Source organism: Pan paniscus, chromosome 10, assembly GCF_029289425.2.
Source record: "Pan paniscus chromosome 10, NHGRI_mPanPan1-v2.0_pri, whole genome shotgun sequence".
Taxonomy (NCBI): domain Eukaryota; kingdom Metazoa; phylum Chordata; class Mammalia; order Primates; family Hominidae; genus Pan; species Pan paniscus.
Window position 1 is genome coordinate 28,351,431 of NC_073259.2, and position 288,358 is coordinate 28,639,788.

The 288,358-nt window shown below is 39.9% G+C and overlaps 1 protein-coding gene, 1 long non-coding RNA gene and 1 pseudogene across 3 annotated transcripts; 2 read left to right on the forward strand and 1 right to left on the reverse strand.

The window, feature by feature from the left end:
- Positions 1-48,687: 48,687 nt before the first annotated feature.
- On the reverse strand, positions 48,688-196,635 carry HMGA2 (high mobility group AT-hook 2). Of its 2 annotated transcripts, XM_034935503.3 has the most exons (5): positions 188,706-196,635; positions 186,004-186,090; positions 175,475-175,525; positions 63,502-63,534; positions 48,688-51,668 (listed from the first exon to the last, which is right to left on the reverse strand). In XM_034935503.3, the coding sequence occupies exons 1-5, from the start codon at positions 188,814-188,816 to the stop codon at positions 51,621-51,623; spliced, it is 330 nt and encodes a 109-aa protein (XP_034791394.1). In that variant the 5' UTR covers positions 188,817-196,635; the 3' UTR covers positions 48,688-51,620. The 2 variants fall into 2 exon arrangements, with proteins under 2 accessions (XP_034791394.1, XP_034791396.1); XM_034935505.3 differs by lacking the exons at positions 48,688-51,668; positions 63,502-63,534 and adding an exon at positions 171,781-171,972.
- LOC130540652 (uncharacterized) lies at positions 132,170-162,974 on the forward strand. The gene is made up of 3 exons (XR_010108893.1): positions 132,170-133,197; positions 137,299-137,556; positions 147,465-162,974. It is a non-coding gene; the product is annotated as an uncharacterized LOC130540652 (long non-coding RNA).
- A 58,134-nt stretch (positions 196,636-254,769) lies between the features above and the next one.
- Positions 254,770-257,162, forward strand: LOC129393495 (small ribosomal subunit protein uS2B-like; annotated as a pseudogene).
- Positions 257,163-288,358: the final 31,196 nt, after the last annotated feature.

Here is a 288,358-nt window from a genome sequence, read left to right on the forward strand (position 1 = left end):
GACAGGAGAATCTGGCTTGGCTGGAGGTGGCAAGCTGAGCCTGTAGGATACCTACCTAGGGCTCAGGTGCCAGCTGCTATGCATGGGGTGTGTCAAGATTTTGTTTTCAGTCATGCCTCCACTGTTCAGAGTCTAGGTAGCCAGGTCAGTGTCACCATATTTGCCTCAGATTTATTGCTTTAGGAATAAAATGTTATAGATTTGGAGGTACTCTCTTCCAATTTTCTTTCCTCCCTCATCCAAAAGTGCTCTAACCATGTTTCTATATTTTTACTACACATGTATATACCCACAAATAACGTTATTTTATATAATAAAAATTTTCACTGTTAAATCTATTATACATATCTTTTTCAGTTTCTTTAAAAACTCAATATTGTGTTTATGGGATTTATCTATATTTTATATGGTGATCTGGTTCATTTTATAAATTACATTATATATACATATGTATATATATTTTTTGAGATAGAGTCTTGCTCTGTTGCCCAGGCTGGAGTTCAGTGGCGGGATCTTGGCTCGCTGCAGCCTCTGCCTCCCAGGTTCCAGTGATTCTCCTGCCTCAGCCTCCTGGGTAGCTGGGATTACAGGCGCATGCCACTACGCCTGGCCAATTTTTATATTTTTAGTAGACACCGGGTTTTGCCATGTTGGCCAGGCTGGCTTCAAACTCATGACCTCAGGTGATCCACCGTCCTTGGCTTCCCAAAGTGTTGGGATTATAGGCGTGAGCCACTGCATCTGGCCTACTTTATATTTTTACTAATCGACATAAAATTTTTTTCTCCCAATTGTTCTACTACTATTACAAAATGCTACAGTGAATATTCTTATGCATGTATGCAAACACCTCTAGCATTCAGCAAGAGAAGTGCTGAGTACAAGCATTTTCACTTTTAGCAGAAATTATTTCCCAAATGGTTGTACAAATGTACACTGCCACTATCAGTGAACACTGCTTTCTGTTGTTTCACTTCCTCATTAACACAAATGTCGTGAGACTTCTTAGATTTGCCAAATTGCTTGGTATAAAGTGTTATCTCATTTTTGTCTAATTTGTATTTTCCTAATCACTAGGGAAGTTGAAAACTTTTCCATGTGGTTATTGGCCATTCACCTTCCTTTTGTTGTAAATTGCCTGTTCATGTCATTTACCAATTTTTCTATCTGATTTTTTTATATTTATTTATAGATTTTTAAAATGTATACCTTGTATAGTAATATTTTCTTGGGGATTTCTTCTACATCTTCTTCCAATAGTGTGCCTTTAAATTTTGTTCAGACAGTCTTTGCCATCTAAAAATTTTTAATTGCTTTAATAAGGTAAATTTTATGTTTTATTTAGGAAATTCTTCCCTACTTCAAGATCATAAAGATTTTCCTCTGTTTATATCCTCAATATTGTTATCTCATAATACGAAACATTTGCATTTCATACTTAGGGCCTTAATTAACCAGGAATTCTTTTTCATATAAAGGTTTCGTAGGATTTTTTTTTTAAACCATAAGTATAGCCAGTGTTCTCAGCCTCATTTATTAGATAGCTCATTCTTTTCCCACTATTTATTTTGCCTCTTTCAAGGGCCCCCGACACCAGAACTACATGTACCACATTCTCTAAATGTGAATGTTTGTTTCTGTTGCATGAGTCCATCTGTTTATCCTCAAGATAGTATCACATTGTTTTAAACACTAAAACTCTATAACAAATCCTGATATTTGAGAGGGCAAGGTGTCTCCCTTCTTTTTTTTATTTTTCAAAGTTTTCTTGATGACTCTTGATCTTTTATTCTTCTATGTGAATTTTAGGATTAGCTTGTCAAGTTCAGCAAAAATCCTGTTGAACTTTAATTAGATTTATAGGTTAATTTGGGAAAAATTATCATGTTTACGGCATTGAGTCTTTCTAACTATTAGCATTCTATAATTTTTCATTTATTTGTTGTTTAAGTATTTTAATACATATTTATATTTTTATTACAATGTTGTACATCTTTTTAAAAATTTATATGTTCCTTTTTTTGCCGTCATTGTGAATGGGAGCTTTTCTTTAGTTTCATTTTCTAAATGAATATTTATTAGGTATAGCAAAGCTATTGTTTTTGTATATTGCTTTTCTATCCAGAAACTTTGAGGAGCCATCATTACTTTGATTAATCCAATTGTGGAATATCTTCAATTTTTTATGTAGACAACAATATCACCAGCTAATATTGAACATATTGTTTCACTTTTTCAGTTCTTATCACTCTCTTATTTTTTTCTGTTTCTGTATTTTTGTCCTGAATAGAAGCAGTAATAGTTTCTTTACTATGTTCCTAACTTTAAAGGTAACGCTTTTGATTTTCACGTTTAGTATAACATCTGCTTTAGGTTGTTGACAGGTACTTATATCAGATTAAGAAAATGTCTTTTTATTGCAAATTTATTAAATTTTTTTTCTTGCTTGCTTTTTTCCTTCTTTCTCTTTTTATCTTTCTCTCTCTCTCTTTTTCTCTCTTCTTCTCCCTCTCTTTTGCTTCCTTACTTTCTTTGGTTAAAAAGTAACAGATATTAGGTGTTATGAAAAGTTTGTGTACCTATGTTCATAGCTATGTCTATTATACGTTTATTCTCATACTATACTGCCCTTATGCACTTTTAATATCAAAGTTTTTCTAGCTTCATAAAAAGGATATGGAGAGCATCTCCCTTTTATAGTTTCTATAACTGTTGTGTAAAATAAGTTATCTGTTCTTTGAGGGCTTGGTATACTCTATGAATCTGTTCCTTGTTTTGTAGATAGATTATTGACAATGATCTATCTACGAAATTTTTAAATGTGTATTAGTATTTTTTAGCTTAATATTTCTCTTGGAGTCAAGTTTAGTAATTTATATTTGACTCAGGATATTTAACATGCAAATAATATTGCACCCCATCAGAAACTGATTTGAGCAATACAGGTAGTTAGTATGTCAGATATTAAGAAGTCTAGAGTGGGGAATTCTGCAAAGTTGGATGATTGAGAGACTCAACAGTGTCATCAAGGACATAAGTTCTTTCAACACCTCCTCTTCAAGGAGTCTTCAAGGGGTTGACTCTCATATCCAGACATAGCAATGGTCAGAAGATGGACAGGGGTCTCTTTTCCTGTTCTGTCTTTTTAGGAAACTGTAGCAGACACCTCATCATACTTGGTTGGCCTGAAATAGCTCATGTTGTCACTTCTAAATCTGTCTCTGAGCAAAAAGACTTAGACCAGGATTCACAAGCACTTTCTATAAAAAGCTAAACAATAAATATTTTATGTTTTGTGGACCATATCATATGTTGCAACTACTCAACTCTGCTGATGTAGTGCAAAAACTGCCATAGGTAATGTGTACATGAAAGAGCATGACTGTGTTCCAATAAAACTTTATTTTCAAAAACAAGTGGCAGACTGGATTTGGCCCAAGGGCCATAGTTTGCCAACATCTGGCTTAGACACTTACCTTGATATAGGGATGGAGTCAGCCATCACTCAGATACATGGCTATGTAGATAAGGTTAGACACGTAGAAAAAAACTGGAATGGTGGAATTCTTGGGAAGCTGGGAACAGGAGAAAGAGGCCTGATTCTCAGAGATGCTATGCATTGGACTTTGTATTCTGGGGAGTGGGGAAGCACCTTTAAGCAAGAGAAGACTTCGTAGGCAGCATGAAGACTTCTCTGCAGGGGGTGAAATATTTGATCCAATATCTTTAATATCTCCCTTTTACCACAGAGTTGAGGCAGCAGCTGCATTACAGCTACTCAGGTAATGGCTCTAGTTTTCCACCTGAAGACCTCTTGAGCTTGTCTGCCGTCTCTGGGAATTAAACACACACACACACACACACACACACACACACACACACACAAAACAAAAACAAAAAAACAAAAAAAAACAAAAAAAACAAAAAAAAACCTCCCTGGAGATCTTACTATACAATCAAGGTTGAGAGACACAGGCCTAGACTTCTGACTGATTCTCAGAGAAACTCTCTCCCTGGCTTCTCTTGTCTCTCCAGTGGTCACTGGGGTGACCTGAAAATTACCTAACTTTGGGATTAGGACCTTATTTCCAACATTGGGAGCAAGGGGCCTCTATCTGAAAACAGGTTTTACACTTTTGTAGTTGATTCCTACCCGTTCGCAATGGTCTCTGAATAAACCTCACTCATAACTAAAATTAAAGGGAAGTTAGTTCTGGTTTTAATAAACCAATGTGATGCAATATCATAAGCCATTAATCTATGCCAAAATAAGAAAATAGAGGAGATATCAAGCATCCAGTTGTCTACCATTTGGAGGCTTCATGCAGATGTTTTTAGGCCACTATGAAGGCTTCAAACATAAGAGACCTGACCTGTGTGGGGTTGGTCAATCCTTTGGTTCCCTTTGTGAGATCTGGGACTAACCATGACATCTCTGATGTGCTTGGGTGCTCTTTCTTCTAGCCAGTGATCTGAGCACTCCTTTTATTAAAAATACCTTCTAGATATGAAGCCACCATGGACAGCACAAGCTTAAAATCCTCATGTTGGATCCTCTTTTCATCAACGAAAGAGTACTAAGCTTAATCAGGCCAGAGAAAAGAAAGGCTACTTTATCTTTCATTTTCATTTGTGAGCTTAATTTTCCCTTCACTTTCACCTTTATTCCCTGAAAGCAGTATTGCCTAGAAATTCTTCCTACCACTATCATACTGCTTTCCCAGGAACTCTGGAGCTGGCAGCAAGAAGTGTTCCAGCCCTGGGCCCCTGCATGCCACCATCCTTACTCACAGCTCCTGTGGGTTTTTCCAGGACAAAAAGATTCAAAACATACTCTTTGAGGCAAAATGGCCCTAGGAGGAGATTCATGCTGACATAACAGAGTCTGACAAGGATCTCATTCTGTCTCCTCACCCATATCAGAATGCATATTTGGGAAGAATTGCCAAGTATTTTTTTAAAAAACCACAACTTCATTCTTGTGGTTTCCATACCCCTATTTCAGACAGGCTTGGACAAATTCTACAAACTCTATTCCTATGTGGGGGCTCTGAAGGCATTTCCAGCAACTCAAGGTAGAAAGGCACCAGGGTGGGTGGAGATAAAGAAAGGTAAGTAAGGTAAGTTTGATGGGCCCTGGTGGGACCACCCAAACTGCTATAGGAAGCTGCTGCCACTCACCTTTCAAACCTTTTGAAACTTTGCTTTATGTTGAGTCAGCTTGGGGGAGAATTGGAGAAAGCTCTGCTATTTTCTTAAGCCAGTGCACAGTGAAGAAGACAGAAGGTGAAGCAACATGAGGGCAGTTCAGTTCTGCAGTCCTGTGTGAAGCAGCTGTTGTATACAGCAGTGTGCAATGCCCAACTACTGGACTGCAAATAGGACCTCGGCTCTGGAAGTGGTCCAGGTACCAGGATTGATCCAAGCAGGCCCCAGGTGGTATGTTTTGGGTGTCCAGTGCAAAGCCTGAGGGTGGAAATGTGGAAGGGTTGAAAATATTAAGTCCAAAGCATTTAACAGAGAATAAAACCAAAAGTTAGAAGCAAAGCATGGGCAACAGGTTTGGGAGACAACAGGTTTGGAGGCAAGGTCTGGAAACTCAGAGGGTGCTTTTGAAGGAGACATCACAATCACCCCATGGTGGAGGAAGAACTGTACAGGCCCTGCCCCTGATAACAGAAGTGAATCACACGTTTCCATTCTCAAAGAACATACACACTGGAAGAGGAGCAGCCACGTAAACAGGTAATGTATACTAGGTCATACGTGCAGCCATGGATGTAGTCTTTAAAATGCTAAGGTAAAGGAGAGGGGAACCTCATTGGATCAGTGTCACAGGAAGTTTTGCAAAGGAGGCCATCATGAAACAGGGTTTTGAGTGATGCTGGCAGATAAGGATCTGGAGAGGCCAAGGGAATGAGTGCAAAGACACGAAGGTATGAAACAAAGTGATGTGTAGGAAGCTGAAGGAGTGAGAGAATTCTGGAGATGAGGAAGAAAGAGTGATGGTGAGGTCAAGACTGGAGAGGGGGACTTGTAGGTTTTCATAGGAAGAGTCTCGCATTCCGTGCTAAATAGTTGGGTTTGTTTTGTTTTTCATTAGGGAGTGTGGAGCCATGGATGTGTTATAACCGGGGCTGTGTAACTTGATCAGTTTTGAGTTATTAAAGGATTCATTCCTGAAGGCAGTGGCTGTAATAGATTAGATTCATTTGAGGGCTCTAAGAATGAAAGGACTTGGTCAGTTAGAGAGCTACTGCAATGGTTCAGGTAAAGGCTAATAAGCCTGGAACCAAAGTGGTGGCTGTGGGGCTGACAAGGGCAGGGCAGAGGGAAGAGATCAAAGAGATCATTAGGATTTGATGATGAGTTAGACATAAACGATGAGGTAGTGATAAGCATCAAAGATGACCAGCTCAAATGCTTTTCATCTACTGTCATCTCACACGCCTCTGACTTCGCGTCACACTTGATCTTAACATATACCACATGCAGACCATAAAGCCCTCCTCTGTTATGCCCACCAACCTTTCCAAATTCATTTCCTACCACTCTCCTCCATTCACATTGTGCTTTGGCCACACTGGTCTCATCACACATTGCAAGCACGCTCCTGTCTCAGGACATTTGTGCTTGCCTGTTTATCTGCCTGAGATGTTCTTCAGCCAGAAATCCTCGTGGCTGGCACTCTGATTTCTTTCAGATCTCTGCCCAAATATTAATTTATCAGAGAGGACCTCCCTAACCACCCTATTTGATATAGGAACCACTTCCTCTCACCCCATTCCTTTATATCCTTAACCCTGCTTGGTTTTTCTGCAGAGTACTTAGCCAACCCATCTTCTCAGAAAAGATCTATGTTGTGGGTAACTGATAATCCTCAAATGTGAGTGGCTTAAAAAGCAAACATTTGTCTTGCTCACACTACATGTCTACTGCAGGTCAGCAGGAGCCTCTGATCATGGTAATGGCCCAGGGTTGAAGAGTGACGAGGCATCATTTAACACGTGTTTCTGCAATTACCGCAGCAGTGGTGATGGGATATGTGGTGGGTTGTGCACTGACTCTTAAAGCCTCTGCCTGCAAGTGATATATGTGATTTCTGCTCCTGTGTCATCGGTCATAACAAGTCACACCTTTTCAAAAAGGGAAGGGAAGAGTGATGTCACCATGTGCCCAGCAAGGGGGAGAGCCAGAATTATTTGGTGAACAGCACTAAGTTGGTACTATAATATCAGGCACATTATAGTTATTTCTTTACTGTTTCTCTCCTTCTTCCAGAGTATGAGCCACATGATAGCAATGTCTTTGCTTTGTTCCCGATACTGAGAACATGCTTGGCATGTAGTAAGCCAAGTAAGCATTTAATAAATGTTTGTGGGTGATTAAATATACATCTAAGCTCTTCCTCTAGACTGAAATGCCGTGAAGGCACATGCAACATTCATTTATCTTTGCATCTCCTTTCATTTCGTGTCTTGAGCCTACCAAACATTCATTCAACATTTTCCCAATGAAAATCAACCTATGGCTTGGAGACCATGCCTCTCTGTTTTCAGAACTCAAAAATAAAATTTCCCAGCTAGTGAAATACCGGAAACAGAATGGAATCGTGAAGGGGCAAAGAGAAACAGGAACAGGGCAGAAACCTTTTGACTAAATATTTTTATGGTGCAAAACTGACAATGATCATGATGGTCAGTTGAGTCCAGATTTCTTAAATAAATGATATTCATCACTTGCCTTTTATTCTAACTTCCTGTCCCCACAATCTTCAGCACAAAGCTTAACAGTTTGTGCTGATTTGGGTTGGAAAATTTTAAAACTCAGAAAAGTGCATGGCTCTCTGGGTGCAGATCCAATCAGCAGACAGTGACACCCTCCTCTTGTTTTCATTACTATTTCTTTTCCTAATTTTTATTTTTTCTTTTCATCGTCTTCAGGCATAGGATATTGCTGCTTTCTTTATCAGTAAGTTTTGAGTGTATCAGTTAGTTAGAAGCCTTGTTTATGTGGGGAACTCTGCAGCTGTGGCATTCCAGGGACAAGCCTTAGCGGGAAAGTGAACGAACAAATGACTGAGCCACCTAAGGTTGGGGTTGAGAGAAAAATGACAGTTGTGATCGAAGGAATTGACTCAGGTTGCAACTTGTGCGCCCCTGGAAATCTGGTGTGAACCCCTCTGAAATGTAGAATGAGTAGATGAACGAATATTCAGTCTTGTTCAGAAGTTGAGCATTCAGATTAACACATCTGTCCTCGCTTCCTCATTTATGAATCGAAACGTTGTCAATGTGCCCACAAAGAAACATGTCTGGACCAAGGATTTATACAGATCTTTGAGGCTTTTGCAAAAATGAAAACTATGAACATTCCCTCCTATCTTTACCTGTCCAAGAACAAGCTGGATACACACGTAGCGGTGAGTATCGTGGTTGCAGAGCAGCTTGTTGGGTTTTGTTTGTTTGTTTTCTTTTCAGTCTCCTACGAGGGGAAAAGGGCAGTATGTTTACAAACAAAAAACAGTGCTCCTGAAAACACATCACCTAGAACTGAGCCCCAGTGTAGAGCCTAGTGAAGAAAACAGAGCTACATCACTGCCCTGAGCACCTTACCATGTAGGGCCCCATTGGGCAGAGTGGCATAGATAGCTGGCTCCAGATGACTCCAGCAAGAATGCTTCCTTAGAGTCCTTAGAGAGCAGGCTTCTAGGGAACAAAGGCAGGATTTCTGAAAAGAGAAAAACAGGCCTATAATCCCAGCACTTTGGGAGGCCGAGGCAGGTGGATCACTTCAGGTCAGGAGTTCAAGACCAGCCTGGCCAACATGGTGAAACCCCTTCTCTACTAAAAATACAAAAAATTAGCTGGACGTGATGGCACATGCCTAGTGTCTCAGCTACTTGGGAGGCTGAGGCAGGAGAATCACTTGAACCCAGGAGGCAGAGGTTGCAGTGAGCTGAGATGGTGCCACTGCACTCCAGCCTGTGTAACAGAGCGAGACTCCATCTCAAAGAAAACAAAACAAAACAACAATAAAAAACAGTGCTCAAAGGTAAGGCCCTTTGCAAGATCTCCTTCCTTGTATAAAGGCTATGGCTTGATTCTGGCCCTCAATTTGTACCTGTGCATTGGAATGCTGGGAGTATCCACTTGTGTCTCCTGTCCCTCTCTTTGGGGGAACTGTGACCGGAACACTTTAATAATAATGTTTACGTGCTAGTGCAGTGTCAGGATGCATGCATTACCTCATTTAATCTTTAGAACAACTCTGTAAGTTTATGAAGTCATGTTTACAGAAAATAAACACTTAAGAAACTTGCCTGAAGGCCGAGCACGGTGGTTCATGCCTGTAATCCCAGCACTTTGGGAGGACAAGGAGGGTGGATCACTAGAGGTCAGGAGTTTGAAACCAGCCTGGCCCACATGGCGAAACCCCATCTCTACTGAAAATACAAAAATTAGCCAGGTGTGTTGGTGTGCACATGTAGTCCCAGCTACTTGAGAGGCTGAGGCAGGAGAATCGCTTCAACCCGGGAGGCAGAGGTTGCAGTGAACTGAGATCACGCCACTGCACTCCAGTCTGCACTCCAGACAGAGTGAGACTCTGTCTTGAGAAACCAACCAACAAACAAACAAACAAAGAAACTTGCCTGAAGAAGCAGTGCTGATAAGTGGATGGGTGGGGGTTTAAACCACCTCTGCCTGACTCTAGTGCGATGTTGTCCAAGTGAAATGCAGTTGACCCTCAAACAACGTGGGGGTTAGGGGCACCAAGGTACCCCCACCCTGCAGAGTTGAAAACCATATGTAACTTCTGACCCCCCAAAACCTAATTACTAATAGCCTACTGTTGACCAGAAGCCTTATAATAATAAAAACAGTTGATTGACACATATTTTGTATGTTATATGTATTATGTACTGTATTCTTAGGGTAAAGTAAGCTAGAGAAAAGAAAATGTCATTAAAAAAATCATAAGGAAAAGAAAATATATTTACTATTCATTAAGTGGAAGTGGATCACCATAAAGGTCTTCATCTTCATTGTCTTCACACTGAGTAATCTGAGGAGGAGGAGGAGGGGGAGGAGGAGGAGGGATTGGTCTTGCTGTCTGAGGGGCGGCAGAGGTGGAAGAAAATCTATGCATGAGTGAGCTGGAGTAACTCAAACTTGTGTTGTTTAAAGGTCAACTGTATAATGTAAGCCAAATAGAGAATTTCAAAATTTCTAATAGCTGCATTTAAAAAGTAAAAAGATGTGAAATTAATTTTAATAATGTTTAATCTAATATATAAAAATATTTCATTTTAACATGTAATCAAATTATTAATGAATACTTTTTATTCTTTTTTCATATAAAGTCTTTAAAATCTGGTGTGTATTTTACATTTTACATACGTGGTGTGTATTTTATATCTCAATTTGCAACAGCCACATTCCAACTGTTCAAAAGCCACACGTGACTAGTGGCTACTGAACTTGGTAGTGCACTGCTAGAGGCTACTACTCTATATAGTCTCTCAAATGCTCCAAGTCGTGGTGGAGATTTGGAAGACTGAGGAGGAATGCATAATGTCACCACTGGCACCCTTAAAGAGGAGGCACTGTAGGGCTGGGCTGCCACTAGTACATTTGGTGAATATATACATATTCAAGCAAAGTTTCCCTTCTCCTGGGCAGATGAAACCCTGCACCAGTGTGGATGAGTTGGCAAGCAGAGTGCTTGCTGGGTTTTGGTCTCACTTGCTATTCCAGCCAGGTACCCTTGTGCAGTGAACAACCTGCAAAACCATAGCTGGTGGCCCAGCTCCCTCATCTTTCTTCAGCAAACTCTCCTATCATCTGGCTCCAAGTAACTGAGATTCACCTGTAAGGAAATCTCTTCATCAAATTTTTGTATACCATGAAGTAATTCTTTCCCTTCTCTTAATAGTTACCTTCTTCTAAACATTTCTAATAGATTCCAGTACTTCCAGTTTGGGGGAAAAGGTGTCTCTCAACTGATCCCTTGATAGGGCAAATAGATTCTTACTGACAGCACTTAGGAATCCTGCAAAAGGAAACCCTTGTCCCCTAGCTCTGTCAGTTGAATATCTGTGTTCTCTTATTGGCTGGCGAGTCCCTTCACCTCCCACAGAAACCCCAGCACCAATCCATTGTGTGTTTCACCGATGGAAACAGTGCATGCTCCATCTGTTTATCATATAGATGTGGCCATTGTGCAAACCTTGTAAAGTTGCCAGGAGAAAAAAAAAAACCCACAAAGTGGTGCATTTTGAGGGCGATTACAATCCTTTGAACTATTTTAAAAGCACTGCCTGTTCCTTGTGGGGAGGGAGTGGGAGGAGGGGGGACACCTTCCAAATCTTTCTAGATCCAAGCCAACCTGAGTTTAGACTTCTGGTCTGTCACTTATTAGCTGTATCAGGGCAGGTGAATTCATCTCACTGTCCCTTGATAGCCCATCTATATCAGCATTCATGTGAGAATTAAGAGATATTTCATGTATTTGTGATTATTTTATTAGCTGGGAAAAAAAAGAAAGATAATTCATCTAGAGCATGTAATATACTGATCATCATGTGCTAGTTTATTGACAAGGCTGTTATTAATATTATTGGTGATAATCATAATTTATTATGTTAATTTTAATTAATATTTTATTGTTTGCAAGGCTTCAACTATCTCATAGCATTTCTAACAAGTAGCCTTAAGAATAAATTCGGCTGGGCGTGGTGGCTCACGCCTATAATCCCAGCACTTTGGGAGGCCAAGGTGGGCAGATCACCTGAGGTTGGGAGTTCAAGACCAGCCTGACCAACATGGAGAAACTCCGTCTCTACTAAAAATACAAAATTAGCCGGGCGTGGTGGCGCATGCCTGTAATCCCAGCTACCTGGGAGGCTGAAGCAGAAGAATTGCTTGAACCCAGGAGGCGGAGGTTGCAGTGAGCCAAGGTCATGCCATTGCACTCCAACCTGGGCAACAAGAATGAAACTCCATCTCAAAAAAAAAAAAAAAAAAAAGAATAAATTCAAATATCTAATTTTTTTCACTTCAATTCAGCAAATATTCCAAGAATTTACTTGGTTTAAGATCCTGGGCTATGGAAAACGGAGGTTGCAGTGAGCAGAAATCATGCCACTGCACTCCAGCCTGGGCAACAGAGCAAGACCCTGTCTCAAAAAATACACAAAACGAAAGATCCTAGGCTGGGTAGAATAGCAAAGATCTGTATCAGGATCTGTCACTCAAAGTATTTCCTAAGATATGCACCATGACTGCCACCAGACTCCTTTCAAACTCCTGGAGAGCAAAAGATGTCTTTCTCTGAGTCATATTTCTAGCTCCATGCCCAACCATTCCCCTAGCCCCACATAACTTTATATCCAACTAGGTCAAACGTACTGCATTTCACAGAACATGGCCACCCAGCTTTGCATGTGCTGTTCTTGTGCTCTGAATGCCCTTCTTCCATTGTCTGATGGAGAGCTCACCCACTGATGAGCTCCTAACTGCCCTTCATGACCCTATCCTCGGTGAAGCTTTCTCTGAACCTCCAGACTGACAGCACCTCCTGAGTGAAGCTTTCTCTGACCCTCCAGACAGAGTTAATCACAGTCTTCTCTGTGAACAACGAAGCTGTCTGGAATATTTATAGGGTCTAGGCAAGAGCACCAATACCCAAATACCAAATGTTTAAGAAGTTATAAATCAAGCTAACCCTGGTCAAATAAAAGATGTTCTCTCCTACTTCCTTGTCAAAAATACTATTATAATATCAGACAGAATAAAAATATGAGTAAATGCATTGCTTTCATTGGCAAAATAACAAAGATTATTAAATGGAATTGAACAAGTATTATTAAACATTATTTAACTTACAGGTTGAAAATAATATATATATATATAATTCATACATTGTTATATGTTAGTATGTACATTTTTATATAGTCATTCTATAAAATAGATTTTTCTTGACTTTGCAAAATCATTTGTTATGTTATAATGAGTTTTTCATCGAATGTGTGTTACATTGCCATTAATGATCTAAAGAATTAATAAAATATATTTAGTGGATATAAAATTGAATGTATCTTATAAAAATATATTAAAGTAAATGTCAAAATTATAAAATTAAAATTATTTTGGTGTGTTTTCAAAAAAGTTATTTCTTCTATTTAAAATAACCTACAAAATTGAAAGGCAAAATATAAATACATGTGATTATAATAACAAAATATATAACAAAATTTTAAAATTATTTAAATAAAACTTGTCCCTCTCCAAAAACATTCACACCAGTGGATTGATGCCCAGGTGTCTGAGGTAGGCTGATTCCCTACCAGTAAGAAAATGCAACTGATCCCTTAACAGAGCTCGTGTTCAAAACTTCATTCTGCATGACTCTGCCTTCATCTCCTAATTTTCATGTATTTAAATTTAGTTTTTTGAAAAGTTAATCACATTTATCAAATATTTTATAGAAGTAAAGCTTTTTGCAAATCTAATGTTCAGTGTTCATCTTATTATCAGTGTTAAGAATCAATATTACATTTCACACATTAGTTAGACTGAGACCTACATATATAAATTTAAAAGTAATGTGATTTTTTTAAGTTACAAATTGTTTTCTTCAGAAGCCATATGCTTTTTGAATTGTTATCTCATTGAATTATTCAGTCGAATAGTTATATCATTATCTCGAATAGCTCATTGGTAAGCATCTCCAAGGTCACAAATTGGAACATCATGAGAAGCAAGAAACTTGATGCTCAGTACTACTGGGAAATGATGTCATTTATGTAGAAAAAAGGTGTGACATGCTCATTTGGTTTTCTGTCTCACCCAAGTGTTTCTACTGCTGAAATCGTCTTCTTACTCAAAGCAGTGTTAATCTCCAGTGTTGGCAATGGTGCAACCTGTACCAGGGTGTCCAATCTTTTGGCTTCCCTGGGCCACATTAGAAGAAGAATTATCTTGGGTCACATATAAAATACATGAAACACTAACAATAGCTGATAAGGTAAAAAAAATCACAAAAAATTTCATAATATTTCAGGAAAGTTTATGAATTTGTGTTGGGCTGCATTCAAAACCATCCTGGGCTACTTGTGGCCCATGGGCTGCAGGTTGGACATGACAGTCAGAAACTTACAAGGATATGGGGCAAGTGATATAGAGAAGTGTTCCCTGGGAGCTGGAAGGATGATGTTAGCCTTTAGAGCAGAAGGATCCTAAGTTAACAGAATTCATGAACTCCTTAATAAAATATGTGTGGGTTGCAACATGCTGCTATTACATATTGTTACCTAAATGGAAACTTCTCCTTCTTCCTGTGACATAAAACCTTGACATTATCCTGGACTCCTTTCTTTCTACCACAGCCTGTATCAAACCCATCTCCTAATCCTATTGGCATTAACTTCAAAACTAATTATTGAATCTGACCATGTATTCACCTTCTCCCACTACCATTGTAGTCCAAGCCACTGTTACCTTTCATCTCTTGTTGCTGCACTGTGCCTCCTGATTCATCTGTTTCTTCTCTTCCCCCAACTCCCTGCTTCCTCCTAAAGTCATAACAGTGACAGTCATCCTCTTAAAATATAAGTAGTATCATGTTGATCCTGTGCTCAAATCTTTTCAATACCTTTATGTCACATTTAGAATAAAATCCATGGTCTTTGCAGTGGTCACAAGGCTGTCTCTGACTAGTCTCCTGGCTACCTCTCTTTCTTCATCTCTGACAGTTTACTCCTGGCTTACTGTATTCTAGCCACCTGACAGTTCCCTCTCAAAAATCTAAGGCTCTGTTCTCTTTTGCATGGCATTATCTGACGTTTTTGACTTTGGGGGGTATCAGAAATTACTTTGCATTATAAGAGAGGTTTGGTATGTAGTAACTAGGTTGGAAATATACTTTTGGGGATAGCTAATGGCGATTATGGGGAGATACTTAGCTCTGCATGTTTGGATAAGAGAAGCATGCTCTTGGCCACCTAGAAACTATGGAAATGTCCCACCCCCAACTGAGAGATAAGAATCCCATGGGAGATGAGCTGATCCCCTCTTTTTGGGATCCAGGATCTGTTATAAAAATGGGAATGGGACCCTTACTTTCTGGAGATCTGATTTGCCTTCCAGCTGTGTCTGTTTATTATATTGGGCTGTAGAAACTGCATGCTTTCCTGGCCCTGTCTCTCCAAGGACTCCACCCTAAAGCCAGTAATCCAGTTAAAAAACGTAAAAACTGGCAAAGGAAAAATCTTACAACTACTGGATCTTCTTCTACCTGTCTATCTGTATAGTTATATATATGTTGTATGTGTGATGTTTATATAAAAGAGCTCTAATGAATTGGCTTAAAGAACAATAAGCATTTAAAGAAAATTTTTTGAAAGAAAAATAAAAATTTTAAGGCTTTTTAGTTCATGTAACCTTAGTAATCTTTCGGAAATAAAAAGTTTAAAAGATTATTGGTAAAATAAAGACATTTGTTCTAAATTAGGCAGGTCAGATATTAGGTTTGCTAAATGCTTTAAGGTCATAAACTGCTTTGACTTTTGAAAATTGTTCAATTTACCTACCTTGGAGACATTAGATTCTAGATAAGTCCTGGGAACATGTGGAATTAGCCATGTCCCTTAGCTATGCAAAGAAGATTATAAAGAAAAGAAATTTTATGAAAGAAAGGATCTTGTATGGTAAATTCTTGTCCTAAAGTAAAATAACTAGTTTAAAAAAGGGATGTTTAGGACAAGTGAGAAAGTCCAAGGATGTTGTAGATGATCTGTGCAAGTCATGAAAAGACTTGTGAAAGGAAATTTATGCACCAAAAATAAAAGTTGCTAAGAGTTACCATTATCACATGTAATTGAGATACTGAAAAAACAATTTTATATTCAAGGTGTGTAAGGAAAGTGAAATATGCTTTTGGTAAAAAAAAATTATAAGAAGGCATAGGAATGTAAATTTTTACCCAGTTTAGAGGGTTAAAAGATTGTTTTAAATTAAATAAGACAAAGCTAAAGGTTTGGGCCAGGTGCGGTGGCTCATGCCTATAATCCTAGCACTTTAAGAAGCCAAGGCATGCAGATCACTTGAGGTCAGGAATTCAAGACCAGTCTGGCCAACATGGTGAAACCCCACCTCTACTAAAAATACAAAAAATTAGCTGGGTATGGTGGCATACACCTGCTATTGTGGAGGCTGAGGTGGGAGAATTGCTGGAACCTGGGAGGCAGAGGCTGCAGTGAGCCAAAATTGTGCCATTGCACTTCAGCCTGGGTAACAGAGTGAAACTCTGCCTCAAAAAAAAAAAAAAAAAAAAAAAGCTAAAGCTTTGAGCAAGTTGTGGAAGGTGTGTAAAATTAATTGTAAAACATTCTGTTTGTAACCATATTGGCTAAAGTTAAAGGGGGTATTATCCAGTTGTTCTGTAAATTGAACATTAAAATAAAAGCATAACAGGTTTTTCTTAGAGTGCTGATCTGGTCTTTAACAAAAATTGTAAAGGGTTATAAAGGTTTATGAGAATCTCACCTTTTGGCCAAACTGATTAAATTGATAAATTTGTCTATAAGTATTATTAAAAATTGGGGTTGACATTAATAGTAGATTAATGGAAGTGTGAAGTTTGGTTCCCTCTCAAACAAAATTTTCAGGTAATATCAAAGGATAATGAAAGACTTTTGTTTGCCTTTTGAATAAGGCAAACAAATAAACTACTGAATAACTACTGAATAAACTACTGAAAAAAGAAGGGAAAGACAAGGGACAGATTATTTGGAAAGCTAAATCTTCCCTCTATCAATATGTAAAGGTTTTTGCCTTAAAAATTTTTTTAAACTCATTATTTTGGCTAAATGAATGGCTTGTGGTGACCTGCAATTCTATCTCATAATATCAAGTGTTTTAAAGTTTTAACATATTGAAAGCCTTCCCAAAATCAAATTTCAGCTGCAAAATTGTCTTTTCTGACCTCTAACTTTGGGATGCTACATAGGGCCCCTGAAGCAACTGAAAAAGAGGTAAACAGGATTATTTGGTATGTTAAGTTACATGGGAAGTATTGTCAAAATAAGAAATAATGTTTATAGGTTTTAGGTTATACATCTTTAGGTTACATTCTAGTGTATATCATCAATATGTTCCAAAATTGCATGGGATTTCTAAAATTCTAATATGTCTATATGCTATCAATTATAATTATGGTTATTATGTTGTTATTGTAGACCACAGAAAGAACCAAATTTCCTTGTCAATTGTATTTTTAACTATGACTATTTAAAGTTATTTCCAGTTAATTGGTTAATGCTGGTGCAGTTTCTGAAAACTTCATAAGCATACAAAATCCTAGAATATGCTGATGTTTTTTAGGAGGTTCACGAAAGGATAGAAAGAACCCTGAAAAGCACTCCTGAATACAGGTTTCTGATAACTTTAGAATCATATCATTTGGACTGGGTAAAAATTCCTGGAATGTTACAGAAAAGACTGACTGGGTTATAAAACTACTAACCCACGTAGAACAAAAATTAATTAAATACCAAGAAAATACTTTGCCAGATTTTCATCCTAAATCAGCCAATACTGAAATTGTTTATATATGCAATTTGAATGAGCTCTGTGGTCTAAGTCAAATTACCTGTGGTAACCTATCAGTTATCAGTGCTATGCACCTAAATTGGAAAAACAACTGGTGTTCAAGAGAACATTAGTCCAATGTTAAGGATGGATTCTTGGAGGACCAGGACAGCTGCCTTTTCCTTCCTGAGCCCTTAAAGCTTTTGTTATTAAAAGTCCTGCATTCCATAACTCATCATGGAAAAGATAAAATAATCAAAATTAAATATATTGGTGTGGTAACTTATAAATTGATAAATAGTGTATAACCAGTGTTTGGTTTGTCAAACTCATATTCCTGGGAAAACAATCAAAGCTTCAGGTACATTTGGTTACCTGATGGTCCATTTAAACATTTTATAAAGGGATTTCATTCAATTGTCATTTTCAATGCATGTTTTCTGGTTATAGAAAAGTTCTCTCATGCAAGAGGGCTGATGTTGTAACAGTACGTTATTATGCTACATTGTAATTTCACCAGCTAAAGAAAGCTGTTTATGTTTTACTGAGGACAGTCAACTCCTTCACAAACTAGAACCTGAAAACGCGATCTTCTGAAAATATCAGGGAAAGACTGCCCTTGCCATTTACACTACAACAAGACTTTGGACACTTGAACTTTGGGTTCATAATGTCACAACTGAGAAGGGTCCCTCCACACTCTTGGAACTGTACACCCGCTGGAATCCTTAAGGTAAAGCTAACCAGGAAAGTTTCTCTCCAGAAGATGGCATCCTTGATGTGAGCAGCTTTTCCCGAGATAATGGATCAAGACTTCTCTACTCTCATGAGACTCTTATCTTTGAATATTTTTTCCTTGTTTATGTGTCTATGAACAATAGAAATGAAAAGGGGGTCTGTTGTGTGCACTTATGGGTTATACTTTTATTTGTGAAGGGTTTTGCAACCAGCCGTATACATGGATAAACTTTTACTTTGATAGATAAAAAAAATGAAGGCCTGGCTGGGGGCAATGGCTCACGCCTGTAATCCCAGCAGTTTGGGGGCCAAGGTGGGTAAATCACAAGGTCAGGGGATCGAGACCATCCTGGCCAACATGGTGAAACTCCATCTCTACTAAAAATACAAAAATTAGCTGGGTGTGGTGGTGCAACTGTAGTCCCAGCTACTTGGGAGGCTGAGGCAGGAGAATCACTTGAACCCGGGAGGCAGAGGCCGCAGTGAGCCGAGATTGCACCAGTGCACTCCAGCCTGGGCAACAGAGTAAGACTGTATCTCAAAAAAAAAAGAAAAAAAAAAAATGTCCTAATGTAGATAAGAAACTTTAGTTGTACATATGTTGCCTCATAATCACTCAAAAACAGAACATTGGTTCACTCTTCTTAACCCACATCATGGGTTAAAGAGAACATTGCCAGGAGGCCTTCACTCTTCAAGAGAGGCATCATTTGTTAGGTTCTTTTTTCATGGCTTGGAATAAAACAGACAATGATTAGAAATGTATCCCTCATGATAGGCTCTGTAGCAGATTCTACTATAAAGGCTAAGGTTACACAACAGACTTAAATTCTCTTCTGAAAGTTACGCTAAATAATAGAATTGCTCTAGATTATTTAGTGGCTGAACAGAAAAGTATCTGTGCAGCTGCTGGCCCTCGTGGCCTATGGAGAAATACATCAAATGTAGATTATAGAGATTCACTTGTAGGGGATTAACGAAGAGACTGCTTAGTTAAGTGAGTAGACTCTTTGTCTAGCTCATTCTCTAATCTATTTGATTTTAGGTGGTTTGGTTTGTGGGGACCCTAGTAAGGAGCATACTCCAAATTCTTGGTATTATCCTCCCCAAAGTCATAATAACAGTCTCCCTGGCATACTGTATTCTCTCAAAGGTTTTAAATGTTTGCATGCAGCCATCTCTAGAATGTCAAATGGTCTGTCTTCACTGCAATGACAAGGGCTGAAAGAAGTGTTCAACCGTAAGGACACTGTAACCTATGAATGACATGCTGAGACTGGAAACCCAAAATGATGGTAACTGAGTGTGGCACTAAGACCCTAAGTTTTGGTCACACTCTCACCTAAGTGAGAACCTGACCCGAAAAGGGAGATTTTTTAAAGCAAAATTACGGGAGGCCATTGTTTTGGACTGAGTTCATGCACTAGGCCCCAGCAGACCAAAGCAAACAAAAATGGAGTCGCTCATGCTACATGTGATATAATCAAACTAAGATTTTAAGCAAACACATACATCTTAGAATAGACCAGGTTTCATTTTTCTCCTGTAAACAGAACGTTCCAGCATAAGGAGGTAACTTGTACTCAAGCCCTTGTTCCTACCTTTGTAAAACTCACTGTTCTACTGTTTCCTAGTGGGTTTCAAGACCAAATAAGCACATTTACAATGGTGATAGTGACATCAATGACTAATGTTTTGGTTAATGCCTCAAAATTGAGAAAAATGACCAAAAGTGGGGATTTGTTAAAGCAAACTAAATATTGCCTGAGAAGGACTCTGTACTTCTTTATTTAAGTCCTTGTGGGTGAACTGCAACCTAACTTAATAGGCCGACAAGATTGAAAACCTAACTTAGGAATATGCCCTGAAACTATAGCTGAGACTTGGCCAATCCCAGCAGCCATACTTCAACCACTTGTACACTGCCGAGTGTTCAAACTGTGTTCAAATAAGGCAAACAGCAATCTGTAACCAATCCAGCAGTTTCTGTACCTCACCTCTGATTTCTGTACATCACTTCCTTTTTTTTTTGTCTATATATTTGTTCTGACCATAGGCATTCCTGGACTATCTGTGAATCTGCTGTGATCTTGGGGGCTGCCCGATTCATGAATTGTTCATTGCTCAATTAGACTCCTTTAAATTTAATTCAGCGGAAGTTTTTCTTTTAACATAGGTAGTCAATAAATAGGTCTTAAATTCATGAAAGAAGACTGCCATGGTTGTATACATGGATTCATCCCTCATGAATTTGGTAATTGGCTTGGTTTATATACATATTACTAAACAGAAATGGATTGAAGTCTTTACTTTGGGGCTAGTTCTTGTTTTTCCAGAAATTGCCAATTAAGATAGAAATACAGACAAAGAAGGAAAATAGGTTAGCCCTTAATCATCCATTAAAATAGCATCAGGAAAAAAAAAGATCAGTTCCCATATTGACCAGAAGAGGGCAGAGTCCCAGTGGTAATGTGACATAGGACAGGTGTTTTGATGCTGCAGGAAGGTTTCAGAACATATGACACTGCCTAGGGAAGGTAAGCATAAGTGTCAAAGATAGCCACGTGGAAGAAAGAGAAAGAAATAATCTCCAGGAGGGGATGGGATAGGAGATCTTAATAAATCTTAATAAATTCTATTTCCTTTACTGAAATTCATCTTCCTTCCTCAAACATTATTGAGCACCTACTATGTGTCGGGCAATGTGCCTGGGACTCACAATACAGAGACAGATATACTTCATGTGGTGTCTGCCCCAGGAGCTTACATACTAGTAAGGGTTACAGAAAATTTTTTTTTCCTTACGTGTTAGACTTCTTTTATCTTTTCTTTTTTTTTTTTGCCACATTTTCTTTTTATATACATATATATATATATTTTAAATTATACTTTAAGTTTTAGGGTACACGTGCACAACGTGCAAGTTTGTTACGTATGTATACATGTGCCATGTTGGTGTGCTGCACCCATTAACTTGTCATTTAACATTAGGTATATCTCCTAATGCTATCCCTCCCCACTCCCCCCACCCCACAACAGGCCCCGGTAGGTGATGTTCCCCTTCCTGTGTCCATGTGTTCTCATTGTTCAATTCCCACCTATGAGTGAGAACATGAAGTGTTTGGTTTTTTTGTCCTTGCAATAGTTTGCTCAGAATGATGGTTTCCAGCTTCATCCATGTCCCTGCAAAGGACATGAACTCATCCTTTTTCATGGCTGCATAGTATTCCATGGTGTATATGTGCCACATTTTCTTAATCCAGTCTATCATTGATGGACAGTTGGGTTGGTTCCAAGTCTTTGCTATTGTGAATAGTGCCGCAAGAAACATATGTGTGCATGTGTCTTTATAGCAGCATGATTTATAATCCTTTGGGTATATACCCAGTAATGGGATGGCTGGGTCAAATGGTATTTCTAGTTCTAGATCCTTGAGGAATCGCCACACTGTCTTCCACAATGGTTGAACTAGTTTACAGTCCCACCAACAGTGTAAAAGTGTTCCTATTTCTCCACATCCTTTCCAGCACCTGTTGTTTCCTGACTTTTTAATGATCGCCATTCTAACTGGTGTGAGGTGATATCTCATTGTGGTTTTGATTTGCATTTCTCTGATGGCCAGTGATGATGAGCATTTTTTCATGTGTCTGTTGGCTGCATAAATGTCTTCTTTTGAGAAGTTTCTGTTCATATCCTTTGCCCACTTTTTGATGGGGTTGTTTGTTTCTTTCTTGTGAATTTGTGTGAGTTCTTTGTAGATTCTGGATATTAGCCCTTTGTCAGATGAGTAGATTGCAAAAATTTTCTCCCATTCTGTAGGTTGGCTGTTCACTCTGATGGTAGTTTCTTTTGCTGTGCAGAAGCTCTTTAGTTTAATTAGATCCAATTTGTTAATTTTGGCTTTGGTTGTCTTTGCTTTTGGTGTTTTAGACACGAAGTCCTTGCCCATGCCTATGTCCTGAATGGTATTGCCTAGGTTTTCTTCTAGGGTTTTTATTGTTTTAGGTCTAACATTTACGTCTTTAATCCATCTTGAATTAATTTTTGTATAAGGTGTAAGGAAGGGATCCAGTTTCAGCTTTCTATATATGGCTAGCTAGTTTTCCCAGCACCATTTGTTAAAAAGGGAATCCTTTCCCCATTGCTTGTTTTTGTCAGGTTTGTCAAAGATCAGATGGTTGTAGATATGTGGTATTATTTCTGAGGGCCCTGTTCTGTTCCATTGGTCCATATCTCTGTTTTGGTACCAGTACCATGCTGTTTTGGTTACTGTAGCCTTGTAGTATAGTTTGAAGTCAGGTAGCGTGATGCCTCCAGCTTTGTTCTTTTGGCTTACGATTCTCTTGGCAATGCAGGCTCTTTTTTGGTTCCATGTGAACTTTAAAGTAGTTTTTTCCAATTCTGTGAAGAAAGTCATTGGTAGCTTGATGAGGATGGCATTGAATCTATAAATTACCTTGGGCAGTATGGCCATTTCCACGATATTGATTCTTCCTATCCATGACCATGGAATGTTCTTCCATTTGTTTGTGTCCTCTTTTATGTCGTTGAGCAGTGGTTTGTAGTTCTCCTTGAAGAGGTCCTTCACATCCCTTGTAAGTTGGATTCCTAGGTATTTTATTCTCTTTGAAGCAATTGTGAATGGGAGTTCACTCATGATTTGGCACTCTGTTTGTCTGTTATTGGTGTATAAGAATGCTTGTGATTTTTGCACATTGATTTTGTATCCTGAGACTTTGCTAAAGTTGCTTATCAGCTTAGGAGATTTTGGGCTGAGACGACGGGGTTTTCTAGATATACAATCCTGTCATCTGCAAACAGGGACAATTTGACTTCCTCTTTTCCTAATTGAATACCCTTTATTTCTTTCTCCTGCCTGATTGCCCTGGCCAGAACTTCCAACACTGTTTTGAATAGGAGTGGTGAGAGAGGGCATCCCTGTCTTGTGCCAGTTTTTAAAGAGAATGCTTCCAGTTTTTGCCCATTCAGTATGATATTGGCTGTGGGTTTGTCATAAATAGCTCTTGTTATTTTGAGATACTTCCCATCAATACCTAATTTATTGAGAGTTTTTAGCATGAAGGGCTGTTGAATTTTGTCAAAGGCCTTTTCTGCGTCTATTGAGATAACCATGTGGTTTTTGTCTTTGGTTCTGTTTATATGCTGGATTACGTTTATTGATTTGCATATGTTGAACCAGCCTTGCATCCCAGGGATAAAGCCCACTTGATCATGGTGGATAAGGTTTTTGATGTGCTACTGGATTCAGTTTGCCAGTATTTTATTGAGGATTTTTGCACTGATGTTCATCAGGGATATTGGTCTAAAATTTTTTTGTTGTTGTGTCTCTGTCAGGCTTTGGTATCAGGATGATGCTGGCCTCCTAAAATGAGTTAGGGAAGATTCCCTTTTATTCTGTTGATTGGAATAGTTTCAGAAGGAATGGAACCAGCTCTTCCTTGTACCTCTGGCAGAATTCGGCTGTGAATCCATCTGGTCCTGGACTTTTTTTGGTTGCTAAGCTATTAATTATTGCCTCAATTTCAGAGCCTGTTATTGGTCTATTTGGAGATTCAACTTTTTCCTGGTTTAGTCTTGGGAGGGTATATGTGTCGAGGAATTTATCCATTTCTTCTAGATTTTGTAGTTTATTTGCATAGAGGTGTTTATAGTATTCTCTGATGGTAGTTTGTATTTCTGTGGGATCGGTGGTGATATCCCCTTTATCATTTTTTATTGCATCTATTTGATTCTTCTCTCTTTTCTTCTTTATTAATCTTGCTAGCGGTCTATCAATTTTTTTGATCTTTTCAAAGAACCAGCTCCTGGATTCATTGATTTTTTGAACAGTTTTTTGTGTGTCTATCTCCTTCAGTTCTGCTCTGATCTTAGTTATTTTTTGCCTTCTGCTAGCTTTTGAATGTGTTTGTTCTTCCTTCTCTAGTTCTTTTAATTGTGATGTTAGGGTGTCAATTTTAGATCTGTCCTGCTTTCTCTTGTGGGCATTTAGTGCTATAAATTTCCCTCTACACGCTGCTTTAAATGTGTCCCAGAGATTCTGGTATGTTGTGTCTTTGTTCTCATTGGTTTCAAAGACACCTTTATTTCTGCCTTCATTTCGTTATGTACGCAGTAGTCATTCAGGAGCAGGTTGTTCAGTTTCCATGTAGTTGAGTGGTTTTGAGTGAGTTTCTTAATCCTGAGTTCTAGTTTGATTCTACTGTGGTCTGAGAGACAGTTTGTTATAATTTCTGTTCTTTTACATTTGCTGAGGAGTGCTTTGCTTCCAACTATGTGGTCAGTTTTGGAATAGGTGCAATGTGGTGCTGAGAAGAAGGTATATTCTGTTGATTTGTGGTGGAGAGTTCTGTAGATGTCTATTAGGTCCACTTGGTGCAGAGCTGAATTCAATTCCTGGATATCCTTGTTAACTTTCTGTCTCGTTGATCTGTCTAATGTTGACAGTGGGGTGTTAAAGTCTCCCATTATTATTGTGTGGGAGTCTAAGTCTCTTTGTAGGTCTCTAAGGACTTGCTTTATGAATCTGGGTGCTCCTGTATTGGGTGCATATATATTTAGGATAGTTAGCTCTTCTTGTTGAATTGATCCCTTTACCATTATGTAATGACCTTCTTTGTCTCTTTTGATCTTTGTTGATTTAACGTTTTTTTTTTTTTATCAGAGACTAAGATTGCAACCCCTGCCTTTTTTTGTTTTCCATTTGCTTGGTAGATCTTCCTCCATCCCTTTATTTTGAGCCTATGTGTGTCTCTGCACATGAGATGGTCTCCTGAATACAGCACACTGATGGGTCTTGACTCTTTATCCAATTTGCCAGTCTGTGTCTTTTAATTGGAGCATTTAGCCCATTTACATTTAGGGTTAATATTGTTATGTGTGAATTTGATCCTGTCATTATGATGTTAGCTGGTTATTTTGCTTGTTAGTTGATGCAATTTCTTCGTAGCATCGATGGTCTTCTCAATTTGGCATATTTTTGCAGTGGCTGGTACTGGTTGTTCCTTTCCATATTTAGTGTTTCCTTCTGGAGCTCTTTTAGGGCAGGCCTGGTGGTGACAAAATCTCTCAGCATTTGCTTGTCTGTAAAGGATTTTATTTCTCCTTCACTTATGAAGTTTAGTTTGGCTGGATATGAAATTCTGGGTTGAAAATTCTTGTCTTTAAGAATGTTGATTATTTGCCCTCACTCTCTTCTGGCTTGTATAGTTTCTGCCAAGAGATCAGCTGTTAGTCTGATGGGCTTCCCTTTGTGGTAACCCGACCTTTCTCTCTGGCTGCCCTTAACATTTTTTCCTTCATTTCAACTTTGGTGAATCTGACAATTATGTTTCTTGGAGTTGCTCTTCTCGAGGAGTATCTTTGTGGCGTTCTCTGTATTTACTGAATTTGAATGTTGGCCTGCCTTGCTAGGTTGGGGAAGTTCTCCTGGATAATATCCTGCAGAGTGTTTTCCAACTTGGTTCCATTCTCCCCATCACTTTCAGGTACACCAATCAGACGTAGATTTGGTCTTTTCACATAGTCCCATATTTCTTGGAGGCTTTGTTCATTTCTTTTTATTCTCTTTTCTCTAAACTTCATTTCTCACTTCATTTCATTTATTCGATCTTCCATCACTGATACCCTTTCTTCCAGTTGATTGAATTGGCTACTGAAGCTTGTGTATTCATCACGTAGTTCTCGTGCCTTGGTTTTCAGCTCCATCAGGTCCTTTAAGGACTTCTCTGCCTTGGTTATTCTAGTTAGCCATTTGTCTAATCTTTTTTCAAGGTTTTTAACTTCTTTGCAGTGGGTTCAAACTTCCTCCTTTAGCTCGGAGAAGTTTGATCGTCTGAAGCCTTCTTCTCTCAACTCATCAAAGTCATTCTCCGTCCAGCTTTGTTACGTTGCTGGTGAGGAGCTGCGTTCCTTTGGAGGAGGAGAGGCGCTCTGATTTTTAGAATTTTCAGCTTTTCTGCTCTGTTTTTTTTCCCATCTTTGTGGTTTTATCTACCTTTAGTCTTTGATGATGGTGACATACATATGGGGTTTTGGTGTGGATGTCCTTTCTGTTTGTTAGTTTTCCTTCTAACAGTCAGGACTCTCAGCTGCAGGTATGTTGGAGTTTGCTGGAGGTCCACTCCAGACCCTGTTTGCCTGGGTATCAGCAGTGAAGGCTGCAGAACAGCAAATATTGCTGAACAGCAAATATTGCTGAACAGCAAATATTGCTGAACAGCAAATGTTGCTGTCTGATCTTTCCTCTGGAAGTTTCGTCTCAGAAGGGCACCCTGCTGTGTGAGGTGTCAGTCTGCCCCTACTGGGGGGTGCCTCACAGATAGGCTACTCGGGGGTCAGGGACCCACTTGAGGAGGCAGTCTGTCTGTTCTCAGATCTCAAACTCCATGCTAGGAGAACCACTACTCTCTTCCAAGCTGTCAGACAGGGACATTGAAGTCTGCAGAGGTTTCTGCTGCCTTTTGTTTGGCTATGTCCTGCCCCCAGAGGTGGAGTCTACAGAGGCACTCAGGCCTCCTTGAGCTGCAGTGGGCTCCACCCAGTTCGAGCTTCCTAGCTGCTTTGTTTACCTACTCAAGCCTCAGCAATGACAGGTGCCCCTCCCCCAGCCTCGCTGCACATTGCAATTTGATCACAGACTGCTGTGCTAGCAATGAGCGAGGTTCTGTGGGCGTGGGACCCTCCAAGCCATGCATGGGATATAATCTCCTGGTGTGCCATTTGCTAAGACCATTGGAAAAGCTCAGTATTAGGGTGGGAGTGACCCGATTTTCCAGGTGCCATCTGTCACAGCTTTGCTTGGCTATGAAAGGGAATTCCCTGACCCCTTGTGCTTCCTGGGTGAGGCGATGTCTTGCCCTTCTTCAGCTCAAGCTTGGTGTCCTGCACCCACTGTCCTGCACCCACTGTCCAACAAGCCCCAGTGAGATGAACCCAGTACCTCAGTTGGAAATGCAGAAGTCACCCGTCTTCTGCGTCACTCACACTAGGAGCTGTAGACTGGAGCTCTTCCTATTCGCTATCTTGGAACCACCCAGGTTACAGAAATTAAGTGTAAATATTGTTATAGATTTTGATAAGAACTATGAAAAAAAAAATAACAGGTTATAAGAATTACTTGCCAGGGGAGATCTGTCTAACAAATGAAGTCTGAAGGATGAAAAGTCACTTGGAAAGTTGGGAGAAATATGTTCCAAGCAGAGGGAATAGTTTGTATGAAGGCCCGGAGGTCAGAAGGAAGTTGGAATGCTCAGGTCACTCTGGCTGCAGTGTGGAGAATGAATTGGAAAGGAGCACTGGGGGTAACAAGGATATTAGGAGGCTGTCGCAGTCACTCAGGGAGGAGATGAGGATAGCTCAGACTAAAGTGATGATGACAAACAGAGAGAGATAGAGAGTAGATTAGAGATGTATCTGAAGGCAGGCTTGACAAGACTTGGTAATTGCATGTAGAGGAAAGGTGTCAACTGTTTTTGACTAATTTCTTTCATAAGAAATTGGGGACATCTAGGGAAAGGCAGCCTAGGGATGTAAGGCCGGAGGTTGGGGATAGAAAATCAAGAGTTCCATTTTGGACACATTATGCTTGAGATCCCAGTGAATATCCACATGGAGATATTCTGGAATGGAGCTCTGAAAGGAGGGCTAAGTGAGAGATACAGACGTGTGAATCATCCATACACATACAGTATCTAAACATACACAGACAGTATCTAAAGCCATGAGTGTGGGTGAAGCTCCAGGGACAGAAAGAAGGGGAAAGGGGTAAGAAGATGTCCCAGGACTGTATTCTGAGGAACCGTAACAAAGGCAGGGATCACAAACATTTAATATTGTTTGTGTTAATAATAGAAGCAGTTAATATTGCTTCTGTGGGCTTGTGGGAAGGAAGACCTTTCAGAAATTAGTCCAGTTGGTGCCCACCTAGCCTTTCTCCTTGTAAGGTAAATTAAGTATGAACAGTATCAGTGTCCAATTGCTGCTGTAACAAATTACCATAAACTCAGTGGCTTCAAACAACACAAATTCATTCTCTTGAGTTTCTGGAGTCAGAAATCAAAAATGTTAACAAGTCTCACTGAGCTAAAATCATGGCATCAGTGGAACTGCGTTCCTTCTGAAGGCGTTAGGGGAGAATCTGTTTCCTTGCATCCTGTGGCTTCTAGAGGCTGCCCACACTGCTTGGCTCATGACCTACTTCCCTCTTCAAAGCCAGCAATAATGGGTTGAGTCTTTCTCTTGCTGCATCACTCTGATACTGAGTCTCCTCCCTCCCTCTTTCATTTTCATAAGACCTCTTGTGATTACATTGCCCCACCTGGATAATCCATGACACTCTCCCCATCCCAAGGTCTGCTGAGTAGCAAACGTAGTTCCATCTGAAGTATTAATTCCCTCTTGCTATGTACTGTCACATATTCACAGGCTCTGTACATTAGGACATGGACATCTTTGACAGCCATTATTCTGCTTACCATGCCGTACAAGTATTTGTATATTCCTTGTTGGAAAAGCGTAGATGAACACATACTATTCCTCAATCCCTAGTAAAAAAAAGTCCTTTCTGATGGTGCAAAAGAATAACAATTGCCAAAATAGTGAGATTTAGGTTTTTGTGTGTTTGTGCACTCATATGTATATTTAAGTTATATGCCTAACTGGATAAGAAAGAAAAACAACTAGCAAAATTATTGATTAGGGACTGTTTACACTTCCCCTGTCAATTAGAATGGCTGTTTGTTTGAACAGGGATCCTTAGGTTATTATCATTACAAATATCTCTAGTGAAACACAATGTTACTTAACATCAATTAGAATGGCTAAAAAAAAAAAAAAAACAACAACAACAAAAAAAATCATGATAATACCGAGTGCTTGTAAGAATTAGAGGAACCAGAACTCTCACACATCGCTGGTGGGAATGCAAATGTGACAGTCTGATGGTTCTTTGAAAGTTGTATCATAGAGCAATTCTACTTCTAGGTATTTACCCAAGAGACATGAAAATTTATGTTCATGGGAAAACTTTTGTGCACATGTTTACAGTGGCTTTATTTGTAATCACCAAAAATCTGGAAACAATCCAAGTATCTCTTAATGGGAGAATGTATGTGGAGAAATAGGAACACTTTTACACCGTTGGTGGGACTGTAAACTAGCTCAACCATTGTGGAAGACAGTGTGGCGATTCCTCAAGGATCTAGAACTAGAAATACCATTTGACCCAGCCATCCCATTACTGGGTATATACCCAAAGGATTATAAATCATGCTGCTATAAAGACACATGCACACATATGTTTCTTGCGGCACTATTCACAATAGCAAAGACTTGGAACCAACCCAACTGTCCATCAATGATAGACTGGATTAAGAAAACGTGGCACGTATACACCATGGAATACTATGCAGCCATAAAAAAGGATGAGTTCATGTCCTTTGCAGGGACATGGATGAAGCTGGAAACCATCATTCTGAGCAAACTATCGCGAGGACAGAAAACCAAACACCTCATTTTCTCACTCATAGGTGGGAATTGAACAATGAGAACACTTGGACACAGGAAGGGGAACATCACACACCGGGGCCTGTTGTGGGATGGGGGGAGGGAGGAGGCATAGCATTAGGAGATATACCTAATGTAAATGATTAGTTAATGGGTGCAGCACACCAACATGGCACATATATACATATGTAACAAACCTGCACGTTGAAGTATAATTTAAAAAAATAAAAAATAAAATAAAATAAACAAATGGTGGTACATTCATCTGATGGAATACTACTCAGGAATCAAAATGGACAGACCATAAGTGAATTCAACAACATGGATGAATTTCTAGTGCACAATGCTAAGCCAGACTCAAAATCAAAAGCCAACATACTGTATGCCATTTTGTGACTTTCTGGAGAAGAACAAACTATAGGGACAGAAAACAGATCAGTGATTGCCAGTAACTGGGGTTAAGGGAAGAAGCTAACTACAGAGTGATACAGAGGCATTTGTGGGGTGATGGAGCTGCTCTGTTTGGGTTGTCATGATGCTCACACGACTGCAGTTGTCTGTCAACACTTACAAAATTGTATACTAGAAAGGGTTAGTTTTCATGTAAATTATAAATTAATTTTTTAGAAAAAGAATGTGCCAAATTTTACAGGTCTTTTTGTTCTAAGGGAGCTCTTCGTCCACATTTTTATAGAGTATTGCTTTTTCTACTGTCTTAAAAGATAAGTAAGTGAATCTGGGTCCTACTTAAGCTGCTTAGAACCAAAGTTCCCTTACAGGAGATCTCTAAGTAGCACTCCTACTGAGACATATCATAGGAAGAACGATGCTTGGGGGAGTTGGGAAATCAGGTTCCAAAACCAGACAGTCACTAACTAGCTTTGCAATTTTAGACAAAGCACTTAAGCTCTCTGGGACTTAGCTGCCCTATTGTAAAATGAGAATAAGGCCTGATCAAACCTACCAGCTATGAATATCAAAAACCAAGTGAAAAATGTACACTGAAATGCTTGTCAAAATTAAAAGTTCCCTTCTACCATAAAGTATTATTCCTTTTCTAGTTCCAGTACCTACTGTGTAGTGATTGTTGCCACTTCTAGGCAGCAGGGTGAGTGCTCCATATACAGTGACTGGTATTCATCACAATGCTCATCTATGGCTGGTATCCAGGCTCCAGCATCTACAATTTACAGAGAAAGAAAGTGGAGTGTTCAGAGGTTACAGATGTGCCCAAGTTGCCCAGCTAATACAAGGTAAAGTGGAGATAGAATTCAGTGCTGTCTGAACGTGGGGCCCCTGTTCTTATTCATCCTTCAACTCTTGCTTCTCTCAGAGCTGTTTTCTATTTAGAGATAACTTGAACAAGTAGAACTTTATTATACACAGACACATGCACAGAGAATCCTATTGCATTACATACAGATATTATATATACATAATATATATGAGAAAGCCAAATATCTACCAATCCACCATAGTTTTATTCAATACAAATATAAAAAAGACAAAAAAGTCTGGGTGTCATGGCTCACACCTATAATCCCAACACTTTGGGAGGCTAAAGTGGGAAAATTGCTTGAGCCAAGAAGTTCAAGACCAGCCTGGGCAACTTGGCGAGACCCTATCTGTACAAAAAATTTAAAAATTAGCCAAGGATGGTGGTGCATGTCTGTAGTCCCTGCTACTTGGGAGGCTGAGGCAGGAGGATTGCTTGAACCAGGAGGTCAAGGCTAAATTGAGCCATGATCGCACCACTACACTCCAGCATGGATGAGAGAGTGAGACCCTATTTCAAAAATAAATAAATAAATAAATGGAAAGAAAAAGACAAAAAGGACAGAGTAAATGAAATTAGCATTTTTATTACTTGGCTGAAATAAATTTTACTTGGGGCAAAAAAGAGTTTATTTGTTTACCCAGTAATGTTTTGTATATATGAAAAATGTCAAGGTCTTACATTGGGATCTAGTCTCCTTCAATGACTTAATGTATTTTCTTAAAGTAAATTCTTGCTTGTTTTCAGTATCCCTTTAAAGAAACATTTGAAGTTATAAATTAATGTCTAAGGACCACTTTAGCCATACCCCATACATTTCAATATGTAGGGCTTTTATGGTTGTTTAGGTCTAAATATGTTGTAATTTCCATTGTCATTTCCTCTTTAACCCATGAATTATTTGGAGGTGCATTTAATCAAAATATATCTTCCTTTCTATATTGTTATTGCTGGTGTCTAATTTAGGGATAATGTGCTTTACTAATGTAATCTCTATGAGATTACATTTTTGAAAAATTTTGAGCTGTCCTTTGTGACCTGGTTATGTGGTCAATTTTGATAAATGTTTTATGTGTACTTGGAAAGAATGTGTATTTTCAATTGGAAAAGTACAGAATTTTATATAGCTGTAATTAGTATCTTCAATCTATGATGCATGGGTTGTAACAAAAATACAATTTTGAATTTATTCAATGGGAGTAAACTTTTTCTGTCCCTGGATGCAAATTCTGGAAAATGTGGTGTTTTTTCTGTGGACTCTTAAGTAATAGACAGTCCCATTCTCACTTTGTCCCCAAATCACTCTCTCTAGTCAGTGTCCTGCAGGAGATATGAATCAGTGCTTCAATCTACATTCAGAGGAGATTGCTCTTCCCTTCACAGGGAGGTCTGTAGTTGGCTGTGGCCTTAGCATGTGTAGTTGGCTTCTGATCTCTTCCCTCTCCCCACATCAGCTTCTTCTTAATCCAGTTTTTCTATCCTTCCTGTCTTGGTGAATGGCACCAGAACCTGTCTGCCTAAGTCAGAACCAGGAATCATCCTGGGGTCCTCTTTCCACTCCCACCCCCACTTCTAACAAACACCAAGACTCATCAACTCTATTTCCCAAATATCTCTCAGATTGACCCCGCGCTCTCCATCTCTACTGTCATTGCAATCACCTTCTAACTGATCCTCATCTCTGTTTTGCCCCCTACTAAATTCTTTCTGCTGTAGTCAGTGAATTTTCTAAAATATAAATCTGATTATAGTATTCTCTGTTCAACTCATTCAGTGGTTCTCAACAGATCATAGAATAAATTTCAAACGGCTTAACTTTGCTTATATGGTCTTTCAGGGTCAGTCTCCATTAAAAAAATTTCTCTCCAGCATCTTCTGTAATCAGTTTCTTCTCCCTAAATCAAATCTATACTCCAGCCATTTTGCGGGTCCTAACATGTACCATGACCTTTCACTTTGAAACATAGTTACAGAACTTTATGTATTTGAGATTAATGATATTTCTTGAGTTTACATATCTTACCTCCAAAAGAGTGGAATGATGGAAAAAAGATTATACACACATACTTGCACACACACATACACATAATACACACACACACACATATATATATAACATATATAATATGTATATTGGATAAATATGTGGGGAAATGTACATATACATGTGTATATGATGGAAATTATAGCAATCAACAATTGCTTTTTAAAATTGTACATGGACATCCAATAATAGAGAGCAGATGAACCAATACATTAATTTTCCCTTTTTTCCCTAAACCTCATTACAATTATAGCAAAGGCATATAAAAAATACAGATTCATGAGGACAAAAATATTCCCATTAAAATGTGGGCAAAGGGCAGGCATAGTGGCTCACTCCTATAATCCCCACACTTTGGGAGGCCAAGGCAGGTGGATAACTTGAGGTCAGGAGTTCGAGACCTGGACAAAGTGGCAAAACTCCCCTTCTCTACTAAAAATATAAAAATTTAAAAAAAGAAAAAAGTGGGCAAAGGACATAAATAGCCTTTTTATTTTTTCAAGAGAAGACATACAAATGGCCAACAGGCATGCGAAAAAATACTTAACATCACTAATCATCACAGAAATGCAAATTAAAACCACAATTGAATATCATCCTACACCAGTCGGAATGGCTATTATTAAAATGACAAAAAATAACATGTTGGTGTGGATGCAGAGAGATGGAAACTCACATACACTGTAGGTAAGAATGTAAATTAATACAACCTCTGTGAAAAACAGTTTGGAGATTTCTCAAATCACTAGAAAAAACAATTTGATCCAGCAATCCCACTACTGGGTATCTACTCATTATATTTCACATATTGATAACAAGAAACCGTTATATCAAAAAGATACCTGTACCCATATGTTTATCACAGCACTATTCACAATAGCAAAGATATGGAATCAACCTAATTTCCCATCAACAGATGATTGGATAAAGAAAATGTGGTGTACATACACAATGGAATACTATTCAGCCATCAAAAGAATGAAATCATGTCTTCTGCAGCAACATGAATGGAACTTGAGGCCATTATTGCAAGTGAAACAACATAGACACAGAAAGACAAATACTGTGTATTCTCACTTATAAATGGAAGCTAAATAATGTGTACACATGGACATAGGATGTGGAATGATAGACACTGGAGACTCAGAAAGATGAAGGCCTGGGAGGGAGGTGGATGATAAGAAATTACCTGATGGTGGCTGGGCACAGTGACTCACCCCTGCAATCCCAGCACTTCAGGAGGCTGATGTGGGCAGATCATTTGAGGCCAGGATTTTGAGACCAGCGTGGCCAACATGGTGAAACCCTGTCTCTACTGAAAATACAAAAATTAGCCAGGAATGGTGGCATGTGCCTGTAATCCCAGCTACTCGGGAGGCTGAGGTGGGAGAATTGCTTGAACCCGGGAGGCGGAGGTTGCAGTGAGTTGAGATTTTGCCACTGCACTCCAGCCTGGGCAACAGAGCAAGACTCCGTCTCAAAACAAAAACAAAAACAAAAAACAAACAAACAAACAAAAATTACCTAATGGGTAAATGTACGTTATTCATATTGGAGATACCCTAAAAGCCTTGAGTTCACTAGTACTCAATCTATGCATGTAACACAATTACACTTTGTATTAGTCTGTTCTCACGCTGCTAATAAAGACATACAAGACACTGGCAGTTTATAAAGAAAACAGGTTTAATTGACTCACAGTTCCACATGGCTGGGGAAGCCTCAAAATCATGGCAGAAGGCAAAGGAGGAGCAAAGTCACATCTTGCATGGAGGCAGACAAGAAAGCTTGTGCAGGGGAACTTTAATTTATAAAACCATGAGATCTCATGCGACTTATTCACTACCACAAGAACAGGATGGGGGAAACTGCCCCAATGATTCCATTATTTCCACCTGGCCCTGTCCTTGACATGTAGGGATGATTACAATTCAAGGTGAGATTTGGGTGGGGACACAGCCAAACCATATCACACTTGTACTCCATATATTTATAGAAAAAGAAGAGAATAGTATAGGAGTCCATAGCAGATAAGAATTTTCCACACATTTCTGAAGCACAGAGTTAGCAGACCAAAGGAGGCAGCCTCTTTGCCCACAGATGAAGATAAAGAAAAAGTAAATCAATCAGATTCATCCAGAGGAATACCAGGAAGATTTAGGATTCTGGAATTCCAGGTACAGTAGTGGATGGGATTTGGGTTTAGGTCTGAAAACAGAGGGATTACATGGATCACTTGACTTCCGTCTATTTCTTTGGGCATAAAAAGTCAACATCCTGGTTTCTGTCCCAAGCCTGGAATTCAGAGGTGACTTTCCAGGACAACTGAAGAGTCTCAAGTAAAAAGACCTCCACATAACTTGTTTTTTGAAGAGTTAAAAACAGAAAATCAAGAAAATCTCCCAGAGAATAGAACAAAAACTCAAAGACAGAGAAAGATAGAAAAGAAAATCCAAGCATTGTAGATGATGAAACCAGCAAGTTCAACATTTGATTAATAGGGTATCCAAAAAAGTAGAAGAGAGAAAATGAAGGTAAAGAAATTATCAAAGAAACAACATCAGAAAATTCCCAAAGTTAGAGTCTTGTCAAATATCAGCTTCTCAGAGAGGCATTTCATGACCAAAGTATTTAAACTGTAGTCCTCTCTAGCCAGTGCTCCATATCCTCCTCACCAACTAAATTTTTCTCCATTGAACATGTAACCCTCTGACATGTTTAATGTCTCTCTTCCCCACTAGAATGTAAACTTCTTGCAGGCAATGAGTTTTTGTCAGTTTTGTTCACTGCTGTATCCTCAGTGCCTAGATAAGTGCTTGGCACTCTAGGTGTTCAATAATTATTTGTTGACTTGGCCAGGCATAGTGGATCATGCCTGTAATTCTAGCACTTTGGGAGGCCAAGGTGGGCAGATCTTTTGAGCTCAGGTGTTTGAGACTAGCCTGGGCAACATAGTGAGACCCTGTCTCTACAAAAAATACAAAAAATTAGCCTGGTGTAGTTGCGTGTTCCTGTATAGTCCCAGCTACTTGGGAGGCTGAGGTGGGAGATTGGCTTGAGCCCAGGAGGTGGAGGTTGCAGTGAGCCAAGATTGATCATGCCATTGCACCACAGCCACAGAGAGAGACCGTGTCTCAAAATAATAATATTAGCTATTATTATTTCTTGAGTGAATGACTAAAGGAAATGATGTAAGAGACCTAAATCCTCATCTTCCATGGAAAGCTGTCAATTGATAATGCCTGGAATGAGTTAATCAATAAAAAGATATATGTCTATAATTTAAAAATAGGAAAGCAAACACCTGATGGAACAGCTGAAAAAGTGAAAGGCAATTATTTGTGTCTGAGGAATAAGAAGAGAGGCTGTGGGCAGGAGGAAGCAAGTCACCATTGTTTTTCATTATAAGATTTTGTGAACTACTTGCTTTTTTCATCATGTGCTTGTATTGTTGATTTTAAAAGAGTGTACATGTCTCAGAAAACATTTTCTGTTTATTTTCTGTAAAGAGGTCATATCGACAATAATAATAGCTAACATTTATTGAGCATTGAACACTTCTTACATGCCAGGCATTGTGCTAAGCTTTATGTGGATTATTGAAGGATGTATTACATCTCTGTTGTCATCTTGCATGGATTGAAAACATCTGGATTTAGCCTAAAAATAGAGAAAAACTCAATCCAAAAATATAAATATTTAGTAACATAAACTCATTTGGATAAATTCTGCTTATCAGTCTTCATAACAGGTATGAATTTGATATGCCTATTCATGTCCTTAAAATGCAAGGAAAAAGCATCATACAATACTTTTAAGAATATCGTTTGTATTTACTAGGGCATTCTTGTAGAACTGCAGCAGTGCTTTTCAACAGGATTTGTTGCAACAGGAGCTATAGAAAGTGAAGGAAAAGTTGTGTATACACTCTTTTGGAAACATCTGTTGGTGTCCTCTGCTTGCTTTCCCACCACCCTTCTTCGTACATTTATCTTCCTGTCTGTTCATCTGGAGTATAAATGACCTGTTTCAGGAAATTCATGAGATTTTCACAACATGAAATGGCTTCTGACAGTCATTTCTGAGCCTCAGCTCTGATCCGCGTCGCTCTGTCTGTGCCCGGAGTTGTGCTGGCACATTGTCATCCGCCAGTTAGTTGTTCAAGAGCACACGGAACCAGATACCATGCCAACTCATTCTTCAGTCATTTCAGTGATGTAATTTAAACATGGATAGTTGTTTTAAAAAATCTTTTTAGCACAATTCTTTTGTTTGCATGGTGCTGGTGTGTAGACTATATTATGGATCTATTGGGAACATCCTCCACTTCCCTTTTCCTTTTTGCTTGGCTAACTCCTTCTCATCTTTCAGGTTCAGTTTAGCTGTGCCTTCCTTAGAGATGCCATTCTCAACAATGACGCCACCTAAATGGGGGATGCTGTACCTCCCACAGTTCTGGGTGCATCCCTCTGGCATTTTCCTTCGTATACTCTATTATCACTGCTGTTTGTTTTCTTTAAATTTTTTTATTTTGAATTTTTGTGGGTACATAGTAGGTGTATACATTTACAGCGTACATGAGATACTTTGTTACAGGCATGCAATGTGAAAGAATCACTTTATGGAGATGGAGTATCTATTCCCTCAACCATGACATTTGTTTTCAGCTTCTCCTGCTGGACTTTATTCTTCATGGGTGCAGAGATCGGACTATTTCTCTTGGTAGTTCCAATACACGGCATAGTGCCTGGAACATAGTAGGTGCTCAGTAAACATGTTGAATGAATGAAAGAAAGCCACTGTCACTGTGTACAGTTCCACTTTAGTTTGCACACACTGATTATGTGAAAAATGACAACCTAAACAACCCTCAGATGTGTTAAACAACTGCTCAGTTAAAGGTTAATGAGTTAAAAAATATTGGCCTAAACCCAAAAGTTAAGGGAAAGAGATAGAGAGAAGGTTATGCAGATTTCCTGTGTTCCATAGGAAATGAATATTTCCTAAGCTTTTTTCCTCCAGCCATTTCCTAAGTAAATTGAGAATGCACCATATAATTTTACAGCCCCATGAAAGAAGAAAGTAAGATGCTTTCAGAATGGTTGGTGCCACATGCTATAACCTAGCCTCTTATTTATGGCTTGACAAATAGGTGAGGGAAAGTTGTTATATTTTCCTATTTCTTCAGAGCCTTTGAATAATAGTTAACAAAGACCACATTGAAAAGTTAACTTGCCTTGTCACTCATGAGATCAGGTTCTGGATTATGTGAAGCAAAAATGTTTTCAATACAGTTCCTTCTCCCTGCCGTCCACTACCCTCTCCACTGGGGCAGGAGAGGCCATAGGAAGCACCATAGCTTCTCCACGCCTTTTATTTGTTTGTTTTTTTGAGACAGAGTCTCGTTCTGTCACCCAGGCTGGAGTGCAATGGCATGACCTCGGCTCACTGCAACCTCCGCCTCCCAAGTTCAAGCGATTCTCCTGCCTCAGCCTCCCGAGTAGCTGGGATTACAGGCATGCACCACCAGGCCTGGCTAATTTTTATATTTTTAGTAGAGATAGGGTTTCGCCATGTTGGCCAGCCGGGTCTCAAACTCCTGACCTCAGGTGATCCGCCTGCCTCGACCTCCCAAATTGCTAGGATTACAGGCATGAGCCACTGTGCCCAGCCTCCTCCATGCTTAGTTCCTATCTCTCTTCATTGGACCAGAGCTAATATGCACTGAATGCCCTCACAAATGATATTAAAAACTTTAAAGGAAATTTTATTATTATTATTATTATACTTCAAGTTCTGGGATACATTTGCAGAACATGCAGGTCCGTTACATAAGTATACATGTAATTCTAATGCTATCCCTCCCCTAGCCTCCACCCACTGACAGGCCCCAGTGTGTGATGTTCCCCTCCCTGCGTCCATGTGTTCTCATTGTTCAACTCCCACTTAGGAGTGAGAATATGCAGTGTTTGGTTTTCTGTTCCTGTGTTAGTTTGCTGAGAATGATGGTTTCCAGCTTCATCCATGTCCCTGCAAAGGACATGAACTCATCCTCTTTTATGGCTGCATAGTATTCCATGGTGTATATGTGCCACATTTTCTTTATCCAGTCTATCATTGATTGGCATTTTGGTTGGTTCCAAGTCTTTGCTATTGTGAACAGTGCTACAACAAACATACGTGTGCATGTGTCTTTATAGTAGAATGATTTATAATCCTTTGGGTATGTACCCAGTAATGGTATTGCTGAGTCAAATGGTATTTCTGGTTCTAGATCCTTGAGGAATCGCCACACTGTCTTCCATAATGGTTGAACTAATTTACACTTCCACCAACAGTGTAAAAGCGTTCCTATTTCTCCACATCATCTCCAGCATCTGTTGTTTCCTGATTTTTTAATGATAGCCATCCTAACTGTCATGAGATGATATCTCATTGTGGTTTTCATTTGCATTTCTCTAATGACCAGTGATGATGAGCTTTTTTTCATATGTTTGTTGGCTGCGTAAGTATCTTCTTTTGAGAAGTGTCTGTTCCTATCCTTTGCTCACTTGTTGATGGGGTTGTTTGTTTCTTGTAAATTTGTTTTAGTTCCTTGTAGATTCTGGATATTAGCCGTTTGTCAGATGGATAGATTGCAAAAATTTTCTCCCATTCTGTAGGTTGCCTGTTCACTCTGATGATAGTTTCTTTTGCTGTACATAAGCTCTTTAGTTTAATTAGATCCCATTTGTCAGTTTTGGCTTTTGTTGCCATTGCTTCTGGTGTTTTATGACATGATTGTATATTTAGAAAACCCCATCATCTCAGCCCAAAATCTCCTTAAGCTGATAAGCAAATTCGGTAAAGTCTCAGGATACAAAATCAATGCGCAAAGATCACAAGCATTCCTATACACCAATAACAGACAAACAGAGAGCCAAATCATGAGTGAACACCCATTCACAATTGCTACAAAGAGAATAAAATACCTAGGAATACAACTTATAAGGGATGTGAAGGACCTCTTCAAGGAGAACTGCAAACTACTGCTCAAGGAAATAAGACACAAACAAATGGAAAAACATTCCATGCTCATAGATAGGAAGAACCAATATCGTGAAAATGGCCATACTGCCCAAAGTAATTTGTAGATTCAATGTTATCCCTATCAAGCTACCATTGACTTTCTTCACAGAATTAGAAAAAACTACTTTAAATTTCATATGGAACCAAAAAAGAGCCCATATAGACAAGACAATCCTAACCAAAAAGAACAAAGCTGGAGGCATCATGCTACCTCACTTCAAACTATACTACAAGGCTACAGTAACCAAAACAGCATGGTACTGGTACCAAAACAGATATATAGAACAATGGAACAGAACAGAGGACTCAGATATAATGCCATACAACTACAATCATCTGATCTTTGGCAAACATAAGAAAAACAAGCAATGGGGAAAGGATTCCCTATTTAACAAATGGTTTTGGGAAAACTGGCTAGCCATATGCAGAAAACTGAAACTGGACCCTTTCCTTACACCTTATACAAAAATTAACACAAGATGAATTAAATACCTAAAACAATAAAAACCCTAGAAGAAAACCTAGGCAATACCATTCAGGACATTGGCATGAAAAGAAATTTTAAAGGTGGTTCTAAAATTTTAATCTGAGGCTAGTTGAAAGACAATTGTTTAAGGAGGTGTGATTGTCTGTGATCATTGAGAAATTGGGCAAGATTTCATTTTTTAATTTCAAGTTATGTGACAGGCTCAGAAACAACAAATCAAATAGAAAAGAATTCCTTGGAATGGCCTCAAGGATATACAAATGAATCGTAAGAAGAAATAGAGAATGATTCTAGTTTGATGGTTTTATGTGTGAAGCTAGATTTTCAGTTAACATAGCTCTAATGGAAAATGCATAAATCAGGATGCTATTAATCATGATTGTAGGAGGATTTTCATTGAATGATGTAAGATTAGACTCTGGCTCGATGCCCATTTCCATATGGCAGTTGTTCCTTCTGTAGGAAGAATACTTCTATGCAGAATGTCCTTTTGATTCAAATGGAGCTCCAGAGAAATATTTAGTTAAAAGCTGAAACCATGTCAGTTACAAATCTGTATCTTGTTTTCCATTATGACCAGAATAATAGCACATTTTCTTACACTGATCCATGTGCCATGATACCTGATGTTTCATTTACTTTCTTCACTAGTTCTACTTTCTTTACTAGCCTCTGGCTAGGATTTTTAATTGTTATCACTGTTATTATTATTATTACTATATATGGTTAATTATGAATGACTTTATATTATCTTAAATTTAAGAAAAGACATATCCTGCATATATGTAACTTAAAGTAATATTATACATATATATGGATATATGCATATATACACATATACATGTGTATATGTGTGTGTATGTATATGTGTGTATATATACACACACACACACACACACACACACATACTGAAATAAACAAGCTGTCTCATGAAACTCCACTGCTGCCTATGGGGTTGCTATTTTGTTATTTGTGGGTTTCAAACTTCAGTAGTTTCTGTTATCAGCCCAGGAGTTTCCTCATTTCTCTAACTTGGAAATATACTAGGAAGCTGTGCACACGTGAGATATGGCAGACCCTGAAAGGTCCCTCGATTCAGTACTCTTTCCTCTACAGGCTCTTAATCTAAATTCTCACCTCTGTGAACTAGTTCTGTTGTGTTTAAGCTTTGTGGACATCTTAGTATTACAGAATTATAGAATTTTAAATCTAGAAACAATATTAAAGGTCAGTCTATAGATAAGGAGATAAAGGTCAACCACCAAGCTCAGTCTATAGGTAAGGAGATGGGAACTCAGAGTTTGTCCAAGATCTCAGCCTCTGAGAGTTGTAGAACCATGGCTAGAATAGGGTCTTCTGAAGGTCATTTTTATCGACTTTCACTGCGTTCTTGTATTTATTGATGCTTTAGTTTACGGCGTCATCAGGATTCTTCTGGGTGAAAGTGAGAGAAACCCAAATCTGACAAACTTCAAGAAAAGAAGGAACTTTATTAGCTCGTGTAACTGAAAACCTCCAGGCACAAAGAAATCTGGTGGCTTAAATAATGTCTTCAACACTTGGTCTGTCTCCAAATTTTGTCTCTGCTTTCCTCTGTGCTGGATTCATTGTCTGACAAGCTCATCCAATGCTGTGGCCACAGGCCTTCCTCCTCACCACCCTTCCTTCAGAAGCTACAGGCATGCAGTCTACCAGCTTCAAGTCTACCAGTGTGAGAAGGGCTGACTTTCCTACCAGTCCCAGAAAAGTGTGACATTAAACATCATGGGCTTGCCTTGGGTTGTGTGCCTCTGCTTGAACCAATCAGAGGGTCAAAATATATCCACTGGTCTGAACTAAGTCACATACCCTCCCCTGCCACCAGGGATTGGATGTCAGCTCCAGCTGAATCTTACAGGCTGAGAGTGAAGAGAGAAATCTCCTGAAGAAAAAAAAAGTTCTGTTAGCAGAGGTAAAATAGATGCCGAGTAGTTCAGAGAAACAACTCTCTGTTCCCAGGGCACACTATATCTGAGACACTGTGTTAGGTGTTTGTCTATGGAGCATCTGTTGTCAATTCATTTGTTTAGCAGATACTTTTTCAGGGTGAACATGCTGGTAGAAAGTTGAACTCATACAAATGGGGCAGAGGAGGGATTACATTGGCTGTGTTGAAGAAGTGATGGGGCGGCAACAGAGAGAGGCTTGGAGTGCAGAGCTTTGCACAGGGGAGGGAAAGTAAGTTCTGAGTGAAGGTTAGTAGGGTGTTGAAGGACAGGAGGGCTCTAGGAAAAGGCCAGGTGAGAGGATGCTAGAAAGAATCTGTCTGCTAAGTGCAGAGGAAACTGGGTATGGTTCATTTCATTCAAGCAGTTTTGGAAGAGCAACTGTGTTCCACCACTGTGCCAGGTGCTAGAAAGACAAAGGTGGCAAGACAGACCAGCTCTCATGCTCCACAGGGGCACATCACACAATTGGTTAATGAAAACTGCAGTAATTGCTACCAGGGAGAAGTCTAGGGTGTTACAAGAGAATATATTCAATATATTTTTGAATATATTCAGTATTCAACAATAGCAAAAATGGGATCAACTGAAGCATCTATCAACAGATGATTAAAGAAAATGCAGTGTATATATACAACCATAAAAAAGAATGAAATCATGTCTTTTGCACTAACATGAATGGAGCTTGAGGCCATTATTTTAAGTGAAACAACTCAGAAATAGGAAGTCAAATACCACATATTCTCACTTATAAGTGGGAGCTAAATAATGTGTACACGTGAACATAGAGTGTGGAATGATAGGCATAGGAGACTATAAACGGTGGGGGGTGGATGATGAGAAACTACCTAATGGGTAAAATGTACATTATTCAGGTGAGGGCTACACTAAAAGCTCAGACTTCACCACTATGCAATAGATCCATGTAACAAAATTGCACTTGTACCTCTTAAATTATACAAATGAAAAAAGAGAGAATATACACTAGGGCAGGGTCTCCAAACTTTTTGGCACTAGGAACTGGTTTCATGGAAGACAACTTTTCCACGGACCCGGATGAGTGAGGGATGGTTTCTGGATGAAACTCTTCCATCTTAGATTCTCATAAGGAACGCACAACCTAGATCCCTTGCATGCATAGTTCATGATAGGGTTTGTGCTCCTGTGAGAATCTAATGCCACCGCTGATCTGACAGGAGGCGAAGCATGGGTGGAAGTGCTCCCTTGCCTGCCACTCGCCTCCTGCTGTGCAGACCAGTTCTTAACAGGCCACAAACTACAAACTGGCAAAGGTTTGGTAATGGGGTCCGGCGACCCTTGCACTAGAGGACCCCACTGTATGTCAGAGTTGGGAGTAAGAAGGCAGAGAGGCTACCCTAGAGGGAGCAACATTTCAACTGAGATCTGAAGACTGAGGAGGAGGTTGGCCAGAGTGGAAGAGAGGCTGAGTAGGAAAAGAATTCCAAACAGGGGATACTAGAGCCTGGGAAAAAGTGCTCAAGTTTATTGGAAAGAGAAAGGTATATTCCAAGCCACTGTAAGGCAAGTGAGCACAAAGTAAGGAAGACTGAGAGAGCTCGGGCTCAAAAAGGAAGAAGGAGCCAGACTGTGTCAGGCCATTTGGGCCTTAGGAAAGATTTTGAATTTTACTGAGACCATTAATTTTGTGATTGGATTTCTGTTGTTCAAAAGATGACACTGGCTGTGGATAGAGAAAAAATTGAAGTGGGTAAGAGCACACGGAGCATAAAAATGCAGTGGTGCTTGAACTGTAGTAGTGGCAATGGTGACGAAGAGAAAGCGGACACATTCACGAGATATTTGAAGACCTTTTCTTGTAAAGATGACTTCTGTAATAGTTGGACGGGCAGTACAATATATCTTATGGATTTAGATAAGTTTCACATTTTCATTAGCTGGTTGAAATATAGGTTTTATTTTTCATGATGTGATTAAGTTGGCTGGGATTAGGCTAAACATAATTGTTTTATGGCTAAATGTATCCCGTTGTAATAAATAATTACCATGTATCAGCCCACCTAATGCCTGATTTCAGAGACGAGGCCACAGGGAACTTCGACAAGCCTACAGATCTGGGGACTAGACTAAAGATAGAGGAATGGGACCTTAAACGTTACTGGTTTTGCAGAATGTTCTGAGTCTTACAGCCAGCTTATTTGCTGCAATTTCGAGAATCCCCTAAACACGATAGAGCTCATAGTCTCTTGATGTGTATTCTTAGATTGCTAAATGGGATGAATAGCTAGGTTAAGGTGTTCCACAGTGCAACAGAATCATTCCAACTGAAGAGTACTGAAGACTTGGAGACTGAGTGTGCTGCTATTTCAGTGTTCCCTTTGAAAATATAACTTTGGAAAATCTGACTGAAGCTTGGGAAGCTAGGATTAACTATGTTCGGGATGTGTACCCAAGAGAAGGTTCATCCTGAGCAGCAATTGCATGCAATACTCTGTGGATGTACACCAGTATAGAGGAGAGTGTGGGATCTGAGATTACATCATGGCTTTGCCATTTACTAGCTGTCTTCCCAAGTCAGTCACTTATGCTCTCTGAGCCTCAGTTAACCCATCTGTAAAATAAATAATAATAATACTGCTATATTACTCACCATGGTGCTGAAGATGAAAAGAAAGAAAATTTGTGAAAGTGGTTTGTAAGCAAAAAACTGATGATGCAAAAAGAGTTGTCATTACTTGTCCCAGTCAAGATAGGCTAAATTGTTTCATGGTAAGAAACAGCAAACTCTCAGTGGCTCTAAATGAGGTATCTTTATCTTCCTGCAAAGTCCACTGCCAGACCAACAATTCTCAGGGTATTTTATTTCCATTCACGTTCATGGTAAAGTCTGTGACATTCTTCAGCCTTGCTCACATTTGTCTCACCTCAGTTTCCGGGTGTTCAGTGAGAGTTGTTGGCTGTGCCATTGTAACAGGCAGCTGCTATCCTTCCTGTCTCCTGTATCTGTTTTCTCTTCTCCTGGATGTGGGCTTGGGCTTGTCTTTGGGGAGTCTCTCATTTCATATTTCACTTGGGGCTGGGCCTCCTCTCTTCCCTCCCTCTCACTTACTGAGGTCCGCCTTTATGGACTGGCTCTGGGGACAGACATGTGACCCACATCTGATCTAACCAATCACTGTTTTCTCCCCACTCCCACCCACTTCTGGCCAGAATTATTTTATAGTGATTGGCCTGAGATCCAAATTGGCCCAACAGTATTCAACTCCAAGATTTTGTTAGAAATATTGGAAAAAAATAAGGATCTTTCTTCAGAGTTTGCTAGACCAAGACGATGTGGGTCTGGGGCTTCCAGCAGCTACCCTGTCATCACTAGAAGATAACCTATCCAAGAATGAAGGCAAGATAGAGAAAAGCTGAACTATAGGTTATACACAGACTATAGTTCTGGCCACATCCTTGGGTCCCTGGATCAAGCCATACCTAAAGATCCACATCCTGGACTTCCTAGTTTATCAGCTACTACATATTTTGTTTTGTTTTGTTTTGTTTGGCTTAAGCCATTCTGCATTGGGTTTATGTCTTGTGCAACTGAAGGGATCCTGGCTAACACAGCCATTCATTTCTAGGGCAGGAGCTGCTAGCCTGCACTAGACTAAACTATCTGCATTTTAATATCAACTTTGTCTTTGTTTCATTGCATCCCTTGGAGCATTGCCACTTAAATGGCAGCTCCTGTTCCTTAGGTTCCTCTAAAACCTGGCCAATGTGCCCAGCGGAACAGCAGACATCAGTCAGAGATCTGAGTTAGGAGGACATTGACGCTTTTGAGATCTCCAGGATTTGGGGAGAACATGGCAGTGTGTTAAAGGGCTCCTCTTTTCTCCAACCTCTCTAGATTCTCAGCAGCAGCACACTACTAGAGCTAGATCTGTGTCTACCATTTTCCTCACATAGCAAGTTTCTTTCAAGGTAGATACCCCACAGTCTGGGTTCTGGCAGTGCAGCATTCTCAAATGTTGCTATTTCACATCCTCAAGAATGTATGCTTAAACTAGGACTAAGGAAGCCACAGGACAAGCAATTTCCAAGAGTGAGAAAATAGGTAATTGAATAGAAGAAAGGGAGATGGGACTAACAGGTCACAAGGGGTCAACCTTAGGGTTGGTGGCAGTACAGGGGAAGAATTTAGGGCCCTGGGAAGGCTGAGATGGGCTTACTCATGGAGTGGAGGCAGATCATCAAGGTGTTGAGTTAGGCTCAAAGGCAAAAACAAGAACCTAACTATCACAAACTAGGTACAAAGTGGAGTATTGCTCACTGACGTGAGGCATTTTCCCATGGGCCGCAACTGGGTCTTGGTATGCGAGTGGAACCAAGGCATGACTGGCTTAGCTTGGGTGGAGTCCCAAATACAGAGGCTGAGGATGGAGGAGAGAGGGTCATATCTGCAGCCATTTCCCTCCTACTTCAGAAGAAAAATTGCCAAGTTTTACAGATGGCTGAACTCAGACCAGGGGTGTAGACCCCTGTTGTTGCCTTTTGACGCCCCTCCCCAGTTGTTGTCTATCTGAATTATGTATTTCAAAAAAATTTTCATTCTTTTCAACTTTTCATCCACTTTTAGGCCAGAATTCCTAGATCTGAAGAGTAATTGCTCAAGAATGACCTTACCTAACTCTAGAAATTAGTCTTGCTCAATAAAAAGTCATTTCACAGAAATAAAACTAACTTGAAAAGAAGAGCATCAAATCTGCCGTCTTCTCTCTGCTCTTGGGCATTTTTTTTTTAATTTGAGAAACAGAGTTTTGCTGTGTTGCTCAGACTGAAGTGCAGTGGCTATTCAGAGGTGTGATCACAGTGTACTTCAGCCTCCAACTCCTGGACTCAAGTGACCCTCCTGCTTTAGCCTCCTGAGTAGCTGAAACTATAGGAGTGTGCCACTGTGCTGGTCTTGGGCTTCTTATGTTTCACTTCTCTGAAGTTTTGTTACAGTTGGAGTTTGCATCATATGCCTCCTAGCTGGATGGTATTCATTCCTAAATTCTATTTTTATTTCTGCCTAGACTTGTAAACCACTTACTATTCCTGAATTCACCAGAGAGTTGAGCATCCTCAGCCCATTAAAAGATACATACCCTCCCCACACTCCCATGTGAAATGCTACATTGGTTGAAACTCATTCTCCCTCTCTGATGGTGACCATAAAGGCTTTTTGTGAGAGGGCCTGTGATTTGTCCTTCGTATTGGCAGGGGCTTCAGGATGCAACCACTTTTCAGGACAACTCAGTAAGGTACTCACAGAATATTGGCTATGAGAATAAGTGAATGAATTCAGGAATGAAATAATACGTTTAACAAATTTCCTGACAGTAGATGTCTTAAAATTGGCAAGCTTTTCCTAGAAACAAATTTCTCCTTCTACGAAGCTAAATGAAAAATTTGAGTAACAACGGTGATAGTAAAAACCAAAAGTTTTAGCTTTTTAAAAATCCTGGATTTATTCATAATTAGCAACTTAAGTGTCAAGTTGACCTTGAACTTGGTAGAATCATTCTGACTCTGCTAGTAGTTTTTAGAGTTAAAAGGCTCCTATCTAGGAGACTCTTCGTGGCTTTCATTTCTTATTCATCAATCTTCCGGATCTCTTTCCAATGTTACTTCAAAGACGACTAGTGCATTAGTTACTTCCCTTACAAACTTTGTAGATGCTAGCCTGAAGTAAAAATTCTGTAGTTTGGAGCTACAGTTTGTTCTTCATGTTTCTTCTAAGATTGTCTCTGTAGAAGTAAATGTCAAAATCTGAAAGGCGAGCTCAGGGCAGTTGATTGAAGGAGTATGATATATAAAACACACTTTATGTACATGTGTGCCAAGATGTGTGCAAGGGGTGCAACAAAATGACTTGTGAGTGTCTCCCTCCTTGATCTGTTTTGACCAAACTTTATTACTCATTTAATGGAACTGTAACAAAAAGCAGGAATCAAAACACATGGGGATCACAGAGGCTGTTATGTTTATTGTGCAGAACAGACAGTGATAATCCACTAGAGAAATATTTTCAACAAGCAAGCGATTCAAAGTACAATCATAGACAGCAATTCTACAAAAAGAACAAAGAATAAAGTTAGAAGACACTCAAAGGAACAGGGAGAAAGTCAACTGCAGTTAAACGTCTTGATACTTTTCTCCTGCAAACATACCTAACTTGCAGAAATGGTAGAAAAGTTAAATGTCCAGTCTTATTTAGCTGCGACCAACAACAGCAAAGAACAGTCCTATAAAATTTATCTCCCACAAAAATAAACTATATATATAAAAATTTTATGATGTTCTTACTGTTCCATTGGCCACAAGCTTTTTTTTTCAGTATGAAAAATGAGGTATACTGGGACTTAAGAGGTAGTAGTGTGTTTTGATTGTACAACATACAGGAAATAAAAGTGTAACTTTACCAGAGATGGAAATCAGTCGGTGCACCATGTTTGGCCAACATGAGCAATTGCTTCAGTTTTATGAGCTGGCCAATGAGGTTTCTAAAAGGCCCATCCAAAGATATGGAATGCGACTTTTATTTTTATGAGCCACTGTTTATTTGCTTATTTAATGCACAGTTAACAGTAATGTTGAGTTTTAATTCTCTCCATAGCTCCTTTGGTGATTCACAACAGTGAGCGATCTGCCAGTCTCAGAGAGGTATGTGGCCTTTGAAACTACCTCCCTGAAGCAGCTGGAAGAGAGATGGTTTTGAGTTTCATTTGGCTTCAGTACTAAAAGCCATACTGACAAAAGTCGTCATGAGAAACTACCTCCTGGCCCAGTTGATAATACCATGTTAAAAAGTCAGCACACTCACTAGGAGAGAAAGGCATAAAAACTCTACATAAGAAGCGTTTAAAATAAATCTGGTTGAGACATATTACAAAAATCACATTTGTGTAAAATACATGAAAATATTTGTCAAGCATTTTCTTATATTCAACTAATCTTAAAAACACATATTTTTGATTGCATTATGCAAAAGCAGGGCTTGTTGCATCTCACCTACAAAGCTTCAAGTTTCTTTGAAGGTTGGCTTTTATTTTATTTATTATTTACTTATTTTGCAAAAGTATGTAAAAACATGTTCCTTTCTATCAAATGTCTTTTACAAAAATAGTTTTGACTAGGGATAGCTGCAGTTTGAACTATTTCAAACATTGAAAAAACAAATGAATGCTGCAAGTAACAAGTTCATTCCTTTTGAAGTCTGGAGGTAGGTCTTTGCAAGTCAATTAGTCCATTTCCTTAAACAATTCATTTGAGGTACAGACTTGGAGGGTAATATTTAAATATTACAGTCAAATCTTGTGTGATGTGTAGTGTGATTGAGGACAATTATCCTTAAGAACCTAGGAGCGACTTGGTTAAAAAATTTTCAAGTTAATGTAGAAATCTAGCAGAGAAGCTGAAACAAGTATTTTAAAAATTTTTAATTAAAAAAACATAGAAAAATACATAGTCATGCTGAAACACAGTAAGGAGATTGCTTCTTTAACTGTAATTAAGTGTACAAAAAGAACTGCAGATGATTAGAATCACCTACCCAGTAAGTTTTTTTCTTGCATTGCTTGTGTATAGCAGCATGTAATAAGTACTAGACTGTAAATTCGTTGTAACATTCAGAGGTAGTATTGAGTAGTGGGGATATATTGCATCTCTGGCTAAAAGTGCAGTTTGAATGAAGAGATGGTGAACTCAAGCCGAAGAAAAGCACCTCGGTCAACCATCTTATGTCAAAACGTATTACTTGAAGTAACACATATGCTTAATTTGAGGTAAGTGGTATTCAGGTCTTTCATGGAAACTGATACACAATGAAAAGAGAGAGGGAGAGGAAGAGAGAGAGAGAAAGACACAGAGAGAGATTGCCCCCTTTTTTTTTTTTTTTTTTTTGCTTTTTAAATTGATGTATAACTATAGCAAAAGAAATTTAGATTTCGCTCCTCCCACCTCATAATTAGGTGAGTTCATCATGCATTATTCTGTTGTACCTTTTCATTAAATTACAAAGAGGATAATTTTACTTGTCTAGTTTCCTTAAATGCTCTGAGGCTGACAAGTGTTATTTATTGCTAAATGGCATTTTGGCTCTGTAGGAAGTAGATTTCCTGAAAATGAAGTGTTGTCCTGAAAACAAGTGCTGTGAGTAAATTTATTACTCCTGCTGATATGTGTGATATCCATAAATAGAAGAGTTGGCAATATTTGTTTGCTTACTTCCCTTTTTGAAAAATGAACATAACCTTTTCTAGTTTGTTAGCTGAATGAAAGGATACATCAGCATTTCGTCTCATTTAGAAATAAAAAGTTAAAAATCATCAAGTAAGTGTCTACAAGATTATACGAAAAAGAGAAAGTAGTATCTAGTCCTTATCTTTGGTGTTCTAAACAGAGGATTCACTACGGGGAGTGGGTTGGGGTGGTATTTGAGGTGTACACAGTGTTACACACCGCGTTCTTCCTATATGAATGCCCGACGTCACAAGTGTGACACGTTTCTTGTTTGCATGCAGTGCAGTGATTGACTAAACCCAATTCGGTTTTTCTCACCCGCCCACTCTTGCTTATCAGATCAACAAACTATTAGTAGGTTAAGAAAAAAGAAAACAGTAATTAAAAGTTGCATTGTTAAGCTGTGTCCCCTGTGTTTACAGCAGTTTTTCACTAAACCTGGGACTGTGAAGGGATTACAAAGAAGGTGATTAATATAGTCCTTTTTAAGGTTATGTGATTTCTCCCCACCCCACCCCCACCCTCCCCCACCCCACCCCACCCCACCCCAGATGAAAGTGGAAAGACCATGGCAATACAGAATAAGTGGTCACTGCAGTGTCTTCTCCCTTCAAAAGATCCAACTGCTGCTGAGGTAGAAATCGAACGTTGGCGCCCCCTAGTCCTCTTCGGCAGACTCTTGTGAGGATGTCTCTTCAGTTTCCTCCTGGAACACACAAAGGGCACAGCCATGACGCTCAATCGTTATACTGTGTGGGCTGCTCTTGCCAACAGTGCAGAGGTAACCTGTTTCCACAGCACATTATGCTTGCCTCAAAAGAGGATGACGATGACTGGCGAGCCCTCATTCCCAGGGCTTCTTAAACCGTAATTGAGGAATCAAGGTGTTGTTTTTTCCCAGAGCGGTCATTAGCCACTGTTGACTTAAGGCTTGACATCATGGCGGCTGGTCAGCAAATTCAATTGTTTGCTGTCCAGAGAATGTCAGGGCAATGCACGCTTACTCACCAATTAGAAAAAAAATAGGAATGGATAAATTTTTCCCGACAGCATGCCATTCATCAGTTTTAAAAACCGGCACACAAGAAAAATAGAGTTAGGGGGATCCTTTCTTAAGGTATAAATGAACCCACCCTCCAGATACTGGTAATAATAGCTGGTATTTTTAGAGTGCTTACCAGATGCTTAGGCACCTTCTGTTAATATTCCTGTTTTACATCTGAGAAAACCAAGGCACAGACAAGTAATGTGCCCAAAATTACAGGGTGTGTGGGACCAGGATTTGGGTCGGGTTGGTACTGGTGCCAACACCTGTGTGTGACCCCTACACCACTGTGCAGAGGCAGTGTGAGAGCAGGGGCAGAGCTGACAACGAGCCTTCCCAAATCCATTTCCTCCCCCCTTGTATTTATTAAAGCACATTTTGAGACAGTGACCCAAGTTCGGCGTAACTGCTCAATCTCAATACTAATCCGCATCGACCAAACATTTGATGGTGGGCTAGCCAAGCAGAGAAAATCTAATATATATGTTTTTGCAAGGCCCCCTCTTCATATAAATCTAACTTCTCCTTCCCTTTTCCTTTTTCTGATTCCTTATGGCTCTGGAATTTGTTGGGGTTTCTGCGAGCCGGCTTGAGCCGCAAAGTTCTCTTTCCTTTTGCTTATTTAACAAATGTGCAGTACCTTTCAGGACATGGGTGGTAAAGCGGAGACAATAAACATTTCCGATAAAAGCGTCGTTAGTGAGAGGATGATTTTTATCAAATGCTGCACATTGTCTCATAAGACGGCATGTGAAAAAGATCTGGGGGAAGAGGTAAACATTTACTCCTGCAGCAGACCGAGCCCCTTTAAGAATGGCCAGCTTAAAACAGCTTATAACAGTCTTCATACTTTAATAGATTTGATTTTCCACATGGCTTCATTTTGTCTGGGTGGCTAACCGACACAATTTATACCTCTCTTCCTTTCCCAGGTCACTACAGTACACCATTCAGTAAAGCATGCCTTAAAGCTTGTCTGCATTATATGACCAAACTTCCATTCATTAGTGTTTGAAACACTTCAGCTGTGAAGGGGCTCCTAAATGCTACCATGTGTGACGCTTTTGCGTAAAAGCAGCAAATGGGAGAAAAAAACCCCACATGAACGGGCACTCACACATTCACATGAATGCACACACACACACACATACACACACACACACACACACACACTCTATCCTGGGCTTTAATCACAGGCCACTGCATACTTCAAACCCTTTGCAAAAGGTTTCAAATATTCTCTTTCCCCGCGAAGACTGAGCGAGCTGTAAATCCTGGGAATAAACACACATACAAATGAATGGATTACAGCTTGAAAAATATAACCACGGCAGCATCAAGTCATGAGATTTCACACCGGTTTTGTTTAGTCTGCTTTGGGTTTTGTGGGAAAAGTGGAACGTATGAGGCTACCTCCCCTTTAACTCCCAACCCCCAAACTGTGGGCTTCACATATTTAAGCAGCAGGTTTATACCTCTTGACTAGGCAACAGGCCATGACCCTGAGATTCTCTGTGGAGCCCTGGCCACAAAGGAGGATGTAGCATGATCAAAGCCATGGGCAGACGAAAGAGAGACGAGCCAAAGATCAGCTGCCCTGTGACCCTGTCCTTTCACTTAATATTTAAATTCCAGAAAGTCACTAAGCTGTTAGGCAGATACACACCTCGTTTGTCCCCAGATGATTCACTTCTCATTCTGACATGAGGTGTGGACTTAGGTGACTACTCTGAAACAGACCACGGCATAAAAGCCAGCAAGTATATTTTATTCCTTCTTACGGTTAAAAAATTAATAGAACTCAGTCAAGCTGGCAAACCTCCTGGATTGAGCTGTAATTATTCAATTTCTAACTGTTTGATTTTTCTATACTATCCGGAAACCAAGGTACTTTCAAATCCGGAAGGAAACAGAATTTTCAGGCCATGAACTTAACAAAGACCTTGTACTAGATGGAATGTGATCAGCTTTTCAAAACATTCCCAGAAACTTTGCTTGATGTGAGCTGCTGAAACTCCTGAATTCCAACCCTTTAGACACAATTCAGATGAAAATGGTGGTAGGTCATATTGTTTCCTTAACTGTCCTTAAGACAATGTGGATAAGACAATGTGGATAGTTGTTTTATTAATGTATCTTTCTGCTGACCTTGGAATTCTACTAGTAACTATCAGTTAGTACTGGGAACATGACTAGGATGTCAGAGGGTGGAAGTCTCACTTCATTAAAGGTTTGGAGGCAATGTGGCTCTCACATGCTCAGAATGATGGTTTTCTCAAATGTCTAGTTAGTGGAGAGCTCTCTCTTCTTGGCATAGCCCTGGCTGGCCACCCTTCAAAGGAAGGAATGGTTCCCAAAGGGTTGATATGGTGGGGCAGGTGGCTCTTCCTACCTCTGCAAACCTCAGCTCTCACCTGCCCAGTGACTTGGTCTTTGGTTACATGTGCGGATTCTGTACGACAAGTGTGCATTCAATGAAGAGAAGAAAAATCCTCCCTGTCAGGAATGAGGTTGGAAAACCCATTCTCAGCTCCCCTAAGTGTCATGGTTCGGCCAGACTTAACACAGGGTGCTTCTGTGGTGAAAAGAGGGAACAGAAACAGGTGACATGGAGAATAAGCAGCTGGCTCCGACATCCCCAAAGAGTCCTGTTTCTGTAACTGAGGAGTTGGTAGGGACCCCTGAACTTCGATCATCTTTAATAACTTAAAAGACATGGATGGGGCCAGGTATGGTGGCTTACGCCTGTAATCCCAGCACTCTGGGAGGCCTAGGCAGGTGGATCACGAGGTCAGGAGATCGAGACCATCCTGGCTAACACGGTGAAACCCCATCTCTACTAAAAATACAAAAAATTAGCCAGGCGTGGTGGCGGGCACCTGCAGTCCCAGCTACTTGGGAGGCTGCGGCAGGAGAATGCTGTGAACCCGGGAAGCAGAGCTTGCAGTGAGCTGAGATGGTGCCACTGCACTCCAGCCTGGGCGACAGAGCAAGACTCCGTCTCAAATAAAAAGAAAAAAAAAGAAAAAAAGACATGGCCGTGTGTTATAGACAATAGCTTTTACCTTGACATGTTTTTAAAAAATTGCTTCTCATTTGTCACCTAATGGTCAAAGGACCTTTGAGCTTGTGTAGCTCCCAAGAGGAGCCTTGAAGTAATAAGGAGATGAAAACTGTAGCCAAGAGTTGCACACATCTCATTAGGGTCTAGTGGCAGGGTGGGAAGGCTAAACAGCCACTCTTTGGTCAAGAAGGCTTACCCGTTGGAATGGGGCTTCGGGAATGTTCAGATGAAAGGACTTTTCAAAGTGCAAGTGCACGGTGACATTTTTATGAGCACCAGCCACTAAGGCCTCTAAACACCGAAAAGCTCCCAGCCATCATGCAGCTACTTTACAAAGACAAGTGAGGTACCGGGCCGAAACATGTGAGCTTTCTTGGCAGAAAACTGATGAGTGGGGAACAGGGGTGGGCAGAGTTGGAAAACTATATTTTTATTATAACTACTGGAAAAGTGCACTTACTTTGCCTTAGTTTTTCTTTTGTTCATGAAAAAAGGAATTTGATAAATGTAACTCATTGTTTTAGCTAAGTTTGGAAAAAAACTCCACTAAAACCCAGAAATATAGTTTGCACATATCACTGTTCTTTTAATTTGGTTCAACATGTTGCATGTGGTATATATACCTTTGGGTACACTTCTTCTAATAGATTAAAAAGGAGGAGGAAGATAGCCCAATATCCAAACTTAACTCCTAAGGCTGATGGAATTTTAAAATGTCTTGAGTTTAATCAGACTTACTATACAGGCATGGATGAGGGTGTGTGCTGGAAGAAAGTTCAATATTTAATGCTAAGAGCTGAAGCTCTGGGTTTAATTTCCAGATGCAGACTAAACAGCAGGTCTGCAGTAGAAGAGGCCAGTGAATTCTAAATGGAACCAAGAAATACAAACACAGGGGTGGTGTCACCACGATGCCCTCCTTTGTGTGTGGTACGGAGTGCAAAAATCACAGTCCATGTCAGCTTTAATAAGTCCTTATCTTTTTTTTTTCTTAACTGCAAAGAATTCTGCAACTCTTCTATTATATGATGTTGCAGGCCAGAAATACATACGTAATTTAAGCTATCTTGCCAATAAACCTACAAATACTTGGTAATCTAGAAAGGGTAGTTATGGCTAAATGGCATTCTTTTTTGTCATCTGTGTATGTTCAACTTCTCAGGAACTCAGAACGACACACTTAGGAGTTTTCCACGTTCATGAGTATCTTGAGTCAGTCCTGTCACAACAGAAATAAAGGGCTCTCTTCAGCAGCAATGACCAGGAACCAGTTTTTCAAGTTCCATCTGTAGCTAAGTGACCGGCAAGACCACAAGGCTGAGTTTTTCTCTTTCTCTGTCAGATATTTTCATTTAAAATTTATCGGGACTGTTTAACTTAATGGAAAGTGATTATTTCCTCCAACTAGGAAAACTCTACAGCAGATTTTTTAAAAACATGTTAAATGGAACATATATAAACCATATAACCTGGCAAGAGCAAGGGATTCTGGTGGAAATGCTAGGCGGGAATTATGTTTTTCAAAAGGAGACAATAAGTTGAGATATTGACAGCAATTGTACCTGATCTTGTCTTTATTTTTGCATTATGTATATAAAAACATAGAATTGTTAGGACTTCTTTGTGTGCGTTAGCATCAGCTTAATAAAGTTGGGTTGAAGGTCTTGCTAGGGCATGTTTAATGTAAAGAAGGTTGATCTTGGACCTCACTAATCATAGATGCCAACCACAGCACTAGCAGGTCTCAGTCCCACCGTGTCAGCCCCAGTAATGACTATACATGTCTATCTACACTGCAGGGTTGTGTGAGAAATGTGACCACCACTTGGGGAAACCCTGAAAAACAGTAAAAATCCAGTAAGACTATAGTGTGAAGCTGTGATTATTAATGTCAGTTACTCATTCTGTGATTATTTCTTTACCTAAGATTCAAGGATAGGTTCTTAAGAAAGAAAAAAACTATTAAAGAAGGTCCCCAGAGGAAAGTAAAATAAAAAATCTTAGATTCCTAAAATGCTCTCCTGCTTTTCTTGTCTGTAGCCTCAGCAGAGTTCCATCACTGAAAATACTGCAACAGAAGTAACGCTGGTCTCTGGGATACAATGAATTTCTCCTTTCTGGGATAAAGGGCCATTTTTTAAAAATCCGGAAATGGTAGGCACATTTTTCAAATAGGGAAATCATTTTAGGTATAAACTAATTGCAAGTTTCAGGAGTGATGATTTCTGAGGACTACCGGTTTGATCAGTTTTCCATGCCAGGTTCAATTCTTACTGCAGGAACACTGCATTTAAAATAGCTAAAGAAAGCAAAAGGATTTTTGCATAAACAAAGTATTCAAAAGAAGGTAATTTTTTTTTTTTTTTAAATAGAGATGGGGTCTCACTATGTTGCTCAGGCTGGTCTCAAACTCCTGGGCTCAAGGAATACTTCTGCCTGGGCCTCCCAAAGTGCTGGGATAATAGGCATGAGCCACCGTGCCCGGCCCAGAAGAAGAAAATTTATTTCAATGTTTCCACAGCTGTTGTGGAATGTTCTTATTTTTATGCAAAGTAGCTTTAAATTATGATTAAAGACTGCTTAAGGGTTATATTCCAGATGTGCTTATTAATGGCATAGACTAGGGAAAACCTTTTCCCTTTGTTTTGTAGATGTGTAAAATTTTGCATAGGTGTTGTATTTGCGGCCAGGGAACAGAACATTTGTGGATTTTAATCATTATTGCACCATTTTTCATTATCCTGAGTTATGACTTTTGAGTAAGATTATAAAAATATCAATAACAGTAAGTTAACAATTTCTCTGTAGACATCTGAGTGTCCAGCAAACATTTCCTGAATGTAAGTGTCTGAGGCAATGCAACATATTTCTATGCAACCATTAAGGATTTTCTTAGAAAGACCAGGTTTTAAAGCCAATTGCTATTTGTTCCACATTAATTTGGGTCAGCAAGTTTGGAGAGTAAGAAGAAAGATTATATATTGAGTAAATAATTGGTTTTTATCCAGTACACATCAAAATGTAGAGGAAAATTCTGCAATATGAAGAGGAAATGCAGGCAGCCACTGCCATTTTGTTTTGAGCCTAATCCACAGACTTCCCCACACAGAAACAGTCATACTTAAAAAAAAAACTCTCACAGAAAATTTGTCAAGTCCAGAAACACTAAATTTTGCTTTTTGGAGTTTTATAAGTTGCCCTAAATTGAGTGATGTTCTTTCACTTCTGTTAGAAGTTGTCATCTCTATAAAACATTTCCTGCCAAGAACCGCTGACTTCATCTTGCCAATATTCCTGTATTACAACTGTTAGCTAAGCTAATTACTTCATCTGTTTACAGTTAATAATCATTTTGATACGCTTCCTCTGCCCTCCAATTTCCCTGTGCTTCTATGTCCTTGAGCTACTTTATTAAGGGTTAAACCTTGGTTTCTACTTTGCTCTCTCCTTTTCCCTTGACCTTGGTGATGTCAGAGGTCAGAGGTTAAGTCAAAAAGTATTTCCTATACAACAAAACAGTGCAACTTAGGGCAACCTTTGATATGATTCTTCATGTTTTGCCAGTTGGTACTAAACATTTACTGGCCCACAAGATGTTTTACTAGCTTGAAAGTGCATAAGCAAGAAAATAAATACATCGGTAATCTTTGTGACTTAGGCAGTATAAATCATTATGCTCCTTGAGTGAGTAGACGAGTGAGTATTTGTAAGTCTGATTTATTGTGAACTATTTACTGCACTGGCCAAGGTACCATGTAAAAGACGAGTGTTAAGAGTGAGAATGCTTTCCCCTTTCCTCCTTCCCTCTTTGTATGTCTAGACTAAAAGCCCCCAGTAAAAATGCCTTCTTTGAGAACGAGATGCTGACTGCAATTCATCAACTTGCTTGTCCCAAAATGAAATCTCTCATTTTGCTCCAAACAATGTTTAGGTTGTCTGAAATATAAACATCCTTAAAACTGCCCTTGAAGTCTCTGTAAAAACATTCAACATTTTATTTTGAGGGGGAAGAAATCCCGTGATAATCAAGGCTTACTGAGATTTCTTTGCCCGGGTGCACACCACCCACAGAAGATGTTACTCGCAAGTAAAAACTCTTTTTTTGAAACAGAAAGCTTTGTTTCCAGTCTTTTAGAAACTGAAAACTTTGCAATCCTCTCATTGGGAAATTGAAAAGGAGCAAGTTTATACCTGTCCTAATTGCCAGAGGCATCGTTTGCCAGGGCTGTACAACAATGGGGAAAGTAGATTGAAAGGGTGGAGAGCTGTTAGGATTTTAAAAACCTGTTTTCCCTTTGGGTAGAAGAAAGGTGAGAGAAAAATGTATGAATTACATTTAGGGAGTCCCTTCAAGTCTCAGATTAAAGCCTTAAAAGGGAAATAGCAACAAACGATCAAATACCTGATAAACTAGCGAAACTTTTTTAGACATCTCAGTTGGAGAGAGACTTATTTTTATCAAAGTAAAAACTTGAGTAACAAAGCACCCTCTAATAATAATAATAATCTGGTACTTTTATGGTGTTTCTTCTTTTAAAAAAAGAAAAAGAAAAACCTACCACCATTTCCTACTGAAGAATGTAATTCATATGACTGAGAATTCAACTGCTCAAATTGCTAAAAAACGAGCTGCTTTCTATTTCTTTCTTTCTTTCTTTTGAGATGGAGTCTCGCTGTCACCCAGGCTGGGGTGCAGTGGCACAATCTCTGCTCACGGCAACCCTCCCCCGCCAACCAGGTTCAAGTGATTCTCCTGCCTCAGCCTCCCGAGTAGCTGGGATTATAGATGGCCGCCGCCACGCCCGGCTAATTTTTGTGTATTTAGTAGAGACGGGGCTTCACCATGTTGGCCAGGCTGGTCTCGAACTCCTGACCTCCCAAAGTGTTGGGATTACAGGCGTGAGCCACTGCACCCAGCCTCATTTCTATTTATTTGTAATTAGTTGATTTCAATTTATTGTTTATCACTTGAAGTGGAAACATAGTAAAGTTATTTTGTAAGCTGTTTTCATTGGTTTTGGAATTTTAGAAAAAAGTTAACGTACATATTACAGATTTTCCCCTTTAGATTTTTAAGAGACTATTAACTCTCCCATTAGGATTATGGGACACACTTGATGTTTGCAGCTGATGACACCTGGTGGATTTCGCAAACACAAACCTCTGCAACAGGTTGGTCCTTCACTTTTCATTTCTCTCTAGATGCATGTACTTGTATACACAAACACAAGTGCGTATGCAGGTGCTGAGATTTATCATAATTCTGAATTTGTCTCCTCAGAATAAACTCTGCTGCTTTGTACCCCAGGTTCAACAAGGGCCATTCTTGAAGTTCTGAGGAGACTTCAGCATTGGGCAGTATGAGGATACTTCACCACAGAGCCTTTGTAATTCTGTATACGTGTGACATAAATGCTAGGAAGATGATTCTGAATGCTTTAGCCCTAACGGTAGGATGGAGCAATTACTAGAAAATTTCCTCCAGCTAAAAAATTCCTGCCTTAAAAAACATTCAGTGAAAACACTTGACGTCAAAGAGGAAGTACTTTGGAATAAATCAGGATTCTAGAATTTTTGAGACTATAAATCTCTGGAAATGAAAAACTTAACAGTCAAAAATAAGTCAGAATGTAATAATGCTACCTGGAATTTATATAATTATGAATCTCTTGTAATGTTCTTGGGAGTAAGGGAAAAGGCATTATTATTATCCCATTTCCTAGATGGATAAATAGAGCAAAGATAAATTAATTAGCCCAGTGATGGGGCCAGAAAGAAAAACGTAGGTCTGTTTACACACTGCCAAGCCCTTTTCTTTAGATGTAAAATATTTAGTTGTGCTACAATTTTTACCACCTCAAAAGCGATTCTGAATGTAACCCCTCAAAGTGCTGTTGAAGGAAGGATATGAGGCTGAGTTAATCCAGATTGCCTCATGGGAAAGCCATCTGGGAGGGTATTTTGAAAGAAACAGATGGAAAAGGAAAAGATTCTTTTGAATGTAGTGTAAAATTTACATTATCCTCCACGAACTTTCACGTAGTTTTCATGTTTATATAATTCATCACTGTGTCATTACACAATATAAATTAGGTAGCCCAATGAGCTCATGTTCTTTTTTATAATTCTGAGTCTGAACTCTCCTATAAAGGCCAAATCTGGAACAGGGTCTGTAAGATAGCCAGATTGATCCTTGAAGATCAACTCAATCCACTTGTGGCTTCTTTGAGATTCTGAATTCTCTTGGGAAAAAAAACTGTGATTTCACTTATATTATTTCTTGATGTATTAATAATGTCCAACTTGCAATCAGTTCTAGCCATATTAATAATCTCCACCTATGATGTATTTGTTCTTGCCTCTCTACCTTTCTATATGCCATTCATCTCATCTGTAATTTCTTTCCCTTAATTTATGTTTCAATTTTCCCTTCTGCAACTCAACCACAACAAAATCAAACAAAACAAGAAAATTCCAGTCTTATCATCCCCTTGATAACCTGAGGCATTCCACTCATTCATCTGTATCCCCCGTGTGTCCCATACACATTGACATTCTGTGGTCATTTGCTCAACAAATGTTCAGACATCTTCTCATGTGTTTTCATGGAGTGTCTTCATCTCTAGTTGCATATTAAACTCACTTAGGGAGTTCATAAAAAATATGATGGATCTCCAGACCAAATAAACAGAATCGCTGAAGGGTGGGGCCATGCTGGGGAGGTAAATGTTTAACTACTTGCTCCTCAGGAAAAAAAAAAAAGTCCTGATTTGTAGTATTTGTCACTTTCCATGGTGTAAATACTCCCACCATAGTGGATTTCAAGCTACCTACTTGACATCACTGAACACAGAATTCAGAAGAGATGTTCACTATTTGCTCACAAGGGCTGGTTCCAGCATACCACTGGATAGGACACAGGCATATACATATAAATACATTTCTCAGATGCAGTGACTGTTTTTCTTTGTTTGACTCATCTTCCCTATGACACTAAGCACAGGGGCTGAATCAATATTAACAAACCACATAAAGTGATTAATCTATAGTTCACAGCCTGTGATGCAAATGTGAACTCTGCCTCATCCTTTGACTCAAATGCACAGAATTATCAATTTACTTTCTCTTGATTTTTGTACAGTTAAAGGATGAGAGGCTAAATATATTTGGGTTCTCCTAATTAAAATGTCAAGTTTTTGTTTATATGTATATATATTTAAATATTGCTTAAAGATGCACAAACACTGGGTCTTTTTAGCACCCCTCTCCCACTCTTAGCTTTTAGGTATGGGAGCAGCAATGAAAATGATTTTTTTCATGCTAACTCTGTTTTTATTCCACTTAAAGCTCATATGTAATTGTTTGAAGACACTTTCCTTGGATCCTTTCATGTGTTTGGAAGTTTCAATTCTCTTCTAAGTGGCATTTTTAGAGAACAGTAGATATATAAGCTTGCCCGGGTGGTCCTTCCCAGGCAAGGCAACATTGACCTAAGAAAACAGGATGCAAGGTAGATTTGTAAAGACTTCTAGGGAAAAAAATTTCATGGATACTTAAAATTACATGAAAGAGTTCTACTTAATTTGATAGCTCATGACACTGCTTACTACTTATTTTAGCAGGTTCAGCATGATACCACCTGGATCTCCAATGACTATTTACATACAGAAGGGAAGAGAACAGCAGGACGTTCTTATACTTTAATACTGGCTCACATTATTAGCAATCCTGGTTAATTTATACTTCAGTTTTGTTTTCTTCAAGATATGCTTCCTCAATAAATATGTTTTTTTAATGTTTCTATGTACAGATTATAGTGAGGACAAGGTGCTCCAGGAATATGGGGCAAGAGACGTAGAGCTATTTTCCAATTTGATGTTGCCAAAAGCTTCAGAGACTGTGATTCAGTTATTTAAATAAGATCTAAGAATGCATCAGTCTGCACGTTAGTATAACTTAATTTCCAAGTATTCTAGCATTCTTTGGAGTGTTTTGGGATCATCAAATATTATGAAATTGTTCAATGAAGAAATATGTTTCCAGTCATGAATCGTTAAATATAAGTCTGGTGTCAACAGAATATAGACAGTCAGTTGGAAGGACAAAATTTGATGTTTAAGAATTGGTAAAATATAGGATAAGATTAAATATTTGTTTTACATATGAGGCAATGTAATAAAATAGTTTTATTTCTAAAAGAATTTATATTTGCTTTGTACACTTAAGACCTTACATTTTGGGAGGTTTTCATGGTACGATTGCAGACTATATATTCCTGACTTTGAAGGCTACAACACATTTTCAGGAATACTGCAGGACGATAACCAAAAGTAAGAAAATGCGAAATAAGGTTTAGTTTGGGGACATTTTTCAGTACATATTTCACTTTTTATATTAATTGGGAGAAAAAAATTAATGACTATGTCTTACCTGAGCAGGCTTCTTCTGAACAACTTGTTGTGGCTAAGGAGGAAAAGAAAAAGATTTATTTTAAAAGAAAATATACATTATAGAAAAAATTAGGTGTACATATTTTAAATACAGATACTTGTCTGCAAAGGAAAGAGGAAAGTATAAAGTTCAACTGGTATATCCAATGTTAAAAGTGTTTATACTTGGCCAGGCATGGTGGCTCACGCTTATAATCCCAGCACTTTGGGAGGCAGAGGCGGACGGATGGCTTGAGCCCAGGAGTTCTAGACCAGGCTGGGCAACATGGTGAAACCCTCTCTCTACAAACATACAAAAATTAACAGGGTGTGGTGGCGTTGCAACTGTAGTCCCAGCTACTCAGAGGCCTAAATGGAAGGATCACCTGGGCCAAGAAAGGTCAAGGCTGCAGTGAGCCGTGATCATGCCACTGCACTCCAGCCTGGGTGACAGAGCAACACCCTATCTCAAAAAAAACAAAAATGTTTATTCATGATCTCTCTATATTAAGGAAATACAACATAGGTTATCTCAGTGAAAACAATTCCAATTCCCAATTAAATTCTGGCATACAAGCCAACTAGCTTGAAAGAAACTTAACTGTTTGATTCACTTTGTTTTTAGCCTATATATCACAAAACTGAGGAGTGAAGGTACCTAATTTGTTAATATTTTATTTTTTTAAAACACCTTCACTGAGACATAATTTACATACCACACAATTCACTCATTTAAAGTATATTTTAGTATATTCAGAGGGTTGTGCAACCATCACCACAGTCTAATTTAGAACACTTTCATCTCCTCTAAAAGAAATCTTGTACCCATTAGTGGTTACTCCCCACTACCCTCCAGGTCCCTAGCCACCTCCCATGCCTAAGTGACCATGAATCTACTTTCTGTCTCTATGAATTTACCTATCTTGACATTTCATGTAAGTGGAATCATACTATATATGTAGAGTCTTTTGTGTGTGGCTTCTTTCACTGGCCTAGGGTTTTCTAGGGTCATCCATGTGGTAGCATCAGCAGTTCATTCCTTTTTATGCTAAATAATATTCCCTTGTATGGATATACCACATTTTACCTATCCATTCATTAGTTGGTGGACATCTGGGGTGTTTCCACCCTTTGGCTATTATGAATAATGCTACTATGAACATTTATATACACGTTTTCGTGCGAACATGTTTTCATTCTTGGGTATATACCTGGGAGTGGAATCGCTGGTTCATATTGTAATTCTTTGTTTCACTTTTTGAGGAGCTGCCAGACAGCTTTCTAAAGCAGCTGTACCATTTTACAGTCCGTCCCACCAGCAATGAATCTGGAGTTCCAATTGCTCCGTATACATGCCAATGCTTGTTATTGCCTGTCTTTTTGCTTATAGACATCCAAGTGGGTGTGAAGTTAAACATCATTGCTGTTTCAATTTGAACTTCTCTCACAACTAATGATGTTGAGCATCTTTTCATATGCTTATTGGCCATTTATATGTCTCCTGGGAAGAAATGTTTATTTAAATCATTTGCCCATTTAAAAAAAATTTGCTATCTCTTCATAACAAAGTTGTAAGAGTTCTTTTAATGTTTTGCATTCAAGTCCCTTATGATTTGCAAATAATTCTGTGAGTTTGTTCAGTTTCTTCATGGTATCATGGGAAGAATATTGTGTTATATTGTTTTATATCTATATCTATTGTATGTGTAGAGCAAAACTCTCCTCTTTTGAGTGAAACATCCGAGGGAATGTTTTTCTGCCTGCCTAACTTTCCAATCGAGTATTAGAGAATACTTGTTATTTCTTTGGCATTATAAAAGATGGATTTGAAGCCTGAGCTTTTCGATGGATTATTTGCTTCCAGTCCTCACTCTCATGTCTGAATATAGGCATGTATTATTCTATCTACACATCACTGAGATTTGTGAGTACACCTGAGGTACTCTGATGTGTATAGCGACATGCTTTCTTGCACCAGTTCTCCCAAATAACAGCACTTAGGATACGTTCACTATTCACTAGCCCCTGTTCATTCATTCTGAGAGCCCCTTCCTCTCAGAGTTCCTCTCAGTGGTACAGTGGTTTATTGCTGGTACATTAAAAATTCCATATAAAAATCATTAGAGCTTTTTTTTTTTTTAGATGGACAGAATAAAAATAAAATAAATGGCAAGGTACTTTTGCTCAAAGGAAAAGACGTTCTTCCATTTGACTTTAAATCACAGTAAAGATGACGTCATCACAAAAGCCCAAGTTTTGAGATGATGTTTTCTCCAGGGAAAATCGAACCAAGAACGATGAGGACTTCTTGCCTCTTAGGACACAAAAGCGTGGGCTAATAGAGGATTCATTTCCAAAGGGTCATTTGGAAGAAGAGAGCACTCATCTTCCTCCCCTTTTTCCCTGTCGATTACACCTGTACACATGTTTACTCCCAAACCGTTTCAAATCCACATACATTCTTGCAGGCTGACTGGTTCCTACTGCTCAGAAATCCCCCTCCTTTTTTGGCAGAGGCTCCCGCATTCATGTGACTCCTGCACACTGCAGCTCAATGAAATCCTCTGAAAGAGCTGCCAGCTCACCCAATTTTCCATGAATTAGGTCCTGACACTTCAATGAGGGGAAAGACAATGTCTGAATCTCTGCCAGCCCTGGCTCCCGGCCTAGTCCGTGTCACGGAACTTCTACCAGCTACCCTCAGACACAGCACTTCATACTTTTCAGACCACCAAACAAACAGACCCTTGAATACTTTCAATGTTGGTTGGGGTTATGGCTGCCAGGATGTTTTCCCAGCCTCTGGCACCCAATGGCTCCAGACTGTGCCGAGAAAGTTTTTGTTGTTGTTATTTTGTTTTGTTTTTATTTTTATGAATGGCTTTGGTAGAAAACGCAGACTGAAGCATAATACTACCACCATTCATAAAAAGGGAAAGGAAACAAACTGCTGTCTGGAAAGCTTTTTGGACGCCAAACAAACTGTAAGTCTCTTATCTTCCTTGGGGCATCTCTCGGCTCAGAACTAAGTGTTGATTCTTAGAAACCAGTTGCTCCTCGGGGTTCTTGGCATTAAAAACACGACTGGCCACTAGAGTTTTATAAGACCTGAATAACATCAGTGAAACATATTAGTCTTCTGTGTTGTTAACAGTAAATTTTCATGCACCTTAATAAATGAGTAATATTTTGCACATGCATTTCCTATATGAAAGCTAGAATCCTTTATATTTTTAACATCTGCCCCTTTGTTACTGGGAGGGTCCAGGCCTTACTGTTTTCATTTTCTCACAGGGAAACCAAGACATAGGGAATTTAAATAATCGTCTGAGATCTTTTTCTAAAACCAAAACAACCCGAGTCTACTGATTCTCTTAATCCCTGATATAATGCTCTGAAGAAACCCAGTCTGTTCCTTGAAAAAAAGAAAAAAGAAAAAAGTCAAATCGAGATCCAATCCAGGAGAAGCTGTACTTCCCGGCTTTGATTTTCATCTCCAGATTGTTCAGCAGGGCCTAGTTCTGATTCCTCCAGGTTGCTGATGAAAAGTGAATCCCAGGGGACAAGAGTCAGACCTGCAAAGTCCAGCTGCCTCACCTCACTTGGAGATTCTTCCTTCATTATCAGTTGTGGAGGGGCTGAGTCCCTCTTAAAGGTGTGTACATCATAATGACTGTTCAGTGAACAGATAGCAAAGCCTTTCAAGTTGTTTAGACAAATCTGATGATCCAATTCTAATTGTGCACATAGGGAGTTTATACAATTTAGGCACTTGGTCAACTTGGCATGCAAACCCTTCAATGCACTGAGATTTTGAGTTCATTATGTTGAGACTATTGCACCTTTCAAAAAGCTTGTAATGAAAATCCTCATTCCATGGTTGCATTGAAACTTCTAAAATACAATGGGGTGAAAGAGAGCTTCCTCCCAGAACAAAACATCAATAGCAGCATTGACAAAATCACCAAAGGACTTTGAAGAAATGTTTTGGATTAACAGATGTTAAAACGAAACTGTGGCCGGGTGTGGTGGCTCATGCCGGTAATCTCAGCACTTTGAGAGGATTGTTTGAGCTCACGAGTTCGAGACCAGCTTGGGCAACCTAGCAAGACTTCATCTCTATTAAAAATAATTAGCCAGGTATAGTGGCGCATGCCTGTACTCCCAGCTACTTGGGAGACTGAGGTGGGAGGATTGCTTGAGCCTAGGAGGTTATGGCTGCAGTAAGCTATGATCATACCATTGCACTCCCGCCTGGGTGACGGAGCAAGACTCTGCCTCAAAAAAAAAAAAAAAAAAGGTGGTGAGAATTCAAAGACCCCATGAGTTGAACATACCATGTGAAGCTTAAAAGGGCTCTTTCTAACCACATGGATTTCAGTGAGTAGTTCTCTGCAGTCTAGCCCTTAGAATGGACTAGCTCAGCCACAATTGAAAGTATAATGCTTAAGCAAATAAATATCATTGTTAAAGTATATACAAATAGCTTAGGGTACAACATGCTAAGAAACTGTGGAAGATAAGCAAAAGGAAAGGACATATTTTTGGATTTCTGAGGTCATACAGCAAACAAACATTTCTCCAAATGGAAGAAAAAAAGTTACTGAATTTTTAAAATCCACAGAGTATTTGGATTTTTAAGATTTTGTAGAAAGACACTTGTGTAGGAAATGGTCTGCCATTCCACCTATTTCAGAATAATTAAGAAGTTCCTCAGCCCTCCTAAGAATACAATCTATGGTTCCAGGAAGTCTAGGTGTTTTAAAGCTGATACTCAGACAGCTAAGCCACTCCTTCTGGTAGGTATTGAAAGAAAATCCTTGCTAACAAAGGACCCAGACATTAGTAGTTCATTTTAGTACTAATCTAAACATTAAATAAAAAGAGGCTTGAATTGAGCTTACAAACTTAATTTTTTAAAAAAAATTAGGCACAATGTATGGTAAAGCAAGCATGATTATTATGTAAAGGGTCTTAAGTTGACCTTAGAAAGAAAGAAGCCCTTCACATGGCTGTCTGTTCAGATGAGTCTCTGGGTTTAATGTAAGCAGCAGAATTTTAATATAATTAGATCCTTTGCTTCTTGCCAGGCAGTAGTAGGTGATTTTGCCCACTTTGTTTTAAAATCATATGATTTTGTTTTAAAATCATATGACCATTGTTCAACCAATAGGTACTTCTGTGCCATAGCATAATCTTTTCTCATGTAGATTGTTTTCCATTCTCATAGCAATATAGTATAAGACAGATCTTCTGGCTATTTACTAATAAAGAATGTAAAAACCCTAATTTCTATAAAAATTCCTCAATGAGAGTTACATTTTGGGGGCCTTTCACACCTCACAAAATAGCATCTCACAGGATCATCTGTTATTTAAAATTTTAAGTTAAATATGGTGTCATATTAAAAATGTTTACGCAAAAGATATTTGCTTTTCAACTTCCAAAAGAGTCCTTTAGATGTAAGCCAGCTCATTGAACTAGTGAGGTTTATGATCATGTTTGTATCCACACAAGTGTAGCCAGTTTTATCTGCCTGAACTGACAGATGAATATATCCCTACCATATAGACAACATTTCAATAAATACATAGACCTATTACTTAATCACTTCACTGATTTCTAGACAAAATTGACCGGTTATTTATAGAAAAAATGTTCCAAAATATTGAATAAGTAGACACAGCTCAAATTCTAGACAAGTAATCATCAAATCTCTCTGCAAACACTCCAAATGGCCATGAACCATCAAGGCCAGCAGCAGCCTCGACTTGTGTGGTTGGGCACATTGATGGGAGTAGCTTTTGACTTGTGGTGTGAACAATATCCTTCTTCACCCTTTGTCCAAAGTTATTTAAAGGTTCAAAACACAACCTTTCTCTCTGTATAGAACATTCACCGAGATCCACTTTCATTTATGTGCTGTGAAATATGCTCTTATCCTCAGAAATTTCACAGTGCTGTCCTGAATATATTTTCTTTGAATTTGACATTTACCTGGCTGAAGGAGGATGACCATTATCAAGAATTTGCCTTTCACGAAATTATGTGATCGACATACTTGTTCATGTCCCTCTGGATTTAGTTTTAAAACTTCAATATTCCAGAATGTCAAGATTTGTGTTTGGGTCACTTTTCAAAAAATGAACTTCAGGCTTTGGATGCTTTGAATCACTTTTTTTTTTTTAAAGCATAAGAACCTCCCCCACACCTTTTATGTTAGATCTTATGTGGAACCCTACAACAGAAAGCAGACAAAATGGTATTTCTGAGACTCATTCACGTGGCCTCCACTCCAATCCATCTCTGCCCTCCCAGGATGCCCCTGAGGCCCCTCAACGAAAAACTGGAGCTCCAGGGGAGGTTAAGTAAAAAAAAAAAAAAAATCTTAGGGCTAAGCATGTTGGCACATGCTTTTAGTCCCAGCTACTTGGGAGACTGAGGCAAGAGGACTCGAGTCCAGAAGTTCGAGGCTGCAGTGTGCTATGATCGCACCTGTGAGTAGTCACTGCATTCCAATATGGGCAACATAGCAAGACTCTGACTCTTAAAAAACAAAAATCTCTGATTTCTAGATGCAAACCCTCCTGCAGACCTGTATCACCAGGATAGGTGGAGGCAGAGCGTCTTCATAGCATTCACCCCGTGTGACTCCTACTATCAGTTTGAGCTAGCTGAACTGGCATTTTTGTAGGTCAAAACCAATCAATTATCAGCAATTTTATATGGTTTAATCCCATACAATCAAGATAAGGTCTTTCTAATTCAGTAAGGGTAATTTTTGTGACTTGTCATTAGGCTGTATTAGCCAACAGATTTTTGTACCTTCTGCGTAGCTTTTTGTACCTTCTGAGATCCTGTACTCAATTTTTCTGCTCACTCCTCTCCAGCCTGGATCCTTCCCCTTACACTTATTTTACCAAAGACTGCCAGATTGTGGTGAAAAGAGGGATTGGCCTATACCAGGTGTGGTGTTCCAGTTTCTTGCTTATGCTGTGGTTGTTCTTCCAGAGCACCAGGACTGTCTTTGTGGCCATCTGGCTAGATTCTCATACCCACTCCAAATCCACCTGAACTCTACCTCTTCATTGAAACTGGATGACTGAAATAATTTGTACATAACACTTCTCTGTGGCTATCCAAGGAAGGTCTAGAATGAAAACTGTCACTTTGAATTAAATTTAAAATTAATGGTCAACTCAGGTATTGATCAGATATAGGGGAGTTCAGTTCGAGGTATTCTACAATAGTAAGTGATCAAAAAGTTTTAATGTACCTAAGGAATGTATTTTGATAATTAGATAGGAATATGATATATCTGAAGTTTGAAGGATTTATTTCAGATCAAATGTTGATGCAACATTGTGAGGATGAGACTCAGCTATAGCTAGCTATACAAATCACACCTCTAGGTACCACTTTTCTGGGGTTGAAAGCTTTTCTGTTTTAGTGCTTCCTAAGTTGGGAATGAACCTGCCCCCTAGTGATGGGAGGCTTTGGTAAAGAGGAGAAACCATCTACCAGGAGTAGCTAGTCAGGGTTTTCTCTGAACCTAGAAAAAGCCTAGGTTAGGTTTTAACTTCCATTCATTGTGCCTCCTGTGTGCATTTAGAGATGACTGTGAAATGTGTGTACACATGTAGCTATGGGTGGTTACAATTCAACAGTAACATCTGGCCCTTATGGTGCAAAGGAGATTTTGTAGTTCTCTGTACAAAGTCTCCTAAGAAGTGATAAATCTATGGGGGAGTTTTGGCAAAATCTCTGGAATTTCTGCTTGGTATTGTGGAAGAGGGGAAGTGTTCTTTATTTTCTATTCTACTTGGCTTTGCGCTTAGACTTTAATGCAAAAGACAAAAGTAAGCATCATTTCAAAAGTATTTATTGGATTATTATAGCAAAGTGCCCTCACTGCTGCTGGCCTTGTTTCATCTGCTCAAGGATGAGAATAGCCACAAGCTGCTCTAGTTAGTGTTGATTAACATCAGACTGTGTATGTGTGGCAATGAGCCATAGCAGCTCTCATAAGAACAGACTGGGGGGCTGATACTTTGGAGTTTTTGCCTTCCCTCTGGTGCCTTTCAGACACCTTTGGAATGGAGTGAAAAGATCAATGGGAAACCCTTTAAAAATCACAGTGTCATGATTAGTTTCAAAATGTATCCTTCTGGATTCTGACCTGATGAAGTGGTTCATTGGCTCATCAAATACTAATTGATATTTGAACTATATGACAGGCAGGAACTGGGTGTAGAAAACAAAGAAGAAATCTTTCAAGAAGCCTAGAGTCTAATGGGGGAGACAAATGAAAAACAGATATTAGAGTACAATGTACAATTTTAGATTAATATTTTTTTCCTACAATGTTTTCTTAAGTATGGGGAGGCGTGCTCATCAAATATGGAAAAGATAAATGTATGAAAGAAGAGATGACTATTTTCTTTATAATAGGGAAAATGAAAAAGTAGAGATAAGGTCACTGAAAAAAAATTCCAGAAGAAATTTGAAGACGAAGTAGAAGAAAAGTATCACTTTTTCCCTATCACAAAGAAATACATTAAGAAAATTTCTTTGCCTTCACTTTGGAAAGTCAAAGATTACAATTAAGCTTAACAAATTAGAAAGCAAAAGATGTGGTTTGGGGATAGTGTTGTCAAACCATGGTTAGTGTTAAGGGGATGCTCTGGTGTGCTCCCGAGTTATAGCAGTTTAATAGGCATTTTTGTTTTACAGGAGATGGTTGTGCTCTGAGGAACATAAAGCAGTCTGAAGTAAACAGTCGCACACAGGTGGGGTAAAGGAATACACAGTCTCAGAAGTTGACTTTTCATCTCATTTTTTATGATTCTCTAAGATTTTAGGGGAAAAATCCACCCTTAGTCAAAAAGTGGAGTGAAAATCGTGAGATTAATGTTACTTCATAGAAAATAATGAATGTTTCAGTCCTATTTCCTTATGCTACAAGTTTTCAAAAAAGGAACTCTATACATATATATGTATACACACACACACATATATACATATTTTTTAAGGCTCAAATTATTTATTCTATATGTATTTCTTTTTCTCTGTGTATGACCATTCACAAAGCTAGGTCACTTTGCATATGCACATGTGCTTAAGAGCCAGCACAGGAAAATGAATAAATATTTGAACTGCCATGCTGCTGGGTTTTCACAAATCAAACATGTATGCACAGATGCTATAGCCTAAGTTCAAACTTTAGCTAATGTTAACTCCAGCCAAATAAAGACTAATTAATGCTCAATATTAGATGAAAAGGAGGCATCTATGAAATAATGGAAATGAAATTAGATGCTATTGGAGATTACCAAGAATTAATATCCAAATTTGTTGTTAATACTCCAATCACGTTGGCAATATACTTGAAAGTCCCTTTAAGATATGCATCTTCTTGACATTTGGCCAATTATTCAGATAGAGATTATATGAAATCGGATCAGGACTTGAACTAGATACACACAATTTGACATGTAACATGTATATCTTTTCTTGTATGCTTGCCCATAAGCTTATAGAAAAATATGATTTTTAAAACAGTTCTTAGTACTTTCATTCTGACTAAAGAGATTTGGAATCAATACTCAGAAAATTTATTTGGTTCCAAGAACATTTGCCCAATCTTAGACTAAACATTTGAAAATGGTTTTACAAAATGATTTGACTATCAAGTATTTCCCAGCAGCTATAACAGTTACACATGGAAACTGAATTTAAAAAGCTGAATCATGATTTTAGGCATTTCTTTTCCTTAAGGAAAGAGTCAGTACATTTATTTGTAATCTCTTATGTTCTCAAGGACTACAAATGGATAGTTTATGGGTTGAGCGCTCTATGATACTTAACTGAGTCATATCTCTCCTAGAAGCCTAATTTAGCACTATTTTCTTGGCACTAGTTTAGGGCTGACTTTAGGAGTTGAGTTGTTTTCCTTGGAGGAAGCTTAATATTCACTCCGAGAAACATTAACTATTCCCGAACATTAGCTTATATCCTTAACGTTTTTAAACAGTTGTGAAGTGAGTTCTTTCTGCTACATGCCCACACTTCCACAGTGGCCCTGACACCCTGGCCTTTCCAGAGGATACCTTCTTCCTGGACCTTCCTTCACGGTCTTCTCTGGATTGATGACCTTTCTTCAGAAGCTGTAAATTAAAATGTCTCCATTCCCTTTTTTAGAAAATCAAATACTTCATTCGTCTTGTCTTCCGAATCTACTCCATCTCAAACCTAAGTGGAGCTTCAGGCAACTGTCTTGAACTACCTTACTCAGCTCAACTTCCCTAAAATGGATGATTCTGGGTTCAGCATTCTGTTAACTTAAAAACTGCTTATCTTTGTTTAGCATTGTATAGAATATTCCAGAAATGTCTCTCTGAACTCGGCTTCACGATCACATTCATGGAATCAAACATTCTTTCATTTCAAGATGAGATGACATGAGTTTTCATTTTGTTGATATCGATCATATGATGATAATGACATAATTTGTATGTGTCACATAACAGTGACACATAGTTTGTAACGTGATTTAAAAGTGCACTGACTGATTTTAACCCTTACAACAACCATGTACAGAAGTATAGCCATTCAGATTCATGCATGCAGAAGCTAAATCCAAAAGACAGTAATTGACTTGCAAAACATTGCAAGGCCAGCATATAATGAAACTATAACACCCACCCAGGTTGTTTAGCTCCACATCTTTTTCCCTTCTCACTATTCTACACTGCCCCAGAAAAGAATTTTGGGCAATTATTCAGCATATTCTGTGCTTCTTATTTTTTTTTACGAAGAAAATCAGTGTTATAGGCAACCATCCTCTTTTATCTATAAAAATAGCATCTGTTTTTAAAAACATAATAAAAATCTAGCTTCCTTGGACTATGATTTCACTAAGAAGAAAAATGACCAAATAAGGAGAAAAACTGCATTTTAATATAACAATTTAAAAGATCTTAGTTCAAAAGAATGTTTCTAATATATTTAAAGGACAAATCAGCACTAGAATCCTATTTTTATAATAACAGCTTTGCTCTGAAAAAAGTTTTCTCATCAAAAAGTTCAAGATGTTTTAGAAATATAAAGAGCATCTTGTTTCTCACTAGATTTCTATAAAAGTAGAAATCCTATCCTGCTATTCTTATTTATAGCTATATCTATCTATCTATACTTTCTTTAATCTTTTATTTCTATTATTCCTCTTGAAAACTCTATAGAAAAGAAATTCAGTTAAGGCTATGAAGGCTAAAATATCCGTGATAAATGTTAATGACTTATTTTTGTTTTTTTTTCTCTCTTATCACCTGCTATAATATTTGATTATGTTACAAATGTTAGCTATAAATTCTGTGGTATCTATGATATAGAAAATATACAGGCACAGTTCCTGTACCTCTGGACTTTACAATCTCATGTATTATGTGTTATTGTCTGTGACCAAAATACGGAGAAGAATAAAAATGCTTGTTCCCCATACAGATGCCATACGAGTCTTTCCCATAATGATGTAGGCCCATCTACATAATCACATCTCTCCCCTTCCCATCCACATGGCTTTCTACTGAAGAAATCTCCACATCTCTTGCCTTTAATCCCTTGTCCAGTATGGTCTCTGTGTTCCCTGGCTGGTGCTCCCGTGCATGTGTTCATTTCTGTAGAATGTTACCATCCATGACATTATTTTTTACTTATGATACATAAATACAGAGGAAGTCATTTAAAAGACTTCATTTAAAGCTTGTATGTGGCCGGGCATGGTGGCTCACACCTATAATCCCAGCACTTTGGGAGGCCAAGGCAGGTGGATCACCTGAGGTCAGGAGTTCAAGACCAGCCTGGCCAACATGGTGAAACCCCGTCTCTACTAAAAGTACAAAAATTAGCCAGGTGTGGTGGCGGGTGCCTGTATTCACAGCTGCTCAGGAGGCTGAGGCAAAAGAATAGCTTGACTCTGGGAAGTGGAGGTTGCAGTGAGCCGAGATCATGCCACTGTGCTCTAGCCTGGGTGACAGAGCGAGACTCGGTCTCAAAAAGAAAAAAAAAAAGCTTGTATGTGTGCATGTGTGTGTGTACATATAATATTTATACATATTTACATTAAGACACATTACTAGTCGAAGCTACCAACACACTGCTTCATGCTCCAGTATCAGAGAAGCTGTGTTTACAAACATTGAGCAGAGCATAACACCAATGGAAAATTTCAGGGAGAATCTTCCCAAAGCAGGGAAATTGGCCATCTACCTGACTCACTCAGTCCCTACTATGTTTCTAGTCTTCTGGGAGAAGTAAATATTCAAAAAAGGTTTCCAACTAATTTCTAAGCCTCTCATTGCCTGGAAGAAGTCCTCTTCCTCTTGTAGCTCTTCTTCCTCAAGCGCTAAGTCATACCTTCCATATATCTCATAAAAGAGTGCTTGTTAGAAATGCTGATTCCTGGACATGACTCTTAGATTTGGGGGGCCCAGTGACTTGCTTGGGAGGATGAGGTGAGAGGATGGCTTGAACCTAGGAGTTCGAGGCCAGCATGGGCAACGTGGCAAAACTCTATCTCTAAAAAAAGTACAAAAATCAGCCGGGTGTGATGGTACATGCTACCCATTTGATAGTAGTAGTCTCAACTACTCAGGAGCCTGAGGTAGTAGGATCACCTGAGCCTGGGGAGGTCGAGGCTGCCATGAGCTGTAATGGTGCCACTGCACTCCAGCCTGGGTGACAAAGTGAGACCCTGTCTCTAAATAAATAAATAATTAAAAAAAACGTTGTCATGGGAAAACAATGCTTACACACCTACAATTCTTTTCTCTAATAAGGGAGTTGTTAGCATGAGAGAGTTACTTTTTTGGAGTTCCAAAAGTGGATAGAAGAAAATGAGTGTATTTTAAAAGACATATTAAATATAATTTGATCTCCCTATATTTCCTGCTGATCAGTGTATGTAAGGAGGTAATGGAAATCCAACCAATTTGTAAGACTGTAGATAAAGAATTCTGATGAGTCTCAAATAGCCCACCAAAGATAATTCCTACTGTATGCTTTTGGGTATAACAGTGAACCCCAACTCAAACTGATTTAATAATAAGGATATTATTTACTTAACATAACAAAAAGCCTGGAGATGATGCACATTTAAAGTTGGTAAATTCAGTAGGTCAAGAAATGTCGGAGCTTCAGATTCTTTCTTTCTGCTCTTCCAGTTGACATTTATTCTCAGTCTATTTCCTTCAGAGTCAAAAAATGGGTACAGCCATTTGCAGTGTCCATTCATAGTGGCACTTCCAGAAATGTCAAGGTCCAGCAGAAGGAGAGTCTCTTCCGAAAGTCCCTACAGATTTCATGGCCCTTTATAACAGGCCAGACCTGCTTTGCAAGGGGAATGGGACCAGCATCACCACCATGGACAAATCAGATTTACCCCAGGGCCATGGAGAGGGTCACTTTCTGTGAACAAAGGAAGTTGGGGAATGGATAGAGAGTAGCAACCGGTTTGGCTTTGCATATTTTACTATTCTCTGTGCTGGTTTGTCTTTGAGGGTTGGTAAGAGGCGCCCTCTTGACCCTGAAATCAGCTGCACAAGATTTTTCTTTGCATTGTTTGTCCAGGGCTAGTGCATAAAGTGTTTGCCTTTGTCAAATTGTTGCTGAGGAGGTAGAAGAACAGCCCTCTTGTAGAACGTATATGTTTCAGTTTTACAGTTATTATGGAGATGGTGTCAGTGGTTTTTGCTTTCCTGGTCTGTTTGGAATTTTCCTCTGGCAAATCCAGATTTGTGGACCAAAGGGTGTAGCTGTTCCTGACAGCTAGTTAATGAGTGTGCCATACTGCCTAAAGACCAGCTGTAACTCATTGGTCATGTCCAAAAGGAATTCCAGAGATGGGTAGTAAATAACTAACATGAGCTTCTGCCCACATTCTGGAAGCCGACTAAATGTCTACTGACTTTTAATGGGAGTCAACTGCAGTTCTGCTTGGTTAAGTTGAAGAAGAGCAGAACCTGGGGTTGTGCTTGGGGCCGTCTGCTGCCCAGTCATAACTATTCTCTTTGTTCAATGCCGCTCTTCCGGCTCCCTGTCAGTTCAGCAGGGGAGTATCCCACTCTAGGAACAAGTTGTCTATTGAAATGAGATGCTTGTCTCTCTGCAGATGCAGTGGTATTCAAGTCCCTGGCTCTAGATAATACACAGTTTGGTATGTCTGGGCTTATTGCCAGATGTGCAGGTATCTCTGATCTTGGGAAGAACTGTTGGTGGTGGTAGCTTTTAAAAAAAAATTAATTTTTTTAAATAAAAGAAGGATGTTTGTAAGGTGCTATCTTTGATTGTAGTTGCTCTTTCCAGGATATGGAAGTTACTTTGGAGTATTACACGGGCAGCTTTTTGGCCTTGGGAAAAATTCTCCTCCAAATAACTCACTGGGCTTTGTAAGGGTTAGGAGGTGACATCTTGGTACCTGGTGAGTTCCATTCCCTTCACATACAGGGAAAGGAAGTTCAAGATAGTGGGGGAAGAACAGGGCTTTGGGGCCAGAAAGACCTCTGAGATCAAGTATGAGACCAGGTATGCGTAAGCTGTGTGACCTGGTAGCAATTTAAACTTCAATTTCCTTAATTCTATAAAGTGGATTCCTCATTGGGTTGCTGGGATGATTAAATATGATGAATGACACTAAAGTACATAGCACAGTTGCTGGCTGAAAGAACTTAATAAGCATTATTCAATAGCACTAGGGAGGGTGGTGGTGATGGCAGTAGTAGTCACCGTAGCAGCAGTGGTCATGTAATCCTTATTGTTTATGATTTGCAGTGCTCAGTATCAATAAATGTAGTACCACTGTGATGAATGATTACAGGTCTCTCTGTATTATCAATGTAAAACCTGCACTCTCTGATTTGCAAGTTAGTCACTTAAGCCTGGCCGTTTCTGTGGCCTTTGGAATTCTAGTTTCAGCTGCACAGGAATATGTATGGCAACCAGAACAGGATTTTTTATGTGCTTTGTTCACCTAACTTGTGCAGGACAATGGCAATTTCCTTTGTATTGTGTGACGCAGAGTTCATAGGCATACATTTCACAAAGATGTTATCTAGACTGATTTCCTTCATTCAGCTCTAGCCTGGCTATTTAAAGTACTTGATTTGTGGATAGGGATATCCTCCCCCCACATTCTTGTAAGGCCAAAAAAAAAAAAAAAAATGAATGGAACAAAAGATTTACAGAGAGAGCAAAGAACACACGCATTCATAATATTAACAAGGAACCATTACTTAATAGTAAAAGGAAAACAGCTTAATAATAGTGGCTTGCAAACTACATCTGACCCACAGATTCCATTTGTGAATGGGTCCAGCCATGTGAACATTAAAGCTATATGTATTAGACATGTATGAGAATTCCCTGTAGCTTTTTTTCATAATATTACTGTAACAGGACGCTGCATCAAGAATGCAGTGCCTTAAGCACTTAACTGCTACCCTGCAAGACTTTACAGCTTAAAGTACTTCCCTTGTTCTCCTATCTTCAAAACACCCTGGGCTGCTGGGAAAGAGATCCAGACTTTAAAATGTACTATTGTTTGAGATTGCTTTTGAAAGGAACATCTATTTTATAAAATTTAATTAATGACTACCAATTACATTTCAGGATTTAAAAGAAAAAAAAAGCTTCTTTTTCTTCAAAAGTTACCACTCTCTAAAAATAACTCTCAGCAAGTTACAAAATTAGAATTTCATTAAAAGCAAACTTAATTTTTCCATGTTCAAAGTTATGTGTTGCTTACAAACTACCTTTAGTATGCTTAGGCTGTTAAAGAGTTGACAGATACACTTTTCTCCAAGATCATAACAGTAAGTATTCACACTATGATGTCTGCATGTGTGTTATGCAGACAGAAAAAAAAAAGAAAAATCCAAATTCAAACAGACGTGTAGTTAGGCTATAACGAGCATGTATAACACACTGCAATTATGCAGATATTTCTGTCAAAGAGATGTCATTTACTCAACAAATTTTCAAATAGCTGCTTTGTGCTTAGATGACTAATGGATTATTCTCGAGCAAATGTTAAGCAGCCATCTAATAGATCACATTCAACTATAAGTTCACTGTTTAACAAGTTATAATGGTGCTAATAATTGATAAAATTCCCTACATACATATAAGCTTAGAATTAAGCTAATTTTTCAACCTATTGTTTGACATCAAATGGAACACAAAGCTAATATGGAAGAGCTTGAATGTTGGAACAATCTAATTTTCTTGATGCTTCCCCAACAGACGCAACAACTACAGTATCTTCAGGATGCAAAGCCATACAGGCGCTGTCAGTTCCCTTCTACTGGGGGGCAAGAAAACCTCCCTTTGAGCTGTGGTGACAGGGTTACATAGGAGGGTTTGGTTGCTCTTCAGTTCAGAAGCCATCACTGCCAGCACCTGCAACTTGCTGCTCTGCACCTTCTGCTCTGACCACTGGTGACAGAAGTCACTCCTTCCTTCTCTTGCTCTTAAGATCCCTCTTAAGTGCTGCAGGGTAACACCTGCTTGGCTGCCACAGAGGTGTCTGGGTCTCCTGGTGCCTTTATGGATACTCACCACTCATGCAGGGTCTTCAGGGAGAAGATGAAGAAATCAACAGCCAGCAGCATGAAGAATGCCAGCCTCTAGGTTGAGTGATTTCATTCACAGTTCCTCAACCTATGTGCAAATCACTTTCAAGTAAGGAACTTCTATTCATGTGAACAAATGTAAGCATCAGAACAAAAGTGCCTCAGTTCTGCTCATCACAAACAGATGACATTTGAGGGTGTACCAACAGCCTTTATAGAGAAAATGGAGGTATGATTTGGTAGAAAACATAGAGGCCAAGGCTCTCAGGAAGACAGATTTTGCATTCTCTGGTTATAGCCACAACATATTAGATAGTAAAATCACAGGAATGTCGTTGAACAAGTGGGCTGGGGTATAAAAGGAACCATTCTACAGCATGAATTCCAGTATTCTCCTAATGAAAAGGAAAAAGACCGAAGCATAAAAGTATGCTGATGTTATTAGAGAATATGGTCATTGCTACACAACTGGAAAAAGTGAGCATGGGGAAATGTCATTGGATCCACGCAATACTAGTTTTATCCCGCCACCCCCCTGTATTTTATCAATGGTTACACAGTGCCACTGTTGAAAATCTGTATAAATTCACAATTACTCCAATTATATGGAATAATATCTCGCAATGTAGCCATTTAAATCTGAATTAAAACACTTAGAATGTATTTTCTTTAAGTGGCTCTTTTTGAAAAGATGTGAGAATTCCCTATTCTTTGAGGGCTACTGTTCAGTGAATATACAAACACATGTAAACTTTTTCTGCTACTGCAAGCTGAGGCAGAAGAGGAGGTAGGATATAATTGATATAGGAGTTTACAGAAGAGTTCTGTGGCTTTTTCTGAGAACTCATATCTGGGCATACTCTGTCCCAGGACAGTTCTATATTAGTGATAAAGTTGGTCTACGTTGGCATTGCTTTCTTCACTCTATTATGGTGTTTGTTCATGGCCCCATGGGTTCAAACAAATTAAGGACAGGTTAACTCTTCTTACAAATGGTTAATAATCATTTAGTGATTAGGGAAAAATTGTCACTTTTGCTTACTCCTTATAGAGTGCATACCAGTGTTTAAAAAGATAAAGACATTTTTGATGGATACCTCCCACTATCTTTTATATTTATTCTTTCAGTCAACCATAATTTCAGAATAACAGACTTACCTAGGCATAGCTACTGAGGAAGCAAGGTATAGTTTGGTAAATTTTTAAAATAATCTTTTTATCCTTTATCATTAATTACCTCATTCATTGAATGCATCATTCTGTATACAAAATGTTATTACAAAATGGATTTCATAAGAAATGCCATCTATTTTGCAGACTATAGTGATTGTTTACACAGGATAAATTAAAGAGGTGCTTTGCAACATCGCTTACGCTTAAAGGACAAAATATTAAGGAGGTTTAAAGAAAACTTACAGCTTAGTTTTGTGTCTGGTCAGGTATATGTAATTTTTGGTACAATAATAAAAAACAAACTTTCATGGAGTTCTGCAAAGGTCTTTCCTGTATATCAGCATGTATATGAAGAGACCATGTTTACGAAGCACGGAATCGTCCCCAGGTTACTCTTGGCAGCTGATAATGAATGAAGGAAACATTTCAAACCTATGCTAGTCTACCTCCAAAGGCCCTACTTTACCTTCACATTATACTAGATAGGAGTGTAATCATGATAAAGAATTCGTAAGAATGCAATTCATCCCCTAAATATCCTAGCTGAACTTCTCAAAGTGATAAGGAATGCTCCTCTGTCACAGCCCAAGAATAAACTTAGCATATATGGGACAGAGGTGTGGGAAAGAAAAAACAAGTTGGTGTCTGTGGTATGTGCCCAAGATGCCAAAATCACTGATGTTTTGAATGGCAGTGGCAAGAACAACCTCATTGGCTATAGTCATTGCAACAATTGTTTTTTATAAAGTGAGGACATCCTTTTGAAAGATGGCTGCTTTAGATTTTGCCTTGAACACAAATTTTGTAGACAGTAGACCTGTCACAATGCCCAGAGAGTCCTGTTGCTGCACAGTTTCCCTCCGATTTCTAGAGCAAGTGGCCAATGATTAAAAATTTTAAAAAGCACTCTCATATCTGTAGTACTATTCAAGGAGGGACAGGGCATTACTGCCTGGTGGTAAATACATTCCACGCTATTTATCACCAAATAGCTCTATATGTCATGGTACTGTGACTGGTCCTACACCCAAATTAAGGTTTATAGAATTGAAACTATCCTTTTAACTATCCATTGAACTTGTTTATTCATTTATTTTTTTCATTTATTCAACATACATTCATTGAGTGCCTTCTATACACCAAGCACCAAGGTGAGTACATAGTTCCTGGCATATAGCTAGCATTCAAGAAATGAGAAAGGAAGAAAGAATGAAAGAATATGATCTTTGCCACTTGACAAGTCTAGTGATGCTTATGTTAACAATCAAACATTATCAAGAGAAACATAAAATTACAGTGAATTCATAAATGTAGTTTGAGACACACATACCATGCACATTGGCTGAATTTGCATATACAACCACATTAACAAAATTTGAAGTTAAAATTTGAAGGCAATAACTCAACTATCTGGAAAATTAATATCCTCTGAGATTCCAAGATTAGATGAGCATTTACAGTACCCAGTTTTGACTCCAGCTCTCACTTCCCTCTTCCTTCTGGGAAGAAGAGGTGCAATGACAATTAATGTTAACCTTACATGAAGTATAACTATCTTGTTTTATACTTCTTAGAATGAAAATGCAAATTTCTTGTGCTCGAAAACCTGGACATAGAAGCCAAATATATGCTATGGAAAAATTAAAGAATGAAGCTAACCGGATTATCCAAGTTTACATAGCTTACACTACTCAAATTTATTTTATTTTTTTGAGAGACAGGGTCTTGCTCTATCGCCCAGGCTGGAGTGCAGGGGCATGATCATAGAGCTCCCTGTAGCCTCGAACTTCTAGGCTCAAGTGATCCTCTTGTCTCAGCCTCCTGTCAAGTTTAAACTATTCAAACAAACCTTCATTTCTTGGGTTTGGTAAATATTTCAGTCCTCCATTGAGTGTGTCGTTCTGGCGCCCATCCACTAATAGATCCATGCACTTAGAGGTTTTAGAGGAGAAAGGGACATAGATGCCTAATCAGCAATTTGTATGCTAAGAATACCGTGTACATTTGGACACATCTGGACATATTGATACACACACAAACACACACACACACACACAAACAAACATCTATAAACTTAGTTAGCTCCTGGGTTCCATTCTTGTTGCCCTTGATAAGTAGAGCAGTTATAAGCATATAAAGGATATTTATGGGTGTGAAAATCTCTTAAGTCTTTCAACATTTGATTGCTTTACATAGTTGTGAGACGATGGTTTCGGGAGGGGGTAAAGAAGGAAGTTCCAAAATGTGAATGGTATTTAAATCTCTTAAATTTTTTTCTTCAAAGGAAGAGAAAAAGAATGAAATTATGTTTTCCCTCTTCAACAAGATGGCTTGCAGAAGGGCTGTGGGCAGAAAAATAACTTAAAAGAATATAAAGACCCAGTGACTTGAGTCCCTTTCATGAAATATGTGGGTTAAAAAAATCCAATAACCATAAAACAACCTTTTCTTTGATGCTGAACAAAAAACAAGCTTGAAATTTAGTGCTGCTGAGCAAATGAATGAAAAATACAGATGTCTTTTACCTTCAGCTCAACGCAGATTTGCCATCTGAACAGCTCCATGCTTAATTTAACTCTTTGTATGACTGATCATATCAAAGCATTTAGTTAACAGCAAAGGTTTAAATTGAAACTTAAAAATATACATTTTTTCCTGTCTTAGTGAATTAGAAAGTTCAGCTGCACCATATCCCTTTTCTTGTCCTCCCTGAATTACAAAACTTTAACACATAAAAGCAAAATATGTATGTCTTTTCCTGGTATCGTAATCTAGTCTGATTTTAAAAATTAAGATATTGATTGTTTTATTTAAAATGTAGGACCTTGATGCTATTTTAATTTTCCAAAGTCAGCTTGTAATACCAATTTCCCCAAAGGTCAAAAACAATATATTAAGGAAATACCACCTGCTACTTAGAGCTTGCACAGGAAATTTGCATTTCCACTTTGTAATGCATTATTTAGGGGGAGGAAATGACAGCCTGCTTCATTATCCCAAGGCGCAGAATCCCAATAGCTGCAAAGCAGCAGACAAAAAGGAAAAGAGGCCGGTGTCCATTTTCCCACCAAATATCATGGAAATTACAAATTCAGTAGGAGAAGCCAAAAAGCATGTGTTGAAAAATGCCAAGCTCACCGCAAACTCTCTCTTCTGTCCCTATGAAAGCCAGGCTTGCCTGCCAGCCCACTTGAGTTGGGCTAGTTCCACAGAGGGGCAGGTACGGGCCCTGGGCACATTTTTGAATCTTTTGTAAATAGTCCCTGAAGGATTAAGGTGGTGGTCATGGCCGTACCCTTTAACCTGCCTCAAAGAGTGAGGGAGAGCTCATGGAGCTTGCCTGTCCAAAGTTCAACAGACCCTTTCTAAAGTTTTATTTACACACCAAACAAGGTTGAAGATAGATTACTTCCTACTGTCTAGCTCACAGGAAAGAAGCATTCTGTTCAGATATAATATATACATTAAGAAACAAAGGAGTTGCTAAAAGCTTCTCCTCTTGTAAGCATTCAACTATACTGGGGCTTACAATATATTCTACTCCGAAATAGGCAGCTTTTCTTGAGTGTATCATCTCTGTCCTCTTTCTTCTCATCTTTTTCCATCTTTCATGGTTTCCCCCTCTACAGTTCTTACTTCTGTATATAAAAACCTCTATTCCTCGCCACATATCCCATACTTAATGTGTGTGACTATTAAAGCCACCTGTCTTGACACATTACAAAAATGCATTCAACTTATCAGTGATTTTATCTCGCTAAGGGCAAACAACCAGTTTATCCAATTGTTTTTCCCCAGTGAGTCAACTGAATATCCTCTTTAAAATGAGGTATTTTCAGTTGAATTTAGTTTAAAATTGAGTAGAAATGAGCATTCACCAAAGTGCTTCGTGTAAGGTGCTTCATGTGCTTGAAGAGTTGGTGTAAGGTTTTGTCATCTACCTGTGTAAATTAGCTCCTTAAATATACATCTCTTTATAGATGAGATCACCTCTCAAGAGCCCTTCTAGCTTAAGAATTCTGGGATTCGGGGTTTAGGGATAGGTCTTCTGCAATCTAAACACTCCCTTTTTAAATTTGCAGATTTCTAAAATATATATATGATATATATTACATACATACATACATACATATGTATGTATATAAATATCTAATACATATATACATAGGTCTCTTTAGACATATCAAGTCGATACTTTTTTTTCAATTTTTTAAAACGAGTAAGTGTTTAAAATTAGGATTACTTCCTTTTATCTTCAAAGAGGAAAGGTATTTACATTTTATAGTCATAATGCAGTAAGAACAAACAAAACAAAACTCCGCTTTAAAAATCAAGTATGGGAAGGCTGCAACACTGAACTATAGAATGTGGAAAACACGAGGAAGTCTTGTTACTCAGAGAAATGGTTTGACAAACTTTGGCCAGAGAACTGTCCTCAGTATTTATGTAGGAAGGAGTTTTGAGAACAGAGAAATGTAGAACTTGTCTGCACAGTATCCAAACACCTATACAAAAACTTGGCCACTTCTCTGAATATTTTAATTGCGATTCTAAAAGTTTGCTGTGCATAGACCAATTCTTAAAATGGTAAGAAGATTAGAAAAAAGGAAATCCCAAAGTAAGATACATACCTACATACATACATACATGCATATATACAGTACACTACATATATAAATATATATGTACTCTTTGTCTTTGCATCCTTTATATATGTGTAATCTTTATACAGATATAAATACAGCCATGCACCACATAATGACGTTTCACTCAACAATGAACCGCATATATGGTGGTGGTCCCAGAAGATTATAATGGAGTTGAAAAATTCCTATTGCCTACTGACATTTTGATCATCCACACCCTATGTGTGCCTAGGCAAATGTGTGTGCTATGTCTTAGTTGTTAGCCAAAAAGTTTGAAAATTAAAAAAAATTAAAATTTTCAAAATAGAAAAAAGCTTATAAAGATATAAAGAAAAATATTTCTGTACAGCTACATAATGTGTTTGTGTTTTAAGTGAAGTTTTATTACAAAGAGTAAAAAAGTTAAAAAAATTTAAAGTTTATAAAGTAAAAAAGTTACAGTAAGCTAAGGTTAATTTATTATTGAAGAAAGAAAAATATTTTTTATAAATTTAGTGTAGCCCAAGTGTACTGTGTTTACAAAGTCTGCATAGTGTACAGTAATGTTCTAGGCTGTCACATTCACTCACCACTCACTCACTGACTCACCCAGAGCAACCACAACTTCCAGTCTGGCAATTTCCATCCATGGTAAGTGCCCTATACAGGTGTACCATTTAAAAATCTTTTATGCTGTATTTTTACTGTACCTTTTCTATGTTTAGATATGTTTCGATACACAAATACTTACTATTGTGTTACAATTGCCTACAGTTTCAGTACAGTAACATGCTGTACAGGTTTGTAGCTTAGGAGCAATGGGATGCACCATTTAGCCTAGATGTGCAGTAGGCTGTACTATCTAGGTTTGTGTAAATACACTCTTTGATGTTAACACAACAATGAAATTGCCTAAAGATGCATTTCTCAGAATGTACCCCTATTGTTAAGCAATGTATGATTGAATATATATCTTTATAAAATATATAATATATACACACATATATACATACATACATACATATATACTCACATACATATTTTGGGTGACAGAAATATGTATGTATATACATACATATATACATATTTTATATATACATACATATATAAAAAATATATATACACACACACACACACACACACACACAGATACAAAGAGAGAGAGAGACAGAGAGAAAGAGACAGACCAATAAGCCTTTATTTTCTATGAGGACAGGTATTTGTATTACCTGAGGACAAGAGAAGTTTGTATTAATCCAGTAAAGATGTTTGGATAGCCGAAAATACAATTAGCTGTAAGTCAGGGTTCTGGTTTATAACCCATTTCCTGCTTCTAATAATTAGCTACAAGATCTTGGGCAAGTCTCTGGAACTTGCTAGGTTTCCATTTCTCCACCTCAAATGGAGATCACTGTCATAATTTGTGATTTTATAAAACGTAAAGAAGAGTTTGTCCCTGTCTTCCTCAAAACTGAACTAATTACCAATTTTCTATCACACAGCCACTTAAAAGTGAAGAACTGTCTTTTCCAGTGTGGTTTTTATATTTGGCAGCAAAACCAAACATCTAGTGGAGGCAGAATATGGAATCAAAAGGCACACGTAGCCTTTGTTAAAGCAGCAGTTCATCTCTTCAGAAAGTTGTGATCCCTTCCTGGAGCCTGGTATGGCCGTGGATGGTAGCTCACAGGATTAAGTTTCAGAAAATAGGCTTGGTTTTTCTACCATGAAGGGAATAAATTCAGTTCCTATAAGTGTAGCAATTAATGGGCACCCATGGCCATCCCACTGTGAGGGGAAAGGGGCCATTTTGTAAAAAAAACAATCCAGGGCTGGAACTCAGTTTGAAAATGGTGTTAAGCTGTGCGTTTAAAATGAGTGATAAAACTCCCGCGTGTTGAAATAAGGCCATGAAACACTGCAACTCCTCCTTGCTTTGCAAAAGAGTAACATCCACGCCATTCACCTAGGAGTCTCCAATGATATACCCTCCTCCCATTACACTTAAATGGCAAAAAGACCCCTGATTACTGCATGGTAACAGTGATCAACATGGTCATGCAGAAAAGCACTTTTTTTTCTCTTTCCTGGAATGAACAGGGTGCTGCTTCTGGAACTGGAGGCTGCATTTCTGTCACCCAAACCTCTCTCAAAGCTGTGTGTGTTGTGAGATAGCTGAATGTCTCACTGAATGTTTCCTGTGACAATGAGGGTGCTTCAGAGCTTCCCACTGCTGCCACAACCTTTCCTTTGTGATCTTGATGGTTAATGAGACTGTAAACCAGCATCCAAATCAGCATTTGCTGATTGAAAGCAGGTTTAAAGGGCGAAAGAAAATGGTAGTGGTTTAATGATTAAACAACTTTTTACTGCTAAACATTTAAGTTGTTTTAATGTCTAAATCAATACACTTGCAGGATGCAAACTGCAATTAGGTGGAAACAGAACTTCACACTCTTGCAGTTAGAGAAAAAATTGCTACTATCACTTTAAATGTCAAACCTGTGAACTGGCCTTGAAAGCCTCTGCTCTGCCTCCCTCTCCCCACCTCCCAGGCATTAATTCTATAGAGACGAAGTTAAACACTTAATTTGTAAAACTACTGAGAAGTAAATTTCTTGTTCCAAGGTAACTGGAGTAATTGCCAAATGCAGATAAATCTTCCCCCTGAGTAGGAAGCCCCACACTGTTTTGAAAACAATTCCTAGACTTTGCCCCTGTTGAAGCTGATTGAATGCTCAACCACAAGACTCCACTGTTGTTAGCTCTCGCTTACTGCTTTTAGGGGCGGAGTTAACACTTTTCAAAAATCCGAGCTTCCCTAATAAATACAGTGATTTAGTGAAGATTTTGATTGTCTGGGGTTGGCATTCCTGAGGACAGAATAATTTATTTTGCTCTAAGCAGGTGTGTTATGAGAACAGAGGCTATGTTGATAAGAGATCCCTGGGAGCTGGTAATATATTATCTTCTTTAATTTCTTCCAAAAATAGACTTAATGGAAAGAGGATGCATAATATACCCCCTCTCAAAGGAAGCGTTCCCCAATACAACAGAAGCAGTCATTCTAAAAACAGCTTTATGGCTCTGCAGTCAATAGCTCTATTTTCTCCCCTTTCACAACTTCCTTCCTTCTGCTATGTAAGAACTTAAGTAAGGGCACACACACATTCACGTGTCAGTGCACACTACTGAAAATGCCCCGAGATCCGCATTCTCTCAAAGATCTGCAAGATCATCGAAAACTTAATGATCGCTTGACATGACTTAACCTGAGTAATTGATAGTGCTTTTCATTTTATTTCATTTTTTACTCCAACTCTGATCATGTACAACCATGAATTAACCTTGCATTTAATTCAGTTCAGGGAGCAATTTCCAAATGCCTACTATGTTTGAAGTGCCGTATTAGACACAAAGATATACAGGAAACGATGTTCACAAAATATAGGCTGTAAGCAGAACACTTCCCCAAAGAAAAAGATGGCACCAAGAGCAGAATCGGAACTCTGGTGTCCAAATTGCTCCTAATTAAACGCCTAAGCTGCAAGTCAGGTTACTTGGTCAGGCTAAGTTCTTGGAACTAAAAATTGCCTAAGATGTTTTCCTTAGCTACTTCACAAACTAGAAGTTCCTCCTGCTCAGGACCACCCAAATGCTTATTAGAAATTGTCCAAAAGTCAATTTTTTTCAAATCTGGGACACGTTTGAGCGAACAAAATATATGAAGAATAGTTAGAGTCACACCTGGTGGCAAAAACTTATAACCTAAAATGTAGCATCTTTACTTTAGAAATTGTAGAAAAGATACTTTTGAGCTACTCAAAATTAATTGAGTTTTTTATTTATAAAAATATTTTAACAATTCAGAAAGGAATTTCACATTTGAGGAATACCAGGGTTTAATAAAAGACAGTAGATGGAAACTTTTAAGGAGGGTCTGCTTGGAAGCTTCTGGGCATTTTCAAGGGCTGGAAATTAATGGCATTCTTTCTTTATTCTGTTAAATTTTACCTCAGAACATATGGTTTCTCTCTTCTCTGATAGTTTTATTGCCAGCCCCACTCTAGAAATATGACAGAACGGCAGAAGAGGGATGGAAGAAAATAGGAAGGCCTGTTCTGAAAGGCTGGGAGAGAGTTGGAAGGCCTCAGGAAGTTGCCAAAGACTTCACAATTACTTTTTTTGTTTTTTGGAGACGGAGTCTTGCTCTACTGCCAGGCTGGAGTGCAGTGGCAGGATCTCGGCTCACTGCAACCGGTGCCTCCCGGGTTCAAGTGATTCTCCTGTCTCAGCCTCCTGAGTAGATGGGACTACAGGCACGCCCCACAACGCCCAGCTAGTTTTTGCGTTTTTAGTAGAGATGGGTTTTCACCATGTTGGCCAGGATAGTCTCGATCTCTTGACCTCAAGCCATCCACCTGCCTCAGTCTCCCAAAGTGCTGGGATTACAGGCATGAGCCACCGTGCCTGGCCAACTTCATAATTACTGATATTTAGAGTGACTTCAGGGATGTGTGTGTCTGTGTGTGTGTGTGTGTGTGTGTGTAGGGAGGTCTTGCGGTAGGCTGAGGCAACACAGAGGCAGAGGACAATTGGTGATTTGTAACCCCACAGCATTTACAAAATTTGAGTCCCTCTTCCATATTCATTTTACAGCCCAGAAATTAATAACATATTTGAGAAGTTGGGACTATCTTCAGATACAGCAAAAAGAACAATGGGATTAGAAGTCAGATGAAGAAATATTAAAATAATTTTATATTCTAAGTTGGTTCATTTTAACTGGGCTTCAATAACATGAAGAAGAGTAGGAAGTGGGTAAAGCTTCCACTGCCCTGAATAAGCCAAGACAAGATGGACCTTCCCTACCCTAAGAGGAATTTAAGTTACTATTAAACAGTATCCTTCCCAAGGTGGGCTGGGGGTGGGTCAGAGAATGACTTTCCTGGTTTTTTTGTTTGTTGTTTTGTTTTGTTTTGTTTTGTTTTTTTGAGATGGGGTTTTGCTCTTGTTGCCCAGGCTGGAGTGCAATGGCGTGCTCTTGGCTCACTGCAACCTCCGCCCCGCCAGGTGCAAGCGATTCTCCTACCTCAGCCTCCCGAGTAGCTGGGATTACAGGCATGTGCCACCACACCCAGCTAATTTTGTATTTTTTAGTAGAGACGGGGTTTCTCCATGTCGGTCAGGCTGGTCTCGAGCTCCCGACCTCAGGTGATCCACTCGCCTCTGCCTCCCAAAGTGCTGGGATTACAGGCATGAGCTACCGCACCCGGCGAGAATGACTTTCTTACGGGTGATAAAGTCTGGCATCTCCAATCAGAGCCCTAGAGCTCCCATTTGAAGCCAGAAAATGGCCCTTATGTTGCTGTCCTACCATACTCTTCTAGGTTCCCACAGGGTACAGGAGCCTACAGGAGCTTCCGTTATTCACTAAGTTGTTTGATCTTCAGCCTCAAAATATATTTTGTTGGACTGGTCCAGTGCTGTAGCTGGCAAGGGGAGCTCACTACTGTACCAGCTTAGTCCCTGAAAGCCTAGGAACTGACAATAGTCTGAATGTAACACAGGGAAGCCCCTAGTGGGTGGTGAGTGTTCCTTCATCAAAGAAACATTCCACTTCCTCATTCTCTCCCCTAACCCCCAGTCTTCAGAACATCATTTTATATAAATCATAAAAATGGAGCTGCTCTCCTTTGGGAGTGGGAAACGACCCAGAACCATGTTCTTTTATTTCTTGAGGGGTCTTCTTTAAGAATAGCCATAGGGATTTTTTTTTCTTCTTTTTTTACTTGATTGGGCCCAAGTTTACCAACTAAATTAGCAGGAGGACCACGCTGCCCTTCTTTGGGGCACAACAATTGGTGGGGATGAGCAGCTTCCCCTCGTTTCCAATTGAAGAAACTAGGGAAATGGTCAGGCAATGAAGTTTCCCAAGGTTGGTGTATTAGTCCATTTTCATGCTGCTGATAAAGACATACCCAAGACTGGGAAGAAAAATGTTTAGTTGGACTTACAGTTCCACATGGCTGGGGAGGCCTCAGAATAATGGTGGTAGGCGAAAGACACTTCTTACATGGTGGCGGCAAGAGAAAATGAGGAAGAGGCAAAAGCGGAAACTCCTGAAAAACCTATCAGATCTCATAAGACTTATTCACTATCGTGAGAATAGCACAGGAAAGACCGGCCCCCGTGATTCAATTATCTCCCCTGGGTCCTTCTCACAACACATGGAAATTCTAGGAGCTACGATTTGAGTTGACATTGGGTGGGGACACAGCCAAACCATATCATACTGCCCCTGGCGCCTCCAAATCTCATATCTACACATTTCAAAACCAATCATGCCTTCCCAACAGTCCCCCAAAGTCTTAACTCATTTCAGCATTAACCCAAAAATTCACAGTCCAAAGTCTAATCTGAGACAAGGCAAGTCCCTTCTGTGTATGAGCCTGTAAAATTAAAAGCAAGCTAGTTACTTCCTAGATACAATGGGGGTACAGGTATTGTGTAAATACAGCCATTCCAAATGGGAGAAATTGGCCAAAATAAAGGGGTTACAGGGCCCATGGAAGTCCGAAATCCTGTGGGGCAGTCACATTTTAAAGCTCCAAAGCGATCTCCTTTGACTCCAGGTCTCACATCCAGGTCATACTGATGTAAGAGGTTGGTTCCTACGGTCTTAGGCAGCTCCGCCCCTGTGGCTTTGCTGGGTACAGCCTCCCTCCCGGCTGCTTTCATGGGCTGGTGTTGAGTGTCTGTGGCTTTTCCAGACACATAGTGAAAGCTGTCAGTAGATCTACCATTCTGGGGCCTGGGGGATGGTGACCCTCTTCTCACAGCTCCACTAGGCAGTGTCCCAGTTGGGACTCTGTGTGGGGGCTCCGACCCCACATTTCCCTTCCCCATGGCCCTACCAGAGGTTCTTCACGAGAGCCCTTCCCCTGCAGCAAACTTCTGCCTGGGCATCCAGGTGTTTTCATACATCTTCTGAAATCTAGGTGGAGGTTGGCAAACCTCAATTCTTAACTTCCGTGCACCCACAGATTCAACACCACGTGGAAGCTGCCAAGGCTTGGGTTTTCCACTCTCCAAAGCCACAGCCCAAGCTGTACGTTGGTTCCTTGCAGCCACAGCTGGAGCTGCTGGGACACAGGGCACCAAGTCCGTAGGCTGCACACAGCATGGGGACCCTGGGCCTGGCCCACAAAACCACTTTTTCTCCTGGATCTCCAGGCCTGTGATGGGAGGGGCTGCCGTGAAGGTCTCTGACATGGTCTGGAGACATTTCCCCCATGGTCTTGGGGATTAACATTAGGCTCCTTGCTACTTATGCAAATTTCTGCAGCTGGCTTGAATTTCTCCTCAGAAAATGAGATTTTTTTCTTTTCTATCACATAGTCAGGCTGCAAATCTTCCAAACTTTTATGCTCTGCTTCCCTTATAAAACTTAATGCCTGCCGGGCGCAGTGGCTCACGCCTGTAATCCCAGCACTTTGGGAGGCCAAGGCGGGCGGGTCATGAGGTCAGGAGATCGAGACCATCCTGGCTAACACGGTGAAACCCCGTCTCTACTAAAAATAAAAAAATTAGCCAGGCGTGGTGACGGGCACCTGTAGTCCCAGGCTGAGGCAGGAGAATGGCGTGAACCCGGGAGGCGGAGCTTGCAGTGAGCCGAGATCCTGCCACTGCACTCCAGCCTGGGTGACAGAGCAAGACTCCGTCTCAAAAAACAAAAACAAAAACAAAAACTGAATGCCTTTAACAGTACCCAAGTCACCTCTTGAATGCTTTGCTGCTTAGAAATTTCTTCTGCAAGATACTCTAAATCATCTCTCTCAAGTTCAAAGTTCCACAAATCTCTAGGGCAGTGGCAAAATGCCACCAGTCTCTTTGCTAAAAATATAACAAAAGTCACCTTTGCGCCAGTTCCCAACAAGGTCCTCATCTCCATCTGAGACCACCTCAACCTGGATTTTATTGTCCATATCACTATCAGCACTTTGGGCAAAGCTATTCAACAAGTCTCTAGGAAGTTCCAAACATTCCCACATTTTCCTGTCTTCTTGTGAGCCCTTCAAACTGTTCCAATCTCTGCTTGTTGCCCAGTTCCAAAGTCGCTTCCACATTTTCAGGTATCTTTTCAGCAATGCCCCACTCTCCTGGTACCAATTTACTGTATTAGTTAGTCTGTTTTCACGCTGCTGATAAAGACATACCTGAGACTGGGAAGAAAAAGAGGTTTAATTGGACTTACAGTTCCACATGGCTTGGGAGGCCCCAGAATCATAGCGGGAGGCGAACGGCACTTCTTACATGGCAGTGGCAAGAGAAAATGAGGAAGAAGCAAAAGTGGAAACCCCTGATAAACCCATCAGATCTTGTGAGACTTATTCACTATCATGAGAATAGCATGGGAAAGACTGGCCCCCATGATTCAGTTACCTCCCGCTGAGTCCCTCCCATAACACATGGGAATTCTGGGAGATACAAATCGAGTTGACATTTGGGTGGGGACACAGGCAAACCATATCAGTTGGTAATAGGAGAATTGCACCTAAAATACGCATTCTAAACAAATCTACATGTTCCTTGTCTTTTTCTCTTTTTTTTTTCTAGATTTTCTACTATATTTTAGTAGGCCCTTGATGTTTTTGAGGACTTGGCAAGCCCCCAGATTCACAGTCTCTAAACTTAAGAATCCAGGAAATAGTTCACTCAGGTTTGGAGATCTCTCCTGAAACTGTATTACTATCTAGAGGCAAGCGTTTCCTGTGCACATCCTCAGACTGCAAGTTAACTCCTTTTCCAGCTTCTACCCCGGACTCATCTCTCACTTCACGGCTATTTTCACAAAGAACTCCCCCACCACTAAAAAATGGTTTTGTTTCTTTAAAAGAGTTACTATGTAAACTCAAATTAGGAAACAAACAAGTCATATTGGGACTACCAGCTATGTATTGGCTCACTTAATCCACAACTAAATGATTTTCTCCCAAACATCAGCTTCCCAGAGCCAGAATTCAACTTTGTGCACAAGAAAAGTGACAAATTACTAAATGTCATGGACTTCAGAGTCCATCTTTCGTCATTAAAAACTGGTTGCCTGAGGCCCAAGGTGTTCTTTGTAAGAAGCTTTGAATCCTTTGTGGATTGAGGAAAAGCAGGATAACATTAAATAAGCCACAAATAAACAGCAAATCTGAACACCATCTGGTGAAAAGATTTGTTATATTATATGATTCATATAGCTATTCTGCCACCTATTTGATTCCACTGCATGTCCTTCAGTGGTATTGATGGATTCACAGACATTGTAATTCTTATCAATTTAATGGCAAGTAATAGAACATGCTATATCTTCTCACGTGGTTCTCTTTATCTGTCTTCCAGAGTGAGAAAATGGCAGATTTACATAAATGTTTAAGAATTATTGGATTAGCCTTTGAAATAACATTACATGAATTTAACATTTTTCTTAAATTCTTATTTCATTGGCAAAAATCTGCCCTGGCATCACCTGCACTTACTACTAAAGCATCTCTGCATTCACCCACTGTTATGAAAATCAGGCAAGAGCAGAATAGGAAAGTGGGTCCAATGGGACTACTACCATTTTTTTTTAAAGTAGATATTTTGCTTAATTTACTTTTGCTTTCTTTTGAGCCAAGAGCTCACGGACTACTGCTGTATTTTCATTAGTGATACGGTTTTATGTATCATTTAACAAGTACACCAAAATGCCAAACGTATATGTTAGGGTGAGTAATAAAGACTGGTTTCTCAGGGCGCCAGTCCATATTTTTTATAGTGCTTTCTGTCTTCCATTTTCAGGACTTAGCAAGTCTATGCTGCGCAATGTTCCCAAAGGGATATGGCTGTAAAATGTGTGAGGTCTGATAAATGTTCTTATCTGATGTTTGCCCATCTTCTGTGGGAAAATTCTATTAGATGAAACAAGACCGTCTAGACCTCCCTTTTCTTTTTCATCCTGCTGAGAGATTTATCAGAACCGTACCCCTTCCCTCCTACAGAAACATTTTTTTACATCTCAAGGTGCTTTGAAAATTGTAGTCAGCCCACTGGTATCTCCAGCTCTACAACATCATTCACCTCACTCCTAATAATAGGAAATACTGCCAGGAAATTGATGCAAACAATTCTTACGTATTTAATAAAATAAGTAACATTGTTACCTTTTCCAGCTATTTCTCTGTTGCCCTTATGGGAGCATCTGTGGTAGAGCATTAAAAAGTTACATACAGATGTCATCCATAAGACTATTTTCAGACTCTCCAGCCTCCTGAAATTTGTCAACACCATTCATCTTGATCTTTACCAAAATCTGAGTTTTGTTTCTTTTCTTAAAAGTTTGAGAAAAGTGCATTCAGGTGTTTTTAAAGCATAAGAAGGTGAAAATTACATTTTTGATGTTTTCAAGGCCATTTTTCTTATTTATGTCATCACTGCATACAAAGTGTCTGAAAATAAAAAAGTTGAAATTTTCCAAGCATTCAGCATAAAAAAACTTACAGATTAACTATAGAACTATTTCCCAGTTTCAAAATTAATTAAACGCCACCACCAAGTTTCCTCACCAGCCCTGCTTACATTTCCCATGTGCACATCTCCCCTTTCTAACCAAGCTCCACTTCTCTTTATAAGTCCTTCCATCACAAAATTAAAGGAACATGTGATTTCCCTCCAGAACGACACTGCCTTTAATTCATCTGCAAATGCTGACAGGTACTCTTACGAAAATGAAACCAAAAAGAGGTGAAGGAAGAGACACAGAAGCATATTTCAAATCATTTTGACCCATTTCTTCATTTTGCTAAGATTAGGAAGGACATTTTGTGGAGCTAACTCAAAAGGCCATTTCACAAGCACTTCACAAGGGCATTTCACAAGAGGGTCTTTGAGAGAGAGGGCTTTGAGTAAATTACTTAGAAAATCCAAGTTTAAAAGCCTCCTCTGAGTGAAGAATGGATGTTTTAGTTTGACTTATCAAAACTGGATGTTTTCACTGACTACATTTCTAGATAATTCTTCACTTTTATAAATTACTGAAAACCTGCTTTCTTTCTCTCCACCTGTTATCAAGAATAAAGTAAATGCTTGTAGAATTGTATTAGGTACTAAAGAGATACACAATAGTAGTTCTTGTCTTTACTAAGAAACTTAAAGTTTCATCACAGACACAAGATGAATGTCAAAGAAACAACTAGAGATACGAGCAAAGTAAGAGCCAAACCCACAGATCTAGGGCTCCACAACTGCACACTCCAGGAAACCCCAGCCTTTTTCAGTTCTTACTGCTTTTTCCTTCCCCCTTCTGTCTCTTCCTTGTCCTTCTTTTTCTCAATTCCTTTTCTCCCTTCTGCCTGTTTTATGTGTTTGGCCTGTCAGTGATGCTCACAGGCACTGTTGAGTACTCTGCTTTATGAAAACGCCCATGTTTCTATATCTGCTTACTTGCTTGATTCAGTCATTCTCTCATTCCCTCCCTCATTTGTTAAACCAACACTATCTTATAAAGCTGTGTGCTAGAGAGCATGGAGGAAACAATCCAGACCAGATCCAGATTCGGCCCTGGTTTCACCTCTCTGCAGTCCTAGCTTTTGTCATTTGCTTTTATGGAAGCTGTCAAACACCATGGCTTCTTACTTAACTTCTTAGCGGCTCCCCCGTTCCAGGGATCTGTGCTGCCTTCTCAACATTCTCACGGCCTCAGTGGCAGGGACCTTAGGCCCTGGGACTCCTCAGATATTTCTGTCTGCTTTTTCTTCCTTCTTTTAACTTCTCTCCCTCCCTCCATGCATTACCACTTAGTGCCCCTGGGGTTCAGCCAGGGGCTCCTAGCCCATCTTTTCCTTCTCTACTTATTCCCTTAGTGCAGCCATAAGGATTCAATTACCACCTATACTCAGATGAGCCCCAGATTTCCATCTTCAGCCCTGACACCTCTTCCTCTTTTCAGTCCCTTATTTCTCAGTGTCTACAAAATATATAGGCTAGACATTTCATTGCCATCTAAAACAAACATGTCAAAACCAGATTTTATTCTCTCTCCACCCAAAGGTGCCTCTGCGGGCTACCTCACATAAGCGGCCCAAGTGCCGCTGCCCCAGCTGCCAAAGTCTACCTTCACCAGCTTCCTCTTTCTATTTATTGTCCGCTTTTCCCTGCATCCTTCCCTCAATTCCTCTACTAAGCCCTAGTAACTCTTTCTCTCTATTATTTTCCCAGACCCAAGCCTTCAAGGCTATTTCCATAGCCAAAGAACTCTTCTGGATATTAACTATCTCAAAGTCAAAAAACATATATTCATACACTCAAAAAAGTAGTAAACAGGAAAAGCTTCTTGGGGCATCCTGCACATCCTAAGACTGATCAGGAATAGTTCCTGTCACGTGTTTTCTAGTGATTTATAAAGCATTAAAAAATGCTTCAAGCTGGAGTTATATGCGTATTGTTTAAGCTTTTCTATTTACTTAATAGTTGTTTTTATATTATGGTCCCAGAGAGGTACTGGCCTAGCAGACACATTAGAAATAAATGCGGAAAAATGCAGACAAGATAAATGTAACAATGGAATTGCAAGCATATCCATCAAAAGACCTATCTGCAGTCCAGTACATCATGCTGTCAGGAAATTTTGCCTCTGGCTTATCTTCAAGTTTTCCACTTCTTAATCTTCATCCCTTTTTACACACTTTTTTATATTAAAGTATTCTTCTACCTCCTTGAGATAAATATAAGAATACCTATCAGTTACTGAACATGGAACCAGCTGCCTCAGACTTGCAGCTTCATTGATCACCAGAACCAATTTGGTTGAGCCCTGGAAAATGTAATGGTCAACTGCACTCCCTTACTGTTCTGTGGGGGACTTGTCCAAAGTTGTGGGCCTAGTATAAAAGGATCTTCTTTTCTGGCAAGGATGACAGCACGGTACTCCTCTTAGAACGACTGGACTCTCACCTCCTAGGAAGGTTATTAGTGTGTAGATTATTTAAGACTGATGGTCACCCATTCCCCCTTTCCCTCCAGTACCCTGGGTTAGGTCATTTGGATGCTCAGTTAAGTCATCTCTAGAGGCGTGGTAGAGAAGAGGGGGAAGCAACGTTAATATGAATTAACTATCTCGATTTTGCCAATTTGCTATTACTAAGAATCTGTTAATAGAATGTGGAAATTTTAGGCAAAATCTATTTGGGTTAATACCCAAATGTCCAAAATTTACACCCAAAGAGTAACTCCACAAAACAAAAAAATGTAAGTCAAGGTAGGTATTCAAAGGTGCATCCAAAGAAATAGCTGGAACTGGCAGAAGTCATGGCAGCCCATCTGAAGCTGGGAATGAAATGTTACTGACAAACTGCACAGAGGATAAAAGACACAGGAAAATACCAATGGAATGAGAAAGGAAAGTCATGTGATATTACATGGCACTGAAGAGACAGAGACAGTGAATACTTTTTAAGCATCTGTTTTATGAAATCAAACCACACCATAGCCACACTGTGATTTCTGCAAAAAGGTGGATCCCTGTACGAGAGTAACTGGAGTTCAGCCCACCCTCTACTCTAAGCTGTCCCCGCAGGCATGGCTCTGCATGTGCCTAGAGTGAGTACTTTTTTCAAATTCGTACAAGGGTGCCATATGGGGTAGCAGTGAAACTACATCTTGGGATGCAGACTTCAGTTGGAAACATAAGAAAGAATAAGCCAGTGTTTTGAAATGATCTGAAAGACACCTGATAGGTTTCTATATCGGAGAAAGCCACACATAAGGCTTATAGATGTAATGGACAATTCCTCAAGGTGAAAATAACATGAAGAGCTATCCTGGACTCCTCCAATGACAATTCAGTGACTCCTTTTGGTACTGTTTCCCAGAGATGTTTTCTTCTTGGAGCTGGTTCTTGGTAGTAGATTGTCCTGTGGATATGACATCAGGATGGGGCATATGGCATGAATACCTCAGAAGAGATCTAGTGATAGAACACTAATAGACATTTTTTAGACCAGGCACGATGGCTCACGCCTGTATTCCCAGCACTTTGAGAGGCCAAGGTGGGTGGCTCACCTGAGGTCAGGAGTTCGAGACCAGCCTGGCCAACATGGTGAAACCCCGTCTCTACTAAAAATACAAAAATTAGCTGGGTGTGGTGGTGGGTGCCTGTAATCCCAGCTACTCAGGAGCCTGAGGCAGGAGAATTGCTTGAACCTGGGAGGTGGAGGTTGCAATGAGCCGAGATTGCACCACTGCACTCCAGCCTGAGCAACAAAAACAAGACTCCGTCTCAAAAACAACAACAATAGCAACAACAAACAACCAAAACATTTTTTAAAAAGCATGTTGCAGGGGGATGAATAAAGACAATTATTTCAAATTCTCAACATTGTGTTCAACCCTAGGCTCCATAAGTGCCAGGAAATAGTGACCTGATGTAGAGGAGAGTATAACGAAAGAGAAGAGCAAGGGTAACCAACACTTCTTAGAGCACTGATGTCACATCAGGAACACTACACACATCAGCTGTGATGGGGACCCTGAGAGACAGGTCCCATGAACCCCACCTGACAGATGAGGGAACTTACGTTCAGAGAAGTCATGAGCTCTGAGTGGGGTCAAACAGCTAGTGAGTAACACGGCCCAGATTCAAACCTAGGTCTAACTACACAGTCCATATTCTTTCAATTACACCCTGCTGCTTATTAAAAGGCTGAATAATACGCCTTATGAGAAAAGGTTAAAGGAAGTTCTATAACTCATGCTTGATAAAAACGACTGAAAAGTGATATAATGTTTTTGAAGTACTGTCTAGGAAGGACTAACCTAAAGGATGGTAACCAGCTGTTTTGAAATGGGCTCTGAAGAAATAAGAATAGAAAATGGGCTTCAACTGCAACAAGAAGGCAAGTTTCCTTACCAGAAGGATTGCACTTATTGGACTCAGTGGCTGAGGAAGACTGGGGGATCTTCTTCCTGTGCAGAAGTCAAGATGACTGACCCCGGAGAAAAGCGGAGAAGTGAAGTTTGTTTAAAATGGGGAAGACCACTGAAGGAGTTGACCAGAGAAAAGGAAGGAGAGGCAAACTGCCGCAGAATGGTACAAAATGGCAGAAGGAAAAAATAGCACAAAATGGTGGAAGGAATGGAGGAACAGAAGAACTGTTGTATGGAGAACTACACAGAAAACAAGAGACTCATGATTATAAGTAATTAATTAAAACCTTTTTGTTTTAATAACGTCTAGTGTAACTGTGCTTGTGAAGCAAATTCCTACCACATCTCCTCTGAAGGTATTTTCAAACAATAGAGATTTTTTATCTGAATGGAAGGATTTAAGAGTGGTCCTGCCTCAGAGCAGGGGCACAGAAGTGCTAAAGGACTGCTTTGAGAGTTTTTATCATCCCTAAAACAGCTTCTATTTTAACTTTATATTTATATAGATGAATAACGTTCTCATTTTAGAAACTAAAATGCCCCATTTGGCATGATCATCCTATGACAATCCACATTTTAGACTTGTGAAAACTGTGGGCCAGAGAGGAAGAGGGACTCATCCAGTAAATAGCTGATGGAGCTATGGCTTGACCTTAAATCCAGGAATAAATTCCAAATCCAGGATTCTTTCCGGAATCAAAACCTATGCTTTCAATCATATTCTGAGGGTTGGCTGTCTGTGAACAATACCTCCTCAGGTTGTTCCTTTAACTTCAATGTGAATCACTTATAACTGCTAAATAAAACTGATAATTCAGCATGAACAGGACAATGTAAAGGACCCAAGTATCTAAGACTCCCCTGCCACTCTACAGATTGGAGGAGATGATTTTCAGAAGGGTTCTAGACAGAGCAGGAAGCAAGGTCTAGAAGCTTTTGTTCTTTGCTTTGCTGAGGCCCACCATGAAGAGTGCTCCCAGGGGACATTCTTTCTTTCATTTGCATATTCATTCATTTATTTAAATTTAAAATAGATGAGGTCACACTTTTTGGCCTACTTTTGCAGCACTGAAAATTTTTAAAGCTGTGCACTTAATGGAGAAATAAATGACAGAATATAAAAATATATCAAGTTCACTTTAACATAAAAAATTTGATTAGCTTACCAAAATAATATGCATAAATTTAAAAATTTAATATTTATCATTTACCTGAAGAATCATTCTGTGAAGTATGGTAAGGGTTGCAAACTATTGGGTGTTTGGGGATTGTAAAGAGAACATAAACAGAAAGACTAGTGGAAAGATATAGTTAATACAGTATCTAAATCAGGGATCACCAGCCTGAAGCTCTGACACTAGAACTTCCATACAACGTATTATCTATAAGTGTAGATATGGCCAGATCCATGGAGAGTAGACTTTTAGTATAGAGATGCCACTATCATAGTTTCATTTCTGTTTGGCCATGCTTGTAACGTAACTTTTAGAATGGAATTGTTAATAAACATACAGTTAAATGTGGTGAACCCTACATCTTGGAGATTCAACAATACTGACCATTTACCATGGTAAGTTCTTATCTCTACACGGATGCTCTGGTTCTGTGTGTGCATAAGGGGCACTTAGAGAATAAAGGATCTCATCATCTCAGGTATGACAAGAAAGACCAAAAGGGGCCCCAAATGTAATTCCGTTTGGTATTGATGAAAATTCTAATGACCGAATGCTCATTAGGAGGATTGGCTTTCGGAATAAGCCGTGTTTGTGGAATCCAACATGCTAAGAGAATAGAAGGAATGGACAACTTAGAGCATATGACCCGGCTTTGCTTCCTGGATCTTAATCTTGCTGTCATCACACAGCTTTCCCTGGAGTCCTGCCAAGCAATGTGCCAGCAGAGAAGCTCCTCTGTTGAGCAGAGGATGTGGATGCTAATTACCCTATCACCTGTTTCCAGGGAAGACTGAAAGCATATTAAGGTTTTTAGAAGGCTGATCCTCTCAACAACCAGCCCATTATTAAGCTATCTTCTTATCTAAAAACTAACTTTAAAGTCAAGTGGTAGAGATGGTTCATCTGTTATCCCAACCTTTGAATATCTGTTTTTCTAACAACAAAGACCAGCTGCTCCCTACCTCCAACACTTGAGTCTAGAGGCATCTTCTAAAATTTGCTTGTACCTTAAATGCTAATGTAAGTCATCAAAGTATACCAATTGAGTTGGATACACGGAGTGTCGTTTTGAAATAAATAGTTCTATTGTTCGATATCAGCTTTTAAGCTTAGAAAATGTCCTCTGCATATCTGAAGGCTTATTTCTTAATATTGTTCCTCTCAAAGATCTTGCCCATTGCTGCAGAATCTGTGGGGGCTCTAGTGCTGAAAGGATAAAGGTGAATAGAGAATGGGGTGGAAGGAAGCTAAACACCACCTCTCTTAACCACTGGCATTCAGCGACTACTAATTGCTACTAACTGGTCTATACAGTTCAAAAACTTGAGTTGAATTTGCGCCTTTGAATTCAGTCAACGCTTGGAACAAAGGGTATTTAGCCCCCTTTTTTTTATAAGTCAAAAGGACACATATAAGAAACCAAAAGAAAACTATGGATATGTGCATTTCAGTTTCAGTTGGACAGTACTCCAAGAACTAATAAGATGTTTTAAAAAGAAAAAAAGGAGAAAACTGTAAAAAGTGTCTGAGGACCTAGTACCCCAAGTTCCTACCAGAAGATGTCATGAAAACTCAGGGACCACAGACACTGAACAGAGAGAAATGCATGCAGGAGCAAAGGAAAAACAGCAAAATCTTATGTAGAATTATCAACTACATGCGTTCATATTCATGGCTAAAGATACAGAACATCTTACTCAATAATCTATAACATTGGGACAACAGAACCTATGTGGTAGGTGTGAGGCGTGAGTACGGTGTAAAGATTTTTAAGTGAGATATAAAAGATTTAATGCAGTACCTCGGTCAGCAGTGACTATTGTTCATGACTGCAATATTAGTCTTTGAGAGAATACTTGGATTATTGAACAAAAAAGAAAAAGACCTGGAGAAGGTATCTGCTCTTGGTGATGGGGACCTGTTTCATGAGAATGGTTAGGCAATGACTGAATTAAGAGACTGAGCAGAGGCCCCTTCCCCTGACTAAGGGCAGAGAAAGGAGCATGTTTTCAGCTGTGGCTGAGTAAAAATGAGTGTAAGAACCACCTGGAACACAAAGAGGGGAGGTGGACAGGAGCCTCGTCTTCATTGCTTTGGTCTTTAGCTCCTCTAGTTTTCTTCTCTAGTGTATGCTCTCTCTCCTTCCTTCCTCTCTACCTCTTTTCAATATATCCTCTTTTGTGCTGTTAGCTTTATTTGCCCTTTTTACTGGTCCTAGTGAAAGTATTCTGTACATTCAACATCCAAGACGATGTGCATGCAGCAATCTCCTAAGAGAGGACTACGTGAGCCAAATAGGTCACCGAGGGTGTGAATGTGGAAGCCAGAGGTCTCCACCTGAACAGCTGGGTTTGCATGTGTTTACCCCTACAGGCTTAAAATGTAACATCTTGGTCCTCTAAGCAGGGTATAAAACTATGTTCAATGGATTTACGGAGATGAGGTTATATCTCCATATTCATGCCCGTGGATGTGCTACTCCTACATTCACGTCTATATAGGCAAAAAAGAGGCAAAGACATCAGGTTTGAGGCTTGATGGTTTTTGGTTAAATTAGGTCAAAGTTCCCTATTTTTCTTCATCATCCCTTTTTTTTCTTTGTTGGTTGGTTGGTTTCTAAATAGACTCCTTCAGATAATGACATCTCTTTCCCACTTCACCCTTAGCTTTAGATATTTTTCATTCTCAAGTTAGCCTGAGAGAATAATAGCATTTCTAACTTTGTCTTCCCTATGACTGAAAAATTCAAAATATGCCTGTAAAAAGATTAAATGGAAATTAGGGATGCTAAATATTCCACATTACAGGAATAAATCAGAGATTAAAAAAAAAAGAAGGCAATCCATAGTTTAAATTTCCTGCCTGCAGGGCACACTACACCTTATATCCTTTTAAATTCCACAGGTAATATAATTTATATTAAATGGGGCAGGTCCCAGCAGAAATTTGTGCTGGCGCCAGACAAAACAATTACTTTGATGTGCACTTTTGAAAGTATTGTGGCTCCCAGGTATGGGACTTACATACAAACAGTAGAGATTTAGATGTACTTTCTGTTATTAAAATTATTACATTGCTAATGTGTGATTATTGAGCATAATAAGCAAATTAAAGGTAATCTATTTACTTTAAAAAATTAGATCAACAGTTAGAAAGTAAGAAAAATTAAAGTCAGACAGTCTCATAGTTTGCTAAGCTACAATTTCCTAGAAAAGAAAGCAAAACAAATCTTCTGCCAGCGGATGTGTTCAGAAGTAAGCCTTTTTAAGATGATGGTAGGATATATGTTGTAAAGGTAATTATAGTGGAATTCAGGTCGGGCCAAAGTAGATCAAGATTAGAGTTTTGTAACAAAAAAAGCCTTTTGCTGTAGTTGACCACATTGCAGAAACTCCTCAGTCTATATGGGAGTTGGGTTGCAAAAGTCTGTTTGTGAATTGACTATCAGGAGAGCAGAATAAACGTTCTTACTAGAATTACAATGGTTAAAAACATAGGCATCTATTAAGTCCCCATTAGATGCCAAGGAAGACGTTAAAGATGAAAGTTCCTTCAAGGAAGAAATAGATGCATAAACAAATAATTTTAACACTGTGCACTAAAATAGCTGTGGATGAACGAAGAGAGGACCATCTAACTCTACTTCCCAGCAACAACTGGAGACATATGAAACTCATTTTGAAAATGTAGAAAGGGTAATAACAAAGAGAAAGGCAAAGGAAAAAAAAGAAAGGATGTGAAGGGAAATATCTGGAAGACAACTGAATGAGACTTTGAAGAGATTAGGAAAAATCTAGAGATGTTGGAATGTATGAGTAAGAAATCACACTGAGTAGAACAGACAGACTGGAGAATAGAACTACAATATGTGTGTGAGATATGCCGAGCTAAGGAGAACAACTCATGCCAACAGTTCCCCGTACCTGTTCCCAAGCAGGAAGGGGAAACCCAGCCTGTATACAGGCTGCCCTTCGCATGTAATGGCTGTTTGACAGTCAGGTACGAGTAAAGTAAAGTGTGCTTTTCATGCAATACCATAACTCACCATGAAAATAAGTTAATCTTCAACAAAATTATACCAAACTTAGGCAAATTCTTGGTACCCTTGATTGTCTAATTTGGCCTTCTTTTCTCCACAAAGAGTGTGTGGTTTCCTCTAAATGCTTAATTGGCAGACTCTATGGATATCTCAATTTTATTTAAAGGACAAAGATTTGAGTAATTAAGTGTAAAGAGAGAGTCAAGCTACCTTTGTAATGGTTGAAAAGCAATGGTACAGCTGAAATGGACTGCCAAAATGAAACTTAGGTCACACAGTCGTTGAAACCACCCAGAAGCAGTAGAAGGACTGGAAATTATGTTGGAAACCCAATTACATCATTACTATCCAGTGCAGCTGCTTAATCCCATGTCTACCACTTCCCAGAACCATGCGGCCACAACAGGATTGTTACCTAGAAACATCCTTACTTGAAAAATTAAGCACTTGTCCAATAATTTCCTGTTAATCACCAATTTCCCTAAACGTTGGCTTGTGTGCCTTGTAAGTGGCCACCCTATCTTTCGGTTCCCTATTCTCAAATCGCTGTCATTGATGAAGAACTCCCCAAAGAATAGGCCTCCTAGGTCCCTCCAAAGAGGGGCATAGACTCCTCTCTGAATTGCTCTTTTATGCTAGTTAATTGATTGTTGAGTGATCCCCTAACTTTGCACAAACGCTGAGAGGCCCAGAACTCTCAGCATATGACTATCAGAGCACTTTACCCCCCACCTTTTTTTTTTTTTTTTTTTTGAGACGGAATCTCTCACTCTGTTGTCCAGGCTGGAGTGTAGTGGCATGATCTCGGTTCGCTGCAACCTCTGCCTCCCTGGTTCAAGCTATTCTCCTGCCTCAGCCTCCTGAGTAGCTGGGATTACAGGTGTGCATCACCACACCTGGCTCATTTTTGTATTTTTTGTTTGTTTGTTTTTAGTAGAGATGGGTTTTCACCATGTTGGCCAGGCTGGTCTTGAACTCCTGACCTCGTGATCTGCCTGCCTCAGCCTCCTGAGTAGCTGGGATTACAGGCGTGCATCACCACACCTGGCTCATTTTTGTATTTTTTGTTTGTTTGTTTTTAGTAGAGATGGGTTTTCACCATGTTGGCCAGGCTGGTCTTGAACTCCTGACCTCGTGATCTGCCTGCCTCAGCCTCCCAAAGTGCTGGGATTACAGGTGTGAGCCACCGCGCCCGGCAACCCCTTTTTATTGAAGTTAACAGTTCACATGCTTGGCTCCAACTCGTTTTCAGGTACAGGGAATGCCCATACACCTTTGGAGTCAAATGCTAGCCTTGCACAGGTCCTGGCACACTGGAGGTGATCAGTAATTGGAAAAGAAACCCATTTCCACAGGGTCTTGATCTTTAATGTTTGTAGCAATTAGAACACTATATTTGACGTTGAACCTCCAGAATAACTATTAGACAATAACATCAGCTCCTAGACTTGTAATATCTTATAAGCATGGTTTCTGCCCTCAAAGAATGTACAATCTAAACAAAGAATAATAAAAAAACTTAAAATCCTTACTCTACAGAACTTAATGTTTAGCATAATTTGTTATTTTTAACCTTTTTCTTTATGATCTTCCTCTCTAATGCCCTGTTTCTTTCCCCCTCTACCCTTCTAGTGGGTACCACCAGCCCTAATCAGCATCAAACAAAAATATCCCCAAGAGTATTCTATGAGTTGAACTAACTCACCACCCGGATTCTAAATGCTGATGATAGGGAAGACTAGAGAGTCACCTTCTTGCTGAAGTATGGGAAGTGAAACAACATACTAACAAGACACTTGTGCTTAGCTTTTTCCTTCTAAAGCTACAGAGCCCATGAATAAACACAAAGATGTACCTACACACTTATTAATGAATGTTGCCGGGCTACTGTGGACCCATTTCTGTAGAAATCAACCTTCAAGAGCTCACATAAAATGGCAACAAATCTGTATGCCCATAAGATGCTATCATCGGAGGCACTGACCCCCCAAGTGACCCGACAGTCCCCTCACCTCTCCCACAAGACTTCCAAAGGAACGCCCCTCCAAGCCATTGTTATGTGTGACCTCATGGCAACTTCCCGACATGAGTTTAGCTGCAGGCTGATGTCTAAAAGTTCACGCACTATAAAAACTGGTTTATTGGATGCAAAAGAGAATTAGGACTTCAAAGACTCTTACTCTGTCAAATTAAATTAACATATGGAACAGCAACTAAGCTATGATTGGTATTCATAGCATCAGCTCTTTGGTAAGGCTCTGGCTGGTTTTTAATGCAGCTTGTTCGCTGTTTTAAGTGAACTATTGCTGATCTAATCTGGTTACTCAGAAGAATATTTAATGACTTGGGAAACAATATCATGTGAAGTGTAAAGAATACAAAATTACACAAGGTATAATCCATATTTTCTAAATGAGACTCTATATTTAGCTTTTAAAATTGTTTACTTCATAGATAAAAAATTTACACTAAAATATTAACTCTGATTTCTTCTGAGTAGTAAGACTCAACAATTTTATTTTATTCCTTCAGCTTTTATGAGTCATCTAAAATTTCTAAAGAGAATGTATTAGTTTAAGAATATATGTGTTTTTAAGGAAAGTATTTTTTAAAGAAAAATATTCCTTATGTAAGTAGAAGCGTGCAAAGAGTACTGTGTATATACAGGGCAGGCATTGTCATGCACACTGTGTGGCTATTCTCAGAAGAAGTGGAGTTGAGTGATGACATGTCTGTGTCGTGGAGTTAGTGTCCACACACAGGTTTGGACATGAGGTATTTTATTTGTCTTCTGCTTTTTCTTTCTATTCCTCAACCTATAAAACTGTAATAATGAACAATCAAAATATTTGAATATTGGTAATTTTTTTTTTCCATTTTCTTTTTCTTCTGGAAGAGAGCTTGGTTTCAAAATACAATGGAATCCCATACAAGAAGCCTGATAAACACGTAAACAAAATTAAGCAGAATAAAGCATGAGAAATAGACGATATTCAATTTTTTTACCTACAAAAACGGCAATTTCATTTGGTTTAACTGACTATATCAATATTGTTAATTATACAGAAAAATGCCCATTTTAGTATTTATCCTTATTTTCTATTATGTGTGTGTGTGTGTGTGTGTGTGTGATAAAGTCAATTCATTATAACCTACTCCCAAAATAATCAGAAAGCCATGCCTCTAAGAAATAAAAATTAGGACATGCATTTCAAAGACTGATATAAATGACTTTCTATTTATCTGCAATTAAAATAAACTTTTTTTTTTTTGAGATGGAGTCTTGCTCTGTTGCCCAGGCTGGAGTGCAGTGGTGCGATCTCGACTCACTGCAACCTCTGCCTCTCAGGTTCAAGCAATTCTCGTGCCTCAGCCTCCCAAGTAGCTGGGATTACAGGCACCCGCCACCATGCCCAGCTAAATTTTGTATTTTTAGTAGAGATGGGGTTTCACCATGTTGGCCAGGCTGCTTTTGAACGCCTGACCTCAGGTGATCTGCCCATCTCGGCCTCCCAAAGTGAAAAAAATTTTCACTCTATACAGTTTCACTCTATAATTTACCTAACCAAAAGCTGACTTGGCTGTAGAGTTATATATATGTAAGATGTTTAAGAGTTTTAAAATAAGTAATTAGTAACATCAAACTAGCCAGAAATTTAATCTTCAAAATGTCAAAAACAATTATTTGAATCAATTAATAAACACATCATTCAGAATCATCAAATCAACCAGTTGTGCATATCAGAACCATTCTCTTGCACCTTGTTTTATTCATTTATAAAACAGTAATTCTTTAGTTGTAAAGTTGCAGCAAAAAAATTAGTTAAAGAACAATTGCTAAGGAACTGGAGAAGGTGGCTTGCACTGTCTTGATTCTGAATGCTTTCTACTGTGGAAAAACAAGATAGGTCCCAATTCTATGTGGAAAGGGCATACTGATAATTGTGTAGTGCTTCATATTAGAAGTCATTTAAAAATGAATTGCTCTGCAGCTTCAATTGTTAGATGAGTCTATAATCTAGAGGTAGACTGGGTGACTGCAGTGCTTTGGTCACTCAACGAGCCAAGGAACACACTGGGTGGAAGCAGTATGCCCAGATTCTAGGCCCAGCCTCTCAACCCATGAGTTAATTCTATGACGTTGAACAGATCTGTCAGACGTCCCTGGCCCAGGGCCTCTGGAAAATGAAGCTAATGATTTAAAGTTCTCTCTGATTAACTAGTGCTTTACAAATTACTGTACAAATTCAAGATATTATCATTACTGCTCATGGATCACTACGCGATGTGTTTGGTTTTGTTATTTACTACTATATACTGACAAATATAACCCCACTTCCCCCAAATAAAACATTACCTCTTTATCTCCACTAGGAAATCAAGTGGCTCTAGGCCATTATCATGAATGTAAATTTGCCAGTGTTGGGTCTTATTTCATTCCAGCAACAAAAATGGATGTTATCTGTTATCTGCTAGTTATTCACAGAAGCCTACTTCTCACCAATCAAAAAGCCAAAAGACGTGACATAACTCTGAGTTCAGAAATTCTGTGATCAAATCCCTATTCTTCCTCAGAATGAAGAAGCACTACTCTTGGAACACAAACAGCCTCTGTAGGTCCACGGATACAGTGTTTGACAGGCCTGTCAGAAGCATTTTGCTAACATTTAACCTAAAAAAAAATACTCACTGTGATTTCTCGAACCTTTTACCTTGGATCCTTCTCACAGTGGCTCCTGTTTACCAGAGACCCTTGCTCTGCCCCCACCTCCCCGGCGACGTCTCAGTATGTTCATTCTGCTCTTGTGACTACAGTCTTTTTGGCTTTCCCTAGAAGGTAATTTTTTCCCCACTCAGATCCTTTTACTGTGAGCCTATGCATTTCTCCAAAGTTTCCTAATAGTCTGCAATTTATGTTACTCAAACAGATGGCTGAAAAATCAATTGATTTAAAATCCTACATGTCCCTTTATTTTCTAGCATACATTGGCCATATATACATTTAACTTTATGGCATTTGTTTTTAGGAAATGCTTTAGTGAAGTGACACGAGTTTCAGTCTTTTCAATCAGCAAAGCCATTAGTTCCAAATTGTATATTTGGTGGAGAATATATTTATGTGTATATAAACACATTCTAGACCAAGAGACAATGAAATATAAAGCAGCTGAAGGGAAATGGTATTCCCAGTGACATCTCATATCCTGGTGCTTGTTTCTTTAAAAAAACAAACAAACCAAAACAAACAAACAAACAAACTAGGGCAACATTTAGACCAATATATACGAATAATGTATTCTCTTTCTTCTTTTAGATCCTACTTCAGCTTGCTCTATTTTCTTTCTAATACTACTACTTGGTTTATATAACTATCTCACTCTACAAAATTTAGATATAAAATTTTGAATTAGTACTGGTAAGTACTAATTAGTACGTTGATATTTTGTACGGGACAAGAGGAGAGTGAGGAAGTTGGAATTATCTTAGGCCACACCGTGAGTTTCACAATTAAATCCTGTAGTATCAGCAGGTCAAAAATTTGGTTGTATCAGAGATGACTAATGACATCAGAATATAGTTCTCTACTTTCTTCTGAATGTAAAAAGATACCAAAACATACTGTCTGTTCCATTTCCTCATTTCTGGGCAGCTGTTTTCTCAGACTCTGCTATCTACTGCAGAAAATGGATCTGGCCATCCAGCTGTCACTTAGTTTTATTCTCACACTTGATGAAAGCATTTCCCCAGGCTCAGTGTGTGTTCAGTAATTTAAAGGAATATAATTTTTGGTTGTTTTCTTTTTCAAGGGCTCTTGGGGTAAAACATTTTTTCAGAAAAGACAGAGAATTTTTGAGTCAGAAAAACCTGAACTCAAATCTCATCTTCATCATTTATTACCAGTATAATGTCTCATTTTTGTGTAAAATGAAGATATTATAACTGAGCTCACAGAGATTTTCAAAAGATTAGTTTTGAGGAATGTGCCTGGTATAGAATGTAGCACATAACAGGTGTTCGATATTGTTTGTTTATTACTATCTATGGAAGACAAATTAAGATGATCAACGGTCTTCACAAATTCACGTCAGTTCTCTCAAGAAACTGAAAATGGCTCTTTAGCTATTTATTTGGAAAGAAAAAAAAAACTCTTAAAAGTAGGATGATCCATATTAGAGCAAACATTTAAGCTCAACCTGGGAAACAGGCACCAAGTCCTCCTTATATTGGTGCAGAGCCCAGGACAAAGTTTGCTACATAGTTGTTTCTCAGAGAATAAACCAAGGAAAGTCTTTACAAAGTAAGTTAATCAACACCATCCATTTTTATTATATTTGAAAAACATTTCTATGGTTCTCACATAAAACACTTCGTTTTCACATACTTCAGAATATTAAGTTGGTGGAGATCATGTTTCTTAGGTTTGTGTGTGTGTGTTTTATTTTGTTTGAAAAGTTCTGCTTGTGTCCTTCGAATAACAAGGATCTAAAAATAGGACTCAACAGAAAATTGTGGGGGATTTATGGATTCATGTCACAGGGCATCCATTGTCTTCCATTATCTAGTAAAGGTTTAACGTCAGGATCTCTGGGAGAAAAAACAATGTGTGCATATATACATATTCATAAGTGTATTATAAAATTAGTGATTTAAGGAATGTTTAGTAAATAATTGACAAGTGATAATAAAATATGTAATACTCTGTTTTCAAATTCCATACACCTGTAATTTGTTTCACTTGCTATTTCTTGCAAAATTCAGTATCAGTTTTTGTAATTCTATCACCAACAACAGTGTCACAAAATCAGACAACAAATAAACGCTTGGTGACTATTCATTTCAGCAAAGAAACAGCTCATGTCATTAACAAATAAGTGCAGTTTCAACATGAACATTGGTTGATATTTTTCTTTATATCAATAAGTAAAACCAAAGTGAAACAGTGAAGTCAGAGGTTTACTCATTCATCAATAATGTGAGTGACTTCTTTGCTAAACCGGATGATAGTTTTTGAATATCCAAAGAATATTTCCTTAAAGGTTTTATGCTATTTATAATGTAAAGGCTGCAGAAATTATTGTTTAACCTGCATTATTAAAATGTTCTCAATAATTTTTTAAAGTCTAGTTAATAATCAAAACAACCTGTCAAGTCCTGCTTGTAGCATTTGCCAATTTCTGTGGTGTAAATGCTCCTACCATGGTCAATTTCAGCTGCCAACGTGTCATCACTAAACACAGAGCTGGAAAGAAATGGGAGGTGGCATACCACACATAATATGTGGAGTATTTCTCCACATAGATACAACAAACATAAATAACATCAAGAGCATAAATAATAGTAAAGTCCAGAAGAATAACTTGGAAATGATGAGCTTTACACATTGCCTGTTTTTAAACATAATTTATTTAATTATACATTTATATATGTTAATTTTTAGTAAGGGCTATGTTTAACAACCAGCTCTCAAACTTCCTAAAAATGTAACAGTTGGCTCCAACGTGCCTCCAGCACACCACAAAATCTCCCTTCAAAACAATGGCCAGTTTGGGTATATTTAGCTTTATTAACCGAATTGAGTGAGTGTTCAGTAATTACCAGCACTTGTACTACAAAAATTGGGCTCATTTTGTTCCTAGTGGTCTTTTAGAGAACAAGAAAAAATAAAATTCTCCCTGTGGTCTCCATACCCCGCTCTATGCATTCACTGCAGTCCACAGTGCTGGTCAGTCTCCTTTGATATACTTGGTCCTTGGCTAGAGGCTGCTGTGAGCTTGCTGTGGCTACTAAGAGGAAAACTTAATGACACTTGTCTGGTTTCTACCTGAACCAGGTTCAAGATTTGGGTCTGGTTAAGTTCTGCTCTCTGGCATTCAGCTATGCTGTGACCTAGGAACAGATTCTACTTTGCTTGAAAACACCCTGGAAAGGAGTCCAGGGGAGAAGTAAAACTAAAAACAAGCTCCTTGGAATAGTAGCGTGCCATTTAGTCATGTAAGATCTAGTATTTTCTTAACAAAATCTTCATGTACAAATTTAGAGTGCATTAAGGCCCTCCTAGAGAATGCAGAGAGGCTGATAATTAGTGGCCTTTCTCTCTAATAGAGAGGTAGTTATGACTGAAATAATCCAAGGAGACCTCAATTCGAACAAATCGTTTTCACTGACTACAGAGTAAACATGACCTAATTTGCTTACAGCAGTTAGAAGAGTAATGTAAATTACATATACAAGATAATCTAAAATAATGAAGTCGTTATAAGTATTAAAATATTACCCTATCTGTAAAGATTTTAAAACTACAAAGTATTCAGATGATTGAGATGAAAGGTTTCCCTCCTCTTTTGATTTTATTATTTGCTTAAATTCCCTGCATAGTTGCCTTAGTGTCTAACTTGAGTAGTAGAAAAACCCCAAGTGTCAGGAAACTACTCAGGTAGCAAAAGTGCCAGCAGGTAAAATGTGATCCAGTAGTTTGGAACTAAAAATATCAGCTTTCCTAAGATGCAGTGGGATATCTATAAATTAAAATGAAAACTATCCAGAGATAAAAGACCTTCAATTATCTTCATAAAAATAACACTACCTGGGAAATAATCACTTTCTTCCTCAGAATATAAGATCCTAAAGGGTGCAGACCATGATAAAATGTCTAGAATGCAGAGCACAGTCTAGAGTGAGTTAGGCTTTTCCTTAACCAGCATTCGGAAAGCTGGTCAGAACGTTTCCAGTTCCTTTCCCAGGCCAAAATTCCTCTCATCCAGAGATAAACTTGATTCAAACCCTCATCCCCCTCTACTCCAACCTTCTGCAATTCAGAAAACATCCTGCAATTATCATATCACAAGGCAGATTTTTCCAAAGTGCGTGTGTCCTGTGACAGATAATAAGGAAGAGAGCCAGTGAAGTAATGGAGTGAATACTGAATCAGGGAGAAGTAGGATCGGAAGTCATTATGGGAGAAAAAAGTTAAATGTAGGTACTATAGAGAATAAATAAACATTGGAAAGGACTTGCTCCCAAATGTGTCATAAACTACAAGCTATGAAATATAAGGATATTTGGAAACATTTGGATATTCAACTAAACTTTTAAGTTTTCATCTGTTCGGAAGCACAAGTTATAAACTGACCAGAAGGCAAAATAGGATGAACACAGTCAGTGCCACTTGCTAGGCATCGTTGGAAATTGACTCCATTGTCTTTTAACACTAGAACCTCCCTAAGTCCCAGTTTCCTCATCTTTTTTTTTTTTCTTTTTTTTTTTTTTTTTTTTTTTTGAGACGGAGTCTCGCTCTGTTGCCCAGGCTGGAGTGCCGTGGCATGATCTCCGCTTACTGCAAGCTCAGCCTCCCGGGTTCACGCCATTCTTCTGCCTCAGCCTCTCGAGTAGCTGGGACTACAGGCGCCCGCCACCACGCCCGGCTAATTTTTTGTATTTTTAGTAGAGACGGAGTTTCACCGTGTTAGCCAGGATGGTCTTGATCTCCTGACCTTGTGATCTGCCTGCCTCGGCCTCCCAAAGCGCTGGGATTAAAGGCGTGAGCCACTGCGCCCGGCCTCCTCATCTTTAAAATGGTAATAATCGTAACATGATTTGGCAGGGAGGCTAGGAGGATTAAGGATAATGTGAATCAAGCGCTGGACATAGTAGGTGCTCATTGTATAGTGGCTACCACCAGGATTATAGTACATACAAAGGATATTTAAGCCCTTAAGGGCTGTTGAATATGTACTATAACCATATGTATGAAACATGTGAATATCAGATAACACCGATATTTTAAAATGCATGATGTTTTCTTCGTTGGGAAAAAAAAAGATGCCTCGTTAGCACCTTTCCAGGACTGGGTAATGGGGCCCTGTGGGAAACACTAGCCACTGCAGATTTCTGTTGAGGCTGGGAAGCTCCACCTTTCAAGTTGCAAAAGCCTCTGAAAGATCTGAACCCTGAGTTTATGATTTACAATATGTTATACTGAACAGATGATAACAAAAAGCATTAATCAAAAAGCAAAACCTGAAAAAAAACGAATAAAGTGCTGCTCTACCGAAGGTAATGACTTTCTCTCAAACTTTTTCCCATCCGACTTACAGCACCTGGATATTTTAAAATGTATTGAGGTAGGGATTTGGGGGCTGTTAAAGAGCATCACGACACCTTGGCTAGACAGAAGCCTGGTGTCCTGTCTGTTATTTAGTTGGAGGCTGAAACTCATATTAAAATACCTACACTTAGCCAGGAAGTCAAGGCAAAATTAAAATGAAGAATTAGCATCAGTGGCTGGTGGAAATACGAGGGCACTGTGCTATCCCTTCTGATGGATGAATCATTTAACTTTTTTTTTTTTTTTTTTTTGAGATGGAGTTTTGCTGTTGTCACCCAGGCTGGAGTGCAACGGCGCGATCTCAGCTCACCGCAACCTCCACATCCCGGGTTCAAGTGATTTCTCCTGCCTCAGCCTCTCAAGTAGCTGGGATTAAAACAGGGGCGTGCCACCATGCCCAGCTAATTTTTGTAATTTTAGTAGAGCCAGGGTTTTACCACGTTGGCCGGGGTGGTCTCAAACTCCTGACCTCAGGTGATCTGCCTGCCTTGGCCTCCCACAGTGCTGGGATTACAGGCGTGAGCCACCACGCCCGGCCTTTCTTATTGCTTTAGGACAAATAATAAGCATTGTTTTTCACCCATCCTCCCTTAACCTAACATTCCTTTTGACTTTTAAATCGCTGCTCTGCATGCTTGCTCACTCTGTGCTCTCCCTGACCACTCCTTTTTGTCCTTTTGCCTGAGCCCCAGTATTCAGATGGAACATAAGAAAATGCATGGCAAGTAAGTAGAATTACCTCTATCAGGATGCCTAATGTACTATTTATTTCCAAATTACATCAGAGATTTCCATTTAAAATAAGAAACTTTTTCCTTAATTTTCTCAGAAACTTAAAAATAATGCCGTTAATATGATCACAAGTTCTCTAGTTTGTACTGTCAGTTTCTTTTCATCAAAAAAACAGTGTTACGCAACAGGGTGACTATGGTCAATAATAATTTAAGTGTACATTAAAAAATAACTAAGAGTGTAACTGAATTGTTTGCAACACAAAGGATAAATGCTTGAGGTGATGAATACCTCATTTACCCCGATGTGATTATTAAGCATTGTATGCCCGCATCAAAATCTCTCACATACACCACAAATATGCACACCTACATACCCACAAAAATAAAAATTTTTAAAAAATAGTGTTCATCACCTAAAATAATTCTAATTTCACTTCTTCACTATTGCAGGAATCAGGTTTCAACTAACCATTTTTGCATTCTTTTGAGAAGCAAATAGGATACAACAACAGTGACAAGTTACCCCATTCAGTCTGGCATTGATAACACAGCCAGGGATATACCACCACAGCAGCCACATGAAGTTGAATTCTTGTGTTAAGTATTTATTCCCCCAGACTCATTCATCTCAACTACCAGATACTTTCAGTAATTAATGCCAGCATGTAAGAAAGATCTCAAAATCAGATTCTTCATGCAGTATTCTTCCAATGTTTAATCAATTAAGAAAACACAGACCTCCCCGCAGGCTGTGAAGCTACTGTAGATCAGATCAGTTTATAGAATCATCTTATGTTCAACAAAGGCCTTGCCATTGGCCATTGACTTACGAGTAGCAGCAAAGGTCAGAAGATCTGCTTCTAGAAATGGCCATGCTGCACACGCACACAAATGTGCGTTCATAAAAAGAACAGGGAGAAGAGGAGGAAGAAGGAAAAAGCAGAGAGAGAAAGAGAAAGAGAGAGAAAGCACCACACTCCCCCTACAACAGCAGCTTTGTGATCCCTCTGGTAATGTTACCCAGTTTTGTTTATCATGAAAAGATCCCATTAATGCCTCAGCCCCATCAAACAGCAGACCAAGTCCATGAATGGCACCTATCAGAGCCCAGGGCAAATCCAATGATTAGAGGGAATTCGCCAAAGGGCCTTTGTAGCTGAGAAAAATGCCTACTCCAGAGAGGAATGCAGAAAATTCCTGGGAGCACAGGCCCTTCTTTGTTGGCAGTTGGGCGGTATTCTGGAGCAAATAAAGGGACAAAAATGGGATCTCAGATGCAATGAACATTTGAAGAAAATGGTTTTCAAAGACCTCCTTGAAACATTCCTTTTCAAAAACCCCAAAACCATTAGTCTGATAAGGATGAACTACAGAACTTCTACTCAAACCACCATTTTATAGTATTGCATAACCTTGGAGATTCTCAACAGGAATATAGTTTTATTTAGATCTCCTTTGTCCTGCTGAGTTTCCTGGTTAAACAGTAAGCCAAAGTTAAAACTTTACAGATAAGAAAACACACACATGCACACGCACTCCTCACTCACTCTCCTCAACTTTACTGACAGAATAAACTGAGATTTAGCATAACACAGAAGCATCAGGCAAGGAAATAGGAAAGCATATAATACTGAATCGAGTGTACTAGCTGTCCTCAGAGCGGAACAAAGCATAAAGAATATGCTGAGCTATCACCATTATCCAAATATGCATACAACCAACCAGAAAGAAGTCTGCTAGGCAGACTATGTAGGACAAAGAAGGTAAGTTAAGGCATAGGGACCCTAGACATCAGTAAGCTTTGCTTTCATCTACTTCTGTGCACAAGGAGGTATTTGTTTGCTGAAACCCCCTAACTAACATATGGCAAATATAACATGCCTATATTGTTTTTATTATACAAGAGCTGGGGTCTACCAGAGCATGCAAAAGGAATGCCAGGTCTACTATACTTCTTTAAGTATGTTTCCTAGAGAAACAAAATCTTTCAGTTTTGTCTGGTAGGAAAAAGTTGCCACAATAGAGAATGAATCAGAACCTTTAGGTACAAAGGCTTTTAAAAACCTAAAGCCTTAGGTAATCATAAGGAAGGCATTTTGATACATCTGAGTTTCTCATTTTTCTCAAAAGGTTTTTTTTTCCCCCTTCTTAAGGCCCAAACAATTTTAATGACTTTTCTGCACAATGTGCCCCTAAGTGTAATACCTTTCCTCATAAATCTTGTTATAGACTTGCTTTATGTTCCATTTTAATGTTTGCTGGGTTGAGGGAGGAGCAAAGCAATAATCATGTAATTCTAGTTGAAGGTTTTCCTCCCCTTTCTCCTAGGCTGAAATCTAATAAAATATTATTTATTTGCATCTTTGGAGAGCTATTCACTAACATTTTTCAAAACTGTAGTAAAGTGATTGCAAAGGTGGTGTCTTTATTGCTTTGCAAATGTTGTTCATTTTACAATTTGTTTTAAATGCCGTTTTACTGGTACCGGTGGATTTACATTATAAAGCTGTATTAGGATGCTATTTGGGATATACACAACAAATGCAAACCTTTGGACCGTGCTTCTCCACACTCACTTCTTATTTGCCCATGTAATCATATAAAACACTTCTCCCAGACTTCCCTTCCAAATAATTGAGCATACATAATTGTGGGGTTATTGCATCACTGTTTATGGCCAACTTTGCCCTTTCTAAGAGTTACTCCAATAAGTCTCTACCTTGGGGTGTACTTCCATAAAGTTTGTACATCTGTGCACCAAAAGGGAGAGGTCAGCTTTACTTTTGCACCATTAAATGTAGTTCTGCAAACACTAATGAATGCAATACTTTCTCAAATACAAGATGGCTTGAAAAACAATTGCCATACTTTCCTGATGCATTTTGCAAATTTCCACCTATGTCTGGACTGAAAAAGCTTTATTATTAGAGTTCTTATGAATAAAATGCTTAGATGTGACCATGTAAAAATGATCCATTTGAAAGAAATGTCCAGAGCAGAAATAAATTTAAGCGCAAAACAAAATAAATGCTCTCAATGACCCTGATTCAGGATTCCCTATAAATGGAGTGTACATCTCCACCACTATAGAGTTCTCTGAAATCTTGCCAGATGCATAAATCCTTGAAACATCTTCTAAAAGATAAGAATGAGCTTGGAAAATAGATCATCAAAGAAATATGCAGTGCCTATAAAATAAACCACACACATACACACACAATTTTCATTTACCAGATCCTCTTTCACAAATCTAGCAGATGGTAGAGTTTTAAAACTAAGTTTTTCAAACTGCAATCTGATTTTCTATTTAAAACAGAATCCTTAACACGTTAGAAAAAAATGCGGTGAATATCATACAAACACCAGAGGCATACAACCAGGCTCACGATAAGTTGGCCAACGGAAGAAATGTATATAATTTAATCACAACTGTGCATTCAAAACCATAATACCAATTGTTAGCTAGACAAGTTTTTACTCCCCTCTATGTATCATTTCTTTATAGTACTAAAATCTACAAAAAAAGTGAATTAAAAAATATCATCACAAGCACTCTTCTTCAGCCAGCGACATTTTCAAGTGCTCTGAACCATACCAAACACAAGAAGGAACAGCTACCCCACGAAGGCTATACTCTAAATACAGTGGGAAAGTCAAATATCAGTTTTGCCTTTTCTCCTCTTAGAGGATTGAAACTATCCTAACATCCTTCCCTTTCCATCCTTATCTCCCAAAATTAGACCAATTAAACTTTGCAACTTCATGGCTTAACTCTTGGAATAAAGCTCATTTTGACCTCTTTACCAGTAGCCATTCACCCCCTGAAATGCAGGACAGCTCTAAACCTCGAAGGCTGCAGTCAAACACAAGAGGGTTCTCACCAGCCGCTACCTCTGAAACCCTACAATGTTCGCGAAGGATGAAAAATCTCTAACAAGGAGGTGGTTTCAAAACCAGTCCTGTTCTGCATCCATTTGCAAATACTAATAGAAAGGTGGATTCAAATGCTACCTTAAAAAATTTCCACATTTGAAACTTGTACCCTCAGGAAGAAAAAGAAAACCACTTTGAAGAAACAAAAACTATAACAAATGAGGTGGTTTGTTCTTTTCGCATGTATCCATTTGGCCTTGTTGAATTCTGGAGTACCCTGTCATGGCATATCTTGTCATGAAACTAAATGCCTTAGGTTTTAGCTGTGACCACACTGGGGTGAGGAGACAGTAGATGTTGCTATGAACAAAATGGGTCTTGCTGCAGCCCTTAAAGGTCCTCCTGTACTAACAGCAATTCGAGAGTTGAGCTGTAATTTCACCCTCCTTCATGCAGGACCTTGTCTCCCCTTCCACAGGAAATGGGGGCTGAGTCAGTGGGGCATGACTATAATAGGAGCCTGTGACCGGGGTGCAGTGTAGCCATCAGTATAAATCTGTCATAGACACACTCGCAGAGGAAGAGGGACTTCCATACACTGCCGTCTTTACACTTTTTGATGCAGATACAGATTTATGACACACGGGAAGCAGAGAGTCTTTGAGCCAGAGGGGCCCTGTGAATCAAGGCCATTTTGTAGGTTTCCGCCGCTTGAAAGAGCTACACATTTATAATTGTGCTTGAAGTCAGCCCCCTTCCAGCCCCAGGAGGCAGCACCATTTGGTTGAAATAAAACTGAGGACTTTTCTCAACAGCTGGCCAGCTCTAGTTTTAAGTTTTAACAACAGGATGAATGGATTGAGGACGGCTGAAGGCATCAAAAAGTGTTATGCCAGACTTTTAGGGACCGTTTTCCTGACGACCCCGTTCCCATGGATCAGATTCTCTCGGAGATGACAAACTCTACTTTGAAGGGTCCCCTCGCTTTGGTCACCCAACACAGATGACTCTTTCACCAGGATACTTAAAAGCGATCCAACTGAGACCTTACAAAAATGTCTAACAAGTTTCAGGCAAAAAAAGAAAAGACAAAAAAGAGTCAGCTAGGAGTAAATGAAAAACCTGCCCAGAGTTGGTGTTAATTAATTAAAAACACAATTTCAAAGCATCCCTAATAGAAGACTTCCTCCATGCAGCCAGTATCTGATTCAGGGAGTGACTCAAGCAATAAAATCACAGTTGGGACGACTCTCGTGGTGCTGGCAGGCCAAGTTCAATATTTTCCCTGTGAGGCATGCCTGTACTATAAAAAGAATGTGATGTTTGAAAATGAGTGTCTCTGCTCTGTGTGCTGGCATTAAAAGTCTCTCCTAGCCCTCCTGCCACATTTTGAGAGTACAGTATGAATCACAATCATGTGACGAGCACCTCCTTGCCAAATTCTTTCATGCTGCTACCACGGTATGTTCCCTCTTAGGTTTTTGCCAGCAGCCTCTGTCCTCCAGCCAAGACCATCAGAGTGAGTGTCGGCGCAGAGGCAGAGCACTCCGGTCCAGATTCACCAGCGAGAAGACAAGGCAGCGCATTATTGTACAAACTGTAATCTCTGAATTGACTAAGTGAGCAGGAAGGGACAAAAGTCAGCTGAGAGATGCAGCAAACAGGCTGCCGAGAGAGGATGAAACACACAGAAAAAGGGACTGACCTTTGGAGGGTAGCCTCCGTTGTGCTGGGCACGGGACTGGGCTCTTTAAACTCATGCTCTTATTTAATACTCCTGAGAAATGATCATTAATACTATGAGTGAGGAAACTGAGACCCACAGTTATTAGATAAGTCACTTGCTGCAGCCACGCAGCACAGGGCAGCAGAGTTGGGGCTGGAACCCAAGCTAGTGTCCTGTCTCTTCTCTCTCTATTCTACTGCTTCTGATTCTGCAGCTCAAACTTGGAGAAGCCAGGAAAACTGCTCTTCTCCCATCTTGGGCATTTTATTATTTACGCGACTCTTAACCAGCACTGTGCATCATGTCACTTTCAACAATGCATGTTGATGAAACATTTGTCAGCCAGATTAACAGCCGTAGGACCAATCTTCCACAGCCATGACCACAGAACGCACCCCCAAGCCTAACTGTCTTCCCTAAATGCTGCTCCAGTGTCACAATGGGAACTGGGAGAGTGTGTGGAGGAAAATATTATTGTAGTTCAACATCATGAATCACTACTGATGGAACCACTCAAAGTTTATCCCCTACTTACATCTGCATTTCCTTTGTGTTCATTTATTGCTGTGGTTAACTACAGATTAATCGACTTGCCAGTTTTCTGGCTGAGTCTCCTGTAAGCCTAGCACTGTCTGGCCCCTAAGAAGCAGAAATGGATCATGAAACCAGAAAGCTCCCTGGAGTTACAATGCTTATTTATCCCAGTCTTCCTAAATGGCCTGGTAGGTACAAGGGTTTGGAATCAAAACAGGGTCAGAGCGGCTGAGTTTCTATACTTTACATTAAAAAGTCAACTGGTTCCAATGGATGGAAGAGGAGGTAAAGGAAGAAATGGAAGGCTCAATTCACATATACGAATGTATTGAAGAAGTCGGCTGGGCGCTATGGCTCATGCCTATAATCCCAGCACTTTGGGAGGCCGAGGCAGGCAGATCACTTGAGGTCAGGAGTTCGAGATCAGCCTGGCCAACATGGTGACACGGTGAAACCCCGTCTCTACAAAAAATGCAAAAAAAAGCCGGGCACGGTGATGCACACCAGGGATCCCAGCTACTCAGGAGGCTGAGGCAGGAGAATCGCTTGTATTGGGAGGCAGAGGTTGCAGTGAGCCAAGATCGCGCCCCTGCACTTCAGCCTGGGTGACAGAGTGAGACTCCATCTCAAAAAAAAAAAAAAAGAATATACTGAAGAAGCGGTAAAATAGTCCTCTCAATCTCAGCTTAATCCAAGAAGGACTTCCCTTTCATGGAGTTCAGGTCTATCTGAAAGCTGAGTACACGTGCATGGGGGTTGTGAGGGAGAACAATGCTGATTTTCATGGTATATGTAGCTTGCTTGAGTCAATTGTGTAGTATAGCTTCCAAAACAACAAAACAAAAGATATATACCTTAGGCAACATTATAGAAATATATTAAATAGTATTCAGGATAATGCTAGATGATGATCTTGCTCTTCTTTGCATTGATCAAATCACAAGAATATATTAATGAATAAGTAAGCATGATTTTGAAAAAACTAAAAGCTAACACCTATTAATTTATTCAGTCCATCATTCATCCAACAAGCATAAATTGTTGAGGAATATGCCTCAGGTGCTGTGCTAAGGGCTGGACGTGCAAAAAGACATAAAACATGGTCTCTGTACTATTGAGTTGAGTATATGAGGATAACACAATGTTTTAAATAGTGGCCTATTTAAATGACTATACTTAAATAGTGGGCTGAACTTGGTAACCACTAACTTTGTGGCATAATGATTTTCAGGACTTGGGCAACTCTCATTTTGCTGAGTGTTTTGCTGATAAAATTAGCCCAGAGGAATTTGTAAGGTTCTTTGCTTTTTTTCTACTCTGTGAGTTGACGGTGTTGTTGTTGTATAGGACCATTTTGTAGCAATTATAGAAGAAATACAAGTGGGTAAGAATTAGGAGGAAGACGGCTGGATTGTCTTTAGGGAATAAGACAGAAGAATTTTTCAGAGTGATTTCCATGTGAGTGGGGCTAGGATGTAGGGAGAAATAGGAAGCAAAACAGTACAATTCTGAAGCCAGTCTGCCCTGCCTGGCTCTTTCATTCATCAGCTATTGAGTCCTACAGCAGATGCCTTTACCTCATTGTGCCTTGGTTTGTTCATCAGTGAAATGAGGATGATAACAGAGTCTACCGCACTGAGTTACTGTGAGAAAGAAAGAAGATAATCCTCGCAACAGCCCTGATACGTACTTTCCCATGACATAAACCACTTTCAAACAGGTTTGTCAGCAACTCCTCACCTACATACCTCTTTAAAGTCAAAGCCCAATTCACTCACCATTCTGCAAAGCTGGAATATTCTATCCTATTCCTTGTTGGCCTTTTGTGTACTGTGTTTTCAATGAGCATTCTTGGAATGGAAACTCTCTAGAATATTCACTTTTTAAAAATCTGTGGGTATATATACATATACACGTATATTTACCTATTAGATATGTATTTACAATATATTTACTACAAAGGGTCCTCTGTGCACATCTACATCTAAGCATTCCTGATTCAGTGCTAAGGTCACTTTGTTGGAAAAGACAAGGAACAAATAGCAAATAACACTGGCAGCTCGTGGTGTGCTGAAGTTTGATTTGTAGGAAAAAGTCCCTTTTTCTTTTCTGGGACTTGAGGAGAACAAACAGTGATCCTGTATTAATTCCAAAAATGAGTCTTACCAAAAGCCAAATGAAAGAAATCTTAAATATCTAGTTGAACATTGGACAAGGGTCATAAAGTTCAGGAGATTAAAATGGGCACAACTAATATTTCTTTTAAGAAACATTTAAGACTTTGGGTATTTTTTGTGGGTAAGAGTAGGGTGATGATGAAATTCAACAGTATAATAAAACAAGATATCAAGCATGTATCCTTCCTCCTAGTGTGGACACAGAAGGCAGCTGATTATTGGTGGAAAGAGCAGGCTCGAAGTTAGACGGGCTGAGCATGGTGCATCTCAACGGGAGGGTGGTCCCTGGGTCCCTATGTCATCATTGTCATAAGAGTTAGCACACCACGGGGCCGGGCGCGGTGGCTCACACCTGTAATCCCAGCACTTTGGAAGGCCAAGGCGGGCGGATCACGAGGTCAGGAGGTCGAGACCATCCTGGCTAACATGGTGAAACCCCGTCTCTACTAAAAATACAAAAAGTTAGCCGGGTGTGGTGGCGGGCGCCTGTAGTCCCAGCTACTCAGGAGGCTGAGGCAGGAGAATGGCATGAACCCGGGAGGCGGAGCTTGCAGTGAGCAGAGATCGCGCCACTGCACTCCACCCTGGGCGACAGAGTGAGACTCTGTCTCAAAAAAAAAAAAAAAAAAAAAAAAGAGCACACCACGGGCACTCTATTCCTATTGGATGAATGAGTCTATGAGTCAAAGGTAGGTTTATTCTAAGGTTTCTTTTCTTTTCTTTCTTTTTTTGGGGGGGAGTGAGTCTCACTCTGCCGCCCAGGCTGGAGTGCAGTGGCGCCATCTTGGCTAGCTGCAATCTCCACCTACCGGGTTCAAGCAATTCTCGTGCCTCAGCCTCCGAGTAGCTGGGATTATAGGCGCACACCACTGCGCCCGGCTAACTTATATTTTTAGTAGAGACAGGGTTTCACCGTGTTGGCCAGGCTGGTCTCAAACTCCTGACCTCAAGTGATCCACCCGCCTCGGCCTCCTAAAGTGCTGGGATTACAGGCGTGTGCCACTGCACTCAGTCGGTTTGAAGGTTTCGTTTTAAGAACATATTTGTGCCTCCCTAACTCATAAACTATATCCTATGTTCCCAAACCGCTATGGAAAGGGGATTCATAACCTCAGGAACACCAATGGCTAGGGGGTTTGTGTGTGTCTGTGTGTGTGAGTGTGTGTGTATGAGAGAGATGGAGAGGAAATTCTAATAGAAAACTTAATGCAATCATCTAAAAGACACATTAATGCCTTGGAGTGATGGCAAGGAAGGGGCAATTAGATTAACAAACTCAAATGTTGTTGTCATTGCTTTTTTTTTTTTAATTTGCCTGTGGCAGGCTAATATTGGCTAGTAAAATATCTTACTGTAAAGCTCCTAATGATGCAACTCCAAAGAATCCTTAATATTTAATTATTTTAATTATAGAAGGTAAGATTTAACTATTGTTCTTTAAGATTTTTAGAATTTTACAAATCCTAACTGTAAATTTTTTTTTTTTTTTGAGATGGAGTGCAAAGGCGTGATCTCGGCTCACTGCAATCTCTGCCTCCTGGGTTCAAGTGATTCTCCTGCCTCAGCCTCCTGAGTTGCTGGGACTACAGGCTCGCACCACCACGCCCAGCCAATTTTTGTATATTTTTAGTAGAGATGGAGTTTCACTATGTTGGCCAGGCTGGTCTCGAACTCCTGACCTCAAGTGATCCACCGGCCTCAGCCTCCCAAAGTACTGGGATCACAGGTACACGCCACCACACCAGGCTAATTTTCATATTTTTAGTAGAGATGGGGTTTTGCCATGTTGCCAGGCTGGTTTTGAACTCCTGACCTCAGGTGATCGACCCATCTCAGCCTCCCAAAGTGCTGGGATTACAGGGATGAAGCACTGTGCCTAGCCTAAGTATAAAATATTTTTCTTAATCCTCTTCCATATGGTGACTCATTGGAATGCCAACTTGAAAAAGAATAGCCAAGATAAGGTTTTCATTGCCTTCATTGAACTGGCCTCAAACCAAGTCATCAAACTCTTTTGTCTTTGAAACGCCTCACTAAAATATCATCCATTTTATGAGGGGAGGAGTCAGCGTTTGTGTAATGAACTCTTTATAGAAAACGCATCATTTAAATTGTCAAATAGATAGGAGTTAGGTAATTGGCTTTCCATATTTTTGGGCCATGGGGAACATGCATTTCTTTCTAAATTAGCTCAGTCATTAATCCCAAGAATTTCATAACCTGTAGTTCAAGTCTTGCTTACTTATTAAGGGAAACTGAGGAAGGCAATGAATAAAACAGAAAATGTGGAATTCTATAGACTGTGCCTTGAAAAAGCAAGAGTATGTTCAAGATAAGATAGAGTGAAAGTGACCGCTGTGGGTTGGGTCTTGGCTGGTGGGTTGAGAAGCTTTGTCTGGAAATTTCTCTGGAACTCAATGGTCTGGCCTGGTTGGATTCACACCTCCTTCCTCGAACACCTCTGTGTTGTCTTTTAGCTCACGTCCTTCTCAGTAATTCCCTGCAAGAATGATGAATCAAAAGAAGCTCCCCGCCGGGCGTCGTGGCTCACGCCTGTAATCCCAGCACTTTGGGAGGCCGAGGCGGGCAGATCACATGGTCAGGAGTTCGAGACCAGCCTGGCCAATATGGTGAAACTCCATCTCTACCAAAACTACAAATATTAGCCGGGCATGGGGAGGACGCCTGTAGTCCCAGCTACTCGGGAGGCTGAGGCAGGAGAATCGCTTGAACCTGGGAGGTAGAGGTTGCAGTGAGCAGAGATTGCGCCACTGCACTCCAGCCTGGGCGATAGAGGGAGACTCGGTCTCAAAAAAAAAAAAAAAAAGAGAAAAAGAAAGAAGCTCCCCGCGAGGAGGAAACAGGGACTAAGGGTGACAGGGAGTCCCTACCCTTAAGTGAAATGTGAGCTTGAAAGCAGTTTAAGAACAGTCTGGTCTAAATTCCACTCAGTCTCTTAACCTCTTAAATCTGTGTATCATTTAGTCAATGAACAGTTTTTAAGAATGGTGAAAATAAACCAACATATATAGTATATATGTAAACCAAGTTTTCAAAGTCTGATCTTTTTCTTGATTCAGTTTAACCTAGTAATTTTTTTGTAAGTGAGTAAGTTTATTAGGAAAGTAAAGGAATACAAGAATGGCTACTCCATAGGCAGAACAGCAGCTTGGGCTGCTGGACTAAGGATACCTAAAGTTATTTCTTGATTATATGCTAAACAAGAGGGTGGCTTATTCATGTGTTTTCCAGGAAAGGGGTGGGCAGTTCCCGGAACTGAGGGTTCCTCCTCATTTAACTGAGTAATTTCCCTCAAAACAAAACAAAATTTCACGGCATAGTTGATATCATCAGCTCAAATATTAAAATAATTTTGAAAATCTGACTCTCAAAGTCATTGGTTATAAAAATCTTTTCTTATCATTGTTGTTATTATTATTATTTGGACAAAAATTTGGGGAGAGGCAGCCTATCTTAAAATTACTTTTACCAAAGGCAAATGGCTTGAGATACGTGGCATGTGCTGTCAGGTGCATGAGCGATCCTGCTGCCACCAAGTAAACCATTTTCCAACATGTTATTTGTTCCCAGGGACTGCACACATTCCAGATGCTATCACCAGGGCTGCTAGTGCACAAGAAAATAAGCAAATGAGACACACATTGGCTCATGTGGCAAATCACCGGGTTTGCCAAATGGAAAAGAACAAAAACTTAGAGGGAAAACATTTTGTTTTTAATCTACAAGGATATTAATAAAACTCAAACCCAGCATTTTGTGGCTACATTTCCCAGGAAGACGAGTGTCTTCTGGCCAAAAGAACATAACAACAATCCTTTGTATCTGAGAAATATGTATCTCGTGATGTCATTTAAAAAACCCACTATTTATCATGATCGGGGCTGAAAACATGTTTCTCTAAGACTTGGGCACCAGAAAAAAAAAGAAAGATAAATTCTACCTAAAATAATCTGTAATTCAGAGAAAATAAATTCAATGACTGTAATTTCATCTGTTATATGTCACAGCTTAATATCAAAAGCTTCTCTAGATAAAGTTCTAAGGAATAAATAAACAGTTAGAAACTACTTACTACAGAGCTAAAGAGAGGGTGAAGTACAAGAATGAAAATTTCTTAGAAGAGAAGACTTTCTATACAAATTTAATTTGTATACATGAGAGATGAAGGAAGCAAATTATATTATAGAATATCAATTAAAATAGAATCAATTGGAAGTCACAAGTGATTAATACAATTAATTAACACATACAGCACTATGTGCCAGGTGCAATTTGAAGCACTTTACATAATTAGCTCATTTAATATTCTCAACAACCATTATAATATGATGATACCATTTTCATTCCCAATTTGCAGCTGAGGCAACTAAGGCCCAGATAGATTAAGAAACTCGTCCAAGTTCATACAGGTAATGATTCTAGTACATATTAATCTAGATGAGTCTAATTCACAAAATTTCAACAATATTAATAAATATTGAGAATTTAGAAGCATAATTCCATTAGGATATGAAAAATCTTAATAGAGAAATTTCACTTAGTAAATAATGCTGACTATTTGGACTTTTTACCTTGAGGATACAAATTACATGCATAAATGTACAAGTTTCCTTAGAGATAAAGACTAGTGCAAGTAAAGTTTAAATTTTGCCCTTGACAGCAAAAGTAGATATACTTGTGCATTAATATTGATCAGTCATTATCAATTGACCAGGCACAATTTGGTGAATATGTTAATTTTTCCCAACAGCCATAAGCATGCAAATACAGGCTGAGTGTCTGAAATGGTTGAGACCAGAACTGTTTTGCATTTCTGATTTTCTTCAGATTTTGGAATATTTGTCTTATACTTACCTTTTCAGCATCTCTAATCTGGAAATCTGAAATCCAAAATGTTCTTATGAGCAGTTCATTCAAATGTCATGTAACTGCTCAAAAAGTTTTGGATTTTGGAACATTCCAGATTTCAGGTTTTCAAATTAGGGATATTCAATCTGTACATAAAAAATATGAGAGCCAGGTATGGTGGCTCACACCTGTAATCCCAGCACTTTGGGAGGCCGAGGTGGGTGGATCACTTGAGGTCAGGAGTTCAAGACCAACCTGGCCAACATGGCAAAATCTCATCTCTACTAAAAACACAAAAATTAGCTGGGCGTGGTGGTGCGCGCCTGTAATCCCAGTTACCCGGGAGGCTGAGGCAAGAGAATTGCTTGAACCTGGGAGGTTGGAGGTTGCAGTGAGCTGCGATTGGGCCACCGAACTCTAGCCTGGGCGACAGAGTGAGACTACGTCTCAAACTAACAAACCGAACCACGAGATTATTTTTCCCAGTTTTCAATTGTGTCCTGAACTCTCTATCTTAAACAATGCATAGGTATGAAAATAACAACTGGTACATTGATTTTAATAGGGGAGAATTTATTTGGAAAGCAAGAATGTTTATTGTAAACTGTGCCTCTTTCTGGAAATATTTACAATTTTCAAAGAAGTGGCCTTAGCAAAACTGTTAGTACAGCCCTTGATTTGCAGGTGAAAAAAAGCAGTGCATAGACATTAACCTAAATTCAAGTTAGGATTAAGGTCAACATTAAGGGGTAAGCAGGACATAGCACAGTGACTAAGTGCATAGGAGCATTTATTAGCTGAGTGATCTTGAACAAGTTATTTAACTTCTCTCTAAGTCTCACTTTCCTCATCACAAAAGGAAGAAATATTTCATAAAGTTGTTGTGGAAACTGAGGTAATACATAGACAGTACTTTGCACAATACCAGACACCCAGTAAGGGCTCAAGAAATGGTATTGTTGTTATCCTTATCTTTAACAAGTGATTCACAACCAGTTAGTGTCAGAACAGGATGCAAAGCACTTTTGGAGTATCTGTTGTTATAAACCGAGTTCCTTATCCTTTGCATCTATCTGGGTCTAAGGAGGCAAGATCACATAGCATTAACATTTTCCACAAATGTGGTGTGATCCATCGCCTTTCCTCTTCTTTCACCCCTAGAATAAGCCTTCAGCCTCTTAGGAAGTGTTTTCCATCAGAATGTAACTTTGAAGTTGAACATTTTAAACTCTGTTGGGAAGGTTCAGACGCACATTGACAAAGAAGATAAACAAAGATTCAGGAAATCTAAACGGGGAAGATGCCATGGCTCACATTACCTGCTTCCTCCTAGTTGGAGTTGAGCTCTTCCTGGAAGCGGGGCAGAGTCTGCCATTTGATTAAACATTTCAACATCAAAGCTGAACAAAAACATATAATCAATCTGATCTTAATTCAAGTGTGCCTACCCCTCCTTGTGAAAAGCAGCCTTGTTTTAAAAAATATTTCCCTAGCAGATCAGGTATTTTTGAACAACTCCCTATCGTTTCTGCTTCACTTCCATCTCAAGTTCTGGTTCACATAACTAGCCAACATTTACTGAGGGCCCATTAAGTGGCCAGGCATTGTGCCAAGTGCTTTGTTTATGCTTTCTCATTTAATTGTCACAACAACCCTTAGAGGTATTTTCTCATCCCCATTTTACAGATGAGATGGAGGCTGGGGAGAGTAAGTCACTTGTCCAGGGTTACACTATTAAGAGCTGAGCGATTAAAACCAAACAGCAGTGGGGACAGGCCCTCAGGAGACATTTCTACTCCTGGCTTGGTCACTGCTCAGATACGTCACATGTCTTCTAGGCCTCAGTTTCCCGGCTTGGAGAGGATGCAGCCTCTCTAGAAGTTCCCTTCCACAGCCTGCGGCAGCTTCCCAGGGCGGGCGGGCTGCTTTGTTTCCACACTCAGCTGCTCTGGCTGGGGCCTCCCTGGGCTCTGCCCTGTTTTGTTTTTGCTGCTGGACCTGCTACAGACGCAACCCTGGCAGCGCAGCCCGGAGCACAGCCGAGGCTTCCTCTTTCTCTCAGTTCCTGGCTGCTTCAGTATGAACAGAAAAGGTGGGCAGGGGCCAACTGGCAGGAGCCTCCGAAATAGCAGCACATGATCCTCCTACCAGCAGCAGAAAGGCCAGCCCGCAAGACCTCGCCGCCTGCCCAGCTCTGTCATTGACTAAGGTTGCTTTTGTCAGTACAGCCGCCAGGGGTTTCCACGCTCATTCCCCTCCGGACAAGGTGGACAGCTTTGGTGATAGACAACTGGGAGGTAAAACTCCACAGAGCCATGCCAGCGACTGACCGCCCAGGGACAGGAGATGGAGACGTTCAGCTGCAAAGGCTACGGAGGAACCCCCGCAATTGGAATCTCTCCATGCCTTCTGCAGCATGGAACAGACTCCGGGACCTACCGGGGCTCTCTCGGGCCACCTCTGAGTGCAAGGGAAAAGAGTGCAGTTCAAGGAAGGGAATGTGTCTGTCATCCCACCACTTGCGCGCAAGGCCAGTTCCGGGATCAGCAGGCTTCCTTCACCAGCACGGGCTCTTCATTAGCAACCACTGGGAGGGAATGTGTGCGGAGTCAGTGAGTGAAGCTCTCCTTCAGCAATTTCTCTCCTCCTCTCATATTTCTCCTTTCTCTCTCTTTCTCCCTCCCTCCCTCCCTCCCTCCTTCGCTCCCTCTGGGTCCAGGACAATACTCAGGCCAGGACAGTTCCAGTCATAACTGGATCTTTCCATTACTTGGTAGCACACAGGAGGATTTGTTGGAGTGGTTTTTTGTTTTGTTTTGTTCTGCTACTATTAAGCAAGATTGCTTCATAATCCTTTAAGGGTTTTTTTAGCCAAGTCTTATTTACATATCCTGGCCAGCAAGCACGTGATTAACCCAAGGATGTTGGAGGGAAGGCAGATGCTACATCTGAAAAAAATCTGATTATGTTTCATTCTGGAGACACAAACAGCCGAGCTGTCAAAAGGACAACAGTCTCTTGGGCCAACATGACACCAAACTCTCAAACTCTGGAGACCCTCAGAGACAAGGAGGAGGAGCTGCTGAGGTAGGGGCACAGATGCGAGGAGTTCTTCTCCCTCTCTCCTTCTCTTTCACTATCTCCACTTTGGGGGCAAAGTGTCAGGATAGCCAGAGGTACACATAATCTAATACATGGAAATGGTGGTAAACTGCCTGTCAATTCACCGCACCACCATAATATGTCTAAGATGTGGTGCCTGTCTACAACTTACATGCCACCCAGAAAACAAGCTGCACTGGCATTTCTGCATTGACAGAAAGGACATTTGAAAATTTTCCCTACAGGCATTATTTCAACTGATATTTACGAGTGGTTTTATGGGATAGAATCATGCCAGTCATATCAAGGAACTTTTCATATCTTTCAACCCATGCTAAGGATAAATAGAGCCAGTTACGATTATTCTCATTTCTTGAAAGGTACCTAATGATCCACCAGAAAGTTAAATGAATCCTCACTTATCAGAGGAATTTTTTTTTTAAGTAAAAGAAACCTAAACCCCAAGACCTAGACTCCTGGAATAAGAATCTCTTTACCAGTGAAAATTCTTAAACATTAAATAAGCATTTACCGGGAGATATTGATGAGGTCTTAACTGTACATTGTCTGATTCTGAGGCAAAACATACAAATACAAACACTGAACTAGTACTTCTAACTCATCCTTCCATGCTACCTGCTGTGTGACCTTAAGCAAGTCATTTATCTTCCCTAAGTATACATTTTGTTATCTTTAATATACAGGGACTGTGTTTGAGGTCTCTAATTTCCCATATAGCTCTAAAATGAAATATTTGTTTAATGAAAGAATCTATTAACATTGTCAACAGCAGTTTTTATTTTAATCTTTAAATACAAAGGGCAACACGTGTTTCATGGCACAAAAATCCTTCATTGCCATAACCTCTGAGAGAAATATTTTTGCAAAGTTTTCTTGCTCTTCTTGGGAAAAAACAATCATGCCATTAGGTTCTGTGAGTGAGGAGATGCCAGTGATACAGGATGAGGGATAGAGGTTTTATTTATTTGCTTTGACCTGAAATGCTTTCAAAGTGCTAGGATTTTCCCCGTGAAAAATGCTTTGCTTCTAATATTATCTCCAGTGATCAAGAGTCAGTGTCAAAGGTTTGTGAATGGATTTCAGAATGTGCAAGTGGCACCTCCCATCGTTAGCTGTCTACATTTTTTTATAACCACTTGCATACTTTTGGTCAACCACTGTAAAATAAACAGTCCTTCTCAACTGTTTTTGTTTTCTTTGACAGCACAGCAATAATTCACTTGGAATGCTGCAGAATAGAATAGCACTTTAATGCTGTTGTAAGGATGGCTTTTATGATTTCTATTCATCGAGTTGTTTTTAAGTTAAAAGATACCAGACTGAAAAGAACATAAATCCCTGTGGAGATATGTTATGCTTAGATCTTTGCTCCCTGTTCCCACCCAAGGATATATACATAGAATATATGTATAAACACACATCCACATATGCATAAATATATGTGTACATATACGCTCAATATAGACATTTAACACAACATTCACCTAAAGTGTTTACTGTTTTTGTTTTTGTACTTTTGTTTTAAATTTGAGAAGTATAGCATCTAGATTATAGTAGAGTTTTGTGTTCATGCAAATGAAGATGTAAATTAATGTTTATTCCTACCTAGAAAAGTTTCAGGAAAAAAATGTCATAACACACTTTTGCTTACTTGGTAAATACTCTTGTTCTCTTTTTTTCTGGCCATGCACATACTAAATATGAAGTTTAGAAGAAAAAAAACTTTATATATAGTTTGTTTCAAATTTGATATATTTTAGTTAAAAGTGCTTTATTGCCAGGCATGGTGGCTCACACCTGTAATCCCAGCACTTTGGGGGGCCAAGGTGGGTGGATTGCTTGAGCCCAGGAATTCGAGACCAGCCTGGGCAACATGGCGAAGCCCCATCACTACCAAAAAAAAAAAAAAAAAATTAGCTGGGTATGGTGGCACATGCCTGTAGTCCCAGCTACTTGGGAGGCTGAGAAGGGAGGACCACCAGAGCCTGGGAAATCAAGGCAGCAGTGAGCCGTGATCATGCCACTGCACTCCCGCCTGGGCGACAGAGCTAGACACTGTCTCAAAAATAAAAAAAGGTCTTTATTTTTTTTCTTTCAGGGGAATGGTTGATTGCTGTCTCAGATGTACATACCAGAATTAAGTTTATACCTATGTGTCAAAAATGGAAGGATGAAAATTGACTTGAGAAACTGCACAGTTTCTGTGCAACATTATATAGGATATCTTTACAAAGGACAACATTCAAAGCAAGAAATTGGAGCTTAGGCAGTATTACACTTTCTATCTTACCTATACTACTCTCTGAGAAACCCATTTCTAGCCTGTACAGCATAGCTTGTAAACTGTGATCTTCGACTAGTATGAATAAGTCTTGTGTTGAGTTTAATTTCAGAGGCCGGGAGTTTATCAGCTGAGCCATCTCACCTGCATTCCTTGCAAGTCATTAGAGCCTTAGATGCCTGGCTTGGCTTTGGGCTTCTCCAGCAGAGAGCAGTGAAACACTGTCAATAAACCTAATTCTGGAAACCAGAGTAGATTCCAAGTTGGGAAAAAAGCAAAGGCAGAACTAGCAGGCTCATCAGAGTTATAAAGAAACTGGGCTTGTAGATTTTTAAAAACAGATATGTGTTGAAACTTTGATGTCAATATTAATGGCAATACATATATTTAGATATTTAAATGTTATTCAAAATATCACTTCATAGCAAGGTAGATGACCCAAAAGAAAAAGTGTGCACTTTCCAAAATTTGCTTCTTATTTTAATCCTGCAATTGCTATACAGTTACACGTTTATTAGCTTTACTATTACACATGTATTAGGTCATTTCCATTTGCATTCAGTGTTAGAACAACGTCAGCTCTTCAATCCCAATCTCTGGCTACCTAGCTTGGCAGTTCTTCAAGCATCCCTTGTTTACAGGGACCACTTGGAAAGTCAAGTATGTTATAACAAGTTTATGCATCCTCATTCTACAAGAAACATTGTTGCAAAGAACCATTTTAAGAAGCTTAAAAACAGTTTTCTATGGCTCCAGTTCAAAATGGGGTTCATAGTGGGGATGTGTGAATGGCGCTTCCAGGTAAAATGATTTATTATTACATTACACATGAACTTGTTAACAGTATAACACAAAAGTGTGAACACTCCCCAGGACACCTCACCCTTGGCTGGGGTGCAAGTAGGTTCTTCTCCTTTCAATCAACAGTAGCATGATGACAGAGAATATTAGTGAATGCAGTACGTTCATGCTTGGCTGCTCTTAAAGAAAAAATTTTCACAAAAGGAAATATGAGCGTTTACAATCCCATGATATGGAACATAGGATCTGACCTGTTTACTTCTCTTGGATGACAAATAATTTAATCTATTAATTTTTTTTTTGAAGCAAAGACAAAAGGGAAGAGGCCTAAAAAAAAAAACCAGGCAGGTCATCCATTGCTCCACTGACGTGGGAGATAATACCCTATGTATAGCCAGTGACTTGAAGAGTTCTCATTCTGAAACTTTTTTGCTCTCTTCAAAGCACTGGGCTCAAATGCCAGCCTCTGTGTGCAGGCTGCCAAAATACTAAGTGAAGCATGGGGCACTACACATTAAAGGGGAAAGGTCAGCATGGCACCATGCCCAAAATGCATGCTGTACAGCGGGATGAACTTTGGAGAGACCAGCTCACATCAAGTCACCGTGTGTTTTACATTCTCCCAGTGACCGGGGTCATTTTACCTCCCATTGGAATCTCCTCTCAGCCATTATGTCTCCCAGTTCTCAAAGGAAAACCTCTCTCCTTGACCCCTCCTAAGGCCTCTCTGCACAGTACCATTCTAGCAAAAAGGAACAGCTCCAAGTCAGGAAACTACTTCCACAGGGCAAATAAAGCTTCCGCCAGAACTCCTAAAGGCAAAGCTTCCCTGCTGCTGCAGCAGCCAGCAGACGCAGGGCTGCATTGCTTGGGAAAGTGCAGCCTGCCGCTCCACGTCAACATTCCACCCCCTTAGCTTTTCCCAAGGTCTCAGTGAGAAAACCTTTCTTTTTTCTTTCTTCATTTTTTTTGGTTGTTATCAGTTCAAACAAGAACAATGAATTCCTCAAGCCCAAGCAAGAATGTGACAAGGTGTCAACAAAGCCAACCAGGAAGGTGATGTATGGCCCATAAATCACTTCACAAACCAGGGCTGCAAAGAAAGCACCCAGCAACCCAGAGCCCCGAGTGTGAGTTTTTTCTACTCCTAAACCTTCACACCCCCCACATCCACCCTCCTCCAGCACCTCACTGACTGCTCACCTGTCACTCCTCCACTGACCAATTGGCCTACTCATGGGGTAAGACAAGTTCTGTTCCTTCTGTGGCAAATACTGGGCATCTATGGTAGAGCACCACATAATATAATGTGCTTTAGGGATATGTGTTGCTATGGTTTCCGGAGGCTGTCTGGAAAGCTCTACTCAAAACCTTAATTTGAAAGGTTTATAAATGGTGAAAGTATTTGTTCTTAGAGTAAAAATTTGATTTAGAAAGTTTGGGCTTAAGTGGTGAAATGATTTTATGGTTTTCAAAAATCAGAGGCCAGAAATTGTTTTGCGTGCTTTATAAATGATATAAAGAGAAATGGAGAACAACCAAATTAGAATCTCTTTCTGGGGTTGTAGGATTTGGTTTTCTTGAAAGAAATATTGAATGTATAGTTGTGTACATATTAAGATTAGGAAGAGAAAGAGTATTCACAATTGCCTTATGCAAAGTAACTTATTGGCTAATAGAAAATTACCAAATATTTTCTTTCACTGTTTTAATAGATGTGACTAATTATACTTTTTATGCCATGGTTTCAGAGTGAGTATATGGTGTAAATTCCTAATGCAAAAACTCCTGAAAAGATTCAAATTCAAATGACTGACTAATTTTCAGCAACTCAGTATCCATTCTGTGAGCTTCTATTTTTTTTTTCTATATATACATTTTTTTTTTTGAAAAAACAGGCCTTAAATACATATTTAACTAACAGGCTGGAACAGCTAAGTAAATCATTTATAAACACACATTTATATAATGGAATGACCTGTACCTACTACATTCCTATATAACCAGTTTAGGAGAAAAAGCAAAAACTTCCAAAGAAGCAATTTTGTTGAAAACTGAAGACATCAACAAAGAGAAAACCTCACCAATCCCCATGATAATGGTGACCAAGTTCAGTCTAGTTGAATGCAGTTTCATTTCTTTCGTCCAACCACTTTTTTAAAAAATCAGATTCTAAAAATAGCTGAAGAAGCAGAGATGAGCTCATTCTCTACTAAGTAACCTTGCACATTCTCTAATGATAGTAAAAATAATTCAAAGAAAAAAAGCAAATAAAAAAAGAAAAACATCCACCAAGTTGGTAGTTCAAACTCACAGAAAGTTGACTAATGGCATACGTAGGCCTACTATTAAAAAACCAGACAAGGCCGGGCACAGTGGCTCACGCCTATAATCCCAGCCCCTTGGAAGGCGGAGTCAGGCGGATCACCTGAAGTAAGGAGTTCAAGGCCAGCCTGGCCAACTTGGTGAAACCTTGTCTTTACTAAAAAAAAAAAAAAAAAAAAAAATAGCCGGGCATGGTGGCATATGCCCGCAATCCCAACTACTTGGGAGGCTGAGGCAGGAGAATGGCTTGAACCCGTGAGGTGGAGGTTGCAGTGAGCTGAGATCACACCACTGCACTCCAGCCTGGGCAACAGAGAAATACTTTGTCTCAAAACAAACAAACAAACAGACAAAACTGAATATATGAAAATCTGAATAAAATATTTCTTTGCAACACAGTATAGTCTTTGAAATAATAAACTAACAGTTGTCATAAACTGCAAGCTCTAGTGTATGTAAATAGATCACCTTAGAATAGTATCATTTACTCACTCAGGAACACAGCTATTCAATTAAATAAAATACATCTGGTATTATTGCCAGTAAGACAAGCAAAGCAAGCAGGTACTGAGCCACTGTCAGTATATTTTCTCATATGAGAATAGGGGAGTAAAAATTAATTTGGGACTACTTTGGGACAATTACTTGTATTAACTCTATTTAAATATAAGCATTTCTTTTTATTTTTACATCTGTCATTAAACAAAACAAGACAAAACCCATTATGGCCATAGCATCAAGCTACATGATAATTCTAAAAGAGTATTACTGGGGGGGCGGGGAACCTTTCTGGTTGAATAAAGGGAGATGAGAAGATAAAATAAGTACTGCAGATGTGTGAGATCCCAATTTTCTTGCTCTGGAAAAATCTGTAGAAAGAGCTACATCTGTCTCAAAATGTGACTCTCTTTTTCTGAGATGGAGCACCAAACTGGAAAAGGGAGAGATGAGCCCACTGGGGCAAATCTTTAAACTCTTCTACTATTTTTAAGCGTACTTGTGAAAATGTTTACCTGTATGTATACATACAGAAAAACAAATGAGTTTGAACTATGATTATCCATTACTTTATTTTTTTAAAAAAGATATCTTGCCAAGTCTTAAGGTGGTTCTGTGGGTAAATCAGGGTAGCGAGCTGCTTATTATAAAGCAGCTTGAAGAACAAGTACATAGAGGTCACCTGCACTCACTTCAACAACCCTAGAGAGGCACCTGGAGTCACACTACACCTCCTTCTGAAAAGATTCTAAACAATTTCTAAAGGGCACCACATCTTCAAATGGTTTCCCTCCTGCTGGAAACCTAGGCTTTGTTGTATGAGCGTAATTCGTTACCACTGAAAAGAAGATGATTAAAATTTCTTGAGTATTCACCTCACATCATTAAAGGTTTTTATATATATTTTCACTCAATGTGTCTCAGCAAGACTGACAAAGTCTTCAACTAAGTAGTAGACTTTATATAGCTTTAAATTCTGTGTATTACATATATCTATTATTTATATAGCTTTATGATTTATATTATATATTTATTAATTTACATTTTAAGTTTATAAAACAAAAATAAGTTTTCTTTTCTTGTAGATGATAAATGAGATCTATGAAACTGTAAAGGATAAATTCTTACTCTTATTCCCAACAAGCTGGTGTCAACAATAATGCATACAAGGAAGAAAACATAATTGAAAAATTAGTACAAATTTGCTTCTGTTTTATTGTCCACTCATTCAGCAGATGTTTATCCAGTGTGTGCAAAGTGCAATAGTAGGCTATAGAGAGATAAAAAACAAAATCTCACTAACTGTGTGCCATTAATTGGCATACCTCAAACTGCCCTATATTGTTACCTACCTTTTTTGGCGTCTGATTTTTGAATTCCATAAGGACAGCGACCATATGTTAAACCTCCATGGGTGCCTGCTCTTTTCAGTCATCTAATAAATGATTCTGCCATTATTGTTACTGTTGTGCAAGCACGGGCAAATACCACAAGCAAGACTTAAAAACAAATCCTCAGTTCCCTGTCTTTATTACTGGAGGTAAAACAATGAATTTTGTGAGGATGAATATAATAAAATATAACAGAGTAATGTGATAATGGTCACATTTAAATATATGTATGTATCTACATACATATATGTATACACATCATAAAACACATGTAGACATGCTTTATATATCTTACTTTCTACCAAGCTCTTTTCATATTTATAAGGGAAATTAAAGTATAATATATGTGGTTCACTAATAGTGACACTGGACATCTCTCCTCTTTTCCTTCTTTCTTTTTTTCTAAAATAAATACTATCCTCCAATCCCACTGGTGCATTTGACTTCATGAATGACTATCTATAGCCATCTACACTTAGCCTAGATTCAGTACGAAAAAAATATTGAGAAAAGGAAATAAGCCATTTCTGCTGATGGCTGCCGTATTTGGTGCTGAAAGCATTATTTATTTGTAACACACCAGACAACAGAACCTAGAGGGCTCATGGTACAGGTGCAGACACATGGCTTGGACACATTCATTCTTTGGATACTTTTTATAAGACACACACTATGCTCTGTATTGAAAATACAAAGATAGATGAGACATAGTTTCATGCATGAAAAACATGTAAACAAATAATTATAGTAGACGGGTAAAAGTCCTTTCCTCAGGTGTGTGCAAATTCCCATGAGGCAAACAGGAAGGAGATAATTTCAAGAGAGGTTGGCGGGGGCACCGTATTTGAACTGGGTCTTGGGAGATGTGTTGAGATTGGTCCAAATGGAAGTAAAGGTAAAGACTATACCAATCAGAGCACAGATGTGAAAGACCTAATGGAAGTTTCAGAAAAACGGGTCTTTCTGTCCTAAGGAAGTGAAGATTTCAACTGGTGGGTAGTAGGAGGCAAGATTAGAAACCAGGCCCAATGCTATAATCAACATAAGAAGTTCAGACTTTATCCCTTGGGTGAATGGTAGTCATTGAAAATGTTTGGCAGGAGAGTGATAAAGTGTCTGTTCTGAAGAAAACACTTGCAGTGATAATGGAGGTAAGCTGGACAAAGAAAAGTAGAGGCGGCAGGAAAACTAGTAGGAGGCTGGTGCAAATAGTTTAAGTGATTGATGATAAAGACTTGTACAAAGAATGGGCAGTGGGAATGGAGGAAAAGAAAACTCAAAACATATAGCTCCAGGCACCTTTAGGAGTAATAAATGGCAGAACTTTGCAAATGTTGAAAATGGAGACTGACGAGTCAAGGATGACCGGGTGTATGATGGCACTCAGATAAGCTACGAATACAGTTAGTCAATGCAGGCAGTGACTGAAACACAGATACCACAGAGCTAACTCAGAATGAACACATGGAATGAAAAATAGAGGACCTCAGATATAACCCTGGAGACGAGCGACGTGCAGAGGGCAGGTAGAGAAAGAAGAGCCTCCTGGGTGCAAGGAACTTCTTGACAAGAGAAGAAACACAGGACAGGTTTACCTTCAGGCATCCAAGGAGGGCAAGTGTGAAATAAGGAGGCACGGCTGATGTGTCAGATATTTCAGAAGAGACATCAGGACAGGGACTGAGAAGTGTCCCCTGGATTTGGCAGTTAAGAGGTTACTGGCAACCTTATTTAGAGGATTTTGTGTAGGGGGACCCTAGGAAGGATGAAGGGGGCAGAAGCCAAGTCACACTAGGCTCCGGACTGGATGAAAGATCTGGAGCATATGTTTCATTTGGCTGGCATCCTGTTGCCTCCCTGCCACTTCAGACTGGCTTCAGTCTAACAAGGACAGGCTGTCACACCTTTTGCTATGCCCACAGACCCCTAAACCCAAGAAAGTGATGATGCAGTGGAGCACAAAGCTACAAAGCACATAAGGCAATTGGTTATTTTCTGTGGCATCAGCATATCAAATAGGAAAATTAAATATATTGTTGGTATATTCTGCTATTGCCAAGCCTTTCTGAGGAAAACTAACAGAGTAAAGTATGGGCAGAAGTCAAACTGGAAGTGATTTTTAAGAGGTCTTAAGAAGCCCATGTGACATTGTTCTGTGCATCTGACAGCCTGAGTGTGAACTAAAATGGAATCTGCCTAGGAAAGGAATGTAGTTCTCTCACCTAGAGGGAAAACTGCACCTTCAGAATCCCCATAGGAAGGGGATATAGTAACGGAGAAAACATTTTCTGCTTCATTATTCTTTAGCCTCGAGAATCTAGATATAGAACATTCAAAATTCTCATGAGAAGGAAAACAAATAATACCTGGAGGCCAAGCTAAAGGTTTCTTGCTTCTACTAATGAACTTAAATTCATTTTCCATTCACACACAAAAGGAAGAAACCTATATAAATGGATTAAGAGGGCCAGAAAGACGCAATAGAGCAGGAGTCAGCAACCTTCTTCTCTTAAGGGTTGGAGAGTAAATAATTCAGGCTTTGTTGGGCAGACGGTCTCTGTGGCAGGTACTCAGCTCTGCCACTGTAGTAGGAAAGCAGGTATAGACAATACATGAACCAATAGGTGCGGCTGTGCCCAGGAATACTTTATTTGTTGATACTGAAATTTGAATCTTACATAATAAATATTATTATTCTTTGTTTCAACCATGTAAAACTGTATAAATCTGTATTATAAACACATATCTTAAAAGCTGACTTCTAAAGAAGAAAATTAGTGTAGCAAATAATTATGATGCATTGGTCATTAGACTATGGCTTCTGACTGAGCCTACATTTTTTTCTAAATCATGTCGGATTTGACCTGTCATTCTCTTGCTTAGAAATCTTTAATAGCTTCCCATTTCCTGTAACATCCAATCTCCTTAAGCATGTATGCACGGCCCCTGTGACCTGCTACCACAAAGCGTTTAGGTTCACTGTCCACATCCACCCCCTCACCCATGGTATGTCTCTAATGTACACTATCCAATCCAAACTAGCTGCTCTTACCTAAATACACCCTACATTTCCCTGCCTCCATGGATTTGCTCCTACTTTTCACATGACATGGAAGTCCCTGTCCCAGGGATGTCCTCTTCCAGCTGTTTTGTTTTGTTTTGTTTTTAGATGGAGTCTCCCCCTGCCCAGGCTAGAGTGCAGTGGCACGATCTCGGCTCACTGAAACCTCAACCTCGTGGGTTCAAGTGATTCTCCTGCCTCAGCCTCCAAGTAGCTGGGATTACAGGCATGTGCCACCACGCCTGGCTAATTTTTGTATTTTTAGTAGAGACGGGCTTTTGCATGGTGGCCAGGCTGGTCTCGAACTCCTGACCTAAGGTGATCTGCCTGCCTCGGCCTCCCAAAGTGCTGGGATTACAGGTGTGAGCCACCACGCCTGCCCCCAGCTGTTCTATTAGAATCCTATTCATTCTTTAGGGCTCAGCTGAAGTGTCATTCATCTCCTTTGTAAAGCCTTCCTTATTTTACCTAGTTGGAATAATGGCTTCACATATTGTTTTTTACTATTTACATTTTGGCAAAAATATTTCGAAAACCACTACCTTACAAGGCTCGTACAAGGATTAAATAATAAATCAAGACAATGTTCATAATGTGCTCAGCCTAACACCTGACACATAGTTGAAATTCAAAAATAAACAGAAGTTGTATACACATGCATATCTACCCCTAGACTGAAAGGTCTTAAAGCTAAGGACCATATTGTGTTTACTTATACACAGACCTGTAACAATGACCTGTATATACATACGTTGTATTCAACAAATGTTTATTGAATATAGCTGGAATATTGTGCACTACTTTTTTTTTTTTGCAAATCATGACCAATACTTTTAATCCTAAAGCTAAGTGTGAGAAGGGCTGAAAAACTGTTAAGATTTTTTATAACCTTTCTAACTGGGTTGGCCACATGGAGCAGAAAATCATGGACTTCAGAGTCTGACAAACCTGGGTTCAAAATTCAGTTTTATTACTTTCTAGCTTGTGTATCTGTGCAAGTCACTTTAATTTTCTGAGACTTGTTTTCTTCATTTATACAACTGTCAATAAAATATGTTTTTAAAGGTGTATTTTGAGGTCTCTAGAACAATGCCAGGCTTGGTAGGCATTTAATAAGTACTGGCTAAGAATATTAAACAGGATTGTGTTTAAATACTCCCATTCATATTACCTACATTGTGAAACACTGTCAAAATGGTATACACCAGAATAAAATGTGAATTGTATTTTTTGACCATTCTTTCTTAAATACGTAAGGAGAGCTGCTATCTCTAGCCCATTTTGTGGGAAAGAGTCAGTGCAATGGAGGGTGGTTCACTATGATCCCTAAGAATTGACCCCACTGACAGCACCCTCTTTGACTTTTCCCTGCTAACTTCAGCAGGTAGCAAGAGGGGAGCATGGGCTATGGTGTCAGATTACTTGAGGCTCCATCAACCACCCAGATGGAATTTTAGGAGCTTGGTAATTCCTATCTGCTGGGTAGGGTTCCTGAAATACAACCATGGTGTTTCATTTCCTAGTTGTTGCTGTCATCTTTCTGAGTTGCTCTGTGATCCACCATATTCCTTCTCTAATCTTGCTTTGATTTATGAATGTACATGATGATGGTGATGGTAATATCCTAATTTAAATGATAAATACTCGAACTAACTTGGCCCAGAGAACCCTACAAAAAAAAGGAATCAATGAGTCAGATCCTTAGAAAACAGTTCCTAGAGTCATTCTAGCTAATCTTTTCATCAGTTGAGAGTTTTGCAAAGGGGTTTCTGCCTCATTGACCAAGAAAGTGTAGCGGCTTACCAATGCCAACCTCTTAAAGCATAAGTAGAGGAACTCAACAGTAACCTGCTAAACTCAGTTCTATGCAATGCATTGGCAGTTTGGGACAGCTTTAATGTTTATAATATGACCTTGTCTACATTTGGGGTTTGGCACAAATTTTTACTTTACTTCTCAACTTCAAAATTTGATGATTCCATTATTTTGTCAAAAATAACCAATAAATACCACTAATCACTTAGTTGACAACTTATTAAAATTGATGCTAACAGTTCCTATAGATTCTAGTGAGAGTTTAAATGAAAGAGTTAGGTAGAAACAGGCAAGACTGATAGTACCTGGATTTTTCTGCTATATCATGATTCCATAAACCATCCTTTAAGATGCACTGAATTGGATAAGAACCATGGAGAAAATGGTGATTATGTACAAATGGTGATTATGTATAAAAAGAAACTCTTGCTTCAAATTTTCTCCATATTCAACGTAGGTGGTGCTTTGGGCCCAAGTGAGGTGACTCATTGCCTCAGTTCTCCCTTTCCTGTTTCACAAGCAGACACAGCAAAGCCCGGAGAGTAATCTGACTCCTCCATGATCGTAGTGGACTGCATCCGGGATGATATTTAGTTTTCCTTCTCTGTGGGCTCTGTAAAACCACCTACTGCTCAAAGAAGCTCTTTGACATGTTCTGAACTCTAAGAACAAATGAAAATGGCATTTTGGGAAAAAAAAATGAAGCCAGAACAAAGAAGTCAGAAACGTGATACTGCAAGATCAGGCACTTATCTGCACTGCAAATGAAAAAAGTTTCAGACTCAAAGAATTAACAATTTAACCACTAGTTTCCCCCTGAGACGTTACTGTCACAAGAGATCCTTACATTTCCAGTGGCATTCAACAGATTCTCCTCTTTAGTGAGGACAGCTGCAGAAAGTTACTGAATATTTGCTCCCTCTCAGATGCATAAAGATTATTTTGTAAGCAATGTTGGAGAAAGAAAGAGCTCAAAAGGAGGGTGAACATCAGAAGAAAAAAGGGACAGATCTACAAGGTGCTTGTGACATCTGTTTTCACTTTGTGCTGTGGCCAGTGGCAGAGTGGAAGACCAACCTTTAATCAACTTAGCAACATGGTGCCCATGTCCAGTTATTCAAGTGCTTAGTAAATACTGTTACAGAGAGCCCAACGAGGAATGTGGGTCTTCTGGGAATGTGTAAGAAAGAAAAGGCACGTTCTTACCCTCGAGATGCTTATAGTCCTGTTCAGATGACAAGCTTTATGTGTTAATACGTTAATTCAGATCTTTTCCTCACTTCCTTCAAAACTCCATCCAAAGTTCTTCTCCTGCAGGCAGCCTTACGGCTCTGACTAATAGCTCATGCCTCAACTCTGTGTCCCCACAAGACTCATATCCTCCACTTTTACACAACTTGAACTTGGCAGAAGTGTTCTTCAGTTGATTCATGTGTGCTCAGTCCAACTGATTTGTCAGTATCATGAGGATACGGTTTTGGTCTTCTCATTCCTTTATGTCTTTTCACAGTAATTAGTTCTGTAGCTTAAACATAATAAACACTCATTAAGGGAAAACTGGCCAGCCAATTCTGACTCCTCCTGCTCAGATGACACTCCAAATGTGCTGGTTCCTGGCTTTCCCACTAACAGATTAAGTTCCTAGAAGTTCCCCTTCCTGAGAAGGCCTCCAGATTTTCATGCTGCCTTTGTATCCAAAAGCAAAGATGTTCTCAACAGAGCAAAAAGTTAGAAAAGAACTCAATGTCTCAGTGGGCTAGATTTCTGCTCATTGCAAAAACAGGACAAGGGCCTGTTTCTACGTAGCTTGTGCCATTAGCTACATTCAGGGATACCAGTTAACAAAAATGGCAGGCCCTCAATTTAGTGTCAATGTTTTTTTGTCATTATGTGAGCTAGTTATTTAACTCCCTGTTAAGTTATCTCATGTACCTCTTGCCATTTCCTTCCTCACACACTCTCCTCTTTCTTCTCTACTTTGTTCTTCTGCAGTGTTTAGAAACTAGAAAATCAGAACTGATTTCTCCCCCTTCAATCTCTCAATCTCTCTCTCTACCAGTGTCAAGATGGGAAGGCACATGTTCCCATCTTGACAGCAGCAGAAAGAAAAATGGCAGCAGAAGGAAAACAGCAGCAGAAAGAAAAATTTGACTCAGATGGGTTGAGAGGGCAATGGCAAGCAATCTTGGTACATGTCAGCTGCATCTCAGGTAAGTGTTAGTGATTTTTTTTTAAAGTTGGCACTGCTGAAAAGAAGAATGACTATTCACATTAATAACTGCCTTCTTAAATTTGTAATGAAGAATGAGAAGCGGGCTAAGGTAGAAGAGGTAATGTTTATTTCACTTTGAAGCTTATAGGTAGTTACATGGGTATCACAAAAAGAACAGATATAATGAATCATCTTGCCTTTTACCTGACTCTTAAGACACCTGCAACATATCCCTTGGATGTTCCGCCTTGTCACACTCATAACCGAGGGGAAAAAGAAGACAAAGGTGAATGCTCAGTTAGCCCCTAACCCTCTCGTCCTATCTGCTGTTAATGTTGCCCACAGGTCTACCAGCTGCAAGGCTATCCATGACCTCCTCCATCAAGTCCACCCAGACTCTCTGATCTAAAGCAGCCTCGCCTACTCCAATACTCTCCATTACATTAACTTGGTTCACTTTTCTTCTTTGCTCTTATAAGGCTTGAAATCATCATCTTTATTTTTTTAATAACTACGCCGTCATTTATAATCCCTCTCTAGAATGTAAGAGCCACAAGACTAGGGACCTTAAGTTTTCTCCAGTGTCTCTCCAAATATCTAGCACAGTGCCTAGCATTAGCAGAGTGGGCTAAATGTTTGCTGAGTGAGTGAACAGATGTTTCCTTAGGAGTCAGTCTCAATTTCCATTTTTTCCCCAACGTTTGTAAATCTTCTCTCTAATATAGAGGTCCACCCTCCTTAGACACAAAGGAATTATAGCTATACACTTGCTATGATTCCCAGAGTTCACAAATTCTGATGCTCCATCATTTTAGCCAGCAACTCTAGCTTGAATATTAGTGAAAAATAGATGGGGATGGCTAGGCGTGGTGGCTCATGCCTGTAATCCCAGCACACTGGGAGGCCGAGATGGGCGGATCACGAGGTCAGGAGATTGACACCATCCTGGCTAACATGATGAAACCCCGTTTCTACTAAAAATACCAAAAAAAAAATTAGCCGGGCGTGGTGGCAGGTGCCTGTAGTCCCAGCTACTCGGGAGGCTGAGGCAGGAGAATGGCGTGAACCTGGGAGACGGAGTTTGCAGTGAGCCGAGATCGAGCCACTGCACTCCAGCCTGGGCGACAGAGCGAGACTCTGTCTCAAAAAAAAAAAAAAGAAAAATAGATGGAGATACAGACGCTTAGAATGTATGCCTTCCCATCTTGACACTGGAGAAATGGAGAAATGTTATTCCAGCACATTCTGAATCGCATTCCAGTTCAAATTTGAAAACCTTAAAAAGCCTGAAGACTAACTTAGGTTTCAATTTAATACAATTATTTTAAAACAACAGCTATAATATTTTTACTGTACATATGTTCAATTATTACTAAGTACTTTCATTTCTATCTGTAAAAGTATAGTATAAAAAGTTCACCCTCATGAAATCAGACAAAAATACAATTGACCCTTGAACAATGCAGGGGTTGGGGCACTGACTCCCTGTGAAGTCAGAAATCCAACAAAAATCCACGCAAAACTTTTGACTCCACAAAACTTAACTGCTAATAGCCTACTGTTGACTGTAAGCCTTACTGATAACACAGTCGATTAACAAATATTTTGTATGTGATATTATTATATACTGCATCCTTACAAACTACATGTAAACTACAAAAAAATAAGACAAGCAAGAGAGAAAATTTGTTCACTACTCATTAAGTAGAAATGGATCATCATAAAGGTTTTCATCTTTACTGTCTTCATGTTGAGGAGGCTGAGGATGAGGAGGGGTTGGTCTTGCTGTTTCAGGGGTAACAGAGGCAGAAGAGGGAGAAGAGGTGGAAGAGGAGGCAGGAGAGGCAGAAGCACTCAGTGTAACTTTCACTGAAAGAAATCGGCATATAAGTGGACCCGTCCAGCTCAAACCTGTATTGTTCAAGGGTCAAGTGTGCACTAATATGAAAAAGAGCTGAAGTGAAAAAATGGATCAAAATATTTCTAATCATAGTTAAATAATCTAAAAAATGTAGGCCACTGACAATTTTATGCTTCTGTTCAATGGCACTGCACATACAATCCAGAAGAAAAGCTACTATGTGTGTTAAATGGAAACACTATAAAATCATTTGTAGTGTGTCCTAAGAAAACAGGAGTATATGAACATTACAATATTAATGTTAATGAATTTAAACCTTTTTTTCCTAGTATATTAAATATTTCCCTGTATTACAAAAATTGTGAGCATTCATAGCAAAGCTGGTGTTCTCTGCCAAATGCAAGGTGAATGTGTGCTATCTACAAAATAGTCAACAGTGGAGTGAGTAACATAACAGGGGATTTCAAGGAGATGCAAGACAACACTATTATTTTCCTAATGCTCATAATTCTGTTTCTGGCTATGTAATTTTGTCTTTATAACACTACTCAATTAAATTTATATTTGGGCCAAAAAATTATCATCTTGGCTGCCATGTAGCACTCTTCAAATCTCTTAAAATCACTTGCTTAAGTTTGCTTTTTCTGAAAAGCACTTACCCACCTCTCTGGGGTGTTTTTTTATGAATTAGGAATCCTGGAGCCCTCAGAGTCTAAGCATGGTTGGCAGGTTGGAAGCAAATAAGCACGATGGAAATGGGCCCTACTTAGTTACTATGGATACCTCAGATATAAAGGATTCCTATTTGTAGTGCTCATCAACAACTACTAGCACAAAATCCCTCATGCTGCTTGGACCTAAATAAGGTCATAAATGTTTACTGCACGTACATAATATTCATGGAACCCTTCTAAGATTGCAGAGCCACAGTGCGGGAAATGATATTTCTTTCCTTTGGTGGATTTTCATATCCCATTTTCCATCTGGAGAAATGAAGATATTGTTTTGCAATTACCTTTACAGAACAGAGCATTTTTGCTGGACTACTAAAATCGCTTAGCCAAAGTTGGGCATAAATGCAATTCCTGTGCCAAGCCAAATTACCTGGAAACATCACACCCTTCAAAAGGTTTGAATACTTCATGTTTTGGGGTGAGGGTTGCGACTTCTGTAGTCTAAAGACAACATTCCCTAGTCAGTGAGACTGAGCTGGGCACAGGATTTGGTATTCCTAACCTCCAAGATCCTGTCCATGGGAAAACCATTCAGGACTTTTCTTGTGAATGAATCCCAAATTACAATTTAGTTTCTCATCATCTGGTCCATGCAAACGATATTGTTGTGATTTTTTTTCCTTTGAAATCTAATGATCCTTGAAAACAAGGCAGTCAGTGTAAACACACCAGGGACACTGTACTCCTCTTTACAGATGTTCACCTCATACTGCAGAAAGGAAGGTGCAGTCAATTTCGGGAACCAGGACTTGCACTTGTGCCCTGTTTTGGCTTAACAGTTTTAGTTTGAGGCCAAGGCAGTCAGTTTAAACACACCCGGGACATTGCACTCTTCTTTACAGATGTTCACCTTGTACTGCAGAAAGGAAGGTACAGCCAACTTCTGGAGCCAGGACTTGCACTTGTGCCCTATTTTGGCTTAACAGTTTTAGTAAACCAACAGAAATGCTCCATTCTGTAAAGCTAATTGCACAACAAAACCTTAACTTTTCCAGAGGCAAAATGGGGTGTCACTAGATATGAGTTAATGATCTGGCCCCAAAAGAATTCTAGTTTCATTCCCCAGCTCTACTTAAGTGCTGATAGTGTCGTCAGGATTTAGGGTTCACTGCTGTTGTTGATTATCCCAGTGGTAAGCTCAGTCTAGTGACCTAATAGATATGAAACAGCCATGCCAATTACCATGAGCTGAGCATGGGTGGGGTAGAGCAAGGGAAGCATGCGTAAGTTCGTGTGGACGGTGGGACAGCTGGAGAAGGATGTGGTAAAGACCACTGGTCCACATACTGCCGTTGGCAGTTGACAACCTATATTATCTCCTTTGTGTGCAGTGGTCCCCATATTCCCTTTCTTCTCCACTTTCTATATCACGTTTCATTTTCCACATTCTCTTGGGATCTTTATCCACAGCCATGGCTTCAGCTACTGTGACCCATGGCTCCATCAGCTCAGCTCCCTCTCCTCAACTTCACACACACTAAGTACATGAGTGTTTCATCTCTATCTTGAATTCTAAATCCACTCTTCCTCTTCTTGAGTTGTATGGTCATCCACCAAGTGACACATACTTCTAGTACAGGTCTAATCCTTGATGCTTAACACTTTTTTAATTTTTGTAGTATAAGAGATTTCTAACAACTGGCTTTCATTTTGTACACCCAAGTAGATTAATTGTTCTAAAGTAGTATTTTAAATGCACTTTCAAAAATATTTAGTTTTTCCTCAATTACTGTGTAATATAAAAATGTAGAACTACCTAAGACATTTAGGCTTATTTGCAGAAAATTGATAATACTATAATAAAAGCAAACTGTAGTAGTGGTGGTGGTACTGATTGTGGGACACAGAGACAGACAGAATCCCATTTTCTGTTGTTTGAAGTTATGGAATGTGTGTGTGTGTGTGTGTGTGTGTGTGTGTGTGTGTGTGTATGGTGCGTTTTGGTAAATTTGTTATAACATTTGAAAAAAGGTAAGTATATCCAATGCTTATTCTGTTGTTAACTCTCTTAAAACAGTATGACTCTCTGAAGTCATACTGTTCACTTAGAAACATGTTGCACAGCCAGGCGTGGTGGCTCACGCCTGTAATCCCAGCACTTTGGGAGGCTGAGGCAGGTGGATCACCTGAGGTCAGAAGACTAAGACCAGCCTGATCAACATGGTGAAACCCCGTCTCTACTAAATAAACGAAAATTAGCCGGGCGTGGTAGCGGGCACCTGTAATCCCAGATACTCAGGAAGCTGAGGCAGGAGAATAGCTTGAACCGGGGAGGCAGAGGTTGCAGTGAGCTGAGATCGCGCCATTGCGCTCCAGCCTGGGCAACAAGAGCAAAACTTCATTCCAAAAAAAAAAAAAAAAAAAAGTTGCACAAAAACGGATTTTTTTTTCAAAAATATGTTGGTATATTAAATTTTAAAGCATATCTTTAAAGCCAGTTCGCAGAGAGAAAAAAAATTTAAGTATAATCTATATTTACTCAATTTACTCTTAAAATTTTATCAGTTTGTTTTCCATGGAACTACAAGGTGCTTAAATTAAATATATATAGTATCTAGTTTTTTTTTTATTTTTACCAATTTAGGATAAATCAATATTACCTAAAACGAGATGAAACTACCAATGCAATATTTTGAAAAAGAAAAGTAATTTATTTTCTGAACTCAGTGTTCCATAGTGACCCACATATATAAAACGATGATTAAAAAATAAGAAATACGTTTACATACAGGTTTTGTCACATGGAACGCTCTGTTTTATCCATCCAATACAATAGCATGTATTGTTTTTTTAAATTACCTTTTTTTGTTTTGTTTTGTTTTGTTTTGTTTTGAGACGGAGTCTTGCTCTGTCGCCAGGCTGGAGGTGCGGTGGCACGATCTGGGCTCACTGCAACCTCCACCTCCCAGGTTCAAGCGATTCTCCTGCCTCAGCCTCCCAAGTAGCTGGGACCACAGGCATGTGTCACCATGCCCGCTCATTTTTTGTATTTTCAGTAAAGACAGAGTTTCACCTTGTTGGCCAGGATGGTCTCGAACTCCAGACCTCGTGATCCACCCGCCTTGGCCTCTCAAAGTGCTGGGATTACAGGCATGAGCCACCGCACCCGGCCTAAATTATCTTTTTTAAAATCAATCATAGACACGTTTTTTTCTTAATTTTGAAGAAAATGCCCCAAAGTAGACACATCTTTTTCCAGTTCTGCAGAAAAGTGTGCCATGAAGTCAAACACCATGTGTGGCAGATTCAGCTTAGCCTATGTCCCTGAACCAGGCCTAGTAAGATATTCTACATTTTGTTATCTTTGAGGATATTTTCCAACATCTGCTTCTACATCTACTTTCTATTTTGTAATCTCATTGAACAGTAGCAGTGCTAATGTCACTTATATTTATGTCTCTAAGTACTGAATCCAAGAGATTAGCAGCAGCAGTAATTCCTCAGGGTACAGTAATTAATGACATAATACTGTGGACATACTTTTTTGAAAAAACAAAAACTTCCAATTACACAGTTTAAAGAAATCATTTTGTGGGAATGACCTGAGTAGCCTAGCCACGTATTTTTTGTTCTTCATTTAACAAATATTGTATTAAGCAGTTACTGTATACCACAGTCCTAGGTTTTGAAGAAAATGCAAAACTGTTCTCAAGGAGTTTACAAAACTGGTAAAGATAACTGTTCAAAAATTACCAGTACAAGAGAAAATGGAGAATGCTATAATGAAAGCAAGGCATTCATACAGACAGTCCCTGACCTATGATGGCCTGACTGGAATTTTCTGGCTTTACGATGGTGTGAAAGTGGTACACGTTCAGTAGAAATTGTACTTCAAATATCCATACAACCATTCTGTTTTTCACTTTCAGTACAGTATTCAGTAAGTTACATGAGATATTCAACACTTTCTTATAAAACAGGCTTTGTGTAAGATGACTGTAGGCCAATGTAAGTGCTCCGAGCATATTTAATGTAAATATTCTCAGACTGTAGGCAGTGTAACTGTTCTGAGCATATTTAAGGTAGGCTAGGCGAAGCTAGGATGTTCAGTAGGTGAGATGTCTTAAATGCCCTTTTTCCTTTTCTCTTTTCTTTTCTTTTCTTTTCAGACAGAGTCTTGCTCTGTTGCCCAGGCTGGAGTGCAGTAGCACAGTCATGGCTCACTGAAGGCTAGACATGCCAGGCTCAAGCATTTTCCCACCTCAGCCTCCCGAGTAGCTGGGACTATAGGTGTGTGCCACCACACACCTGGCTAATTTTTAATTTTTTTTTTTTTTTTTTTTAGAGATGGGGCATTACTATATTGCCCAGGCTGGTCTCAAACTCCTGGGCTCAAGCAATCCTCCCACCTCAGGCTCCCAAAATGCTGGGACTACAAGAGTAAGCCACTGCACACGGCCTAAATGCATTTTTGACTGATGATATTTTCAACTTCCAATGAGTGTATCAGGACATAACCCCAGGGCAAGTTGAGAAGCATCTGCAACGCGTGTTTACCCTCCTACAAGGATGAGACAGCCCACTTCTGACTAGGGCAGTAAGGAGCTAATTCATAAAAGGTGCTGTCTAAACTGGACTTTGAAGATTAAAGAAGATTTTAAGCAGCTGAAAATGGAAGAAGGAAATTGCAGGTAAAAGTGAAGGTGAGAAAGTGTTCGTCCTGTTCATGGAATAGGATGTTTTCTCTTAGTTATTTCCATATTGGAAATAGAGCTTTCGGCTACATGTATATAAGAAAAATGGTATTATTTAACCACAAATGAAGACCCATTGAGCAGTTTCTGAGCAAAGCAATGACATGCTGGAGTAATGACAGAGGAAGAACAATCTGGAAGTGGCCTCAGGACACACATGTAGCAAGAGCAGGGGAGAGACAAAGTGTGCATTGGAAAACAGGCAGACTGTAGGTAGGGTGATCATACAACTTACTCTCCAAATTAGGACACTTTGGGGAGTGAAAGGGGTGCTATTGATAGTTACACTACTTGGAGGCTATAAGTGAATTTGGTAGAGGAAGGAAAGTAGTGGGACAGGAACCTGATGACCTAGCAGGACAGGAAATCTTAGATTGATTCCTATTTCTTCCAGTGCAGAACTGTGTCTTGTAATTGTTTCAGTCCCTCACCAAGTCTGGCTCATAGCCAGTGCTCAATAAACATGGAGTCACCAACTGATGACAGATAAACACGATCCCTAGGTGTCATGCCTGGGAGATGCTGTCTACATTTCTCCAAAAGGTCAAGGGTGGCAATATCCCAGAACTGTCAAGATTTTCCCTTTTATGACTTTTAAGAATGTTTCTTCAAAAACCTTGTTAGCAATCTACATAAAAATAATGCAACAGTCCAGTTGATTAGAATAAAAAGTAGAAATACTGTACAAGAAGAGCTGCCTTTTAAAAATAATCAGAAAGAAGCACAGTGAGCGAGATTTAGACTCTTTGGCTTTATTTTTAGGAGGTTTTTTGTGGTTTTATGTTAAAGCATTCACCATTACTGCAATGTTTCATATACATTTTTTAAAACCCCTGGAATGTCAAATAACTAGGCTGTGCATAACTCTCTCATGAATTCAATATGTAAAGGTACAAATATAAGGAGCCGTTAAACAAAAACAGAGAAAAATCAAAGAAGCACAGCAAAATCGTTACAGAGTGGTTTTTTTAATTTTTCATTTCTTGCAACACTTCATTCTAAAAGAAAAATTATCACAGGATTGAAAAACAAACTTGTTTTCCCTTTAGATCATACATAAAACTTGACTATTATTTGAAGTTGATAACAGAAACTGGTGTTTCCAAAGATGTCACTGAATACAATACTTTTAGGAATTGCTGAATCAAATTTTCTTTTCTTTTTTTTTTTGTAAATGAGAAAGGTAGAGAGAACTGTAAAATCAGTCACAAAACATATGGAATACTGAGGGATGAGTCTAACAATCTGACTTACTCTTGTATGTATACACATTCATTTTCTCAAATTAGTACATACCATTGGAAACTGCATCAACCCATAAAAATAACTCATATGCCTATTATGTTTTTCCATTTTAAGCTTATAATAGCAGTAACGACCTCAGCAAAAGACATTTCCTTAGAATTAATGGCTGGCTGGGAGGCAGAGCCAAGGGCCACTGGTTCCTCCCAGCTGGTCATTAATCCTCAGGAAATGCCTGCACCTCCATCATTATTGCTAAAGCACCATTATAGAAAATTCTCACAGTTCCAATATATGGAAATTTGAGGCCATTTTGCAAGCCCATGGTATTCATGTGAGTTAATAGGCCACCACTGAGCACAGAGGACGTAATTATCAAAACGACAGAAGGGAAAATATTGTTCTCCTAGGTCTGTAAGATTATAGGAAATGGGGACTAGCCTTATGGGAAGAGGTATATTTGAAGCTAAAAGACATTAATTTAAAGGGAGGTTTGGAATCACATATATAAAAGTCAGTAAAAGACAGAGCAATCCATTCCCATGACTTCGTTTAAAACTATTTTTTTTAACGTGCAAATAAAGGTTATTTGGAAATTTCCTCCCAAATCGATAAATGAATATTAAAGAGAATGCAGTCAGGAAGACTGTTTATACACACAAATTATTATATTCAACCAGTGAAGTCTGGGGGAATGAATACATTTGACAGTGCTGAATGAGAATGGGATTTCTTTCTTTTAAATTTTGGTTTAAAAATTGAATACACACCATTAAATATTATAGAGCAAACATTTTATTCTAGACTTTATTACTGCTAAAACAAACAAAAACCCTAAAGTTCTGTCTTTTTGTCTTAGCTAGAGGCTTAACACATCAAACAAGCATTAATAAAACTGAAGGCCAAAATGATAACAAATACAGTGCTGGTGCTCTGTGACACAGTTTCAGTTCTCTGCAAAAGCTTTTGCTAGCTTCCAAGCTAAATTGAAAATAAAAATTAGGTGTTTTCAGGTCTATTCATTCCTTCCTTAAAATAAACTAAACCCAACAAATGTCTTCAAAAGAGGGAATTAATCCAAAAATCACACCAAAAGCAGTCTATAAATCTTTTGAATGTGTTATTGTAACAAACTACAAATGTTGGATATGATGCTTTACACTTAATGAAATTCACTGCAGTTTCTCATTATGCATTACAAATACCAGCCTGGTTCTAACAGGTTTAAAGTTATAAAGAACTGTTATGGGTTGAATTGTGTCCCCTAAAAAGATATAGTGAAGCCCTAACCCACCTTGTCTCTATGAATGTGACTTTATTTGGAAATAAGTTCTTGGCAGATATAATCAAGGTAAGATGAAGTCAGTGGGGTGGGCCCTAATCAAATATGGCTGGTGTCCTTATAAGAGGAAAAGAGACACAGACACACAGGAACTGCTGTTACCACCATGTGGCAACCAAGGCAGAGAATGGAGCAATGCATCTAAAAGCCAAGGAGCATCAAGGATTACCAACAGCACCAGAAGTGAAGGGAAAGAGATGGAACAGATTCTTCCCTAGAGCCTTCAGGGAGAGCACAGCCCTGCCAACACCATGATGTCAGACTTCCAGTTTCCAGACTGTGAAAGAGCAAATTTCTGTTATGGTAAAGCACCCAAGTTTGTGGCACTTTGTTATGGCAGCCCTGAAGAAACTAACACAGGACCTAAAGGAAGAGATTTATCAGAACTGTGGTCAACATTCCCAATGGAAATCCAAGGAAGATCGGGTGAGGCAAGAGGAAGCGGCTCGCTACAGGGAAAAGCAATGGACTAGAAGTCAGGAAACCTGGCTCTTGTCAGAGCTAACAAGGTTGTGTGGCCTTGAACTGGACACAATTGCTCTGGGTTTTCATTTTGTCACCTGTAGAATATAAGAGGATTTAACTATATAATCTCTACACCAAGTCTAGCTTTATAGATGGGAAGACCAAGGACCACACAGACCAACATTTTAATACTTTCAAATTCACTGTTCTGGCATTGCTTGGACCTCAGGGACAGAAAGCAGGACACAGGAAACAGAACTGCAGTCTTCCATTTGCCTCGAGCCATGCTTACTGCAGCAATGTGGCCACATTTATTTTGGTTGAGTAAGGCCCAGAGGAGTTTGCTATGGAAGCAACAGCAACATATGCTGATATTCTATAATTATTTTCTTTCAAATATAACTTTTTCTGCACTTCCAAGATTGTCAAAAATGTCTACAGCTGATTCAAAAGCATGATTTTTGTTTAAATAAGATAATAGTTACCACCAAAAATAAAGAATATCACTTGTAATTCGTAGATATTTGAAGTGCCAATAGTCAAAAAGCATTAGTCCAAAAAAAAAAGAAAAAACAGCTCTTTGTATGCCACAGCATAGCTGGGATTTAGGATCCAACAGGGCTTTTGGTCCAAATATACTAAATGTATTCTCCAAAAGAATCCCATAATGATCACATTGATAGTGTTTTACTCTTCAGTTATTATGATCAATCATTATCATCATCATCATCATCATCATCTGTGTTCTGGTTACCTAAACAAACACTCAGATTCTAAGAGTGACTAGTGGAATGGAATAGACCTTGGCCATTCTTAAATGTTAATATTCACAGTTTGAACTGTTTGCAAATCCATTTTTTCTCAGACTAGAGTGCAGGCCTGAGACATTTAGCCTGGAGGGGCAACTTGGCCATCTGCCTAGTGTTTGCATCTTAGCACAGCTTTGCTCTGTGTGTGTGTGTGTGTGTGTGTGTGTGTGTAAGAGAGAGAGAGAGAAAGAGGAAGAAAGGGAGAGAGAAAGGAAAGAGAGAGACATGGTTGTAATATGAAATTTTTATTTGGGGAACCTAAACATTACAGTGGCATTCTCAAATGTGGATCTTCCTAAATGTGTCAAGATGACATGGTTCTACTATAATTGTTCTAGAGACTGGGCCAGATAGCCAAAGTACAATTAACAGGACAGTTTCCTCAGTGAATATCTGCCTGCAAGGACATTTAAAATCTATGTGAAACAAGGAATTTCCAGGGGATGAAGGTATTCATCCACAACTTCAGGACGAAACAGGCATGTGTTTCAATATATCCCAAAGGGCAAGCAGGTACTCAAATACGCCTGTTGTATGTGCCTTCAGGAAAAGCAGGTGTGTTACACTCCCAGGCCAATCCTTTCTTTCTTTCCTGGCCTCTGAAGTTGGCAGAACTCTGAATGCAGTACAAAAGTGTAAGTTACTTCAGGCAAGCAGTTAGCTGTGTGCCAAGCCCACCTATGATTTTGCCAGGGCCAGCCAGACCTTTATAATGAGGGAATGTGAAAGAGTAACTGCACAGCCAAAGACAGGAACCATGGGCCAGAATTCCTCTCCCCACATTCCTACAGTCATGCAAAGTTCTTGTGTACTTAGAGAAGACAAATTTAGTGTGTGTCATCATGGAATGTGCCACAAACTCCTGAGCAACTGACAGTCTTAAAAGAATACCGGAGTGGGGAGGGAGAGCATCAGGAAGAATAGCTAATGCATGTTGGGCTTAATACCTAGCTGATGGGTTGATAGATGCAGCAAACCACCATGGCACACATTTACCTATGTAACAAACCTGCACATCCTGCACATGCACCCTGGAACTTAAAAAATAATAATACCTCCGGTAGTGAATACATGAACCTACATGTGATAAAGTTGTATATAACTTGATGCTCACACATACACACACACAAATAAGTACATGCGAAACTGGGGAAATCTAATCGCGATGAATGGATTGTGTGAATGTCAACATCCTAATTGAGATCTTGTTCTACAGTTTTACAAAATGCCAGCATTAGGGGAAAACTGGGCAAAGCCCACAAGGCACGTCTCTGAAAGAAAAGGGGGCTAATTTTTCTCTCTACCAGAGAAAGGGCACGAAAGAAAGTTTTATTTAAAGAATTTTTTTATTTTGAAAAACATAAATGTGTAAGGCTATCAAAATGTTCCTTCCTATATTGATGTTTCTCTTATCTAGCAATCTACAGAAAATGTGGAGGGACTTCCTTCTGACCTTTTTGTAAAAGGAACAGAAGATGTCAACAAGATAACAAACAACGTAGGTGGAACACAGGATATCTCGAAATGTGTACCTCCATCGGCCATTTTTCATGACAAACACTTTGAAATGTCCCAGCATTACACATAGTTTAAAAATTCTGCATTAAGTTAAAACTCATTAATCCTGTAAGAGTTCTTATGATTCATGAGCATGGGAAGCCTTGTTGTAAATACAGTGCGATCATCTCTCCTAGATTAACTACAGTGTCTGGAACTGCATTCCCACACATCTGCCTCAGCTTTTACTATGGACTTTAATTAGGGAACTTAATGCTTTGGTGGCATTCTCAAATTTGGATATTTCTATTTGAGATCCAGAGAGAGACGGGAAAAGCAACTGAATTTATTGAGCACTCACGATGCGCCAAACACTGTGCATTGAGCTGCCTAGACCAGGAAGGGTGGGACCCCTGTGCGGCGAGGATGCAGGCTCATGCCCCAGACATGACATCACATTACCACTCTGCCCGCTCAGAATCACTGACTTAGGAGGCCAAAAACGATTAAGCGATTCAATGGCTAAGGTCACAGACAGCCATAGAGAAAAGGGCCTCGGGAAAACAGCATCTACAAATCCCATATGGATCACTGCAGCTGATTTTATTAGAATACTGAAACACATAAAGTAATCTGCAGGGATATTTAACCACATTCCACTCTAGACTACTCAAACTTATGTACTTTCAGCCCCATAATTAAATATGAAACAAAACTGAATTGAGGCAAGGAAACCAAAAGATTAATACAGTACAAATATGGGGGGAAGTTCCTTGCTTCTATAAACTTGAACAGTATATTCAACAGATTTAAACTTGAACAGTATATTCAACAGATTTTAAATCTGTTGATAATTACAGTATCACATGTAAGTATTCATTTAAGCATTACCATGTCCATGCTACTTTCTTTTCTCCCCAGTTTCAGTGCTCTTAGACAGTCCTCATGGTTCAGCTGTCACAGCCAGGACAATCAATTTTCCAACTGGTCTTCTCCAGTGCCACACTCCCAGTTCCCCACACGTCAGTCAGCAACCTTCCCCCTCAGACTGTACCACTGCAGACACGGCCATTGTCCTCTCCTGCCTGGGATCACTGCAACCTTCCAGGTCACTTCCACTCCAAGCCATCCTCAATGTTCCAAAGTTTCCTTCTCATTTAGATATGTTTTGTCCATGATGTTCTGTTGGAACTTGGCAGTGAATGTCTTAAGAGACGAATTCTAAAATCCTCCTCTTCAATGTCTACTACTGGAGAGGTCTCTTCTGCTCATCTCTCTCTCCTGGGCACTTCACCTATTTATTACCACATAGATCATGTGGCACTCTCTTAACCTCACCCAACCCTGCTTATTTATTCACTACTTCTGCACATGAACCCAATACCTTTCATGTTGGAATTCTTTTGATATGTCTCTGTGATACATCTGAAAGTTGTCAGTTTTAGCCTTTCAACCATAAGAGCAGATGGAAATGGAAAAAGAGTAAATGCCTCATAAACCATTAGATAAGACAAGGGAAAAGCTGAAGATAGCAAGCTAAGTGTTAGAAGTTATATAAATAACAGGAACAATTTCATTCACCCTATTGTAGTATATGAAATTTTAATTATTATTATTATTTTTTTTTGAAACAGAGTCTCGCTCTGTCACCCAGGCCAGAGTACAGTGGTGCAATCTCAGCTCACTGCAACCTCCACCTCCCGAGTTCAAGTGATTCTTTGGCCTCAGCCTCCCGAGTAGCTGGGATTACAGCAGCGCACCACCATGCTCAGCTAATTTTTGTATTTTTTTCTTTAGTAGAGATGGGGTTTCACCATGTTGGCCAGGCAGGTCTCGAACTCCTGACCTCAGGTGATCCACCTGCCTTGGCCTCCCCAGGTGCTGGGATTGTAGGCGTGAGCCCCCGCATCCAGCTAGTGTATGAAATTTTAATTGCTGATACTTACTGCTGTTACCTTATGATTGCAAGGTGCTTTATTTGTACAAATTATTTGTACAAATTATTATTTGCACAAATTGTACTTTGTACAAATTTGTACAAAGTACAAATTACTTTCAAATTATTTGTACAAATTATTATTTGTACAAATTGTACTTTGTACAAATTTGTACAAAGTACAAATTACTTTCTTATATTATTCTGACCACAACCCAGACAGGAAGACAAAGAAGATATGACAATTATTATCCCACTTTTACATAAGAGCAAGCAGGTTCAAGGATAAGTCACCTGTCCAAGGTCACAAAGCTAGAAATTCATTAAGTCAGAATGCAAGTCAGAAAGGCCTTTCATCACGAACGTAGTGTTCCATCTACCATATCATTTGAAGTCTCATTCAGAACCATGATTAGTGGGTTAGAAAAACAGGACATAGTGAGAAAGACTTGGGAATGTTATTGTGGAAAATGGAAAGCTGACAACATATTTTCACAGGGTTTTAAACTAATGATTTTTTGTTGTTGTTGTTGTTTTGAGACAGAGTCTCGCTTTGTTGCCCAGGCAGTGGCATGATCTTGGCTCACTCCAAACTCCGCCTCCTGAGTTCAAGCAATTCTCCTGCCTCAGCCTCCCGAGCAGCTGGAATTACAGATGCCTGCCACCACAGCTGTCTAATTTCTTGGTTTTTGTTTTTGTTTTTGAGATGGAGTTTCGCTCTTGTCACCCAGGCTGGAGTGCCATGGTGCAATCTCAGCTCACTGCAACCTCTGCCTCCCAGGTTCAAGTGATTCTCAGGCTTCAGCCTCCCAAGTAGCTAGGATTACAGGCGTGCGCCACCACACCTGGCTAATTTTTTGTATTTTTAGTAGAGATGGGGTTTCACCTTGTTGGCCAGGCTGGTCTCGAACTCCTGACCTCAAGTGATTGACCTGCCTCGGCCTCCGAAAGTGCTGGAATTACAGGCCTGAGCCACTGTGCCAGGCCAAAATAATGGTATTTTGAGCATTTACTAGGTACTGGATACTTTAGCTGAAACTACAATGGAGATATTACCAGCCTCATTTCACAAAAGAAGAAATTTAGTCTCAGAGAGGTAACAAAGGCCTAAGGTTAGTAAGTGATAAGGTTCAGACTCAAATGCAGATATGTTAAGACCCGAAGTACGTACACTTTACAGTACCCCAAGTAGGAAGATATGTTTTGAAGAGGAACATAGCAGATGTTCTCTGTCACCATTAAGAACAAGACAAGAGGAAATGGACTAAGAACCGTAAAAGGAGAAATTCTAGGTTGAATACATGAAGACCCTCCTGTCACAGGAAAGACGATTAAACTTGTACACCACTGTCAAGGATGCTCATGAAATCTCCTTTCTAAATTGCTTTTTTCATACACATAAGGATGTTTTTCTACCAAAGATAACTTCAAGACTGCAAGTGAATTAATCTAAACATTTTCTTGGACACAAAAATATCTCAGACTCAAAAATAAAAAAATAAATAAAAGCACAGGATAAAACACCCAAATTTTCATACAAATTGGGAAATTTTGTGTTTGCCTTATGGATATAAAATGTCAGCTTCTCTAAATGTTTATTGTAATATATTTGTTTCAAAGATAGCAAATAGTAAGTCTGAATACTTACCACATTATTACAATCCCAGCAGAAAAGTCTTTTTTTTAGTAAAAAAAAAAAAAAAATTTGGTCTCTTCATACTGTGACTATGTAAGGCCAAGCTCTCTCACACTACACAATCTAAGTGCATTGATCATTCTATTAAAGCAATAATATACATAACCCATTTGCTTTATCATAGCAGGAAACAATGCAGTACAAGTGAGTTTAGTGTGAATTAGTTTCCTGTAAATACTGTGGCTCCCTAAGAACTTCCAACAGTGCAAATAGGGTCATAGCTGTAACAGCTTTGTTCCCATAGGTCTTAACAGTTGAAAAGGATCCCAACTGATCTCCACTAAGATGAGTGATTTAATAGCGAGGGGGACTATATGTTAGAAAAAATTACCTATTTATTGCTTATAAAATTATGGATTTTAAATGGTTTTATGTAGCTCATCAATTGTCTAAACAGGATGGAAGGCACAAAACTTTAAGCCTGGCTGATTTGATGACAAATTTTAATATCCACAAAAATTTCAACCACCAATAGAGGAAGGGCAATACTAAATAAAAAATAGAGGCTAGGCACAGTGGCTCACGCCTGTAATCCCAGCACTATGGGAGGCTGAAGCAGGCGGACCATTTGAGGTCAGGAGTTTGAGACCAGCCTGGCCAACATGGTGAAAACCTGTCTCTACTAAAAATACAAAAATTAGCCAGGCGTGGTGGCAGGCACCTGTAATCCCAGCTACTCGGGAGGCTGCGGCTTAAGAATCGCCTGAACCCGGGAGGCAGAGGTTGCAGTGAGCCAGGATCGCGCCACTGCACTCCAGCCTCAAAAAAAAAAAAAAAAAATACAGAGCCTACCATTGTCTTGGTTTGGTAGTCTGGAGATGACCATTCTCATTTAGGAAAATCTCAATAGCAAATCCAAACAATGTCATTAAGCTCTACCACATTGCTATGTAAGAAATTATAATAAGGAGAATTAGGACTGGGAATGAGATATTTTTCACCAAATATATATGGAAAATATGTAGTCCAAAGATATGAAAGGGGAATAAGGGATTTATTTATTGATTTGTAAATCAAACTATACTTTCTCTTAAAAGAGAAATTTTAGATTTAGTAATAGCACAGAATGAACATGTTATAAGATGGACAGCATTATCACTCATTGCCTTTTCATCCTTTCCTGAAAACTTATAAGGTGTGCATCCAGTGCCAAGAATGTCCATCTCTCAAGAGAATGAGGGGACACAGAGATGGCCATGTTCATACATTCTAACTCCACCCCTAGGAGAGTGGGCCCAGGCATGCAAATGCCTCATCAAGTTTCCACTAGAGAATTTAAGGAATACTGAAGTTGGACTACCTGAGAGAATAATGGCAGGAAAGAAAATGTAGGGACAGAGACCCTGTAATAAGGAAATTACACTCGAGGATCAGCTTCTGACACAAACTGCGTAGGATGTATCTTTTCTGACATCAGAATCATTCTGAACAGGAAATAATAAGGGACCGCAAAACAAACAGTGCTTTCTAGAACATTACCAACCATAATCGTATGAGTCCATGTTCCTCCATGCACATACAGTTATTATCTCACCTTCTTGGGATTTAGTGCTTCCTGCACTGGGGAACTGCCTTAATATTGAAGATATTTGGGTTTTCTGGGAACTTGGTAAACCTGCACTTCTGTTATTGGTAATGCTTAAACTTTTAAGTTATGTAACATTGCTAGCTATTATTCTAACTGAAGTACTTACTCCCATGTTGACGTAAGCCTAGGATTTCAGGTTGTTGTCCCCAGTAAATCTTTAGTTGTACACCCTACTGCCTTAATGTATCATTTTAAGTGCTTTCAAATGCCCTTGAAAGAAACAAATAGAGTAATTGACTTTTTACTTTTCTTTATTCTCATGTTAGTACTAAAAATTAACAGAAAGAAAATGGGACACAAATAGGCCATTAAAATAAGTTTTTGTAAAAAGAGAGAGAGAAAGAGAAACTACCTTAGAAAATTAGTTCATGAGGTTTGGCCAATAAAGCTGTCTTCTGTTTTTCTGATGATCCAAAATTGTGACAAAAATCCTTCTAAGGTACAGCATAAGAGTCTATTTTGGAAAGCAGAATGCTATTTCCAGGAGTGAGGGAATGGAAACATTAATATAGGGCAAGACATTCGAAGTTTCTATTGGGCCTGGGTGATAGTGGCTAGCAGCTTACTTCTTTAGTGGAGAGGCATAAGATGGAATTCAAAATTATTACAAATACTGCTTTGATGCCTATAGGTTGTGCTTTTTAAAAAAAAACCTACTGTAGCCTCTTTGGAAATACAAATCATTAGTTTGGATTTTTTTAAGTCAAAGAATGTAATTCAAATCCACATTCATTACTGGAAAACAAAAATTCAAAGGCCATGCTTTATACACACTAAAGAAAAACTGTCATCCTACTCACCGAACATTTAGTAAGCACCATTATGGGCCTGGGACTGTACTAACATCAACAATTATGACCTATTGAGAGCTTGACACATGCTGAATAAAGTTTTTTTGATGGCTTCTCATTTAATTCTTATGAAACAATCCTACCAGACAAAAACTATGATTACCCTTTGTTTTACACACAGGGAAACTGGGGCTGGGATGATCAACAACTTGCCTTGATTAAGCTGATACCTGAACCCAGGCAGTCTGAGCTCTTAATCACTTTGCTGAATTCCCTCCTATGTCCTAGGTGCTGAGGGTAAAAAGATAAATAGGAGATATGCACCCAACCCTCAAAGAGCTCATTTTAAAACACAAAGGGCTGCACTATTCAGAAATATTAAAGTATATAATTAAGTTGCTATAAGACCTGGTGATTTAAAAATTATTTGATAAGCATAAATTATATTGAGTATGCACAAACAGGAAAAATAAGGTCACCATATGTTAAATGGCTCAACAGAATTTTCCTGTTTTTTTCTGATTCCCTTTTTCTCCCTCTTTTTGGAGCCTGTACCTGACGATTTAACACCCATCTTTTTAACCCAATACTAACTAGATGAAATTTGACTACTTTGATAAATCAAATCTGTACATATTTTGTATTAGCTTATATATTTGCTGTGATGATAATGAGAGAATGTAACCCCAGGCACACAGCACATAGCACAACCAATTCATATATCATATATAAGTGTGTGTGTGTATATATATAGTATGTATGTATACATATACATGAACATTCAAATTATGGTGTTAATATAGGTAAATTCAAATAGTGTGTCATTAGGATTTGGAAAGCAATATAATTACTTCTATAGAAGGACTTAAATTCTAAAGAGTTCAAAATACTTGAAAACTGTAATTTAATTTAGCTTCCTAACATCTGAAGCATAGAATAATAATCTACCTGGCAGGTATCAGGTTATCTCTTTAGAGCTCCCCAGACTATAAATTCCCCAAAGGCAGCCCCACCTATCTTGTCAGCCTTGACATCCCTAGGACCCAGCACAGACTTGATTTATAATCGTGTCAGAAGGCTTTGGCAAAATGTTTAGACAAATGGGAAAATCACAAAATCAAAGGGTCTCAGAACTGGAACTCTAGGGTTTAAATGATCCAGCCAAGAAAGAGACAAGCAACCAAATAGGTGAACAACAACAACAAAAAAAGTGTTTCAGTAGCCTCTGTCTCTATCTCTGTCCTGTACATGCTGTTCCTTCTGCACAACATCACGTTTAAACAGGCACTCGAGGTGCATTTTCTGAGTTAATGCACTGAAATTACAGTACAATGTGATAACACGGGCTTTCCTTGGTCATATAGTTAGGGTTAGCTCTGTGGCCTCTTAACACCCAAACAGGACTCTTTCAGCATCATAAGACAAATTCACTAAACCTGAATTGAAAGAACTACGTTCCACAACCTGAGTCTAATGTAAGCATAGATTTGATGCCATTCTTCTGAATCTGAACAGAGGCTAAAGACTTGCCAGAACAAGCTTGACTGGCAGCCATTCATCGTTTACTAAGGAAATGCTCAAAAGGGACTCTTGTTTACTACGGCATCCTGAAAAAGACTTTTTAACTAACTTATAAAACCACGTTTATTGTAAGAATGAAAAAATAATGAATGAAAAACAAATTTCAGTGTCATGGCTGCATTCAGTGATTCCTGAGGACAGGGTTGGGGGCGAGCCTGGATGTAGATAATCTGAAAACCTTATGTTGGCTGTTACTCTCAGCCTCCTTCTTACCAAGCCTTTTACCAGAGCTGACCCCCTGTTCCTGACCCTGCCCCCCATCTGGTGGAGGCGCTAATGAGCAGTGAAATGGCCAAAGGGCAGGCAGCAGGGGGGAGCAGAGAAAACAAGGCAAAGAAGGGGACAAGAGGCTGGATCATCACAAACTCAATAATCAGTCCCTGGATGATAGAGCTGGCTGGAGCAATAAAGGTTTTTGTGTTTTACAACCATAATGCTTGACAGCCATTAGTTATGGACAGAATGTTCCTGTCAGGCACTTAAACATGAGACAAGGCATGGATAAATTAAGCAACCTGCCCAAAGGTATTCAGCCCATCAAAATGCAGAGGTCCTTTTTTCAATCTGGAATACAAGGAGTAGGCTTGATTTCATCCCATCTTTTGTCAAAAATGTTTAAATGTTTGTGTCAAGTATTGAAGAGTTTAGAATCAGGAATTCCTTGATTTTAAAAAAAAATCTTAAAGGCCGTGAGTGGTGACTCACGCCTGTAATCCCAACACTTTTGGAGGCTGAGGTGGGAGGATCACCTGAAGTCAGGAGTTCGAGACCAGCCTGGCCAACATGGCGAAACTGCGTCTCTACTAAAAAGACAAAAATTAGCCAGGCATGGTGGCGTGGGACTATAGTCCCAGCTACTCAGGAGGCTGAGATAGGAGAATCACTTGAACCCGGGAGGCAGAAACTGCAATGAGCTGAGATTGTGCCACTGCACTCCAACCTGGGTGACAGAGCGAAACTGTCTCGAAAACAAAACAAAACAAAACAAAAACAAAAACGCTTATAAAAGCAGCCTCCACCTTTAAAAACACAACAAAAAATGTTCTCCTGGAATATAATCATTTTACTTGTTTACCTAGTTAAAAAAACGTGGCATATTAATTTTATTAATATACAGCATGGGGATTTCCAACCTTTTAGAAATATTTACTACCATCCATAAATACTTACAGTAAGGTGAATGTAGGTAAATATGTGTATGGGAGTAGGGATAGTACACTGTGTAAGGAAAGTCTTACATACATTTGTTGTCATACAAAATGGTCACTGATTCTACATTTGTCATTTTATTAGAATTAAAAATTGAGATTACTGTCTTGGCCAGGACTCTATTGATCTGATGATAGCATATGGAGAAATAAGATATTTTTATGAACTACCTCCTGTCTAGAATTTGCCACTCCACACAAGTGAGAAAAGTCTCTTCTTCCTTGGTGATAGTCGATGCTATTTTGGCACAGCAGCAAAGCCACTGGAGCTTCAGACTCTGCAGTCAATGTTTTTATAATCCTAAATGGTTAGGGTCTGGTAGAGGTTGGCCATGCTAAACTGGATGAACTGGCTGACCAAGTAGGGCAGATTATCAATCTCTTTTTTTGAAAGTCTTCATTTAACAGAATAATTAAGAATAGCACTTACATATTAAAACAAATGAAAAAGATGTTAGTATTGAATCAAAACATGAATGATCAAATTCAATTCTTCACTTTTAGATATGACTTATTAGTGTTTTCATATTTAATCTTTTAATTTTAAATAATCTTTTTAGTGAATTTTGTGGTAAACTATTAAAATAAGATTAAGCTACTTTGCCCCATAGGGAAAACATTTGAAAAGTACTCTATTTTTATCATAAAATATTGCAAGGAAAAGATAGTTTCAGAAAATATTACTTACCAACTTTGAATGCATTATATGCATCAGCAATTTTATATTTAATTACTAAGCATGTATTTTTAAAATGCAGTTGCTTTAAAAAGAGCATCTCCTGTTTTTTAAAGCATGTGATAATGGCAAGGGTCTAAGGGAAAATGATTTCACCTTCACACATTCCATTAGCAGACAGTTTTTGATGCCATATCAAAGTTATTTCTTCCCCTCCGACTCCAGTACAAAGTTGCAATTATCTTCAATCTGCATTATTGGATATCCCTTTCTAAACATTGCAGTTATATATTTCATTTTTTTTTTTGAGATGGAGTCTTGCTCTGTTGTCCAGGCTGTAGTGCAGTGGCATGATCGCCAAGCTCACTGCAACCTCTGCCTCCCAGGTTCAAGCAATTCTCCTACCTCAGCCTCCTGAATAGCTGGGAATACAGGCATGGGCCACCACACTCAGGTAGTTTTTGTATTATTGATAGACATGGGGTTTCACCATGTTGGCCAGGCTGGTCTCGAACTCCTGGCCTCAAGTGATCTGCCCGCCTCGGCCTCCCAAAGTGCTGGGATTACAGGCATGAGCCACCATGCCCGGCCACTTTCAACAAGGAAAGTCTTAAATTACAAACAGCTAAAAGTTTTTGTTTTGTGTGTGGGTGTGTGCTTGTGTGTGTGGGTGTGTGCTTGTGTGTGTGTGTGTGTGTGTTTAAGTAGCAAACCTCTCTGGAGGGAAACAGTAATGGACATGTAAAACTTAATGTTTTAGCTTCAAAATCAGATTTCCAGGTTCTTCAATACATTAATGCTTGGGATCTTTAGAATAAAGCCAAAGAATTCCAAAACCAAAGAATGTGTGTAGTAGATTTTATTTTGATTCAGTTCTCCCTTCTCGATCCTCAAATCATCACTTAAATTTCTAGATTTCTACAAACTAGGGGAAAAAAAACCCTTGCTGTCTTATCTAGAATCCTCACGTTTGACTAATATATAAAATTACATCACTTTCCTGTGTATCACAAGCTCTTTAATAAGAGAAAGACAACTGCCCCCCTTCAAAAGCAATGGAATGGAAATGCATATTTTTTAATCAACGTACTGCACACACCCCATTACCAAATAAAGGGAATCAGCAGCCTGAGAAACCAGCTGGGGATTGCTGGGATCTTTCTAGTGACCAATTGAAGTGAACTTTAAGCATCTGGTCCTTGGATCAATTTCTAGGTCAATCTTAGTATCTCCAGAAAGATATTTTTCTTTTAAAAACCATTAATTCATATAGGGAAATATTTTTCTTCTGTTGTTAGTTTACTTTCTTTTAAAATATTCTGAGAACAAAACACCTAAAAGTATCACTTGTTCCCATTGATGTAGTCTTCATTATTTGGTTCTTGCTTCTTTTCCTCCAGAAGCACTAGCTGCATCACTAAGCAACATCTGGATGGAGGATTTTATACATGAGGTTAACAACTTTATTACTTCATTGTATTCTTGAGCCTGAGCCCCACTCTCTAAAACTTTCTCCAAATACTTTCCATCACTAAACTAGGTATGTGACGAGCTCATTTCCTAGGCAAGAATAGAAAAATGCAAATAATTAAATGCCAAATTTCAATTGGCAGGACTGGCTAATGGAATTCTATAGAAGTTCTGAGAATCAGCACATCTCTGTATGTACATCTTGAGGCAAACAGCAGAAATACTTCTTTTCAAACTGATGAACACCACATGACACCAAATCTCTGCTATTGGAAGAAAGGCTTCTAAGCTGCAATGTAAAACTCCTCCTTAATAGCAAAGAGAATTAAAATGTTCTTTAGTATTATTTATAAGCAGTTCTTAAACTTGATTAATATTCAGCATAAATATATTGAGGACATAATGATACTGTCAAGGGTACTTGGTTAGTCTGACATATAACTCTGTTACTTCATTCTATGTGTAACTACTGGTGGCTATAAGTAATTAAGGTTTAGCCTACAGCTAATGTCAAAATGAAAGTGTACAGTGAAATTAATCATAATTTCCAACATTTACTGAGCACTACCTATGTGCCATGCTCTTTATTAAGCCCTTTGCATGCATTATCTCATTTAATCCTTACAATTCTATGAGAAATATACCTTTTGCAGATGAGGAAACTGGACCTTTAAAGGTCATGTGATTTTCTTAAGACTCCAGTTAGCTAAGTGACGGACCAGAATTTGAACCCAAGCCATCTGAATCCAGAGCCTGAGCTCTTAACTATAAAAAGCCAGGAAAAAAAGAGACCCAATTTACCTCTAGCCTCTTCTACACACACACACACACACATGAAAATCAGACCACCTCATAAAAACAATAGATCTGAAATCCAGTTCAAACTAGGGGGATAAAAAAAAAAAAGATGAAGGGAATTAAAGTAAACAATAGAAGTGTTCTTAAGCAAATCTAGTTAACACACTCGTTAGATCACTGAATTGGCCAATGCTTCATCCCCTCTGAAAGCAAGACTGATGCAAGTTTCTCTCCCACACCTACCCATATGGATCCCAATTACATCAGATCAGAGGATTCCTCGGTAGGTATCTTTTCCCAGGCCTCTTACATGAGTCTATAATATCTACTGGAACAAGTTTTAGAAGCACAAGAACTTTAAAACAAAGCAAAATATCCCACAAGAATAAAAGGGGAACAATTTGGCTTCTAACCCATATACCTAATGAATCCAGTCGGTTCAAAAATATATCTCTAACTCAAGGAAATCGGTGAATGACACTGTTGGAAAGAATTGAACTTGCTATAAAGTATAAGCCCATTTCCTATGGAAAATGCAATGATTTATTTCTTCAGCACAAGCTTTCCAGCAAAGAATGCCATTGAACGGAATGCCTTGCTGTGACTGGCTGCATACTCTACCCAACAGAAGATATACAAGCAAAGAGGAAACACACTGTCTAGAAAAAATATACAATTTCCTTTTATTTCCTCTTCTCAGTAGAACAACTCTTCTTTGGGGACCAAATCAGGGACTTGTAACAATTCACCACATAATATTTTCCATTCTCACAGCCAGTAAAAATTAGAAACCAGGAGAGTCAAAGAAAATGGCCCAGCTATTCTCAGAAAGGCAAGGATTTCTGTGGTGGGGGCCTCACATGTGCTTCTTACCCAGCAGGAAGATCTGATGCCTGAAATCCAGATCCCCCCTAAATTAGCAAGAATCCGTTAAGAAAAAAATATATATATCCTTTAATTGCTCTATAGTTTACTCCTGCTTGGCTGAATCATCAACTGTTTAAGGATGTGTGGTGAGAAAGAAAACTGTAAAGAAAGGTAGATGTAAACTGAATGACTAGCTGGCCAGATGTGGAGCCATAGGAAGGTTCTGAGAAGACAGGACTCTAACCTATGGAGGTGAATTGGTGACCATTATAGGACAGCCCAAAGGCAGAAGAGATGAAAGGGAGTTAAGAGGACCCATATGATGGAGGTTAGTTTGCTGGTTAACTGCCACTGTATTTGCTTGCAATTTATTTTAGTTCATTTTAGCCACATTAATCCCATGGCTTCAAAGAACTCATCTATTTTCTATTATGTTGCCTATTAAAAAGATTATAAACGTCTTTCTTATTAATTAGTTCCATGGTATGGGATGTCCTTTCAGAGTTCTGATGCTTAGAAAACAGCAGATCTCTATTTGATATGTATGCCAGTATCAACTTAGTCAACAATGTGCTCATTAGAGTATAATGGAAGCAGCAGTTTTTGACTTCCGAGACTAAGGCAAAAAAGGCCTTGCAGCTTCCTCCTCAGTTACCAGAAAATTCCCAGAGGTAGCCCTGAGTGCATGTAAGAAGCCTGATTATCCTGGGGAGGCCATGTATGGGTGATCCAGTGCACGCACTCCCAGATCCGCCCAGATTTCCAGCCAATCTTGATAAAGCACCAGATTTGTAAGTGAAACAGCTCCAGATTCTGGATCCCAAGTATAAAAGTCATCCCCTGATGCTTGAGTCTTCCCAGTGGAGGCCCCAGACATCATGGAGCAGAGACAAGACTTTCTGCTCTACCCTGCCTATCCTTGACCCAAAGAATCCATATGCATAATAAAATAGTTTTTTTACACTATTAAGTTTTAGAGTGGTTAACTAAGCAGCAATCGATAACTGGAACCATATGTACAACAAGGAAGGTGATAAACCCACTGTTTATGGAACCCACACCTGAAATATGATATTTAGTTCTAGGTGACATCTTTCAAAAGATTAACGAACAAACACGTTCAGAAAAGAATAACAAGAATGTTCCTTTATGGGGAAAAAATGAGAAAACTGGAGTATGTGTTACATACAAACACAGATACATACAAACAGTATGTGTTAATTGCCCTCAACCATTTGCAGGGCTATCATGAGTGAAAGTGAAAACAATTACTCTATATATTCCCAGAAGGATGACCTAGAGACAGTGGACGGAAGTTACAGGTAGTCAGATGGAATAATTTTCTAATGTGCAGAGCTTTCCTAGAAGAAAGAGGCAGCCTTGAGAGGTAGCAAGTTCCCTAACTTTAAAGGTAATCAAGCACGCTAGATGATCACCACTTGATAAGTAGGTTTGGAGAGAACTAATTTAATGAACAGAAGGTTGAATGAAATATCCTTACTTTAAGGTCACACTTTAACACTGAGATGTTTTTCATCTAAAGATCATCCCATTTCCTTATGCTAAGAAATCTAATCCCAACACATGTTGAGCAGAGGAAAAATATAAGATGAATAAATTAAAAGAAAGGCAATACCAAAGTATAAATAGAAAGTGATGCAGAACTCTAGAGGAGAAAGGAATGGCAAACAGGAACATATAATCCAGCATAACAGAAAAAAACTTTTTAAAATTTGAAGCATGAAGAAAGAATTGAGGAAGAGGAAAAAGGAAAGCCAAAGAACCCATCATATGCAACACTGGGTATAAAGGATGCCCTCATCCTTCTTGAGAAACGATTTCATTCATTTTTAGGACTTCTTTTCTCCGTCAGTGGGAAAGACAGACCAGAAGAACATGGGTAACACAGCAACCAAGGGAACAAAGTTCAAGCAGTAAAATTAGCAAAGCTCTTCAGTGACCACTGAATTTCTGGCCTCAAAAGATACAGGATCTGTGTGCCTATAGGATCAAGTGCACTTGTATGGATACAGCTATCTCTAATGTTTGCATGTGGAGAATGACTACTAAGGGAAGCAAGAAAAACTCAAAATAAACCCTTGCTTCCTAACAAAGCCATGTGAAAAAGAAAACACAAACCACCTAGAAAATGAGATGTGTCCCAAAAAAAGCCATGGAGAAAACCAAAAAAAAAAAAAAAGAAGAAACATTAAAAAGTTATCACATACACATTGTGTATGAATTTTAACACCATTTGTAATCAACTTCCAAGGTTTCATAATACCCTTTAACTTTAGTTACTCAATCTACTGAACAAATCATCTCATTGTTACCCTATTTGAAGGAAGAGTGGAGCCTCTTTTGATGTTGATAAGAGATAGAAAAATGGGTCCACCTTCAGGAAAGAAAAGTGTTCTATGTAAACACCTGGAGCCTAGTGGTAGGAAGTGATGATAATTTGTCTCTTGACTTAACCCTTTCAAAGATTCATCAAACCAGAAGTTGGAAATTCATGTAATCGACGAAATAAAACTTTTCTCATTTAATACAACAGAAATTTTTCTTTACAAAAAAAGAAGAAAAATTATATCTTATTACTCACCCATTTCCTAGGTCTGCCTCTTGGCCGTTTTTCTCCAGTGGCTTCTGCTTTCTGCAAATGAAAAAGGAAGTCATTATAGTTTTCTACCTGACATCGTTTATAAGTACTGCACCAAGGGACACATTTGAAGTAAGAATGTTCTGCTTTGCAGATGACGTATCGGTTTTTTTTTTTTTTTTTTAACAAACTTCGTCTCCTTTAAGGTTAATCTTTTTCCACATTTCTGAGTAGATTCTTCTTCATTGCATGATGTAAAGAGGTATCTATGCAACCCCTCGCCCTAAAAGACTCCCCCTGTAGTGATCTCTTCTGAAATACATGAAAATGCTTTTTCAAAAGCTATTTTGCTTTTATTTCTGTCCATATTAAAAACATTATCCCCACATTCTGTAACTACATAAGTTAGTATTTTAGAAAATTAATATTTCTTAAGATGATCAAGATTCTTTCCATGTCACAACTAAAGTTGCAAAAATTAATATTGACATATTACTTTACAATTTACAAAGCTCTTCTACCTATATTGGTAGTCAAAAGCAAGTATAAATGTGAAAAAGAATACACGAGCATTCTAATTCAAAATAACAAACATTTGCACACTTCTACATGTTTAATTTAATGTTCCTTGCCTGAAACAATCACCTGTCAATCAGTTCACCTAAAGCAGAGGAAAAAAAAGCAGGCAGAAATCATCAGTTTGTCCCAGTGATTAAAACTATATGTGCCTAGAAATAATGATTAATTAAAAATGTACTTTATTAACCATAATCCCACACTTAACATGAATACATTTCTATCTTGAGAGTTTATTTCATTGCTTTACTTCACAGAAGATTTTTCTGATATCACAGTTGTTAACATTGTTTATAAAGCAATTAGTTTTTCCGTTTTTGTCAGCCCTAGTCCAATCTTCATACACAACAACACACCAATACACACACATATCACATACATCTATAAAAACGTGTTCCTGCTTTTTAGGATAAAGAAAACTTAGTACATATTGTTTCATGTATAAGAATCATCCATGGCTATATTAACACACAAATACAGGTAACTTGAACCAGGATACCTTGTTCCACATTTTACTTTTGTTATCTGAGTTAGCAGCCGGTGGGGGTACTTGGTACAGTGATATTGACTGTAGCAGCCAGTGGCGGTACTTGGTACAGTGATACTGACTGTCTACACTGCCAAATGAAACTTTCCTCTTTTTCTCTTCAATCTGCCTGGTAAAAACAAATAGCTTTACATGATAGTTGACAAACAGATAGATGGATAGGCAGATAGACAGACAGGTAGATGAGAGATAAAATAAGCCACAACATTTCTCACCAAATAGTATCTCCCTGATCTGGCATTACTGTCCAACAGGTCCCATGAATTAACGCAAACTCTATATGACTGTAATGTTAACTCACAAATATTGAGCATTTAAAATATCCCAGGCACTCGATTGTCAGTCACATGTGTTACGTTAATCCTTACAGCAGCCTTATAAAGTGGGTATTATTATTTCTCTTATTTTGTAGATGAACAACTAAGTCTTAGATAGGTTAGGTATACAACTGGCTCAAGGTCACAAACAAAGCAGGTAAGTGGCAGACCTGGGATTTGAACCCAGTTTTGTCTAACTGTAAAGACTGTGCTCCTAGCCTCTTAACGATGCTACTACCCAGTAGTATACAAGCATTTGCTACCATAAAAAAATACTTTAGGAAACTAAAATTGTCACTGATTCAGTTAATTTCCCAGGACAAAAGAAAACCTGGTAGCCTTTAGGGGTTCTATCTAACCATCTGATTTGGACACTCTGAATCATTGTTTATCACTTTTGAATGGCTCCACAAAGGAATCATTTGTTGTCAGAGGTTAGTGGCATTGTCTTACCTTCAGTCCCAAGGGCATGAATTTAGCGAAAGCCCAGAGTGTCAAGCAAATCATACCCTCTTCAGAGCATTGCCTCATGGAGAGGGAGGTGCCCTGAGAAGATCACAGACTCTACCTTGGAACGCTTAGATTCCAATTCCTGCTCTTCCATTTTAGCTTTATGACTTTGGGCAGGTCCTTGAAGACCTCAATTTGGTTTCATCTGTGCAATGGAGATGACTCCTCCTGTGAGACGTCATTCCTAGAAGTACTTAGAAGTTCCTGCCTCCCATGAGGTGCTCCATAAGTGTTCTTTCACTCCTAACTAGATGGAACCCTTAAAGGGAGTTTTTCTTTTTTTTTTTTTTCTTTTTTTCTTTTTGAGACGGAGTCTCGCTCTGTCGCCCAGGCTGGAGTGCAGTGACGCGGTCTCTGCTCACTGCAAGCTGCGCCTCCCGGGTTCACTCCATTCTCCTGCCTCAGCCTCTCAAGTAGCTGGGACTACAGGCGCCCGCCACCACACCCGGCTAATTTTTTGTATTTTTAGTAGAGACGGGGTTTCACCGTGTTAGCCAGGATGGTCTCGATCTCCTGACCTCGTGATCCGCCTGCCTCGTCCTCCCAGAAAGGGAGTTTTTCTTCAAGTTAGTTTCCTCTCACAGAAGCCTTGGTCAATGCAAGTATTCCTTCACACCCATCTGTCACCTTTGGAATGAGGCTTTTAAGGATCCCTTTGGCTATTGCATAGTGAGTTATACATGAGTGTGGAGTTCTCTAGCACAGAAGCAGCATCTGACTTAATCTTTGGAAGCAACTGTAAGATTGCACTGTTAACCCAGTAGTAAATTACACAAACATGGAAAATAGAAATCCTTTTTATTGAAAAGGGGGTGTGAAGTCAGGGTGGGAGAAGGAGCCTATTGACCTTAGAAGTTAACAGTGCTACACCAGGCTTTTTCTGCACGGTTGTTATGTTTCAGGGGCCATGATGTGATCTGGGTGTATCTAAAATCTATTGAAGAGAGAGGTTTTTTTTTCTGAAAGAGTTTCACTGTATTTCAAAATCAGAGAAAGCAAATCTCTCAAAAACAGAAAAAGCCCTGCAAATAAGATGACTTTTAAATGAGCATCTCATTTACAAAAAGCCTATTGAGAAATAAAATTTGCACCATTAACTAAAGGGCAAAATATCACGATTATCACTCGGACTTGTTAAAAGCAAACTTGCTCCTTGGTCGTTCAGGCCAGTGTTACATGTAAACTGAAACCCTCTTCTGAGACTACATCTAGAAGAAACACATTAGCTGTGCTGTGTGGCGTCAATCTGGGGGGTTTTCATTGTTCTTTAAAACCCACATTATTTAATCATTCTAATCAAACTCCACAAAGGCTGCAAAACAAGTTAGGGTTTTAGTTTGTAAACCAGCTTAGATCCAGGATTTTTACATATTGGAAAACATCAGCTTTAATATTGTTTTCCTGTGTTTAATGCTCTTCAGGATATTATTTTTCAAAAAAGACAAACAAAACATTCAGAAGGCTTGTTTTGTTTTAACATATGCAATACTGTAGAAGTGTATATTTGGTTTTCCTTTGCCAGAATAGAATTTGGCTTTATACTACAAACCCATGTATAACAGAGACATAACTAATTCTCACTATTTATTGCTCACGTCAAGAGAGAAAAGGGAGATATGGTCGGAATTCTCATTGGTAAGAACTGAAATTTCAGACTGTTACCAGCACTATTATGCGAATATTTACAACAATCATATCTCATTAAAAGTGTCATTTCTCCCTTGTTTGCCCTCATTAATATTTTTATGTTTTAAACTTCAGATTCAAAACTGTACACTTAATTTTATGATATATTTAGAAGCAAGTCCATGAAGATTAGGAGAAATGTTAAATGGGAAATATAATTATTTCTTTCTCTAAGAAGTTCTGTACTCCAGGCTCTTCAATGTACTGCATATTTTAAAAACTAATTAGGAAAGAAATTCACTAGCAAATACATCTCTTGAGCTTGAAAACAGTGCTTAGCACTAGTGCCTCGTGTACAGGAGGTGTTCACTATATACTTGTTGAAGGAGGGGAGGGAGGGAGGCAAAGAGAGAGGAAGGGAGGAACGGAGGGAGGGAGGGAGGAAGGGAGCAAGGGAGGGAGTGAGGGAGGGAAGGAAAGAAGGAAGGAAGGAAGGAAGGAAAAAAGGAAGGAGGAAGAAGGGAGGGAGGGAGGGCAAGAGGAAAGGAAGGAAAAAAGGGAGGAAAAGTGTTTATATGTGTGTCTTATTTCCCTCTTATCATCAGAATTCTAGAGTTCAGTAAAACTAGAGATAATTTCACCTAGCCCTCTCATTTAGCAAAGAAGAAAACTTCTGGATGTGTTACAATTCCCAAAGACATAGCCCCATGATATTATTTGGGAACCAGAAGTCTTGTGGGTATCAGTCGCAGAAGGCATACATTTCCAATCCCTTTATAACCTTTGGAGTGGCCCTTCAAAAGTTTCCCAAAGCGTAATTTCCAACCTGCATTTCAGGTTACTGGAGATAACAGAAATCTACCTTGTAACAAATATTTTACAGAACATTCAGCACATGGTAGTGGAAAGAGTATAAGCTTTAGAATTAAAGTGAATTCAAACCCAGGGGCTACCATTTACCAGAGTTGAATATCAGATATGTCCTGTTTACATCTTTGAATCACAGTTTTCTCATTTGTGGAATGAAGACCACAATGCCTAAATCAGAGGATTAAAGGAGCTAACATATATATAAAGTGCCTGACAAAAGCTATGGCATTTAGCACTTAGTCAAATGTAATTTCTTTTCCCTCCCCTTATTTTAAAATGCTACCCACAAATATAAGACTTACCAATTTTCTTAGTTTCCAAAGTGACTTTCCAAGCATTATCTTACTTCAGTAGGGCAGGGAAGGTGTTACTTCCCGTTTTACAAATGGGAGATTAAGCAACCTGCCCATGTTCACAGGTAGTAGAACTGAGACCCAATCTGATTTCAATGCAGTGAAGTGTCTGTTCTTTGGAGAGCTATTCCCATATAAAATAAAACTGCCATTCGAAAATTTAAAAAATAAAAGATAACCTTCTAGGGTGAAAATCAAATTAGTTAAAAGTAATGTATTTCCAAGTTTCCTATAAACACATGGACAAGAGCAGAGGTTGGAAACTAAGAATAATTCAATTCTGACTTCAGGGTCAGGTTTAGGTGGCTATTAATTTTTTGCTATTACAAGTTCTCTCATCATATTTTTTTATGTACTATGATATAGCCAGAAATCCCCCACTACAAATCCATCAGTGCATCTGTACCAAAAAAAAAAAAAAACTAGAAAAATATTTGGGTGTGATGGTGCCCTGTCTTGTTTGCATGTATCTTGATTTGCATGAAGCCCACTATCCAAAGCCTAGAAAGCACATTTTATTTCCTTCAGTTGCTATTTTTAAAAATATAAACAGTATAAATCAATGTACACTGATATCAAAATCAACTCTACGAATCAATCCCACTAAGTACTGAGGAAATTCTCATTTTACCTTTTTGATAATCCAGTTCTGTAAGTTTCCTAATTTTACATGCAACACTTTTAGCCTTGAAGAGACATTACAATTTGCTATCACAATATATTTTCCAATAGAAAATATAAGTAATTTCCATCACCCATTGTAGTTCCTGCCTATTACCCAAGTTAGCCCTTACTGTCAACTCTGGTGTCCTTATTTTGCACATGCTTATCTTCATGTATACAAACACTAAATTAAAACCAAAGCCAAATGACAGGCAAAGTTATCATTTTCAAAGTTTAAGATTCTTCTCCTCCAAATCTTCTCTCTACTTCTTTGTAATCATAAAAATCAATAGCAATGATACAAGAGATCAGGAGTTACCTTCTGAGCAAACATTATCCTAGACAAAAGAGAATGCCTGCACTACTCTTCCCTAATTTAAATAGAATATGCCATTCAAAATTGCTCAGTGTATTAAAACAATATGAAATAATGCAATGCCCTAACAAATAACAGTTCTCTATTTCCCCTTTTCTCTTGGTTGGCAGAACAAAGATTCATAACTAAAACCTTCAGAATCAGTGAAATTAATTCAGTTTCCACTTTGTGCCTTCTGCTCTATAAACTGCAGAAAGTCAACTAACAAGACAAGACATGTTTGAATGATTTAACTGACATAAAATCCTCTTCAGCACCCATCTATTCTCAAGAAAGAACTGAAATGCAATAGAATACCAATCTGGTATATTCTATCTCCTTAGCAAAATGATCTGTTGAGAACTTGAGATAAAAATGAGCCAGGAATGTAGGTCAGCCAGAGAAATGAGGAGACTTCAAGTTCAGAAGAGTTCAGAAGGATGAGAGCTTCCAGAGAAGTAGAACTATAGGTCCCTTGAAATAAAATTACTTCAGAAGATAATTCAAATGTATTTCAATCTCCCATATTTGGATCATAATCTGTGATGATTAAAAGCATTACCAGATAGAATGTGCTGGTGCATTAAGTAAGGCTTTGTCTTCCCTGGCAAAGTGAAAGAAAAAAATTAGTCAATTGTTTAGGTAAGTCAGCCTAAATATCAAGATAATGGAACAACAGTTGGACTTTACTTAATTTCACCTGCTGAATTCATTTGTATCCTCAGATAGGGCCCTGAATCCGCCTGAATTCATTTGTATCCTCAGATAGGGCCCTGAATCCCACAATAAAACTTACCTGCCCATTGAAACACAGAGGAATTAAACTAAATCATAGTAGTTTAATTTAGAAACCATAGGCCAGAATTATATGATAACTTCCAAAGTCACCTTTCCTTAACTCACCAATAATAATGTCTTTGGTTTCTCCTTTTAATTAGGCCTACTACATTCTGAAGAAAATTCTGTCCTCACTCAGCATTTATGCTGAATGATTTTTCTGAAATGGTGACTAAAACTATCTTCTCTCTTCTTAAAATATCTGTGATTGGTGTGGGTAATGATTATGAAAAGCAAACCACATTTCTAGAAATGCAAATGATTAGAAGGAGCATGAAGTAGTCTTTACAGTATCTAATTAATTCAGGCCTTCTTTTTATAGCAAATCAAACATAGAGATTAAACATTTACTCTGAACACATTATTTTAACTATAACTACTTTATCTAGATATTTTCATTCTGCACTTTGCTCCCTAGATCTGTCCATTACACCTAAAGTCAAAAGGGTGGTGAACAAATATATGACATGATGAAGTAGGGTTATCTCACACCTGAGATTTTTTATTTTATTTTCATTTTCCTTCCAATAAAATTTAATTCAACCTCAGAAAAAAAACTTGCTAAAATATGTGAATGAGAATTGGCTTAAAACTTAAAGGTGAATTTGACCTGAGACCTTCAACACTGTAGAATTAGTGACAACCCCTCCAGTATTCTGTCATGATTAAAAAAGTACAACAAAACCCTAAACTAAAGGAGATTATAACTTCTTTCTCTCTAACCATCTGGGAACTGTAAAAATGCAAAGATTTCCATCCAGCACAACCAGGAAAGGAAAGCAAAGCAAAACAAAACAAAAAAGGAAGTTAAGACATAACTGGTCATACGTGTACCTCAGACTAAAAAATAAATAAAAGGGTAAAGATATGCTCACACAGACGTATACACACATGGACAAATGAATTATTCAGGAAAACTTTAACTTCTGATTTCTTTTATTCAGGTAACTATATGAAACTGATTCAGGGACAAATTTTGAGCACTCAGATTGGAGTTCTGAGGAATGACTAGAATCATTACACAATGGTCATGCATAGTAATTAGTTTTAATGGAATATTAAGTAGATTGAAGAATAATTATCTTCTCTTCCAAAAGTTCCAAGCATAGGAAATTGTGTTCTTATAAATGTCTTTGTTTTACATATTATATAAATCAATTTTCTACTGAATATGGTTTGAAATTAAAGTGATGGCTAATTTAGTAGTCATTCACTTGGTCTTGCAACATTCTGCATGCATTGTCCAGTTTCACACTGTTAATTTTCTAATCAACAGCTTTGTTTTCAAATGTCCCAAGGCCAATTACTGAATCCAAATATAAACTTTGTAAGTCAAGAAACTCCAAGCAGCAAGAAATTTTAAGTATATAACCATCAGGATTTCAGTGTGCATTGCAGCTCCTCTAATTTTAGGCTTCTTTCTTCTCATATACTTACCAGTCTTTGCAATGTATTTTGCATTGTGATGGGTCTCAGTTTACAGGAAAACACTCACTTTGTTACTTATAGAAGACTTCTCATATCTATTCTGGTCAGTCTCACAGGGTATGTTTATCTTACATGTTATGAACAATATAACTTTTTCTAAAAAGATTTGCATTGCAAAATCCTGACGAACATATATGTTTTGTTAGAACACAATATATGCTTAATAAACAAATGTTTGAAAATCATATTTATATAGAATAGTAACATACTCAACAAATTCTGATTTGAAAGTGAAAATACCTTAAGTTTACACATGCCATGAACGATTCATCAATGTCATTCATTATTTTGCAAGGTATTCTCTTCTCCAGATGAAGCGTAATTTATAAAACTGAAGAAAAATAAGTCATGTTATGGGCAAATGTATTTATTCATTTTTATTACAAGAGGGACTTTTATAACACCATTGTAGGAAATAATTGTGTCTGAAAGAATGAAAGATTCTGGAGAAGGAATCTTTAGAAAAAAGAAAGCCTACTTCTGTTTTGGAAATTGGAATAATGTATGCATACACATGAAGAATTTTCAGAAAGATGAGCGGCTTAGGGGGGTCATTTACAAATGCCTGTCACTAGAGTCACTAAAAATAAATCAACCCTTACTTAGGAATAGATCAACTTTAAAAATTTTGCTTTAGGTGGTAAACTAGGCACTAGCTTCAGCTTCCCTTTTCTCAATACAAATTTTGTTAGTCAGTGGTAAGCTTTTTAAAATGAAGAGGAGGCGATGGGAGCGTTTCTATCTATTCATCCAAAAAACATGAAATATAGTAAAATATGGGAGACAATTCATTTTCCTTTTTAGTATTAAATTTCAAATTACTTATTTATGGTGAAATTTAAAGATTTCTTCGTAGGAGATATTATCATGATGTGTTTTTCAGACGAATTACACCACAGCTTAAATGAGTGTTAGCTATCTAACAAGATATTCATTTGTGCATCTCCTTAGAATAAAAGTAAATTAGGTAAACTCCACACTTACACAACATAGAAAAACTCCTTGGTAAAATCAGTCCATTTTAGTTAATTTATAAATGAGATAAAATGAAACAAATGTAAAGTATTCATATTAAAAATACCAGATTATATATTGCCATTTTTAAATAACAAGGTTACTTAGAGCTATTTTAAAGTTTATTGATTAAATAAGAAACAATTAAATCTAAACTCTAAGAAGCAATTAAATTTAAATATATTAAAAATATGCTCCTCAACTCTGTTCAAAACTGTTAAAACAGACAAGAACTCAGAGTAACTTCCTAAATAACTTTATATGTACCATTAGTTGCTATGGCAGTTTACATACATTACAGTTAGTACCCACAGTCACAAAGAAAACCACACAAAACATTAATCCCCAAACGATGAGCATATAGTCCTTTCTAACAAATACTGTACATGGAGTACCCAAAACCGGTGAAAAGGTATATCCAAATTTAGTTCTGATTTTTGAAACTTTGTTCTCAATTACTACACAAACCTACAAATAAAACGCAGAAACTTTTTTTTCCAATTTATTTATAAAGTCAAAAAAGTGACTGGTACTTCTCTATACATGCATTAACCCTGACATAGTTCCTCTTTGCTAGCTTAAACACAGCCAACCTGAAGTTATCTTAAACTGCAAGTTTAAATTTATTAAGATAAACACTGAATATTACACTTAACTGGGTTCCATTCTGCCCAAAAAGAGATATTAAATGAGCCAAATATTTGTTTTAAAAAGTCTCATTGTCCAATTCAGACATTTCTATGTCACTTGATGAAAAGGCATTTTGAGATTATGATATACTATACTGCAGGTTTATTGTAAAACAAACAGTATACTTTATTATCACAATTAAAGCTGCAAAATTCATGGAATTTTTCCACTATCCCACAACTAGATTTACTTCTAATTATCATCTATTTGGCAAAGTACTTTAATAGGGGGATTTGGTTTGCAGTAGCCATGTAATAAGCACAAAGTAAATCAATCTTTATCATTTTTCAGAGGAAATTGCAAAAACTTTACCACCAGGCAAAATCTATAGTTTTGATTTGTTTTTAACTATTTACAACTGGTGCAAATATTAATTGTGTCATTTTCATCCCGCCCCCACCCCCACCCCTTCCTTCCTCACTTCTACCCGTTTTAAGGTTCAAATTATTTGGTGGCTGTTTGTTTAAAAACAACACTGTTAAGTATCTTCATAAACTTTTTATGCTGAGCATCTGCTTACAAAAAAGGTTAACTCGCATCTAACTAATGTTAAATGTAAGAAATGAGTCTTGTGTTACCCAGTTGGGACAAATTCCTGGCTGCGGAGTTAGAATGGGAAAGTTACAGGCAGGCTCCTGTAGTCAGTCATTGATGAAGTTAGGAGAGCTTGACTTGAGAAATCTCACCTTTTGAGCTGCTTTAGAGGGACTCTTGTTTTTGCTGCCTTTAGGTCTTCCCCTGGGTCTCTTAGGAGAGGGCTCACCGGTTGGTTCCTAATTGTGAGGGGAAAAAAAATGCTGTTGTGGCAAGAATGTCTGAAAGAAATTGACCCTGACTCTTTAGCTATATTTTCTGCATGTGCTGCTCAAAAGAGCTGTTGGAACACGTTCAGTTCAAGCATAAATGGATGATGATGGTACAGAGTTTACAGAAAGGGGAAATAACTATACTTTTAATGCAAGGGTTCAAAGAGGAAACTCTATTTTGTATATGAAAACTAGATTCTACTTCAAACCTAAAATGGTAACAAAGACTGAAGAGGCATGTTCTAGAAAGAAAGTCATATACTTTTAAGGTGTAAAGTTTACAGGGCTATGCATTTGGCAACTCATAGGAATAATAGGCATTTTAAACGAACACCACTCTCCATTATACTAGCATTTCAAACAACAGAAATACGAAGCTACCATCATAGATATTTCAACAGTCTTCCATATTGAAAAGGTGGCTTTTAATCATCTTTGTATACCTGCCTTCTAGGTGGATTATGATTCAACTGACACATTTTGAGTGAAATACTGGAGCAATTATTCAAGTTCTTCAGTTCAAAATAACTCCATTCCCCCTAAAATTTCCAAATAATTATAGTAAATCTATGGTGGGAGGTTTTGCTTGAATCATCTAGTTAATTGCTTCAATTCTCCACTTCCTTTTGGAGATGCAGGCATGGCCTCCAGTCTAAATTTAAATATCTTTTGATAAAAATAAACATATTTTCTTCAAAACTTTCTTTTGAGAAAACTCTTATGGGGGTGGAGTGGAGAAAACTAAAAGGAGGTAAAAGCGAGGAGGAATGGAGTGTCTGGGAATGAGAAATGGAAGCAATCACTAGGTTTAGCAAAACTTTAAATGGCTCCTATGCCAAGTAGTAAATACTCAAGTGGTTAAGAGAATGCGATGATTAATATTCCAGATCCCAAATATTTATCCAGTGAATCATCTATTCACATTTCATTCAGATTCGGTGATTAAGTGAGACTAATTAACTTAAAACCCATGAACGTCCTCAATGAAAATTCGCATCCCATTTAGAGAATTCGGGAAGGTTCCCTGCAAGCTTCTGTGGGACCACTAGCACCAGTGGGCACATCGAGAGCAAACACATCGGAGACAAATTTTTCTTTCTTTGTGAACTCTGCCTTAACTCAAAGGTAAAGTATCCAATCACCTCCAGACCCCATTGTAATTTCTTTTGGATTTTTTTTTTTTGGAGGGGGGGCAATTAGTGAGTTAGAGCTGGGTGGCGGGTGGGAAACAAGTGGGGGAGGGCAGAGACTTCCTGGGAGGTGTAAAACAGGATTCAAATGCGGTGTAAAGTGTCGCTTGGGCAGAGCGGGAAAACTCAGGGGCCTCTAGATCGGCTTGTTTCCTTTGATGATTTCAAAAAGGTACAACTCTAAATTTTTCTAAAATGCACTGGAAAGCAAACATTGTTCAGTTTCCCCACCTTGCTCTCGGACAACTTTGGGACTCTAGGATTATTTTCTAATCGGCGTGTTTGCCATGAAGGAAGCGATTTAAGACTAAGCAGAGAGCAAGTTTTAAAGCCCGAGAAAGTGGAGTTTAAATGTTCTCAATAGACATATCCCGCTCCAACTCTGCCCGCCGCGGCTTGGAAATTACAGCGAACAAAACCCCCAGCCCTGCGCGCTGAGCGCAGCTCTGCAAGCGCCGGCTGCACGCTTAATTGGTTGCATCCGCAGACAAAACCCTCCACTCCGCAGGGTCCCGGGCGCCCCTCGATCGTCCCCTACTCAACCCCCGGCCACTGGCCTTGGAGAAGAGCATTTAATGGCTGCAGCTCTGAGGCGCGAGATCCAGGGGCAAAAGGGGGACCGGGCCCCTGACAAGGAAGCGACCCTGGCTACCCTGCACTCTCTTGGACACTCCTTTCAACGCGCCCTTAGCTGGGCGAGTTAACCCCGTCCTGCGGGGAACCAGGCTCCCAGTAGCCCCTGCCCCGGGCTCCCTCCGGCGGCCGCCGCATATTTAAAGAGCCCAAAGAGGACCAGGCAGCCGGGTCTCCATGCGTTCTTTGTCCGGAGGGCGCGAGTCTTGGGCCACCGAGAGCTTGGAGGAGGGCGCCAAGGGGGCGGCTGCGGCGCGCCAGCCCCCGACCCGCGAGCAGCCCCGGGAGGCGGGAGAAAGAGCCTCCGGCCCCCAAGACTCTAGCCCCTTCAGCCCAGATCGGCCGAAGCGCCCGGGTCCCCGGCACCTCCTTCCTCCCGGGCAGTTGCAAAAGCAGCTCGGAAAGCGCCTGCGAGCCCGGGTTTGTCGGATCCCGGTCGCTTCCAGTCACTGGGCGACACCGCGCCACTCGGGGCCGTGCACAATAGCGAAAGTCCGAGGACGCGCTTCGCCCGACCCCACCTCCCGCCTTCCCCGGGCCGCCCGCCGCGGCTCCCCACCTCCCCGCCCGGAGGGTTGCTGGCGCCCCGGGGCCGCGCGGCGCACTCGTGGGGTCTGCGCCGCTCCCCCGGGCCGGCCGGCGGGCAGTGTGCGACGGCCGCGGCGACTGGGCTCCCGCACTCCGGCCGCCCCGCGCGTGTCTGGGCCCCGGCAGTGGGGACGGGGTGGGCTGGTGCCCCCACCGCGCCCTCGTACTGACTTGCTGCTGCTTCCTGGGGCGGCCGCGTCCTCTCTTCTGAGGCGCTGGGGCGGCAGGTTGTCCCTGGGCTGAAGTGGACGGCTGCCCCGCGCCCTCACCGCGTGCGCTCATCCTGCCTCCCGCCGCCGCTACCGCCGCTGCAGCCGCTTCGCCTCGACCGCCCCGGAGCTGCCCAGCACCTTTCGGGAGATGAGGTGATAGGGCTGGGGACGCCGGCGGGGCGAGCGCGAGCTGGCGGGCTGCGAGGGCTGCTGTTGCTTAGGCTGCCGCCGCTGCCACCATCAACACCGGACGTCCAGCGGCTGCCAAAAAGAGAAGAGGGGAGGAGGAGGAGGAGAGGAGGAGGCGCTGCCGGTGGCGGCGGCGGCGGTGGGTGGGTGCCGGAGGTGGAGGTGGCGGTGGAGGTGGAGGTAGCAAGAGGAGGAGGGAAGCGAGGGAGAAGGAAGAGAGGCTTTGAGGTCGCAGAGGCTCCTCTCGCGGGTTGGGATCAGGAGTTGCGGGCACCGGGAGCACTTCGGAAGCGGCTTGGAAAGGGAAGAGACTTGGAGTGAATTGTGTCCCTTGAAATGTTAGGCGGGGAAAGAATTCCTCCTCCTCTTCCCCCCACCCTGCGAGAGAGAGAGAGAGAGAGAGAGACAGAGAGAGAGAGAGAAGAGATTGAGATTGAAAGTGCCTTGGGCAGTCGGAAAGCAAAGGAGGATGGGGAGATTCCGCCGGGATAGGGTCGGGCACCGAGCACAGGCAGAGGACAGAGTAGTGGGTGGCACCGCGCCTCCTCGGGTGGCGGGAGCAGGCGGCGGCGGCACCGGAGAGTCGGAGGGGGACGGGCTGCTAGCTCCTGAGTCTTGCACCAAGCGCGCGCTGCCCGGGCTGGAAGTTTTCTGAGTTCCTGCCCCAAGATTCAAGTGGGATGAGTGTGTGTGAGTGTGTGTGAGTGTGAGCGTGTGTGGTGTGTGTGCGTGCGCGCGCTTGCGCTTGGGGAGGGGGTGGGGGGGGAGTGCCCACCTCTAATCGTGGGCGGATAAAGGGGAGGGGGTTGCGCAGGAAGAAAAGTATGAGGAGGAGGGAGGCCAGGCGGACCGCCGAGCCAAGGCGCCTGGCTGCTAGCCAGAGGCAGCGTTCGAAATACAACTGCCTCGGCGGCGGCGGCGCCCGGGTGCCACCCGGAGCCCCGCTCACGTGCTCCCGCCCGGCGGCGGGGTTAAAGGGACAGGCCGGGGATCCCGGGCTGGCTCGCCGTGGGCCTAGCTCCACCCGCCTCTCGAGGTCACCCCTGGGCAGTTGTCCTGGAAAGGCGCGGGAACGTGACTGTCCCGGAGCCACGTTTCGGGGCTTGGCCTTTACCTGCGCCTCTACCGTGCCGAGCCAACACTTTGCAGGAAGCGTCTAGGCTGCACCTCAGGCAGCGCACCGGTTCACTGTGAGTGGGAAGGGACTGCAGAGGAGTGGGAGAGGGCCCCTGACAGCCGTACTCCGCCTCGGAATGCCCTCACCACAGAGCCTGCGGGCGGGCGAGCGCGCACATACACGGAGACATGCATGCAGATACACACGAACACGCGTGTAAGCACATGCACGCAGATACACGTGGACACGGGGGCATTCATGCGCTGGTAAACACCCGCATTTACACACACACACACACACAGGCACGCAGATAGACATGCACATTCGCAGACACATGCAAACAATGTGCACACACACAGCGCCCCAGCTTCTTCATTGAACTTTTTTCTCCAGGAAAGACTAGAGGCAACCGAAGTTCCCTCCCCATCCCCCTCCCCGGGAATCCGACGTTCCCAGGGTAAAGGGCACCTTGTAGATTCCTAACACCACAATTGCACTCACTGCCCAACTCTCCCTTCAGTTTACCTCGATTTAACCTTCTGCCTGAGAACTCTCTTTCTGCCAAGTCCTAATTTTATGGCCTGGGCTGTTCTGAGTTATGTGAACACCATAATGGCCACAGTCCGTTTTTAAAAGGTGGAGTACATTTTTAAATGTACCTCTTTTCATCCTTGAATAACACAAAACTCTGAAAAAATTAGGTTCAGATTTTCACACATCACACCAAAATTATTTTGGACTAATTCCAAAATAAAAACTTTCAGCTGGGGAAGAATTTATTTTTTTCAAAGATACAGACCACCGTGGAATAAAAACGCCTACTTTGCAGCCCTAAGCAGGAGTTAGGCACCGCCAGGTTCCGCTGTGCATGTGGAGGAGGCGCGTGTGAATGTCTGCTTTGGCGCGGCAGCGCTGATTGGTCCGCGTTGCCATTTTAAATCCATTTCCAGCTGCCCTTTGCAGAGCTGGGACACTTTGCTGCACGTTGAGTGCTCAGCAGGAACCCAGGGTTTCTCCTGGGTCTGGGAACGCTTAGCTGTAATGGAGAGAGAGAGCCTCCATCCCTCCGGATGGAGCCTAGCAGCTGACTGGGGAGGGAGGGGTCTAACAGGAACCAAAGGTTTTCTGTCAGGGCTTGGCTCAAAGATGGTATCTTCATCAAAGGGATTGAAGTTTCACCTAACGATTACAGTGACATTTCCTAACTGCCAATCGTGCACATTTAAAAACTATGATCACATATTTGCACTGTGGTGTGCACATTTCACATACACGTACAAAATAGGTTTTTGGGTTTGTGTTGTTTGCTCACTTTTTGCCAGGAGTAGAGAGAAATTCTGAAGGTGAATGCAGGGGAGTCACTGAGGAGTTCAGCCAGCCAGTTTTGTGCTGTATACCTCATTATATCCTAGGATTTTTTTTTTTTTTTGGTAACGTGTACAGAGGTCAGCAAACAGCGGATTCCAAAATTTTGTTTTTGCATTAATCTTTGAATATAAGAGAAGCACAGAAAAATTGGGGGTGGGGGAATATACAGCCACTTGTTTTCAGGCTGCTATCATTTTGCTGTTAGACTATTTGACCCCTTTTGAATTTATAACAAGGTATAAAACAAATGTTGTATCAAGTTCTATTTAAATCAATTTTATATATTTTCATTCTTTGGAAGCTGTATTTAATTTTTCAGAATTCTGTATACTTTCTGTAGGTGAAACATTAAAATTTGTTGTAATCTTTGAAATTATTGAGACTTTTACTATTCAAAAAGGTATTCTTATATATTTTAAAAATAATGTTAAATGGTTAGATTTTATTTTTAAGGAAAGGAATTTTTTTTTTTACATTTACATCTGAGGGTTTTTCCCCCAGTTTAAGTTTCTCAACCGTTCACTGCCTCTTCTTTGTCACACCATATTTTACCCATGTATTCAAGGCTCAATTCTTCTTTCCAATTTGAAAACTTTCCAGGTAGTTTCTGTCCATATTCAATTGTGTCTTTTCTTCTTCTGCACCCACTATAGAATTGAGCAATTAGCACCTTGGTTGTATATGTTAACAAGGTTTTTAATTATCTGTGACACATGATGTAGATTAGTGTTTAGATCAGGTCAGCCCATTAGTGGGTGGTAAAATTAATTTAGCAAACCCATAACATCATTTAAAAAACAAGTAGACTAGGATTGAGAATATCACATGTAAAATTTCTGTCTTAGATATATAGTACATATGTATGAAAACTATTAAGATATATTGTATTTTCATCTTTAGCATCTTGGAATTTGGGATGTATCTTAGAATTCAAGGTGTCTTAGCACTATGTTGTCACATACTAGGTAGTGTCTTTTCTATTTTGGTGGTATACATGCTGCTATGTTTTGGCTCTGTCTCCACCCAAAACTCATCTTGAATTGTAGTTCCCATAATCCCTACGTATGGTGGGAGGGACACGGTGGGAGGTCATTCAGTCATGGGGGTTGTTCTCCCATGCTATTCTCATGATAGTGAGTAAGTGTTCACAAGATCTGATGGTTTTATAATGGGCTCCCCTCTTTACTCAGCTCTCATACTTCTCCTTCCTACTGCTTTGTGAAGAAGGTGTCTTGCTTCCTTTTTGCCTACTGCCATGATTGTAAGTTTCCTGAGGCCTCCCCAGCCATGCAGAACTGTGAATCAATTAAACCTCTTTCCTTTCTAAATTACCCAATCTCGGGTATTTCTTCATAGCACTGTGAGAATAGACTAATACACATGCTTATATGTAAATTTTATGTATATTCCCAGAAGACAGGTAGCATTTCAAGCACCTCTTTTTTTTTTTTTTTTTTTTTTTTTTTTGCACTAGTCTTGTCTAGGTAGTGTTCTGTTCATGATAGACTTCTGGTAGTTATCAATTTATTACAACAACGAAGGTACCTATAATAAATTTACTATTTTAAAGAACATGCCATACAGGATGAGAAAAGCGTTAGATATACTAAAATACCTTTGGCATTCTTTTAACGAAAGAAAGATGCATCTGTGACAAGGAGATTTAAGTTCTCATATTGCACTTTATCAATGACATTGACACCTTAATACACTCACAAATTAAAAAGAATTATTTAAGGATTTACTCAGATTATAACTGATTAATCATGAATATATTTCATGTGTAATTAAATGCAGATTTATTATAATCAGGTATTTTGGAATTTAATCTATATAAGGTCACAGAAAAAAATTATAACTAATATTGATTGAACAGAATGCATAGCACTCGTGTGTGTGTATGTAAATAGAAGTTTAGTAAAGTACAATGTAAACACATAGGCTAGGCGAAGTGGCTCATGCCTGTAATCCTAGCACTCTGGGAGGCCGAGATAGGAGGATCACTTGAAGCCAGGAGTTCGAGACCAGCCTGGGCAACATAGTGGGACCCTGTTTCTTCAAAAAATAAAAAAATTAGCCAGGCATGGTGATGTGCACCTATAGTCTCAGCTACTCGAGAGGCTAAGGTGAGAGGATCACTTGAGCCCGAGAGGTTGCAACTACAGTGAGCAATGATGGTACCACTGTACTTCAGCCTGGGTGACAGAGTGAGACCCTGTCTCAAAACACACACACACACACACACACACACAACAAAACAAAGCAAAATAAACACATAATCTGGCCTTCAGAGCTTTGCATTCTACTTTGGCTGAAAAACATTTCATGTGTTTTAATATAAGGTCATTTGCACTGCTCAAACCCACAATTTAGAAATTATGTCTTTAATAATTTATTATTTAATCATAATTGTGGGCCAGGCGCGGTGGCTCACGCCTGTAATCCCAGCACTTTGGGAGGCCGAGGCGGGCGGATCACGAGGTCAGGAGATCGAGACCATCCTGTCTAACACGGTGAAACCCTGTCTCTACTAAAAATACAAAAACGTGGTGGGCACCTGTAGTCCCAGCTAGTTCGGAGACTGAGGCAGGAGAACGGTGTGAACCCGGGAGGTGGAGTTTGCAGTAAGCCGAGATCGCGCCACTGCACTCTAGCCTGGGTGACAGAGCAAGACTCCATCTCAAAAATACTACTACTACTAATAATAATAATTGTGTCTTTAATGCTTAATAGTTAATGAAATGTAGGAGAGATTATCTCTAAGAGTTTCCCTACAGTATCATCAAGAACAAATATATGCTGCTAAATTAGTTTTGGGGTTTTAAATTCTTTCAGATAGGCTTCCTAGTCCTGTAGTCAGAGGATCACCAAACAAAATAAATTTGTTCACTCATTCATTCAAGAAACATATATTGAGTTGAGTTGATTTTGCAGAAATCTCACCTGTTATTCTCTCAGGACTCAGAAATGTAATTCATCTAAAACTAGAGAGAATCTCTATTAACACAATTAGGTCTTCATTTAAAATCTATTTACTTATCACATTAAGTCTTCCAGTACTCTCCTCTGTCCAATCCATCATTCATTCAGCCCTATTTATTGAGCACTTAATACATGCTGGGATTCACAGAACATTCCTTTCAACAAAAGTCATGGAACGAGAACAGAAGTGGAAGAGTTTCATGTCTGCCTTTCATCTATTGACATTGTATTGTCAGCCCCAAGCAATCTCGGTCTCCATATATTATCAAGCAGCTTTGGGTAGCAGGAAGAACATGGGCTTTGAAATCAGATTTAGGGACAGGAGGTGTAGTAGGCAGAATGGCATCCAAGATCTTCTGCCTCGAGGTGTACATGAGTACATAATCACTGGCTGGGCTTCACTCCTGTGACTAGGTTGTATTACCTGACATACTGACCTTAAGACAGGGAAATTATCCAGAGAAGTCATACCAAATGTGTGTTTAAAGCAGAGAGTTTCCTCTGGCTCAAGAAGGATTTGACTCATACCATAGCTTTTTGAAGATGGAGGACATGGGTGGCAAGGAATGTGAGTGGTTTCTAGGAGCTGATGGCAGCCCAGACCAACATCTAACAAAGAAATAAGGACCTCTGTTCTCCAATCACAAGGAACTGAATTCTACCAACAACAAGAACAAGCTTGAAAGTGGAGTCTTCCCCAGAGCCTTCAGACAATAGCACAGGCAGGCCGACACCTTGATTTCAGCCTTATGATCCCTGAGTAGGAACCCCAGATACCCCATACCTGGCTTCTGACTCACAAAACTGTGAGCTATTAAATGGGTATTTTAACCATATTTTAAGTCATTAAGTTTGTGGTAATTTGTTATGCAGCCATTGAAAACTAATACAGGAGGGAATCTAGTTGAATAAACTTCCTCTCCTTTCACCATCCGTGAAATGTCACCAAGCTCCAAAGCACAATGACTTTATCTAGAATTTATCTGGAAATGCCCCACGTGCTTGCATCACTCCTACCAAGCCACCTGCCCTGTCTCTTTGCGGTAATTGGGTAGTAGTGACCAGCATCATCTTGAATTGCTTTCCATCCTTCCCTGCCTTTTTTTTGTTTTTCCTTACTTTCACTGCCTTGAGTGTGTACTTCTCAAATAAAGCATAAGGATTAATCCTTACCCAAGACTCTTGTTTGCTCAGGAACCAGACTAAGGCACCCAGAAATTCAAACTCAGTGTCTGTAAAACTGAATTGATCATCTGTGGTGGTTTAAGAACATGTTTGTAAATTCTTCAACATTCTTCCCACAAAGGGTGAAATCTAATTTCCACTCTTCTTAAACGTGGGTCAATTTTACTAACATGCTTGTAATAAATAAAAGGCAGTAGAAATCATGCTGCATCATTTTGGAGACTAGATACCACAAGGCTACAAACATGGATAATACAATTGCTGCCTTGATCTCAATCTCTCCCCGTGCCTCCTCCTGCCACCTTGGAATTCCTGAATGTGAGAAGCTTAGGTGCCTTGAAGCCACCATGCTGGAGAGACCTTCGGCAGAGGCCACACAGAGATAGAAATGCCAAGGAGCCCTTGCTGTGACAGGTCTCAAACATTTATCTTCCCATCAGCTGCCTGATAAGTGAGTGCACGAACATTCAGATAATTCCAGGCCCCCACCCCCAACTGCCTTTAAGCCACCCCAAGCAGATGTGGAGCAGAACAAAAAGGAGAGACCCCTGCTGAGCTCTGACCCAAGTGCAGATTTAGGAGTAAAACACATGTTGTGTTAGTTCTTCATTCACTAGGTTTTTGGGTGAATTGTTACATAGCCATAGAAACTGGCCCATAATTTTTTCCCCAAAACGATTTTCTTTTCTTACCAATCATTCTTATCCAGGAATCGCACTTAGCTAGGAATCAATCTAGATCCTTCTCTTTCCACATCAAATGATCACCAAGTCCCTCTAATTCTGCCTTCTAAATATTTCTTGACTCTACTTCCCACCCCACTGTCACTGCCTTAGTTAGGGCTCCCTCCCCTTCTCATTTGGATTACTTCACTATCTTTCTCCATGGTCTCCTAGTTTTCAGTCTTACATTGTAAAAATCCATTCTTCACTGCTTTTAGAAGGATTTCTTTCTTTTTCTGATCAGTTATTGTTATTGTTCTTTTTCTCTTATCACAATTGTAATAGAAAATCTATTGTTGAAAATGCACGCGACAGAAAAGTAAAGAAAAAAATTCCCCAATTATCACACCACTGAGAGAAAACTCTAAAACTATTTTAATCCTTCCGGACTTTAAGTGAACAAATACAGGTTCATACTGCACATTAGAATTTATGACTTATTTTTGTTGTTGTTGTTTGTTTTGTTTTGTTTTGTTTTGTTTTGAGACAGGGTTTCACTCTTGTTGCCCAGGCTGGAGTGCAATGGTGTGATCTCAGCTCACTGCAACCTCCGCCTCCTGGTTCAAGCCATTCTCTGTCATGAACAGTCAAACGTAATTCTTAATTGATAAAATATTCAATCCATGCATGATTGGCAAAAGTTATAATGTGACTGGCTTTTTAGAAAAATCAATGAATTTTATTTTTACAGCACTTTTAGGTTCACAGCAAAATAGAGTGGCAAGTACAGAGAGTTCCCATATATTCTGTGTCTCCACATACATACAACCTCCCGAGCTATATATATATACATTGACACCATTTGTTACAATCCATGAACCTACACTGACATATCATTATTGCCCAAGGTCCATAGTTTACAGTAGGGTTCACTCTTGTTGATGTACATCCCGTGAGTTTTGACAAATGTAGAATGACACATATCCACCATTGTAGTCACATACAGAATAATAGTTTTACTGCCCTAAAAATCCCTATGCATTGCTCGTCATCTCCCCTCCCACCTAATCTCTGTCAGCCACTGATATTTTTACTGTTTCAATAGTTTTGCCTTTTCTAGATTTCATAAAGTTGGAATCACACCATATGTATCCTTTTCAGATATGCTTCTTTCAGTTAGTAATATGCATTTAAGTTTTCTCCATGCCTTGTCATGGCTTGAGAGCTAATTTCTTTTTAGCACCAAATAACATTTTCTTGTTTGGATGTACTACAGTTTATCCACTCACAAAGTGAAGGATATCTTGGTTGCTTGCAAATTTTGACAATTATGAATAAATCTGCTATAAACATCCATGTGCCAGTTTTTGTGTGTGTGTGTGAACATAAGTTTTCAATTCTTTTGGGTAAAGAACATGGAGCACAATTGCTGGATTGGTAAGAGTATGTTTAGCTCTGTAAAAAACTGCCAAACTGTCTTCCAAAGCAGCTATACCATTACCATTTTGCATTCCCACAAGCAAAGAATGAGAGTCCCTGTTGCTCCATCCACATCCTTGCCAGCTTTTGGTGTTACGAGTTTTGGATTTTGGCCATTCTAATAGGTGTGTAGCAGTATCTGACTGTGGTTTCAATTTGCAATTCCCTAATGACACATGATGTTGAACATCTTTTCATATGCTTATTTGCCATCTGTATATCTTCTTTTGTGGTCAGGTCTTTTGCCTATTTTTTAAAATAGGGTTTTTTTTTATTTTCTTATTTTTGAGTTTGAAGAGTTCTTTGTATATTTTCAATAAGAGTTCTTTATCAGAAGTGACTTTTGCAAATATTTTCTCCCAGTTTGTGACTTGTTTTCTCATTTTCTCGACATAGTCTTTTGCAGCACAAAAGTTTTTAATTTTTGTAAAGCCCGGATTATTCATTATTTCTTTCATGGATCACGCCCGTGGCATTGTATCTAAAAAATCATTGCCATACTCAAAGTCATCTAGGTTTTCTCCTATGCTATCTTCTAGGAGTTTTATAATTTTGCATTTTACATTTATTAATAAATCATAGATTTATTTTAGTTAATTTTTGTGAAAAATATAGGGTCTGTATCTAGATTTATTGTGTGTGTGTGTGTGTGTGTGTGTGTTTAATTTCAATAGTTTTTGGGGAACAGGTGGTGTTTGGTTGCATGGAAAAGTTCTTTAGTGGTGATTTCTGAGATTTTGTTGCACCCGTCACCTGAGCAGTGTACACTGCACCCAATGTATTGTCTTTTATCCTTTAACCCTTCCCTCCTCCCCGCCTATCCCCAAAGTACATGATATTATTGTTATGCCTTTGCATCCTCATAGCTTAGCTCCCACTTGTAAGCGAGAACATATAATGGTTTTCCATTCCTGAGTTACTTCGCTTAGAATAATGGTCTCCAACTGCATCCAGGTTGCGGCTTATGCCACTATTTCATTCTTTTTCATGGCTGAGTAGTATTCTATGGTGTGTGTCTGTGCATATATATATATATCACATTTTCTTTATCCACTCGTTGGTTGATGGGCATTTAGACTGGTTCCGTACTTTTGCAATTGCTAATTGTGCTGCTATAAACGTGTGTGCACATGTTTTTTTGCATATAATGACTTCTTTTCCTCTGGATAGATACATAGTAGTGGGATTGCTGGATCAAATGGTAGTTCTACTTTTAGTTCTTTAAGGAATCACCATACTGTTTTCCATAGTGGTTGTACTAATTTACATTCCCACCAGCAGTAAAAGTGTTCCCTTTTCAGAGCAGTCCCACTGGATTCTTTTTTTTTTTTTGGTGGGGGGAGGGATTTGGACATCCAGTTTTTCCTGCACCATTTGTTGGAAAGATTATCTTTGCTTCATTGTACTGCCTTTGCTTCTTTGTCAAAGATCAGTTGGCTCTATTTATGTAGGTCTATTTCTTGACTCTATTCTGTTCCATTGTCTGTCTTTTTTTTTTTTTTTTTTTTGAGACGGAGTCTCGCTCTGTCACCCAGGCTGGAGTGCAGTGGCGCGAACTCGGCTCAGTGCAAGCTCCGCCTCCCGGGTTCACGCCCTTTTCCTGCCTCAGCCTCTGGAGTAGCTGGGACTACAGGCGCAGGCCACCACGCCCGGCTAACTTTTTTTGTGTTTTTTAGTAGAGACGGGGTTTCACCGTGTTAGCCAGTATGGTCTCGATCTCCTGACCTCATGATCCGCCCGCCTCAGCCTCCCAAAGTGCTGGGATTACAGGCGTGAGCCACGGTGCCCGGCCTATCTGTCTATTCTTTAACCAATATCACACTGCTCTGATTACTGTAGATTTATATAAAATAGGATTATATCAAACTAAAATGCTTCTGCAGAGCAAAGGAAACAATCAAGAGTGAAAAGACAACCTACAGAATGGGCGAAAATATCTGCAAACTCTCCGTCTGAAGGGATTAATAACCGGAATATATAAGGAATTCAAACAATGCAACAGCAATAAAACAAATTATCCAATTTTAAAATGGGCAAATGATCTGAATATACATTTCTCAAAAGAAGATATACAAATGGCCAACAGATGTATGAAAAAATACTCCACTAATCATCAGGGAAACGCAAGTCAAAACCACAATGAGATATCATCTCACACCACTTAAAATGCCTGTTATCAAAAAGACAAAAAATAACAGATGCTTATGAGGATGAAGAGAAAGGGTAACTCTTGCACATGGTTGGTGGGAAAGTAAATTAGTACAGCCATTATGGAAAACAGCGTAGAAGTTCCTCAGAAAACAAAGCAATTCTATCTGTTTTTGCCTCATGTATTTTGATGCTCTGTTGTTGGGCACATATACATTAAGAATTGTTATGCATTCTAGGAGAATTGACCTATTTGTTGTTATATAATGCTCCCTTTTAAAAGATAACTTTCCTTGCTCTGAAGTCTGCTGTGTCTGAAATTAATATAGTTACTTCCTCTTTCTTGTGATTAGTGTTAGTGTGGTGTATCTTTCTCCATCCCTTTACTTTTAATCTATGTTTTTTTATATGTAAAGCGGGTTTCTTGTAGATAACATATACTTAGGTCTGTCTTATTTTTTGATCCACTTTGAACTTTTAATCAGTGCATTTAGACTATTGCTGTTCAAAGTGATTACTGATGATATAGTTGGATTAATATCTATGATATTTGTTTTTTTATTTGTTGCCCTTCTTTGTTCCTATTTGGTCTTCCACTCTTTTTCTGCCTTTCATGGTTTAATTGAGTATTCTATATGAATCTATTTTGTCTCTTTTCATAGCATATAAATTGTACTTTTTTTTTTTTTTTTTTGGAGACGGAGTCTCGCTCTGTCACCCAGGCTAGAGTGCAGTGGCGTGATCTTGGCTCACTGCAAGCTCTGCGCCCCCCGGGTTCACGCCATTCTCCTGCCTCAGCCTCCCGAGCAGCTGGGACTACAGGCGCCTGCCACCACGCCCAGCTAATATTTTTGTGTTTTAGTAGAGACGGGGTTTCACGGTGTTAGCCAGGATGCTCTTGATCTCCTGACCTCGTGATCCACCCACCTCGGCCTCCCAAAGTGCTGGGATTACAGGTATGAGCCACTGCGCCTGGCCCATAAATTGTACTTTTTAAACTTTTTCTTACTTGCAATATACATTTACAATAAATTCAAGTCCACTTTCAAGTAACACTATACCACTTTATGGGTAGTGCAAGTACCTTACTATAACAAAACGTCCCTAATTCCTTCCTCCCTTCCTTTTATTGTCTCCTACTGTTATTTGCTTTATTTACACATAAGAATATATGTGTGTAAATATATATATGCAAATACACAGTTGCTTGCTATTTTGAAGAAACTGTTATCTGTTACATCAACTAAAAATAAGAAAAATAAACGTTTTTATTTTACTTTCACTTATTCCTTCTCTGATGTGCTTCCTTTCTTTATGTAGATCTGAGATTCTGAGCTCTATCACTTTCTTTCTCCCTGAAGAGATCTTTAACATTTCTTGTAAGGCAGTTCTACTGGCAACAAATTCCCTCAGTTTTAGTCTGTCTATGAGTCTTTATTTCTCTTTCACTTTTGAAGAATAATTTTACAAGGTGCAGAATTCTAGGTTGACAGATTTTTTTTTTCTTTCAGTGCTCTAAATATTTAATTCCACTTTCTTCTTGCTTGCATGGTTTCTGAGAAGTCTGATGTAATTATATCTTTGCTCTTCTATGGGTAAAATGTTTGTTTCCTCTGTCTTCTTTCAAGACTTTTTCTTTATCTCTAATTTTCTGATGTTTGAATATATTATAGCCAGGTGTAGTTTTTGTTGTTTGTTTGTTTTGAGTTTGGGTGGGTTTTTTTGTGTTTGTCCTTGGTGTTCACTGAGCTTCCTGGATTTGTGGTTTGGTGTCTGACAGTACTTTAGGGAAATTCCCAGTCACTATTGCTTCAAATATTACTTCTGTTTCTTTCTTTTTTTGCTATTCCTATTATGTGTTATGTTACACCTTTTATAGTTGTCCCACAATTCATGGATATTCTGTTCTGGTTTTTTTGAATCTTTTTTCTCTTTGCTTTTCTGTTTTGGAAGTTTCTAATGTTACATCCTTAAGTTCTGAGATTGTTTCCTCAGTCATGTCTAGTCTACTAATGAGCTCACCAAAAGCATTTTTTATTTCTGTTACAGTATTTTGATCTCTAGCATTTCCTTTTTTATTCTTTTTTTAGAATTGCCATCTTTCTGCTTACATTATAATCTGTTCTTGTATACTCTCTACTTTTTTCATTAGAGACCTCTACATACTTATCATAGTTTTTAAGAATTTTTCATTTGATAATTCCAACATTCCTCCCATTTCTGACTCTGGCTCTGATGCTTGTTCAGTCACTCAGACTGTGCTTTTTTGTCTTTTAGTGTGCATTGCCATTTTTGTTGAAAGGTGGACATGCTGTACTGGGTGCAAAGAACTGAGGTGACTAGACCTTCAGTAATGTAATCCTAAGGTGTGAAGGGGAGAGAGTCTTCTATAGTCCTATGATCAGGTTGCACTTTTTGGTGAGCCTGTGCCCCTGAACTGAGTGCTTCTCACTTCTTTCCCCTGCCTGTTAGGTGGAGCAGGATGGCTATAGGAGGCTGGGGTTATTTTCCTTCCTTCAAGTAGGTTAGGCTCTAGTAAGACCCCAATAGATTGGATTCCAGTTAATAGTTTCTCCTGAGAGCAGGCCTTGTTAGGGACAGAATGCCGTTGCAAGTTTCAAAATGGGTTATTTTCCTCTTCCCTTGCCAGAAGCATGAGAAGATTTTTCTCAGATAATCACTGTGAAGACCTGGTAGAGATCCTTTACATAAAACTCACAGAAGTGTGGACAACCCCATGGCTGGAACCCCATGGAGTTTTTTAACTCTTAGGCTAGCATAATCTGAGCCTCCAGCAGTTCATCAATTATAGTTCGTGTTTTCCCACCCTGGCACTGGTTCCCATTATCTCCCTATTCCCACTCTTGGAAATAATCCCTAGAACTTCCTAGAGCAGAGGTGAAAAACACTGGGTTAGGAAATAACTTTATACCTCTGATTCTAACTTATAATGGTAGATAACCCTCAGTTACAGATGAATATTGGCTTATACATTTTTTTTTCTATGATACCCAATAAAAGTGTTGGGAGAAAACCAGATTTATCACCTGAAAATATTAAAATAAAAATAAAATCACATCATATTTGTATCATAGATGAATGATTATTGTATATTTTAAGTGCAACAAATGCATTGTCACCAAAAGGAAAATTTTAGCCTGTTCCATCATTTTCTATTTTTTGATAAAGTGTTCACTGTAACTGGTATCTCTTGTAGTACTAATAAGAAGCAGTAATAAGTAGTAATACAAATGAATGAGACAGTACCCATTTGGTGCCAAGCTTTTGGGAGAGAGAAGCAAAGTTTGGGAAGAAGCAAAAAGAAGAAAAACAAAAACAAAAACAAATCAGACCTGGATGTGAGTTCAGACTTCAAAGTGTTTACCAACTGGCCAGAGTTGCATGTACATAAGTCACTATAATTTAAACCAGAAAAATATAATTACTATCAAGTATGTGCTGAGTGAGTTCAAGGAAAAAGAGATTTCCCATGTTGTGGGGATTAAGGAAGGCTACTTGGGAGGAGTGGTGTTTTGAGAAGGCCTTGAAGGACAACTAGACACAGAGATGGGAGGACAGGGATTTCAAGCAAAGGGAGGATTATGAGAAAAGTTGCTGAAATACACGCCCAAATGCATGTGCCAGGAGAGGTTTTACTGTATTAGTCAGATGCCAGCTGGAAATAATTCACTGCAGATGGTTCTTGTGAAGGCACTAGAATTCAAGGACCATGTATAGAGATTGGACAGGGTTATAAGAATAAAATAGAGATGTTAAGGCACCTAGATATTGGCAGCAGTGGAGAGCCATTATCACTCTAGGGCTTAAGGGGTAAGGGGAAGAAATCATGTTGAAGACCCAGTGAGATTTGGAGCCCTGGAGGAGGAGCTACCTGGTAGTAGCTCAGGTCAGGAAGCAAGTGGCCATTGCCAGAAGGGAAGCACCAAAGCAGGGCAGTGGGAAGAAATATCCTGAAATTTTTCTCTTCCCACTCTTGCTTCCTTATGCCAGTGCATCCCATTGGCCAAACTTAACAAGCAGCTAACAAGCAAGGGGTCCTGGGTAACTTGGGCTACCAGCATCACCCTCTAAGTAGGGCACAGAGCAGGGCAGAGAAGGATGAAGAATAGATCTTGGGTGGCCAGTTAGTGGTAAATCAAAGAATAATCATGAGATGAAAGATTAGAAGTTTAGAGACAGCTTTGGAACATCTTAATTACCACACTAAGGAGTTTGTAAATTACTTGATAGTTGGTGCAAAGGTACTGATGCTTTATCAACAAGATAGTGACACAACAAAAACTCCAGAAGTGAGTATGCCAGCTGAGTCAGAGTTCCATGTGTTATCAGTGTTCATGTGCCTTCTTCCATTCTATGTCCCAATTCTTTGCATCTGGTTTTCCTTGCTGTGATCACCTTATGGTTAAAGTATGGTCACTCCACCTCTAGTTTCATATCCATGACCTAGACAAAGCAATACGAAGAAAATGACAAGGACATTGAATTATCTTCAATGTCAGGGACAATGATGAGGAAACCAAATTTTTCCAGAAGTCTACAACAGAGTTTCACCACAGGGTCAACCCCAGCTGCAAGTAAGGGAGGCTGGGAAAAAGAACATTACCAGAAAAAAATCACCTGTTTTTCTTTTGTTTTGTTTTTGTTTTTGTTTTGAAAAAAAACATTATTGCATAGCAGCTAGCAGCATTTGATACAAAAGAGGAGTAGGCTTGATGGGAGAAAGACACTGTAATTCTTAATCATTTGGTCTTTCAATAATTCTAAATTTGGGTGTTGTTGCCTCAAATGGAGAAGTTGGGAAATGAGTTCTTAGGGGAATTAAGAGAGTTTCTGAGATTTGAGAGACATGGAATTTTGAATGACATCAATTTATAATAATAACATAATGGCTAAGCAGTGCTGGAAACTGAGAAAGAGGATGGAACTGGGGACAGAGAATTGAGTGGTAAAGTAGACTGGATTACTGTTTCCACTCTTCCTTACTTAATACAATTACACACTCTTGCCCTTTGCCACTGTGAGCCACTGTTTACTTACTGGCTTCATTGAAGTTGGGTTTGGCAACATGAACTTTTTGGACAAAGGTTTGACAGCAGAAATAACAAGTGCCAGTCCCAGGCCACACAGTATTTCTGCTTGCTGCTTGAGGTTCTGAGATCCCCTGTGAGAAGAGCATGCCTGGTCCTAGGTTGAAGACACATGAAACAGATCAGAACTACTGCCAAGCCAAGCCCAGTAGAACCACAGTCAACTTGCAAACCCATAAGGAAGAAATATATGCTTATGGTTCAAGCCAGAGAATTTTGAGATTGTTTATAGGCAATACTATTGGAGCAGAAGCCTAATTCATACAAGTGGTCATTCTAAAGAACACAATAATATATACAGCAGCTCCCCACCAACTAGGATGACTATGATTAAAAAGGGAGATGAAATAAGTGCTGGTGAAGATATGGAGAAATTGGAACATTCATAAATTGCTGGTGGGAATGTAAAATGATGTCGCCACTTTGGAAAACAGTCTGGCAGTTCCTTAAAATGTTAAAAGTGGAATCACCATATGACCCAGCAATTCCACTCCTGGACATACCACCAAGAGAAATTAAAACATACATCCATGTAAAAGCTTATGCATGAATGCTTATAGTGGTACTATTCATAATAGCCAAAAAATGGAAATAGCACAAGTGTCCACCAATTGATGAATGAATAAACTCAATGTGATGTTTCCATACAATGGAATATTACCCAGCAATAAAAAAGGAATGAAGTACTGACACATGCTACAACGTGAATGACATTATGCTAACTGATATAAGCTAGACCCAAAAGGCCACATGCTATATTATTCCATTTATATGAAATGTCCAAAGTAGGCAAATCTATTGATACAGAAAGTAAATTTGTGGCTTGGGGATAATAGGAGGAGGGATGAGGAGTGATTGTTAATAAGTGAAGGATTTCTTTTTGGAGTGATGAAAATGTTCTAAATTGATTTTGGTAATGGTTTCACAACTGTGAGTATACTAAAAACCAGTGAATTGTATACTGTAAATGGGTTAAGTGTATGATATATCTCAATAAAGCCATTTAAAATGAAGAACAAAGGATGAAGCTACAAACCTACCAACAAAACACATGCTGTGACCTGGGGGGCCGGCAATTAACCAGTCAAACCCTCTCACTTGATCTTGATTGTGACAGGTGCCATGTGTGGTTGCAAAAGCTTGCTGGGGTTATATGGGGTGCAGCCTTTGTCAGACAAAGAGATTTTCTCTATGAGGTACCAACCTGCCTATATAGGGAAAAGGCATATATTCATGGCCTCATTAGCACCAGGCTTTAACTCAGTGGTTTCCAAACTCTTGGAAAAAAATATTTATTTAATAATGTACACAAGTTCTACTTGAATGAATTCTCATCTTAGAACATTCAAAAATTGAGAAATAGTTGGAGTAAAATGTAAAAGTACCTCTTTACCAGCCTCCCAAGTCTACATATTATCCTCCCCAGAGGTAATGACTGGAAACAGTTCATGTATACCCTTCTAGTTCTTTATTCCAAGCACTTACATGTATATAATAGGCAGATATACAGCTTTCTTTTACATAAATGGGACCATACTCTTCACATTGTATTGAAAAATGCTCTTAAAAAACTTAACATGTCCAAAAGATCTTTCCATGAATTTTTATCAGCTGTATAGTATTTCATAGTATAGCTTGCGTAACTATGCCCCTATTGAAGAATATTAGATTGTTTCCAATTTATTGTCATTACAAAACAATGATAAAGGAGCTCTTGATACATACATCTCTGAGCATGTGTGCAAATATTTCTGCAGAATGGTTTCTAAAAGTTACATTTCTGAGTTGAAGAGAGTGCACATCTCAAATTTAAAGTATTTATTATGTTTATCAGCAGAAACCTTTTCCAAACAAACTTTTACATGGAAGCGCAATGCATAGAAAGTTGAGAGGAAAGTCACTGAGCTGGGGCAGGGAAGCAGAGCTCTAAAGCTTCAACCCCTTAGCCTCTCTCTTAAACTCTGCCTCTCACTGTCCTAAGAGGCCTCTGCAGAGCCCTAGGGTTCCATGGAATACAGATTGAAAACATTGCTTTAACCAACTGAATTGACATGTTTTATTTCAGAATGTAAAGATGGATTTAAAACATGATTTACATAACAAATTAATTCCAAATGAAAGAGTTTTAACTACCTTAAGAGTAGCAGGCCAGGCATGGTGGCTCATGAAGCCCAGCACTTTGGGAGGCCAAGGTAGAAGGATAACTTGGGCCCAGCAGTTCAAGACCAGCCTAGGCAACATAGAGAGATTCTCTCTGTACCAAAAATTAATAAAAAAAATGATTAGCTGGGCGTGATAGTGCAAACCTGTGGTTCCAGCTACTTGGGAGGCTGAGGTTGGAGGATTGCTTGAACCCAGGAGTTCAAGGCTGCAGTGAGTGGTGATCATGCCAGTGCACTCCGATCTGGGTGACAGAGCAAGACCCTGTCAAAAAAAAAAAAAAAAAAAAAAAAAGACTAGCACATTCTTATAGTTCAGCCAGTTTTAAAGCAGTAGTAGCTCCAGAGTATCTAGAGAGGAGGCATCAGGGGAGATAAGCTGATTGCTAGAAGGGGCTGGATTCATCCCGCTGCTGCATTCACACAGCCAGCTCCTTGCCTAAGGTGGCTTTGGGGGGACTGAGAGTGATTGTTGAGGGTGGGATAAAGCATCCTCCTTCAAGCTACCACTTGGCTTGACCATATCATAAATGTTCCATAAATCAATACTAGATGTCAGGAAGACAGAATATTTCAGTGCTAGATTTATTTATTTATTATTATTATTTTTTAATTTATTTTATTTTATTTTATTTTATTTACTTTTTGAGACAGAGTCTCACCCTGTCGCCCAGGCTAGAATGCAGTGGCCCGATCTTGGCTCATTGCAAGCTCCGCCTCCCGGGTCCACGCCATTCTCCTGCCTCAGCCTCCAGAGTAGCTGGGACTACAGGCGCCCGCCACCACACCTGGCAAATTTTTTGTATTTTTAGTAGAGATGGGGTTTCACCATGTTAACCAGGATGGTCTCGATCCCCTGATCTCGTGATCCGCCCAACTCGGCCTCCCAAAGTGTTGGCGTGAGCCACCGCGCCCAGCCAATTTTTTTAAATTTATTTTTTAAGATGAAGTCTTGCTCTGCAGCCCAGGCTGGAGTGCAGTGGCACGATCTTGGCTCACTGCAGCTGCTGCCTGCCGGGTTCTAGCGATTTTCCTGACTCAGCCTCCTTGGTAGCTGGGATTACAGGTGCCCACCACCATGTCTGGCTAATTTTTGTATTTTTAGTAGAGATGGGGTTTCACCGTGTTGGCCAGGCTGGTCTTGAACTCCTGATCTCAGGTGATCCACCCACCTCGACCTCCCAAAGTGCTGGGATTACAGGCATGAGCCACCGCATCCGGACTCCGTGCTAGATTTTTATACATCTTTATTACCTATGGTTTTGTATTAAATCCAAGGCTTTGAAATTAGAACTTTTAGAATGCTTATATTACTATCAGCAAAAGGAGCACATCTGGCTAGCAATAAGTCTTTTGCAAACCAACACAAAACATAAGGTGATGTCACCTAATTCTAATGAAATCTTTAAATGAAGTTAAATTGAATTCTTGAATGAAGTTCAAGAGCATAAAATACTTCCACAGAAGTTCAAGAGCATAAAATACTTCCACAGTAACTCATTTCAAAGACCCCACCAACATCATTTAGCTTGGAAATCATTGTGAAGATGTACAACTTATATTTCCTGATTCCATTTAATAGGAAAAAACGTAAGTAAATCTAGTTAAAGCTGTATAGTAGAGGGTACTTACTATCTGAAGTAAAAGGTTCACCAATATGTAAGAAAATAACACAAAACCCAAGACATTCAAAGACATTTCTCATCATAACATTAATTCCCTCCTTGAGAACAGAGGCTCTGTCTTTCATCTTTCTATCCCTTGGGCCTTGCATACAATCAATAAATCTTTGATAAATGAATGAAAAAATGAATGGTAACCACCGCCACCAAATCTGAGTGGCCTCCCTTCCTGAAAGCAGAGGGTACATAATTTAATTAAAACGTTCCAGCCTCTTTTTAAAAGCAGTTCTAAAGAAAGAGACAGGTCTTCTTAAAAAGTAAACCAGTTCTTTGAAATCAAAAAAAGAAACATATGTCGCTTATAAAATTCTTAAATACTACCAAAACATATAAAATGAGAAGTAAGAATCTTCTCTCACCCACTCCTGAAACTATAGCTCTGGTTCCACTCCCCAGAGGTAATTTCTGATGGCAATTTCTTATTAATTCTAAATGGATTTTTTTTTTTTGAGGTGGAGTCTCACTGTCGCCTAGGCTGAAGTGCAGTGGCGTGATCTCTGCTCACTGCAAGCTCCTCCTCCTGGGTTCATGCCATTCTCCTGCCTCAGTCTCCTAAGTAGCTGGGACTACAGGCGCCCGCCACCACACCTGGCTATTTTTTTGTATTTTTAGTAGAGATGGGATTTCACTGTGTTAGCCAGGATGACCTCGATCTCCTGACCTCATGATCTGCCTGTCTTGGCCTCCCCAAGTGCTGGGATTACAGGCGTGAGCCACTGCGCCCGGCCCAATTCTAAATGTTCTATATGCATTTGTGTGTGGAGTGAATACCTCTTACTTTTTTTTTTTTCTACACAACATCATCATCTTCTCCCCGTGTTTTGGGAATTCCCACCTAATATTTAATGAGGTGGATCTTGCCTCTTGATATGACAGCTAAAAATGCTAGATATTCCCTTTTCTGGCATTTCTTGCAGCTGATGTAGAAACACACCCTGGCTGCCATCACTTAGCACCCTAAACTTTGTTTTATTTTATTTTTTGTTTTTTGTAATTTCAACTTATTTTAGATTCAGGGGGTACATGTGCAGGTTTGTTACATGAGTACATTACATGATATTGAAGTTCGGGGTATGAATGATACTGTCACCCATGTCCTGAGCATAGTAACCAACAGTTAGTTTTTCAACTTTTGTTCCTTTCCCTCCTTCCCCCCTCCAGTATTCCCCAGTGTCTATTGTTCCTATTTTTATGTCCATGAGTAACCAGTGTTTAGCTGTCACTTATAAGTGAGAACATACGGTATTTGGTTTTCTGTTAATTTCACTAAGGATAATGGCCTTCGCCTGCATCCATGTTGGTACAAAAGATATGATTTCATTATTTTGTGTGGCTGTGTAGTATTCCATAAACGCTAGACTTTAGAAGTTAGAGATTCCAAGAGCAGGTTACAGGCAGAATCCATGGGAGTGAGGATGGGGCAATGACTGCAGTCAGCAATTAGATGCAGCAGTGGGTAGTGGTGCTGGCAGGGCACCAGCAGCATCAGAGATTTCCCTGATGGTGCATGGGACAGCTGCAGGGTGTGGTTTGGAGCATTGTTACTGCTTGTGTAAATTGAAAGCTGATTGTCTCAAAGTGGTGCATTGCATTTGTGCATTGCCCAGGTCTCACTGGATCCTTTTTTGCTATTTTCTGTGTGTTCCTTCTCCCCAGCATTTGAGGTGCTATTTCAAAAGCCAGTGCCTAAATCTTTCTCTCAAGGGCTGTCCTCTGGCTTGTGGAGCTAGCTTTTGCCAGAATGCATAGAAAGCTGGAAATCCTAGGAATTTGCCTTCCAAGGAGCACTCTTAACCAATGATTCAGAGATGTGGAATAAGAAAGCCCAGCTTCTGTGCCTTGAGTTGGGGCAAGACAGTCATAACTTCTGCTATACAGTTCCCCTGTGGGATCAGGCTGAAACTACCTTTGCATAGGATAGCACCCTTGATGGGTGTGGGCTTTCTCCCATTCCCTGCCTTACTTCCCCACTCTCTAGTTGGCTTCTCCTGGCATCATTTAATAAATCACTAAGACATAAATTCTCCAGGGTCTGCTTCTTGGCAATCTACCTAAGACACTCAACTTTCAGGAGATTCTGTACCAGTCAAAATCCCTTTTAAAAAATCTCCCTTTCTGTCTAAATTAGCATACATTGGTTTCTCTTGCTTGTACCTCAGTATAGATACATGCATGTATATATATACACATATGAAAATATAGACATACTATTAACAGTATTACAAAAATATTTTAGATTTTTATTCTTTGCTTTTTTTACGTTTAGCCATCTACTTTTATGTTCATTTTCACCAGTCTATTATTATGAGGATTCTCTTCTTGCCCTCTTTCTAAGGGTTCCTTGAATTTTTCATCAATCCAGTTTGGATAGAATTGGTCCCACTTGGCTTCAGGGGTGATCTATATAATTGGCTTAAAACAACCATCAATTCCCACATTCCTCAAAGTAGGATTGGTTCATGGGATTGATCACAAGAGCAAATCTGCCCAATCAGGGCAACAAATTCCAGGACTTTTATTTAACCTTTATTTCTACCCACCTCCACTCCCACCAAAGAGCCTGATGGATTTGAGACCTTAAAGAGGCCCATGTGATGGAAGTGTAGAGTGCAAGTGGTACAATGGGCCTGAGAGGAAGTTGAAGAGATAAGCAAATTTTCTTCTGTTGGACGATCTTGAAATTTTTGCATATTTTTTCCATTTTATTGAACAATAGAAATTTCCATTTTAATTGAACAGGAAATATGTACCTAGCTCATAGCTGTAGGCAACCATTTTGGGACTAGGAGTGGGGAGCTTGCTAGGATCTGGAGTCAATATAGCACCAGTTGAGGAAAAGAAATGGAAAAAGGGATACACTATGTAAGCCTTGAATAAATCCCAGCCTGAAGGATGCCTCTGTTCTAGACCCAACCTATTTCCTTTTTTGTTTTGTTTGACACTGTTTGGGTCAGGCTTTCTGTGACTTTCACTCAGTAGGTGTGCCATGAGCTTCAGTGATTTAATATATGTAAAATGCTTAGAACCATGCCTGGCACATGGCATCCACTAGATTGTAGTAGCAGGAGTAGCAGGTGTAGAACATCACACATGACACAAACATCTTCAATTCACCTTGTTTGTCTCTGGTGCTTATAGCAGGTTTTATTCCCTTCCCCATTTCTTTGTGATTCTAACCACTCCTGAGCATCCTCCCTCCAGCTTCCTTATCCCACTTTCTTCCCATTTTCCTGTCCTCTCCCCCATCACTTCATTTTTCTCATCTTCTCTACCCTTGAAGCTTGAAGTTGTGTGAGGATGCAGAGTTTAGGATCAGGGAGAGAAACTCTGGAAGGAGATGATAATGCTTTTGTGTCCTTTTTTTTTTTAATGGGCTAGATCTTTTTTTGTCTTGTATTCTCTTGCTTTTTGATGCTTAGAGCCATGATACTCCAAAGCCTTTGTTATTAACAAGGAAATAATTATCAAAAGTTGAAATCACGTCTTTCCACACTTTCTATGAAAGCATACAGCTCCTTGGTTATTCACTGAATATGCATCTTGTAGAAAAGCAGATTGCTCTTCCTTTTGATTAAATCTTTTAGCAAGGATTCTCTACTATTTTACGCTTTTTTAGTATTTTCCTTTTCAGATAAAAATGCCCATCAAATCTTTATAACATATAAATTTTCCTCTTGTGTTCAGATGAGCAATCATGCAGTACAAGGAAAAAATTCCTTGAGGTGTTTGGATGACTTCACAGTATGAACAACTGAATTTTTAGTGGCTTGGCAACAGAACCTCAAGATAGAATTTCTTTTGTAATACAGTCTTAAAATGTGCATTTCTCCAAATTCATTTACAGGAAATAGCATAAAATTAACATTAATACTGACATGACATAATAATTTACCAACCTGACTTCTCTTGCAACATAAATATACACAGAATTTTATTATTTTTTTTTAGAGACATGGTCTAACTCTGTCACCCAAGCTGAATTGCAGTGAGTGGCATCATCATAGCTCACCTCAGCCTCAAACTCCTGGGCTCAAGTGATCCTCCCACTTCAGCCTCCCGAGTAGCTGGGAGTAGCACACAGTAGCTCCCGAGTAGCACACCTGACTAATTAATTTTTTTTTTTTTTGTAGAGATAGTCTCTATGTTGTCTAGGCTGGTCTCAAACTCCTGGCCTCAAAGCAATCTTCCCATTTTAGCCTTTCAAACTGCTGGGATTACTGATGTAAGCCACCAAGCCTGACCCATACACAGACATTTTAAGTGGGAGAACTCCAGCTTAATAATTGTAACACAGAGTAACAATATAAAATGATTCAAAGTATAGTATTTTTCTCATGAATTATGAATGACGTGATTTAGATTTATTTTCCTCATTTATATCTTTCCAAGCCAGGATTTAAATTATTTGACATTCATCTTTCAGTTTTTAATCTACTTATCATTTATTTGTTCATATTTGCAGTCAGCAAATAACTATGGAGTGTCTGTTGTACACAGAGCACTGTGCTAGGTGCTAATAAAGAGGGAGAGGGAATAAAAGTGAATAAGTCCCTTCACCTAAGAGCTTACAGTTGAGTAGGAGCAAGACCCAACACACAAATAACACTCAAAATAATGTAAAGGCATGACATATAAGGCAGGGAGAGAGAAGAAAAAATAAGGTCAGGCAAGTGAATGGTTAATCAAAGGGGAAGAAGTAAAGCCTGATACATATGTGTGTCTTAAATTATTCCATCTGGAAGAGTGTATGAAAGGGAGCAGCAAAAGGTAAGAGCAGACAGCTAGCATAGGCCAGACCATGGAGGGCCATGAGGCCAGTCTAAGCATTTCATGGTAGGCAGAAGCCCAAGGTTACTTGTAGGGACTCCAAGGATTAAATCTGGCCTTTAGGAATGTTGATCTGTCAGAATTGTACAGAATAGAATGCAAATGGATACAAACTAGAGATGTTGTGGTTGATGTTGTGCCAAATATTTCATTTTCCTTAGACATGTACAGCTCTCGCCAACATTGGTGTGCCATTAAATGACACTTTTCCATAAATATTGGGGCTATGGAGAATAAAGAGATGAGACCTGGAGCCCAAGTCCATAGCTGAAAATAGAGTTATGCTGTGGAATCCAGAGAGTCTGAAAGATTTGCTGAGAATGCTTAAAATGACTCCACAAGGAGCAGGTTTTCACGACTCCTGGGACATTGTGGATGGAGATGGCAAATTGGATCCACTATTCTTTTAATTCCATGAAGTTGCACCATATGTTTATAAATAGTGCTTTTGTGATGACCCTAATTTAGGGAGATTGAGTGCTATAACTGGCCTGTTTCTGACTCTCTATTGTCTAAGATCTTGCATTCTTTCAAAAGTTGAAACAGAAAACTAGAGTAAATTACACATATCTGCTACCCAAAGGATTTATATTTTCCTTTTGTTTGTTCTTAAATACCATCATTCCTTTCATCTGGTGACTGTTCAGTTGCAGGACAGAGTGTCATAAAGCCAGATATCCTGTCCTGTGAATTCCCCTCCACTTCGTGAAATTAAGAGGGAAGAGGGGCATGGAAGGAGGAAAGGAAAAAGGCAGAGGAAGTTCTGTTGCACTAAAGACCTAACCCCCAAATAAAAGAAAAATATGTTAGCACACAGAAAATTTCTGATTAGCCACAAGCTTCAGTGTTGTCACTGGTGCTGGTTTACTTACTCCATCTGATGAGAAATGGAGACAGCATGAATTTCAACAGCGTGCTGAAATGGGCTGTGATGGCACTCAGGCTAAGTGCCGACAGAAGGGGCCCACCTGCCTTGCTATGCAGATGAGATCTGAGTGTGTGAGGACTTCAGCTGCCCTTAAGAGGTGGCTGCTGGCCTCCCTCATCCCAGCTCTCCTCCAGGCCCTTCCATCTTGCACTGGTCAATTGTGCCAATGAATTTACCTTTCTGTGGTCAATGAAGAAGATAGACAAGGTTTGATTGAACAATACATTCAAATATTCTATGAGCATTGCCCAGCAAGCAATTTGATTTTAATGCTAATGTGGTACATTCCACATTTCAGATGTGAATAGGGCTTTTCCTTCCTCTTTTTCTCTCTCTCTCTCTGCTTTCCTGTCTTTCCTCATCATCCCATTCTTCTTTCGTCTCTTCCTTCCTGCCCCCTTTCTCTCCTTCTTTCTTTCCTTTCTTCCTTTGTTCTTCTTTTGGGGGAGCAGTAAGTAACTTTCATGTTATGCAAATTCAGAGAAATTAAAAGAGGATTCGTACTATGCTCAGGAAAAAAATTGCTGCCTTCAGGAAATGGGAGGTGTTGTCTTCTGACTTACATTGTCACAGAAAACATGGGTTTGTCTTAAGTTAGGTTTGTAACTATGGGTAGTTGGTGTGGGCATTTCTGGTCAAGGAAATCTGCACTTTGCGTAGGAGTAATCAGACTGTTTATCCACAACACTGATATTTGCAAGCACACCATGGGCTTTTATCCTGGCCACACACTTCCACCAACTAAGGCCAACAAATGGTTGTGTGAGTACCGATCTCTGTGATAGAAGCAGCTGATGGTGAAGCATCAGTTGTTCTGCCTTCTGTGGCTGTACCTGTAACATTCTGACAGCCTCTTGAACAAAAGAATTGTCCCTAGAGCCACACAGGAGACTTACATTATATATCAGTTTCCTAGGGCTGACATAAAAAATTACTACCAATTGTGTGTAACAGAAATCTGTTCTAAAAGCCGGAAGTCTACTTCTAAAAGCCAGAAGCCTGCAATCAAGACACCAGCAGGGTTGGTTTCTTCCAGAGACTCTAAGGGAGAATCTTCTATGCCTCTCTTCCAGCTTCTGGTGACAGCTGGCAACCCTTGGTTTGTAGGTTTACCACTCTAGGCTTTGCTTCCATCTCCATGTCGCTTTCCTCTCTGCATGTCTGTGTCTCAAATCTCCTTCTCCTTTCTCTTATAAAGACACCAGCCATTATCGTTAGGGCCCATCCTGCATCCAGGATGATCTCATCTTGAGATCCTCAACTTAATTACATCTGCAGTGACCCTACTTCCAGAAAGGTCACATTCACAGAATCAGGGGTTACAACTTGTACATACATTTTTGTGGGATACAATGCAACCCACCACACACTGCTGCCTTAAAACAGAAAAGTCAAGAGACAAAAATCTGTAAAGCTTTGGCCGGGCGTGGTGGCTCACACCTGTGATCCCAGCACTCTGGGAGGTCGAGGTGGGCAGATTGCTTGAGTCCAGGAGTTTGAGACCAGCCTTGGCAACCTGGTGAGACCCCGTCTCTACCAAAAAAAAAAAAAAAAAAAATACAAAAAACATTAGCCAGGAGGGGTGGCATGCTCCTGTAGTCCCAACCATTCAGGAGGCTGAGGCAGGAGGATCACCTGAGCCCAGGGGGTTGAGGTTGCAGTGAGCCAAAATCGTGCCACTGCACTCCAGCCTGGGCAACAGAGAAGACCTTGTCACAAAAAAAATCAATCAATCAATCTGTAAAACGAAATCAACATTTAAGCCAATGGGAAAGGATTATTGAGCTCCAGGATTAATCTGGGACTTGTCATCAAACAAATAGAACACAGGCTCCATTTGCTCATAATCTTTTTGTCTAGAATGATTTCTTTTGAGTTTTGTAAAGGAAGCTCTTCTTAAACACTGATGTCACATTTCCAGTCATTTCAGAAACCCAACAGAGGAAAAACAAGACTGCTAAGTTGCTTCCACAATGTTTTGCTAAAAAATTAAAAATGACTGCAAGGGAAAAAAACATGCAGATGGCTTCACTGAAGATTATCTTGGGGTTAAGAAGCATGATCTATTAGCTAAGGCTTGATCTCTCAGGAGACAGAATCCAGAGGAAAGTTAAGGGTAGTTTTGGTTAAATCAGTTTAGCAGTTTTAATACACTCAAGTCAAATGGTCAGTTTGAAAAAAAGAAACCTGTCAACCTCATTGTTTTAATTCTAAACTAAAATCAAATGGTAAGTTTCATTTAACCATCAGAAAGTCTCTGATGGACCATAACTTTTTCATGCTTCTACTATTATAATCATGCTATTCCCCTGCCTCAGGGTGGGAAAAAAATGAGTGAGTTGCTCTAATAGATTAGTGTTTTCTGTGAGCAGACCAGCCAGCACAATTTTATGATTGCTGACAACTCCTTTTTATACACTTACCTATTTTGTTGATATCTCTATACATTCGCTCAATGGAACGCATTTGGTGTTTTCTGAAGTGAGAACTTGCATTTATTTACCTACATATTTTTTGACATCTCAACTGCTGATTTTGTATGCAGGGAAGTCCTTTGAAAAGCTGATACTTAAGGAAGATAATTCAGTGAGCACACCTAGTTATTAGTCTGAAAGCTGGAGACACTGGGTAACTACCTCATGTTCCTGGGTCAAGTAATATTAATAAGACCTTAACCTGGAATTCAATTCTTAGTGCCCATATTAAAAAATGACTGCAACAATGCATGCCACTAACGTTCTTTGCACACCGCCATTCCAGATGACCTGTACCTCTGAGTCCCTCCAACACTTGTGAACCATCAAGAATGGACTTTCTATCTTTGCACTTCTCTTGTGGGACATTACAACCTATAACCATTAGCCAGAAAATGGTTAAAATTGATACTATAATGATAATTCTGATGTTAAGGTAACTTAAGGCAATGCTCAGATTTTGACAATAATTGCACAAGAAGATATGATAGTTTGGCATGTTGATACTATTTCAATAAGAAAAACAGCATTGTAATTACTGGCTGCACAGACATTTGGAGCCACATATATGCACTATCAGAAGCACAGAGTGGGACCCTCTTATAGAGCCATGTGATTCTCTTGGTTGTATTTATGGACCTAGGCACTAACACCTGGGAAAATACTATGAAATATAAACCTTAATTGAAAGATGCTCATCATGCTTAATTGGAGCATGCTCCCGGGAAAGTAGAGGAGGTTTCTGCCTATGTTAAAAATTGCAAAATAGGGCCCAAAGGTAACACAATTTTCTTCTTTTAGTAGAGTTTTTTATTTAACAAAACTATAACAAAGCTGTAAGACAAATATCTAATGTGCTTGGCTCATTAACAATACTTATTTTTCTCATCAGAATTAATATTCTACCATATTTTCTTTGGAAATAGCAATATTGATATTTATATGAAATGCAAACAAATGATGCAATGTTCCATATTTTACAGTTTTTTACTGTGATATATTCATTCTTTAAAATTTTATGTTAGCTCAACTACCAAAAAAATGCTTACACAGTACTTTTCAAGATAATATATTGCTCCATTATAGCAAATGCAGTATGACTTGGGCTTAGGAATTGGAAGCTAAAAAGCAATCTTTGTACATGTGTTCATTATGTCTCAAACAAGGCTCTTTTGGTAGGTCTTGGACCACTGATAAGTTATTTCAAGGCACAATTTCCAAGCATGTGGCAAAACTGTTTAAATATACAGTATAGATGTAGATATAGACATACATATGGATATATTTCAGGGCACTATTAAAATATCTTTAAAGGGAACATCCTTGGCAGCAAAGAGAAAATATTAAACCTGTAATTCTAAAAAATTAAATGGGCCAGGCAAGGCAGCTCACATCTGTGATCCCAGCACTTTGGGAGGCCACGGCAGGAGGATCACTCAAGCCCAGGAGTTTGAGACCAGCCTGGGCAACATAGAGAGACCCTGTTCCTACAAAAATGAAAAAAATTAGCCAGATATGGTGGTGCATGCCTGTAATCCCAGGTACTTGGAAGACTGAGATGGGAGGATCGCTTGGGCCCAGGAGGTCAAGACTGCAATGAGCCATGATCACACCACTGCACTCCAGTCTGGGAGACAGAGCAAGACCCTGTCTCAAAAAAGAAAACAACAATAACAACAAAATTAAATGAACTTCACAAGAAAAAGGAAAGTTGATTTTGACTTTTCATATTTTGGTGGTTCTGTGAATTATAGATCTTACTCGGTAAAATCACAAATCTCTAAACTCCATCTATTTACTTTGCCATGAAAGCACATTAAAATATGTTTTGTTGTTGTTGCTGTTGTTGTTGTTGTTGTTTTTTAAGACGGAGTCTCGCTGTCGCCCATCTCGGCTCACTGCAGGCTCCGCCCCCCAGGGTTCACGCCATTCTCCTGCCTCAGCCTCCCAAGTAGCTGGGACTACAGGCGCCCCCCACCTCGCCCGGCTAATTTTTTGTATTTTCAGTAGAGACAGGGTTTCACTGTGTTAGCCAGGATGGTCTCGATCTCCTGACCTCGTGATCCACCCGCCTCGGCCTCCCAAAGTGCTGGGATTACAGGCGTGAGCCACCGTGCCCGGCCTAAAATATGTTTTTATGTGTAATTGTATATAACATTTTGTGAATATTTTTAAAATTAAAGTAATATTAGCTTAAAACTAAGCATACTTACATAAATTCATTAATCCTCATGACAATCCTTTCAAGTAGGTATCTTGCACTCATTATGTGTTTCATTAGTATCACCTGCATTTTTAAATATTCTATTTCTTTTTTTCTTTTTTTTTTTTGAGACGGAGTTAAGCTCTTTTTGCCCAGGCTTGAGTGCAATGGCATGATCTTGGCTCACTGTAACATCTGCCTCCTGGGTTCAAGCAATTCTCCTGCCTCAGCCTCCCAAGTAGCGGGGATTACAGGCATGGGCCACCACGCCTGGCTAATTTTGTATGTTTATTAGAGACAGGGTTTCGCCATGTTGGTGAGGCTCACCTGGAACTCCTGACCTCAAGTGGTCCCCCTGCTTTGGCCTCCCAAAGTGCTGGGATCACAGGCATGAGCCACGGCACCTGGCCTCTACATTGTATTTTTATATTGAAATGAACTAAATCATTTTCTCTCTTGTTTAAACAGAAAAAACTGTAGGGAAAAAATGAGAACTTTAGCTTGTTAAAATATTTGAGCAATGTACACTAGAGCCAAGTACTAAATAGCAAGGATGACATTATTCGTATTTTCTTAGGAATAAGATCTTTCTAGGAGATCATAAATATTTAAGCATAAACACACCATACAGTGGCAACCAGGGCAATTCTTGATTCAACATGGAATTTTTTTCAACCTTTAGACTGCTAACTATACAATCTGAATTTACTCATTAATTGCCAAGTATCAACTTTGGTTTAGAATGTGCAGATACAACTTTTAAGCCAGATCTTAACTTTTAAGATGTTTAAGCTTAACGACCTTGAGAAGATCTTGTGAGAGTGATGCACAAAAGGAAATGTTCCACAATAATTGATTTTTATGTTCTTGTTCCATCTAATTCAAATATCTCAGTCTTTACCAGGTTTTCTCCTGCTCCACCTATTTTGTAATTGCTGTAACTTTATACAATTTTATTGTATTCATTAATCATATGCGGGGCTGAAATTTAGTTTTGCCTCAAATATCCATTCTTCCTCAACAAGGTAAACCCCTGAGTTTTAGCTGCACATATGGCCTTCAAGAATAAAGACATTTCTGGCCAGTTGTGGTGGCTCACGCCTGTACTACCAGCACTTTGGGAGGCCAAGGCAGGTGGATTACTTGAGGTCAGAAGGTTGAGACCAGGTTGGCCAACATGGCAATACCCTATCTCTACTAAAAATACAAAAAAAAAAAAAAAAAAATCTGCGGGTCATGGTGGCAGCCGCCTGTAATCCTAGCTACTTGGGAGGCTGAAGCAGGGCAATCGCTTAAACCCAGGAGGTGGAGGTTGCAGTGAGCCAAGATTGCACCACTGCATCCCAGCCTGGGCGACAGAGCAAGCAAGACTCCCTCAGAAAAAAAAAAAAAAAAAAAAAGAATAAAGATGACATTTCTTAACTTTCCTTACAGCCAGGTGAAGCCATCTGAGTAATTTTAGCAAATGGAATGTAAATGGAAATCATGATACAATGCATGCCCTTTTTAGCATCTTCCTCACGTAGACTGAAACAGAGATGTGATGTCTGGAGCCTCAGCAGCCATCTTTGAACATGAAGTGATCTTGAAAAGCAGGCTTCACACAACAAGACAACCACCTGGAAGGAGGCAAACTTTTGCCATTTGGGAAAACCATTCCAGCCAGGATCAACTGCCTTCAGACTTCTTAAACTTAAGACAGACATTTGCAGCTTATTTAATATGCTTTTTATTTTTTGTGACTTGCAATCAAATCACTTTCTCCAAAACAATATCTAATTTACTATCACGTTTGATCTTTATTGCTTATAAAGTGTCTCAACAGTGTCCAGCACAAGCTAGTGTTAGAGTTCTGTTGCCAGGCATAAACACATGCTCAGATGATCAGAACATTGCTGACTTAATGTTTTATGAATTTATTTGCTGGTTAATATTTCTTATATTTTACATGGTACAAAATGACTTTTCTTCTTTCTGAATAATATCTGACAATGTGTAGTTCAACAGATTTTGCAGGTGAAATACTCCTTGAAATAGTGAAGTCTATTGTGTGCCTACATTATAACGTTTTCTGGCACTGTACTTGTGTGAACAACATGAGGATAAATTCAGATGCAAAAAGTCAAGCGTTCTGTATTCTCAGGTTAGGAAGGGTGCGGGGGTGGAGATATTCAGTTGTTCAGCCTTAAGGCTGAAGAAGACCTTGGCATCTGTAGATCCTAGGGAGCTGCTAAGTTCAACTTAAGGAAGATTTCCTTTAACAAAGGCAAATCATTAAAGGCATAGAGACGAACAACAAGACAGCTTTGTCAGCTTTGCTACAGGCCTTAATGTCGTTTGAACAGAAAGGCCCGTGAGGTTTTATCTTGACTCCATGACAGGTTATGTGGATAAATCACTGTGAATTAAACCTTAATCAAGTGTTTAGTCAAGTTCAATCCAACTATAGCTCTATAAAGCCAGTCTTGCTTTTACTCCAATTTTTCAATATGGTAAGCAATTTATTGAACTCTGGAAAATTCTAGATGAGTTTCCTAATTTCTCATATGCTATAACAAGAAGAACAATAATTAAATGCTACCTAATTTTACATAAAATTTTGATTATTTAACAATTTGCATTTTGAGGTATTTATACTTAAAAGCCTTTGAAAAAAGTGACTGAATAACTATTTTCTTCTTAGATGAAAAAACAAATTTTCCTTTTACTAAAAAAAAAAAAAAAAAAAAAAATCACATTTGGAAGGCAGTCACCACGGACAGTTTCACTTGGAAAGAAATTTTTTGAGAAAGTTCCAAGTGACTGAGAAAAGAGAATTATAATGGAATTTGTGCCACAACTTTTATTCTGACAGAGGGGCTATTCATCCTATGGAATTCTTTTAAAATCACTGACCTGAACAATATGCTTCTCAGAATGTTTTCCTGCTTAGCTTATAAAGATATTATTATGTATCTATGATATAATCACTAGAAAATGCTCCCTCTGGGGCATTTGTTGTCCCCCTAATTATCATAGTTGATTGTAGAATTGATATACCTGATATACTTCAAGGTACAACAGGAAAGCAGATAAAATCTTTTAAGCAAATGGCAACTTCTGTCTTCATACTGAAATCTGTTGTTATATATAGTACTTCTACCAATTAAAGGATAGCCTATAAGCAGAACTTTTTAGTTTAAATGGGCAAACATTATGGTAATAGGGTTAAAATAATGATTCCTCTAGTTATTTGTGATTTTGATATCAAGACAAATCTATTTCCAATAATAATCATTAGTTATAATCTCTGATACAAATTACTCCTCAAGGACTCAGTTTCCTTTCTGGAAAATGGAGCTAGAAATACTTCCCATCTTTAAGGACTGATTTGCACATAAAGAGAGGTAATGTATGTAAGGAGTCTAACACTGTGCTTAACTAATTTCTATTAGTGTTTATTTTAGAATTCGTGCAATTCTGAAGCCCAGAGCCATAAATTTTATTATACCAATTTTTCTTATTTTGGCTGTGATACTGAAGAATAGTAACTCAATAAAGTTAACCAACTATAAGGAAATCACAGGCTTCATCTGTCACTTAGGTCTTCATGATTATTCAAACTATTTGGGAAGATCACAGATTAGGTTAATGTAAAACAGCCGTGAAACTTAAATTTCTTTACATTTGGCTTTGGAATGTGTTTGAGTCTTCCATTTGAAAATTGGTGTGTCTGGGGGTCTGGTATTCACTTCAAAGAAAATGATGAAGATGGATTGAGAAGCTGTGGCTCAGGCACAGAGAAAGATGCCCGGTTCCTCCCATCCTGCTTCTCTGTCCAGCTCTTCCCTGAACCCACGCAATGGTTAAAAAACAAACAAACAAACAAACAACAACAAAAAAGTCTGCTTTCCTTTAACTGATGAAAAATCTGTGCACTCTCCAAACTTCCTTAGAGTAAGGAGGTGGCTAAGTATTTGAGCTTCAAAGGACTTCTCTGCATGCAAACTCAGTAGAGGAAATTGGAATGTCTAAAACGCTATAATTAAACAAATGCAATACTAACTGCATTGAACTTGAAAGCTAGCTTGTTATGGTATAACCTCAAATTCTGATAAACCACCCAAGGAAAATACTGATTAACAGCAGTGTGCTTTGAATATTTATAGACATAGATCTGAATATACCAAAACAAAGCCTGCACCACTGATTCTATTATTTATTTAGAGATATAAACTTATTTTTAAGTGAGTTTTTAAAGAGCTGATGTAGCAATAACATTAGGCTGGAAAGATTTTCCTTTTGAGGGAAAAGAATCACTTTCAGGAAATTCTCAAATTCTTTCATTTTAGATAAAATATTTAATGCTTAATTTGAATGTGATAGAAATTAATTTAAATGAGGCACATTAAAATGCACCTAAATAATAAAACCTGCTACATATTTTAAAACCACACATGAATCTCTGGTTAACAAAGGTGAAATTATTCTTAAAGGAGAAGGTGGTATTTAAGTAGAACAAAGATGTCAAATCTGATATTTAGAAAGCATAGAGGTTATAGTATGACAGTGTTTTCATATTTTAAGATATCAAGTATAGAATGATTTTTTAAATGGTTATTTCTAAAAGATTTAAAACAGAGCTTCAGGGAAACTTGATAAAATTTAATTATATAGTGATTTTCAACATTCTAACAAAAGAATGGGCTACAGTATTAATAGGTATAATGTGGGATCAGTGTCCTGGGTCAAACATTGAACTATATAAAGTTAAACATGTTTCATTATACATTCGTTATCTATTGCTACATAAAAATTCCTCCCAAATTTAGCATCTTAACTGGATGGTTCTGGCTGGAAGACTCTCATGAGGTTGTAGTCAAGATGCCTTACAAGACCACAGTCATCTGAAGGCTTGAGTGGTGTTCAACCAAATTAAACTTAAAGGAGTTTAATTGAGTAATGAATGATTTGGGAATCAGGCAGCCCCCAGAATCACAGCAGATTCAGAGAAACTCCAGGGATGCCTCATGGTCAGAACAAATTTATAGACAAAAAAAGTCAAGTAACGTACAGAAATCGGAAGTGAGGTGCAGAAACAGCTGAACTGGTTACAGGTCAGCATTTGCCTTATTTGAACACAGTTTGAACACTCAGTGGTGATGAGTGGTTGAAGTACGGCTGCTGGGATTGACGAAGACTCAGCTATCGTTACAGGCACATACTCCTAACTTAAGTTCTCAATCTTCTGTTTTCCTATTGAGTTAGGTTATGGTTCATTCACAAGGACTCAAATATAGACGTAAGGAGTCCTCAGGCCATATTTACTTCACTTTACAGTGGGTATGGATGATCCACTTCCAGGATAGTGCGCTCTTGTGGCTGTTGGCAGAGGCATTCATTCTTTGCCATGTGGGCTTCTCTTTGAGACATAGCAACTGGCTTCTCCCAGAGTGAGGGACCAAGAGAGAGCAAGGAGTGGGCTGCCATGCCTTTTATAACCTAGTCTTGGGAGTCACACACTGTCATTTCTATCACAATCTATTCACTAGAATTCGGTCACTAAGTTTAGCCTATATGCAATGGGAAGGGAAATAAACTCCAATTATTGGAGGAAGAAGTGTCAAAGAATTTGTGAGTATATATTAAAACCACCACATATCTCGAGAACTTTGTAGAGACTTTAATATGCTAATGTGAATCCAGTAGTAGGCGTACCATTTCCCAAGCATATTTGACCACTGAATTCATTTTTGTGGATAATTTTGCAGAACCAGTGTTCCATTGAAGACACTTTGGGAAACACTGGTTTAACACTGCCATCACAAAGAAAAACATATGTAAATTTCTTCAAGGCTACAACATATCACATTATTAGCTTATTATCCTGGTGCTAGATTTGTAGATCTTAAATAAATACCGACTTTACTCAGTGAATGTTTATTGATATCTTCTCTGTGCCAGTCACTGTGCTAATAATTGGCTGTTTAAGGCCAAATAAGAAATTGTCCTTGCTCCTGACCAGCCAACTAATGAGGTCCAAGGTATAACAGTTACAGTGAGGCAATAGCAAAGATGTGTAGCATACCTTATGTGCATTGCACAGTTTAAAGTGGTTTTCTCATTTTAACTCATTTAATCCCCACAATAACACTAATGAGATAGATCCCTCTTTTACAGATAAGAAAACTGAGGCTGGGATAAGGTAACTAACTTACTCGAGGTTCCATAACTCCAAAACGTCAGAAGTAAGATTTCAATCAAGGTGAAGTCTAGCTGTGAAGTTTAGCTCATAGTGTTAAGAATATGCCCTGCTAAGTCCTATACTATCAGATGCTTGTAGGAACAAAAGGAAAGTTGCAAACAGCTGTAATCGGGGACTAGATGAAAGTGTCACAGTGGAGGTAACATTTGAGGCAGGCATTAAAAGGCAACCAGGAGTTAGCCAGAAGGAAAAGGAAGAAAGGCAATTTCAGCCTTAGGACCTGGTGTTCCCAAAGACACAGAGTCCTGTCCCTGAGTTGTGGGTTTAGAGAACACTGGTGTGAATAGGGAACACCAAGAATGACAGAGGGTCCTGGGAGATGAAGTCTAAAGTTTACCTGGGGAGTAAAATCCAGGACCGCAGTATTATTTAGCTATCATCTGCAAATGTTTAATGTTAATATTCACCTTTGCAGAAAGTGATTCACCAAGCCAGGAATATCTGGCTAAGAGAGCCTTGAATACAGGGTGTGGTGAACACTGGGATGCACCACCCAGAACCCCTTTCAGGGATGAAGGACATACTCTCCTAGCTGCTGGGAGCACTGCCAGCACAGAGCCCTCAGCTGTCAGCTCTCTATGGGGATTGTGTTGGCTGAAGACAGCTGCCTCACCCAAGGTCATGCCCCTTTTCCAAGATGCTTGCATCCAATGACTGATCAGTGTTGGTGTAGAAAGGCCAACCTCTCACCCCAGCTCAGGACAACACAGCTACAGAGGTCATCCCAGCTTCAGAGATCCCTGTAGAGTCAGCTGCAGTGTTGGTTGAGACTGCATCACAGCTTGATTCTCCCTTTGCGCAATCCTGCTTTTGCCTCTTCTCTTCTGCAGGTAGAGATCCTTAGAGGCTTCATAATAAACTTGACCTCTAATTTCCATTTCATAGGCTGCCTCCTGGGGAACTCAACCAGTGACAATTGGCATCAGGAATGGTTAAGAAGGCAGATCCTGGGGTGGAATTTGGAGGTCTTGACTGGCAATTCAAATCCTGTCACTGGGGTAGGTGGTGGCCAGGCAACCTCTAGTACAAAGTAGCAATGCAATGGTTAACACTTCTGCCAGTGGTGAACTAGGATGATGTACTTACTGGTGACCCATGGAAGTGAAAGTATTACCTGGTGTGGAGTTTGAGAAAGGTGTGGGAAAAAGTAACTAGAGGCTGATGGAATTGGTTTGCCATTTCTAAGCATGATTAATGCTCTGAAAAAAAAAATTATGACAAAAAACCAAAAGTAACTAGCTGACGAAAAAGCTAAAATTGACTAAAAGCTAAATGTGAAAGCCAGAAAGAGTGTCTTTGGTAGCACAGAGAGGCTCTCACCTTGTGGAGTGAAGGCAGAGAAAACTGAGGTTCAGATGCAGGACTTTGTCCCTGTAGTAGCAGAGCTCAAAAGGTTAAGCTCTCAAGCACAGCAGATCCCTTATGCCAAGGTCAGGGCCCTGACTGGGTGGGAGCAGGGGAGTGACTCTGGCAATGGATGGGACATCTGGATTAGTGTGCATGAGAATCAAGAATTCACAGACTGCTGGGTGCAGTGGCTCATGCCTGTAAATCCCAGAACTTTGGGAGGCCAAGATGGGAGAATCACTTGAACCCAGGTGTCCGAGACGAGGCTGGACAACATAATAAGACCTCATCCCTACAAAAAATAAACAAAATTAGGCAGGCATGGTGGCACGCAACTATGGTCCCAGCTACTGGGAGGCTGAAGTGGGAAGATCACTTAAGTCCATGAGGTTGAGGCTGTGGTGAGCTGTGATCGCATTTCTGCGCGTTAGCCTAGGTGACCTGGCAAAACTCTGTGTCCAAAAAAACAAAAACAAAAGGAAAGAAAGAACAAAGGAAAGAATGAAAGAAAAATGAAAAGAAGGAAGGAAGGAAGGAAGTGAATTCGCAGACCTCCCTGAACCTACTGAGCCTGAACAAGGGGCATACTCTTCCCAGTTAAGGACTAGCACATTTCCTTGCTCCTTGCTGGGCCCATAGCTAGGATTCCCTCCCTTTCACCCAGCTGAGGATGTGTTGAACCTGACATGAGAGGAAAGGGACTAGACTCCAAAGAGCTGGCAAACTGGCAGGAGCCAGATGAGGGTCCACAGGTCTGGATTCTGTGAATGCTTGATCAACAGTGGTGAAATGTAAAGTTAGAAAGGGAGAATTTACCCAGGATATAGAATTAAACACCTTGGCAAGGACCCTGGGAATGGTACAAATACACTATAAGATGACTCCTAGAAAAAGTAACAGAGCACTAAGCAGACATGTGTATACCTGCCAGAATTGCCATGATAGATGGCATGAGAAGGGGTTTCAAAGCTCAAGGAAATTGACATGTTGGAGTGAGTATACTGTGTAAGGCCAGAAAACCACCAGAGGCCCTTGATCCGCGGGAGGCTTGGGAGGAAGTGAAGCACTATTTGCCAAGCAACGAGGGTTTTGCTATTAAGAGGGGCATCAGCATCCCTAGGAAGTTCAGTGGTGGCTGTGCCCTGTAGGTTAGGGCTGATGGTAGGAGATGCCATCCCTCATAGCAATGGAGGTGATAAGACCACGAGGTGGACATGATGATCCAATCAGGGGCAATGTCATAAAGGCAGTGAGAGGCATTCTTGTCTCTGACAAGAATGTTATGGAATTGTTAGTAGAATACAGTGTCCCTGAGGGCAAAATAGATGGGCAGCCAGCAAGGGTACTGCTCAATCCATAAAATCAAAAGAACTGAAGGATGAATGGTCAGGAGGCTGAGGGCAGTCACCCCAGCAAAATGTTTCTGAACCTAAGCCAGTTTTTCAACCTGGTACTCAGTGACTGAAGAAGCAAAGTCCCCAGGAGGGAGGACCTTCCAATAGCTTAGCAAATGAACACAATAATGACTCCCCTTTACTTCCCTGAAGATGCTGGTGGCCATTTACTAAGAAAGGGGACATTGAGGTGCAGAGACCCAAAGCAGTGCCTTGTCTCTTGGTTAGCATGTGGTCACATGGGGGCCAAGTATGAAATGGGGTCCTGGTTTGGGTCCACTGGGACAGCAGACCACCCCTCCTCCAGTGGTCCTTTCTCTGGCCCCCAAATATACAATTGAAATCGATATAGTTGGCCATGAAATTTACATTGGACTCTTGGTTAATATGATGTTATGTCTTTGTCTGAATTAAAAGAGTTAATACATGTGAAGAACTTAGTTCCAGGCACTAGTAAGCATTATAAAAGAATCTGAACAATATTGAATTATTATTATTATTAATATTGGATGAAAAATACTTTAGTCACATACCATAGCTCATACAGCACCCATGTTTGAGTTAGTCAACACAGTGTTTTCAATTTTTAAAATTAGTTGGCAACATTTAAAAAACCAGGGCGTTACAAAACTTGGATGACCGTAGCTGCTGGATTCACTTTGTCACTTGGCACAGTCAGCAAGCACTGACTGCGGCATCGTCTACAGTTCACCGCACTCCTCCTCGCTCTCTGTTGCTCCCTGTTGCTCCCTGACACTGACGGAGTGCCAAAAGCTATTTACCGCAGTGTTTGTGTTGTAGTCTTTTCTCATAACTGCCTGCTTTCCTTTTTCTTTTCTTCAATTTTCCCAGTCCCCATGGGCATTCCAGTCTGCATGTCCATCACAGAACACAGGATTTGCAAATTGAAAGGGACCTAACAGTGTTGTATCATTTTTCCTATGTCCTCTTTTTTGCTTCTTTTGCTGTATGACTGTTAAAAGAAAACTGCTTCTTTCTTTAGACAATATGGTCTGAGTAGAGGCTGCAGCCTGGTAAGCTACCCCTCTTGGGAAGAGAGTGTGTGGCTTCCTTGCCTAGTAACCTCATTGACTTTTCTGGGCTTAATCATTGTTGCGCATATAATTTCTAGTAGTAAATTGGAACAGACGTAAAGCTGTTTCATGGAACTTGAGAGTTTTTCCACTTACTCCCAGCCCATCCCCCAAAATAACCCACCACTCTACAATTACTTTTACATTCATGAATTTGAGTAGGTAAAAGTTGAAATACCTTTTAAAAAGAGTTTGGTGGCTGTGCACTTTGTACAGTTCCGAACAAAAAGTAAGTTTGGTAATTTAGAAGAAAGCAGTTGTTTGGTGCTCTGTAGTTGAAAATTATTATGTAAATAATTATCAAAATAATTTTTAGCTCCTTACTATGTTAGTATTTAGACAGCCTATGGGAAGTGATATTCACTCTAACGTTCGTAAGGCAGCTTATCTTTTCTATTATCTTTTTGGGAAGATTTATGAATTGGAATTAAAGAGGACAAGTTTGGCACCCAATCACAAGATTCCTTGTGAAATATTTATATTTAATTCCAAAAAATGTTTCTAAGTTCTTATTGTAGTTTTCACTTGAAAAGGCCCTATGACTTATCTTCATCTTTCATTTAAGTAGCAATTGGTTAGGGTTTTTTTCTCTTTTGTTTCTTTTCTTTTTTTTCTTTCTTTCTTTCTTTTTTTTAAGATGCAGGGTCTTGCTATGTTGCCCAGGCTGGTCTTGACCTCCTGGCCTCAAGCTGTCTTCCAGCCCTGGTTTCCCAAAGTGTCGAGATTACAGGCATGAGCCACCGTACCTGGCCAGGTAAGGGTTTTAAAGTACTTAATGCATTCAGAAAATCTTCCAAAAATACAGTTGTATTTGTTTATTGACTGATTTTGCATCAATAGGTTATAAGGAGAATCCAAACTTCTACCTTTGTTTTTACACTGTTCTGCAAATTTGATTTCTGGATTGCTTCCCTCCCCTCCCCCAGATGAAATATTGGGCAATTTCTCTAGTTTTTCCCATTGTTCTTGGGTAATAAACAAATAGTTCCTTCATTTGGGCATTTAAAATGATCCAGTGTAATCATCACAAAGTCCAGCACACTGTAACCAAACTTTATTCAATTTAGAGCTTTCCATGTAAACTTTAGTGGGTCATGGGCATTGCTATTTTATTCCCCTTCTTCACTTCCTTTCTCCCCTCCTCTTCGTTCTAGCTGGTGTTTCTGACCCTTGGAGGGTACATCAAGTTATAGAGGAGATGAAAGGAGGAGCTGCAACATGGCATTGGTGGCCCCTGGGAAGGTAGGTACTCCAAAGTTGGTTCTTTCTCCCAGGCAAGGCTATTGCTGGCTCGTTAGTGATCCTTGGCCAGTGGTCTCTGACTGCCACCACCTTGACATAGCTGTCCGATTAACATTGTCTCTTTGGAGGACTTTTGGGTGCTTACTTCATTGTTAGGGTCCCATTGTTCTGCTAGAGCACTTAGCCTCTTGGGTAGGATCCCTTTTAAGGCAGCCCCATGGTGGCTCCCTTTGACCTGAGCTTCCTTTGCTCGTTATCAATGAAGGTGAAGTTTGCTCCCACTGCAGGCTTCCTTATTTTGTGACCAGACACAGTGCTGTGGTCACAGCCATAGACTTTACCCTTACTGTTCTTACTGGGTCTCAGATCCAGTCCATATGTTCCTACACTCCAAGTGGTACATATAATTTTCTTAGAGGTCCTCTTGAAGTTCCTGTTACTTGTATTGAAGTACAATCCAACAATTTTTTCCCATGGAAATTCTCTCCCTACCTCTTCCAACTCAACTGGAAGATGATGCTGACCAACTTGGTCATCGCCTTTGCAAGTCCCACTCAGGTGGCCTAGCATTCCACATTTTAATAAGGGGTACTTGGTATGTCTTGCCTTATTCTTGGATTTTTGGTGTCTCCATCAAAAATAAAGCAGAATGACTTCAGTGTTATTATCATCCAGCAACATTAATTAATCCTCTCGACTCAGGCTCAGTGGTGTGCTGGAGCTGGTTGTTAACCATGGCCATTATTGAAGTTTAAATGAGACAAAATTACAATTAAATAAATTATATTACAAAGGAAGGCAACAAATTGTCAAAGATCATCACTTCCTAATTATTTCACTCCATTTTACTGTTACCTTTACTCCTGGGATTATGTATGTCTATTGTATCTGTATGGTAAAAAAAATATTATATGATGGTGTACCACTGCACATTTATTCCCAACTCTACATTCAGTGACCTAACTTTGATAGCTTGAAATTGGTTATGGTAGGAGTATTTACACCAAGGAAATTGGCAAATGCAACAAATCAGGGTTCTCCCTACCACCAAGCCTGTTGTTAAACATTTACCAATTCACCACTGCTCAGGATCCACTCTTCAAAGATGTTAAGAACTAGCAAGATAACAGATGCTATCCAAGGTAAAGCAGTTCGTTTCAATATAAAAGGGCTATTTTGTAACAACTAACACTTCCTGGGAACAATAGAGTCAGCATGTTCAAACAAGGTGTGTCTCACTCTCCAATGGGTGCAATACTTGGGAGATCAAATTGATTCCTCTTCACAGGTATCCACCCTTAATACATTTTCAAGTAAAAGTCCGAGATTAGAGAAAGAAGCTCCTGCAGCTGCACATTCCTTGGCAGCCCACATCATAAATGCTTTTGCAAAAATGCCTCACCCAATTTTTTAAACTGTTCTGGGCTACATTTAATAGATGATGAAAATAATGACTTTTAAATATGCCACTGCACAATTAGGCTACTAAAGCAACTGAGACACTTTGGGCAGCTTGAGCCTAGGAAACAATAAAAAAATACCTGCAGGGAAAAAAAGCAAAATATCTGCAGGAAAAAGGTAGATGTTGAAGGTCAAAATTTGCATCTACACAGTCAAATTGAATCCATGTGAATGACACTTCAAAAGAAACAACCTCTCATTTCTCATTCAATAGTATACATTTCAGCATTAAATAATCTCTCTGTTTTGTTTTTCTTGAGCAGACTCAGGGAAGAGCTAATGGTACCATTTTTTCTCAGAATTGGGGAGAGCATAAACATTTAGAACACATTCTCTAAAAGTGGAGTATTTTTCACAAATTTTAGAAGGATATGTTGATGTGATGTTTGTTGAAAATATGAGAGAATTTAAAGAAAATAGGTGTGAAGGCAAAACTTTGAGACATACAGAGGAGAATGTTGATGGAGGAGCTTCCTTTATAAACTTGACCTCCCCCTGGCCTGACCACACCCCAGGCTTTCATACATCAATATTTGAACCTGGAACTATCTTTTACATCTGCCCTACAAGAAATATTTCCAGGTAATCGATGTGACCATATCCTTTCTGATCAGTTGCCCCTTGCACTAAACTGGTTGTTTAACATTTTGAGTATCACTGATATGCTTGTCTCTGTGTCCCCACATAAATATCATGTTGAATTGTAATTCCCAATGCTGGGGGAGGAACCTGGTGGGAGGTGATTGGATCCTGGGGATGGATTTCCCCATGCTGTTCTCCTGATAGTGAGTGAGTCCTCACAAGATCTGATGGTTTAAAAGTGCGTGGCACTTCCCCCCTTGTTCTTTCTCTCTCTCCTTCTCCACCATGGTAACATGTGCCTGCTTCCCCTTCACCTTCGGCCATGATTGTAAGTTTCCTGAGGCCTCCCCAGCCATCCTTCCTGTACAGCCTGCAGAACTGTGAGTGAATCACCCGTCTTTTCTTCATGAAGTTCCCAGTCTCAAGTAGTTCTTTACAGCAGTGTGAGAATGGACTAATACAATCACCGTCGTATAGCACTTTGTATTCCATAGGAACATTTGTGTTCACCATTTCAGATGAACTTCCCAGCTACTCTTTCAGGTAGGAAAGGCAAGCATTATTAGTTCCTCTTTAAAAAGGTATTGCCCCAGCATTCTGGGCCAGTATCTGATGGATGAGCATACAGAAGCTGAATTAGCTGTCACCTGAGTATGGGTCCAGCAAAGCCTGGTAGAAAGGGCACGTATTAGTTTTCTTTTGCAGTGTAACAAATTCCCACACACTCAGCAGCTTGCAACATCCATTTATTATTTCACACTTTCTGTAGGTCAGAAATCTTGGCATGGCAATCCCAGGTTCTCTGCTCAGGGTCTCACAAGACTGAAATCAAGATGTTAGCCATGCTGTGGCTCTCAGCTGGAGCTCAGGGTCCTCTTCCAAAGTTCATTCACAATGTTGGTAGAATTCAGTAACTTGTGGTTGTAGGACTGAGGCCCCAGGTTCATGCTAGCTGTTGGCAGGGGTCACTGTCAGCTCCCAGAGATCGCCCTCAGGCCCTAGCCACCTGGTCCTCTCAAGGCAGCTGTTTTCTTCAAAGCCAGCAGGAGAATCTTCCTAACTTCTGCCAGAATGTAATGACAGGACTGGTTATCCCATCATATTCAAAAGTCCCACCCACACTTAAGGGAATTGGATCACACAGGACGCAGACACTGAGGAGTGAGAATCTTGGGATCTGTCTTAGAATTCCACTTCCACAGGACACAAGCCTCCTGCACACAGAGAATCAACTCTCAGCTGGCCATGGATTAGCTTTGTGACTTAAACCTCTCTGTGCCTCATGTTCCTCCAGATTAGGGCAATACTGCTCCCTCAGAGATGTTCTGAAAAAAATAAAAGTACTAACATCTGGACAGTCTTTGGCACATGAAATTCATTCAATAAATGCTTTCTCTCGTTCTTGCCACCCAATGTATGCCTCACAGCATGCAGGTACCCCTGGTCAGTTCAGTGTTTCTTATAGGTTTCAGAACAGCGTGTTACAAACTATGATATTCAACTTCATGCATTAACAATGAAATACAGAAAATTTAAAAAGATGAACTAATCTTACTTATTCCATCCTGAATGAGGATTTCCTATATCAGATGCATCTCATGTTATCCCCTTAACCCTAAAAATCCTGCTAAATTATCCCCATTTAGCAGGTGAGGAAACCGAGACTCACAAAGGTTTCCAATGTACTCAAATGCACACAGTGAATAAGTGGTCTAGCTCATGACTGGGAGTCTTAGCTTGTAACAGAACATCCCACCAAAGAGCCACTGATAAATCAAGGAGTGTGTGTGTGTGTGTGTGTGTGTGTGTGTCTGTGTGTGTGTCTCTGTGTGTGTGTGTGTGTGTGTGCATGTCTGATTCATCAGGAAGGAATGCAAAGAATTTCCTTTTCCCTCAGGGAGAAGGCTGGGCCCCTTTACCTTCAAGGAGAGTGCACAGATTTTAAAATGTTGCAAAGGACCATCAATTTCCATTGAGAGAGAAAAGAAGCTGAAATAATATTTTGTGAATAAGGATTCAAGAAAGCTGGAGCTGGAATTAGTGATGATGATCTATTTCTCTCACTATTTGATGCTAGTTTTAAGTTCAAAAATAATCCTTTGTTGTTGTTGTTGCAATGTCATTATTTCCACATTTTTAAAAAAGCTTGAAGAAGGGAAGAACACACTGTGGGACCTATCAGAGGGTGGAGTGGGAGAGGAGGAAGAGGATCAGGAAAAATAACTAATGGGTACTAGGTTTGATGCCTGGGTGATGAAATAATCTGCACCAACAAACCCTCATGACACAAGTTTACCTATGTAACAAACCTGCACTTGTACCTCGAACTTAAAATAAAAGTTAAAGAAAAAAAAAGCTTGAAATCAGAAACAAGGTCAATGGCACAACGACTCAATTCTCAATTAAAAAAAAATGCTGAACAAATCTTCCCACCCAGATGATTATATGCCCAACTAAAATCTCCAATGGAAAAAAAAAGGTATATTTATTTAAAAAGATTACTCCACAGCTCTCAAAAAGGGGAGAGGACTTGATAATTGACAAGGCAAAGTTGATGCTGCAGAAATAATTCTTCTGTTATTTTTAAAGTTTCTTTTGTTTTGGTTTTATTTGTCTTGTAAGAATCACTCAATTATGTGTAATGAGTCAGAGAGGCAATCAGGCTGATACAAAAGGTTTGGCAAGAAAAAAATGTTAAACAAAGTGGTTTTCTTTTTTTTTTTTTTTTCAAAATTTTGATGAAACATTATTAAAGTATTAGTCAAAGAAAACTAGTCACAATTTTGTATCTTATGCCAATTTTCTGATGTAAAGAATTGGTATTATGCTTCTTACATTATGTTTAGAACTTTTTTTGGTCAAAATTCTTTAAAAGTTTTATCTTTTATATACCTATTTAATTTTATTTATGGAGTACAAGGTGATGTTTTGATATAGGTATACATCATGGAATGATTCTTAATTTAGGTAAAAGATTTTCTAAAAAAGGAGAAAAGGAATGTAGGTAGCACTTTAATAACATAACTATACTTAATAAAATGAAAGAAAGGGAAGATGAACTGGAAATTTTTTGTTTTGTTTTTTTTCTTTCTTCTTTTTTTTTTTCTTTTTGCAATAAAAACTGCATCTCCACTTGAGCCCTGGAGATCTAGGCTGCAGTAAGCTATGATAGCACCACTGCATTCCAACCTGGGTGACAGAGCCAGACCCCATCTCTAAAAAAAAGGATGACAATAACAACAACAACAACAACAACAAAAACCCCTGCATCTCTCTAGCAATAGATGTCCCTGCAAAAATAAAAAGCAAAAGTTGTTCAAACAGATCTCAAAGTTATGAAATAAGAGATGGAAATCTTTGAAGCTGAAGGCATCAGAGGAAAATATTTGGAAATGGGATTATTACCATCTCTTCATCACCTCACCAACTGGTATAAAGTCAGAAACAACTTTTTAGCAGCTGGCTCACTTAAATCACATGTATAGGTGATTTAGCTGCAAAGAATAATGAACATGTTGGATTTTAAAATATGTTCATAGGCTGCAGTCGGAACTCAATAGTAATAAGACAAAACTGAGTTCTTTGCTTGGGTGCAAATATTAATAGCTAACTGTATGAACCAAGAGATAGAGACATGAGTTAGCAATAATATGCAGTAGACAGAAATTGTGTTGCTTATAGATTTTCACTTTCCCTTCTTCCTTGATGATAAAATCTGGATTTTATTTGGAGCAGCAATGTGTTGGAACTGTATTTGCCAGCATCCCATGAAGAAAGGTTTGGCCATGAAATTTAAATGGAATTTTTTGCACGTAAGTTTAAAGATAGCTATTTAAAGGGTATTTACTCATCTGGGAGGTGTGTCTCTTTTGCTCTTGCCCCTCCCATTCTTCCTGCCTGGAACACAGATGTAATGGCTGGAGCTCTAGCAGCCACATTGTGTCATTGATGATGGACATGAATAAGGGTGGCAGAGGAGGAAGGCAAGGGAGCAGTGAGTCCCTGATGACATTCTGAAGCTTCTGTTCCAACTCTGGACTGGACTACCACAGGAATTTCTTTATATGAAAAAATAAGCTCTTAACTAGTTATGCCTCTAGTTGAATATCTGTTACTAGCAGAGGAGCTCAATTCCTGATACTGGTCAGCAATATAACATGATTATGAAAATGATCCACCTGATTTGAGACTGCATTAATAAATGAATTATACCAGGGTTAGAGTAAACAAAACAAGACACAAACATGAAACAGCAACCACAAAAACTGACGGATGCCAGGATCTCCTTCTACCACAGTACTCCAAAAAAGGGCAAAAATTATTTTCTTTAAGTCTTCTGAGGGGAAATGATGTTGGGCTGATCCAGAATTGGAGAAATCAAAGAATATGCTTGGAGGGTAAAGACAGAAAAGGCTGGTCCTGGGAAGGGGGAGATTCTGCAAACCTGAGAAGGGAATGGAGGGATCTTTGCTTTATAGCACCCTGGGGAAGTCACAGGATCCTGGAAAGAAATGACTGTACGGTGCACTGAGGAAGGCTGGGCACCCAGCGTCAAGGGTTTCATTTTAGCTTTGGCAAAGACCCTAAAGCCCAAGCCTGGAGTGAAAAGAGCAGGGTCTCCTGTCTTCACATGGACCATACAGGACTTGGACAATGAAACTCTCATGGGGGATTATGATGGCCTGAAGATAAAAGCCACATTCCTCAATTTCCAGGACCCACATAATGCCTACTCAACCTCAATCCTACTTTCATGTGACCCTAAAGAGGCAATACTGGATAAAGGACATTGAATTTTTCATTAGCATGGTGAGACAAGGTACACGGTTAGATTTAATTTGATTTAGAAAAGTACAAGGACTTTTCTACATCTGTATATGATGAAATAAAATTGCTATTTTTGCAGTGTGATATCTTTCATTTAAAAAAAAGGCAGTGACATATTGGCCACGGCACTTCATGAGAGACCAAAGAGCACAAGGAGAGAGTGTGGTAAGTAAAGCTGATTGCCTTCAGTATGCATGTCCCTTTCTTCTAAAGCAACAGTACCTCCAAGTTTTAGGAAGGCCTATGGCTCCCTAGAACACATTTCATTTCCCAATTTCCCTTCCATGTGGGTGCAGGCATGTAGCTAAGATCAATGAAACAGAAGCAAAGTGGCCGCTTCTGGACACACTTCCTAAGGGACCGCATGCATCCATCCACTGTTTTGCCCTTCTTTTTTCCCCTTCCTCTACCCTGCTGCTTAGAACTTGGGTGCTACCACTTGGATCCTGAGATGCAAGTCAAGTAGGGGAGAGCAACGAGCTGGCCAGAGCCTGGGTCTGTGGTATTATGGAGCACCACACTGGAGGTAAATCACTTACCTGAAATTTTACACAGAGAAATATACTCCTATATTGTTTAAATCACTTGATGTTAGGTTTTTGGTCATTTGTTGCAAAATCTAGCTACAGAGGTTAGTTATCTAAGTACAGAGGTTTGAGGGAATTCACAGTTATGTCAGGCCAGGTATGATGGCTCACATCTGTAATCCCAGGACTTTAGGAGGCTGAGGTGGGAGGATCGCTTAAGCCCAGGAGTTCAGATCATCTTGGGCAACATAGTGAGATACCTTGGTTCTATAAAATACAAAATAAAAAATGTAGCCAGGCATGGTGGTGTGTGCCTGTGTCCCCGGCTACTCAGGAGGCCGAGGAAGAAAGATCACTCAAGCCTGGGAGGCGGAGGCTGCAATGAGCTATGATCTCACCACTGCACTCCAGCCTGAGTGACAAAGTGAGAGAGACTCTGTCTCCAAAAAAATTCAATTATGTCAGAGTGTTGAAGGAGCAGGGTCTACTTGGCCTTAAAGGACAGATCACTCAGAGGGAGAAGGTGGCTGTTTTTTAAAACCTGAAACATCTTGCAGAGCACAGATAAGCATTATTCTGTGTGGCTCCAAGGGGTAAATCCAGCACTATGGAAAAAACATTCTAGGAAGATAAATGTGGGCAAAATATAGGATGAATATCACTTTTGATACCTTTTTGATACTCTTATCAGTATCACTTTTAATTGAGGCCAGTTTCTGATCTGGACACTGTAATTGGCTCTATTCCCAGATATGACTGGTTATTTTCATAAAACGTCCCTTGGATTGTAAGCTCAGTGGGGGGAGGGACAGCATCTCCCTCACTTACCATAGTGCCCAACCCTTAGCCAGTGCTAGATAAAGATTTGTTATGTGGGATAAAGGACAAAGCATAACTGGAAGGCGGAGTGGCAAGAGAAGAGATCTTTGAGGACAGTCCTTCTCATAGCAGCAAGCAGAATTTCATTGCTATTTAAATTCAGCTCTTTTTCTTGTTTGGTAAAGTCAAAGCAAAATCTACATAAATAAATGAATCCAAGAACGAGTGGTCATTTTCGTATAACAAGTATGGGATAGAAATGATTCTAGGGAAGAAAAAGAGAAGTTCATTTGCTTTCCCCAATATATGTGTACATATGTGGAAATACCTAAAGAGAAACACACCAGGAAATATGGTATAAGAACTTCACCACCATTGCTTTCAGGTATGTAGACATTTCAGCCACATTTCAAACTATGCCATCTTGATCCCATTCAGAAAATTTGAACTTTGCAACTAAAACTATATCAGATGTTTTGCTCACAATCAATTTTCTTTGCCTTCCTTTTATCTCAAAAGCTAATTCAGGTGTGCCCTGCTTTAAGGGAGCCAAATACAGTATACTACAACCCAAACTTGACAACATATAAATTAGGAGAATTTACATTACGAAAAGATTCTGAATGGTAACTTCTCAGGAGATAGGCAAACATTGAAACTAAAGTCATTTTATTAGAATAAAATCAAAATATCTCTGAAATTATGATGTAAACCAATGAGAAAACACTATTTATTTATTTATTTGAGAGAAGATCTCATTCTGTCACCCAGGCTGGAGTGCAGTGGCACGATCACGGTTCACTGCAGCCTCAATCTCCCTGGGCTCAAGTGATCCTCCCACCTCAGCCTCCCAACTAGCTGAGAGGAAAACACTATTTTAAGGACACCCATCCACTTGAGACATCCTTAATAGACCAATCAGTGCCAATAGAAGTGACTAGATGTCTTTGGAGTCTGGCAAGAAAGAAAAATCTATGACATGCATGGCTATTGTCTAAAGGGAATCCTCCCTGTGTTATATTGGAGGAAATTATTATTTTACATAAAATTGACTTATAGAAAACAATCATGGTAACAACACTTTTCCATGGTGCTTTTATATAAAGAGTCTTTTGAATCAATTATTTGGCCTTTGGTCATTCATTCATTCATTGATAAACATTACTTAAAGCCCAGTGTCCCTGAGCCTAGGTTGGGTGCTGGGCATTCAAAGAATAAGTTATGGAGATACTTTTGAAAAGTCCATTCACAAACAAGTAATCATACTAGCTTGGGATGAGTGTCATAGAGTACAGACAGTCCTATGATGAGTGCTCGAGACTACAGATGGTTGCAGATGGTTTGAAGTATGATTTTTCTACTTTATGATGGTACCCATGCAAACATTCTGTTTTTCACTTTCAGTACAATATTCCATAAATTACATGAGATATTTAACACTTTGTCATAAAATAGGCTCTATGTTAGAGGATTTTTACCGAATTGTAGGCTAATGTAAGTATTCTGAGCATGTTTAAAATAGGCTAGGCTAAATTACGATGTTTGATGTTCGTCAGGTTAGGTATACGAAATGCCTCTTCACATCAGCGTCAGCAGATGGGTCTTGGAAGAACAATCACTGTCCCTAAGGGTTTTCATTGTATCCTGTAGCAGCCATATTGACTGTGGACTATGAGAAAGTTTTTGCCTTTGGATCATGCTTGGCTTCAGCAGAGAATCTGGAAAGAAATAAGAAATATCTTTTTAAAACTTAGATGTATCATCCTAAGATGGGAGAAGATAGACTAATCCAAAGACAAGGCTGACCTGAAGACTAGAAAATGAGAATATAAAACTTGAGAAGTGAAATTTTTCTACCATTAGGTTGGATATGGGAGATGGAAACCAATATTTCTTGATTATCTCCTGTGTTTTGGGCATTGTCCCAGGAATACTTATAAAAGATGTTCTGCATGGTAGCCATGATATGAATACACTCCATTCTCAAAGATACCAAATCTTAAGTTAAACCAAGTGTACTAGATGTTGAGAGCAAGAAGATGGCAGAACCAGATTGGGAACTAAAGTATGTTTCGTGCCAAAGCCTGTGCCCTTTTCCTGAAGCTGAAAGTAGACTTTCTCTTTCTAACACTATAGAAAAAGACTACTTTCTTCTCCATAATTCTAGAAGTCAGAGCTGAGTGGGGGGACTCTATATGTCTTTTCACATGTTCCCTGTCAAGAGAGTATTTCTCTAGAGTAAGAGCTTCAGACTGAGACCCAAGTGATACAAAGGGCATACAGGTAATTGAGACAGATAGAAGAGATTAAACCTTTGTCTATGGAAGAGTAGAAAGGAGAGTTGGAGCATCTGCCACCCTGCACTGGGGTGGCTTCATGCAGGGAGCGGGAGCTGGACATGTGGGGGTTGTTGTCTGGGGGTGAAGCAAGGGGAGGACAGGCAAGCTTTGGCCTGGATGGAGTGGGGAAGGCAAGGAGTGAACTAAGCAGGGGCCTCAGCCAGGAAAAAGAGTGACTTGGTCTGACTGATGGGTTTGGAAAGAAACTGGGCATGCATTGACCAGCCCTTCCTCTTCATTTTATTTTTGGGAGCTGCTGATTTATGAGAAGACAGCATATTGCCTTACTTTTTCATGTTACAAGTTTTGCAGGGACAGACCTCTTCTCCGGGGAGAATTTACGGTTGCCAAATGCAGCCTCTGACTGGGTTGGTCAGTCTGTCTCATTCTGCAAGCCAACTTGCTGATAGGGGAAACATTGGCCAACATCAGCATCATCAGTACAAATAGATTTTGTATTCCTCTCTGCCTTACTCTTTTGTCTTATTTCTTACTTGGTCCAGAATTTAAGTGGGAGAAAGCAGTGTGTTATTAACTGGGCTGCCTCAAATTTCAATAACGTGAATAGGAGAAAGAAGCAGGGTTAGGGAGATATAGTAGATTAGGTGCCACAGGCAGGAAAAATTTGGATTCACTACTGGGCTGTGATGCGGAGAAAAGACATTGCAGTAGGAGGAGCTGAGAGGTATACAAGCTGCATCATCTGCACTCTTCTCTTTTGGAGAGGTTGATTCTGCATGAAGGATCTCCCCTAAGACAGGCAAGCAGAAATTAGGCTCAGCTTAGGCAAAAATGGGAGCAGAGAGTTTCAGATTAACGAAGTTTTGCTCCAAGCCTAAGGAGATATGTTCTTTTCTCTTCAAATTCATTTTAATCTGCTATTTGCCATCAGAAGTCCAAGTAGAAGGAGACAATTCAATTCATTTCTATCCTAGGTTATTAGCTACAAAACTCAAATCTGTTTGGCTCACACAGGGGCCAGTTCACCAGGGCAGTTCATTACAAAGGGATTTGAGATCACAAAGGGTCTAGTATTTGGACAAAACAAAGTGTCATAAGAGAGGGTGGCTGGTCCAACAATTCGGGATCTAGTTCTCTCCTCTGGGGTAAGTGGGCAAGGGAAGAAAAAATTCCTGCCTTAGCTTCAGACTAACCAAATGTTTTTTTCACAACCATCCTCAAATACATGTGTACGTGTGCACACACACACACGATTGTTTTAGCTATATAAATAACATATGCCATTGTCGAAAAATGGTAAGTTGACAGAAGAAGGAGAAAAATCCAAAAGTATCTATTAGGATCATGTTTGGCTGCTACGATAAGTCTACAGGAAATAATATGAAGATGGTGCAGCAGCTCCACGATGCCTTCAGGACCGACCCTCCATCCCTCCCTCCCTCCCTCCCTTCCTTCCTTCCTTCGTCTTGCTCCGTTGCCCAGGCTGGAGTGCAATGGTGTGATTTCAGCTCACTGCAACCTCCACCTCCTGGGTTCAAGCAATTCTTCTGCCTCAGCCTCCCAAGTAGCTGGGATTACAGGCTCCCACCATAATGCCCAGTTAATTTTTTTTTTTTTTTTTTTTTTTTTTTGTATTTTTGAAGAGACGGGGTTTCACCCTGTTGGCCAGGCTAGTCTCAAACTCCTGACCTTAGGTGATCTGCCTGCCTCAGCCTCCCAAAGTACTGGGATTACAGGCATGAGCCACTGTGCCCAGCCATAGGATGCAGGCTCTTTCTTTTTTTTTTTTTTCTTTCGAGACAGAGCCTCACTCTGTCTCCCGGGGAAGTGCAGTGGTGCGATCTCGATTCACTGCAACCTCTGCCTCCCAGGTTCAAGCGATTTTCCTGCCTCAGCCTCCCCAGTAGCTGGGAGTACAGGCGCCCGCCACGCCCAGCTAATTTTCTGTATTTTTAGTAAGGACAGGGTTTCACCATGTTGGCCAGGCTTGTCTCAAACTCCTGACCTCGTGATTCGCCCACCTTGGCCTCCCAAAGTGCTGGGATTACAGGTGTGAGCCACCATGCCTGGTGCTCCATTTCACCATTCTTATCATGAAAGCCTCTGCCTCACAGCTGGTGCCTCTTTGTCACAAGATGGCTACTGCAGCTCCAGGCCTCATATCTTTCTGTGGCAGGAAGGAGAGAAGCAGTGCCCCCCTCAGTAATTGAGAGAGAAGAACAGATCACAGAATGGCATGGAGAGTTGATACATATGCTTTGAAAAAAGTGTAATAGTTTCAACTGGGTGCATAACTAGAAAAGAGAAGGTTCTCATTTTGTCAGCTGGGTGTAAAATTGGAGGAAGCCTTGGTGCTTTAACCTGGGTGACGGAACAGCACACGGGTTACTAAAAGAATGGAACAAAAAGTTTCAAAGGAACTTTCTGAGGAAAGGGTAGTGCCTTTATCAGAAAAGTTAAAGCTTTTTTTGAAACTTTTGCTTTAATTCTCATTAGCCAGCACTTTTCGCATGGTCTCCTAGCTGCAAGGAGTTCAGGAAAGCGAGTATTTTTGGCTGGGCCCCTCGCTTCTCTCAATGACATCAGGATTTTGTTGGTAAGGGCAAGGAGGAAATGACCACTGGGTAGGAGAGTTAGTGCTGCCTCTGCTTCTGGCTCAGCCTGTGTTCTGCCTCCCCTTCCCATTCCTGCGTCACCCACAACCTGTTCCATTCTCTCGGTAACCCTGTGCTGTTCTGCCACACAGGTGGGAGCACCAACGCTTCCTCCAATTTTACACCCAGCTGACAAAATGAGGACCTTTCTCATTTCTAGTTATGCATCCAGTCAAGACTATTATACTTTTTTCAAAGCATATGTATAAACTCTCCATACTATTCTGTAACCTGTTCTTTTCTCTTAATGACGTATTGTTAGTGGCTTTGACAGAAGTTAAAATCCATTGCATCTCAGCTGCACAGCATGCTTCCTTGACTCATATTTACCATATGCCATACAGTACTAGAGATGCCAGGGACAGACCCCGAACAAGACCACACAGTCTCAGCTCTCATGGAGCTGATATTCTAGTGGGAGAAGACAATGAATAAATAAATAAGTGAATACATGATACAGCAGATGGTGAGAGGCGTTAAGGAGAAAAATTAAGCAGGGCAAGCGAGATAGAGCATGTTAGGAATGGGAGGAGTCTCATGTCGTATGTGCAATGGTCAAGGAAGGCTACATTGATAAGCAGAACCCCAAAGAAGAAAGAGGGCACGTTGTGTGCATTTCTTGAAATTTTCCAGGCAGGGGAAACAGCAGAGGCAAAGGGAGCATGCCTGGTACGCTAGAGGAACAGTACCAGAGCTTTTGTAACTGGATCAGGGTTAGCAGGTGAGAGTGTTCAGAGGTGAGGCAAAGAGATAGCAATGGCTGCTCCAGATATAGTCAGTGCAGCATTTTTTAATCAGTTGCATTGTATTTAGTTATTTCGTTGGACATTCTATTTCTTTCCAGTTTTTCATATTTACATAGATTTTTAAAGGTTTAGGTCATTGGTGCCTACATGAAAATAAGAATCGATTAATCTAGTTTTCTGAGAGGAAATTTTAAGTACAACTCACTTCATTTTAAAATAATGAATGATGAGGCTTCAGTGAGCTATGATCACACCACTCACTGTACTCCAGCCCAAGCAACAGAGCGGGAACCTGTCTTTAAATAAATAATGAAATAAGATAGTATACAAGTAGTGGGGTGGGCAGGGGAGCATACCAAAACTCATCTCATTTGCAAACAAAACAAATTTTAAATTATGCTTAATTATCTTAGCATGATGAGTAGAGAAAAATAGCAATAAATAGAGGAAGAAAAAGGAAAATAGGAACAACAAAGTAGAGAAACACAAGGAATAAAAGGAATAAAGTTTCCTGAAGTAAAAGAAAAGTTGTTAGTTCTACCTTTTGCTGCGTAAACCCTTGCCCCCCTCACCCCCTTAAAACCATTTTGTTAAGCTCATGGTTCTATGAATCAGGAGTTCAAGGAGGACGTAGTACAGACGGCTGGTTTCTGCTTCACAATACCTGAGGCTTCAGTTGAGGTGATTTGGACGGTTGGAAATAACGGGGCCAGATCAACTGGGGCCATATAGCTGGGCTCTCTGTTCTGAATATTGTCTGGGTTCTTTTGTTCCCCTTCATATGGCATCTTCTGGGGCTGGAATGTCCAAGATGGCTTCTTTATTTACTTGTCTGGAATCCATACTAGGATGCCAGGGTGGCTAGAAGAGCTTTCTCCCTACTCTCCCCCTAGCTCTCCTCCCCACCCCCACCACCACCCACTTCACTCTCTCCAGATGACTAGCTTGGGCTTCCACACAACATGGGAGTCTTAGGGTAGTTCAACTTGTTACATGGTGGATGGCTTTCAAGTGGCCAGGGTGGAAGTTACTGGTCCTCTGAAGAATAGGCCTGGAGTTGGTATAGCATTACTTCTGTCATACTCTCTTGCTTAGCCCAGCTTTTGCCCATGCAAGGTCCATGGCTGTGGTTCCATAGGCAGATGACAAACAAGACCAGACTCAGGGTCATTCTGGCTCACAGTCCTGAATTGTCCGCCTTGAACCTCTCAGCCACATCTCCTATTTGGTTATCCATTTATTTATTTATTTTTAGACAAAGTCTCGCTCTGTCACCCGGGCTTGAGCGCAGTGGTGCGATCTCAGCTCACCGCAACCTCTGCCTCCCGGGTTCAACGATTCTCCTGCCTCAGCCTCCCAGGTAGCTGGTATTACAGGTGTCCACCAACACACCCAGCTAATTGTTGTATTTTTGGTAGAGACGGGGTTTCACCCTGTTGGCCAGGCTGGTCTCAAACTTCTGACCTCAAGTTGTCTGCCCACCATGGCCTCCCAAAGTGCTGGGAGTACAGGTGTGAGCCACTGCATCTGGCCTGGTTACCCTTTTTCAGATCTCAAAGGTACTCTTAGTCGATAACAAATTACAGACTATCTCTATAATCTTTAGAAAATACTAATTCTTTTTGTTTGTTTGTTTGTTTGCTCTTTCTTGGTGATATGCTATTTTTTTTTTTTTTTTTTTTTGCTTTGCTTTTAGAGTAAGTTCATACGTGCAGCCTTGTAAATGGTAACTTGTCCAAGGTAACAGTTGCTGCCAGGAGAGTCAAAGGGAATGTTGATTGTATTTATTTTACTATCTGTGTACTTCCTGAAAGAAGGGCAGTTTGATAAAATATAGTGAAGCTGCTCTGTTTGGGGCACTTATTTGCAAGTCTGCATTAGCTAATTCCCTCCAGACTTTTGGATTCATGTCATCTGGACCCACTGTTTTGTGTATGTTCAGATTTTTCAAGTATTCCTTTACCTGCATTGACAGAGCATGTATTTGACAGAATAATATTAAAAAATATAAGATGGCAAGCAGATGGTCAGAGTCTTGACTGGAAAGAGATCTTGTTGAAAATGGTTTGTGAATGCAGACCATACTTTTGTTTACAGGAATGTCCTTTTAAATATTTAGTTTGATCAGCAATGGAGGTCTTGAAAGAAAGAGCTCAATGCCTGCAAGAATATGTTAGTTGATATCCTCTACCTGAAATAATGGCTTCCTTAAAAAAAGTAAAAAAGGTAAAGAAGATTTTTATACTTCTTGCTGCCAGATGTCTGTATTGCTACCAAAATCATGGAGGTGAAAAAACCTTTTCCTGATCTCCATGCCTGATGCAGCTCTGTTTTTTCAAAGAAGAAAGGCATGGAGTTCAATCTAGTGAAAACAAGAGGAGGAAAAAGAAAAATAAAATGGAAAGACAAAGACTCATACCAAGCAGAATTTCCAAGGACCTCAAGTTTAGTTTCTTTGTGTTGGGAAAACAGGTTGGAGAGAAATCTGGGCTCTGCACTGATACTTGAAATAAGAACACTAAGAACTGTTCTTTAAATAAGAACAGTTTCTTATTTGAAGAATAGAAAGACCAATTTAAAACTCTGGGCACATTGCACAAGTTGCAAAGAGAAACTTGGTAGAATAATACTAGAGTTTTTTTCTACAAAGACTATTTTTTTTTTCCATGGATGCCAGTGTCCTGATAACAGAAAAGAATGTAGATCAGTATTTTGGCAGTGACCCCTAGTACCTTTCATTATTCACACAGTCAATTCTAGTACCCTCTTGCCATTAATCTCTGGCTGTCACCACTGAAAACACAAGTGGAGAGGAGTTTGTCCAATGCCATTAGAATGTCAGACCCAATACCCTGCTTTCCAGTCCTTGAATCCCCATTCCAATTGATAAGACATAGGGATAGGGTGATATCAACAGAGCAAGCCTGGAAATTACTTATATCTATTAGCCACTATATGATGCTGAATATTTTGAAAAGGTTGAATATTTTGGGAGAGTGGACCTTCTATCTTTAAGATGCACATACACTTAACCTTCTTTGTCTCATACCAGGATACACACCCATGTACATAAGCACCTACCAGACTCCAATAGCCCTATGCCATTTTGTGTCTTCAGACATCTTTCTTCTATTTCTTACAGCCTATGGTATTTTCACTCATTTTTCTACACTTACTCTTCTTCTCTCTCCCTTTCTTTTATACACAGCCAAGTTCTTTCTTTTACATTCTAGGCCATACCTCTGTTAGGAGTTATGGCTAAGCCATTTCAGTGGTTAAAATGAAATCTTGTTTTTAATGTTATCACATTGAAATGTTCAATAACTAATTCTCAAAAAAGACACCTTAAAAGATTGTTTTTCTTTACATGGAATAAAACAATTTATCATTATAAAGCTATGGGGGCTGGGAAATATGGCAGCAGCTTCATATACCTGCTTCCAGATAAGGCTGGTTTTGGCCTCCGGATAAGTGGGTGTCTAATGGAGAAGGAAGATTATTTCATAAGAGATAGACCAGTGTGAAGAAAATTAGTCAAGTAGTAAGTGATTGACTACAGATTCATTAAAAAACCAATTTGCCAACAAAACAATTTTCAACATTATTGATTCACCAAGAACTTGTTGCTTTGTAGTTTTTGGCACAACCACTTGAAAAATTCCAAGCTTAAAACCATTGAGTATCTTCACACTCCCATTTATATCAGTTCATGACTCACAGTCACAGGCATACAAGCCTCTCCTTATCCATGTATAAAAATATTCCTAGTCCATACTTGTAATGCAACTCTTTTCTCTCCCTGTCAAGAAAGAAAATCTATAAATTGTAGGAGGCAGGAAAAGCAAGAGATTGGTTTCACTTCACTAAACTATTTAAAATTCACTATACTATTTAAAAAATTCATTGAGATGGATGATATGCCTGATATCTGAATTTTTTTAAACCCAAGAAATTGTCTTCCTCCAAAGTAAGCTATATATTGAGCAGCCTTACTGAAACACGCATTCCTGTTACTTTATTACTTGTCAGAACAAAATTATGAATCATTAAATGGGCAAATGAGTCATAGGGCCAATTCATCTATTGACAAATTGCTATCACCTGAAATCAACTTTGATGAATTCATCTAGAACCATTTTAAAGGTTGTCTTTTAAGCAATTCTGGAATGTATGCATTTTTTCTCTCCAGAATTTTTAAGTTCATTCTTTTTTTTTTTTTTTTTTGAGACGGAGTCTTGCTGTGTCCCCAGGCTGAAGTGCAGTGGCCAATCTCTGCTCACTGCAAGCTCCGCCTCCCGGGTTCATGCCATTCTCCTGCTTAGCCTCCCAAGTAGCTGGGACTACAGGCGCCCGCCACCGTGCTCGGCTAATTTTTTTGCATTTTTAGTAGAGACGAGGTTTCACCGTGTTAGCCAGGATGGTCTCGATCTCCTGACCTCGTGATCTGCCTGCCTCGGCCTCCCAAAGTGCTGGGATTACAGGCGTGAGCCACCACGCCCAGCTCCCCTTTCTTTTTAATCAGTAGACATGCCAACGAGCTGATTTAAACAGTGAAGTTATTCATCAATAAATACTTATTAGGTACCTAAGATAAAATATTTTGTTAGACACTTACAGGTGAAGAAAAGAAAGGAAATACTAATGAAATAGGTGATGAAAATTCTTCTCTTTGCTGACTCAGAAGACAAAATATTCATATACTGGCTGACTTGAGAACAATTACAAAACATTCTATCAACAAGTTCACAATGGTGCCACACAGTGTGATGTGCCGACAGCTCCGACCTCCTGCTGGGTCATGCCCATAATCCATTCCCAATGTCTACGCATGAAACTCATCCTTTTTCCTCGAGCATGATGTCTTTTTTTCCTTCCAAGATAAAACTTCTTTCCCATTTTCAAATCATAAGATATTCTTCTCCCCAGGCAAATCATTTTAAACCATACAGGTATTTTTACAGTTTTTGTTGTTTGACTCACATATGTCTGTTTTGATTTTAAATTCAACAGGAAAAAAATCTGAATGTAGTATATTTCCTAACATAGAAAATACTTAAAAAATACCAAGTTAATATTTTTAAAAATATATTTATGTATATACATGTGTAGATGATGATTTTAAGCAATACATCAGGGATCAGATGTCTTTAAACATCTACTTTTGAAATCCTTCTGGTATTCAGAGAAAGCTTGGCCCAAGTTAAAAGACCAGGTGACTAACCAGTCAGCCAAATAAGATCTACAGAGAATACAGGAGGCTTAAAAAAAAAAAAAAAGAAAAAAAAAGCCTGTCGTTTCAAAAGATGAGTTTTCTAATTTAAATGCAGCCAAAGTTCCCAAGGATGCAAAAAGAAATCCAGCCGGTGTCAGATCCCAAGGTTTTGGGCCTCTGACATTATACATAATTTTTCAGACATGCACCTTAATTACTAGGAAATACTTTAAAAAATAACCAAAACATTACAACAGGTCCTGAGGCATGGGAAGAGAGTCCAAGAACTGAGCAGCACAGTTCTCCAGGGTAGTGACCACATTTCCTCTATTGTTTCATATAGCAGTGTGCATAAGGTTGATGGGCAACAAATAAATTAATAAAACATTCATGACTGGAGGGAGTTTTCATAGAAGACACAAAAAATATTTTACAAATACCGACAAGCAAAATGGTACAATTATGTATTTCGATTCCTTTCAAATACTCGTTGATGTCAGTATAACCAGACATGGCCCACTTCCACGTATTCAGCCTTAGCTGCCTTTAGAGACTATTCAAAATTTAACTAATGCACTGGATTCATAGTTTGCTATATTTGAGCGTCAGCATACTAAGAATTAACAAAACAGATATGTCTGTTTTTCACATACCTACTGCACTCCAAGATTTGTTACAAGTCCACATCTGCTATCCGGGTCCTACCTCATATACTTTATATATGAGAAAAAAACATATATAATGCTGAATTTTTAAATCCTTGAAATGCAGAGTTGGAAGAGCCTTTAAAGATGTTCTAGTCCTGCCATCCAAGTCCAAATTCCTCCTCATTCAAGTCTAGACACAGAGATTCATAGCTGAACTGCAGCATCCATACATCTTTGGTCTGCCTAAAGCAAGGGTTGGCAAGCTGTTTCTGTAAAGGGTCAGAAAGTAAATATTTTAGACTGTGTAGACCATACAGTCTTAGTTGCAACTACTTCTGTCTGCCTTTGTAGTATAAAAACAACCACAAACAACATGTAAACAAGTGAGCGTGCCTGTGTTCCATTAAAACTCTATTTACAAAGACAGTGGGCAAAATTCAGCCAACCTCTGGTCTAAAGAATTTGCTGTCAAGCATGGAGCATCAAGATGGGTGGAAAAAATAGCCTAAATAATGCAAATAAAATACTCATGATGAATATCAGCAAAAGCTGTCCCTGGCTTTTCAGTCCAAAGGACTCAGATTTTTTAAATAAATTGAGCTTCTTACTAAATACTTTTGTTGGGCCTTATTAAGTAAAGTTCACCTTCCTCTACTCCACCCCTCTAGCCAACCCAAAGATAAAAGAGAGAAGCTGCCAGGCATGTTGGCTCATGCCTGTCATTCCTGCACTTTGGGAGGCCAAGGCGGGTGGATCACTTGAGGTCAGGAGCTCGAGACCAGCCTGGCCAACATGGTGAAACCCCATATCTACTAAAAATACAACAATTAGCTGAGCATGGTGGTGCATGCTACTCAGGAGGCTGAGGCATGAGAATCATTGAAACCGGGAGGCACAGGTTTCAGTGAGCCGAGATCGCGCCACTGCACTCCAGCCTGGGTGAGAGTGAGACTCTGTCTCAAGACAAAAAAAAAAAAAAAAAAAGAAAGAGAGAGAGAGAGAAGCTAACACATCCAAGCAATCATTTACATGCATATTCTGGATATTCTTAAGCGTGATGTTATTTTAAAACAAAATTAAATACACTCTGGTTGATAAGAAAAGAATGTTATAACTTTGTCCTAAGTGGATGACACCCAATCATATGCAGATAATAGAGGTGATCTATGAACACTGGATCTGGAAGTAAAGGCAGTGCTCAGCTCCACATGGAAGATCACATGGGGAAGCTGATGTTGAAATGAGGGACAGCACGGCCTATTACAAAGCCCATGAGCTGTGGCATCAGAACCATCTGGATTTGGATTGTTTCTGCAATTTAGTGATTCTGAAACACTGGATATGTTTCTTAATTTTCTTGAGCCTAGAGTACCCATATATAAAATGGAGATAATAATATTTATTTCTCAGGATTGTTAGGAGGGCCACATCAGGTAAGTCCTGCAAAGTACCTAGCACAGTGCCTGGCACACAAGAAACACTGACATTCTATACAGAGAGAATAATGACTGCTCTGTTATAAAACTTAGCCAACTCATCACCATTTGGAAAAATCTGCAACCTGGGACAAAACAAACAAACAAACAAACAAACAAACAAAATCTAACTTTTAAGGAAATGACTTGCTTCTATATTTCCTGAGGAAAATGTCAATGCTTTCACCTTGCTAAGTAATAGTTACGATCAAGAGCTTAGAGAAAGGCATTGAACTTAGCACAGAAGTTACCTGTTTCTCTCACTTCTACCTTTCCTACAACTCTTTGGCTATTCAATGAGGTTTGGAATTAGCCAGAGTTAGCCATTCAAGTTTCCTTTCAGGTGAGAACTCATGACTCAGTAAATAGAGATTCCAGAATGTTGTATGCTAACGAGGTCTTCAAGTGATCAGCAATGAGAGGAAAGTCTTACTTGTTTTCCTTTGAAGGCAGCCCTAAGACCACCCAGGAGCTTGTGACGCTCAAGAAAGTAACAGCATGTTTATGTAGGAATGTGAGCTGCATAGAACATGGAACACCTGTACTCTGTGGTCTTCACAGACCCAATTAGCTTCTGGAAAGAATTCAGGGTAGAAATCCTTAATGGGATGCCCCAGAAAGTGCCTCAATTCTCAACACCGAAATAATTTCTCCAGCTCTGCCTGCTGTGTATAAAACATATTCACTAAAAACTACTTAGTTACCCAAGGAATACCACATAAGAATCTTTGACATTCAGAAAAGAGACTTGACTTATTTATAATGAGAACTTACAGTGTTGTTATAGGAAACCTATTCGGGGCTTAATTGGAGACTTTCAAAATCCAGAGCCATTCAAATAGAGAATTGGCTGTCCTGTTAGGTAGCAAATTCTCCATGATGGAAGTGATGATCTATCAGAGATATTGTGGAAAGTATCCCAGTAATGGAAGGAAGAAAGATTTGGCTAAATTGTTTTATTCTTGTATATTTATTTAACAAGCATTTTTGAGCATCTAATATGATCTGGTACTTTTGAAGTTCTGGCACATTGATAAGGGTTAAGAATATAAAGGAAAACATAATGATATTTTTTCCCTTAAAGGACTTAAATATGAGATGGGAAGATAGACAGGATAGCCAATGAAGACTGTAGAGCAGAGGTGCTACCCTAAAGAAATGCAAAGGTAGAGTACCTCACCTAGCAGATAATGATCAGGGAAGGGTTCCTGGAACAGCTGACACTGAACCTCAAGGGGTTAAGTAATGTAAGTTGGTCAGATGGAAGAAGGAAGCAAGAAGCCATTCCAGGAGAAAGAAACGACATAAACAAAGGCACAAGAAGGTCACAGAGATGAAATAATGCTTCAGCCAGTTTAGAGGATGTCATTAGTGGTGGATCCTGGGGCTCTGTCATCAACCTGTCCCATTCATTTTTGTTAAAAAAACTTGTGTGTACAGGGTCCCTAATGAAAACTGTGAATATGAGTCTGAGATAATACACAACGCATTTAAATAGCAAAATCAAGACCCCAAATAGGACACAGTAGGAATTTAAGAAATAATGCTGAATCCATAACTCTTGGCAGGGTGATTAGATGGGTGCAGAAATACAGTATACGGGAGAACCGGGCAAAGAAAAGCACATGTAAAGAAAGATTTAGTAATCCGAGGTAAATAAGGCAAAGCTGTTAACATGTTAATCTTGGTGATGAGTTCGTGGATGCCTGCTATATCATTTTCTGCACGTTTAAATAGTTCATAACTTTTAAAAGCACTTGGGATTTTGGTAACTATAATACAACAATAGGATTTAGTTGCCAAAATTCAAATGCAATTTTTGGCTGGTGTAAGGGAAGTCAGAATTCAGAAGGAAAGACGTGTCCATCTCCTCTATTCCATGCTGACCTGATCCCATGTGCACAGTCTGAACAGTCCAGGAATTTATACTTAGGGGCACATGTTCAGCTCTGTTCTGAGTAGAAATACAAGTGAGTAGGGGCTCGAAACGATGTTCTATGAGAAACATTTGAAGGAATGATGGTGCTTCGTGTGGAGCTGTCTCAAGAATTCTAATCACTGTCTTCAAAACGCTTTCCTGGAGACGACATGAGACTTGCTGTATGTAGCTTTAAAGGACAGGCCTACAGTGGTATATGTCGTAAGTGTGTTTAATGGACACGCATTCAATCAGATGAGCTCTGCAAAAATAATCTTATTTTTAGAGAAAAATACAAGTAAGTAGTGTGGGTGGCTCCTTCAGCCATTCTGCTTAATGAGTGTATATGTGCCCCAGAATGAGCAGGAAGCAGAAAGTATGAACTCTCCCATCTCAGGTCCATTTTGCCTCTCTTAGCATAAGTATCTCCCCAGTATGAGTGTAATTCTAGCTTTGTAAAATTCATATTTTTTTAAATGCCTCCATCACCATTATGCAAACCAACTACATTTTCTGCTTTTCAACCAAAGAAACAGTAATCAGTTCCAACATGGGCAGGAATGCTGGCTAACAACTCATAGGCTAATAATGGTTGGGTTGCTTTCCTGAGGAACTTTCAAGACCATGTTTGGCCATATTCAATTGCTGCCTCATGTGGCTTTAGAACCAAACCTCTTGCAAAAGATACAACTTCACAATAAAACCAAATGTTAAAATTGAAGGGAGAATGGTTTTAACTTAACCTAAGGAAGAATCCTTTAACACCTAACTTCTTTGAGAAATTAAGAGGATTCTCTCTGACATCAAAGATATTTAAACAGAAACTAGATGATAGCTTTTCTTTGCAGATGGGACTCAGGGATTTGACAAGAGAGGTTAATCAGACCCAAACTAGCTGATCTCTTACAATCTTGAGGTTCTAAAATTCTGTGAGGCAGTGTTTCTGCGCTACCTACAGTGGGGTCCATACGGCGTTGTTCTTAATTTCAGATTCCTGTCATGACTTAAAGAGAAACTTTCACAATGTCTGGAGCCCTTGATGTCCTGCAAACGAAGGAGGAGGATGTCCTTAAGCTCCTTGCAGTGGGAACCCAATTAGGTGGCACCAAATTGACTTCCAAATGGAACAGTACATCTATAAAAGGAAAGTGATGGCATCTACAGCATAAATCTGAAGAGGACCTGGGAGAAGCTTCTGTTGGCAGGTCATGCCATTGTTGTCATTGAAAACTCTGCTGATGTCAGTGTCATATCCTCCAGGAATACTGGCCAGAAGCCTATGCTAAAGTTTGCTGCTGCCACTGGAGCCACTCCAATTGCTGGCCACTTCACTCCTGGAACCTTCCTAACCAGATCCAGGCAGCCTACTGGGAGCCACGGCTTCTTGTGGTTTCTGACCCCAGGGCTCACCACCAGTCTCTCACAGAGGCATCTTGTGTTAACCCACCTGCCATTGCTTTATGCAACACAGATTCTCCTCTGTGCCATTGGACATTGCCATCACATGCAACAACAAGGGAGCTCCCTCAGTGGGTCAGATGTGGTAGATGCTGGCCTGGGAAGTTCTGCACATGCGTGGCACCATTTCCTGCAACACCCATGGGAGGTAATGTCTAATCTCTACTTCTACAGAGATCCTGAAGAGACTGAAAAAGAAGAGCAGGCTGCTGCTGAAAAGGCTGTGACCAAGAAGGAATTTCAGGGTAAATGGACTGTTTCAGCTCCTGAGTTCACTGTTACTCAGCCTGAAGTTGCAGACTGGTCTGAAGGCATGCAGGTGCCCTCTGTGCCTATTCAGCAGTTTCTACTGAAGACTGGAATGCTCAGCCTGCCATGGAAGACTGGTCCACAGCTCCACTGCTCAGGCCACTGAATGGGTAGGAGCAACCACTGAATGGTCTTAAGCTGTTCTTGCACGGACTCTTAAGCAACATGAAAATAAGGTTGACAGAAAATAAACATCAGTTTCTAAAAAATAAAAAATAAAATTCTGTGATGCAAAGACCAGAGTCATCCTAAGTCCATGGCATAGCTCATATCACATTGTTGCTCTTTCCATCCTTCTTTCTTTAGATTTCTCGTTTTCTGATCTTTTGAAAACAACTTGCTCTGTCAAGAAGCATTTTCCAATTTATCTCAGCTCTAATGTAATAGATGGTAGAGTACTGTTGGTACCCAGGAATGGTAACTGTTCCTGAATTATTAATGATAGCTCCATTAGATCTTAACTTCTTTTTTCTTAGTTCACAGCACTCATTTTGCAGGGAATTTTTACTTTTTCTTGTGGCTAAATCTTAGGAACTCCAGATCCCAGTTTAGATGGTTTCTTTAAAAGTGGATGTTTAAACATATGAAGTTATTAGGACCAACAGCAAACTCCCAGTAGAAGGGGAGAACTCAGGGTTGGAATTACCTATTGGTGAATAAGAAAAATCCAAAACTTAGTGGCTTATGATAAATCTTTTTCTCTATCACACAGATCTGCAATTTGGGCAAGGCTCAGCAGGGACAGCTCAGCTCAGATGCTGAGGATGACTTCTGGAGCCTAGAGTCATTTGATGGTTACTCACACACAGTAACCTTCAGATGACTCCAGGCTCCAGGAGTGGTAAGTGATATCAGCTGACCAGAGGGACCACAGCTGGGGTGGTCAGCTGGAACACCTACATGTGGTCTCTCTCTGTGGTTGCTTGGCTTCCTCACAGCATGGTGACAGGGTCCTTAGAGCAACTGTCTTAAGACAGCCAGGTTGAAACTAGATCTTTCTTTATGGCCTAGCCTTAGAAGTCACATAGTGTCACTTCCACTGTAGTCAAAGGCCCTCTCAGGTTTATGAGAAGAGTGTCAACATCAAGTTGTAAGAAGAGTATGTATGATAAGAGATCTACTGCAGCCACCTTGGGAAGTACAATCAACCATGAAATGGATGATTCATTTGGAAACAAGAAGACTGAGAACCTTCTCAGTTTGACTGTTTGCATTCTGTGTTTAGAAAAAAAGTGCATGTGTTTCATCTCCTTTGATCTGACATTAATCTTGAATGTAGGGTTTCAAAAGTCTATGGATTTTTTCAGGTGACTTGGCTACTTGACTAAAATAGATGTAGGGAAGGTAAAACAAGTGCCTGAATTTAAGGTAAAGAAAGCCATGTGCAGACATAAATTTGATGAATAGTTTGCTATGGCTACATTAATTAACAGCATTGCTGTCAACACTAGTCACGTAAAAGACCTCCTTTCTCCCACTTGTGCAGACAGTTGGACATATGCTGGGGTTCTGTACTCAGAGCAGAGCAAACATGCCACAATCACAAAATGTAAGAATTAGCACAAGGGACTAGAGAAAGGAAGATTCTGGCTAGTTTGCCCTCACCTCTCTGCTCCGTTTCTTAAACTTCTGTCACCACCGCACCCCGAACTACCTAGCCAACAAAATAAGAGATCCAACACAAACCAAAAATTTGCTATCTAATTAAAGCATCTAAACATTGTTTTAAATCCCAGTATAGTTTTAAGTGATGAGTGGGCTCGTTGCAATGTGCACATGCGTGTATGTATGCATGTAAATGGCCAGTTGTTCTGAAACTTTGCAAGGATCTGCCAAGGACTAAATTTTTTTAAATTCTACATTTGGAGGCTTCCAGATGAATGGTTTCCCCTGGTTCACTCAAGCAAAAGAAAGGAAGGGAAGAGAAGAAGGAGGAAGGGAAGGAGGGAGGAATGAATAAGAGGACATAGAGGGAAGCCTTCCCTAGGGATTTTGACATTGAATTCTCCCTACGCAGATACATTGCTACTGTTCATTTCCAGTGTTTCTCCAAATAAAAGTCATAAATGTGGTGAATGTCATGACATGCATGTGATTCTGTAGCATCATAAAGGCCAGAAAAACTAACTTATAATATGTTCATACGACTTTTTCTTTGGAAGCCATCCTGAATCTTACAAACTACAGCGACCAACAATAACAAGAAACACATAACTCCTGCTTATTCTTCAAAAATGGTGGAGAAATAAGCCCAATGAAACGATGACAGCTGAAACAGCATCTCTAAAGCAAAGGTTGTGCTAGTAGGCTATTCTAGAACTGTTTTTCCTCTCCTTCCCTTCGTTTCTTACCACAAGAGAACAAAACACTCCTTGACCTTCCTTTATCCCCAAGCCCATCTTTCTTCACCACTGCTGAATAATTTGCTCTTCTGAGTGCCTGCTGTGGAACTCAGGTGGTGAGTTCAGTGGGCTTGGCAATGAGACAGGATTTACTGAACTCATCCATGCCTGAGTTGCGTAAATCCATTGGTTGAATCACCCACGTTGAGATTTATTGATTTAAAATTCCCTAAAAATACACTGCAAAACATTCCTAATCTCTAAGATGGCATCTATACTCTCTTTTGGAGCTCAAAGGTTCAAGAGAAGTTTGTGGATGATAAGAGAGCATTAAGTTCCCCCTCAGAAATGTTTGGGAAGATAGATAGATTTTTTTTTTTTTCAGGCTAGATTAAGGGTCAGGAGAATGCCTACATTTAGTATAAAAAGGGAGGGAGTTTCCTCTCAACGATAGTGTTGTGGCTCAAAATCCCAGTGGTCAGCTGGAGCCAGACCAAACACACACCTTGGGAAACAGGGATATTAATCTGTCTGGCTTGTGGGTGTGAGATGATTCTTTGGAGGTCAAGGGACAATGAGGTAACCAGGAACGAAAAGGAATGAAAGGGATTTGAGAACAGTGAGGGAGAATCGATAAAATGAGTAAGAACTATGGGTTTCTGTCTGCTTAGAATAAACAAGGGGTTTCTGGTGAGACAGAGTCAAGCACAGAATAACCTGAAAGATCAGGTGACATATAAGACCAGATAGGAAAGGCTGGACTTACCTTTGTTATAATGTAAGGATTTACTTTATAAGGTGCTAGGTCTGATACCAGGGAGTTGAGGAATTCTCAACAGGACATTCCACTGTGAGCTGCATCGTCTAGGGAGATTTGCTATCAGTACCAGCAAGTATCCCCCAAAATAAACATAACCCAGGGTGGTCTCTGGGCACCCGCCCCCTTCTCCCTCCTGAGAGTTGGGGGCGTCTGATAGCTGGCATGCCTCCCGGCTAAGAATCATGTGTCCCTGCCACCCTGGCAAATTTACAAGTGAGCTGTGGCAAATTTACAAATTTACAAGAGTGCTGCAGAGCTGGGAAAACACTGGCCTAGTGGGATGGCTGAAAGTTCTCCTGTTTCTTCCCTAGAAAGAGCATGTCCTTTCTCTTTTTGAGGGTCCACTTATTTTTCAATTCTGCTCAGACACTTAAAACAGCCCCCTTTCCCTAAGCCCGCTCAAAACTAACCAGTTCTAGCAAAACTTGTGTTTTCAAAATAAAGTTGTGGTACAAATTCTGAAAATGAGCTCCTTTGACAGTTGGTTCTCATTAAAAGTCTTACCTTAAGGATTTAAAAGCTGGTCTCACAGCACACACATACCCACCCACCCACCACCAAAGCATTGCAGAAATCTACTAAAGCCTCGGATGCCTGACATCATTTTACATAAAGACGAATACTTTGTGTTTTACATAAGCCCTGAAAGTGAGAAGTTTGCCTGTGTAAGAAAGTGATGATTAAGATCTTCAATAAAGCATAGGTTATATATGTATTAGGGAGAAGAGGGACATTGCCACAGCTTGTCTCTGGAAATCCAGCTGTTAAAGTAGATTCAAGCCATTACAGAAAGCACAAAGAGTTCATAAACATATCAAACCCTCCAAATCAAAATCACAGCAGCTGTGACATGCCCAAAAGGAGGGGCAGTTTAGATGTTTCACAGCAAAATAAAAGTTCCATGCCAACCAGCTTTCAAGGGGAAGCGTGGTGTTGCCATCTCAGATGTAGGGTGGTCTGCAGAAAGTGTTTTTGTTTCTCAATAACTCTGCCACTATATCTCTCACACACGTGTTGGGTTCATCTGCACTTGATGCTGAAAGGGTGAGGACAGAATTCCTGGGACAGCACTACCTAGAGATGTTCCTATCCAAACACTATAGAGAAGGTAAGATGGCCAGATCTCCTAAGTGCTAAGAGAAAAAAGAAGAGAATTAGCAAATGAGTGTGGTTCCAACACCAGTCTGGCTCATCTCAGTGGTGCTCCCCCATGATGATATGATCCAAATGGCATCATTTAGACTTTTGGGTCCAACTAATCCCAGGTGATGCCTTGAGAATGAGAGGAGAACTAATTTTGCCAAGGCATCAACAAAGCAAAGTCCTGTGGCCAGATGTCAGAAAATTTCAGTCTACAATCCGAGAATTGGATTCAATTCAATTCTTGATAACCCAGATAATACATTCAACTCTTGATAATGCAGAATTTTTTCAGGTAGTGTGTTTCACCAGAACTTTGTTGGATTGGCTTTTTCTTTTTTCTACATGATGTGGATGTATTTTAGTCAAAAGTATTCCATCTATTTAGTTTCAAGGCTAAGAAAAACAGCAGCCCTGACTAGGTCATTACACCTATTGGAAGTATTTGCTTGTTAGCCACTTCTTTTCTCCTGTACCTGACAAAAATTTCAGAGCCAACAGTTCTGCTGGAGGAGGCTTGAAAGACATTGGTAAAAGATTTCCCCTAGATTGAACTCTGAGTGGTGAGGTGTATTTATTTATAAAATGCACCTTGTCTGTCTTCCAAGTCTTATGGAAATTGATGATTTGATGTTGGTTTCCTTTATTTCCTTTGTCTCCAACCATTACACCAAATAAGTATAAAACTTAGTTCTTATTTACATGGCCTCAGAAATAGAATCAGTCCTCAAAACCTTGGAATAACTTAAATGCCCATTCAGCTAATAGAATGACAGGGGGAGTAAGTTAAACTTTTAGGTCCCAAAATTTTCTATTCACTCCAGACTTCATGAAGTCCCAGAATCTCATCTTTCCCAAATATGTAGACATTTTAATTTACCTTTCATGTTGTGAATTTACCTTTCATGTAATTTACCTTTCATGTCAGTTGTGGCACTTCCAGAATGTACCAAAAATTCTGGTATTTCCTGACCATGAATTTCTATGTAGAAGGATAAATATGTGGAAAAGAGGTAAAAACAGTCGGGCGTATTGGCTCATGCCTGTAATCTCAGCACTTTGGGAGGTCGAGGTGGATGGATCACAAGGTCAGGAGTTCGAGACCAGCCTAGGCAACATGGTGAAACCCCATCTCTACTAAAAATACAAAAATTAGCTGGATGTGGTGGCACGTGCCTGTAGTCCCAGCTACTTGGGAGGCTGAGGCAGAAGAATCGCTTGAACCCGGAAGGTGGAAGTTGCCTTGAGCCGAGATCACATCACTGCACTCCAGCCTGGGCGACAGAGAGAGACTCTGTCTCAAAAATAAATAAATAAATAAAAGAGGTAAAAACGCCTTGTAGCTGGATGGATTTCCATCGACTGGACATATGTAGCAGCTCAAAAGTCAAAAGTACAAGCTAATCTTTCTATTAATATAATATGGCGATCACTTGAGAGACAAGCGCTCTTCCCTGGTTCAAGTTCTTCTTTGGATGGTGGATGTCATGGATTTTAGCATAGAGATCTTTGCTAAAATCATCCGTTAAGTTCATCCAGAAGGACACTGCTTTGGAGAGACTACTACTAACAATGCGGAGCTTGAAGATGAGTGAATCCTGCAATTATGAGGGGTAGAAAGTCCTTTGAACTTTCACATGAAGCCTATGATTAGAAAATATTTATTCAAGGGGGGATATTTGTTGTCTCCCAAAAAAGTGTATGAAATTGGGCTGGTGCCATGGCTCATGCCTGTATCCCAGCACTTTGGAAGGCCAAGGCAGGCATATCATTTGAGATCAGGAGTTCGAGACCAGGCCGGCCAACATGGCGAAATCCGTCTCTACTAAAAAATACAAAAATTAGCCGGGTGTGGTGGCACATGCCTGTAATCCCAGCTACTTGGGAGGCTGAGGCAGAAGAATCACTTGATTCCGGGAGGCAGAGGTTGCAGTGAGCCGAGATCGCACCACTGCACACTCCAGCCGGGGGACAGAGACTCTATCTAAAAAAAAAAAAAAGAGTATATGAAACTTGAGCCACTTTTCTTCTTCTGTACTGACTATGGCTCTGTGAGGAAAACAGCAATTTCTTATAGCGGTTGGTAGATCAAGAGGTACCGTGATTTTCTTTTTCTTTTTTTTTGAGATGGAGTCTCGCTGTCGCCCAGGCTGGAGTGCAATGGGGAAATCTCATCTCCCTGCAACCTCCACCTCCCAGGTGCAAGCGAGTCTTCTGCCTCAGCCTCCCAAGTAGCTGGGACTACAAGTGCACACCACCACACCTGGCTAATTTTTTTGTACTTTTAGTAGGGACAGGGTTTAGCCACATTGGCCAGGCTGGTCTCAAACTCCTGACCTCAGGTGATCCACCTGCCTCGGCCTCCCAAGGTGCTGGGATTAGAGGTGTGAGCCACCCGCACCCAGCCTGATTTTAGTTTTCAAGTCTTCATTTGAGACTGTGCACAATGGTTCCCACCTATAATCCCAACACTTTGTGAGGCCAAGGTGGGAGGATTCCTTGAGCCCAGGAGTTTGAGACCAGCCTGGGCAATAGAGGGAGATAATGTCTCTACAAAAAATTTTAAAAAGTAGCTGGGTGTGGTGGCACATAACTGTGCTCCTAGCTACTCCAGAGGCTGAAGCAGGAGGATCCCTTGAGCTCAAGAGGCCCAGGCTGCACTGAGCTGTGATGGTGCCATTGCAATCCAGTCTGGTTGACAGTGCAAGACCCCATCTCCTAAATAAATAAATGTCTTCATTTGCACAGACTGTGAGAGTTTATTTTTTTCCTTAGAGGTGACTCTGCTAAGCAATAAATCTGGGCTTATATAGGCATATTTCAGATGATGTTAAAAAATCACATGACCTGGTTGCAGACAAGTTTAAGGCCTCCCTTCTTTAAGGATTTTCTCTCCTGAAATCAGCACATTCAACCTTCTCCTCCAATGAAATGTTGTTGCTTTGCATGTCTCATTTACACCATCCGAAGACAACTGATGACAGGTGACAAGACTACTTCAGATGTAGCTTCCTTTTTTGTGGGTTGACTTTCCTATATCACAGGTGACTTAACTGTATTTTTGCCCTTCTTTGAAACAACCACTTTGCTTCAGCTGATACCACCAATCCCTCCAATAATAAGTCAACAAATATTTATTGAGAACCCAATTTAAAAATAACAGCAAATGTTCAGTATACTGAACATTTACTATATTCCAGACATGGTTCTAAGAGTGTTACATACATTTTTTATATCCAATTCTCACTACACCTCTATGACACAGTTTTATTACCTATTTACAAGTAAAGAAACTGAAAAACTCCAGAGGTTAAGTAACTTCTTCCAGCAGCTTGCTAGTAAATGGCCAAGAGAGGCTTTGAACCCAGGCAACCTGACTTCAGAGCAGCAACATTTAATCCCGATCCTATATTACCTACAGCCCCACACAGATAATCCATAAAGATATAGAAGAAAATAAGGGGCCGGGTGCAGTGGCCCATGCCTGTAATCCCAGCACTTTAGGAGGCCAAGGTGGGCGGATCACTTGAGGTCAGGGGTTCAAGACCAGCCTGGCCAACATGGTGAAAACCCATCTCTACCAAAAATAGAAAAATTAGCTGGCCGTGGTGGCGTGCATCCTTGTAGTCCCAGCTACTTAGGAGGCTGAAGTGAGAGGATCCCTTGAACTAGGGAGGGGAAGGTTGCAGTGGGCCGAGATCGTGCCACTGCACTCCAGCCTGGGCAATGGAGTGAGACTCCATCTCAATTAAAGAAAAAAAAAAAAGTCATGATCGTCCCTACCCTTTTCACTGCCTCCTACCTGCCCACTTCCATGTGGGTCAGGTTCCTGATAATATTATGCCCATTCTGCCACCTTTGCTAGTGCTGGTCCCCTGTTCTGGTGTGTCACCTCTATGCAGATCTGATTCCTCTTCAAGCATACTTTTATCTCTCCTCCAACCTATCTCCCTTTCAGCTTTCCCTATGGAAGCCTCCAGCTTATCTCTGTCCCTTCTTTCTTTGATCTTATTACACCTAATCAAACACTATAGTGACACTGTAAGATCCTTGAGGTAGGGTTTCATATGTGATACTTCATTTATATTCTCTAGGTTAGACAGAGCCACCACGTTGCTTCTACAAGTCACCCTCAAATCCACTTCCAGGATCTTAGAAGTTTGCTTCCTGTTTTGTTGCCCACCATTGTTCTTATTTTCTTCCTTTTCCTCACTCATTTCCTCTATTCTCCACTTTATAAAAGTAATCTCTACTCATTTTCAGCCTCCATTGTATCTGATGAGAGGTCAGCCATGGTTTGTATCATCATTCTCCTGTGTATAATTTTTCTTTTTTCCTCTGTTTACGGACTTTTCTCTTTATCTTTGGTTTTTAGCAGTTTGACTATGATGTGCTAAAATGTGGTTTTGCTGGTATTTATCTTGTTTGTGGTTTGCAGACCTTTTTGGATTTTTTAGTCAATTTTAGAGGTTTGCTTTCATGTTTTTTTTAACCAAATTTGGGAAAATCTGGGTTATTATTTTTCTCAAATATTTTTTTCTGCTCCATTCTTTTTCTTTTCTCTTTCTGACACTCCAACATATATGTTATGCTGCTTGGCATTTTGCTAGTACTCATAGAACCCTTGTTCATTTTTTAAAAAATTGTTGTTTCTTTTTATATTACAGAATAAATAACTTCTATTGATCTGGACCTCTGTTCTGTAGTCTCCAATTTGCTGTTAAGCCCATCCAATGAATGTTTCATTTCAGATATTACAGTTTTCAGTTCTAGAACTTCCATTTGTTTCTTTACTTATTACCAATTCTCTGTTGAAAATTCCCATCTATTCACTCATTACGTCTATCATTTCCTGAAGTCCTTGAATGTATTTTTAATAGCTGCTACAAAGTCACTGTCATCTAATTCTAACATCTGTGTCATCTCAATATTTACTTCTATTGACTACTTATTTTTCTTTGATTATGGGTCACACTTTCCTTCTTTGTGTACTTTGAATGCTTAGTAATTTTTTTTTTTTTTTTTGAGATGGAGTTTCACTCTTGTTGCCCAGGCTGGAGTGCAGCAGCGCAATCTCAGCTCACTGCAACCTCTGCCTCCTGGGTTCAAAGCAATTCTCCTGCTTCAGCCTCCTGAGTAGCTGGGATTACAGGCACCTGCCACCTTGCCCAGCTAATTTTTTGTATTTTTTTTAGTAGAGACAGGGTTTCACCATGTTGGCCAGGCTTGTCTTGAACTCCTTTACATGGGAGACAATTTGCATGATCAGTTGTAGGGAGACTGGAACAAGTCGTCTTCCTTTAAAGTTGACTATATGCTTATTCTAAAGTACATTTGAGAGGTGGGAGGATCACTTAAGCCCAGAAGTTTGAGAACTGCCTGGGCAACAAAGGGAGGAAAAATATCTATCTCAAAAATAAATAAATAAATAAATAAATAACGTACAATTGAAAATATGGAGGGAAAGTAATTATCAATTCATTCATAAGCAAATGTAGCCATTTTTTTAAAATCCCTATTTATTTTAGTCAATCGGGGCTGCTATAACAAAAATACCATAGACTGGGTGGCTTAAACAACAAATATTTACTTCTCACAGTTCTAGAGGCTGGAAGTTCAAGATCAGGGTGCTTCATGGTTGGGTTCTTGGTGAGTCCCTTCTTCCTGGTTTGCAGACAGACGTATTTTTGCTGTGTCCTCACATGGCAGAGATTGCAAGTGCTAGTCTGTTTCTCTCCTTATAAGTATACTAATCCTATTATGAGGACTCCACCTTCATGATCTCATTTAAACCTAATTACCTGCCAAAGACACCATGTCTTACTACCATTCCTCTGGGGGCTAAAGTTTCAACATATGAATTTTGGGAGATTACAAACATGCAGTCCGTAACACTATTTACAGCAGACAATGTCCTCCATTCTTCCAAATTCACTCTCCAGAGTTGGTTTGTTTATGGTGCTAGGAACTTGCTCAAATGGAACTTGAGTTACTTGTTAAAAGATGAATGAACAAATGAGTTGTAGTAGTAAATTGCAGAGACTTAAAAAGGAGATAAAATTTGGAGAAACTGAAAAGGTAGGAAGTTCACGTGAGGCATATGGGACATATATACAACAAGTGGTTCATATCTTCTTGGAAATTATCAAGAAATAATGTTCTTATTTTATCCCTTTTCATTATCCTAAAATTGTATTACCTTGCCAGCACTGTCAGCAACATACAAAAAGGATATAGTGTATTTATAATCTACCTTTCATACATTTCTCTCCACTTTAGTCATCTAAGCTGCTGCCAATTAATGCCTTATTTACTCCAGGATCTGACCCAAATATTTTGCATTCGGGGATCCAGTCACAGCACTTGAAATAAATAGATAGTTCGATGGTGAACCCTGATGTTTACCCTTCAGCCTAATTCCATGTTCCTCCTGCCCTGCTGCAGCACTGCTGTCTGTCTCCTTGATTTGTGTGCACTGTGATGTCTTAGAAAGGTAAACGCTGAATGTCCAGTTCTGTGAGCAGTGGGTCACAGTAAGAAGGACCCAATTCAAGCAATCTGAAGTAGCAGCCCTGGTATAGAGGCAACTTCTTGAATCCAATTTTATAATTCCTCCTTTTCACTATGCCTATTTTTAGTTCCCCCACCCCCTATTTTTTTTTTTTTTTTTCTTCTTCTTATTAAAGGGAAACAGGGTCTGCAAGTCAAAAGCCCGAAAGTCCTATAGTACATCTTGGGACATTTTAAGTCTTCAGGCCTCTATGCCTTCTGGGAGGTGGAATGGGAGTGGCTAAAACATGAGATTAGACCAGATATTTGGTTTTAACGTTTTAAATGCTGGGTCATGTTTTATGGAAGATGCTTTGCTAACTATCCACTATTAGCCTTTCTTCCTCACTAACAAAACCCTCTTTGCCTTGTGCTGGCAATGCGTCCCATTCATTGGCTCATAACTGTGAAGGTCATCTGTACCTCCTTGGATGCTAGGAGTGGCCATTTACCCAATTCTGGCCAATAAAATTATAAGAAGTCTGCTGTAATGGGGTGTTGTGGGAACATTTTTGCTTTCATAAGGGATAGTCAAGCTGGCATTGTTCCTTCTTTCTCCTCTTCATTCAATATGGATCTGTCAGGAGCAGCAGCAGCTCTGTGACAGGAAGGAAAAGGTCAGAGCTTAGCAGAGATGCCACAGTCTGTCCCAGTTGCAGTCTCCTCAGGCTTCTTATGAATTGGAAAAAAAAAATGTTTGTTTAAGCTACTGGTCATCAGGTTTTACGTGCTTGTTCTTTTGATTTTGTTTCTCTGCTTCTTGTAGCTGAAGCATTCTTCAGTGACAGGTTTTGGGAAAGTTTTTCTTTGTTAACTAGGAGGAATAATACTAACCCATAATAAATTAAAAGGTCAGTGGAAAAGAATACAGTTTAATATAAGAATTACCTATTTTGAATTACCTATAGCCTATGGTTGATAGAAGGCTGTTGTTTTAGAGTTATTTACTGTATTCTATATTTTTCTCCTTCAGCCAGTTTTTTTGGTAGTACACTTCGCTCACTCATGGATTCATGCACGCGTTCAACAAATATTGCACCCCAGCTATTTTGCTTGCACCAGGGTGGATACTAGGGATACAAAAATGAATAAGAAAAGTCTTTCATCCCCATGAAGCTCATTCTGGTAGAGGAGGCATGCTAGGAAAGAAGCATGAGTAGCAAGTGAGGGAAGAAAAAATGCAAACCAAGGAGAGAGGCCTGCAAGTACAAGGTTCAGAGAGCTGGGATATGGTGTTTTTTGAGTAAGAAGTTCAGCACAGAGCATGTGGGATTCAGAGCCTGGAGATAAAGGTGGAAATACAGAGCAGAGCTGGATATAAAACCCTTGTGGTCCAAGCTTTATAATTTGGTGCAGCCTGTAGGCAATAAATAAACCACAGATAATCTAAACTTTTTCCAGTTTTGTCACATTTTAAAGTTTAGTTGACATGATCAGATTTCCTTTGTAGGAAAATTGATGGCAGTTTAGAGGACTCACTAAAGTGGAAAGAAACCCATTAAAGGGAGAACATTTCCACCCTGGCAAGAAAGTTCTATTGAACAATACTGGTTTAGAGAATTTTAAAAGCCTTGAATAAGCAAAATTCAGGGAAAAGGTAAAATTCTAGGAAAGAGTAAATTACAGTTATGTACCATCCACTTCATATTCATGAAACTGGGGGAAAATGGGAAAGTCGGCTAATACTGTGTCCGGAATTGGTGGGTTTTTCGTCTCACTGACTTCAAGAATGAAGCCGCGGACCTTCACGGTGAGTGTTACAGCTCTTAAGGTGGCGCGTCTGGAGTTTGTTCCTTCTGATGTTCGGATGTGTTCGGAGTTTCTTCCTTCTGGTGGGTTCGTGGTCTCGCTAGCTCAGGAGTGAAGCTGCGGACCTTTGCCGTGAGTGTTACAGCTCTTAAGGCCGCGCGTGTGGAGTTGTTCATTTCTCCCGGTGGGTTCGTGGTCTCGCTGGCTTCAGGAGTGAAGCTGCAGACCTTCGCAGTGAGTATTACAGCTCATAAAGGCAATGTGGACCTACAGAGTGAGCAACAGCAAGAGTTATTGCAAAGAGCGAAAGAACAAAGCTTCCACAGTGTCGAACGGGACGCCAGCGGGTTGCCACTGCCGGCTGGGGCAGCCTGCTTTTATTTTCTTATCTGGCCCCACCCACATCCTGTTGATTGGTCCATTTTACAGAGAGCGGAGCGGTCTGTTTTGACAAGGTGCTGATTGGTGCGTTTACAATCCCTGAGCTAGACACAAAGGTTCTCCACATCCCCACTAGATTAGCTAGATACAGAGTGTCAACACGAAGGTTCTCCAAGTCCCCACCAGAGTAGCTAGATACAGAGTGTGGATTGGTGCATTCACAAACCCTGAGCTAGACACAGGGTGCTGACTGGTGTGTTTACAAACCTTGAGCTAGATACAGAATGCTGATTGGTGTATTCACAATCCCTTAGCTAGACATAAAGATTCTCCAAGTCCCCACCAGAGTAGCTAGATACAGTGTCGATTGGTGCATTCACAAACCCTGAGCTAGACACAGGGTTCTGATTGGTGTGTTTACAAACCTTAAACTAGATACAAAGTGCTGATTGGTGTATTCACAATCCCTTAGCTAGACATAAAGGTTCTCTAAGTCCCCACCAGAGTAGCTAGATAGAGTGTCCATTGGTGCATTCGCAAACCCTGAGCTAGACACAGGGTGCTGATTGGTGTGTTTACAAACCTTGAGCTAGAAACAGAGTGCCAATTGGTGTATTTACAATCCCTTAGCTAGACATAAAGGTTCTCCAAGTCCCCACCAGACTCAGGAGCCCAGCTGGCTTCACCCAGTGGATCCCGCACAGGGCCACAAGTGGAGCTGCCTGCCAATCCCGCACGGTGCGCCCACACTCCTCAGCCTTTGGGTGGTCGATGGGACTGGGCGCCGTAGGGCAGGGGGCAGCACTCGCTGGGGAGGCTCGGGCTGCACAGGAGCCCACGGAGGTGGGGGAGGCTCAGGCATGGCGGGCTGCAGGTCCTAAGTCCTGCCCCGCAGGAAGGCAGCTAAGGCCCGGCGAGAAATTGAGCACAGCAGCTGCTGGCCCAGGTGCTAAGCCCCTCACTACCCGGGGCCTGCGGGGCCAGCCAGCTGCTCCCAGTGCGGAGCCCATGAGCCCACGCCCACCCGGAACTCGTGCTGGCCCGCAAGCATCGTGCACAGCCCCGGTTGCCCCCTGCGCCTCTCCCTCCACACCTCCCCGCAAGCTGAGGGAGCTGGCTCCGGCCTTGGCAAGCCCAGAAAGGGGCTCCCACAGTGCAGTGGCGGGCTGAAGGGCTCCTCAAGTGCAGCCAAAGTGGGAGCCCAGGCAGAGGAGCTGCCGAGAGCGAGCGAGGGTTGTGTGGACTGCCAGCACGCTGTCACCTCTCAATGCCAAGTATTGCTGGGGATGAGGGGAAAGCAGGTGGCTGACATACTGCTAAGAGAATAAACTGTTACAACCACTTGGAAGAATAGTTTGGTGATTGATATCTAGTAAAGATGAAAGTATGTAACCCTACAACCCAGCAATTTCATTTCTAGGGACAAAAGTAAGAGAAAACACTTTCATCTGCAAACAAGGGGACCACCACCACAAAGATGTCACTACATTATTTTGAGTAGAAAAAAAAAAGGCCTACTAAATGTCCCTATGGGAGAATGAATAAATACATTCTGCTATATTCATTCAATGGTATATCCCTACACGTCTCAAAATGGATGTGTCTCAAAAATGTATTGTCGGATGAAAACATTTGTCTACATTGCAGATGATCTACAGAAGGATATTAATGCTCATTGATGTCCCGCCACGGGTTACTCTGGAGGCACTTTACTGAATCCTCCATACTGCCACCAATTTTTCTAAACAGTTAATATGGTTATGCTAACTCCTTCCTTTCCTTTAAATGGGATAAAAGCTCGCTAACAGATAAAAATCTTAAGTTGCCAATTTCTAGATTTGAACAATCTGTGTCCAGTCTAGCCTTGTGTTCATAGCTCAAGACACGACAGAAAAAGTAATAAGGACAATTTAAAGTTAGAGACTTACATTAAGAGAAGCTGGCATTGTTAGCCAGGAAAACACTATGAACTTGAGATGATGTTTAATATTGGTTTTAGGGCTTCTGTGTTCTCAGATATGCAGATCTGTCTGGTTTAGCTTTGAGATTTAAATCTAACCTCTTTCTTTCAAAGGATCTGAAATGATTCTGGGATTCCTTCTTGCATCCTCCCTTTCTTTTTCTCCTTCTGTTTTCCTTCCTTCTTGGAAAGCTTTACATAACATTTTTAAGTATGATAAAGTGTTTGGAAAGCTCCATGCAAAAAGCTGGTTCATTTGAATTCAACATAATTGATTGCACAGCTACAATTTATTTGCCATGCCCTATGCTAGAATCTGCGGCCTGCGAACTAACACACCCCTATGCTCAAAAAATTCATAGTCTAGTTGAATATAGATAAATATCATTCAGTGACTATGCCCCACATCAGTGCCAAAATAGAATACTTAAACCTTCTTTAACTCTTCTAAGCAAAAGAACCTTTATAAAGTTAAGGATTATAAATAGCTGTAAAGGAATCACTCGGTTACAGCGACCACCCAGGTGGTGCCAGAAGTTGGAAGTAGCCCTCCTCCCTCAGCCCGCCATCAGTGCAGCTCAGAACGAATTGGCTTTGCAGGAACGCTGAGAGAAAAGGAAAAGCCGGCCAAATCTTCCAGGCAGAAGTAGTTCCGATCCGAGGATTAGAGCCTGTCAATTAGGGGTGTCCGAATGGGAAGGAGGAAAGGAGGCGAAGGAAATATGGCTTAAGCTCCAGGGGAGACTCATTTTCTTTAGGAGAGAGGGTCAGGCACCAGGACTAGCGCGTTCCCATTCTCCTCGGAAAGGAGTCCATCCTTATCCGGATTTCCCTTGCCATGAAAATGAGGCACCCCCCCTCCCGCCGGCGCGTGCTCGCTGGGCTGGTAGAAGCTCCCGGGTGGCCCGCGCGTGGCCCGGCCGCGGCGGGGGTGGCCCCGCGGTCAGCTCTGGAGTCCGCCGCCGCCGCCGCACTAAGGACGGAGCCGGCCCCAGACGCGCCCTGGCCCGGCCTCCCCCGCCGGGGAGCGCCCCCGGCCCACACCCAGGCTGCGTTGGGGTTTGGCAGGCCCGGCCGGAGGAGGCGCCTTTGAAGTCTCGGCTGGCCGACGGGGAGGGAGATGGATGACCGGGCAGGGGCAGGGACTCTGGGGCCCCGCCTGGTTCCCACGATCAGGCCAGCGCAAGGGGCCACCGTGCGGCGCGGGCGGGCTCCGGGGCAGAAGGGGACGAGCGTGCGCCGGCGCGACCGAGGGAGAACTGGCGGCCGCTCAACACGAAACTGGAGTGGGTGTGAGACAGGAGATGGTGGGAGTCAGAGAACAGTGTGTGTGCGACAGGGGGTGTGACAGAAGACGCAGTGTGAGTGTGAGGGGGCTGGGATGCGTGCGTGCGCCCTGCGTTAAGTGCGCGGGGGTAAAGAAGACACGGGCTGCGCGTGGGGTGGGGGTGTTGGCGGGGCGCGCGCCACAGCGACGTGGAGAGGTCTAAGCCCGGGCCGTCTGCCTGGGGTGCTGGGGTCTCTAACCCCGAGCGTGGGCGAGGGGTGGGGGCTGCTCGCCGGAACCAGCCGGGAGCACCTAGCGCCCAGTCCCGCGCAGCGCCCGTCCCGGCAGCCTCCGGCGGGTCTGTGGAAGGAGACTCGCGGCGGGAAGGAGATACAACTTAACTTTAGAGCGCGGCGAGAGCTATTAACTTGTCACGGGCATCCGCTCATTCTTTATTTAAAAAAAAGTCACGAGCCCAGAAACCCCCCCAAAGGAGGGAGCGCGCGGGGAGCTGCAGTCACCCCCACAGCGCTCGGGAGATTGGGGTGTGCGCCCCCGCCGCCCGGCCCCGCCCCTCCCCTCCCCTCCCCTCCCCTCCCCTCCCCTCCCCTCCCCTCCCCTCCCCTCCCCTCCTCTCTCCGCAGTTCCCCGCACCGCCTGGCCACTCCCCGCCGCCCGGCCACGCCCCCCCAGACTGCATGGCGTCGGCCCGTGAGCCAATGGGAAGCTCCCGGGCTCCGGCCGCCGCGGCAGGTCGCGGCAGGAAGCGATGGGCTAGCGGTGGCCCCCAGCAAGATCGATCACCTTTCCCCCTACGCAGCCGGGCCAGAGACCCCGAGGGGAACCGGGCCATGTTCTTCTCGCCCTGCCCTGGGCTTGGAGAAGGCTAAGGCCGGTGGTCCCGGACACCCAGGAGGTTTGCTTGTTAGCCTCTTCTCCAGACTTGCAGACACGGATAATAACTCGCCCGGTTTGAGGCCCAGAGAGAGGCTCATTAACTAGAGATTATACAATAAAGGCTCTCCTGGAGAGGAAGGTCGCCTTCCCCCTTCACCCCAAATTATTTCCGATGGGGTCATTGCATACATCTACAGGCCACATCTGTTCAAAAGGACCTGTTAAAATATTTGTTGACCTAGAAGTGAGAGAAGGGAGCGGACTGGGAATGTTGGGGCTCCGGGCGCGGGCGGTGGGGCAGCAGGATGTGGTGAGCGCTGGCGCTCAAAATGCGCCCAGTGGGAGGATATGAAGGGGATGTTAAAAGTCACGCAGGTCGCCTCCTTCCCCATATTGTGTTTGAATGTTCTCCATGTTCAAGGTGGAACCTCAGGCTGCAAGGTGTTTGCTACTCTTAAACTGAGTGGTGAAGAGCCAAGATTTGAAATGGAGGAGATATTTCACAAAACCATTTTGAACTGCAGAAAGAAAAAGGTGGAGCCAGTGGTGGAAGTACAGAAAACAGATGATAAAGGATAGTTGCAAAAATGTCATCAGCATTCTTCAAACCCAACAGGCATTTCTAGAGACCTCTGCTCTCTCTTCTGAGTCAAAACTCAAATCTGGGCCCTTAGAGAGCTGCAAGTAAAGGTGCTTGGTTTGTGCTATGGTGAGGCCCCACAGGCTGCAAGGTTTGCTGCCTTGTTGGCGGAGGGCAGGCCCCCTCTTTTAGGTCTTTTTTTCTTTTAATTTCAAATTTGAGCTGGAAGACGGTTTATATATCCTCTTTCTTCTCACTCACCTACATCTACGTTCTGAAAATGGGAACATCGGCTACACAACAGAAGCTGCCTTGCTCCTCTTGATGAGGCGCAGTGTTTACTTGTCACTATTTTATTTTATTGGCAACTTAAAACCTCTGCCCTTGAAGGCAGTTGCTCATCCTGGAGTTTCTTTCAGAACATCTTTTTCTTTCTTTCTTTCTTTCTTTCTTTCTTTTTTTTTTTGAGACGCAGTCTCGCTGTGTCGCCCAGGCCGGAGTGCAGTGGGGCGATCTCGGCCCACTGCAAGCTCCGCCTCCCAGGTTCACTCCATTCTCCTGCCTCAGCCTTCCAAGTAGCTGGGACTACAGGCGCCCACCACCACGCCCGGCTAGTTTTTTGTTTTATTTTGTTTTGTTTTTTGTATTTTTAGTAGAGACGGGGTTTCACTGTGTTAGCCAGGATGGTCTCGATCTCCTGACCTCGTGATCCGCCCGCCTTGGCCTCCCAAAGTGCTGGGATTACAGGCGTGAGTCACCGTGCCTGGCCAAGAACATCTTTATTTAATGAAAAATGGTTGACTTGCAGCAAGTATATCTTAACAAAATTGTAATTATAAATGCATTGTATTGTAGCAAACTGATATTAAAACCAAAAAGGAACCATGTAAACAATGTTTATGACATCATAATTCTTGACTACTTGAAATTAAACTACCTACTCATTTTTAAAAATCGGTCAAAAGCTTTCCACTTTCTTTGTTTTTTGAGATTTTCTTTTTGCATTTGGTAAATTTAGAGACAGACAAAAGGGGGAAGGGGTGTTGTATCTTACTCAACAAATAATTGGGTTAATAACAAACATTCCTATAGCCTGTATGAGGCATGAGACTCTCAGTAAAAATATATCAGTGCAAAGCAGAAGTAAGTTGAAAGGTTATACAGAGAAATTCTACCATGGTGTCAAAATATATACCATAGATATATATATAACAAAATATATACCCTAACAAACTATCTCAAAAATCTATATTGTTAAACTGTTAGTAAACAAACAAACACACCAAACAATGTGGTTGACATCCTCTTTTTTCTCAGCATTAGTGCTGAAATTTACCAGGGCTTTCTCTTCTTTCTCTTTCATCTATCCCAAGGTGATCTTACACATTCTTACGGATTTTACTTACATGTTGATGGTTCCAAAACTTTTACCCCCAGGGCAGATATCTCCCCTGAGCTCAATCCCACTCTCTTCGAAGGCTCCCCAAGCATTTCAAACCTGACAGGTCCAAAATTGAACTCCTGATTTCACATCTCCAAAATATATCTCCCTTGGTCTTTTCAATAAAAAGAAATAATCCGGCTGGGCGCGGTGGCTCACGCCTGTAATCCTAGCACTTTGGGAGGCTGAGGCGGGCAGATCACCTGAGCTCAGCAGTTCGAGAACAGCCTGGGCAAAACGGTGAAACCCCGTCACTAGTAAAATCAAAAAAAAAAAAAAAAAAAAAAAAAAAAAAAAGCTGGGCGTGGCGGTGTGCGCCTGTAGTCCCAGCTACTCAAGAGGCTGAGAGGCAGGAGGATTGCTTGAACCCGGGAGGCAGAGGTTGCAGTGAGGCAAGATCGCGCCACTGCACTCCAGCCTGGGCGACAGAGCGAGACTCTGTCTCTTAAAAAAAAGAAAGAGGGAGGCCGAGGCGGGCGGATCACGAGGTCAGGAGATCGAGACCATACTGACTAACAAGGTGAAACCCTGTCTCTACTAAAAATACAAAAACTTAGCCGGGCGTGGTGGCGGGCGCCTGTAGTCCCAGATACTCAGGAGGCTGAGGCAGGAGAATGGGGTGAACCTGGGGGGTGGAGCTTGCAGTGAGCCGAGATGGCGCCACTGCACTCAAGCCTGGGCAACAGAGCAAGAGATCGAGAGAGAGCGAGAGAGAGAGAGAGAGAGAGAGAGAATCCTACCAAACACCCAACTGATCAAGGCAGAAACCTTGGAGTCACTTTTTTTATTATGTGTTCATTACTCTCCACACCTAATCCATCACCAAATTCTATTTATTCTACATCCAAAGCCTATCTAGGAACGTTCTAGTTCTATTTTCGCTGTCCTACTGTACCCCAAGCCCTATCTCTCACCAGGATGGCTGCGATAGCCTTGTTTACTGGTTTTCTTAGCTTCTATTGCCTCCTTCTAATCTCTCCTTCCCACACCCCCCCACATCTCTCCATCCATCACCACCCCTCCACCCCACAAGCGGATTTTAACATTTTTATTATTTTAATTTAATTTTTTTTTGATGGAGTATTGCTGTCGCCCAGGCTGGAGTGCAGTGGCATGATCTCTGCTCACTGCATCCTTCACCTCCTGGATTCAAGTGATTCTCGTGCCTCAGCCTCCCAAGTAGCTGGGATTACAGACGACACACCTGGCTAATTTTTTTGTATTTTTAGTAGAGACAGGGTTTCATCATGTTGACCAGGCCAGCCCCAAACTCCTGACTTCAAGTGATCCGCCGACCCCGGGGGTCTTCCCAAAGTGCTGGGATTACAAGCATGAGCCACTGTGCCCGGCCTGATTTTTTAAAACCACAAATTGGATTGTGTCACTGCCATTCTTTACGATTTTCAAACTTTTTTGTGCCATGGCCTGCTAGACCTGCATGATCCAGTCTCTGCGTACTTCTCCACAGTCACCCTGGGCCCCTCCCCCTTAGCTCAGCATGACTTCTTTGGCTTTCTCTTCCCCACACTCTGCATGGATGGCTTCATCTTATCTTTTAGGTTTCAGCTTAAATGTGACCTCAGAAAGGCCTTCTTTAAGACATTCTATACTCTTTTAGCACTGTGTGTTTTTGTTGTTGTTGTTGTTGTTTGTTTTTTTTGAGACAGAGTCTCACTCTGTCTCCAGGCTTGAGTGCAGTGGTGGGATCTCGGCTCACTGCAACCTCCGCCTCCTGGGTTCAAGAGATTCTCCTGCCTCAGCCTCCCGAGTAGCTGACTACAGGCGCGTGCCACCACACCCGGCTAATTTTTTTGTATTTTTAGTAGAGACAGTGTTTCACCACGTTAGCCAGGATGGTCTCGATCTCCTGATGTCATGATCTGCCCTCCTCAGCCTCCCAAAGTGCTGGGATTACAGATGTGAGCCCCCGCACCTGGCCCATTTTGTTGTTTACTTGTTTTTTGTCTGTCTCGTCCACCTGACTGTAAGCTTCATGTGGGCAGGGGCTGTGTCTGTTTTATACTACCCAGGGTCTAGCATAACATATTTGGCTTTCAGTAAATATTAGTTGAATGAATGAATGAGTGAATAACCCAACACTGAAAATGAATATCTCAATAAAGTGCTAACAACCTGTATATCTGGGCCGCATCTCCTTTCTGAACTCCATATCTGTATATCCAAACTTCAACAAAGCATCTCCACCAGAATTTCGATCAGCACACCAGACTGAACAGGTCCCAAACTGACTGCATGGTGTGCTGGTTTTCCTGCATTCTCTCTCTATCAGTGACACCACTTGTGCATTTGCTTAGTCCAGAAATCTGGCAGTCATGCAAGGTTCCTTTCCTTTCCACTCCCCATATTCAACTGGCCATCAAGCCCTATCCATCTGCCTTTAAAAATAGCAAGCTCCTTATCTTCCTCTGTTTCCCACTCCTCTCTAGTAGGTCAGAGCCTCCCAATTTCCCTTTTTAATCACCACACTGGTCTTCTACCACTGTATTGTGGGCAAACTGATCTTCTCCCTGCTCCCTAAAATGTTAAGCATGTTCTTCCCTTAGGATGGTACACTTGTTCTTTCTTCCTGGTATCTTCTCCCCTAGGTATCTGCACAGCTCACTATTTATTTCAGTTCTTTACTCAAACATCTCCTTTCAAAGACACTTTTTCTTTTTCATTTGTACAAATTTAAGGTGTAAAAGTGCTGTTTTCTTACATGGATGTATTGCCTAGTGGTAAAATCTGGGCTTTTAGTGTAACCATCACCTGAATAATGTACATGGTACCCACTAAGTTATTTCTCATCCCTCTCCCACACCCCCACTCTTCCAAGTCTTCACTGCCTATTATTTCATACTCTGTGTCCATGAAATTTTCTTGATTGACCTACATAAAATAGTAACCTGAAACCCTTCATTATCTTAATTTTTTTCTTAGTGCTTACGTTATCTATGTATGTCCTTATTTGTTTAATATCTGTTTTCCCTAATAAAATATAAACTCCACAAAGGTGAGGATTTTGTCTGTTTGTTCATTGCTGAATTCTCAGTGCCTCACTGTGTGCACATAGAGGGCACCCAATAGATGTTTGTTGAATGAAGAGTCTTCTAATTTGTCCTCTGACCTCAATGTACCCTCTTTCATTTATCCTCTAAGCTGCAGTCATAGTGATTTTCAAAAACCCAAATACGCTTGTTTTCCTTTTAGGAACAGCCTCAACTTACATCATAAGGTCCAGTCTCCTTAGCATATGTTAAAAAGCTATTGACCAAGGCCACCCAGCTACCAAGGAGCAGAGCTGGGATTCAAATCTGGTTTAACTCAAACTCTTCAAAACTACATTTCCCTGCATCTTTAACTCAGAAAAAACCAGACTCTTAGGACTTACAATACACTGGACTATTCATACCTCTGTGCTTTGGCATATGCTGTTCCATCTACCAGGAATGTTCTTCCACTTCTTTTTTCATTCACCTTCAAAGCTCCCATTATCTTTCAAGATCCAACCCAAATGTCACAACTTCTGTGAAACTTCACTGATCGATCCAACCTAAATGAATCATTTCATTAGCTGTTCAACCATGGTACTTTACACATCACATATTTCTATTTTGCATTATCACTTAGTATTACAATTATTTTTTAACTTGTCTTTCATCTGCATAGTGAGTACTCAATCAATGACTATTGAATGATACTTTAGATACTTGAGTCTATTTTTGCTTAATGCTACACTTGGATGAATACTACATTGAAAATGTTCGTTTCTTTTTTTTTTTTTTTTTTTTTTGAGACCGAGTCTCGCTCTGTTGCCCAGGCTGTGATGCAGTGGCGTAATCTCAGCTCACTACAACCTCTGCCTCTCCGGTTCAAGTGATTCTCCTGCCTCAGCTTCTGGAGTAGTTGGGACTATAGGAGCCTGCCACCACGCCTGGGTAGTTTTCGTATTTTTAGTGGAGATGGGGTTTCACCATATTGGCCAGGCTGGTCTCGAACTCCAGACCTCAAGTGATCTGCCCCCCTTGGCCTCCCAAAGTGCTGGGATTACAGGTGTGAGCCACTGCGCCTGGCCTGAAAATGATTGTTTCTTTATCATCCTAATCTTGAGCTTTGCTGCTCCCATCTCTCTGTACTCATAACTTAATTGCCTAGTTAGAAAATTTGGGAAGGATAGCATTTAGGAATTGCTTTCAGATGCTAATAACAGAGATCTGAAATAAATGTGGCTTAAACAAGACAGAACTTTTTTTCTCTCTTGCAAAGGTAATCCATGACTGGTATGGTGGGTTCACAGTCATCAATTACTCCTTTTACCTTTCCTCTTTGACCATTGTATTGTATGGTTTCCATTCTCAAGATTGCCTCATGGTCCACGATGGATGCTGGACTGCAGCCATCACATTGCTTTAAAAGACAGGAAGGAGGAGAAAGGGGCATTAGAATCACAGAATAACTATATGAAATTTTGTAGATCTTTGACACCTCTTGAGCTAGGTCCTACAAGCTCCTCTGCCACAGAACAATTGATTAACATATTATAATTCTGGGTTAAAGCATATTGCTACTTGTAATGGTTATTTTAAAAATTGATGTAAGTCCTTGGATATTCTTCCTGCTAAGAGAAGATGCCTGCTCCATGCAAATCTGGGTAACTTTGTTTCAACACGTAGAGTATGGCAGACATGATGCTGTATGACTTCCCAAGCTAGATCATGAAAGGCCATGGACACCATCCCCCCTTGCCCCTCTCCCTGACCCTCTTGGGATGCTCACACTAGGGTAAGCCAGCTGCTATGTAAGAAGTCAGTATCTTGAGACCGCTATGCTTAAGAGGCCACATGTAGTCACTCTATTGACAGCCCCATCTGAGCTCCCAACCAATAGCCAGCATCATCTACCCAGCCATGTAATCTTTAGATGATGGCAACTTCAGCAAATATCTTAGTACAACCACATGAGTAACCCCAGAAGGGAACTGCTCAGCTGAGCTATCCCCAGATTTCTGACCCACAAAATTGTGAGCAAAGTAAAACGGCTGTTTTAAGGTATTGGACTTGGGGGATATCTGTTCATAGCAATGGATAATTATAACACTACCAGAGATGACTTATGGCCTGTTGTGATTGATATGTGCTAGTTTTACCAAATTATTTATTTCAAACCACCTGTCTGCTAGGACCTTGTCTGTTTACACTCATAATGATCTACCAGCAACTCTCTTCATCTCACAAATTATAAGACCAACAGTTAAAAAAATAAAAATTTAGAGACAGGGTCTCACTCTGTTGCCCAGGCTGAAATGCAGTGACTCACTACAGCCTCGACCTCTCAGACTCAAGAGATCCTCCCATCTCAGCCTCCTAAGTAGCTGGGACTACAGGCATGCACCACCACACCTGGCTAATTTTTTATTTTTTATAGAGACAGGGTCTCACTGTGTTGCCCAGGCTGGTCTCAAACTCCTGTGCTCAAGCATTCCTCCTGTCTCAGCCTCCCAAAGTTCTGGGATTACAGGCTTGAGCAACCATGCCTGGACCCAACAATTATTTTTTCATAATTAGTCTAAGACTTTTTCCAGTTTTCTGTATGTCTGAGGCTTTTGGCTTGACATTTGCACAAGGAGCAAGTAGGCTATATATGTAGCTACTCTTTTTTTTTTTTTTTTGACAGGGTCTCACTTCATTGTCCAGGCTGGAGTGCAGTGGTGTGATCATGACTCACTGCAGCCTCAGCATTTGGGCTGAAGAGATCCTCCCATCTCAGTCTCCTGAGTAGCTGGGACTACCATACCGCACACTACCATACCCAGCTACTTTTTTGTATTTTTGTATTTTTAGGTAGAGATGGGATTTCACCCTGTTGCCCAGGCTGGTCTCGAACTCCTTAACTCAAATAATTCGCCTGCTTCTGCCTCCCAATATGCTGGGATTACAGGCTTGAGCCACTGTGACTGGCCTGCCCTCTCTTAATGTTCAGTGATGATACATCCCCCATCACCTTGTGGAGCTGTCTGCCGAGAATAATGTAAGATGGTCTACAAGTTTCACTGACTCTTAATTTTGTGGATAGAAATTGGTTATAAGTCACATTGCATGGTTTTAACGTAGATTACTAGTTAATAATGTTCTTATAAAAAATTCTCTTTGAAGATATTATGCTAAGTGAAATAAGCCAGTCACAAAAGGACAAATAATGTGTGACTGCAGTTACAGGAGGTACCTAGAATATAGGTACCTAGAATATAGGAGGTACCTAGAATATAGACAGAAAGTAGAATAGTAGTTGCCAGGGGCTGGAGAAGGGAGAAATGGGAGAATTCATGTTTATTGTATGCAGAATTTCAACTGGGACAGATGAAAAAGTTCTAGAAGTGGATGGTGGTGATAGTTGCACAACGTTGTGAATGTACTTAATGCCACAAAACTGTACACTTAAAAATGATTAAAATGATCAAGTTTATGTTATGCATTATTATTAGCTTTTTTTTTTTTTTTTTTGAGATGGAGTCTCGCTCTTTTTGCCCTGGCTGGAGTGCAGTGGTGTGATCTTGGCTCGCTGCAATCTCTGCCTCTCAGGTTCAAGCGATTCTCCTGCCTCAGCCTCCTAAGTAGCTGGGATTACAGGCGCACGCCAACAAGCTCAGCTAATTTTTGTATTTTTAGTAGAGACAGGGTTTCACCATGTTTGTCAGGCTGTCCTTGAACTCCTGACCTCATGACCCACGTGCCTTGGCCTCCCAAAATGCTGGGATTACAGGCGTGAACCACCGCACCCGGCCAACTATTTTTTACAATAAAAAAATTCAAAAAAAAGTTTCTACTCCAACACCCTTTATTAGAATCAAGAAAAGAAGGAACAGATCAGATAATAATCCTTTGAGGAGTATGAAATAGAATGATCTCCCTTCTCTTTTCAAAGTTCCCCTACCATAACAAATAGGAAGATAGATATCCTCTTCTGGTCTGATCATAGTATCTTATTATCATGAACCAGAAATTGCCTCACAAAAGGTAGTTGCAGTATCTAATGCCTGCTAAAAATAATGGCTAACCAATGATAATGAAATTAAAACTCATCGTTTGTGGGAGCTATTGTCAACTCATTCAATGACATTTTGCAATGCACTCATCCTGGAGTTCCATTGGAAAGCCACGTTGTTCAGTCAGAGGTGCCATGGGAGTCCTGATGTTTTCCGCCAGCCACTGTCAGTGATTAGGAAACACCAGCTTTGAAAATTTTCTATGCCCAAACGGTGTATATCTCTAGGGACTCAATTAAGCATTTGTTCAAGCACTGGAGCACACTCAAAGCAACTTCCTAAGGAAAATTTTGGCTCAATCTTGAGGTGTCCCTGCAGCTTACCTTGGAGGAAAACTGGGGTGGTCTTCATCAGTGAGAAAACACTGATTTGCTCCTGCAACTTTTGTAGGATGGCAAATTTAGTATTTGCTCAGTTGTTTTCCAGACCCTGTGAAGGTGTCTTCTATGATCCAAAAGAAATACTAAAACACTGGGCTCTTGCCAGAGAGAAAAATCTTAACTTTTTCAATTATTTGATTCTTATCAAGATCCCAGCTGAGAGAAGTAATACATGGGGAAGACTGCAGAGTGGATATGTTATTTAGTGTTCAAGGCGAATCCCCAAATACAGAATTATACTAGCTTAGTCTGACAGGACTCACCTTCACTGAAGTCTTGGTTTTCATGGGAGGTTATTATAAGAAACAGGGCTGCAATATCCTCTTTTGCTTTTCCGTAAAAATACTGCTAAGACAGTGCCTGTTACATCCCTCAGAGCCCTTTGTGGCACTCCATATAGTAAACTCCTTCTGTAATTTCATTTCATTTGAAAACAGGCATTCTTTGCTTTTTTCAACAGCAAGATTGATGTCACTTACGTTTTTTTCTCTCTTTACCTTGGCTACTAAGAAGCTCAGACCCAAATCTGAAGCACAATCTCAGTAATCATGTTAACTCTTAGGGTTGGCTTATTTCAAGTTTCCTTTTTCTTTTTTTTTCTCCTGGTTTTCTATTTTGATTTTACCAACTCATTTTAAATGGGGCATTTTCCGTCATAGACCACCCAGATTCTTTCTGGAAAGAAGTAATACGTAAAACATACTTAGCTCATAACTTTTGACTCCCTTTGATTGTGTCATCTCAGCTCAGCCTCAATTTACAGAAATTGGCTCACAAAATGACTGCTTAACAAACTTAAGGAAGAAAGTGACAACTTAAAGTTGATAGAAGGAAACATACTGAAGGCTCTAGAAGAGGTAGTACACTAAATCCTTATCAGAGACGCATCTAATAGAGAAACAACCTTCAGTGAACTCTTTCACTTACATGGAGCCCAAGACAGGCTGAAGTTTGGCCAGACTCAGTTTACAATTGGACAATCCTTCAGCTGACAGTAATCTCCCCTCCATGGAATTCCCCATGAGTTTATTGAGATCCTACCTTGAGGGATTTACCACTTTTCTACCCTTTGGTATCTTTTTTTTTTTTTGACAGAGTCTCACTCTGTCACCCAGGCTGAAGTGCAGTGGCGCGATGTGGCTCACTACAACCTTCGTCTCCTGGGTTCAAGCAATTCTCCTCCCTCAGCCTTCCGAGTAGCTGGGATTACAGGCGCCAGCCACTATGCCTAGCTAATTTTTTGTATTTTTAGTAGAGACGGGTTTTCACCGTGTTAGCCAGGATGGTCTCAATCTCCTGACCTCGTGATCCACCGGCCTCAGCCCCCCAAACTGCTGGGATTACAGGCATGAGCCACTGTGCCCCGCTATATTTTCTTTGTAAAATTTCTTCCTCTTTCCTATCACTAAACTGGATGATCTATGAGGGCAGGGGAGCTGTATCATTTATAGTCTATCCCTCAATTCCTTCTTACCCTTCCCAATAGAAGCAGTTGTTCAAATATTCACTCACTCACTAAATAAGTGATGTTCTTTCAAAGATTCCTGTGATATGTTATTTACTCCTGGAAATCTGCTGCACAATGTTGTCCCTTTCTTTGTAGTGTCAAACACTGGATGATTGCCCAAACAAGATACCAAGATCTAAAAAGCATGTGACATTCCTGGGATTGCTTTGTTTTCTAATTAGGATCAGTCATAAAGTTTCTGATAAGTAAATAGATATGTCTCAATTGGTCCTTTCTATTCCTTTCCAAAATTATCTTGATCATTAATTTCACTTTCCAAATTACTATGCTTATTTGTCTTGCATGATGGGAACTGAAAGATTTTGGAATGCATTCCTCAAAAAAGAGTCGGTTAAAATACCAATTTGTATGATTATGTCATTTGGGAATTTTCTGATTTGAAAAATCTGCGATAATTTTTTTAAAAAAATCCTAAGTAGCAATCTGCTACAAAAGATGTAAGTCAACTTCCATTCACAAACAGGAGATCACAACAAATTTAGTGGCTGCATCCTAATCACAACAAATCTAGTGGCGCTGCAGAGAAAAAGGAATTTATGATGGCAAGTCTGTTCAGCTAACCGGTAAGCACGTACACATAATATTATGTTTGCGGGTGGGTGGAGGCTGCAGGTCATTAACATTCGTTGGGTGTCCAGCCTGGCGTTTGTGGTTCAAACAGCTTTTGTGTTTCGTGCTCCACCTCCCGCAGAGTCACAGACAGCAGTCTGCCCCTTTCCCCACCCAGTCTCAGTTCAGGCGGAGGTTCGAAACGCCACGCACGAGTCCTCATGCCGGCGGGCGCAGAGCGGGGCGCCAAGGGCTGCCCGCGGGGTGCACCTCTAGTCCACTAACTCCTCTTTGCGGCGGGGATCGGGGCACGCCGGGGGAGCCGCCCTTCGCCCCCGAGGTCTGGGCGCGCAGGAGGTATAGGACTCTGGGATTTTTTGGCCAAAACTCCGGTTCGGGGTCCCCGCCGCCTGGAGCGGGAAAGTTGCGCATTGGAGAAACAAACGTTTCCGTCCCCAGGGCAGCGCGGGGAGCGCGCGGACAGGTCCTCGGGCAGCAGAGAGGGAGCGGTGCAGAGGACCGGGGACTGAGGAAGGAGGAGTGCGGGACCGCTCCCCGAAGGTGCCTCCTGCCGAGGCCACCAAGGCCGTCCTGGAGATGGCGTCGGCTCCTGAGTCTGCGGCGCCAAAGTGCTCCCAGGTGGCGCGGAGCGAAGGGGGTTTAAATTTCTCCCTCCTCGCAAACGTCCCCTTGCCTCGGGCCGGAGAGTATTGCGCCCAGACACCTCTCGAGGAAGGGAGATTGGACTTTCCCAGATTGGAGGGAAATTTAGAGCTGGCATTTACAGTTATTGTAAAAGAAAAAAAAAGTGTTTTGAGGAGAAGAGGTGAAGGGTAGGAGAGGAGAAGTGTTAAAATTTCGACCAAACCACGAGAAACCTCACTTGTTTTAAGTTCGTGACAGTTTATTGGCTTTCCCTAAATGTCCTCAGATTAGCCTGACAGCTCCTTACCTAAAAATATCGAGTAAAAGCCCCCAAACCAGAAGCAGTTAAACGGTGTCACTGAATTCAATCTCAGAGCGATTATGGAGTTAATTCACATAATAAGCAAATCACAGAGTTGACAGATTATTATATGAACACGGACAAATTGTTACATAAAATATTTTGATACTGATTGTTTTATTAGTAATGTTAAGCCCCTTTATGTCTGTTTCTTTTTCCCGGGATTGACATGTTATACAATGCTCACTGCTAAATAAATAAACCAAAATGGTGTGAACTAATTGTCTCCCTCATTTAACTGTACCTTTTTATTAACATTATTAACATGATTATTCATAATTCCATTGGCTATTTACACTGGCAAAATTTTTCTGTTGTATTTGTTACCCACAGAGAAAAATATGTTAACATGAAGTGGACTTGAATAACATCCAGGTTTGAAAACTGACACTATCGATGTTTAAAAATATGTTAAGAGTTGTTCTATCCCTAGACTATTAGAAAATTTAAACTGCACGTGCCCCAGCTAATTAAAAACAATTTAAATTATTATTAAGAGAAAATACAAGGGATATAATCATTAGTCAAAACTTACTCATTTAAGTGTTGTCAAATGTAGTCAAAACTTACAAAAATACATTTTATTTAGCAAAGAAAAGATAAATGTAATTTATTTTTCATTTTATCAAAAAGGTACGGTACATTTTACTTAATTTTATGTAATTATGCTTTCTAGTTTTAATAGAGCCATGTGCATATACAATCAAAATGATTAATAGGTATTTTGTTGATAAAAGGAAAAACAGAAACTCAATTCTTTATATTTCTACTAAAGCTTCCTAAACAAGAAAATATTTTAGCTAATGAAAAATCTTGAATACCTTAAGTGGGGCGTTATAGATCACAGCAGAAATAGGTGAAAGGTGAAATTTAATTTAGCTGGCTTTATCCCTTCTCCTGGAAACTGGAATCTTACCTATAGGGTGAGGTGTACTGGGAGGAGAGGTGGAGAATTGGAAAAGAAAAAGGAAGAAACTGAAAGAATTTTAGTTTATAAAGAACAACATAAGTACATCAATAAATCACGTATTTTTCCTATAAAAATAAAGTACGATAGTACTTTATTGAGTAAAATAAATTTAAAAAAGTACTTTAATGAGTAAAATCATTAAAATTTCCTACAACACAGAGGAAGTAAGTGTTCAAGCAGTACCACCTATACCATCATATCATTCTCTGAGTGCCAATTTAACTAAAATTATGTCTTCTAGTAAAAGAAGTAAGAAAATTCAGAAAGATCACCAAATAAGTGGTGTTTTGGGGGAGGGCACGTGTAGTATTAATAGCATAGAAGATACTAACTATGGCACAGATTTTTTTTCTTTTTCTTTTCTTTTCTTTTTTTTTGTTTTTTAAGATGGATTCTCACACTGTTGCCCAGACTGGAGTGCAATGGCTTGATCTCGGCTCACTGCAACCTCCACCTCCCGGGTTCAAGCCATTCTCCTGTCTCCACCTCCCAAGTAGCTGGGATCACAGGCACCCGCCACCACACTTGACTAATTTTTTGTATTTTTAGTAGAGGCAGAGTTTCACTATGTTGATCAGGCTGGTCTGGAACTCCTGACCTTGTGATCTGGCCACCTTGGCCTCCGAAAGTGCTGGAATTACAGGCATGAGCCACCATGCCCGGCCTCAATATGAGAATTTGAGGTATTTCAGAGAAAAGCATCACCAGGATTAGAAATTTAAGTTACATCAATTGAAAATATGAAAGGATTTAAGATTATGACCCTGAAAGAAAAGATTCAAGTTACTAGCCATCATATTCAGTTATTTAAGGGTTATCCTTAGAGCCCTGGAGTTGGGACATGCTGAAAGATTTAATAAGAAGAAAGGAGACTTTAATAGCATTGGGAGAAACTGACATTAGACCCTGAAGACTTTCTTGATTATAAAGTTATTGAATTGTAACAAGTCACTAAGCAAAGCATGCTTACAAAACTGTACCTCAACGACTTGCTTAATTTACCTTAATGTTTAGAATATTCTAGACCAACTGGCCAAGAAAACTGGATCTGAGATCCTTCTGGTTGTTTATTGTGAAGTTCTACATGGAAATAAAAAATATGCAATTGTATTCCATTAGGATATTGTTTTTGGTAGTAGATTCTTTTTTGTTTGTTTGTTTTTCTTCTGTATTTCTACAATTTATTTGAGGTTTAAAAAAATAGCCATCTACTAGTTTGGGCTGACGACATAAACTCTCTGAACCTCATTTTTTTCAATGGTTATAATAATTCCTGCATCATAAGTTGGCTTTATAATCAAATATGATAATGAAAGTAATGTTTTGAAAAAGATAATTGTTATTAAAATAAGCCTCCTACAAGTTTATATTATGGATTTCTATAGTTTTATTGCTCTATTGGGTTGCCTTTTTCCAAAGTGGCTAAAAGATGAAGAGCATGCTTGCTTTTTATTGTTAGTTTTTTTACTTGTACAGTCGACTCTTGAACAACCCAGGTTTAAACTGCTCATGTCCACTCATGTGCAGATTCTTTTTTCAATGAAAGTTATACCACATATGCGTGCCTCTCCTGCCTTCCCTTCCACCTCCTTTACCTTTTCTCCTTCTGTCACCCCTGTGACAGCAAGACCAATCCCTCCTTTTCTTCCTCCCACTCAACCTACTCAATGTGAAGACAATGAGGATGAAGACCTTTTTGATGATCCACTTCCACTCAATGAACAAGTGAATATATTTTCTTTTCCTCATGATTTTCTTAATAACATTCTATTTTTCTCTAGCTTACTTCCTTGTAAGGATACAGTCTATAATACATATAATGTACAAAATATGTGTTAATCAACTATTTGTTATTGGTAAGGTGTCATTAGTAGGCTATCAGTAGTTAAGATTTGGGAAATCAAAAGTTATATTTAAATTTTCAATTGTTCAGGGTTGGTACCCCTAACCCCCTGAGTTGTCAAAAAGACAATTAAATTTAATTTAATTTAAAAAGGCAATTTAAATTATTTTTTCTTTTGATAAATTGAATGAATATACTAGTGAAACTTAACATTATTTAGCATGTCTTAAGGAACTAATTCACCATTAGAAGTGAACATAAGTATTCATACCGGAGGGTTTCAGGGACCCAGCCCGAACTCAGTGAGTCATACATTCTAAGGGTGGAATCCAGGGATTGTAGTTTGTAAAATCTCCACAAACAAAATGCATGTCCCCAAATGTGAGAATTCCTGACCCAAG

Excerpts from the sequence above, each read along its gene's own strand:
- HMGA2 (XM_034935503.3), bottom strand. The coding sequence starts at position 188,816 with ATGAGCGCACGCGGTGAGGGCGCGGGGCAGCCGTCCACTTCAGCCCAG. Across the intron at positions 175,526-186,003 it reads CCTCTAAAGCAGCTCAAAAG|AAAGCAGAAGCCACTGGAGA; the intron begins GTGAGATTTCTC and ends TTTCATTTGCAG. Across the intron at positions 63,535-175,474 it reads GAGGCAGACCTAGGAAATGG|CCACAACAAGTTGTTCAGAA; the intron begins GTGAGTAATAAG and ends TTTCCTCCTTAG.